Source organism: Cetorhinus maximus, chromosome 4, assembly GCF_964194155.1.
Source record: "Cetorhinus maximus chromosome 4, sCetMax3.hap1.1, whole genome shotgun sequence".
NCBI lineage: Eukaryota > Metazoa > Chordata > Chondrichthyes > Lamniformes > Cetorhinidae > Cetorhinus > Cetorhinus maximus.
In genome coordinates this window covers 50274449-50511351 of record NC_135882.1, presented here as the reverse complement: position 1 = coordinate 50511351, position 236903 = coordinate 50274449, and the positions used below count along the sequence as shown (strand labels likewise).

Below are 236903 nucleotides of genomic sequence, written 5' to 3'. Positions count from 1 at the left end.
GGGGGGTCTCTTCCCCCGCCTCGCCAGCAGCTGAGATGGTGGTAGTTGCCGGCGGCACCTCCCCTTGTGGGGAGGTAGATGGAGCGGTGGCGGGGGAGGAGCGCCGGTGCCAGCCGCGGCCGCCTGGATGGTGCTGGCAGCCTTGGAGGCGGGGCAGTTCTTATGGACATGCCCCACCTCCTTGCAGGCATGGCACCGCATGCCATCTGCAGTCCAGAAGACTCTGTAGGTGGCCCCGTCATATTCCACATTAAAGCCCCCCTCCACGCACTCCTGGGCCAGGCGGACGAAAACCTGGAGCCAGAAGGAGTAGACGTGGCAGAGGGCCGCATCCTTGAGGCCGAGCAGGATCGGTGCAACCCCTGACCTAACCTCCCTCAGTTGATGATGGTGGGGGAGGAGGAGCTCACTGGGGACAAAGGGTGGGACATTGGAAATGGTGATCCTCTGGGCAGTAGCCTCCAAGTGGTCCACCGCCAGAAACGTCCCACCCACGGTGAGCCCCTTTTCTAGGGCCAGGTGCACTGCCCGCTCTGACCTTAAGAAAATTACAGCTTTGTTGTACATTTGAGGTCGCAAAGACGGCCAAGGGGTCGAGAATCCCAGCCATCGCCTTAACGCAGGCCTCGATCGTCATTTTGGGGTGGGTGTAACTTTTCACCCCCAGGGTCTTGGTGAGGAGGCAGAAAGGTGACGGGGCCACGGGATCAGTAGGGGCCACAGAAGCAGCTGCTTCCGCATAAGCTTTCGTAAGGGGGCCCTGCCACCAGTGACAGCACCACCTCCACAGTCACCCAGCCCGGCTACAGGCGACCCTGTCACAGCCATACAGCTGTGCCACACCCACCCCTAGCTCTATATTCCACAATATCCTACCCCAGGGAGAGGGGGAAAGGATGGTATAACCTCCCCCTCCGGGATGACAGAAACAGAAAGGATAGAAGGGAGAGGGGTGGAGGATGGGGAGACACAGGAGGGAAAGGGTAAATTGTAGGTCGGTGTCACTCGGCGGAGTGGAATGTGAATGGGGGCCTCGATGTTCTTCCCGTAGGGGGAGGGCAATGTCTTCACCAGGTACCTGATACTGCCTGGCACACAGGAGTCACCAGGCAGCACCAGCTACCTGGACTCAGACACAGTCGGAGCGAGGAGGGGTTGGGACAAGATCTTAAACAACATAAACACAACCTTTCTCCCCCAAGTCTCTGCAGCGGTCTTCTCTCCTCCCCCTACAAAACACACAACTGACTTCAGCCCCCACTGAACAAAAGTCCAAACAGCCACCTCGGATGTTAAACCAGACAGTCCTTTGCCTCCTGGCCTCCCTGTCCTGCAACAGTAGCAGCACCCCCTCTCTTTCCCCCTCTCTCTCTCTCTCTCTGTCTCCTCCAGGCCTCAGGCCCTGCAGGCTCCAAGTCCCCAGCAATGCAGAGGACATAAGAAGGCTTGAGGGAAGGCAGCAACACAATAATAGGAACAGCCACAGGAAAACAGCAGCAAGAAGAGCTATTGGAAATCCCACAGCAGCAGCAATAGCCACAGGAAATCCCACAGCAGCAGCAATAGCCACAGGAAATCCCACAGCAGCAGGAACAGCCACAGGAAATCCCACAGCAGCAGCAATAGCCACAGGAAATCCCACAGCAGCAGCAATAGCCACAGGAAATCCCACAGCAGCAGGAACAGCCACAGGAAATCCCACAGCAGCAGGAACAGCCACAGGAAATCCCACAGCAGCAGGAACAGCCACAGGAAATCCCACAGCAGCAGGAACAGCCACAGGAAATCCCACAGCAGCAGGAACAGCCACAGGAAATCCCACAGCAGCAGCAATAGCCACAGGAAATCCCACAGCAGCAGCAATAGCCACAGGAAATCCCACAGCAGCAGCAATAGCCACAGGAAATCCCACAGCAGCAGCAATAACCACAGGAAATCCCACAGCCAGCACCAAGCACAACCACAGCAACAGCCCCACAGCTCAGCAGTAAAGAGCTGCAGCTGAGACCAATCAGGAAGTACAGCCTGGGCACAGGTGTTAATCACTTGTCCATAATGTTCATTATTCTCTCCTAAGAATGTTTCCCTGCCTATGGCTCCTTGTTCTGATGAGCAGTATTCATGTCACTCAGATATGAAACCTTGGTTCCTGCACAAGATAAAGGCAGGTGTCTCAGTCCAGTGCCTCTTCCCTGTGCTCTGTGCAACCTTCAGACCAAAGTGATGATCCGGCCTCACACTCACAGGACACATTAATGATGCCTGCACCTCGGTGTTGGTCATTGCTGCCAGAATGTCGTGGACAGGCGTTACAGAGTTCCGTCATTCTCTCTGTGTGCTCTCAGCACCTTTTAAGGTGGGGCTGACATCCATCTCATCAACTTCTGTGACCAGTGACGCTGTGCTCCTGAAGGGGACAGGTGCTGAAGGCGGACAAAAGATCTGGTGCATTTAAAGTTCCACGGCTGTGTCTCCATGATATGAGCCTGATCACAGAGCACAAGCGAGCTGCCCTCAGCCAGACAGGAGTCAGACATTCACGGAGGCAATGTGAAGATCGATGGAGTGTCCTCACTGCATGTCATCATCAACCTCCTGTGACTCTAAGGGCCTTCGCTGCATCTCCATGACAGGAGCCTTATCACAGAGGGTATGTGCACTGCCATCGGCCATGTTCACAGATGCAATGTGAGGATCTGTAGTGTTTCCTCACTTCATGTTGTCATCATCTCCCACAAATCTAGCAGCTATGAGGGCCTCCCAAGGCGCCTGCCTTGTCTGGCCAGTCCGTTGGCCTCATCCCCACCTTCAGGGATCTCCTCACCCTCATCCCTATCAACATTCTCCTCATTGGAGGAGACGTCCAGCTCTTCTATCTCTTCCGTAGCCAGCTCCTTTTCCCAATGCAGCGCCAGGTTGTAAAAGGTGCAGCAGGCAATGATAATGCGTGTCACCCTCTGTGGATTATATTGCAGGACTCCGCCAGTCCATTTCAGGCACCGAAACCTCATTTTCAGCATCCCGATGGTTTGCTCCACCAAGCTACAAGCTGCAGCATGAGCCTCATTATACTTTTGCTCTGCTGCAGTCTGAGGCCGCCACATGAGTGTCACCAGCCAAGTCCTCTGCGGGTAGCCCTTGTCCCCAAGGAGCCATCCCTGCAGCAAGGAAGACATCAGGGATCTGAGACCGACTGAGAAGGTAGTTGTGGACACTCCCTGGGAACGGTGCACAGACCTGCGGGATACATTTGCGGTGGTCGCACACAAACTGAACATTCAGCAAATGGAAGCCCTTGCGGTCGAAATAGTTGACCGCTTGTTGCCACAGAGATCTGAGTGCAGTCGATGACATCCTGCACCTGTGGGAAACCTAAGATCTGGGCACATCCCAGTGCTCTTGCATCCAGGCTTTCCTGGCCCTGGCCAAAATGCACATAGTTGTGTGCCCTTGTAAAGGTGGCATCCGTGACCTCATGGATGCATTTGTGGGTGGAGGCTTGCGATGTCTCAGAGGTTACCTGTGGAGCTCTGAAAGGAGCCACTGATGTAAAAATTAAGCGCTGCAGTCACTTCCACAGCCACGGGCATTGGATGCCCTCCAAATCCTGCAGCTGCCGGCAGACGTGACCGACCAGTACTCTAGATGTGCAATCTTCGGTGACACTGGTTTTCGGTCATCTGCAGGAATGAAAAGCGGCACCTGTAGATCCAGGGTCTAGCTAGCAACCATACAGCAACGACTCGCTGTGGCTCTTCAGCATGTGCAGGAGCTCCAGCCGCCCCTTCTTTCTGAGGGTGCTGCTCCTCCCTCTGCCAAGCCAGGCGCCTCCGTTGCTCTCTTCTCCTTCGCCTCCGCTCCCTGTACGCCACGAGGCATATAACTAGGTCACCAGGCTCCTTGCTCCTGATGTACTCCTGCAGGATGAAAGAGAGAGATGCATGGGTTAGCTTGGGTGCAGCAGGCGAAAACAATGCATGGCACCCTCTATTGAATATATTGCAGGGCTCCACCAGTCCGGTCCTGGCACTAGAATCTAATTTTCAACATCCCGATGGTTTGCTCCACCAAGTTGCAAGTTGGATCATAAGCCTCATTATACCTTTGCTCTGCTGCAGCCTGAGGCTGCTGCACCGGTGTCATCAGCCACGTCCTCCGTGGGTAGCCCTTGTCCTTGATCCCTGCAGCAAGGAAGACATCAGGGATCTGAGACCTCCCTTGGTTAAATCTGAAGGCCCCTTAACGCATCCCAGAGAGTGCTGGCCACCACTTGGACGGCCATAGTTTAGTGCACTGCATGGCTGCCCGAAACCCCACCCACTGCTGCCCCACTCCACCTGACCGATTGGCGGCAGCTTCACCCACTGGACTACATGCTGTGCTGTCAGCTCAGGCGCAGGCATTCTCCTAATCCGCACTGCAAGGCTGCACTGTTTGCTTGAACCATGGGGAGGACTGATCCAAACTTGAATGATGACGTTGCAAGGGGCTATGAGCACCTCCACCAGTGACTGCTCCATGGCCAGCTTTAGCAAAAAGACTGTATAACATGCCCAGTCGTCCAACTGTTCTGCAGTCCACTAAAATGCTCATTAGTTTGCAGTCTGTGCCAAAGGGGTGAAAAGCTCTGGAGCATTTGGTGGCACTTTCATGCCTCTGCGTTGCTTGAGTGGGTAGATAAGCTTGAGGCCCGACTCCAAGCATGCCAGTGTGGCTGCGTCTGAACTGTCTAGGTTGCGGAGGAATAGTCCACTTTTTATACAAGGTTTCCCCAATATGTGACCGCTTGCCTCCGCCCCCCCCACCCGCCACCACCTTGCATGTGCTTATGCACTACCATCAACCTCAGTGCAGCCCTTGTCCCCCCCGCCAAATCGCCTCAACTGCCATGCAGATTTTATCCTCCCCCAACACTCCCCCTCCCCCCCACAACCCCACCCAACACACCTCAACCGCAGGGCAGCCCTTGCCCCGGTACCACACTGTCAGCCAGCTGGAAAAAAACGACTTGCCCGTGCCCTCGCCTGAATGCGCAGCACTTCAATCTTGAAGTCCAACAGGCAACCCTGGCGAGTGTTGTGCAACGTTACAGTGCACTCACCTCCGAGTTCCCCTTGAAGTGCAGCCTGCCAAGTGCACACTTTAAATATAGAGATAAAAACAAAAAACTACTGCGGATGCTGGAAATCCAAAACAAAAACAGAATTACCTGGAAAAACTCAGCAGGTCTGGCAGCATCGGTGGAGAAGAGAAGAGTTGACGTTTCGAGTCCAATGACCCTTCAACAGTTCTGTTGAAGGGTCATTGGACTTGAAACGTCAACTCTTCTCTTCTCCACCGATGCTGCCAGACTTGCTGAGTTTTTCCAGGTAATTCTGTTTTTGTTTTTGCACACTTTAAATATGTTGTCGTGAAACACATCAGAGTGATTGGCAGATGATCAAGCAGGGTGGGGGGCGGGGGGTGAAATGATTTGGATGGGCTGGGCTTATAACAATATGCAGATATATTACAATGAGGTTCCTGACACGGCGGCAAATGCGGCCAGCCATTGCCCGCCAGAGCGGACAATTACAAACTGGTTTCACATCATGAAACCGATTTTTGGCCTTCTCGCCATAATGTCTGCTCACGCTGTCAAACACCCCCGACACCATCGGGCATGGAAAATTCCGCACGTTAACTCTGTTCCTCTCCACAGGTGCTGCACAACCTGTTGAGCATTTCAAGAATTTTCTTTTCTTTTTATTATGTATAAAAGTTATGTCAGGACAGGCTTGACCAGATGGAGCAGGAGTGGCACCAGAGCAGAATGAGGCAGCAGAACAGGCTTCACCAGAAGGTGCAAGAGCAGAGCGAGAGAAACTCAAAACAGGCAGAAATTGGAAGATTGAGGTCAGAATGGAGCCAGAATCAGTGCAGCAAGGAAGGAGCAACAAAAACTGGAGAACTAATACCCTTGGGCGTAAGTATTGAGGTAAGGATCTAAGATAAGGAACTAGAATAACGTGATAAGGCTTAAAGTCTTAAGTTTTATATCTGATAAGTTTAGTTAGCCCCCAAATAAATTGAGGCCTGGCAGGGCAACTTGGTCCAATAGAATGCATGTCTTGTTACATTTGTGAACTCCTGTACACTTCTCATGTCGTGGACAATTACATGTGAAGGGAGTGTCATCAGCTGAAGCAACTTGAGCTCCAGGTTTCAGAGCTTGAGCAGCAGCTGGCATCACTGCCGTGCATCGTCAAGACTAAGGGATATGCAAATCGCACATTTCTAGATATGGTCACCCTACAACTAAAGGGAATGGTTGACCACCAGACAGAATAGCAGAACTAAGTAGGTTGTGCAAGAGTCCCCTGTGTGCATTTCGCTCTCCAACTGGTATTCCGTTCTGAATAATGGTGAGAGTGATGGTTCCTCTGGGAACTGCAGCCAGAGACATGTCCACTGCACCACTGGTGCTCAGCTGTACAGGAGGGCAGGCGGAAGATTGGGAAAGTAATAGTAACAGGATACTATGGTTACAGGAACACACAGGCATTTCTATGGCCACAGATTTGACTCCAGGATGGTATGTTGCCTCCCATTCGGTGCCAAGGAGTGGCTGCAGAGCACTCTTGAGGGGGCAGGGTGAACAGCAAGAGGTCATATCAGTACCAATGCCATAGGTAGAAAGAAGCATGAGATCCTGCAGGCAGATTATAGGGAGCTAGGAAGTAGACTGGCAAGGGTAATCATCTCCAGATTACTCCCAGTGTCACGTGCTAGTGAGTATAGAAAAACTGTAGGAGCATAGAGCAGGTGAATGCACGGATGGAGAGTTGGTGCAGAAAGGAGGGCTTTAGATTTCTGGACATTGTGACTGGTTGGGCTGAGGTGGGCCCTTTGCAGGCCAGACGGTTGCACCTAAACAGGACTGAGACCAATATTCTGGTGAGGTAGTTTAAACTCTTACCAACAGCATTACTAAACCAGCTTGATGGTGTAGCATTAGGAAGGAGAAACAAAAGGATTGGGAGAGATAGATGGCACTGGAGTAAGAAATGGCAAAATATTAGATGGGGTCAGAGTAAGAGGGAATGCAATCAGGTCTAAATTAGGTCTATAGTGCATGTATGCATGTGCTACGCATACACAAAGCATGGTAAATATGTTTGGTGAGCTGTAGGTGCAGATAGCCTCATGGAAGGATGATATTGTGGTAATAATAGGTACCTAGCTCAAAAAAGGACAGGACTGGGCCCTAAATATTCCTGATGCAAGATGTTCAGGAAAGAAAGAAAGGTGGAGGGGCAGTATTGGTTAAGGATAACATTACAGTGCTGGAAAGAGAGAGAGAGAGAGAATATCCTAGAGTAATCAATGGCAGAAAAGGGCCAAGGTTAAATCTTCAGGGAACTGCAGAGGTAATGGGGTTGGAGCGCAAGATGCTCTGGCTACAAGTGGAACAAAACCATGCAGTTCAACTGAGCTGAACAGCGAAATAGAAGTGTTGGAGTTGGATGGTGTGGTCAACGGTGCCAAAGCTGCAGAGAAGTCAAGAAAGTCAAGGCAAGATAGTGTACAGTGGTTATTATAGGGAATGTCATTTGTGACTTTGATTAAGTCCATTTTTGTGCTGTGGTGAGGTAGGAACCTGGTTGGAGAGATTCAAATATGGAGCTGTGGGAAAGATGAGCATGGAGTTGGGAGGTGACAACAACAATTTGTAGTCATATAGCACCTTTAATGTAGTAAAACATCCCAAAGCACAGGAGTGTTATCAAATCAGATTTGACACCAAGCCACATAAAGAGATGTTAAGGCAGTTTAAGGCAGCTAAAAGTTATGTTTTAAGAAGCATCTTATAAATCTTATAAGAGGAAAGAGAGGCAGGGAGGTTTAGGGAGGGAATTACAGACCTCCCTGCTTCCATTAAGTTTTTAATAAACCCACTTATTTATCTGGGTGTTGTGGCAGTAATAAATAACAGCATTCACATGTCAGTTTTGAATGCTGACAAAACTGTCAGAATTCACTATCATTACTTCACTGAAACTGACAGCTATTTCTGGAGCCTGCACATACACAGTTCAACATGGAAATTCAAACGTGGGTTCTAGGTGTTCTGGGGAGACTTCTAGGGAGTTTGCTGTTGAAGTTCTCCCAGAATGCAATAAATTAGAAATCACTGAACAGATGAAAAGTTTTCCTTTTATGCTAACAGCCTCACTGTGAAACCCTTGAAAAAAATTACAACTTGTTGAAAGATAGTTTTTAAAAGGTGCAAGAGTTTCATGATTACTGCTGGACTATCTCACTGTTTCTGAAAAACTAATTTTATATTTGTGGGATGTCGAATTTTTCTATTATGATAAAGAAATTAACATTTTTTAAATATTTTTAAAGTTTGTTTATGATATTGCAGCTTCCATCTTAATCTCATGTGAATATCCCAATCATTTATTTCACTTTTATAAAATTTTAATTAGAAGTGAACAATTCAGTGGTTTTCACTTCCTGGCTTGTTGTCTGTGAGAATACACCAATGTGATTGGCTGCTTATCGTGCTTGATGATAGTGCTGTTGCTGGATGTCCGGAGATCCCCTTGACTTGGCCTGAGATTTAAGCTGACATCAGGAAAGGGTAAATGCATACCACAGAGACCACAAGATCCTTGTGGCAGGTTTTCTCAAGGTCAGCGGCGAACACTATCATTTTGCGGCTGACTGTGAAATCAGAGCCAATGTTTTCTTCTTTGACTTGGCATTGATTTTTGTCTGATTCCACTTCTGTGAAACACCTTTTGGTCATTTTTCTATGTTAAAGATGCTAAAAGTGGAATGAAGAAATTGAGAATGGTTACAGCACAGATGGAAGCCATCCAGCCCATCATGCCACTGCTGGATCCCTGCAAGAGCAAATCAGTTAGTCCTAATCCCCAATTTTTTTCCTGTAGCCCTGCAATGGTTTTTCTTCTGATAGTTTAATTATCCAGTCCCCCTTTTGAAAGCTATGGTTCAAACTGTCTCCACCATACTTCAGGCAGTGTATTCTAGAACCGTATCATGTGTTGGGGTAGATGGCGGTGTAATGATAATGATAATGACACTGGACTAGTAATCCAGATGCCTAGGCCAATCATCTGGGAACATGGGTTAAAATCCCACTATGGCAGCTGGTGGAATTTAAATTCAATTAATAAATCTGAAAGCTAAGCTCAGTAATGGTGACCATGACAATTATCATTGATTGTTGTAAAAACCCATAAGTTTCACTGATCTTCTTTCGGGAAGGAGATCTGCCACCCTTACCTGGTCTGGCCTACACGTGACTCCAGACCCACAGCAAAGTGATTGAGCCTTAACTGGCTCCTGAAATGGCCTAGCAAGCCACTCATTTTAAAAGCAATTTGGGATGAGCAACAAATGTTCGTAATGTCCACATCTCAAAAAAATAAAATGTGGTACAGACTGCTGCCACTGTCCTTGGGTGATGGAGGGAGTGAATGGTGTATGGGGTGCTAATCAAGCAGTGCTTTGTCCTGGATGGTGTCAAGCTTCTTGAGTGTTGTTGAAGCTGCATTCATCCGTGAGGGTGGATTCCCAGTTCAAAGAAACAAGGTTTGTGAAGAGTTAAAGACTACATAATCACGAGAGGGTACCTGGCTACTGGAAGTCCATTCGATTATGCTCAAAAGTTGAGTGAGGGGGACTTTGTTTACAAGAACATTGGAAGATTCACCCGAATGGGGCAGGAAGAAGAGACCCTGTTAAAGCCAGGAGAAGCTTGGGACTTTAAAAACAAGACTACATTTCGGCTGAGAGTGTGACGCAATGTATAAACGTGACATTAGGCTTTCAGTTGTTTAAGGAGCTAAGAACAAATACCTTTTCTGTAGTTTAATTTATTAATTGCCTGATAAGTAATGTTTAGTCAATGTTGATTTTAGTTTGTTTGTTACAGTCAAAGTCTTAAAATGTGGATTCTCGTCATGCAATTATTTGCATAGGTCACTGGGTGATTTGTATCTCTTTAAAAGTTATTGATCTCTATGGGGATTGCAACACTTGGGCACCAAAGGTGGAGAGGAGGGTGTGACTGAGGAGATTCGTAGAAATGTTGTGGTGAATGCAGACCCAAAAGCTGGACAGTTGAAAGTACAGTTGTAACTGAATTGTGAGAGTTTTTTCCAAGGATGAACACAGATAAAAGTAGTATTCGGAGGGGGAAGGGGCATTTGGGTGAAGAGCAATACAAGGAGCTCATGAGAGATGGCCTTATCTATGGTTGGCATGGTAGTAGTAGCAAGGCCATGTAAGATCGCAAGGTCAAGGGAGTGAACATGAATATGGTGAATACATGACAACATGCAAAAGACAGGGAGATTGGAGATGGAATAGTAGTTTGAAATGTCAGAGGGTCCAGGATGTTTTTTTTTGAGGAGGGGAGAGGGTGACAGTGGTTTTGAAATGGAGTTGGATGTTACTTGAGTCATGTCAGCAAGCATAGTGGCCAGAAGGGAAATTGGATGGTCAGCAGCTTAGGGAGAATGGGGTCAAGAGAGAAGGAGGTGGGTCTCACAAATAATATCAACTTATCTTTATGTAGTTCCTCACAGAGCTATGGAAAATGAAATTTAAAGAAAAAAGATTTGGAGGAATGAACAAAAGGTGAATTTTAAGAAAGATCTTGAAGGACAATGAGAGGAAAAGGCTGAGGGGTTTAGGAAGGTAATTCCAGATAATTTTTTGGTAGTATTCTGCAAGCTTGCTGGTGATGAGGCCAATTGTAGTAACCCTACCCCAGCTGAGGCTAGTGAATTTCACAGACCTGCAATCTGTTGGCCTGCACCACTCAATAGTGCACAGGCCAGTGTATTTAACCATAACCCAACTAAGCTATCAAGACAGCCTTGCATTTTATTATTGCCCGATAGGGCTACACTACCAATGTAATGGTCCTAGACTGGTTACAGTGCTTGAAATACAACTCAACATTTTAAACAATGCCCTGTTGCATAAACACAGATACCACTCAATATCCTCCACCAGAGGGAGCAATTCTCCCATAGTGTTCCGATAACTTGAATCCTGAATTACAAGATTTTCCTACAGCCAGGATTTCGGAACCTGACCTGATTGTTAAATTCTCAATTAATCCATGAAAAGTCATTTTGAAAAATGCATTTTAGTTCTGCTTCAACAAATACACCTGGGATTTGAAATAAAGAACTGCTATTGTTAAGTGATCATAAAGCTGCTGAATTCCATTAAAAAAATGCTGGTTTAGTAATATCTTTTTTGGAAGAAACCTGCCGTCCAGACTCAGTCTAGCCTTTATGTGACATACCAATGTAGTTGACTCTTAGCTGCCCTCAGAAGAAGCCTAGCAAGCCACTTAGTTGTATCAAACGATTACAAAGAGTAATAAACCCAGAAAGACCACTTAGCTGCAACCAAGGCATCAAATTCTGTTGTTATGGCAAAGGCACTTCCTGCCCTGTCCACCCAACCAAATCCTCCTCACATACAGCTGGGCATTGCACATCAACAGCAGCAGAATTGTTCCACCATAATCTGTAACTTCCTGGCCTGGCATATCCCTCACTCCTTCATCACCATCTTGCCAGATGACAAACCCTTGTTCAGTGAACATGCCAGGAGCAGCACCAAGCAGACCTTGTGAAGCTGCAGCACACGAGTACATGCATGATGAATAACTGAAGCAGCATGCTATATGTGATGACTCTGGAGCAGACTGGTTTCGTCAAGAAATAGTTAAAACTTTATTACAGAGACATTTTCAGTGCTTGCACGCTCAACCAGATCTCTCATCGGAAAAGCCCCGCCCTGCAGATTGCCCGTGCTAGGAGCTCAATGGTCAGAACCCCCGCAGTACATCACATGGCCTGTGATTGACAGGAGGTAGTGACTATACATCCTGTTACATTTCCTCCTCCATTAGTTTTTTTTTACAATTATTCTCTGCAGAAAAACATTTATACAATCCAACAAACACATACAATTTCAAGTGATTATAAATTGAGCCTCTGAGGTGCTGTTTTTATACAGCTAGAGCGGCGTAGCTCTACCACTAGAGGTTCCTCAACAGGATCTAGAGCTGCACTATGAGACACATAATTGGAACTGGGCATTTCAGGATTTGGCAACTCTTCTGAAACACCTGGAATGTCTTTTTTACGTAGATCACGCACCTCAGAAGTCGACGGTTCAACGTTAATCACAGGTTGATCAGTTAACTGTTGGAATGTCTATCCTCTATCTCCCACTTATACTTAGAAAAATAATGGACCAGTCTCTGAAACGATGGCTCCTGGAGCCCAGCAGGGTCCACTGCTGAAATTTCGCACCGATACCATGTCACCTACACTGTGTGAGTTTTACTGTGTATGTCATGGTTAAATTTCTGATTACTCTGGTTCTGCGCTACCTTCCCCTCTAAATTCGCAGACGGCGTTTCATTAACAACTCCAGCAGTGTTGAACCCGTAGTTGAATGCGGCATTGTACGATGACTGAAGAGAAACAGGGAACGTCGAGATTCCAGAGTGCATTCCGATATTTTTCTCATACCAGACTTAAAAGTTTGTACTGTCCTTTCAGCTAGACCATTCGATGAGGGATGCCAAGGGGCCATTTTAATATGTCGGAATCCATTCAGATCCATAAATTTCTGAAACTCGGTGCTGGTAAAGGCTGTACCATTATCAGAAATGACAATTTCAGGTAGGCCATGTATGCTGAAACAGTGACATAGCTTCTCGATAGTTGCGTTCAACATTGGCAATTTGACTTTGTACGCATCCATCCATTTTGAACGTTCATCTACAATTAACAAGAACATGGTACCTAAGAATGGTCCTACATAATCGATATGCAGTCGAATCCAGCGTGGACCAGGCCACTTTCACAGATACAGGGGAGCTGAAACAGGCAACTTATGTTGTTGCTGACAGTGGAGACAGTGATTTCAATGTCACTGTCATTGCCTAGCCACCGTACATAGCTTCAGGTAAGCATTTCCATCTTTGATGTGCCTGGATGCGCACTGTGAAGCTCCATCAAGAGTGGCTCTCTATCTTGTGATGGTACGACAACTCTTGAACCCCACAGCATAATTCTGTTTTGACAGCTTAATTCCGTGTTTCTGACATGGAATGGTCTCGATTCTTCAGATGCAAGCGAGTTTGGCCACCCCTGCAAAACAAAGTCTCTGACTTTAGACAAGATTGGATCTCCATTCATCCAATGTCTAATTTGTTTCGTACACACAGGTGAAGTATCTAAGAAATTCAGTAATTGCACTAATTCTTGTGGAATGGGAATATTTACAATACTGTCTGGTAACGGGAGGCAGCTTAGTGCATTTGCAGTGTGTGGGCCAGGGCGGTACTTAAAATTATGCTCATACGCAGATAACGTCAGAGCCCAGTGTTGTATTCTTGCTGATGCTATTGGTGAAATGGCTTTATCCTCTTTGAACAATCCCTTTAATGGTCTGTGGTCCAACACAATGGTAAAATGTCGTCCATGTCAGTACTGGTGAAATTTTTCTATACCGAATACTACTGATGATCCTTACTTTTCTAACTAAGAATAGCCCTTCTCGGCTTGGGAAAGGGTTCTTGCGACATAGCCAATGGGCCTTTCTGATCCATTTTCCATTTTATGTGATAACACGACTCCTACACCATAAGGAGGGGCATCATATGTTAATACCAACTCATAGTGTAACCAATAACCATGACGAATGCAGCAACTTGTTTGCTTTCACAAAGGCTGTTGTGAACCCCATGACCAATGGTGGTTCTTTTTTTAGCAGCGAGTGTAATAGTGCCAAAACAATTGCTAGGTTGGATGAAAAGCGGCTATAGTAGTTGATCATACCCAGGAAAGACTTGAGTTCTGTTACATTGAATGGTGATGGTGCATCTTTTATTGCCTGAACTGTATCTTCTATCGGATGTGAACCCATGGCGTCCACCCTGTGACCTAAATAAGTGACCTCTGGTGCTTGGACTGTGCATTTTTCCTCCTTTAACCATACGCTGGCTTCCATGAACCTTCTTAGCACCTCCACCTGGACTAATGAATATTGTTGAGTCTTCTCTGCCAATTATTTCTTCAATTTGTTCAGAGTGGCATTAAATTCATCTAGCTTCTCGTCATAATTTTTCAGAGGAACAAACTTAGACCTGAGAGATCTTTGTAAGATGTGAAGGCCCTTCTGTTTTCCTAACTCACCCCGAGAACCCAAGTTGTATTTTCTTAGAAGTTCTGGGATTCCATTCAATTTTAGGTGAAACATCTCAGACCAGTTGAGTTTGATCTTCTGTAGCCAATCCCTACCTAAAAGACTGGGTCCCTCTCCTTTCATTATTATTACAAGCAGTTAGGCTGTCAGTTGCTTGTAAGAGACTGGGACAGTGGCGACGCCCTTTACTTGAATAGATTCTCCCATGTAAGTTCTTAATTTAGCGGTTGTCCGCTCCAAGTTTATTGGCTGTCTTCTTTCATTAAGGAACTGAAAGTATGTTCTCCTACCACTGTACCTGAGGCACCAGTATCCACTTCTGTTGTCAGTGGCTTCTCGTTCACTTGTACTGTCACTGTAATAGGCTCAGTCTCTACAGCAGTAACGTTATATAAAGAGTAAACGTCAGGAGCAGCAGCTTCAGCCTTTGCTGTACCCGTTACTTCTATCGTGTTTGTTTGCTGTTTTGTAGACTCCTTCAACTTTGTCCGGCATCACCTAACCATGTGACCCTTCTTATGACGGTAATAGCATTCTGCCTCTTTGAATTTACGGGTATCTGCTCCGTAGTCACCTCCACATCTATAGCAATTTTGTCTTGAAACCAATGCTAAAGCTTTTCTGTTAGGCTTCTTAATGTTTCTCACATTAGTCATTGAAACGCACTTTAATTCTGCAGGTCTGGCTTTTGCGCCACACTCAGCAGCTGGTCCCCATCCAACATGAAGCATGGCACCATTATCCATGTGTTGCAAAGCCTGCAAGACTCTGGCAGCACTTTCCATGGTGAGAGAGATTTCTAGAGCGCGTTTAAAATCGGTTTGTACCTCAGCAAGCAATTGTCGCTGAATGGCGTCATCCTTGACTCCACTTACCAATCGGTCCCAGCATATCATTTAAAACGTCTCCAAAGTCACAGTATTCTGTTAACTGCTTGAGGTTCACTACATAGGTTGCAATGGACTCTCCCAGAGCCCGAACTCTTGAATTGAATTTAAAGTGCTGCATTATCATGGACGGCTTTGGCTGGAAGTGAGTTTTCACTAGGTCCTCTAATTCACTATATGACTTGGAGTTGGGCGCGCTCAGGGCAATCAGGTTACAAATCAAGTTAAAAGCAAAAAACTGCGGATGCTGGAAATCCAAAACAAAAACAAAAATACCTGGAGAAACTCAGCAGGTCTGGCAGCATCTGTGGATAGGAGCACAGTTAACGTTTCGAGTCCGAATGACCCTTCAACAGAACTGAAGTTTTTCCAGGTATTTTTGTTTTTGTTTTACAAATCAAGTTATATGTTTTACTGCCGCACACACTTAAGAGGATTGCTTTCAGCTTTTCTTGGGTGGTTATTTCATTTGCTACAAAGTAAAATGTGAGGCGCTCAACATCCTGGCTCCAATCTTCAATATTAGCATCATATGGGTTGGTAAGTAGGTTTCTTTTTTTTTTAATTCGATTTACTCACAATAACAGTGTGAGGTGTAGTCAAAGCTGATCCCATCCTCGTTGTCAAATGTGATGACTCTATGGAGTAGATTGGTTTTGTCAAGAAACAGTTAAACTTCATTACAGAGACGCTTGCATGCTCAACCAGATCTCTCAATGGAAAAGCCCCATCCCGCGGATTGCCCACACTAAGAGCTCACTGGTCAGAACCTACGCATTACATCACATGACCTGTGATTGACAGGAGGGAGTGACTATACATCCAGTTACCGCACTATAGACAGAGCTAAGTGGTCACGTTAAGTGACCTCATAACCAATGGATCAGATCAAAGCTCTTCATTCCTGTCTCATCCTCATGAATGATGATAGACAATTAAACTACTATCGGAGGAGGAGGCCCCCATCCTCCAAATGGCAGAGCCCAGCATGTGAATGCAAAAGACAAGGCTGAACCATTTGCAAACCATCCTCAGCCAAATGTGTCCTGTGGATGATTCTCCATGTTTCCTCCTGAGGTTCATCATCCCAGATGCCAAGTTTCAGCCAGTGTAATCCAGTCCACATGATATTAAGAAACAGTTGAATGAACTGGAGGTAGCAAAGGTTGTAGTGCTGAAGATTTCTGCCCCAGAACTAGCCGCACCTTGAGCCAAGCTGCTCCTGTACATCTACAACACTAGCATCTATCTGACATTGTCCAGGCATGTCATGTCCATCAAAAACAGAACAAATCCAAGCTAGCTAATTGCTGCCAACCAACCTACACTCAATCATCAGCAAAGCGTCATGGCCAGTAAAGGCATGTCATATACATAACTTTTAAAATATGAACTTTACTCAGTGTGGAATCTTTTAGAACAGACTTTTCTTTCAAAATGGACAATATGTGCTGCAAAAAATGGCTGCCAAAGGCCATTTGACCTGATCTGTGAATTCAAAATCTGCCACACTGTCTCGCAAAGACAAAAGGATACATTCCAGACAAAGAGATGTTAACTACCCATACCCCAACACCATCAAAAAGACATTCCTGAAATGAATTGGTCCCACTGAAACAAAGAAGGTGACGTATTAAAAGCAAAATACTGCGGATGCTGGAAATCTGAAACAAAAACAAAAATAGCTGGAAAAACTCAGCAGGTCTGACAGCGTCTGTGGAGAGGAAGACAGAGTTAATGTTTCGAATCTGTATGACTGATGAAGAGTCATACGGACTTGAAGGTGACGTATTAACGATCCTCAAAATGTCTTAAAACAATAAACCAGGATGTGGTAAATCCATCTAAGGCAACCACCATATTTGGAAAAGGGAGCTGTGAGAAGTCACATGGTAGTACAGCCATGTTTGTCTCCTTTTTGATCTTAAAGTGCTGTCTGCAGAAAGACACAGCAGCAGCAGAAAAGGCAGTAACATACATGTCTTAAGAACCAAAGACTGTAACAGCGCAAGGTCTCCGAGCCTGTTCCTTTCCGGGTCCACCAATACAACAAACTTACCATCTGGTACCAAAATTACAAGTAACTAACTTCGTGACCTGCAGAAAGTTCATCCCTTCAAGAGAATTCTGAAAACCATTTTGGCACATGACTCCAGCTGTTGAATTTATCTAAACTACCCTTCAGGAATGAAGGCATTTTCTTCATCAGGCCTTCATCATGTGTTTTCTGGAAGAAGCCAATCATGTGAATTATGAACTATTCGTTTGTTTATAAGCTATAAAAGTGAACTATTCTTTACAACTGTTCTTTTCCTCGAGTTGTTTGTTTGCGTGACTGGGTGAGTGAGTGTCGTAACATTAGACTTTGGGGTGAGTGCATAAATAAACAATCCTTTTTATTTAAACCCACAAAAACTTGCTGCTGGTTTTTCAAATTGTCCACACACTCAGCAAGATGTGTATATGTTTTTTAACCCCTATCAAAAGTTTACTGATTAAGGACAATAGGGAAGGGAACAGGGATTTCAATAGTTCCCTCTTGCCCTGTCCATAACAAAAGTGATGGAAGGAGTCATCAACATGCTATCCAATGGCATTTCCTCAATAATAACCTACTCACCAATGCTCAGTTTTGGATGGGCCAGGACCACTCGGCTCCAAACATGGACAGGAGCTGTATTCCAGAGCTGAGGTTTGAGTGTACCATCAAGCAGCCCTCATCAAACGTGAAGTCTCTGGTTATCAGGTAAAAACTCTTCGCTGGTTGGAGTCATACCTAGTACGAAGATGGCTGTGGTTGTTGAATGCCAATCACCTCAGCCACAGGAGTTCCTCAGGGCAATATCCCAGGCCCAACCATGTTCAGGTGCTTCATTAATGACCTTCCCTGCATCATAAGGTTGGAAGTGAGGATATTCGCTGATGATTACACAATCTTCAGTCCCATTCGCATCTCCTCAGATACTGAAGCAGTCCATAGCCATATGCAGCAAGATCTGGACAACAGACAGCTTGTGCTGATAAGTGGGAAGTAACATTCATACCACACAAGGGCCAGGCAATGACCATCTGGAATAACTATCAGTAATGCTGACCATCAAACTAACAGATTGTCATAAAAACTCATCTGGTTCACTAATGTCTGTTAGGGAGGGAAATCTGCTGTCCTTCCCAGTATGGGCTGTATGTGACTCCAGGTCCACATCAATGTGATTGACTATTAACTGCCTCGTCAAACAACTACAAAAACAATAGCAATGAAACCAGACGGACCACTTAGCATCGATCTAGGCACCGACCATGACAAAGGCACAGCTGTCAAAACTATAAAATCCTCATCACTAACAGACATCAAGCTTTTACTTGACAAGTCTGTAAGACAAGTCCCCAGACGTTGGTGAGGAGGCCTTTGAAGATTTGACTGCTAGGTGTGCTTTTGTCATGTGCGGTGCTTAGGTCAACCCATCCTGTTTATTTTTATATTTTTCTGTCACGGTTTGATACAACCACGTGTCTTGCTGGGCCATTTCAGAGGACACGTTGCTGTAGGTCTGGAATTGCATATAAACCAGACTGGATTAAGGACATTACTGAATCAGATGGGTTCTTTTTTATCACAGCGTGGTAATTTCATGGTACTATCACAGAATTCTAATTTATTTATTTAACGGAATTGAAATTCCTCAGTTGCTGTGATGCTAATTGTGTCCAAAGCATTAGTCCAGGTTTCTGCATTACTAATCCAGTAACATAACCACTATGCTACTGTATTGCATAATAGTAAAATCAGAAGTCATAAGCATAGGCTAGCAGAGGTCATAGCATAAGTTTTAGAACTTTCTGCTCAGTTTCCAATCTGTCTGCCACTGTTACAACTGGTTCTGAAAATGGACTGCCAGCATACCCAACAGAAACAGGAGGGCACCTCATTAAAACATGCAAAGCAGGAACTATGACCTATATAGGATCCAATACAATTTTCAGGTTTCAATATACCACACAAACTCGTCCATTGGGAGAAGACATGAGTAATCGCATCAGTGGTACTTACAGGAGCCACTGCAGGCTGCTTTAGAAATGTTCACAATAATTTTCTCCTTGCTGCCTCTTTTTGTAATCCACTCTCCTCCTTCAAGTGGCAAAAGCCAGTTCAGCTGCATGATGGAGCCATCAAAATTCTAACTTGCCAATCAGTTGTAAGTGAAGCACAACCATTAAAATGACTTGGGCCTCTTGCAAAGGACCTAGGGTGGGTGGCATGAATGATCAATTGCCTGCTGCCTACCTAATGTCCGCTGATAATCAAAACAAGACCGACAGACTTTAAGGGTATTCAAAGCACAGTTGAATGTTCCGCACGAGCCGTTAGAATATTAATACAACTAGCTTCTATAGGAGAAATTAGTTTATTTTGACTTGTTCTTGTTTCTCCATCTGTATTGACCCTTAGTCCTGTCTGCCTGTATAGACTCTTGTTCTTCTATCTGCTTATCCTAGATCTCATGCTTCTCTCTACCCTGTCCTAACTCGTGTGCTTCCCGCCTGTATTGACTCTTGTTCTTCTCTTTGCCTGTCCTGATTCTTGTGCTTCCCTCTCCTCCTGTACCGACTTTAGTGCTTTTCTCTCCAAATACTGTTTTTATTGATTAATTGAGAGCATTATTTTTAAACTTCTGGCATCACAAAATTTTTGGCTAAAACAACATTGGTGAAAATCAGTTAAGTTTGATTACTGATCATTAATAAACAGAAAATACTGTCACAAGTATTAATGCAATGCAACCAATCTATCAAAAGGCAAGAGTGGATATTAGGCATCATACCATTTAACTTGCTCAGGGTTCAGTGCTTCCTTATAACAAATTAATGCTAGAGTCAAGCACATGATACATGGGAAGGTTTAGTATAAATCACAGGGTTAGGCTTGGTAAATGTCGGCACCTAATATGAATTAGCAGTTTACATCGTATTTTATTCTGCAGGAAATATGCCTCGTTTTAGCTGGAAGTCAGTTTCTGATTCTGTTGTAGGGAAAACCAGTAGATGGCACCTCGGTTATTTGATGCTTCACCAATCTAAAAGTTAATGCCCTATTTTCAGCCATATGAATTCTGCTTACAGTTCACTAGCTTTTTTTAGGAAAGGTGTCTGGCAACCATAAGCAGTGTTTCTGTCTATGTATGAAAAGTAATTTACAGACTATAGAAAGCAGGAGAGATATGAAAAGGTTCACCTGCAGCTTTATTGATCAACAGCAACTTGAGAAATGGTTATTGGTAATATTAGGGCTTAAGTTTGTTACGTAATAACTAGAATAATATATAAAATGCAACCTATTAAACAAAGGCTTTAGTCCTTCCTAAATTAGCGATATATTTATTTTTTTTGTAGAAAAACAGAGTTTGAAAGCATTAAGCAGTGAATGGTTGAGTAGGAAGGTGTCTGGCACAATTCCTGGGCTACACTAAGTTAGATGATCTCAGCTAGAGCAGCGGTATTGGCACTTCAATGGGCCTCAGCATTTCTGGTTTAGGAAGAAGAAACTGCAGAGATTCCTGCCAAAAAATCTGCCGTTCTTACCTGGTCTGGCCTTCATGGGCCCACAACAATGTGGTTGACTTTTAATTAGGGACTAGCCAGCAACTCCCATGTCCCATAAACAAATTAAAAAAACCTCAGGAATATGCAAAGACTTGAGATTTTCATCACAAATAACAACTACAAATGCACTGAATCTTTAAAAGGAAAAGTAGTTTTTGTAGATGTAACATGTAGTACAATAACCCATTACAAGAGCTCAAAGTAACAGCCTACTCCTTGACAGAATTAACAACAATGTAATTTTAGGTTCTACTGATTTCCTCATAAAATATACCTTTCAATTTTATTAACAAACTGGAAACATAGTATCTGCATTCTGAAACAAACTTTTATGAAACAATTTTGAAGTCCATAAATAGGAGATAGACTGAGGGGAACATAAGCACTTCGAGTGAACATCTGTGCGACAAACATTCTTCCAATGAATTTCAAGTATTCAAATACATCATCAGACTGGCCTTCTGGAGCTAAACACTTTCACACCATTCTGCATGGATGAACGAGCATATTTTGTCAGTAGAGTTCCAATAGTCTGCTTCTCTGCACATAAACCCCTGTTAAAACGAGAGATTAATCAGAGTTTTAAGTTGATTGGAGTACAAGTCCTGTTATGTCAAATCATATTAACAGAGCCAAAATTAAAAGAACCTCAGTTATCCTTCCAGGGAGGGGAACGAATATAGCTAAAGAATTAAAATGTAGGGGAGTAAATTATGGTGAAAAGTTCACCTCGACATTTATACTTCTTTTTATTCATGGGATGGGGCCATCACTGGCTAGGCCAGCATTTATTACCCATCCCTAATTGCCCTTGAGAACTGAGTGGCTTGCTAGGCCTTTTTAGAGGGCATTGAACAGTCAACCACATTGCTGTGGGTCTGGAGTCACAATTAGGCCAGGTCAGGTAAGGACAGCAGATTTCCTTCCCTAAAGGGCATTAGTGATCCAGATGAGGTTTTATGACAATTGTTTGCTGGTTATCATTAGGCATTTAATTCCAGATTTTTTTAATTGAATTCAAATTTCACCATCTGCCGTGGTGGGATTCGAACCCTGGTCCCCAGTGTGTTACCCTGGGTTTCTGGATTACTAATCCTGTGACATTACCACTCTGAACAAGGAATAGTTTACAAATCTACCTCCTAAGAAATATTGCTAAGTTTTCCATATGTTTTCTGTGCTCTGCGGAATTTGCAATTTAGGCCTGATGGAAGATGTGCCACATTAGTGGGAATTCTGTGCAGCAGTAGCCAGAGTGGCCTTCATTGCTAAATAAATCCATCAGAGTTCAGGATTGGGTCATCATCCTTAGCACTACTTAGTTTCAGACATTACCAAATTTTGTTACAATGGAGCACATATTTATTATATTTGACTAGTGTATAATGATTGGTGATTTATGTATCTTTCATTCCCTTCCTTCTCACCAAACTGAAACTAAGAGGGTCATTCATTCTTAATCAGTTTCATTTAGTGCAAATCTTAATGTAGAAAGGGATGTCTTGAGGGAATAAGTATTTGTGGGTAAGGGAATATGTGAACTGGCCTACATCAAACATCAACTTCCTTCCAAAGCTGCCACTAATGATTGAATGTATGCAGAAACAGCATGGGAAATAGTTAACTATTACGAAAGCCTTCCTCCAGGAAGGTTTTGTGAAAAGAGGATTTCTGTCTGTCTGAACAGACTCAGGAGTTGATTATTAGTTCACAATTAGACTCAGATAAAGGTGTGAAACTTCTGTAATTTTCTTAGTATCCAGAGCTTTGTCAATTGGAGTAAAAAGGCCACTTGAAATTTTGCAACTCAAGTCAAAGGGGTAAGCTACAACTGGTTTGCAGAACATAAAATGACTTCTCTCTCAAATAATTAAGTAACAAATTTAGATTTATATAAGTTACTAATCTTCAGGACGTCCCAATGTGCTTCACAGCCAATGAGTTACTTTTGAAGTTTAGTTACCACTGTCACATGAGTACACAAGGCAGCCAATTTGTATACTCATAAAACAGCAAGTTGGATAAATAGTAGATGAGAGCCATCAATAAGTGCTAGCAATCTAACCTAATTAGAAGATTGTGGGTTTGTCCCATTCCAGATACTTGAGGTCATAACCTAGACTGACACCCCAGTGTAGTGCTAAAGGAGCTCTGTACTGACAGAGGTGCTGACCTTCAGATGAAACATTAAACTGACGTCCTGTCTGCCCTGAGGTGGATGTAAAATATCTTGTACACCTGATTCTGAGATTCTCATTGTTTACCTCCTCAAGACCCAGCTTTTCTTTCTTTATTTGTTCCATTACCACATATTTTTACCTTGCACTATCATCATTTTTGTCATTTAATCTCCTTTCCTTTCCCCTGCCTCGCCATCTGCTTAATATCAGTTACGTCTCTTAACTTTTCCAGTTTTGATGGGTCATCGGCCTAAAACGTTGGGTGGGATCTTCTGCTCTTAGAATAGTTGCTGGCATTGGGACCAAAGTGCACCAACAGGAGGAATCTTCCACAAAGCAACCAATTAAGAAGCCGCCTCCATGTTCTCCATCTAATTATGGATGGCAGATGGGTTTTCAAGGTGGGAGTGCAGGAATTCATGGTTCAGAGGCTGGCAGACTCCACTGTGAAACCAGTGGGAGTGCTGCTGAGGGCCAGACTGATGGAGTGGCAGAGAGGCACTGCAGTTGCCATTAGTACCCATGGAGCGGATACAAGGTTCACCAGTCATCGGAGACATCCGTCCCCATGATTTCTTCATTCGATGGCAAGGCTGTGATAGGTACAGACAGCAGTTTTGCCATTTGCTGCCTGAACATTAACAATGCTCCAACCTCCCACTGTGATAGGGGCTGGTTAGCTCAGTTGGCTGTCTAGCTAGTGTGTGGTACATAATAATACCACTAGCCCGGGTTCACTTCCTGCTCTAACTGAAATAGACTTGGGGCCAGCATCCTCATTCTGCCTCTTGGAAGGGAAAGTACTGGCAAATCACCACTGACAAAAGCTGCCAAGTAAGTGACTCAGATGAAGCTTCAGCAGATAATGAGCCAAGGGCCTGCTTTCAGGCAGAGCTCAAATGACAAATGATGTTACCCACTGTGAGGCCGCCTCCTCTCACTTGCCAAGAGGCCAACACAGCAGGGAGCCCATACGCAAGCTCTCATCGCACTCTCTGTATGCTGCTTAATTTATATTTACTTGAGCTTAAATTGCCTATCTACTACTGCTGGCTAAATAGACACTGCCACGTTGACCTCACCTCCAAACCATAACCTTCCAGAAAAAGTTCCAGGCCTGAATTTCACGCCCGTTGGGCACGCAAGGTCAGCAGTGCTGGAAGCAGCCGTGATTTCTGCTCCTGTTCGGGAACATTGAAACAACGATTTCACGTTGGCTGGCCAAATCAAGACCGGCCTGCGTGAAACGTGCCCCTACATTGGAGAAGGGCTGCTGGCAGGGGTGGGAGCGTGGCAGGCGCCGGGCCCAATGGGGACCCAAGCAGGGGGATTTTAAATCAGCTGATGCAGCACCCTGAAGACTGCCAGGATTTCCAGAAGAGGCACAGGAAGCTGGCCAAATATAAGCTACAGTTATGGTATCAGCACCGCTCGACACGCCAGGCGGGAGAGCAATGCAGGTGGACACTCTGCCCCGCTTCTCAGATGAGTGCCTGCGCACTCTCGTGGAGGCAGTAAGTGCCAAGCGGGACATCCTGAAGCCGCATGATGGCAAGAGGAAGCCACCTCACCAAACTAAGGAGGCCTGGATAGAGGTGGCAGTCCAGGTCAGCGAGCACGACATGGTGTGCCGTACCTGGATTCAATTCCAAAAACGGTTTAATGATCTTCTGCATTCAGCAAGGGACAGTACCGATTTGGCATGCTACTGTGTGGAGAAGTTTTGAAGGGTGGCCATCCTTCATGGCGCTCAGGGGTGTAAGATTCATAATAACAGAAGGCACATATACCTGTACCTGCTAAGGCTGAGAGATCAGACCTGTAGCCCTGGGTGCATATAAAGGTCAGGTGTGCAAATATGATGGGTACTTCAACCTGCTTCCCGGGGGGGTATTGCAGGTAGAAGACGGAAAGGACCTTTGTCCATACAGAAGAGAAGCCATAATGCTGCTGAGCGCGCAAGAACAGGTGGTGGGATGGCCAACCTGCTCATCCTGAGAAAATGTGAGATGGATGCCCTCGAGCTCAAGTGTGAGCACGCACCAGGGTCATCAGGTTGTGGAAAGGCAGGCGTCTTGGAGGAAGGTAAGAGTCCAGTGGACAGATGCGGGACAGGCGGTGACTGCAAACAATGTAGGGTCCTCTCATCTCAAAAGATAACATCTAATCAAGAGTCCCTGTGATCCAGCAATGACGATGGCGCCATGATTCTGCTGTCCATATCTCACCAGGACACCTAGCATGCAGTCAATATGTGATGATTGATACCGTTGACATATTGTCTTCTTTCCTCAAATGCGCCATGCTCCAGAGGCACCCGGGACCCCGAGGACCCTCAGTTGACACTGGAGAAGGAATCACACACAGATCCACCTGCGTCACACCCTGTCTTGCGACCAGGCATCAGCTCAGACACAAGGGCGTCAGTGGACTGTAATTTGCCAGCTCAGATGGTTGTGCGCTGTGGGGAGGGCATGGCACACTTGCATGAGGAGCTGGTGGAGGCAGAGAGTGCCCAGGGTGCCAGCTATTGGAGGGCTGCTGGAGACCAGGATGATGCAGAGTCCAAGGCCGATGATGATGAGAATCTGGAGTCATCCATCAGGCAGCAGATGCCGAATGTCCAGCGGGATGCGTGGAAAGATATGGCAGAGATCCCTGAGGATCTGCATGCCATTATCTCTGTCATGGAGGAGCTTGAGCGCTGCGTTGACCCTGAACACCGAGCGCACAGCCTTCTCTGTTAAGGGAGTGGTGACTCTCATGGAGAGGCAGCTCCAGGAACAGAATCAGGGGTTCCTGGGGTCGCACTCGGACCTGCAAGCCCACATTGCTTGTGGCCTCAGGAAGTCACTGCCAGTGTAAGAGATGGATAGGGCACCTAATCTCTCTGCTGAGCAGGGAGATCCAGATGTGCCTCACGCTGGTGGATGAGCTGCCTGTCACCTCTGCAGGAGCCTCCTACAGCGCTCTGGATAAGACCGGCAGCTCCTCCAGCCCTCTGCCAGTGACTGAGTGCCTAGCTATGTCGCACCTTCTTGGACAGAGCCTGCTCAGGCCCCACCAGCGAAAGGAGGACCACCAAGGTCATCAGGGCTGACACAGTCAGCAATCTGCCTCCGGCGTGGGCATCAAGATGTAGTACTCGCAAGCGTAACTTTAAGACACTGTGAGCACAGGATGGGATTGTCACGGGTGACATTCTTTCATTTCGTCGATGTTATGTTTTTTTTTTGTGTGACAGTAGCAACCATATTATGTTATGTTCCATGTCTGCAACTCTGGTAAAGATAAAAATCAAGATTTTGTTTCTGAGTATCCTTCATGTTTTCCATAGGTGCAAGCCTCATCAGTGCCTTTTGATAGCTGGCAGGGGCAGCAAACTTTATTAAAGAGGTTGTGAGGTGACATTGGATTGCCTCCTCAGAAATCTGTGGTAAGGAGGCAGCGTCCTTGCCTTGAGATTGAACCCATCCTTTGGCAGCCTAGCTGATGGTGCCTTGAATCAAGGCCTCCCTGTCTCCCTAAAGGTCCCTTAAGTCTGCCTCCACCTCCTTATCCTGTGCCTGCCCAGGATCCTCATCAGATCCATCAGTAGAGCCTTCCTCTGAGGCCTGTTGAGTTTGACTCACTATCCTCATCCTTCAACGAGCGCCCCCCCCCCCTGCCAGTGCCAGATTGTCTGCTGCACTCTGCATAACAACAATAAGCGATACTCTCTCTGGAAGATATTACAGTGCACCCACTGATCATTCCAGGCAGCGGAACCTCATCTCCAGCAGCCCAATGGTCCTGTCAACCATCGTCCTTGTGGAGACGTGACTCCTATTGTATCTCTCTTCCGCCTCTGGCCTTGGGTGCCACAGTGGCTTTTCAAGAGATATCCTTTGTCACCCAGTAGCCAACCGTCCTGCCGAGCTACAGCCACAAACAGGTTTGGCATCTGGGAGTGTCGCAGGATGTATGCGTCATGCGAGTTGCCAGGGTAACTTGCACAGACTTGCAGAATCTGGTCTTGTGGTTGCATATTATCTGCACGCTCATGGACCCTTCCTATTCAAAAAGGCACCTGGCTGACCCGCTGACACCCTTGATGGCCACAGGAGTGCAGTTTATGGCACCCTGAACGCAGGGGAACCCAGCAATAGCTGCAAAGCCTCTGGTTCACTCAGCCTAGCTGGCTTGGTTTGTCCCATAATGTGAGGACCAGTCTGAACAGAGCAGTGATGAGCTTGAAGCAACTGTGGACAGCTGATTGAGACACTCCACACAGATCCCCTACTGACCCCTGGAAAGATCCGGATGCGAAAAAATTGGTGGGCAACTGTGACCTTCAGAGCCACTGGCATTGGGTGCCCAACCACACAGTTGGAGGTGACCTCCGGCCCAATCATCTGGCGTTTGAGGTCATGGTGTCCCTAGAAAGGTGGAACTTCCTGCGGCACTGGACCTCAAATGTTGAGGTAGCTGGATCACTGCCTGTACACTCTGGCAGCAGAATAGTGGTGTCTTCTGCGGTCCCTTCTACCTTGCTCTCCCGGCTGGCCCTGCACCCAGTGTGCCTGCGCCTCTTCTCCCAGAGGTCTCTCCCTGCGACACCTGGCCTCTCCTCCCTTCTGCCCCTCTCTTCCCCCTCAGAGGAGGTTCCAACATTGGAGTAAACAATCCCCATCTGCTGAAATGCAGGTGGCACTATCCTGTGCACTGAAGGCTGCACTCAGCAGAAGTCCTCCAAGAGAGTTGACAAAACAAAAGAGTCCTCAAAACAAAGCATATACTTCAGCAGAAACCACAGGAAAAGGTCTGAAATCTCAGCAGTAAACAAGCAGCAAACTCTGACCTGAACTCCCAACAACTCACACAGCCAATGCTCTGCTCTCCTTTTATCCAGCCCTTGGATGAGAAAAGTGAAAAATTGTGTTGGCCGCCTGCCCGTGTTGCCTGTGTGATGACAGCAAAACCACACGGGCAATGTAAAATTGCCTTCAATTGCACTTTTAATTGCCTTAAGTGGCTGATTAATTGTCAGCGGACTCAATTCCTAGTTCCGCACGTGCCCATCTACCATAATATTGCATGAGGAGTGCGTGATGAAGTCGAGACCTCACCCATGTCTTCCCACACGATTTTATGGTTTATCGGGTCAGGTACGCATCCGCTACTACCGCGTCAAATTCTGGCCAGGGGATAGTGATCAACAGTGGGAAGATAAGTTGATTTTGGCTCTCTAGCCGCTGTGCACTGCAGCCAATTGAAATGCTTCCATCTTAAATATCCAGCTCAACAAAAGTCATCAAACTGCCACATAGAATTTGAAAAAAATGAGCATAAGACAGCAAGCAGTATGGTCCATTCTTCTACAATTGTTTACCAGGGACTGCCAAAACCCTCTTTGAAAGCTTTTATAGGATTGCATTGCATGAATTGCACAACATAGGAAAACAGAGCAAGAGTCATGGTGACTATCCAACTGTTTCTTGAAATAGCTGACAAGATGTGAAATATGTGAAACCGCTAGCAAACCCAGTGATTAAAAAAGCCCCTCAGATCAAAACCGCAATGTCAATCAATATACTTCTCATCCAAATGTTATTCACATTCCTCATTGACCTCATTTCACCATAACTCTGCAAACTCCCACAGCCTCACATACTCTCCCTATATTTTTAATTCTGGTTTTCTCCGCATCTGACCTTCCTCTACCATTGTTGGCAGTCTTCCAATCACCCTGATCCTACGTCCGGATTTCCCACTTAAACGTCCCTTTAACTGCCTTACAATACATCTCTCTGACCAAGCTTTTAGTCACCTCTCAACTCTCCCACAAAGGCTTGCTATTAATACTTTTCTTCTCAGAAAAACATCCTAAGGTGCTTCACTATATTAAAGACAATAATTAAATGCAAGTTGTGGATAAAGTTCAGTGATTGCTTGTATCCAATTAATTTGTCAGTGTGTATGAACTTATCAAGAAAAGGTTCTGGTAAATGCCCCTTTCTGTAGCTAAAAAGTTCAATTCTAGAAGGTCTTGTGGCTCAGCACATACCCTCTGAGACAGAAGCTCCAGGTTCCAGCCCCACTCCAGAACTTGTTGGCCATGGAAAGTGTCATGACAAGGTTCAACAGGTTGATAATCAGTCTGCGAATCCTTCCAACATTTTCCCACTTGTCCCCAGGAGGTAAAAAAGTATTTGAAGATACAAAACAAACAAGAGTTCAATTCTACCTAGGATTACTACTATATCCCATAAATAAAATTTCTGTGAAATTTTCTAACTCTTGGCCTGTGGAAGGCAGTGTCCATTGTACTTGTAATAAGAACAAAAACATCAACAATGTGTACATTTAAGTGATATCTCCGATCGCATACATTGTTGTTTGCTTCCTTAGGCTTATTCAATCTCCCCTCAAGCTTCATGCTTTCTACTGTTGGTTGTGCTCAACACCCATTCAAGCCTCAAGTTAGTTCAATTCCCAATTCACTTTGCTTCAGTGCTACTGGTTTCATTTCATATTCATTCTACACTTGAGCTTGATCAACTCTCAGTCCAGCTAAGGATGCAGTGAGATTGGGATGACTGAGATGCTCAGCACTGAGAATGGGGGAGCGAGAGCTTGGTTCATAAGTCAATGCCGAGAAGCTGGGGAACTTATTATTTATTCATTCATGGATGTTGGTATCACTGGCACAGCTAGCACTTCTTGCCCATCCTTAACTGCCCTTGAGAAGCTGCAGCCCTTGTGGCAAAGGTACTCCCACAGTGCTGTTAGGTCAGAAATTCCAGTATTTTGATGTAGCTATAATGACGAAATGGCGATATATTTCTAAGTAAGGATGGTGTGTTGCTTGAAAGAAACCTTGGAGATGGTAGTGTTCCTATAGGCCTGTTGTCCTTGTTCTTCTAGGTGGTACAGGTTGCAGGTTTGGAAGGTGCTCCCAAAGAATGTGATTGGCTGCAGTGCATTTTGTAAATGATGTACTGCAGCCACAGTACGCCAGTGGTGGAGGGAGTGAATGTTTAAGGTGGCAGAAGGCGTGCAAATCAAGCAGGTTGCTTTAACCTGGATGGCATAGGACTTCTTGTGCTTTGTTGGAGCTGTTCTCATCCCGTCAAGTCTCGAGTATTTCATCACACTCGTGACTTGTACCTTGTAGATGATGGTAAGCTTTTGGTGAATAAGGAGGTGAGTTGCTCATCACAGAATATCCAACCTCTAATTTTTTACTTGTAATCACAATATTTACATGGCTGGTCCAGTTCAGTTTCTGGTCTATGGTGACTCCCCAGAATGTGAATAGTGGGGGATTCAATAATGTTAATGCCACTGAATGTCATGGGGAAATGGTCAAACTCTCGCTTATTGGAGATGATCATTGCCTGGGACGAAATTTGCTTTTAACCTACCAACCCAAGCCTGAATGTTGTCCAGGTCTTGCTGCAGGAGAATGGAATTGAAGCCACAATTGGATCAGCCATGATCTTATTGAATGGTGGAACAGGCTCGAGGTGCCAAATGGCCTACGCCTGCTATTTCTTATGATCATACGGGCATAGACTGCTTTATTATCGGTGGAAATGTAAATGATGTTGAACACGGTCATCAATGAACAGCCCTGTTTCTGACCTTATGTGAGAGAGAAGGCAACTGATGAAGATGGTTGGGTCTAGGACACTGCCCTGAGTAACTCTTGGAGTGATGGCCTGGGATTGAGATGATTGGCTTCCAACAGACATAATTTGTGCTAGGAATGACTCAAAATACTGGAAAGATTTCCATCGATCCCCATTGGCTTCAATTTTACTAGGACTCCTCGGTGCCACACTCAGTCAAATGCAGCCTCGATGTCAAGGGCAGTCACTCTCACATTACCTCTGGAATTCAGCTATTTTGTCAACGTTTAGGCCAAGACTGAGATCTGGAGCCAAGTGATCCTGCAAAAACTCAAACTGAGCATTGGTCAGCAGGTCATTGATGAGTGAGTCCCACTTGATAGCAGTGTCGATGACACCTTTGCTGATTATTGAGTGCAGGCTAAAGGGCCGTAATTACCAGATTGGATTTGTCCTGCTTTTTGAGATCAATACATACCTGGACAACTTTCCACTTGGTCGGTTACGTGCCGCTGTTTTACTGGAGCAGCATACTAGAAGTGCGCTAGTTCTGGAGCACAAATCTTCAGCACTATGGCTAGGATGTTGTTAGGGTCCATAGACTGCTGTAGCCAGTGTGCTCAGCAGTTTCTTGATATCGTGTGGACTGAATAAAATTCACAGAGCTTGCTCCTCATTAGTCGTTTAATTGTTCATCAAAAGCAGGACAAATCCAACCTGGCCAATTACTGCCCCATCAGTCTATGCTCCATCATCAGTAAAGTGATATCACCCATGGCTCAGTGGGTAGCACACTTGCCTCTGAATCAGACGATTGTAGGTTCAATTCTCACTCCTGAGCACAAAATTCATGGTTAATGCTCCAGTGCTGCGCTGTTGGAGTTGCTTCCTTCGGAGGTGTCAGCTGTGGCTCAGTTCATAGCACCCTCGCCTTTGAATCAGAGGGTTGTGGGTTCATGTCCCACTCCCGAAAAAACCAAGAACTGTGATTGTACTCGACAGAGTTGCAATCTGTGACTGTTGATAACTCGAAAGAGGATCAGTAAAGTGATGAAAGGGGTCATCAACAGTGCTATCAAATGGCACTTGCTTAGCAATAGCCTGCTCACTGACACTTAGTTTGGGTTCCACTAGGATCACTCAGCTCCTGAACTCATTACAGCCTTGGTTCAAATATGGACAAAAGAGCTGAACACCAGAGGTGACGTGAGAGTGACTGCCCTTGACATCTAGGTAGCATTTGATGAAGTATGACATCAAGGAGCCCTAGCAAAACTGGAGTCAATGGGAATGAGGGGGAAAACGCTCTCTCTTGCCTAGCACAAAGGAAGATGGTTGTGGTTGTTGGGAGGCCAATCATCTCAGTTCCAGGGCATCACTGCAGGAATTCCTCAGGGTACTGTTCTAGGCCTAACCGTCTTCAGCTGCTTCATCAACGACCTTCCTTCCATCATAAGGTCAGAAGTGGGGATGTTTGCTGATGATTGTACAATGTTTAGCACCATTCTCGACTCTTCAGATACTGAAGCAATCTATGTCCAAATGCAGCAAGACCTGGACAATATCAAGGCTTGGACTGACAAGTGGCAAGAAATGTTTGCACCAGACAATGATCATCTCCAACAAGGGAGAATATAACCATCGCCCCATGACATTCGATGGCATTACCATCACCAAATTTCCTACAACCAACATCCTGGGGGGTTACCTTGACCAGAAACTGAACTGGACAAGCCATATAAATACTGTGGCTACAAGAGCAGGTCAGAGGCTAGGAATCCTGCAGTGAGTAACTCACCTCCTGACTCTTCAAAGCCTGTTCACCATCTATAAGGCACAAGGCAGGTGCATGATGGAATACTCCCTGCTTACCTGGATGAGTGCAGCTCCAACAATATTCAAGAAGCTCGATGCCATCCAGGACAAAGCAGCCCACTTGATTAGCACCCCACGCACAAACATTCACTCCTTCCACCACTGACGCACAGTGACAGCAGTGTGTACCATCTACAAGATGCACTGCAGAAACTCGCCAAAGCTCCTTAGACAGCACCATACAAACTTACAACCACTGCTATCTAGAAGGACAAGGACAGATGTATGGGAACGCCACTACCTGGAAGTTCCCCTCCAAGCCACTCACCATCCTGACCTGGAAATATATCGCCATTTCTTCACTGTCGCTGTGTCAAAATGCTGGAATTCCCTCCCTAACAGCACTGTGGGTGTACCTGCACCACATAGACTGCAGCGGTTCAAGAAAGCAGCTCATCACCACCTTCTCAAGGGCCTAGCCAGCGACACCCACATGAAGGAAATAACCATTTATGGCTGGGTGTAGCAGGACTGCAGAGCTTTGATCTGATCTATCAGTTGTGGAATTGCTTAGCTCTATCAATAGCCACCAATTCCACTGTTTAGCATGCATGCTTTACCAGGTTGACACCTCATATGCAGGTACGGCCGGTGCTGCTCCTGGGTCTGAAATCAGAGCCAGCAGGCTGAGGGAGTGGAACTTTGGGTCTGAGGTCACTGCTGGGGTGTAGAGATAAACTGAGAAGTCAGGCTTGGAGGGAAGTGTTGGGAAATAAGCAGCAGTTGGGACAAGTTCCTGTTCCATTGCACCTGACCTCAGGTGGTTGGAGCAAAGGATTATATTCACTTTTTTTTTTTAATTTAAAAAATGTTCAAGAGCAGTGAAAGCAAAAGAGATTTGAAATTGGCAGGCCAAGATTCCCTAAGAAATAACTGCAACCCCAGAGACAAGCGGTGACAATGAGGCAAGATGTGGATCAATTCTAATTATTGAAAGAAAACAAATGTGAAATTCCTGTTCCTACTAGCCCATGGAAGTCTCACCACCCATCAGATTATTACAATTGCTGTAACAGATAGGCTTGTTGGGTTTTATGTACTTCTCCCTTTTTTTATATTTTTAATATGCAGAACTCAGCAAGTCACAGTGAACAGCACCAGACAACAAAAGCTCAGATATAAAAATACCCACTGGATATATGGAGAAATATCTTCCTCAGTCCACTTCGCTCTGATGTTAAAGAGACTGTTGAAACGGTCCTGTGTGCTCTCCGGCAGATCCTCTACATTTAGTTGAAAAATCACTTGTGGTCTTGAATTTCTATCCACAAGAGCTACACCCTGTATAGTAGAAAAATATGGAAAAACATGCAATAAAGCACAAAATTAAAAAAGGAAATTTGAAAATAAACAGTTTCATTTTAAAATGAATAGTAAATATGCAGTGACAGAACACTTATAATTCAGCTTAGGTTCTCTGGCTGGAAACTAAATTTAGACTGAAAACCAAATTTAGACCATATTAGGTTGTGGTGGGGGGATGAAATCAGCCAAGGTTCCCACTCCTGATCACCACCTTTCTGGAAGTGGATGAGCTCAGTTATATGATATCATATCAACTGAGTTATATATCATATCCTGCTAATGTTCACAGTCTAGGATCATATGGAGAATGACCACGTGAGTGAGTTTCTGCAGAGTATGATGTCCCTCAGCATTGTATTCCAGTATGGAGTTAATGACTTCAGTAGAAGAGGAGGGGAAAAAAAATTAGCATGAAAAAGTCTGTTTTTATTGGTTTGTTTCTCTATTTTATGACTCAAAAGTTGTTTCATGAGCACTCCAAATTCCTGACTTTTACCAAAATCCTGCTATGCTTTGAACTTTTTATGCATTGTTGTAAAAGAAACACAGCTTCAAAGATAGTGATATAATGCATGGTCAGTTTTCTATTTACCCTTCACAAACAAATGAAGTGGAAAAAAAATGCCAGTATTATGGAGTACATGTAGCTATTGCTAGCTAATAGATGTTCACATTTATACAGAGGACTCAATCTAGAACAGGAGCAGGTGCCATCTCTCTGCAGAGCAGTATGCAGGTTTTGCTTTGCTCATGGTAATTTCTATGATGCCTGGGAGGCTAGCTGGTGAACCGCTTGCTAATAGTTCAAACAATAAACACATTCTCACTTTGTCTGATTCCTTCTCGCTGGGAGCTACACATATTCGCAAGTCCGTTCTTCAAACTAATGCTTCAGGACATAGAAGGGATAATTTAACTGTTCATTGACTGGTGACTGTGCCATAAACAACCTGCCCTATATCAAGTAACAGTGTTATAAAAGATTGAAGGAAAAGAAGAACTGGGTTAAAGGAGTGGGGAGAGGTTATTATAACTGAAGCAAAACATTTTCTGGGTCCAGAAATTCAAGCACACTTAAAAACATTACTGCTAAAATATCAAGAAATATCAAGAGGCAGTGATATCTGTTCTTTTCAGAATCACCACAGACAGTGGTTTGAATAAAAAATCAATTTCATTCAGGGTGGACGTAATGTTTTTAGTCACTGTTATGCAGTTCAGTACTAGCTCCAAAGATTTACAGCATGGTGATAGATGAATGATGCAAATACCAGGCTCTGTGTAACTGACCTTTGACAAAAAGGATGAGTGAATTGTCATCAGTTTCTAAAAATATTCCCTGTGCTTTAATTGGTGTAGAAACTTAGAGGCACAGGAGCAAGATTGGACACAGAGGTCTAGGAAAAGGATGTGTTATGAGACAGCCTTTCGATAAAGCTGAGCTATTTAAAAATCCCAGAGGGAACCTTTAAACAACTGTCATAACCTATAATTTTAAGTGTTTGAGATTTGTCTCAAATCAGGAATCAGACCCCCAGTTCTTGAGGTTTTACCTTAAACTAAATGAAACATTTTATTAAGTTACACGTTAAACACATACATGGCTACAAATTACTACTATCATAACTTTTAACAAATTCCCAAACTAATCTCCATTGGGCAAAAGCAACCCATAGACTTAAGCAGACACCAGGCAAAGCGTTTTCACCTTACGAATTCAAATGAGGTTCCTTTCACTTTGGTTCCTGTGGAGACAGTTGTAGGCTTACAGGCTTTGATCTTACATTGCCTCTACACTGCACACACAAAACTGCCATCCTTATACCTAGTACATCTCATTGAATGTAAATTCTCATTGTATCACCAGCCTCTTCTAACAATAAAACCCCTTTCATAGTACCAATTTTATTAGTAATATAAACATATGGCTTGGTCTCTGCTAGCTAAGTGCCCGATTTCACCCCACTTCTTGAATGCTCTATTCAAAAAATGCAAATGCACTCTACCTCTCTTACATCTCAAAACTAGTACATCTCAAAACTAGTACATATCACAGCAACCAGACTAGCTGGCTTTAATCCAATTAAGACACACCTACAGACCTAAACCTCTATTTTAAAAAAAATATATTTTCTAATACCATTATATACATTAATAGCTTCATGACAGATGGAAGAGGGGATGGGACAGGCAGAAGAAAGGGTGATTTCTGACAGGAGGAACAGGGCACTGATGATTGACACTGCACAAATCCAGTGTTGTGGTGGCTTGTATTAGCTGTGGCGGAAGACGGGAATCAAACTGAAAGCAGCTATGCAGCATTGTAAAATACATGGGAACAAAGGCTAAGAATTCCAATATAGGAGACCACAGAAGGCAATAAGAGCAGTTAGGCTAGAGCTAAAATATAGGCCAGAGGAATGGTGCATGGCTATGTTGCCAAAAAGTTGGTGAATTTTTGTCTTTCAGGGATTTTATTTTGATTTTTGTTAATTGAATCCCTAACCATTCCCTTCTGGCCTACAAAACACAGAATAATCAGGGAGATAAGCAGCTGCCAATGAGTTTTCTAAGAAATGACAAATCCACAGATCAAAATGAGGTTATTTAAAAAAGGCACAGAAATTTATTTGAAATATTAGCTGTCATCTGATACTGATGTGGGCCTGGTCATCAGAGGAGACAGAGAGCAGGGGCTAGTCATAGCCTCAAAGAAAGCAACCATGGATAAGGAATTCACTACCTGATTCTTCTAGAATAATCACTGAATCACACTAGCAATACCATGGGAGGAGATTGTTTTCTCATTCTCTACCAACGTGTGGGTGAATAACATTGTGAGGAAGAGTGGCGAGTGAGCAAAATATATTTTAAAAGGATAATAAGTAAGAGAAGAGAATGACTTGCCCAATATTGGTCCGGGCAGCACAAAGAAATAGTACCAGAGCATTAAGCATTAAACAGAATGTCAAATATTGAAGGAAATTATACCTTGAGTTGATCCAGCCTTGTTGACATGCCCTCAGGCACACTCTGCTGCCACACCTCCTCAAACTCAGACAGATTGAATTTTACAGCATTCCTTAACAGCATTAGAGCATTGGATTTACAGACTTCATCCTCATTTAGTGCATAAAAAACTTCTCCTGCTGAAAACAGAGTGTAGCACTTTGGTAAGTTATGAACATGTATTCCAACAGAGTCCACAACCACATACAGAACAGACAGGTTCATGATCATGGCTACCACAGGATGTTATGGTTTAGTTGGCAGACAATATATGAACCAAAATAAATCCAAAATTCATCTGTAATATGAAAAATTTTCAACTTCATACCTTGGAATTAATGTAGACCAGGTGCACAGGTAGGCACCCAGACTCTCAAAGAATTTGGAGAGGAGGGGAGTGCCAATTTGGCCCTAGCTTATCCTTCCAGAGAAATATAAAATTCTTGCCACAGCATTTAGTTGCTTTCAGAATGATTCTAGAGTTCCTAAGTTATGATTTTCTTGCCTAAAGATAATAACAATTCCTTCAGTTGCTTCGGCCCACCTCCTCCATCAAAGCCAGTTTAGTCTCCATGAAATGATCCCCCCTCTCATTTTAGCCACAAAAGGAAACAGGCTGGAATAATATCAATACAAATTTGAGTAACAAAATGCCCAGCACACTCCTTCAATAGGTAAATGCACACTGTGATGTAGGCAATGACATATACCGACCAGGGAAAGTTCATCTGCTGGCTGATGTCAACCTGGATAGCTGTAAGCAGCTCCAGTTTCTTGAAATGCATATGTGAGCACAGAATTAGACTGGGCTTTGCTTCTAAAGTTTGCTGATACTCAGTGTCAAACATGGGGTCAAAAAATAATATTCACTATCTCAAGAGCAAACTTTATCCCAGAAGACTGCAAAGAAATAAAAAAAAATCTGTGACATGTTCAGTAGATTTGGATGACTTGATAAATCATGTTTTAAATCAAAGAGTTTACATACATTAATTCAAAACCCTCTAGTATGATTACACCATATGGGAAAGGTAACCATAACCAGGATAATTCAAAGGGATTTCGCTTTTATTTGGCATGGTCCAGTTTTGTCACTATATAAAGGGTAGGAAAATAACTGAAGTCACCAGCTAAAGAGGTATGCTCGGGTTTTTTCTCACAATTAAAATTTTCTCATTAGTCTTTGATATATGTTTGTTTCAGGTGATTGATGAAAAGGTATACTCCTTGCAACAAAATGAGTCATCTTGTATGGTTAGACATCAAAATTGGTGGGAAAAAAAGTCTTAGTTTATGAAATTAAATATGAAAAACAATTGTGCTTTTTTGTATTCAAATAGAAGGTTAAGAAGTAGATGTTTGGAGACATCCGGGAAGACTTCAGAACAACTTTTCTAAGCCCAGAAACTATTCAAAATGTGAGTTCAAGGATTTAAGCACTGTCATCAGACACAAGGATGCAAGTAAGTAATTCAAGCACATCAGTCCAAATCTCCAAAAATAGAAAAAAGAAGTTACAATGATTATAGGTGTACCCACACATGGTAAAGTGCGGGGTTAGCTCTACAAGACCAGAAAGACAGCAGAAGAAGAGCGATCTTGCAGGCATCTCCCGAGAAGAACATATGTGACCACAGTAAGACAGATCCACCGAGCTCTATTAATTGTAGCTAATACAAGGATAACAACAACTTATATTTGTATACTTCCTTTAATGTAATAACATGTCGCAAGGTGCTTCAGAGGAGCATTATAAAGCAAAATATGACAAAAGCGCAGAAGGGCATATTAGGTTGGATGGCCAAAAGCTTGGTCAGAGATAGCTTTCAAGGGGTGGTCTTAAAAGGGGGAAAGCGAGGTAGAGATTTGGAGAGGTTTAGGGAGGGAATCTCAGAACTTTTGCGCTGCACAACTGAAGGCGTGTCCACCAATGGTGGAGCGATAAAAATCAGGCATGCTCAAGAGGCCAGAATTAGAGTGCAAATATCTGAGGGTTTCGAGGCTGGAGATTAGAGATAAAGAGGGGCTAGGCCATGGAGGGATTTGAAAACAAGGATGAGAAATTTAAAATCAATACGTTGCCTGTCTGGGCACCAGTGTAGATTAGTGAGCATAGAGGTGATAGGTGAACAGGACTGGGAATGAATTAAGACAGAAGCAGCAGATCTATAAATGACTTCAAGCTTACAGAGAGTAGAATGTGGAAGACCAGCCAGGAATGTGTTGGGATAGTCAAGTCTAGAGGTAAGAAAGGCAATACATTTTTTTTTAATTCATTCACAGGATGTGGGCTTCGCTGGCTGGGCCAGCATTTAGTGCCCATCCCTAGTTGCCCTTGAGAAGGTGGTAGTAAGCTGCCTTCTTGAACTGCTGCAATCCATGTGGTGTAGGTACACCCAGTGGTGTTAGAAAGGGAGTTCCAGGATCTTGACCCAGTGACAGTGAAGGAACAGTGATATATTTCCAAGTCAGGACAGTGAGTAGCTTGGAGGGGAACTTCCAGGTGATGGTGTTCCCATGTATCTGCTGCCCTTGTCCTTCTGGATGGCAGTGGTCTTAGCTTTAGAAGGTGCCGTCGAAGGGGCCTTGGTGAATTCCTGCAGTGCATCTTGTAGATAGTACACACTGCTCCTACTGTGTGTCGGTAGTGGAGGGAATGAATGTGAATGTGGTGCCAAGCATGCTGGCTCCTTTGTCCTGGATGGCGTCAAGCCTTCTTGGGTGTTGTGGGAACTGCACTCATCCAGGCAAGTGGGGAATATTCCATTACACTCCTGACTCGTGCCTTGTAGATGGTGGACAGGCTTTGGGGAGTCAGGAAATGAGTAATTCGTCGCACGATTCCTAGCCTCTGACCTGCTCTTGTAGACACAGTATTTAAATGGCTAGTCCAGTTCAGTTTCTGGTCAATGGTAACTCTCAGGATGCTGATAGTGGGGAACTCAGTGATGGTAATGCCATTGAAAATCAAGTTGGGGGCGATGGTTGGCTTCTCTCATGCTGGAGACGGTCATTGCCTGACACTTGTGTGGCGTGAATGTTACTTCCATTTTCAGCCCAAGCCTGGATATTGTCCAGGTCTTGCTGCATTTGGACATGGACTGCTTCAGTGTCTGAGGAGTCGCAAATGGTGCTGAACATTATGCAATCGTCAACGAACATCCTTATTTCTGACCTTATGATGGAAGGAAGGTCATTGATGAAGCAGCTGAAGATGATTGTGCCGAGAACACTACCCTGAGGAACTCCTGCAATGATATCCTGGAGCTGAGATGACTGACCTCTAACAACCACAAGCATCTTCCTTTTTGCTACTTATGACTCCAACCAGCGCAGAGTTTTTCCCCAGATTCCTATTGGCTCCAGTTTTGCTCGGGCTCCCTTATGGCACACTCAGTCAATTGCGGCTTTGATGTCAAGGGCAGTCACTCTCACCTCACCTCAGGAGTTCAGCTCTTTTGTCCACGTTTGAACCAAGGCTATAAATGAGGTCAGGAGTTGAGTGACCCTGGCGGAACCCAAAATGGGCGTCAGTGAGCAGGTTATTGCTAAGCAAGTGCTGCTTGATAGCACTACTGATGATCCCTTCCATTACTTCACTGATGATGGAGAGTAGACTGATGGGGCGGTAATTGGCTGGGTTGGATTTGTCCTGCTTTTTGTGCACAGGACATACCTGGGCAATTTTCCACATAGCCCAGTAGATGCCAGTGTTGTAGCTGTACTGGAACAGCTTGGCTAGGGACGGAGCACAAGCCTTCAGTCCTATTGCCGGAATATTGTCAGGGGGCCCACAGTCTTCACAGTATCCAGTGCCTTCAGCCGTTTCTTGATATCACATGGAATGAATTGAATTGGCTGAAGACTGGCATCTGTGATGCTGGGGACCTCCAGAGGAGGCCGAGATGGATCATTCACTCAGCACTTCAGCCTGAAGATTGTTGCAAAATCTTTTGCGCTGATGTGCTGGGCTCCCCCATCATTGAGGATGGGGATATTTGTGGGGCCTCCTCCTCCAGTGAATTGTTCAATTATCCACCACCATTCACAACTGGGTGTGGCAGGACTGCAGAGTTTAGATCTGATCTGTTGATAGTGTGATCGCTTAGCTCTATCACTTGCTGCTTATGCTGTTTGGCACGCAAGTAGTCCTATGTTATAGCTTCACCAGGTTTACACCTCATTTTTAGGTATGCCTGGTGCTGCTCCTGGCATGCCCTCCTGCACTCTTCATTGAACTAGGGTTGATCCCCTGGCTTGGTGGTAAAGGAAGAGTGGGGGATATGCCAGGCCTGAGGTTACAAAGTGTGTTTGAGTACAATTTTGCTGCTTCTGATGGCCCACAGCGCCTCATGGATGCCCAATCTTGAGTTGCTAGATCTGTTCGAAATCTATTCCACTTAGCACGGTGGTAGTGCCACGCAACAAGATGGAGGGTATCCTCAACGTGAAGGCAGGACTTCGTCTCCACAATGACTGTGCGGTGGTCACTCCTACCGATACTGCCATGGACAGATGCATCTGCGGCAGGCAGGTTGGTGAGGATGAGGTCAAGTATGATTTTCCCTCTTGTTGGTTCCCTCACCACCTGCCGCAGGCCCTGTCTGGCAGCTATGTCATTTAGGATTCAACCAGCTCAGTCAGTAGTGGTGCTACCAAGCCAGTCTTGGTGATGGACATTGAAGTCCCCCACCCAAAGTACATTCTGTGCCCTTGCCACCCTCAGTGCTTCCTTCAAGTGGTGTTCAACATGGAGGAGCACTGACTCATCAGTTGAGGGAGGGCAGTACATGGTAATCAGCAGGAGGTTTCCTTGCCCATGTTTGACCTGATGCCATGAGACTTCATGGGGTCCGGAGTCGATGCTAAGGACTCCCAGGGTAACTCCCTCCCGACTGTATACCACTGTGCCGCCACCACTGCTGGATCTGTCCTGCTAGTGGGACAGGACATACCCAGGGATGGTGATGGTGAAGTCTGGTACATTATCTGTAAGGTATTATTCTGTGAGGATGCCTATGTCAGGCTGTTGCTTGACTAGTCTGAGAGATAGCTCTCCCAATTTTGGCACTGGCCCCAGATGTAAGTAAGGAGGAGTTTGCAGGGTCAACAGGGCTGAGTTTGCCATTGTCGTTTCCGGTGCCTAGGTCGATGCCAGGTGGTCCATCCGGTTTCATTTCTTTTTTGTGACTTTGTAGCAGTTTGATACATTGAGTGGCTTGCTCTGCCATTTCAGAGGACATTTAAAAGTGGGTCTGGAGTCACATGTCGGCCGGCCCAGGCAAGGACGACAGATTTCCCTCACTAAAGGACATTAGTGAACCAGATGGGTTTTTACAACAATTGACAATGGTTTTAATTCCAGGGCAGAGTTTTGCCCTTGGAAGGCAGGTTCAGCGGGGGTGGGTAGTTGGGAAGCTGACCGTGATCGGGACCAAAATGTGATTTAATGCGAGCGGCAGTGCTGAGCGTTGCCTGTGCAAGGGAGGAGGGCGAGCGGGCCGAGCATGAACTTCGCGCATGCACACGAGTGAGCGCTTCATAATCTCTGTGCCTCACGGAGATGAAGCGTTGTTAAGAAAATAAAAATCTAATAAAACATGTCCCCTCATGTGACTCTGGTGTCTTTGGGGTGGGGAGGTACCATGGTACCCTGTAAAACTGTCACATGAGCAGGGACATGTTATTAATTCAATTTTAAAACCTTTATTTTACTTTTATTTGATTTTGGAAACCTCAACCCGCCTGATGAAAAATTTAAGCTAGCTGATTATTTAGTGGCCTTAACAGGCCTTTTAATTGACTCCAGCGAACTATTGGCACGCTTGGCTGACGTTAACACACGTCATTTCACGCTTGAGCGGGTTGAACCCTGATTTTTATTGCCTCAGATTTTTATTGAATTCACATTCCACCATCTGCTGAGGCAGGATTCAAACCTGGGTCCCCAGAACAATTACCCTGGGTCTCTGGATTACTAGTCCAGCGACAACACCACTCAGGCTTTTTGTCACCCTTCCTATTCTTACTTTCCTTGGCTCAGCTTCAGTTTTTTCTTATGCCTCCATAAACTGTTGGTTTGTTGTAAAAACCTAACTGGTTCACTAACGTCTATTGGGGGAAGGAAACTTGCCATCCTTACCCAGTTTGGTCTTTAAGTGACTCTAGTCCCACACTAATGTGGTTGACTCTTAAACTCCCTCCGAACTGGCTTGACAAACCACTCAGTTTTATCAGAGTGCTAAAAGGAAAAGTACTAATGAAAATTGGACACCCTACTCAGCTGCAACTTAGGCATCAAATAAAAACACAACAAAGGCACACCCTTTCCAGTTGACCTTGCAAAGTCATTCTCACTGACATCTAGGGACTAGTGTCTAAGTTGGGATAGTTGTCTCACAGACTAATCAAACAACATCTGGCCATAGTCATACTTACAGAAGCAAATATCAGCCCATGTCTCAGATTCCTCCATTACCATGCTTGAGAATTCCTGTCCCACCAGCAGGTCTGATCCACCAGAGGTGGCGGCACAGTGATATACAGTCAGGAAGGAGTGGCCCTGGAAGTCCTCAGCTTGTAATTCGAATCCCATGAATTCTCATGGTTCCAGGTTAAACTTGGGCAAGGAAACCTCCTGCTGATTACCACCTATCACCATCCCTCAGCTGATGAATCAGTGCTCCTCCATGCCAAACAACACTTAGAGGAAGCACTAAAGGAAACAAGGGCACAGAGTGTACTCTGTTTTGACACGGCAGATGATATGTGCCAGGCAGATCAAATCCAGGAGGGAAACTTGTCACATGGTCACAACAGTTTTGCGATCTGTATTTTATTTTGAGATGCATGCCCTGAATTCATGAGTAATAAGCCAACCAAGACTTGAGATTTTTTAGAAAACTAAATTAAACATTTACTAACAAAAGAAAAGATTTCAAGCACATGCATAGGTCTACAAATTACTACTATAGTAACTACTAAAACCCCTAATTAAACTGGCTTACAGTAACACCCCCATTAAGGCAACAGTAAAAAAAAAGGATTTTAAAACATTTGCCAGCAAGTTACCACAATACCCTGGACAGTAGAATCTAAAATGGCTTTTCCAAGCTTCAATTTCTGTAGACAGTGGACTTAATGCACAAATACTGGAGGCTTTTCACACTTCTGGTAGATCTCACAATGCCTTCCCTAACACAGCCTCATTCTCCTTTATACATGTTTCTCCCTTTTAATTGTAAATTCCATTGTTCCCATATGTCTTTGCAACTTTACCTTTCTCATAACATAAATCTATTCGTGGTGCTGACATTGTCAGTAACCTTTGGGAAAAATAAACACACCGCTTAGCCTAGCTTCTCTGGCTAGGTATAAACATCCTACCATCTCTGAAATTCAAACTACCCTGATTTATCTAAAAATGCAAATTTTCCTCACCTCACATTCTAAGACTTCTGTCATGTTTATGTATTTAGCATTTCAAACCTAACTTCTTTTGGTGAGTCAAAGCCACCAGACCAGCTGTCTCCAATTCAATTAAATCCCACACACACAAACTATCCAAACCCCGCTATTAACTTACTTTCACAATAAATCACAATAATATTGAGAGAATTATTATACTTTCGTGACAACTCTAAACAACTTAATTCAAGGACCATCACCACAAATTGCTTGTTGGCACCACTATTAACCAAGCTCTGAAGTACATAGTTGCCAGACTGGGCTTGGGGAAGGCAGTAAGAACGCAAATATGGAGAAAACTATCTGATCTCGTACTCATAAATCTTCCTGTCACAGATTTAGTACGAGTCAACACTGCAGAGTCATTATGGAGGCCAAATTCGGTCTTCACACTCACAGTACCTTCCACCATGTTGTGTGACACTACCATCATGCTAAATGGGCTAGATTAAGAACAGATCTACCCGCTCAAAACTGAGCATCCATGAGACCCCATGGACCTTTGGCTGTAGCAGAATTTTAAAAGCAACAATCTGTAACCTCACTGCCCCTTGCTGGTTTCAGGAAGCCTTCCTGTAGCCTAGGAATGGGAGTTGTGCTCTCCACTGAGGAGTAAGGGAGGGCCAGAAGGGGGAGGAGGCCAGGAGTCCACATTCAGCCACTAGGGGAGCCAACTTTGAGGGGAGGGGAACAGGCACAAGGCCAACAGGAAGTCCAAGGCAGAAGGGGACACAGAAGACGCCATGATCCTGCTGCCAGGGTTTACAGGCGGTAAAGCAGCTACCTCAATATGTCTGAGGTACAGTGCCGAAGGAGGCTCTGAAGGATTTGTCGATGATAGGCCCAGAGGTGTGCGCCAACTGTATGGGTGGGCACCCCATGCTGGTGACACTGAAGGTCACGGCTCCCCTCAACCTCTATGCCTCTGTCTCTTTCCAGGGCTCGGTTGTTGATCTTTGCGGTGTCTCCCAATCAGCTGTCCACACTTGTGTCAAGCAGGTGACAGACGTGTTCAGGTGTGCATTAGCTTTCATCCACTGCCTCTGGGACAAGGCCAACCAGACAGAGCCAGCCAGAGGCTTCGCAGCAATTGCTGGCTTCCCCCGCGTCCAGGGTGCTATAGACTGTACACATGTGGCCATCATGACACCAGCGGGTGAGCCCGGTGCCTTCATCAACAGGAAGGGTTTCCACTCCATGAACAAGCAGATAGAGTGCGATCACAGGATGCTGATTCTACAAGTCTGTGCAAGGTACCCAGGCAGCTTCCATGACGCTTACATCCTCAGACACTCCCAGGTGCCGAGGCTCTTCAGTGCTCCAGCCCGGCCCAATGAATGGCTGCTGGATGACAAGGGCTATCTCCTCAAAAGGTGGCTCATGACGCCTCTCTGCCATCCAAGCTGAGCAGCGGTACAATAGGAGCCATGCCTCCACAAGGGCTGTGGTAGAGAGAACCATTGGTCTTCTCAAGTTGCACTTCCGATGCCTAGACCGTTCAAGGGGCGCTGTCCAATATCCTCCTGATAGTGGTTTCATGCTGCGCTCTCCACAATCTGGTGCTGGAAAGGGGCGAGGAAGATGATGTAGATGCAGTTGCTCTGGCTGCACACAATGAGTCCAGTAGTGAGCCCGAGGATGAGCACACACAGGAGAACGCTGAGGGGGTAGACGCTGACCCGGGCATCCTCCAGGGAGGCAGGGACACCCGGGAGGCTTTAATCCCAACGAACCTTCAGCTAGCCCACCACAGATGGACCTTTAACACAAGCCAGGGCTGCAGGCTCCATACTCGATACCTGAGAGCAAAATCTGCCTGGGTAGGAACATTAACTATGTGCCTCATCAATAAAGCTCAATGTCAAACAAGTAACCCATAACATCATAGATTCCCGTCCACCTGCAGAAGTAAGGAATCACCTTGAGCCATGCTCACATATTAAAATTTAATCATTTAACAAAATGAAACAGAAAATAAAATTAATGCAAAAGTGTTATGCATCACACTAAGTGGTCATCAACCAATAGCAGGGCAACATAAAACCACCAGTGAGGAATCCGTGGTGTGTCTAAGGTGCCTTAAGTTTACGTTTCCGGGTGCTACATCTAGATGCTCCCCGCTCACTGGCACTGGCATCTGAGATAGCCTGCTCACTGTCCTGTAGGTCTCTATGACCTTGGTGTCCTCTGGCCCATGGAGCATTTGATGGCCCCGCCTGGGAGGAAGTGGCCAGTTCCACAGCTGGCATCTCCCCAGTTGCCGCAGCCTCATCGGATCCCACCGTCACTGGCAAAGGGGTGGAGGAGCTGCTGCCCTTATCCAGAGCGCCTCGAGAGGAGGCCGCAGAGACGACAGGCAGCTCCCGAGCGACCGTGAGGTCACTTCGGACCTCCCTGCTCACCACTGATGGATGGGCACCGAACGGGGATACTTGGTGCGCAAACCATCTCCCACACTGGCACTGACCAGCAGAGGTCAATGCCACTGTGAGGGCTTGCAGGTCCAAACGCAACGCCAGAAGGCCCCGATTGTTCTCCTGGAGGAGCCCCTCCACGAAAGTCACCACTCTCTCCATGGAGGAAGCATGACGCTCGGATATGAGACTCATTGCATCGGTGCTACTCCGCATGGACTTCTCCAGCACGGGCACCATGCCACGCATAGCCTCATGTATCTCCGCCAGATCCTCCCGAATAACCTGCTGGACTTCCGGTGTCTGCTGCCTCACGGATGACTCCAGAGGCACATCATCAGCCATCGACCAAGCATGTGCCTGGCCCCTGCAGTCCTCCAACTACCGGCGACATAGGCACTCTCTGTCTCCACCTGCACCTCAAGCAAGTGTGAAATGCCCTCAACGCTGTGCCCCAGGACACTAGCTGACGATCTAATTCCCACCGAGGTGCTTGTATCTACGCTAGTGCCTGCCTGGCAGAGAAGGTGTGATGCTGATGAGTCCAATTGTTCAGGGCCCTCAGGTGTCAGAGGTGGCCCCTCTGCATCCTCCTCCCGGCTCTGCTCCGCTGATGCCGAAAGGAAGAACAAGGATATTTGATTAGTTAAAGCGGAGACAATGTCAATGTGCATGCCTGGCCCCCGGATCAGTGTGTGCTCATCCTTCCATAATCAATGGTCAGCCCATGTTGCAAGCTTCAATCACTGAACATTCAGCAGTGGCATGGCTGCTGGGACACACATGGTGACCTCAGTGCTCAGCAATCTTACTTCCCCGTGGCACCCCAGCCTCACCGCCACTGGTGGACCTGGGCACATGGCGCTTTTCCAGGTCCATCGCTTCCTGCTCGTATCTGGTGATGATGGCCAGCTGGGCCTGGCCTCCGCCAGTCCGCATCCGCTCGGCGGCATTGTGTGCGGTCTCCTCCTGAAAAGGAGAGAGGAGCATTGATTAGTCCACCCTGTGCATTCCCATCGCATCCCTGCCACCCCAACCAGAGTGAGACATTGCAGGGCTCCAGTGAATCGTCACCCCGCAGCTGCCGCACACTCACACCAAGAAGCCAGGGCTGACCTCCCCACTTACCCACATGCTGCCTCCATCACATTGGGCACCAAATGGTCTAATCTTGCAAAGCAAGAAGGCACAAGCACATGGAACGCCAAGGGCAGCAGATGGATTGGTGCCCCACCACCTGGAAGCTCCCCTCCCAGCATGTTAGCACCCTGACTTTGACATGTTTCATAGTTCCAGCACTGCGCCTATGCCTACGTGCAGATCCTTGAGGCTGCCTCCAAAACAGTACTCTGGGTGTCAGCCTAACGCGTGCTGCGGGTGCAGAACCTATCTCAGCACTGCCCGCTCAGGGTGAACTAGGCACGGGCAATATCTGCTGGCCCACCCAGCGAGGGAAACATGCCGTGAAGGATTCAATGCCCTAACTGCACTCAGAGTTTGGGAGATGGGTGCTGGGGGGAAAGCCTACCTGCTGTGTTAAGTGACCTCTGCCAACATGGTATTCACTCTTCCCAAGCATAAGAGGTTGTTGAATCACTTGTGGCACTGGGCCGACATGCGTCGCACCACGTCACGGGAGCTGACTTTGTCTGCCGCCTCCTCCCAGGCATGTTTGGCCAGGTGGGGGGGGCCTCCTCCTGCCGTCCCTCAGAATGAGGACCTCCCGCCGCGCTGCCACCTCCTCCAGAAGGATAGCTAGGCACTCATCAGAAAACCGAGGGGCACACTGCCCCGCTCCCCTACCCTCCTGCCTAGCCTGCTCTCCAGCAGCGCTCTGGGGAGTTCTTCTACTGGCCATGATGAACAGCCTTTGCAAGGCTGCGTGTTCTCTATTTGAACCGGCTGCCGTGTCGTGGAAAAATTGACTTTCTGCTGAATCAAAAAAAGATGGCTGCTACATGTCACATGACCACAGAACTGGCCCTTTGTTCTGGGAGCTACCGCCAGGCATTACAAGAACAAAAGAGTTCCTCTCTCAGCCTGTAGAATCGCACAGCTCATTGTACAGACCCCTTGTAATAGACGAAGCAGAGTTGCAGGTGAACTGGCTCCCCAACCTGAACTACCACAAAAGAGAGATCGAAACTCATTAATTCTACAGTGCTAATAACAGACTCATCTCACACCTGGCACTGCACAGGTCCATTTCAAAAGGGGGACCATTGAGGGACAGAATGCCCATTGTGCTGCAATGTTATTCACTTCAAAGACTTTAGTTGTCATCTGCAACCAGAAACTCATCAGGATTGAACTCCACCACGTAGGAAACACCCTCTGGGCTTTGAATTCTCGGACTCTGGAAATCACGTGAACTAATATTAATTTCTGTGGTTCTGGTACTGTTACTATCCATAGTTGCAAAACTCTTTTTTTAAAACCGCTACGCACCCCTTTACTGTGTACGTGTACTAGAGTTAGAAGTTACGAACACTCCTCCTGGGTTTTGAATGCATGATAAACTAACCTTCCAAGTTAATTATAACAAAAGTTTGCTGTGAGTTATTAGTAAATTTGATCACATAAAGCAAGGAGTTTGGGAAAACACACCACAGCATACTTTAAAAATAATTCAAAACACCTTCGGCTTACAGACAGTTGTTGAGAGGAAATAAGTACAGTTTGCCTGTCTCTCTCCTGACCGTAACACCCAGCATATTCCTCACTGCTCCATCAACATCAAACCAAATGACCAATTATCACTCAATGAAGAACGTAGAACAGCATGCTAGTAAGAGCAGCAGGTGTACCTGTACATGAGGTGCCAACCTGGTAAAGCTACAAAACTGAACTACATATGTGTTAAACAGTGAAAGCAACATGCTATGAACAGAGATAAGTGATCCCACAGCCAATGGATCAGGTCAATGCTCCCCAATTCTGCCACAACCAGTTGTGAATATTGGTGGTCATCTTTTGTTACAAAGAAGGAGACTCATGAAAGGAAACATGAGGAGACCAAGACTTCCTCGTGGCCAGTTGCACAGCAGTATTGATGGAGCCCTGCACCTACTCTCTAAGTACGATATAAATATAAATTTCAGTCCAAACAGATCAGCAGGCAAATGAGGCACGCAAATCAGGGAAGTACTATGTTTGATTTTTCGGTCTTCATGAGTTATCAAATTTCAACCAGGAAAGCACTGAGAGCACTAAAATTTCCCCTCAGCAGTTCTAGGAAACTGGAAGGGACCCACCATTTCTCATTGACTGGCCATTCAAAACTGATAATAGACATATGTGGATGGTGGGTCAAGGCAGAGTCAAGCATCACATCCTCTACTGTCTAATAGGCTGTTTACATACACCATCTTGGCTCAGAGTGCCTGTCTATTTTTTTAGAAAAAGTAAATGGGTGGGATTTTCTGGCCTCGTCCGCCGCTGGGATCGTCCGATGCCACTAAAAAGTCAATGGACTTTTGGCTGGGCTGTCCAATCTCCCGCGATGGATCCCAATACAAAAGGGCCGGAAAATCCTGACCAATGTCTTATTTAAGAGAAAAGGTTGAAATAATAAAATCAGACTAACCTATACATAACCGTAAAGTTCAATTTTAATAGTTGAAATATTGTCAAGCAAGTCCTGTATCTGACTTACCTTCATCTGTATATCTTTTGCCATAACAATTAAGACAATGTTCTATCATCTGCCTGAAGGGGAAAAAGCATAAGCACATAGTTTAATATACTAAACAAATTGGCTATAGAACTGTACATCAGCAACTGGAAAATATTTACATGGAAATAGAAATAGTATAAATCAAGTTAAGGAAGAAAGGGAGTAGATTGAAACCTGGATTTCCAATGTCAAATAGGAGACCAGATCAAATCTGAAACAAAGCAGCATTTAGCAGTTGCGAGCTGAATCGTTAAAAAAGAAAACCAGCATAAATACAGGAAAGCTCCAAAATGGAAAATTGGATTGGTCAGGTGGGATTATGCAACAAAAACTATTTTTATGGTGTGAATGGAGGTTATTATTTACAGAAAATGGTAGTAAAATAGCTACTCAAACTTAAAGGTAGATAAATTATTATAATATGATTTGTATCTGAGGGTCCTAAGGGTCCCAAGCATATATATACACACATGGAACTAATGGAAATGTGGCTACATAGATAGTTGGAGGGCTAAAAGCTAAGGATCAGGAAAGAGGATGATTCTGAGGCTAGAGAAAGAAAAGGTGAGTCCACTCTTCTTTACAATTTACATACATGATCAAGACTTAGAAATTGAATTCAGTGTTAAGAAATGGGATTCAGTGTTACTGGCCACTCCCACAAGTTAACTTCAAAACCGCTACACACTACAGTTCCTTTACCCGCCAAATACGAGGTCAGAGAACGCTGCAACTGACTGGCATACCTGATTATCTGCCCATCAGGTCCACTACCAGGTCTAACCTAACAGACAAATCTAAAACAAAAACAGAATTACCTGGAAAAACTCAGCAGGTCTGGCAGCATCGGCGGAGAAGAAATCAGTTAACGTTTCGAGCCTTCATGGCCCTTCGGCAGAACTGGAGCATTGTTAGAAGAAGGGAGAAATATAAATTGGTTTAAGGTGGGTGGGGGGGGGGTGGGGGAGACATATTGAGGGTGTGGTGATTGTGGAGATGAGCAGATAATCAAAAGATGTCACAGACAAAAGGGTCAAAGAGGTGTTGAAGGTGGTGGTATTTGTCGACAAATCTATCTGCAATCAGGTAAATTACAGTGTTTAATACACACCATTTACTTACAGTATTCTGTACATTCAGCATTTCGTCACATAACATGGAATATTTTCCCCTAATGTGGCAAATTTGCATTCATCAGCATACTGCCGCATGGAAGCAAATCTGACATCTTGCTGTTGAGATAATAGCATATCATGGGCACACACATTAGATCCTGAAATGCAGTCTAGTGGCTTGTAAGTCATCAGAAAACTCAGTGGATGATAACGTTTTAAAAGTGTCTTTTTAAAAATTGGCATTGACAAGCAAGGAATAGCCCGTACATAATTTGCAGATTACTAACATACAGATTGTGTCGTTGAACTCCACTTCGGGTATTAGGACAGATTATTCAAATTCAGTGGATTAAAAAAATGCTATATACTCCTGTTCCTATCCATTTACTCCTACACTTATTTATATATAGATCTGTTTTTTTTTTAAAACTGGAGGTGATGGAATCTTCATTGTTACTGAAATTAAGAAATATTATTAGAGCGTTGCTTTGTGCCTGCAGCTCCAACAGAGACCTCTAGTTATCAGTCATGCTGTCAAAGGAGGGTCTGTGCAGGAACCTGTCATTCTCTCACCGGTGGTGAAAAGGGAGAGGGTGAAAGATTCACATAAACAGAGTCAACCCAGAGAGGCCTGCCTCAAGATGAAATATAGGGCAAGCTTCTGGGAGGAGAGAAAGCAGATAAACAGACATTTTAATCATTTTTATTTTTTAAAATTTCTTTCTTGTGATGCGAGCATCACTGGCAAGGCCAGCATACATTGCCCATCCATAATGCAACTGAGTGGCTTGCTCGGCCATTTCAGATAATTAAGTGTCAATCACCTTGTTGTGGGTTTAGAGTCATATGTAGGCCAGACCAGGTAAGAGCAGCAGACTTCCTTCCCTCAAGCATGAATGAACTAGATGGGTTTTTACGACAATCCACTAGTTTCACGATCATTATTAATGAGACTAGTATTTTATTTCAGATTTATTGATTAACTGAATGTAAATTCTCTCAGCTGCCGTGGTGAGATTGAACTCTTGCCTCTGAAGAATGAGTCCAGGCCTCTGGATTATTAATCCAGTAACATTACCGCTATGCTACTGTCCCCATTGAAACAGTTGAGGTAGTTTTATTGAGCGCTGTCTATAACTTGCATTAAGCACAATAGGTCACATTTTTCAGCAACTCCCAGAAACAGCTCCTCATGGTGGTTCAGCAATATTTTTCTAACAAGATGTTAAAATTATTAAACTATACAAATAGTATGAGGGCTGTACAAAATCAAGAGCTCTTCCACCATGCCGCACCCCCCCCCCCCCCCCACCCCCCACCCACCCCCCAACCCAACACCATTTTTAAAAAAACTTAACATTCACATCAGCTTTGGTTGGCACTGTGAAATCGACCAGGTGAAGGGAGGAAGGGCGAGTTGGAAACACTGTACTTAAGTTGATAATATATAAATATGTAACATTAATGCTGCAAATGCCTTACCAAACTAAGAGCCTCTTTTTTATTTTACTCTTTTATTAAGTTTTTTTAGCTTTACTAACTTATCCTTCCCATCAGTACAGAGTCCCTCCCTGAAGGGCCATTTACACTGTCATGGTCACAGCATATCTGACGCACCATGAACAAAGTAATGTAAGATCTGATAGTTTGTAAAATACCATTTAATCAACTTGACTGCTTTGCACCTAGATATAAGCTAAACCTTCAGAATATTCACTTAGTCCAGCATGATAGATATATTTTTATCACAAAAGAAATAGAATTTATAAAGCCACCTGAAAAACATCTCTTACTGCTGTAAAAGTATCCACTGCAACAGCACTGTTTCTTTTTAAAAGGCTTTAGTTTGACAAAATAAAAGCAGTTATATCTGACTCATTATCTTTCTTCCATTTCTACTCTATAGGGTGATATTTGGCTATAAACAATACTGTATGGTTCATGACAATTTTTCATCTTCTATAATTTTGGGCTTCCATTACATCAAAATCCTTTTCCTCCCCTTCTTTTGAAACCAATGACTAATACTGGATTGCAGTTCCAGACACCAGTAACCCTGAGGTGCCCAATCCTGTCCTCACTGATGTCTACACACATGCACTTTCCATCTGAAAACATACAAGGAACATTACATAAATCAGGAACAGGAAGCCCATTTCATTTTCCTCCTCCTGAGACAAGGCCACTGGAGACATCTGTAATGCTCCTACTAATGTCCCATCCTAGATGTTCCTGGTTTGTGCCATTGGTCCAATGAATCATCAGCACAACAACGACAACTTGTATTTATATAGTACCTTTAACACAATAAAACATCCCAAGGTGCCTCACAGAAGCATTATAGAACAAAATACGACACATAAGGAGATATCAGGGCAGATAACCAAAATCTGGTCAAAAGTGATAATTATTGAAGCAGGGAAACGAGGTAGGGAGGTAAAGGGAGAAAATTCCAGAGCTTGTGGCCTAGGCACCTGAAGGCATGGCCACCAACAGTGGAGCAATTAAAATCACAGATGCTCAAAATACCAGAATTATATGACCACAGATATCTTGGAGAGTTGTGGGCTTGAAGAGCTGACAGAGATAGGTAGAAACAAGGCCATGGAGGGGTTTAAAAATGAGGATGAGAATTTTAATATCGAGATGTTGTTAAACCAGGTCAGTGAGCACAGGGTTACAGCCGATCAGGACTTGGTGATACTTAGGACAGAGACAGCAGAGTTCTAGTTGACATCAAGCTTACAAAGGGTAGAACGTAGGAGACTAGCCAGAGTGGGTAGGAGTGGTGAAGTCTCGAAGTAACAAAGGCATGGGAGAGGGTTTCAGCAGCAGATAAGCTGAGGCAGGGGGAGAGTCAAACAATGTTACAGGGGTGGATATACGCAGACTTAGTGATGGCGTGGATGTATGGTCGGAAGATCATCTCAGGGTCAAATATGACATCAACATTACAAATAATCTGGTAATAAGCCTCAGACAGTTGCCTGGGGGATGGATTTGGTGGCAAGGGAACAGAGTTTGTGGCAGGGACTGAAGACAATGGCTTGCTCATACTTAGTTGGGAGAAATTTCTGCTCACTGGATGTTGACAATTTAGAGACAGTGAAGGGGTCAGGAAAGATGCTGATGTACAGCTGGATGTTATCAGCGCACATATGGAAACAGATGTTGTATTTTAGGGTGATGTTGCTATGGGACGGCATCTAGATGAGAAAAAGGAGGGAGCCAAGTATAAACCCTTGGGAGACACCAGAGGTAATGGAATGGAAGCGGGAAGCAGATGATTCTCTGGGTATGATTAGTCAGGTAAGGATGGAAGCAGGTGAGTGCAGATGGACCCCAATGGATGACAGTGGAGAGGCATTGGAGGAATGCAAATTAGAACATTTAACCTCATAAATGAATATATACAAGTTTAATTCAACATTGTGTTGGCAGTCTAGGCAAAATCTTTGTTGGCAAAAATGGTTAGTAATTATACATGTCAATGTAAAGATGCACAGATTTTTTGCAAATTATATCCTTTGCCCAATATAAAAGAAGATTCACGCACGGTTGAGCACATTTTTTTTCCAAAAAAATTGCTGCCAGCAACTTGCCCATCGCTACATTTCCCCGAGATTCTTAAAACTGGAGCTTTAATTATTGGGCTTAAAAGTCTGAATTGGCAATCTATTTGTTCAGTTACTCCCACATTACTAGCATCTTCCCAAACTGCCATCAATAGTCAAATAGAATTTTAAGTACTGCCAGAATAATGGATGCAAACAAAACAAATATAAAATGATCAATTTATCATCAAGGTCTCTATGTTTATGACACCAATGTCCAGCTTAGTACTCTACAGTGTGAAATGATGCATCATAATTTCCACCTTAAAAACAAACCTCTTGCTTATATAAAAGTAGACAAACTTTACAATTGACTTCCTTTAATATAAATAAATAACACATCTCAATGTTAACACTAGCCAAGAAGATATTTTGAAAAAAACAGAAAACAGAAAAAGTAGTTGAGGCGAATCACCAGATAATTCATACAAAAAGCATTTGTAAAGAAGTGTTTTTAATAAAAGACTCCTTTTTTAAACTAATGAAATTGTTTTTCCCATTCTCACTGCTTTTGGACCGAACATAATCATGAGCTGTACAGGCAGGTGGGAAAGCTTCTCGCTGGCTTCTGTCAATCTAAGTGTGGAACCAGCCGATAGGAAGTGCAGAAGTGCCCTTTACTGCTTGTAGATGTACAGAGAGGATTAACAACACACTTCCCCATTTGGCACATAGCTAAGAGACGGAATTCTGCATGCAAAGCATTGTGGTTGCCAAATGATGTCCAAACCACTCCTGATAGATAATATGTCACTGCCACATCCAACAAAGTTTCAATTCTAACAGCTATGCAACTCACGAGTCTGTAAATCTCAATGTATTTGCTCTGTATATAACTAAATTCAGTGTGGGCCACAGATTTGTATCAGGAAGGAGGTCATCCACTTTAGATCTAAGAAAAACAAATCTGAGTATTTTCTAAGCGATAAGAAGTTAGGAACTGTGGAGGAGGACAGAGATTTAGGGATCATATGCAGAAATCACTAAAAGTTAGTGGACAAATGCAAACAATAATTAGAAAGGATACTGGAACGTTGGCCTTTATCTCATGGGGACTGGAATACAAAGGGATAGACATGAGGTGACAGTTATATAAAGCTCTGGTTAGATTCCATTGGGAGAACTGCATTCAGTTCCGACACCAACCTCAGGAAAGATATTTTGGCCTTGGAAGGGGTGCAGCACAAATTCGCCAGAATGATGCTAGGCCGAAAAGGTTGAATTATGAGTACAGCTTGCATCGACTAAGGGCTAGATTTTCGTGAAGGAGATGGGATGCAGGAGTCAGGAAAGTTCCAGGAAGGTGGGGGTGAGATGAGTCGAGCCCACTGCCTCCAAAGGCAGGACTGAGGCAGCAATGGAAATGGGCGATGGCAAGGCTGGGCAGGCTAGAAGGCCCGCCTTCCATTACTGGGACATTTGTTCAGTTGTCATTATGACTGTTAGGTACTTTAAGCCCTCACCCATCCCCGTGCCTGCTTATATCTTCCATTCCCTCCATGCCCTCCTAAATCTCCCATGACCTTCATATCTTCCATGCCCTTTCCATGCTTCCTCATATGCCCCATGACCCCAAAGCATCCTCCATACACACTCTCTCTGAGTATTCACTATAGTACAGAAGCAATAGTAAAGAGCCATTGGTAAGTCCAGCAAGTCTTTGAAATACTCCTGAAACTGACACAATAAGTAGAGACTTTGAAAATCTCCTCTGTTTAAAAAAAAAACTGGCCATCTTACAACCTCTTAAAATCAGGGCCAATCATAGAGCCGGATTTTCGCAGAGTGGGGCTGACTCTGGAGGCCTTTAAAAATGGCAGGCAGGACGAGGATGCTAAAGTCCCACCCCTATTTCTGGCACTTCCCATTTTTCTGCTGGCAGGGAGAAGCGGGCAGGGTGCGAATTACACAGGCAAGAAACCCGAATTCAGCAGGGCCATTTGAAATTAGTGCTGCATTCAAACAGACCCCTTTTTCACTGTTCCAAGGGCCTTAACCCAAAGTGTGGGAGTCACAAATTTATTGAGGAGACATATACACTTGTGAAAGGTGGATAAGGTCTATTTAAGTTTCATGATCTGAAGTTATTTAAATCCCCAGCCCTATAAACAGGGAAAAATAGACTTCAGTTTTCAGTTAGAGTAAAAAGGCGCACACCCGCGGCTGCATTGCATTGATTGATAGGCCATCTTTTGTAGATTAGAAAAAAACATTAGGCAACTGTTGCTGCAGTTTCAAGACTTCATTTCTGACATTTCCCAAGGGTTGTTATTACAGCTGGAGGTCATTATCAATACTTGGCTGAGTTTTCAAAAGTTATCTCAGCAGGGGGTCTGACTGACAATTTTAAAGGGCTAGCTGTTTTTGATGTGGCTAGTGAATAGATGTTTGTTTTTAACCACAGCTTGACTACTTGAGGGATTTAAAATATTTGAATGGGTTTCGTGAATGAATTCTTTTCAGTATTAATTGCATATGAGAGAGAACTCTCTTTGATTGTCAGAAGTTTTTTTTTCATCTCCACATGGTTCTGGTGGTCTGCCCATAGTAGATACTGGGTGAGGAGTTATTAAGGTGGCATGGGATGAGGGCTAGAGGGCCTAACAGCTTTTTACACAACTGGACCAAAGGCTCAGAGAACTGAGGAGGGCTTCTAACCATCCCACCTTGGCACTCACTCGTCTCTGTGGCCACCACCAGAGGCGGTAGGCCAGACTCAATCATGCCCCGCTCTCCCCGGAGCGAAAATTGTTCATGGGGAGGTCATTTCCAGTCAGACAGGTCCACCAAGTAGGTAGATTTCCCGACTTGAGCTTCTTGCCTTGCTGGCGAAAATCTGGCCCACAGTATCAATGACAAAATCTTTTAGCCACTCCACACCTCTTAAACCTCTTCAAAGGAAGATTCAGGACAGAACTTTTCGCTGTGGGAGCAGGTGCCCACTCAACCTGCTCGTGCGTAAAATAGCATGTGATGAAGTTGGGTGAGCATCCTGATATCATCGCGCACTCCCACGTCTTAGGTCAGCGGGCGCGCGCAGGAGCTGAAGTCGCGCCCGCCATCGACTACGAGGCCAATGAAGGCCATTAAAAAGGCAATTAAGCTGGATCTTACGTTGCTCCTGTGATTTTGCACTCATCACACAGGCAAAATGGACAGGCAGCCAGCCCACAACTTGCGAAACCTCATCCAAGGGCAGGATAAAAAGGGTCAACAGCATTGCCACTGTGAGTAGTGATGAGTTTTGGAGATAGTTTGCTGCTGGTTGCTTATTGGTACTTGGCAGCTTCATCTCTGTTCAGGGCTTCATTCTTAGCATTTCCAGGTTTCATTTCAGGACTTTTTGGTGTCTCCAAGGCTCCCGGATGATTCAGTCCATGTGGACCCTTCCAGGTATCAGACAGCCTTCCATTACCCTGGTAATGGGGATTGTGGTCTCCACTGGTGGCACCTCCTCTGAAGAGGAAGAGAGGGACAGAAGGGAGAGGAGGCCAGGTGCCCCAATGCAGCATCCAGGGGAGGGACCTGTGGGAGGAAAGGCACAGGCACAAGGGGCGCAGGGCCAGCAGGAAGTGTAAGGCGGAAGGGGCCACAGAAGATGCCACTATCCTGTTGCCAGGGTTTACAGGCAGCGATGCAACTGCCTCAATATGTCTGAGATGCAATGCCAAAGTGTTGCAATAGCAGTCATGCCTTCACAAACGTGGTGGTAGAGAGGACCATAGGTCTTCTCAAGATGCGCTTCCAATGCCTGGGCCGTTCAGGGGGAGCACTACAATACCATCCCAGAGCGGATGTCACTGATAGTGGTTGCATGCAGCACTCTCCACAATCTGGCATTGGCAAGGGAGGACCCACTGGAGGAGGAGGATCTTGACGCAGCTGTACAGGCCACAGATGATGAATCCAATAGTGAATCAGAAGAGGAGCGCGGCGAGGCGAATGCTGAGGGCGTGGAGGCAGAACTCAGTAACCTCCAGGGAGGCAGAGACACCAAGGGAGCCTTGATCCAACGCTCCTTCAGCTAGGCAACCAAATATCTGCTGCCACCTCATACCAGGGCTGCCACCTCATACCAGGGCTGCCACCTCATACCAGGGCTGCCACCTCATACCAGGGCTGCCACTGAGCTCCACGGGGTGGATGGCCATACCTTAACACTTCTGCATACTGACCCACGCCAACACGGTACTCACCCTCCCTGAGCGCAGCAGGTCATTGAACCTCTTCTGGCACTTTTCCTATGTATGCCACACCACGTCATGGTTGCTAACCTGCGCCGCAATCTCCTCCCATGTCCCCTTAGTGAGGTGCAGTGGCTTCCTCCTCCCATTTCTAGGGACAAGGGTGTCCCTCCTGCAACCACGAGGACCACGAGGCACTCATCCGAAAAGCAGGGAGCCGAGTGCCCACCCGGCCTGCCCTTCTGCCTGCCGTGTCCAGCCGCACTGGACTCCGTTACTTGAATTTTACCAAGAAGAGACATTCTTCCATGGCAGCCTTCAAGAGACTGCTTGTGCTGTTTTTAAACCCGCTGCTGGGTCACCATTGGACCCGGCGGCTGACAGGCCCCTGCCCCCACTCGGCCCTTCCCGACCAGTGGGGTGCCGCGGATCATGCTGGGCGGGCCTTAATTGGCCTGCCAGCGTGAAATCACGGTCGAGGGCCAATCGTGGGCAGCAGTCCGTTTCCCGGCCAATCCCGGGCAGCAGTCCGTTTCCCGGCCAATCCCGGGCAGCAGTCCGTTTCCCGGCCAATCCCGGGCCTGCCCACCAAACTCAAAATTCTGCCCCAGATTATTACAAGGTCAGTCAAACAAGGCTAACACTCCTCTTCAAGCTGGTGTTAACATTGCTTACTGAGCTGTCAATTGTCCATTCTTCGAGCTCAGCCAAGCATTCATAATGAGGCCGTCTAGAAAAACAGATGTCTGGCCACCTGTTCCACCTGCTTTGTTGATAGAGCAGATGGAGAAAAACTTTTGCCTTTGGTGAGAGAGTCCAGAACAAGGGGGTATTAACCTTAAAATTAGAGCCAAGCAGTTCAAGGGTGATGTCAGCAAGCGCTGCATACAGAGGGTACAGGAAATCTGGAAGCTCCCAACTCCACACTCCCAACTCCACACTCCACAACTCAAGACTGGTCACCTGAAAGTTTCAAAAGTGAGATCAATAGATTTTTGTTCAGCAAGGATATTAAGGGATAGAGAACAAAGGCGAGTAGATGGAATTAACATTAACCATGATCTAACTGATTTCCAGAATAGGCTTGAGGGGCTGAATGGCCTACTACTCCTCCTATATTTCTTTGTTCTTAGCAGATACTTGAGGCGATTTAAAATTTTGGAACAGGTTTCAAGATTGAGAGTTCTTTTCCAGTATCAATTATGTATGAGTATTGCTGAAAAAGAGACAGGCTGTTGGAGCTTTTTGTCTTGCACTCATCAGGATAGAATCTCAAGAGTACCAAATTCTACCAAGAGAGATCTGCTAATGGGTCCTCTACTACTGTCTACCGCAAGTCTACCTTCGCCAGTCAATTTAAGTGTTCAGATTTTTACAGCTCCACGCTATATGACTGGCCTTATCAGCAACCTCGTAAATAGGGCCGGAGCCTCATGCTCACCGTGCAAGCTTGATGGCAAAATAGAGCGCATCAAAGCTATCCTGCAGGATAACAGCTACCATGATCAGATCATTGCTCACTGTATGTTGCTCAAACTCATGAATGGGCATAAGGTCACTACTTTCGGTACTGAAAAGTGCCCAGTCTACCTCAGATTACCCTGGAAAGGTATAGTATCTCAAAAATTCGTGCAACAGGTGAGGCTAGCCATTTCATGCTGCTATTATGCCATAGCAATGAGTGGTATTCTCCACTAACACGACGCTGCCATCAAGCCAAAAAGACATCCTGCTTACCACACAAATGAACAATGTGGTGTATGAATTTCAGTGTTGGTGTGATGCCAAGTATGTAGGCCTTATATCCCAACACCTGGCGGATTGTGTCAAACAATACATCCTTTCAGTCGCTCACAACAGGCAGAGTACTGACTGTACTCAACCAGCCCACACTTGTAAAACTCAGAACATAGTATCCAATATTATATGTGATTCCGTGATTAAACAACACTCAATAAAAAATCCTGATTGTGCTAAGAATTCCACTAACAACCAATTTAAGATTATCAGTCAGGCTCACAATGTGGCTCACTTACGTGCGCTGGAAGCTACTTATATTCATACGCAGGGCCCTCTGACAACTAAACAAAAGTTTGAGGGATAACTGTTTCCCTGATGTATTCTCCATGGCAACATCTCGACCAATCAGCACCTTTTCTCATGCAGTATAAATTGTTGTTCCATTTGAAATTTGGTATTCTTAAGATTCGGTCCTGATGAGTTCTTGATGAAAAGCATGTCTCTTTTTTCTGCAATACTGAAGTTAAGACATAGGAACAGAAGGCAGCCATTCAGCCCATTGAGCCAGCTATGCCATTCAAGGCTGATCGAACACTTTAATGCCTTTTACTCACGCTACCCCCATAACCATTTACGTTATTGTTAATCAGAAATCTATCAATCTCTACCTTAAACATACTCAATGACTGAGCCTCCATGGCCCTCTGGGGTAGAGAATTCCAAAGGTTCACAGCCCTCTGAGTAAAGAAATTTCTCCTCATCTTGGTCCTTCTCTTATTTTGAAATTGTGTCCCCTGGTTCTAGACTCCCCAACCAGGGGAAACATCTTACCTGTATCTACACTGTCTATTCCTTTAAGTATTTTGTAGGTTTCAATGAGATCACCACTCTTTGAAACTCTAGAGAATACAGGCCCAATTTGCCCAATCATAAGACAGAACCCCCATCCCTGGAACAAGTCTCGTGAACCTTTGTTGCACTCCCTCTATGGCAATAATATCCTTTCTGAGGTAAGTGGACCAAACTGTACACAATACTCCAGGTGCAGTCTAACCAAGCTTCTGTACAATTGAAGCAAGACTTCACTACTCCTGTACTCAAATCCTCTTGTGATAAAGGTTAACATTCCATTAGACTTCCTAATGGCTTGCTGCACCTGCATGTTAGCTTTCAGTGACTTATGGACAATGACACCCAGGTCGCTTTGTACATCTACACTTTCTAATCTCTTACCATTTAGGAAATACTCTGCACACCTGTTCCTTCTACCAAAGTGGATAACCTCACATTTTTCCACATTATATTCCATCTTCCATGTTCTTGCCCACTCACTAAGCCTGTCCGAATCCTCCTGTAGCCGCTTTACATCTTCCTCAAAACACACATTCCAACCTAGCTTTGTATCATCCACGAACTTGGAAATATTACATTTGGTCCCCACACCCAAATCATTGATATATATTGTGAACAGCTGGGGCCCAAGTACTGCTCCTTGCAGTACCCCACTAGTCACAGACTGCTAACGCGAGAATGACCTGTTTATTCCTACTCTGTTTCCTGCCTGTTAGCCAATCCTTAATCCATGCCAGTATATTACCTCCTATCCCATGTGCTTTTATTTAGCTAATCAACCTCCTGTGGGGGACTTTATCAAAAGCCTTCTGAAAATCCAAGTATACTAAATCCATCGACTCTCCTTTATCAATTTTGTTAGTAACATCCTAAAAAAAACTCCAACAAGTTCATCAAACATGATTTCCCATTCGCAAATCCACACTGGACTATGCCAATCAGATCATGATTATCCAAGTATCCATGGTATCACATCCTTTATAATAGATTCTAGCATTTTCCCTACTACTGATGTAAGGCTAACAGGTCTGTAGTTCCCTGTTTTCGCTCCCCCTCCCTTCTTAAATCATGGGGTGACATTTGCTACCTTCCAATCTTCAGGAACTATTCCAGAACCTAGTTCTGTACTACAAAGCAACTAATTATATATGAGTGAGAACTCTCTAAGTTTGTTAGAAGTTTTTTTTCATCTCCACATGGTTCCTGAGGTTTGCCCACAACGGATACTGGAAGAGGTGTGTCACAGTGAAGATGGAAATCTGGTGGGATGGAGATGACATGAAAGGGATGACAAGGAAGAATGGAAAAGCTTTATGCAGCTTTTCGCAGAGTATGGGGTTTTGATTCTATTAAAGTCTTTGGTGAAAGAATAATGAGAAAGGTCCTAGTGCACTTTAATTAGATGATTTCCAAAATGTCAGAGGTACGGCTGCTTGATGGGCTTGGCTAAGGTATTTTATGAGTACTTTGTATCTGACTTTACCAAAGAAGATGATGCTGCCAGAATCATTGTGAAACAGGAAGTAGTGGCAATACTGGATGAACTAAAATTTGTTAATGAGGAGAAATTAGGAAGGCTGGCTGTACTTAAAATTGGTGGGCAGGGTCAATATAGACATGTGGTGGGACGGGGAAGGCATCGGAGACAGCGATGTCATGGGGAGGTTGGAATGGCAAGGATGAGGGGGGGGCAAGGGAGGGAAGGGGTGGCTTTGTGTAGCTTTTACCAGATGAGGTGTTTTGATTCTACCAGTCTTTGATGAAAGAATAACCAGAAATCCAATATTGAAAGTAGCGCTGTTCCAATAAAAATATGAATTTCACTACAAAAGTCTTGCAGGTCTGTGCTACTAAAAATCTGGATTCTTGATGTAATGTGACTATTATATTAAAGGAGCATTACTTGTTACCCTTCATTTAGTTGTAATTTCATGATTACTCTCTTAAAATAAAATTCTGAGGACTTTGATTAATCAGTGTTGTAATCTTAACCAAACAATCTGAGCAAAACAATCATTATTATTTAACTTGAGCCACCAGAAAGCCACAAATACTTGAAGGAAGATTGATGACATATCACCAATGATCAGTGATCAACAACAACAACTTATATTTATATAGCCTCTTTAACGTAATGAAGTGCACCAAGGTGCTTCACGGGATTGTTAAAACAAAATTTGACACCAAGCCACAATTAAGGATATATCAGGACAGGTAACCAAATGTCTTGTCAAAGAGATAAGTTTTAAGGAACACCCCAAAGAAGGAAAAAAAAAGAGGCAGAGTGGGCGAGATTGAGGGATGGAGCTTCGGGCTTTGGCAGATCAGTGAAGCAATCACCATTTCTACAATTGAGTGCACCAGAAATATGTTTTGCTGCTCTTTGCATATTTAATCATAAGGTTTAGATTAGCCATGGAAAAGGTCAAAGAGCAATCTAAAGTAAAAATATTTAATTGGAGGAGTGCCAATTTCAGTGGGGTGAGAACAGATCTGTCCCAGTTAGGCAGATCCGTAACGGAACACCGGGTTGCCCTTTAAAGAGAAGACAGTTCGGGTACAGTCGAGGTACATTCTCACAAGGCGGAGAGATAGGGCAACTAAAGTCAGAGCTCCCTAGATGATAAAAGAGACAAGAGTAAGATGCGTCCATCCTAAGAGGGCTGATAAAATCCAACCCATAGAGAGTAATCCGACGCAAGAAAAGGGTGCATATGACAGATGTCAGGTTGATTATACAAGTGAGAGCCAGGCTGAATATAGAATGTTCAGAGGGAAATTGAAAAAGGAAACAAAAAAGGCAAAGAGAGAGTATGTGAAGAGGCTGGTAGCTAACATAAAAAGGAATCTAAAAGCCTTCATAAGCCATACAAATAGTAATACAGAGTAGTAAGAGGAGGGGTGGGGCCAATTAGGAACCAAAAAGGGATCTATGCATAAAGGCATAGGGCATTACTAGGGAATTTTGTGAGTACTTTGTATCTGTCTTTACCAAAGAAGAAGATGCTGCCAGAATCATTGTGAAACAGGAAGTAGTGGCAATACTGGGTGAACTAAAATTTGTTAACGAGGACAAATTAGGAAGACTGACTGTACTTAAATTTGATAAATCACCAGGACCAGATGCGATTCATCAGGATGCTGAGAGAAGTATGGATAGAAATTGCAGAAGCACTGTTCATGACTTGCCAATCCTCCTTAGATACAGGGATGGTGCCAGAGGACTGGAGAATTGTGAATGTTGCCCTTGTTCAAAAAAAGGGTGTAAGGATAAATCCAGGAACTACAGGCCAGTCAGTTTAACTTCAGTCATAGGAAAGCTTTTAGATACAATAATCTGGAAGAAAATGAACGGTCATTTCAACAAGTGTGGATTAATTAAGGAAAGCTAGCACAGATTTGTTAAAGACAAATTGTGTTTAACTAACTTGACTAAGTTTTTTGATGAGGTTACAGAAAGGGTTGATGGGGGTGCTGCAATTAATGTGGTGTATATGGACTTCTAAAAGACATTTGTGCCACATAATAGGCTTGTCAGCAAAAGTGAAGTTCATGGAATAAAAGAGACAGAGGCAGCATAGATACAAAGTTGGCTGAGCAACAATAAGCAGAGAGTAACGGTGAACTGTTGTTTTTCAGGCGAGAGGAAGGTACACAGTCATGTTGATAATGGGGCCACTGCTTTTCTTGACAATATTAACGACATAGGCTTAAGTGTATAGGGCACTATTTCAAAATTTCCAGGTGACACAGAACGTGAAATTATTGTGAACTGTGGAATATAGTGATGGACTTCATGAGGACACAGACTCGTGGAATGGGCAGACATGTAGCAGATGAAATTTAAAGCAGAGAAGTGAAAAGTGATTCATTTTGGTAGGAAAAATGAGGAGAGGCAATGTGAACTAAAAGGCAAAATTCTAAAAGGGGTAAAGGAACAGAGGGACCTGGGGATATATGTGCACAAACTGTTGAAGGTGGTGGACAGGTTGAGAAAGTGGTTAAAAGGGCATATGAGGCACTAGGCTTTATAAATAGAGGCATAGAGTACAAAAACATGGAAGTTACGATGAACCTTTATAAAACACCGATTTGGCCTCAACTGGAGTATTGTTCCAATTCTGACCACCGCTCTTAAGGAAGAATGTGAAGGCTTTAGAGAGGGTGCAGGGAAGATTTATGAGAATGGTTCCAGGGATGAGAGACTTCAGTTATGAGGGCGATTGGAGAAACTGGGGTTGTGCTCCTTGGGGAAGGTTGAGAAGAGATTTGAGATGTTCTAGATCATGAGGGATCTAGACAGAGAAGGTAGAAAGAAATCATTGCAGTAGCAGAAGAGTCAAGAACCAGAAAATGTAGGTTTAAGGTGTCTGGCAAAAGAGCCTTTGGTAACATGAAGTAAACCTTTTTATAGAATGAGTGGGTAGGATCTGAGAGTGTTGGGGAGGCAAATTCAATTGTGGCTTTCAAAAGGGAATTGGATAAGCACCCGGAAATAAAAAAATTTGAAGGGCTCCAAGTGCGGAGGTGTGGGACTTGCTTAGTTGCTTTTGAGACAGTTGACTTGGCATGACGCGTTGTATGGCCTCCTTCTATGCTGTAACTATTCTATTATTCTGTGAACTCTTCTAAGACCAAAGGAGACTTTACTGACCAATTAAAAAAGAAATTTGAGTCACTGGCATTGGAAGAGTTTAAACAAGATCTTGCAAACTATGAATTGCTGGAAAAATCAGGTTTATCTGTTCTTAATGATCAAGACATCCCCTCTATTTTTTTTTAAATAGTGCATCATCAAATATATGTACAAAATATGCACACTTACCAACAATCAATCAATTAGACATCATCAGGTTCCCCACTGCCCAATTAAAATAAAGGACCAACAGATCCAGGACAAGGCATTTTTCAGAATGTTATATGAAACACAAACTAATTTGCAAACGGAACTGCGGCACAGCTTTGTTCCGTGCCAAACTTCATGGACATGCCAGGACCGAAGCAAGTCACCTTTCATCAACAGTAAAACTAGTTTCAGCCATCATCGCCAATAGTTTATTTGCACAGTGTCACTCACCTTGGTTCAAGAAGCTCCAGTTCTTGTAGACAAATAGTTAGAGGAATCTTACTGAAAGACCAAGACTCTGAATCGACCAACTGGGTCACATGGCTTAGGAGCTTCATCTCATAATCAAATTCCAGAATTCTCCAGTACCCTAATTTACGGAAGGAAGGAAAGGGGCAGTGTAAAAACAGATGATTCCTCAATTAAGGCAAAAATGTACAGCTTGCTATTTTAATTAAAACGTGTGATTAATATTCTGGCTTGCTAGCAGTAATAGACACCACTCCAGTCAGTGCAAGCTGCCTGTTTCAGAGAAAATGAGGGCACAGTAGGAACAAAAAATAATTCACCAATGAAACACATGTCAGAGCTGCTACAACAGTGATGAACATTTGTATACTGAATCACATAAACCTGTCAGCTCAGGTATCATAAACAGCAAAGTTCAAGCAGTTTTGAAAGCTTACCTCACTTTGCTAATTTTGTGGTCTCTTGAAATAATCTAAAGACTGATATATATATATATATATATATATATATATATATATATATATATATATATATATATTATATATAGTTTGAAGGAGAATTCAGTCATCACCTTACATAAGGTATTATGGTCAACAGCAAATTGTGGGTCCTTATGTACCGAGATGTTATAACAATCTTTGACGATGTGATCAGTGAAGAATTATATCATCACTTGACTGACAAGGCACTTAACCAGGATTTGTTTACGCATTGGACATAATTATTCTCGGTGTTAAATTGTCAATTGAATGTCACACACTGTGACCAAATAACTTAAGGTTGATATTTCTGTTAGGCAGGATAAAAGGCTTCATAACTGAATACGCACTACCATAGGGAGAGTCAGATGACCTCATACCACGATTACAAAGCTCAGTTTAACAACATAATTTGACCTCTGGGATGCATTCTGCTGAGCTCTTGGTTTCCAAGTTTGATGCCTTAATCGGTCCTATCTAAAAGTTAGCAACTCACACTTCGGTACAGGTCCAAAAAAAGGAACAACTTCCCAGCCACTCACCCGCGTGGGCATTTTCAAGGGAACATTGATTTTCTGGTTATTCTACTGTGGCGAGTAAGGACAACGCAGTCAATTACATTCTGGTTTTCATCCAAACCATGCATTTTCCAGCAGGAATCACTGGACAGTGAGCAGAAGAGGTGTCCTTGACTAATGTCTCACCTTGCACCCCAACTAACCTTGACAACAGATTGAACCTGGGCTGGCTCAGTAATGTGCCATACAGAACAATTATCAATGGAGTCATTAGTGCTGCTCTTGATACAAAGGCCATACAGCTTGGGTGTTGTCAAGGCCCACAGCCTTTGATGTGTAAAGCCCACTCAGCTGCTGCTTAATGTTGCTTGGACTGAAATAAATTGAAACTATAACTGTGGGAATCTGAGACCTTCAGGTATTTACATCTTAGCAACATATTATGTTAACCTACTAGCCTAGCAGACAGTGTGTTCTTTAAAGTGGTGAGTTAGAGATTCAAATATTGAATTTCTGCAGAGGTTTCTTCCACTCATCCACCATAATACTGATGCAATAGTATGTTAACGCAGGGGAAAAAAAGCATCATAAGTAACATTTAGACATTTTTTGTGGCTCGGTGAAGTTATGTGAGATGAACAGGACAGCCTCTGTGGAAATTCACCCCCATTCACCTCCACTCTTCCAATTTACCTTCAATCCTGCATGCATGTATCAACTGTAACTGCTGCATTATTTCCTGTTCGCTGGCTTGAATAGTTTCCATTAAATCCTCCTTTGTATACTGAAATGCAAAGAGAAAAGCAATATCAATCAAAAGACAAACATATCAGATATAAAATTTACTAAACTATGGCGAAGCAAAACTGTGAGGGGGGGACATGATCAAATTACGATGCGTGGTTCCACAGGGTGGTGGGGTGCAGTTCAATTATCTCAGGAGTTGGAGCGGTGCTGTGAAGTGGCACTGAGTGTAGCTCAACAACGAAAGAAAATATCATCTTACAGTTCGCTTTCATTCTCCACTCAGTTGCCACCTTAAGTTTCACTAACAAATCCTGACAGCGAATTACCTCCCACCCAACAAACCAAATCTACAGATTTTGAGGGAGGAAGGTCTTGGAACAAAGATTGACACCTTCAATAAGATTCTCTCACAAGGGCCCGCTCTCATATTACCTTTATTGTAAACTTGAAAATGCAATTATTATTTTCCATGTTGCAGATATTCTTCGCCTTGTGGGAGTTCTTCAAATTATGGAGCTTTGCACATGAGATTGAAAGAAGACAGACAGACAGACTTGCATTTACACAGGACATCTCAGAGTGCAACCAACTTAGTCCTTTTGATGCCCAATCATTGTTGTAACGGAGGGATTATGGCAGCCAATTTGCGTACAGCAGTCAGGTCTCACAAGTAGCAATGTGATAATGGCCAGATCATCTGTCTTAGTTGTGTTGAGCGAGGGATAAATATTAGCCAGGATACCAGGAAGATTACCCCAAATCTTTTTGAAATAAAGCCATGGGATCATTTACATCCACTAGAGGAAGCAGCTGGTGTCTTTGTTTAACATCTCACGCAAAAGACAGCACCTCTGGCAGTACAGCATTCCCTCAGTGCTGCACTGGGAGCGTCAGCCTAAATTTTTGTGCTCCAGGAGTGGGATTTGAACACATGGCCTTCTGATTCAGAGGTGGGAGTCTACTAACTGGGCCACAAGTTAGCCTTTATGGCTCAGCAGATTTGTCCCTGTGAGTAGCTGGACCATAAGACCAGGAGAATCCCACATTTAACCCATGGTCTGTATTGAGTTAGCTGATCTCAAGCTAGGCAGCAGCAGGGTTGTTACAATTACCCTCAGCATTGCTGGTTTGAGGGATGCAAAACATCAACAAGAAATTCTAGTCTGAAATCCAGAGCTAACATACATTCTAACTTGTTAAATATAATGGTCCAAAAAGAAATAACTACCCATAAAAAATACCTTTGGATAAGTTGAACTTCTTTCTTTCTCACTAGAAGGCCCCTCGTATTGGTTTTCCATTAGAAGTTTCTTTAACTTCTTCAATTTCGGCCGAGATCTTTTCAACTCCCAGTAGCTTTTAGCAAAACCATAAATCTGTACAAAATCAAAGGATGTTTAATTAAAAGAAACACCACTATAGCATTGGAAGTGGCTGGTTGAGGATGAATTATGAAGATAGGCAATCTCAGTTTCGGTTTGAAGGCAATTGTATTATTTCTGCAAGTTGTTTGTATTCAAACCCAATAACAAGAAACCCACTGACACGTAATTTAATCCCAAATACTTTCTATTTTACTTTTTGTACAAAACCTGTATGCTTTTACAATTTAACTTACTCAAAATTGCCTCCACAGCTAAGTATTTTGGTCCAAACATCTGCGGGAGCAGGGGGGGGGGGGGAGGGGAAAGAGGTCTACCTTTCTTCCAGCATATTCCTGGGCCCCACAAACCTTCTCCTCTGTCAGATTCTCCACACTTCTTTCCCCCTCCAGTATTCTGTTGCAACCATTTACACTTCCTCTGGACCAATCTTTTGTTTCTCTGCTTCTCTCATTTAAATCTTGCACTGTCATCACTTTTGTTACTCAATCATCTTTTGCCTTCTGACATATCACAAACCTCTCCCTTTTGTTCTTTTCCTGCCCCTTTACCTGCTTAAATCCTGTTCATATTTAACATTTTTCAGTTCAGATGAAAGGCCAGCGACCTAAATGTTGACTGCTTCTCTCTCCAGAGACAATACCTGACTTGAGTGTTTTGACATTCTTTGTTTTTACTTCAGATTTCCAGCATCTGCAGTATTTTGTTTTTCCCATTTAATCTGTCCTGTCCCATCACAATTTTAAACATCTCTATTAAATCACCCCATAATCTCCTCTGTTCTAATGAAAAAAGCCCCAATTTATCAAGTCTGTCTCTGTATTGTTATCTCCACATTCCAAGCAGCAATCTAGTGAATCTACACAGTATCTTCTTAACTTCACCCACATAATTCCTATAATGTAGAGCCCTGAACTGCACACAGTACTCCAAACATAGTCTTAGTAAGCATTTATAGACTTATCATACATCGGGATTTAATTATTCCATACCTTTTTCAATGTACCCCATTAATTTTCTTTATGGCTTAACCATTTGAGGTGCTGCTTTCAATATCTTGTGAACACCAAAATACCTCTTAAGGTTTTCCACCATCAATGAAGTTCAAGTTTGCACTATGATGGAGTGTTTCTTTTTATTCATTTTACGGAATGTGGGTGTCACTGGCTAGGCCTGCATTTACTGCCCATCCCTAATTGCCCTTGAGAAGGTGGTGGTGAGCTGCCTTCTTGAGCCGCTGCAGTCCATATGGTGTAGGTACATCCACAGTGCTGTTAGGGAGGGAGTTCCAGGATTTTGACCCAGCGACAGTGAAAAAACAGCAATATATTTCCAAGTCAGGATGGTGAGTGGCTTGGAGGGGTACTTCCAGGTGGTGGTGTTCCCACGTAGCAATGGTCTTGTCCTTCTAGATGGTAGTGGTCATGTGTTTGGAAGGTGCTGCCTAAGGAGCCTTGGTGAGTTTCTGCAGTGCATCTTGTAGATGGTACACACTGCTGCCTTTCATGACTCCTCAGATACCAAAGCAGTCCATGTCCAAACGCAGCAGGACCTGGACAATATCCTGGCTTGGACTTAGAAGTGGCAAGTAACATTCGTGCCCCGCAAGTGCCGGGCAATGCCATATGGGTTAGTGGGTTGCAAAGTCATATGAGTTAACTCCCTGATTATGCTGAGATAGCAAGGCCTTGGGTCAGGAATTTCAGGATTGTCCTAGCAACTGTCCATCTTGAAGATCTTCTTCTTTACAACTCACTAAGCCAGTGGTGAGGGAAGAAGGCAACATGACAGATTGTCATTAAACCTCAAATGGCACACTGATACACTTTAGAGAAAGAAATGTGCTGCCTTACCCTGGCCTGGCCTATGTGTGACTCCAGCCCCATACCAACATGGTTGGCTCTTAACTGCCCTCTGAAAGGCCCAGCAAGCTGTTCAATTGTGCCAAATTACTTGCACTGATTCAAGAAGATGATCCACCACCACCTTCTCATTACAACTGGGAACGGGGAGTAAATGACGGCTGTGTCAGCAATACTCACATTTGGAGAATAGTTTTTTTAAAACCCATTTGTATCTCAATACACACATGGGTGTGCAGAGTTAATTATTCCCTCAAGAAGTCCTTGTTTACATAAAGACTTCACCTGACAGTGTATCAAATGATCTGTGCTCGAGTCAGATGTAAGCTGGTCAGGGGTTCTGCAATCAGGTATGATGAGCAACATGTTTGATGTATCAGCTATCTTCAGATCATAAGTTTTATCTTCACTACACAACACAGCATGTTCATCCGCATCACCTCGGATAGTCAGGCTGAAAGCAAAAAAACAAAACACTGAACTGAGTTTAAGCATTTTTAAAGAAGAATAACATTAGATATGTCCTTATTTTGAACATGTCAAACCATAAAAATCGTGCATACCATTCAACCCTCCAAGGCAACAGAGGTCTAGGAACTAACCTACTGCTTTAGCAAGAGTAGAGCAAGACTGGGGGAAAGAGGAAAGAGGGGTGGCAGTAGCACTGAGAGTGAGAGGACAGCAAGACTTGGTGGGGTGGGGGGGGGTGGGGGGGTGAAGATAAAAAAGCAATGACAGCAGCACCAAGAGCAAGAGCACAGTGAGACCAATGGGATGATAAAAGAGTGGTGGCAACACCACCAACAGTGAGCACAGTGAGACCAGCAGGAGGATGAAAGAGCTAATGGATTCACAGCCAACTGCCGCATTTGAAAAAAAAAATCAGGTGTGCTGTCCCAGGGTTGGCTGGTGAGTATTTCCCTTTCTCTCCCAAGGGCATTCGTTCAAATTAGGAGCTAAGTCATTAAAAACTTTAATCAAGGCAAGCATAGCAGTAAGTAAATTAATAGGAATATTAGCACAGGTCTAGAGGCATTAATTCAAATTAATACTTTAAACAAGGAACTAAGTAGATTGTAAAAGAAGGAATAGAGATTTTTTTTAGATCATGGGCAGCTGAAACTTGTTGCTTGCAATTCTGTGCAATGTGGGAGTTTCAGAACACCACATGTTTTGTGGGAGCACGTCATTACGGGTCCTGCATGGTATTGCCCCTCCAGGCGCCAGGGTAAAGGACATCACTTGAGAGGGTGCAGAAAATTCTGCAGGGGGAAGGGAGTAAGGCAGAAGTTGTGGTACATGTCAGGACTAATGACATAAGTAGGGCAGCTATTGAGCTCCTACAGTCAGATTTTCAGGAGTTAGGGAGGAAGTTAAAAAATAGTACCTTAAAAGGTAGTAATCTCTGGATTATTCCCAGTGTCACACACTAGCGAGAGCAGAAATAGGAAAATAGAGAGGCCTGAGGCATGGTGCAGGAGGGAGGGCTTCATATTCTTTGAGCATTGTGACCAGTTCTAGGGCAGGAGGCAGCAATTCAAAAGGGACGATTTGCATGTCAACGGGACTGGGACCAGTGTACTCGAGGGAAGGTTCACTAGTTTGATTGGGGAAGGTTTAAACTAAATTAGCAGAGGGGTGGGCATCAGCATACAGGAGCAGAAAAGAGGAACAGGGTGCATAATTTCAGAATGTCAGACAGTAATAGAGAAGGGAGTAGCACCATATTAGATAAGAGTGAACTAAGAAGGACAATGATGAACATAGAGGTTTAGAATGCATGTATGTCAACACACAAAGTGTGGAGAATAAGGTTGGTGAGCTACAAACACAAATAACTATATGGGAAAATGATATTGTGGTAATAATGGAAGCATGACTCAAAACTGCGTGGTTAATATTCAAAGATGTAAAGTGTTCAGAAAAGATAGAAAAGGGAAAAAGGGGAAGTTGGGCAGCAGTACTGATTAGGGAAAACATTGTAAAGTTGGAAAGAGAAAATGTCCTTGATGGGCAAAGACAGAACCTATTTGATTAGAGTTGAGAAGCAAAATCGGTATGATCATGCTACTGGCGGTAATCTATAGGTCTTCAAATCTTGAGAGAGGTGTACAGGAGCAAATCTGCAGAGAAATCACAGGGATGTGCCAGAACTACAGAGTGCTGATACTGGGAGACTTCAATTACCCAAATATCGACTGGTTAGAGGGTTAGAGTAAAGGGTAAGTGGGGTTGGGGGTGGTGGGGGGGGAATTTAAGAAATGTGTTCAGGGGAACTTCCTTGACAAATATTGTCTCTTTCCAACTACAAAGGGCACATTGCTGGATCAGATACTGGGGAATGAGGTGGGCCAAGTGGAACAAGTTTCTGTGGGGTGGGGGGGGGACACTTGGGTAAGAGTGATCATTGTATCATAAGGTTTAGATTAGTGATGCAGAAAAACAAGGAACAAACGAAAGTAGAATGTCTAAATTGGAAGAGGACTAATTTTAATGGTATGAGAAGGGATCTGGTCCAGGATAAAATGGAACCAAAGACTCACAATATAAACTGCAATGGAACAATGGGTGATCTTTAAGGAAGGGATGCTTCAGCTACAGGCTAGGTACATTCCAATAAGGGAAAAAGATAGGGAAACCAAAAGCCAAAGCTCCTTGGATGCTTAGGGAAATGAAGAATATGATGAAACAAAAAAAAAAAGGATGTATGATACATATCAAGTGAATTCTTCAAGCAAGAACCAGGTCAACTACAATCGGTTGAGAGGGGAAGCGAAGAGGAAAATAAGATTGGCAAAGAGAGAATATGAAAATCAAATGGCAGTCAGCATAAAAGGTAACCCAAAAATCTTCTACTGGAATGTAAAGACTAAGCAGATAGAAAGAGTTGGCGTGGGTCCTATTAGGGACAATATATGTATGTATATATGCTTTATAAAACTCTAGTTAGGCCACAACTAAAGTAGGGCAACCAGCTCTGGTCGCTGCACCTTAGGAAAGGTATGAGGGCCTTTGACAGGGTGCAGAGGAGGTTTACCAGAATGGTTCCAGGGATGGGGATTTTAGCTACAAAGTTAAGCTGGAGAACACGCAGGGTTGTACTTGGAGAACAGGAGATTGAGGGAAGATTTGATAGAAGTTTACAAGGTTACGACAGATTTAGATAAGGTAGACAAGGAAAAACTGTTACAATAGCTTATGGTACAAAGACTAGGGGACACAGATTTCAGGTTTTGGGCAAGAGATACAGGGGGAATACGAGGACGAACGTTTTACGCAGCAAATGGTAATAACCTGGAACTCGCTGTCCATGAGGGTGGTGGCAGCAGATGCAATCAATGATTTCGAAAGGAAATTGGATGGGCACTTGAGGGAAATAAACTTGCAGAGCTATGGGGATAAAGCAGGGGAATGGGATTGATTGGTTTACTCTCGAGAAATCTGGCATACACGATGGGCCAAATGGCCTCCTTTTGTGCCGTAAATAACTCCATTATACAGTTTCTCAGCAGCAAGGCTGCTATATAGAATATATGGCACAGAAACAGGCCAGTCAACCCAACTAGCCCATGCCAACTGTTACACTCCACTCAAGCCTCTTCGTCATCTAACTATCAGCATAACCCTCTATTCCCTTCTTGCTGGCTACTAAGTTTGCTCTTCCACACAAGTGGAAACACTCCATCTACCTATTCTTCAAAATATTTCATAATTTTGAAGACCTATAGATTACCCCTCAGCCTTCTTTTCAAGAAATAAAGAGCCCTAAGCTGTTCATCCATTCCTGGTAATAAGTATAACCTCATAGCTCTGGTATCATCCCTGTAAATCTCTTTTGCACCTTCTCTGCTGCTTCTATACCCTTTTTATAATATGGCACAGTACTTTGTGGTTGAACCAAGGTTCAATACAAGTTTACCAATCACTTCTCTAATTTTCAATTCTTCTTCTGCAGTTCTCTGCCCAAAGGCAATTCACCAAACCACAGCAAAGTGCCATGATTTTTTACTACAGGTAGGATGCAGAGGCAGACCTGATGTCTAAATCATTGGGACCAAGTTTCTACCATCTGCCACTCTACATAACCATCCTTTACTCCTACACTCTGCTTTCTGTCTGACAGCCAGCTATCTGTTACGTGTCCCCTGATTGTGCGTGCTCTGATTTTAGTCATTAGTTGATTATAGTACCTTTATCAAAGGTCTCTTGGAAAAGATATATTGCACCTATTGTATTGCACTTGTTTATTCTCTGTTACCTCTTCAAAAAACTCAAAGAGGTTGGTCAAGCAAGACCTGCCTTTTTGAAACCCATGTTGACTATTCATGATTATATTTTGGTTTCTAGATTTTGTTTCTATTTTCTCCTATAGTAAGGATTCCATTATTTTTCCTACTACTGATGTTGTTTGGACACATTCTATCTCCCCGTTTAAATATAGGTATAATGTTAGCTATCCACCTGTCCTCTCACATTAAATCTTTTCTCTAACTAATTATTAAATATGTGTGCTAGTGCCTCTGACAACTCTTTCTTGCTTCTTTTAAAATTCAGGGGTGCAATCCATCTGGGCCAGGATTTTATCCTGAGTTTAATCATTTCTTTTATCTCTTCACTTTTAAATGTGGTTATATCATTTCTAATCTCATCTTCCAATGCCATGTCCATCTGATCTGCCTTCCTGGTGAACACTGAAGCAAAATCATTATTTAACATTTCTACCATTTTGCTATTGCTGCCTGTGATTATCCTGTCTGTCACTTAGTGACCCTATTTCCATCCTGACTTTATTTTTATTTGTGTCCCTGGCACTTCAGTGCAGTACCAAGTGAGTGCTGCACTGCCATAGGTGCCACCTTTTGGATGAGATGTTACACCAATGCTCCATCTGCTTGCATGAGTGGATGTAAAAGATCCCATGGTACTGCTGTGTAGAAGCACAGAGTAGTTTATCCCTGGTGTCCTGCCACCATCATCCACCCAGCCTCCACCCCCACCCCCTCAATCAACATCACCAAAACAAAATGTCTGCTCATTATCACATTGCCATTTGTGATAGTGTCCAAATTGGCTGCGGTGTTTCTTACTTCACAACAGTGACTTCACTAAAGACACTTACTGGCTGTAAAGCACTTTGAACCACCCAGTGGTCATGAAAAATGCCATATAAATTCAAGTTAAAAGCAAAATATTGCGGATGCTGGAAATCTGAAACAAAAACAAAAATACCTAGAAAAACTCAGCAGGTCTGACAGCATCTGCGGAGAAGAACATAGTCAACGTTTCGAGTCCGTATGATTCTTCATCAGAACTAACAAATATAGAAATAAGGTGGAATATAAGCTGGTTGAAGGGGGGTGGGACAGGTAGAGCTGGATAGAGGGCCAGTGATAGGTGGAGGCAAAGAAAAGATTGCCAAAGATGTCATAGACAAAAGGACAAAGGGGTGTTGACGGTGGTGATATTAGCTAAGGAATGTGCTAATGATAACATTAAGGGCAGAAAGCAGGATGAGCAAGTAACAGATAGCCCTAGTGGGGGTGGGGTAGGGGGAAGGGATCGAAATAGGCTGAAAGGTAGAGATGAAACAATGGATGGAAATACATTTAAAAATAATGGAAATAGGTGGGAAAAGAATATCTATATATATATATATATATATATATATATACATATATATATATAGGAAAAGGGGGGATCGGAAAGGGGGTGGGGATAGAGGAGAGAGTTTGTGGTCTAAAGTTGTTGAACTCAATATTAAATCCGGAAGGCTGTAAAGTGCCTAGTCGGAAGATGAGGTGCTGTTCCTCCAGTTTGCATTGAGCTTCACTGGAACATTGCAGCAGGCCAAGGACGGACATGTGGGCATGAGAGCAGGGTGGTGTGTTGAAATGGCAAGCGACAGGGAGGTCTGGGTCATGCTTGTGGACAGACCGAAAGTGTTCCACAAAGCGGTCACCCAGTCTGCGTTTGGTCTCTCCAATGTAGAGGAGACCACATTGGGAGCACCAAATGCAGTAGACTAAATTGAGGGAAGTGCAAGTGAAATGCTGCTTCATTTGAAAGGAGTGTTTGGGCCCTTGGATGGTGAAGAGGGGGGAAGTAAAGGGGCAGGTGTTGCACCTTCTGCGGTTGCATGGGAAGGTGTTGTGTGAGGGGGTTGAGGTGTAGGGGGTGATGGAGGAGTGAACCAGGGTGTCTCGGAGGGAACGATCCCTGCGGAATGCCGCCAAGGGAGGGTGAAGGGAAGATGTGTTTGGTGGTGGCATCATGCTGGAGTTGGCGGAAAAGGCGGAGGATGATCCTTTGAATGCGGAGGCTGCTGGAGTGATAAGTGAGGACAAGGGGGACCCTATTATGGTTCTGGGAGGGAGAGGAAGATGTGATGGCGGATGTGCGGGAGATGGGCCGGACACGGTTGAGGGCCCTGTCAAACACCGTGGGTGGAAAACCTCGGTTAAGGAAGAAGGAAGACATGTCAGAAGAACTGTTTTTGAATGTGGCATCATCAGAACAGATGCGATGGAGGCAAAGGTACTGAGAGAATGGGATGGAGTCCTTACAGGAAGCGGGGCGTGAGGAGCTGTAGTTGAGGTAGCTGTGGGAGTTGGTAGGCTTGTAGTGAATATTGGTGGACAGTCTATCACCAGAAATTTAGACAGGGAGGTCAAGGAAGGGAAGGGAAGTGTCAGTGATGGACCATGTGAAAATGATGCGGGGGGTGGAAATTGGAAGCAAAATTAATAAATTTTTCCAGGTCCAGACGAGAGCATGAAGCAGCACCAAAGCAGTCGATGTACCGGAGAAAGAGTTGTGGGTGGGGGCCGGAGTAGGACTGGAACAAGGAATGTTCCACATACCCCATAAAGAGACAGGCATAATTCGGGAACATGTGGGTACCCATAGCCATACCTTTTATTTGGAGGAAGTGAAACGAGTTTAAGGAGAAATTGTTCAGTGAGAGAACAAGTTCAGCCAGACGGAGGAGAGTAGTGGTGAATGGGGATTGTTCGGGCCTCTGTTCAAGGAAGAAGAGGAGAGCCCTCAGACTATCCCGTTGGGGGATGGAGGTGTAGAGGGATTGGACATTCATGGTGAAGAGGAGGCAGTTGGGGCCAGGGAACTGGAAATTGTTGATATGATGTAGGGTGTCAGAGGAATCGCAGATGTGGGTGGGAAGAGACTGGACAAGGGGAGAGAGAATGGAGTCAAGATAGCAAGAAATGAGTTCCATGGGGCATGAGCAGGCTGACACGATCGGTCTGCCGGGACAGTCCTGTTTATGGATTTTGGGTAGGGGTTTTTTTTTATATATATATTTTTTTTTCTTTCCCCACCTATTTCCATTATTTTCAAATGTGTTTCCATCCATTGTTTTATCTCTACCTTTTAGCCTATTTTGATCCCTTCCCCCCACCCCACCCCCACTAGGGCTATCTGTCACTTGCTCATCCTGCTTTCTACCCTTAATGTCATCATTAGCACATTCCTCAGGTAATATCACCACCATCAACACCCCTTTGTCCTTATGTCTATGACATCTTTGGCAATCTCTTCTTTGCCTCCACCTATCACTGGCCCTCTATCCAGCTCTACCTGTCCTACCCCTCTTCAACCAGCTTATATTCCACCTCATTTCTATATTTATTAGTTCTGATGAAGAGACCTGTGGACTCGAAACATTGACTGTGTTCCTCTCCGCAGATGCTGTCAGACCTGCTGAGTTTTTCCAGGTATTTTTGTTGTTGTATATAAATGCAAGCCTTTTTTTTCTTTTTGTGGAATATTTTATTATTTTGTTTTATGTTCCTTGATAATTTAATTTTACACTTTCTCCGCCTTCCTAATTTTGGGGGCTTTTCTTCCAATCCCTTCCCTCCTTCTCTCCTCTGCTCTCCATGTCCTGTACAACTCTTTCCATTTCTCAATTTTCCCTTATGCCTTTATCCATCCGTGGCGCCTCTTTGCGTTTAAGCGTTCTTGTCCTTTAGCAAAATATTTTTTTTCAGGACTTTAAGTCGAAATGTTATTTCATGTATTGAATGGAAAAAAAAACTCAACTGCTAATATCATTTCTGTTCATCTTCTGAAAACCTCTCAGTCCTTTCCTGGTTGGGGATATGTATTTTAATTTTACATACATGGCCCTGGGGAGGTGGCATTGCATGCATCTATGTGCCCTCTACGGGGACAAAAGCAGCTTGGACTTCCCTGTTTTGAGCTGCTCGTGGTGAAGAGGGCAAGAGACAAACATTGCTCTTGCTGTGTCACAGAAGTAACCTTACCTCTGTCCAGATTCGACGTATTTGCAAAGCGTGTCGTCCAATTCCAACAGGCAGTAATCCTCCGAGCTGAAACTATCACTGAACGACAGGCACTGAACTACCGGCTGTAACTCGGCTGGGTCCACTTTGGCGACCTGTAAAGTGGCCTGAATCTCCTGCAGAGTCCTCATGCTGCAGAGAGGATTGCACCGAGCCAAGCTGACGGAAGCTGCATCCATCACTGATTGACAAAGCAGAGAAGCCCCTGGTCCGGAAACACACATGAAATAGACACTGTATCCAATCAGAGCAGAGGGCGGGAGGAATGTCTATTACCTCGAAACAATCGCGCCACTTTAAGCTGGCTGTAATTGAAAGGGGCAGTAAGAATATTTACCAATGGACTGCCGGACATGTTACAGATCACTACAATTTTTAATCAGAGTATATGTTTATAATGAATGGAATGGGATTGATAAGAGTCTGAAGAAACGATTTACTCGAATAGTTTCAGTGATGAGGTCAAACTTCCTGATAAACACTGGAGCAAAGTAATCCTTTTCCTATTTTTGCCATTTCGCTATCGCTGCCTGTGATCCTGCCCCCACATTTCCACTACCACCCCCCCCACCACCCCCCCCACCAGATTCCTCAGCCTCAAGTCCACCACCACGGGATTGGGAAAATTTTCGGAAGGAAAATACGACAAAGGCCGGAAATCTGAAATAAAATCAGAAAATACGGGGAATACACAGCGTGTCAGGCGGCATCTGTGGAAAGAAGAAGAGAGTTAACGTTTCAGTTCAACTACTTACGGAAGAATTGAAAGTTTTGTTTTTTTCTTTTGTTGCTTACTGCCTTTCTAGCTTTCGTGCGAAACGGCATATTGAGACTTTACGGTATTTGTCAGCAAGCTATCCAACCAGGGCCATCGGCAAGACTAGTCATGATCCTGAAGAGTCATAGAAACTAGGAGCAGGAGTAGACCATTCGGCCCTTCGAGCCTGCTCCGCCATTCGTTACGATCATGGCAAACCATCTAACTCAATAGCCTGCTCCCGCTTTCTCCCCATATCCTTTGATCCCTTTCGCCCTAAGAGCTATATCTAACTTTTTCTTGAAAACATATAATGTTTTGGCCTCAACTACTTTCTGTGGTAGCAAATTCCACAGGCTCAATACTCTCTGGGTGAAGAAATTTCTCCTCATCTGAGTCCTAAATAGTTTACCCCATAGCCTCAGACTGTGACCACTGTTTCTGGACTCCCCCACCATCGGGAACATCCTTCCTGCATCTACCTCTCTAATCCTGTTACAGTTTTATAAGTTTCTATGAGATCCCCCCTCATTTTTCTAAACTCCAGCGAATATAATCCTAACCGACTCAATCTCTCCTCATATGTCAGTCCCGCCATCCCAGGAATCGGTCTGGTAATCCTTCGCTGCACTCCCTCAATAGCAAGAACATCCTTCCTCAGATAAGGAGACCAAAACTGCACACACTATTCCAGGTATGGTCTCACCAAGGCCCTGTATAATTGCACGAAGTCATCTCTGTTCCTGTACTCGAATCCTCTGGCTATGAAGACCAACATACCATTTGCCTTTTTTACCGCCTGCTGCACCTGCATGCTTACCTTCAGCGACTGATGTACAAGGACACCCAGGCCTCGTTGCACATTCCCCTCACTCAATTTATAGCCATTCAGATAATAATCTGCCTTCCTGTTTTTGCTACCAAAGTGGATAACCTCACATTTATCCACATTACACTGCATCTGCCATGCACTCGCCCACTCACTCAGCTTGCCCAAATCACACTGAAGCATCTCTGCATCTTCCTCACAGCTCACCCTCCCACCCAGCTTTGTGTCATCCGCAAATTTGGAGATATTGCATTTAGCTCCCTCATCTAAATCATTTATAAATATTGTGAATAGCTGGGGTCCCAGCACCGATCCCTGCAGTATCCCACTAGTCACTGCCTGACATTTGGAAAAAGACTCGTTTATTCCTACTCTTTGTTTCCTGTCTGCCAAACAGTCTTTTATCCATCTCAAAACACTACCCCCAATCCCATGCGCTTTAATTTTACACGCTAATCTCTTATGTGGGACTTTGTCAAAAGCCTTCTGAAAGTCCAAATAAACCACATCCACTGGCTCCCCCTCATCAACTCTACTAGTTACATCCTCGAAAAATTCCAGAAGATTTGTCAAGCATGATTTCCCTTTTGTAAATCCATGCTGACTCTGTCCATTACTGCCACTGTTTTTTCCAAGAGCTCAGCTATTGAATCTTTTATAATGGACTCGAGAATTTTCCCCACTACTGACTTCAGGCTGACTGGTCTATAATTCCCTGTTTTCTCTCTGCCTCCCTTTTTAAACAGTGGGGTTACATTAGCTACCCTCCAATCTGTAGGAACTGTTCCAGAGTCTATAGAATCTCAGAAGATGACCACCAATGCATCCATTATTTCTAGGGCCACTTCCTTAAGTACTCTGGGATGTAGATTATCTGGCCCTGGGGATTTATCGGCCTTCAATCCCATCAATTTCCCCAACACCATTTCCCTACTAACACTGATTTCTTTCTGTTCCTCCCTCTCACTAAACCCTGTGTTCCCCAAAGTTTCTGGTATGTTATTTGTGTCCTCCTTTGTGAAGACAGAACCAAAGTATGTATTTAGTTGGTAAGCCATTTCTTTGTTCCCCATTATAAATTCCCTTGTTTCTGACTGTAAGGGACCTACATTTGTCTTCACCAATCTTTTTCTCTTCACATACCGATATAAACTTTTACAGCCAGTTTTTATGTTCCCCGCAAGCTTACTCTTGTACTCTATTTTCCCCCTCTTAATCAATCCCTTGGTCCTCCTTTGCTTAATTCGAAAGTGCTCCCAACCCTCAGGTCTGTTGTTTTTTTCTGGCCAATTTGTATGCCTCTTCCTTGGATCTAATACTATCTCTAATTTCCCTTGTAAGCCATGGTTTGGCCACCTTTCCTGTTTTACTTTTGCGCCAGACAGGAATAAACAATTGTTGCAGTTCACCCATGTGCTCTTTGAATGTTTGCCATTGCCTATCCACTGTCATCCCTTTAAGTAACATTTCCCAATCCATCATAGCCAACTCGCGCCTCATACCATCGTACTTTCCTTTATTAAGATTCAGGACCCTAGTCTCAGAATCAACTACGTCACTCTCCATCTTGATGAAGAATTCTATCATATTATGGTCGCTCAACCCCAAGGGGCCTCACACAACTAGATTGCCAATTATTCCTTTCTCATTACACAATGCCCAGTCTAGGATGGCCTGTCCTCTAGTTGGTTCCTCAACGTATTGGTCCAGAAAACCATCCCGTACACACTCCAGGAATTCCTCCTCTACGGTCTTATTACTAATTTGATTTGCCCAACTTATATGCAGATTAAAGTCACCCATAATTACAGATGTTCCTTTATTGCTTGCATCTCTAAATTCCTGTTTAATGCTATTCCAAACATCACCACTACAGTTTGGGGGCCTATATACAACCCCCACTAACATTTTTTGCCCCTTAGTGTTTCTCAACTCTACCCATACGGATTCCACATTGTCAGAGCTAATATCTTTCCTCACTATCGCGTTAATTTCCTCTTTAACCAGCAATGCAACTCCATTGCCTTTTCCTTTTTGTCCGTCCTTCCTAACTACTGAATACCCCTGGATGTTCAGTTCCCATCCCTGGTCACCCTGCAGCCATGTCTCCATAATCCCGACTATATCATACCTGTTTACATCTATTTGCGTGGTTAATTCATCCACTTTATTACGAATGCTCCTCGCGTTAAGGCACAAAGCCTTAAGGCTTGTCTTTTTAACATTACTTGTCCCATTCCCACTATTTTTCACTGAGGCCCTGTTTGATTCTTGCCCTTGATTTCCTGTCTATCACTTTTCTTATTCCCCTTTCTGTCTTTTGTTCTTGTCCTGGATTCCTCCTCCTCTGACTCCTTGGATAGGTTCCCCTCCCCCTGCCATTTTAGTTTAAACCCTCCCCAACCACTCTAGCAAATATTCCCCCTAGGACATCAGTCCCAGTCCTGCCCAGGTGTAACCCGTCCAGTTTGTACTGGTCTCACCTCCCCTAGAACTGGTCCCAATGTCCCAGGAATCTGAAACCCTCCCCCTCACACCATCTCTTCAGCCACGTATTCATCCAATATATCCTGCTATTTCTACTCTGACTAGCATGTGGCACTGGTAGTAATCCTGAGATCACTACCTTTGAGGTCCTACTTTTCAACTTAGTTCCTAACTCTCTATATTCTGCTTGTTGGACCTCATCCATTTTTTTACCTATGTCGTTTGTACCAATGTGTACCATGACCACTGGCTGTTCACCCTCCCCCTTCAGAATGTCCTGTAACCGCTCTGAGACATCCTTGACCCTAGCACTAGGGAGGCAACATACCATCCTGGAGTCTCGTTTGCGGCCACAGAAACGCCTATCTATTCCCCTTACAATTGAATCCTCTATAACTATTGCATTCGCACAATTTTTACTCCTCCCCTGGGAAGCAGAGCCAACCATGGTGCAACGAATTTGGCTTTGCTGCCTTCCCCTGAGAGGCCATTCCCCTCAACAGTATCCAAAGCGATATATCTGTTTTGCAGGGGAATAGCCACAGGAGATTCCTGCACTGCCTGCCTGGTCCTCTTGCTCTGCCTGGTGGTCACCCATTCCCTTCCTGTCTGTGGACTCTCAGCCTGCGGTGTGACCACCTCTCTATATGTGCTTTCCACGATACTCTCCACCTCACCGATGCTCCACAGTGTCCCCAGCCACCGCTCCAGCTCCAAAATCCAGGCTTCCAGGAGCTGCAGCTGGAGACACTTCCTGCACACATGCTGGCCCCGGGCACTGGAAATGTTCCCGGCTTCCCACATAGAGCAGCAGGAGCACACCACGGCTTTGAGCTCTCCTGTCATGACTTACCCCTTTAAATTAAATTAAACCTTTTGGAAGATACTTAACATCAAATAATATCAATTACTCTTGGGCCCTCCTTCCCTGCTCCTCATTGTTACAGAATATAGCCTTTACAAACAATGAACCACAAATTAAGACCTTAAAAACTATAAGCAATAAAAGTAGTAAATACTTACCCGACCATACTCACGGTACTCAAAGGGTCGCCTCATTCCCTCATCACCGAACTCCCTCAGTCCCAAACTCCAACTTAAGCACTCTACTGCAGCTCAAAGCAGCACTCCAGTGCAGACCTCCAGTTGAAACGTTAACTCTGTTTCTCTCTCCGCAGATACTGTCAGACTTGCCGAGTTTTTCCAGCATTTTCCGTTTATATTTCATATTTCCAGAATCCACAGTATTTTGCTTTTACATCATGATCCTTTCCTCATCTGACAATGCAGATCAGAAGTGCATGTTTTCCAGCAAGATGTACTGTTTCGCATTCAGGCAAGATAACCCCAGATTTTTCCCTCTGCAACCCAGAAACATTGAAGCCAATAGTAACACATCTGCTGCTCTAAGTGAAATTAGGCAATGCATCAGGCAAGTTTCTTGGTGCATTTTGGGTGATACACTTGCCCATGAAACCATTAGTGGAGCTCCCTTGGAGCTTCTTGAGGCTCAATTCTTCACTGTGCAGTGACTTATTATATAGGCAAGCCAACGGTGGAAAATTGCCTTCAGAGTTGAAAACCAGCACGCTAACAACGATGGTACTTAGTAGTATGTGGGCCTGTAATCAAAGCACCCTTCCTTCATAGCAATGATACTTTTCAATTATTTTAATTCAATGCTGTTACATGCTGAATTGGAATTTTGTTTTTCACACATTACACTAATCCCTATTCTTCTTTGAACTTTTTTTTATCTGGACTGGATTTGGACTAAGATGCCAGGTTTGAAAAGATATTTCAATATAGCACATCATCCATTCCCCTAAAGGGAGTTTCAGTCCCTTTGTATTGATGTTCAGCTCTGAGATGATTTGGTCTATTCCATTAAAAACTGAAAATAAGATAAGCAGACAAAGATGTAGAATAGTATCAAACAGCAGAAACAGGGCTACATGCTGTTCCTATGTATGTTTTAGTCATAAAGTCACCACTATATTTGAATTTGTTATATATGTTTGTTGCCGTTGCATTTTGTAATAAAAATGTATAATGATGAAACAAATAACTCAATCTTCAAAAGCAAAAAACTACGGATACTGGAAATCTGAAATAAAAACTGAAAATACTCAGTAGGTCAGGCAGCATCTATGGAACATGAAACAAAGTTAGTTGGCAGGATTTTCATGTTTAAGTCAGGAATAGGAAAATTTCCTGATGTTACAATCCCACTTCCTACCTGGGAGTGCCAGCTGGCAGGATTTTCACGTTGTGGAGGTGGAGACAGAGATGGAGACCGGCTGATGCTGAGGCGACCATATTAAAATGCCCACCTCCATTCGCTGATACATCAGCCCAGTTCTGCTGATCAGGCCCCACAAGTCTCACCCTCCATGACACCCAGCCCCATCAACCCTTACCTCTCTCCTCACGCCCAACACTTCCCTCACTCCCCATACCCAATGTTCTCTCAACCCCAATATCTCCCTTACCCCCCTTATACCCTACCTCTCCCCTCACCCCATACCCCCTCAGCCCCCATTCACCCAGTACCCAGTATAAACAGAACTCATGAGCCCCATAATAAATTTGGGAGTCTCTGGAAAGCTCATAAATCTATTAAAATGAAGAAACACTACCCAAAAGCCACTTCAAAAAAGTATCCAATTCAGAACCTCATAAATCTGTCAAAATAAACAAGCTCACATTACCCTGAACAACTGTGTAAAAAACACACGGCTGAGCAGAATCCATCAGTAGTTTGGAAGGCAGCCAGGCATTTCAATTGACATGCCTATGAACAACTGTGTAAACAAACCATGATGAGCAGGATCCACTTGAGCCTTTGAAGACAACCAAAAGCTCACACATCTGTCAAAGCTTTGAAGGAACCAAATAGATGGCTGAGCTGAACTTAAAGGAAAAAATGAAAGCAATGGGGACATTTCATATAATCAGCTCTGAAATTCAAACCGGGCTGGCCTTTCCATATTGTACAATACAGAATAGCACATTATCCAGTGGATATTCCATTTGATTGCATCGTTTCTAGACTTTTCCACTTTCACCATGCTGTTCATCTCCTTGACAGCTTGTCAATTGTCAGAAATAAGAACCTGGCAACCACAGTATCTAATGGTCACTTACCTCTTCAAATCAAAACACTATTGTCACTCACTTTATTAAAAACTAATACAACTTAGGCTATAACATTTCATAATGACGTGAAGTAGGCAACACATTTCATATTGGCTTTCAAACAGCTCCTGCCTCCAAACCAAGGTTCATGACACCACTTTGCTGGAGTAATTTACATCACCTACCAAAACCCACCCGCCTCCATCAAAATTGCATAGGTTCTGAAATGCCCACTTCCACAATGGTGCTAGCAACATCAGGACAGCTGTATATGGGGTTCCCGACCTACCCCCTTTCCCACACAGATGAAAATTGCTGATGTCAGAAATGGGGGTGGCAATCCCGAATCCAGGTTCCACATGCCATTTTTAAAGCCCGTTCGATGGACCTCGGCCTCACATTGGGACTGGAAAACCTGGCCCAACATCTCAGGTTGATGTCCTTTTATCAGAACTGCAAAAAGTTAGAGATGTAACAGATTTTAAGCAAGTACAGAGTGGTGATGGAGAGAGCAAAAAGAAAGATCTGTGATAGGGTGGAAGACAGAGGATATGAATTGACAAAAGGGATGATGGTGCAAGGCAAAAAGGGATAGTGATGATACAAGTAAGAAACAAAGAGCAGTCTAGCAGAGTTGTAAATGGGAAAAGCAGATTCATTGACAACAGCTGCCTCCCAAAAACAAAAACAATAAAAAAAATTGGGGGCAGGGATTATGGTACAAAATTGCTTACTTTAAGTTTCTTTGGAACAGTGTAGGAGGCCAGGACAGAGAGGTCAGAGTGTAACTGGGGAGTGGAAAACTAAAATGACAGGCAGATGGAAGCATGGAGTTATGCTTGTGAACTGAACGGAAATGTTCCAAAAAGCTGTCACCCCATCTGCGTTTGGTCTTCCCAATATAGAGGAGACTGTCGAGGAGCAGTGAATTTTTGTTCTTGGAGCATAAGAATGTTTGGAATGAGAAAAAAAATATTCAGTCTTTTACACATTTTCCAGTTCTTCAGACACCCCGTACCTTTTATCATTCATTTCACTCAGTGTAATCTAACTGGTCCTATAAAAAATCATTATCCACATAGTGCACACTCTCTTTCAACAGAAACCTATCAATCTTAAAAGGTTAAATCTTAAAAGTTGCTTCAGCTTGGTTTAGACTCCCTTGAACTTAGATGGTTGAATGGTGATCAATTGAGGTGGTTAAAATAATAAAAGGATTTAATAGAGCAGATACAAAGAAGGTATTTCCTCAGGTGGAGGAATTGAATGCAAGGGCTGCAATCATAAATTTAGAAAATTGGGCCATTCAGGAGTGAAATCTAGGTGCACATTTTCACATCAAGGATTGTGGAAATCTAGAATTCTGTTCCCCCAAGGGGCTGTGGATGCTGGAACAAATGAAATTTGAAGGCTGAGATGGACAGATTTTTGTTCAGTAAGGGTATCAAAGGATGTGTATGAGAGATGTGTAAATAGAGTTGAGGTACAGATCAGCCGAACCCTATTTGAATGGAAGAATGGTTTGTGGGTTTGAATGGCCTACTTCTGATCTTATCATTTTTAATCATCCTTTTGAATATGCAGACTATGCTCAATGCAACAGGTGGAAGCAAGTACTATGCCTCACAGGCGTCATCAGCCACGTCCTCTGTGGGTAGCTCATGTCTCCGAGGAGCCATCCCTAAAGCCTCCGTGGATCCTGGAAGACTTCAGGGATCTGTGACCGACTGAGAGAGTCATGGATACTCCCAGGGAACCGTGCACAGACCTGTAGGATGCATCTGCAGTGGTCACACACAAGCTGCACATTCAGTCAATGGAAGCCCTTGCAGTTGACATAGCTGACCACTTGTTGCCACGGAGACCTGAGTGCCACATGAGGTCAGTCGATGGCACCCTGCACCTGTGGAAAACCCGAGATCTGGGCAAACCCAATTGCTCTTGCATCCTGGCTGTCCTGGTTCCGGGCGAAATGCACCAAGTTGTGTGCCCTCACGAAGGTGGCATCCGTGACCTCATGGATGCATTTGTGGGTCGAAGCTTGCAATATCCCACAGAGGTCATCTATGGAGCCCTGAAAGGAATCACTGGCATAGAAATTGAACACCATGGTCACTTCCATGGGCACTTGCAGTGGATGCCCTCCAGGTCCTTGTGGCGCCAAATCCTGTAGCAGCTGGCAAATGTGACGAACCAGTTCCCTAGACATGCGCAGTCTTCAGCGACATTAGTTCTTGGTCATCTTCAGGAATGAAAGATGGCATCTGTAGACCCTAGGTCGAGCTAGGCGCTGACCAGCGATGGTTCTTTATGGGTCTTCAGCGGCGTGTGTGGGAGCCCTAGCTGCGCCTTCTTCCTGAGGGTGTTGCTTCTCCCTTTGCGCAGCCAGGTGCCTTCATTGCTCTCTTCTGCTTCATCTCCATTCTCTGTACCTCATGAGGCATACAGCTAGTTCACCAGGCTCCATGCTCCAGATGCACTCCTCCTGCAGGATGAAAGAGAGAGATGCGTGGGTTAGCATGGGTGTACTAAGAAACTGTCTTGCTAAGTCTGAAGGGCCTTAATGCATCCCAGACAGTGCTGGCCACCACTTGGATGTCCAGAGTTTAGTGCGCTGCATGGCTGCCTGAAACCCTATCCTCCTCTGCCCCACTCCACCTGATCGACTGGCAGCAGCTCTGCCCATTGGACTGCATGCTGTGCTCTCAGCTCAGGCACAGGCATTCTCCTAACCCACACTGCAAGGCTGCACTGTTAGCCTGAACCATGGGGGAGACTGGTCCAAACCGGGATGATGACATTGCAAGGGGCTGCGAGCGCTTCCACCAGTGACTGCTCCATGGCCAGCTTTAGCAAGGAGATTGTACAATGTGCCCAGTCATCCAACTGTTCTGCAGTCCACTAAAATGCTCATTAGTTTGCAGTCTGTGCCCAAGGGGTGAAAAGCTCTAGAGCACTTGGTGGCAATTTCATGCCTCTATTGCTTGAGTGGGCAGATACTCAGAGGCCCAACACCAAGCATGTCCATGTGGCTGCGTCTGAACTGTCTCAGCTGCAGAGGAATGGTCACTTTATACAAGGTTTCCCGAATGCGTGGTCACTTCCCTCCCACCCACCCTGCTTGTTCTTGTGCACCGCCATCAACTGCAGGTCAGTGCCTTGCACCCCCCAACTCGCCTTAACCGCAGGGCAACTCTCGACCACCCCCCGCCCCACCCCCACCCCACCCCACCAACTCGCCTCAACCACAGGGCAGTCCTTGCCACCCCACCCCCCCACTCCCGCCAAACGCAAGTCAACCTTGAAGTCCAACAGGCGGCCTTGGTGAGCGCTGCGCAATGTTACAGTGCACTCACCTCTGAGTTCCCCTCAAAGTGCAGCCCACCGAGTGCACACCTTATATATGTTGTTGTGAAATAAAGTGGCATGGAATCACGCCGACAAGCTCGGATAATCCAGCGGGGAGAGATGTTTCCAGCAGGCTGGGCTTATAATGATATGCAGATGTATTACAATGATGTTCCTGATGTCTGATGGCAGAAAGCGTGGCCCTCCATTATGGGCCAAGCGATTGCAAACTGGTTTCACGATGTTGTGAAACTGATTTTTGGCCTTCTCGCCATATTGTCCGTTCATGCCGCCAAAAAAGCCTGACACCAGCGGGCACGGAAAATTCCACCACGTGTGTGGGAGAATAAATTGGCTCTACAGTGTCCATTTATTTTTTAGATGCCATGAGACCTTTTCACTCTCAAAAATGGCATCTGTGATGAAGGTGCACAATTCTGATGGGAAGTATGTCGCATGCCACTTTGGTAAGGGGATCTCTGCCTGGGTGAAAAATAGGGACATACGATGCATGTACCTGTTACCAGAGATGTCTGTTTAATGTAAACCTATATGTTGACGAGATCGGAATCTGGAAACTGTTCTTGTATGTGACCAATAATGTATAAATATGTTGAACACTTGTAATTTAGCAGAGTGCTATCTCAAGCTGCATTGAGGTGGTTCTCTCAATGCAATTGCTCGAATAAACAATTGTGAACTGTACCTGAGACTCCTGTGGTCCGTTTGTCAAAGTGACCACAACAAGCAGGCAGTGAATTTACAGCCCATACAAGATCCCCACACCCATTTTCAGGTCTTATCAATTTAATACCTAATGCCTAAGGCCCAATTTAGAGCACTGCACAACTTCGCCTTCTGCTTCTCACCCTTCTCTGGCTGAAGCTTCCGGGTCCTAATCTTACACACCCAAATGTTCTTTGCCTCTTTGCAGATGTAGATGGAACACGAATAAATCCTCCCGCAACCCAACCCAGCAGAAACTTATGTTGGAAGGTTTGTTTTCCCCAGTTAGCAAAACTGAAGGCCTAGTGAAGGGCTCTAGCTTCTGGGGATGGTGGGGGTGATGATTTAAAATAATTTTGATGATATCTGACAATAGTTGATTTTTAGTAATATCATAAATGGCTTCTTGAATTACTCCGATGATCATATTGGCTGCTAATTTATAATAATTTCATGTTCCTCTTGTTACATTTTACATTTATTATTCTTTTTCTTACACATACTTGGCTCCCCTTGAGCAGGTGCATTATGAGATGCAGTACTGAGCTGAATGGATTATAAGGTTTGACTGCCAAGTCAGTTGGCCTTGATTTGGGTATTGGTGAGGTGCTCCTATAAACCTCAGTGTCCCTAGGTGGAGGAGAAAAAGGAAAGGAACGTGGGTACAGTGAGTGAACCAAAACTCAGCTTTGTCTTGCAATGTGTTCCACAGTTGAGCAGATAACAACAACTTACATCTATATGGAGTCATTAATGCGGTAAAATGTCCCAAACCACTTCCCTGGAGCAATATTAAACAAAAGCTGTTGCTGTGTCAAATACCAAGGCATTAGGACAAATGACAAGAAGCTTAATCAAAGAGGTAGGTTTTATGGAGCATTTCAAATGAGGAGGCAACAGTGGAAAGGTGGAGAACTTTACAGATGGAATTCCAGAGCTTAGGGTCCAGACAGCTGAAGACATGGCCACCAATGTTGAGGCAAAGGTAGTGGGAGATGAAAGCAGCCAGAATTGCAAGTTTGGAGAGTTCTTGTAGGGTTACAGATAAAGGGGAGGGGATGGTGTAGTGGTATTGTTGCTGGACTAGTAATCCAGAGACCCAGGGTAATACTCTGGGGACCTTGGTTCAAATCCCATCACGGCAGATGGTGGAATTTGAATTCAATAAAAATCTGGAATTAAAAGTCTAATAATGACCATGAATTGATTGTTGTAAAAACCCATTTGGTTCACTAATGCCCCTTTAGGGAAAGTAAATCTGTTGTCCTTCACATGACTCCAGACCCATAGCCATGCCCTCTGAAATAGCCTAACAAGCCACTACAAAGTCACAAAAAAGGAATGAAACTGGACAGATCCTCCTTACTAACATCTGGGGGCTAGCGCCAAACTTGGGAGAACTGTCACACAGACTAGTCTAGCAACAGCCTGTTTGGGTTCTGCCAGGGCCACTCAGCTCCTGACCTCATTATAGCCTTGGTTCAAACATGGACAAAAGATCTGAACTCCCAAGGTGAGGTGAAAGTGGTTGCCCTTGATATTGAGCTTGCATTTGACAGTGTGGCATCAAAGAGCCCTAGCAAAACTGGAGTTAATGGGAATTAGGGGGAAAACTCTCCGCTGGTTGGAGTCATACCTAGCACAAAGGAAGATGGTTGCAGTTGTTGGAGGTCAATCATCTCAGCTCCAGCAGTCCCTCAGGGTAGTGTCCTCAGCCCAACCATCTTCAGCTGCTTCATCAATGACCTTCCTTCCATCATAAGGTCAGAAGTGGGGATGTTCGCTGATGCTTGCACAATGTTCAGCACCATTTGCGACTCCTCAGATACTGAAGCAGTCCATGTCCAAATGCAGTAAGACCTGCACAATATCCAGGCTTGGGCTGGCAATTGGCAAGTAACATTTGCGCCACACAAGTACCAAGCAATGACCATCTCCAACAAAAGAGAATCCAACCATTGCCCCTTAATGTTCAATGGCATTACTATCATTGAATCCCCCATTATCAACACCCTAAGGGTTACCATTGACCAGAAACTGAACTGGACTAGCCATATAAATACTGTGGCTACAAGAGCAGGTCAGAGGCTAGGAATCCTGCAACAAGTAACCCACCTCCTGACTCCCGAAAGCCTGTCTACCATCTACAAGGCACAAGTCAGAAGTGTGATGGAATACTCCGCACTTGCCTGGATGAGTGCAGCTCCAAAAACACTCATGAAGCTTGACACCGTCCAGGACAAAGCAACCGCTTGATTAGCACCACGTCCACAAACATTCACTCCCTCCACCGCCGGAGCACAGTAGCAGCAGTGTGTACCATCTACAAGATGCACTGCAGGAATTCACCAAGGCTCCTTCGACAGCACCTTCCAAACCCACAACCACTGCCATCTAGAAGGTCAAGGGCAGCAGATAGATGGGAACACCACCACCTGGAAATTCCCCTCCAAGACACTCACTATCCTGACTTGGAAATATAAAACCGTTCCTTCACTGTCGCTGGGTCAAAATCCTGGAACTCACTTCCTAACATCACTGTGGATGTACCTACACCACATGGACTGCAGCTGCTCAAGAAGGCAGCTCACCACCATCTTCTCAAGGGCAACTAGGGATGGGCACTAAATGCTGGCCCAGCCAGCGAAGCCCACATCCCATGAATGAATAAAAAAAACAGATAAAGGGACAGCAAGGCTATGAAAATTGGGATTTTAAACTTGGGATGGTTTTGGACTGGGAACTAAGGGAGGTCAGTGAGCACAGTGAGGACTTGGTGATGTTATGCAAAGTTTAGGATGAGCTCAAGTTTAAATTGATAACTTGGTGAGGTACCAAATTTCAGAGGGCTGTCGGCACCTCCAAGGTCACCAGTATCACGTTAGAGAAGGGTGAAAACTGGAGGAAATGAACCCACACCTATACAGCCCTGAAGTCTATTATATCCACATTCCCCAATAATTGTGCAAACTAAGCAGCAGTGGAACGTTCTAAACATAATTTCTCAACATATTTAATAGCAAAGATGCTGGCAACGCTGGAAGTCTAAAATAAAAAAAAATGCTGGAAATACTCAGCAAGCCTGGCAGCATCTGTGGATAGAAAAACAAGAGTTAATGTTTCAGGTCGATCTGTAAACACTACTACAGGCTGGTGCCCGTGGTGACATACTGACAGACTACATTTTTTCTGGTGGCATTGGACTCATACCCACTAGCCTATTAGGTTAGATTTTTAAAAAATTCTGTTTAACACCCAGCTTTCTTCAACATTTAGGGTGGACTTCCAGCACACGCCTTGGAAAGCTCCTTCAATGGGCGGGTGACGTATTTCCCGGGACGTCGCCAGTTTGTGGCTCGGATTGAGCTGGTGGAGTGGACAGTGAGAGAGAGAGAGAAAGAGAAGGGGGATGGTGGAAGGAGGAGAATAGGCGGGAGGTCGCTTGTCAATACAGTTTTAGAAACTTCAGTTTGAGGGTAAAAAAAACACTTGACCAAGATTGCAAGCACATTTCCTTCTTTACAGCAGGAGGTAAGGAAGCAGAGCCATGGTTCGAAATGAAGTGGCATATTATGGTGTGTGTTTTTTTAAAGCTGCTTTGGTTGAGGGAAGGGGGGGGATGGGGAGCATACGGACAGCAAAGGGGTGAATGTATATTTGGGTGAGAAATGGCATTTAGCGTGCCAAAGTGCAACCGTGTGAACCTTTGTCCCAAAAGGCAGTACCGCATAAATATTGTTCCAAGGACTTCGGCGAAATATAACGATTAAGACATTTGCATACGGATTATGTGGTGTTTTGGAATTTAAAGCGCGATGGCTGAGTTAAAGGTAAACTTAAAATGTATCATGGATGGAAAGATTCACCAAGGTGCACATGAGTTGCACTAGGGCGGCTGTGTTTATTTATTTGTGTCTGTCATTGTCCCCAGGCTCGCGCTCTCTCTCTCTCCCTGTGTCTGCCATTAGGCAAGGAATTTGATGAACCTTTCTTCAGAGCAGGCGTTACTGTGCAGTAAAGATTTAAAAGCAGATCTGCAGTGACTAATAGGCCGCGATGCAGGAAAGTTGTTTCTGATCAGATTCTGGTTCCAAGAGCTTGGGTTAATTATGAGTGGCGATGGGTTAATTGAGGTTTCATTGAGTGTTGAAAATTGCGGCTTCGTGCAGCTAAGAAACGTATGGCGTGGCTTTCTTTGTTAGTGTCTATGTAAACATTTGTTCGAGTTTTTAAAAAAAAAATCGACATTCTGCAACACAAACGTCTTGGAATTTAATTTCGCAATTCCTTGAAAACTGTGATCTGCCACATTGTTAACTTTACAGTGTGATATTGAGGGGCGTTTTGGTCATTGAAGTCATTAGCGGTGGGAGCGTTGGCAACAAAGCTTTTGCTCTATTCACGGTCGAAAGCTCTTTGTACACTGGGACATACAAAACAGTTTTTCTTCTCTTCTCCACAAGGCGCTGCATTCCTGGAAAATTCCTCGAAATGGAAGGAGCCGGGAACGCGGTGCAGAAGAAAACTGCTGATCTTGAGCACATGGCAGAGGTTTTAATCACTGGAGAGCAGCTAAGGTAGGATTGCTCGTTTGTGGGTGCTTCCCTTCAGTGTCACTTCCATCCTTCCACATTGAGGGAAAAGGATTTAGCTTCTGTCTATTCACTGGCTGGTGTTTACCGTCGATGTTATGTCGCTTTCCCCTAAGTGTGGTACAGAGCACAGCCGGAATGTTGTCCTTATGTAGAGTGTACTTGTGGTAAAAAGACTGTCACTGCCTTTGGCACGAGGATAATTTCTTGACTATAAAAATTAAACTAAGTTAAAACCTACTTTTCTGTGTTTTTAAAAATTCAGAAATTCTAAGGTAAATTCATTTTAATCTGTGATCTCTGCATCACAGGGCTATTATCTTAAAGTAAAATTGTCATATTTTTATTTACATAGTGTCAAATACAACATTTTGTAATTTGGAGGTGATCTGAAAAGTGTTTTTCCACCTCCCCAAATACGCCATGAAGAATCTGTCCATTTTATAAATCGAAAGACATCCTTTGTTACCTCTCAATTTTTTAAATCTATTTTTATTCTGAAAGAAAATAGCCAGTTTGCAAACGTTTTAATACAGTGACACCTTTTAAATAGTCCTGCAATTCAACGTAAACAAGACAAACACAAAAGATTTTATAGAAGCAGCATGTGATACACCTAACAGGAATTCTAAAATTTGATCCTGCCTTAAAAACTATTTGCAGCAGCACATGGATAATTGAATCTCTATATAGTATGATCTGACTCACTGATTTTCTTTTTTAAATTTGTGCCTTCCTTTCCTAAATTCTCTATAGCACCAGCCACCCCTCCTTCATTGCTTAGTACCATACCAGATGATACTGGCATTGGAGCAGAGGGAAGCACTCAATAAAGTTGCCAACTTATTTCATGTGTATTTTCCTGGGTTATTCGGTTAAATTTAAATATGGCACTGTTAATGGCAAGAGTTAGATAGTAGATTTAACTGTGCATCTAATAAGATACCCAGTGTTTTTTAAATATTTTTTGCTTGTGGGAAATGTTGACTGCTTAATGTATTTTTTGAAATAACATATTTTCATGGAGTCAAACTTGTACTACTTTTGTAATTATAAAGAATTCACATAACTAAGGTACAACATATTATGGAATGGTTATTGTTCAGCAGGAGGGCATTTGGCCAGTCATGACCAGGCCAGTTCACTTCAAGAGCAATTATGCTAGTCCTACTCTTTGCCTGTTCCTCATAGCCCTTCAGGTCTTTTTCCTTCATGTGCTTATCCAATTTCTGGCTTTCAAACAAGATTTTGAATATTTCTATCATACTTCATCTCAAACCTTCTCTTCTCTAAGGGGAACAACCCCAGCTTTTCCAACCTATCCACATAACTGAAGCCCCTCATCCTTGGAAACATATTCGTAAGTCTTTTCTGCATCCTTTCTAATGCCTTTACATCTTGTCCTAAAGTGTGGTGCCCAGAACTGGATGCAGTACTCCAGTTGAAGTCGAACCAGTGGTTTATAAAGGTTCAACATAACTTCCTTGTTTTTGTACTCTAACACCTCAATTTATAAAATCCAGGATTCTGTGTGCCTTATTAACCACTACCACTTTCAACAATTTGTGCACATATACCTCCAGGCCTCCCTTTTCCTGCACTCTCTTTAAAATTGTGCCCTTTATTTTGCCTCGTCGTCCTTCCTATCAAATATATCACTTTGGACTTATCTGCATTAAATTATATCTGCCATGTGTCCAACCATTCCACCAGTCTGTCTATGTCCTCTTGGAGCCAATCATCGCCCTCCTTACAGTTGTCTATCATCTGCAAAATTTGAAATTCTACCCTTTACACCCACGTCTAATATCTGTTAAGAGAAGCAGTGGTCCTCATACACTTCCTGGGGAACACCACTTTATCCCTTCTTCCATTGTGTAAAACAACTGTTCACCACTATTCTGTTTCCTGTCACACATCCATGCTGCTGCTTTCCTTTTTATTCTACAGGCTTCAACTTTGCTGGCAAACTTATAATGTGGCACTTCATCAAATGCCTTTGATACCACATCAAACGCATTACCCTCATTGGCCATCTCATACCTGATTAAAACTCAAGGACAAATTGTGGTTAACTAATTTAACTAATCTGTGCTGGCTTTCATTAATTAATCCACACTTGTCCCAGAGACTGTTCATTCTATCCCGCATTTTTGTTTTCCACTACCAAGGTTAAATTGACAGGCCTGGATTTATCCTAACACCCTTTTTTTGAACAAGCGTGTAACATTTGCATTTCTCCAGTACTCTAGAACTACCCCTGTGTTCAAGGAGGATTGGAAGGTTATGTGCCTTCACAGTTTCCTCTCTTTCTTCCTTTAGTATCTCCGGGTGTACTTTAAGTACAGCCAGCCTTTTGAATACCTCCTTTTCAATAACTTTTAGTCCATCCAGTATCTCGATGACGTCCTCTTTCACTACAACTTGGGCAACGCCTTTTTCCTCGGTGAGCCTGATGCAGAGTACTCATTTAGTACCTTAGCCATGCCCCCTGCCTCCATGTGTAGATCTCCTTTTTATTCCCAAATTGACCACTTTTCCTTATTACATTTTTACTATATATGTGTCTATAGAAGACTTTCAGATTTCCTTTTATGTTAGCTGCCAGGCTCTTCTTGTACTCTCTCTTTGTTTCTCCTATTCCCTTTTTTCAGCTCCTCCCTGAACTTTCTATATTTAGCCTGGTTGTCACTTTTTAATCAACCTATCAACTCTCTTCAGGGAGTGGCAGAATAGGCTAGAGAACTTTAAATGGCCAAAAATCTTTCTACGTTGTGTTGTGTCCCTGGTGGAATATTGCTGGCATGCTGTGTGGATATTGGTATTAAAGTCCCAATCATTACCAGTTTTAACTCTAGAAAAGCAAAATATAGCAGATGCTGGAAATAAGAAATAACAAAAATGCTATATTAATACTCATCAAATCAGACAGCATCTATGGAGAGAGAAACAATTAACATTTTAGATCAATAACCTTTCATCTGAGCTGGAAGAAGTTAGAGATGTGGTGATGTTAAAGCTACAGTCATTACAAGTAAATGTGCTGTAGATTATCTAAATAGGTGGATATTCAAAATGATTGTAATTTCTGTTGATTTGCCTTCTTGTGAGTCATCGAGGTATGGCACGACAGGTGCTAGCGGTCCTCTAGTATCTCACTGAAGTGGTCCTCCTTCATGTGTGAGCTTGTTCAATAGGGCATATCTGACTTTAATATGTATTTTTCTCCATTACTCCAGCCCCTTAGGGAGAAAATAGAGTCTTCCTGATGGTGGAATCCCCCCCCCCCACCAAGCACTGCCCCTGCTAATACCTTGACAAAGTGGCCTTTATATGAGTCTTGATGTAGCTACTGATTAATAGAAGAGACACATTTAATGCACACTCAGGCCAAACTGATTTTAAGGAATAAGTCATAGACTGAACTCTGGTGCAAAGTTTCTACTGACAGTACAGTCTGACTGTCTTTTAATTCTCTCAAGACTGTAACAGTAATGATTCAAATTTTTAAAGGTATTTTGAGATGCGTTCATAATTCTGGTATCTCACTTGTAATTTGCAAATGTCAATACTGCACTTGTAAAAATAAGGCTCTTCCTGTTGTTCCCTGGCCTCTGACTGACTGTGGGTTATGTGTAGGAGCAATTAGCCTCTTTATGCCCTTGGAAATGTGTAGCAATAAGACATTGTGGTAAAGTTGAACATAAAACTGCATGCTACCATATATTGTGCAATACATGCTATAATGCTCCTGTCCTTGTAAAAGAGTACCCTCTGACTTGCAATGTGTAATGCCATGGTGTTCTTCACTTTTTGCAATGTTACTTCTAAAGTATAAATGCCATGGGCAATAAATAACTTTCCTGCCAAGTCAGTGGTCAGTGTTGGCAAGTTGCATGTCATCGGCATTGCAGCTAAACTTAATCCTATTCTTGGCTCACATTTGCACCCATTCATGCACTTTCAAATAGGATCACTGAATAATAAGAATAGAAGCACTGCCTCTCATCTGTAACTATAGATTCACGAGACATTTTAGTGGTATAGTTGCCACCACTTAAAATGTTCATATTTCAACTGGGCATTACCTGTTAACCATTTGCATTGACATCAGCTACAAAGTTGCCTTTTATAACATCTTAAGCATTATGTATTTGGGGCAGAAACAGCTGTGTTTGCTCACTAATTCCTTTCATTCTACTTGGTGTTTCTGAAATTGAATAACTGCACTTCCTCAAGGCATTGTAGTTTTACCATTTGCCTGCATTCAAATGTTTAGATTCTGCTTTATAAATTAAACCTCCCTTGCAATACGATCATTAATTGTTAATAAATTGCCATGTTTTTGGGCTGGGTCCAGGTGATTAAATTACAAACAAGCATATACATAATTTTTTCTAAAGGCATTATTAAATTGTGAATAAAGTGATCTTGAAAATAAAAGCGCTTGTCAGGATTCTTTTTTCCTGTTTATATTGCAAATCAGTGCAAGTTACACAGGTAGATGTAAACTGATGGAAAGTAACCCAGATATTTATCAGGAGGTTCTCAGTCCAGGACAGTAGCACGGTCCCGAATCACATTGCCTTCTAGCTCCAGGATCGAGTCTGTCAGGTTATGCTGGCCCTTGTGTATAGCAGGGGAGTTGAATTCGCACAAATGTGCCTGCTATATATGGTGGGGACTGTACCGACGTTGTTCTGTTGAGGTGTGAAACTGCTGCTCATTCCACTGAAAATAGATCCCATGCCAGTATTTTAGTAAAGAGGGGAGCTCTCCCATTATTCTGGTTAACATTCTCCCCTCAACAACACTACTGAAACTGGACATCCATCTCACCTGATAAATTGCAAATTAGCTGCTGCAATTGTCTGTTTCTGCTCATCAGTATCCATGATAAATACTGAAAAGATGGGCATGAAATAAAAAAAAGTTATAAAGGAGGTGTAATTGATAAACTAATCATACTTGGAGAAGATAAATCTCCTGGTTTCAATGGATTGCATCCACTCATATTAAAATAATTTAGGGAAGAGGTAACAGGCATTCTCCATGTATATAACAATGAAGGGAAAAGTGCCAGAGGACTGATAGTCAGCTAATCTGATTCAATCTGACTCCTATTACTAAAAAGGGAGATAAACAAATCTAGAGAGCTATAGACCAATTAGCTGAACATCAGTGGTAGGAAAGATTGCATTAACAAAAATTCAGAAACTAAAAATGTAAGTAGTCCGCATGGGTTTCAAAATGGAAAATCATGAGTGAAGGTCCTTACTGAATTCTTGAAATAACCAAGCATAGGCAAGGGTAATGTAGTAAATATTATCTATTTGGATTTTCCAAAGATGTCTGATGAGATACTGCTCTGTAGTCAGGGGACAAATGGCAGAATGGGTAGCAAGCGGGTGACCAAAGAGAAAATCTGGGGTTAAGGGTAGCTAATCAAACAGGCAAAAAGTGGGAAGGAGTGTTACACAAAGATTGACATTCGGCCCACTGTTTACTATTTAGATAAGCAATTTGGACTCTGGAATTGGAAGTACGGTTTCTAAATTTGCAGACAACAACAAATCAGAAGATAAAGTTATGCAATGGAAGAATTTGACAAAATATAGGAAGGTATCAGTAAGTTTGTAAAATGAATGCGTAATTGGCAAATTAATTTCAATATAGATAAGTGTAAAGTGTTGCATTTGGGGGGGAAAACAAGGAGGCCAGATACAGCATGGATAATCTGAATGGGGTAGAGTAGTTAAGGGAAATAAGGGTAATATACAAAAATCGCTGAAAGTAGCAGCACAGTTTAATAAGGCCATAATAAAAGAAAACCAAGCATTGAGATTCATTTCTAGAGGGATAAAATTGACCATAAGAACATAAGACATAGGAGCAGAAGTAGGCCATTCAGCCCTTCGAGTCTGCTCCGCCATTCAGTGAGATCATAGCTGATCTGATCATCCTGAACTCCTTTCCTGCCTTTTCCCCAGAACCTTTGATTCCCTTACTGATTAAAACTCTGTCTATCTCAGCCTTGAATATACTTAACCACCCAGCCTCTACAGCCCTCTGCGGTAAAGAATTCCACAGATTCACTACCCTCTGAGAGAAGAAATGCCTCTTCATCTCTGTCTTAAATGGGTGACCCCTTACTCTGAGATTATGCCCTCTGATCCTAGACACTCCCACGAGGGGAAACAACCTCTCAGCATCTACCTTGTCAAGCCCCTAAGTTTCTTATATGTTTCAATAAGGCCGCGTCTCATTCTTCTAAACTCCAATACGTACAGACCCAACCTACTCAATCTCTCCTCATAAGAAAATCCCTCCATACCCAGAATCAACCTAGTGAACCATCTCTGGACTGCCTCCAATGCCAGTATATCTTTCCTTAGATAAGGGGACCAAAACTGATCACAGTATTCTAGGTGTGGTCTAACTAGTAATTATGTTACACTTGTATTGAACCTTGGTTAGCACACACTTGGAGTACTGTGCACAGTTCTAGTCTCCGTATTATAGAAAGGTTTTAGAGGCATTGGAGAAGATCCACAAAGACATTTACAAGGATAATATCAGAACTGAGAGAACGTAGCTACCCAGAAAGACTGAACAGGCTCTTTTCTCTAGAAATGTGAAGGCTGAGGGGTGACCGAATAGAGGTCTTTAAGGTAATGAAAGGGTTTAATAAGGTGGACTTGAAGAAAACCATCGCACTTGTGGGAAGTCCAAAACTAAAGATCATAATTATAAAGATGCGTAGCCATTAATAAACTGAATGGGGAATTCAGGAGAAACCGCTTTCCATATTATTATCACACTTTGGGTAAAATTGCTACTAAAAGGAATAGTTGAGGCAAATAAAATTGATGCATTTCAAAAGAAGCCAGATAAACACGCGAGGAAGAAAGGATTAGAAGCTTGATCAATAAGTGGGAACTTGAATAGTCAGCTTTTTTTTATTCATTCATGGGATGTGGGCTTCGCTGGCTAGGCCAGCATTTATTGCCCATCCCTAGTTGCCCTTGAGAAGGTGATGGTGAGCTGCCTTCCTGAACCGCTGTAGTCCATGTGGTGTAGGTACACCTGCAGCGCTGATCGGAAGGGAGTTCCAGGATTTTGACCCAGTGACAGTGAAGGAACGGTGAAATATTTCCAAGTCAGGATGGTGAGTGGCTTGGCGGGGAACTTCCAGGTGGCAGTGTTCCTATCTATCTGCTGCCCTTGTCCTTCTAGATGGTGGTTGCCGAGGGTTTGGAAGGTGCTGTCTAAAGAGCCTTGGTGAATTCCTGCAGTGCATCTTGTAGATGGTACACACTGCTGCTACTGTGCGTTGATGAAGTGAATGTGGATGTGGTGCCAGTCAAGTAGGCTGCTTTGTCCTGGATGGTGTCAAGCTTCTTGAGGGTTGTGGGAGCTGCACTCATCCAGGCAAGTGGGCAGTATTCCATCACACTCCTGACTTGTGCCTTGTAGATGGTGGACAGGCTTTGGGGAATCAGGAGGTGAGTTACTCGTTGCAGGATTCCTAGCCTCTGACCTGCTCTTGTAGCCACAGTGTTTATATGGCTGGCCCAGTTCAGTTTCTGGTCAATGGTAACCCCCAGAAAGTTGACAGCGGGGGATTCCGTGATGGTAATGTCATTGAACGTCAAGGGGCGATGGTTGGATTCTCTCTTGTTGAAGATGGTCATTACCTGACACTTGTGTGGCGTGAATGTTCCTTCCCACTTGTCAGCCCAAGCTTGGATATTGTCCAGGTCTTGCTGCATTTGGACATGGATTGCTTCAGTATCTGAGGCTTTGCTGAGCCATCTGAATTTAAATAAGTCCTCCCTGTTATAACCTGCCCTTAATTACAATGTGGGTGTGGCTGATTCTGTGTATTTTCGTTTGCCTTAAAACTCTGCTGATATTACCTGTAATACCTGAAGGGACGGTGTACACTATACAAATTAAATGAGCAGATATTTTAATGATTTGGAATGACAGACCCTAAAAATTGAGCACATAGTATAGCATTTTATTAATCCACCTGTTTATTGAGATTACTTCCATGTATGTCAGATACAAAAAGGAGAAAGAAAAGCATAATTTTTGCTTTTTCTTCCCCAATAGTTGAGTGAATAATTGTACTACATGCTGCAGCATTGAGCCAAACCAGAAAGATTCCATTTTCGATTTTTGGCCTGTGCAATATGTTGCCAGATTTCTATTCAAAGGTCACCTGTGCAGCACTTTACATCTTTTATGCAATAAAGCATCCATATAATTACTATGATGCTCTCAATTCCCAGGTGATCGAGACCACTTCTGTTGTAAGTAGTCTGATCAACTGATTTCATCCAGTGTTAGTTTTTGTTAAAATTACCTCTCAAGAATCCAAGAGTTTCTCAAGATATCAGAAGCAGACATTAAATTAAGATGGGAGAGCAACAATTTAGCCATTTACAATGCTGTATGCTTCTATTTCCACTCTTGCGGTATCCACGCTAAGAGATGAAACTTTCACCTCTCTTCATAGTTTTCAGACACAGTGCCCTATTTATTGGTTTCTCAAACTCCATCCTGTACAAATCCTAGGTTATGCAGAATAATTTGCAGCAGTACAGCTCAAGTTATAAATGAGATTGAGTCACTAATGTTGTTAATTGTGATGCTTAAGATATTTATTAAATTCTGTTATGATCCTAGACCAGACCCCCAAGTTTTTAGTAAGACTTGGTTAGGGTTTAAAGTAGACAAAGTTTGAGATTCAAGACACTTGCTCGGTGAATAAAGCCACAAGATTCCACAGGTTTTGAACAAACAAAAACTTCACTGTACAAGGTCAGAAAGATAAAACAATTTACAATATCTATCTTCTATTCTAACATTCAGGCTAAATCCATGTACATGTGAACGAACAGGCAAACTGTGGTCACACACATCACACTGCACACTGTGCGTAAGGAGCTATTATTAGAGTAGTGTTAGAGTTAACCCTTCACTAAATATCTCCTCCACCAAGTCTATATCTCAACATACTATATAAGGCTTGTCCAATCTTTTTGCATTGGTTGGGGTGGGGGTGGGGGGGGGGGGGGTGGGGGGTGGGGGGCTGGGGGCTGGGGGGGCGGGAGGGGGCCACATTTCCATTTTTTTCTCACTCGGGGCCGATGAGGAAATTTTGGAAAGGTACTTAAAGTTAAAACAAAAAGTTGGTATGAAGAAAAGAAATAACTTTAGAAATTAAGCAGTGCCAAAGCAATAAATTGATAATATTTAAATAAAAGTAATTAATGAAGATAACGGTTAGAGTGTGAGAGGGTCCGAGTGTGTGTTTCTGGCTCTGCCAGTCTCAGGGTGCTCACTCACTCATCCTCACCCACGGTGTGAGTGGGTGTGAATATCTATTTGTGTGAGGGGATGAGGGTGAGTGAGAATCCTGAGAGTGAGCCATACACATACACACACATTCTCTCTCTCTCTCTCTCTCTCTCTCTCTCTCACACACACACACACACTTTCATACACACTCAACTTACTCTCTCATACACATTCACATCTACACTCTCACACACACTTGCACTCTCTTTCACCTCTCACACACACTTGCACTCTCTTTCACCTCTCACACACACTTGCACTCTCTTTCACCTCTCACACACACTCGCACTCTCTTTCACCTCATACACACTCGCACTTTCTTTCACCTCATACACACTCGCACTCTCTTTTGCCTCTCCCACACATTCGCACTCATTCTCTGTCTCATACTCTCTCGCTCACACTCTTTCACTCTCGCTTACACTCTCTCTCACTCGCTCACTCCCACACACAGCAGTCAGCCTATTACCCCACCCCTCGACCCCGGGCTCCGCAGCGTCTCACTGTCAGGTCCTCGCAGTCTGTCGTTCCCCTGTAGCCCCGGCAGACTCTGTCACCCCATTCTTCCACCACCACGCCACTCCCCCGCCTGAAAACTTGTTTTACCCCAGCATGCTCACCGCCGCTTGTGCTTGTTGCTCCTCCAATCACAGCCTGTTTCTCTCCCACCTTTGCCGCTGATAGGCTGAGCCTATCAACAGTAAATACAGGAGAAGAACGGCCTGTGATTGGAGGAGCAGCCCCTTGCAGAATCTTCAACTTCACTTAGCTGTCTTACTGATATTTTGAACAGCGGCTCCGGGGACCACACAGAATGGCTTCGAGGGCCACAATGCAGACCACTGGTTGGACAAGCTTGTGCTATGCGCACATCCTCCTACCCCTCCCCACAAAGTCTCTGTTTTTAAAGGGATAATCTCCTTCGTGGTTTTACTGATCTCCCTGAATGTTTATGGAATTCATTTTGAGGTTGTTGAGGATCTGCTCGCTCTGAACTCATTCCCTGAGAGTTGTCATTTCTTGCTTCTTTTGTTATTGGTTTTGTAGTCGTAGGTTTCTCCTGACGATCAGGGTCTGCAGTCCATCATGCTAATGGCTTCTTGTTCATTGAAATCAAGGGACTCCTCTTTCTTTGGATGATGCCTATTTCCGTCTGGACAAATTATGATTTGGTTGTTGCAGCTTCTCCATCACCTTTCCGCTGCTGGTCCCGAATTCTCAGTCTCTTCCCTTTCAATGGTGGGAAGGTTGTGAACCCTTTGTCATCGGTTGAAGGTTTGGGCTTGACCTGCTCTATAACCTCCTTCCTTCTGATGGGCACGAACATGGTCTTGCACCGTGACATTTGGTATCAACATCTGAGGAAGGAAAGGAAATTGGGCACTTAGCCTGCGGCCCAAGACAAGCTCAGATGAGGCGAAATCGTTCAGCAACGGTGTAGAGCGAAAGCTGAACAGGGCTAACTCAAAAGCTTCATTTTTTTCTGAGGAGGTCTTTAATGCTTTAATGCCCCTCTCTGTCTCTCCGTTAACCTGAGGGCACTTTGGCAAACTTGTGACATGGACAAACCCATATGATGCTGCAAAGGATTGGAAACACTTGTTGGTGAACTGTGGCCCATTGTCAGAGACGGCGATATCTGGAATGCCATGTTTGGAAAATACCCTCTTCAGAGTGGTCATAACAGCTTCAGAGGTGAGGCCATGAGACTACTGCATCTCAATCCAGCAGGAATAATAATCCACAATGATGAAGAATACTTTCCCTTTGAATTCAAATAGGTCCATACCAAGGCATTCCCAGGGCATGGATGGGAAAGAGAAGGGTAGAAGTGGCTCTTTCTGCTCCTGTCTTGAATGGTGACGGTGATGCAGTTGGAGACCATGTCTTCATTAGAGCGTGAGATACCTGGCCACCATAGAGACTGTTGTACCCTGGCCCGATTACTTGGTAATACCAAGATGTCCTTGATGAATCTTCTGGAGGACTTCCAGACAGAGAGCTGGTGGGACCACCAATCACTCATCATAGACAGCCTATGATGCTGATGTGTCGTTGTTCAAAGTACTACCTCACGCAGGGTTACTGGGAATATACTGTGGTCATCCATCAAGGCAGCATGTGCAAATCTGCACACGTTCCTCATCTTGCATTTGAGCCTCTCAATTCTTGCAACTTCCATTCTGTTGCTGGCAAATATTGAGTGGCTAAAGTTATGAAGGTCTTGACTTCCTCAATAAAAGTTTTATCCTCTTGTTCATTGATGTCATCAACTTTTAAGGATTAGGTTCAGACCTATACAGGCTTTCCTGCTCAACAAAGAGCATTCCTGATTCTGAATGACATATAGTGTCTCGGAGATTTTTCTGTCTTTGTACTCTAATGTTGCATCAAACTGACCTTTGACATTTAGCTTGATTCCTCCTGCAGCTTGGAGTTGAATTGATGAAGGTTGCAGAGTAATTTTTTGCAGTCACTGAACTCTATCAGATAAAACTGAGACTCCAGCTCCTGTAGCCAATTTAAATTCTGTATGATGCCCATTGACTTCAATGTTAGTGCTCCACTATTGGCTTTTGTTCTCTTTGATTTCCCCCGAGAAAGGTGATATTCCTAGTTGTCTGGCTCCTATATTTCTCGTATAGATCTTCCTTTAAAAGATTTTTCTTTTTGCTTTGCAAATACAGGCTTTTTGAATGATATACTGTTTTAAAATGACAAACCTTGTGACACCCATCGCACTGTGCGATTTGGGCGGGACATTCTTCATGCCTGTGGACCTTCTTCCCAACATAGTGGGGACATCGGAAAATGGCATTTGCCACCCTTTCAGTGTGTTTCCCTGGTTGCTGCTGCGATGTACTTTCAGTTTTGCACCCAACAAACTGAATGGCTTTATCAGGCTGCTTCTGTGTTATTTCTCTCTCACTCCTTACAAAGAGTTGATTTTGCCTTCACTCTTCGGCCTGCCTAGCCAGTTGTACAGCCTTACTAGTGTCAGATCTTCCCAAAATTATAGAAAGTCTGACAGGGTTTCTTCCAAAACACTGACCACTATCCTGTCTCTAATTACGTCATCTTTTAATGTTCTGTACTCATAATTGTCAGCCAAACAGTGGAGATCATTTATAACTGAATCAATTCCTTCACCTGGTCTTTGACTTGGATTGAGTTTTGCCCTTTCTCCAATGTTTCAATGGAGACTAAAGTATGATGCAAAGGCTCCAATGACATCCTCATAGGAGACTGTCTCCTCGTTCACCCCCTACCTGGCCAGCACTTCGTCTACAATGTTGCTGATAGCATACAACAAGGTACTAACCTGGTCCTTGTTATTCTTATTCGCAAGACCTGAAGCATTTCCATAACAAGTGAAATGCCTTCTCCAGTTTTGCCATTGCGCAGCCTGTCTAGGCACCTCTACATCCTAGAATGATTCTGGAAGAGGTAGGCAGAAGTCATTGCTCACCCTGGGTCAAAGTTCCAGTTTCCTGCACTGCTTTCTGTGTTAGACACTGTGATGTCCTCATGGTTTTCCTCCCTGGTGCATTTCTTTTTTATTCATTCATTGGATGTGGGCATATCTGGCTAGGGCAGCATTTTATTGCCCATCCCTAATTGCCCTCAGGCTCGAAGTTCTTCACCTGCTGCTGGGCCGTTTTCCATCGTTTTTTTTAATAACTCTTTCTCTGTGGCTATAGTCACTGCTGCCACCATCTGTTATTGTTGGGTGGTCTTGAAAGGTGATTGGTGTCTTACTTTTCATAAGAAACCTGGCTGGAGGCAAAGATCCTTTCTTCAAATACTTTTATTTACATAATAAACTATATACAAGATTACAAAACATCAGGACAGAGCTACTGCTCCTTTCTTAGATTCTTCTCACTCTTCTCTCTCTGAGTGACATCATTATGACATATCTACTGAGCATTTGTGTAAGGAGCTATTATTAGTTAACCCTTTACATCTTACAGCACAAAAGGAGACCATCTGGCCTATTATGCTTGAGCCACTGTTGAAAAAGCTGCCCAATTTAGTCCTTCTAGCTTTTTCCCCATAACTCCTCAAATTAGTTTTCTTCACGTACGTGTCCAATTGCCTTTGAAGTTCATATGGAATCTGCTCCCTTCACTCTTTCAGGCAGTGCATTCCAGATCATAACAAACCTGTGTGGATGAAAATAAGGTCTAACCATTTCTCATCTAGTTCTTTTCACAATTACTTTACTTCTATGTCCTTTGCCAGTCCATTCCTATTTGCTTTATCAAAACCTCTCAGAATTTGCAGTAGCTCTGTTGGGTCTTCCCTTAATCTTCTCTTGTTTAATGGGGAACAATCCCTGTTTCTCCAATCTCTCCACAAAACTGAAATCCTTCATCCCTGGTATTGTTATGGTAAACTTGATTTGTACCCTGTCCAAGACCTTGACATCCTTCCAAGATTTAGCATGACTTCCTTGTTTTTGCATTCAAAGCTCCTATTTAAAAAGCCAAGTATCCCCATGTGCTTTCTTCATTGGCTTACTAACTTGCCCTGCCACCTTCAAGGATTTGTGAATATGTACTCCCAGCTCCCTCTGCTTTTGCACCTTTCTCAAAATAGCATCTTTTAGATAATAGAGCTTCTCCATGTTGTTCCTCCCAAAGTGCTTCACTTCACACTTACCTGCAGTAAATTACATCTGCCATGTCTACCCATTTCACCATTTCAGGATGTGTCCTACTGAAGTCTGCTATCCTCACTAATTTCTATGTTGCCAAGCTTTATATAATCCACAAACTTTGAAACTGTACTTCCCATACCCAAGTCCAGGCCATATGTATAAATGTTCAGAATATGTTTTAAGCATCCAGGTCCTTTGTTTCCACATGTTTACGCTTAGCTTTTCATTTCAAACAAACTAATTCCTCTTAATAGCAAATCAAAGCATTTCAACAGAAAGGATTGTTGCAGCCATTCAGTATATCTTGCCTGTAATATTTGAAGCTCTTCAGCTAGAGCTATATAAGTGCAGGTCCCTCTTTTTCCCTTCCCCATTCCATTTCTGCTCTCCCTCCTTTTTGCTAAAAAAAAACCTTGCAATAGCTGTGAATCAAGACTGCTTTTGCCTCACTCTTCCCCTTCCCTGCCACACACCTCTTCTCAGATGGGAGCATTTCCAATCTGTGGGACTTTGAGCTGAATTTTATGTCCTGTGGGCAGGCGTGCGCCTGACCCAATCGGGTGTAAAACCATATGAGAAGACATCAGGCGAGCGTCCCAACGTCATCGCGCACTTGCGTGATATATTGCTCGGCGGGCGTGCACAGAAGTCGGAAACACGCCCGCCAACAATTAAGAGGGCAGTTAAGCCCATTAACGGCGCAATTGTCTCCAATTTTACAGGGCCTGTCCAATCTTACAGTTGGCGGACGGGTGAGTTGGCCAGGCGGACTTTGCATTTTTCATGAAATCTCACCCAAGGGTGGAATGAAATTTCCGTTACGAAATAAAATAAAAATAAGTATCTGTGGGCAGCATTTTTATCAGCTATATTTTCAGGCGATTGATTGTGATGTATGGATCTTTTTTGCACCCTTTTAAACCTTTATTTGATGGTTTTCAGGTCTGCAGCTCCCTGAGGCAGCTATCTACCTTCAGGGAGCTTTCTTGCAGCGCTCACCTGCGCCCGCAGAAACGTCATCGCCCATCCTTCTCCCACCCCCACCCCAGCAGCGCTAAGCCTTTCGCGGTCGGGGGCCCGTTTCCTGACCGCTCCCAAACCCGCTGACCGCACGCGCCCGCCAACGGTAAAATTCAGGCCTATAGAAAAAATGCACTTTATTAAATACAGAAGCTCAGCATCTATGAAGTCACCAGCAAGGCAGCAAACTACTTTGAGATTGTTGGGAGCAAAAAATAGTCCCTTTGGTTCTGCCTCGACTTAATCGTTTTTGGGGAGTGGTTAAAAATAGAATACACTTTATGTAATTGGAAAATGTCTTATTCCTTCCATTAGGCAAAAAGAATTTTACTCTTGCAGGGTAAAAGTGTTTCACTGTTGCAGTATCCCTTAAATACTTCTGTTGAAAAATCTATGAAGCACACCAGAAACTAGACAAACTGCTGTTGATCTGTTTTGGTAACAATCCAAATACAGTACATTAGTGTTGTGAAGTATCTCTGGGGACAGTAATCCATGATTTTTTAATTTAAATAGTAACCTTGCCCTGGTTGACACAAAAGTGTAATGGAAGCTGTGGAAAGATGGAACAATCTTATTAATAAACATTCCTGTAGAGCTCTGTTTTCAGATAATAACAGCTGTAGGATCAGTAATCAACACAGACTGCATCAGCCAGATAATATGTGAAGTAGGTATTGTATTATGACTGGAGTGGAGGGAGGGGAATGTGATTTCTGTGTTGCGCTCAACGGCTCCTCGTATGTAGGATATAAAAGAAATGCTAATCATAGGTGGTATTATGATCTTAGCTGGTGAATTTTTAACAAACATTAAAGTACATTGTAACATCACACGCTAATCAGGATCTAATTTCCCAAATTAGCTGCTCCGCCCTTTTTATAGAAAACACTTGGAGCAGAATTTTACATCCCGCAGGCGGACGCGTGCCCGACCTGATTAAGCGTAAAATCGCCGCAATGACGTCGGGTATGTGCCCCGATGTCATCGTGCATTTGCGCGATATTTCACTCAACGAGCGTGCGAGGCCCTTAACAGTCCAATTGACTGTGATTTTTTTCTTACCCGTGCGATTTTCTGCTCGTCACATGGGCAAAAGGGGCAGGCGGCCAGCCGACATTTTCAGAAACCTCATCCAAGGCCTGGATAGAATGGTCAGCAGCGTTGCCATTGTAAGTAGTGAGGAGTTTTGGAGATAGTTTGCAGCTGGTAGCTTATTGGTACTTGGCAGCTTCATCTCTGTTTGGTGCTTCATTCCTGGCATTTCCAGGCTTCATGTCAGGACTCATTGCTGTCTGCCAGGCACCCAGAGGATTCAGATCATGTGGACCCTTCCAGGTATCAGACAGCCTTCTGTCTGCGTTTGTTTGTGGTCTCCACTGGAGGCACCTCCTCCTGAGGAGGAAGAGGGGGGCCAGAAGGGGGAGGAGGCCAGGTGTCCCAATGCAGCTTCCAGGGGAGGGACCTGTGGGAGGAGAGGTGCAGGCACAAGGGGCCAGCAGAAAGTCCAAGGCGGAAGGGGCCGCAGGAGACGCCACTATCCTGCTGCCAGAATTTACAGGTGGCAATGCAGCTACCTCAATATGTCTGAGATACAATACCAAAGGAGGCTCCGCCTCTCAAGGGAGAACGTGACCTCCATTTGCCAGATGATTCAGCCTGAGATCAGCTCCGACTGTGTGGGTGGACACCCCATGCCAGTGGCTCTGAAGGTCACAGTGGCCCTCAACTTCTATGCCTCTGGCTCTTTCCAGGGGTCAGTGAGGGACTGTGTGGAGTCTCCTAATCAGCTGTCTACAGTTGTGTCAAACTGGTGACAGAAGCTCTATTCAGGTGGGTAATGAGCCAGAGGCTTCGCAGCAATTGCTGGGTTCCCCCGCTTCCGGGTTGCAATGTGATGGACACTGCACATGTGTCCATCAAAGCGGGTCAGCCGGGTGCCTTCGTCAACAAGAAAGGATTCCACTCCATGAACGTGCAGATAGTTTGTGACCACAAGATGCAGATTCTGCAAGTCTGTGCAAGGTACCCTGTCAGCTCCCATGACGCTTACATCCTGAGACACTTCCAGGTGCCGAGGCTCATCAGTGCTCCAGCCTGACTGGATGGATGGCTGCTGGGTGACAAGGGCTAACTGTTGAAAAGGTGGCTTATGATGCCTCTCCGCCACCCAAGAACAGAGGCCGAGCAGCAGTACGACAGGAGCCATGCCTCTACAAGGCAGGGGTAGAGAGGACCATAGGTCTTCTCAAGATGCGCCTCCGATGCCTGGACCATTCAGAGGGTGCACTTCAGTACCCCACAGAGCGGGTGTCACTGATAGTGGTTGCATGCAGCGCTCTCCACAATCTGACAACGGCAAGGGGGGACCCGCTGGAGGAAGAGGATCTTGACGCAGCTCCACAGGCCACAGATGATAAGTCCAGTAGTGAGTCAGAAGAGGAGCACAGTGAGGAGAATGCAGTGGGCGTGGAGGCAGGGCCATGAAGGACGTCTTGATTCAACACTCCTTCAGCTAGGCTACCAAAGATCAGCTTCAACTGCATGCCAGGGCTGCCGCCTCTATCCCGGATGTCTGAAAGGACCCTTTCATTTCAACTCAAAGAACACTCAGTGCCTGTGCAATAAAGTTCAGAGCCACCTACGTCCAGCATTACATACTGGTGTTCCCCGCACCAATGGAATAAAAAGGTGAAGCATGCTCAGGCCATGACGCCAAAAACACAATTTATGTCATTTTGGCAGTTCATTAATCTTAAAAGAAATGTTTCTGGTTTTCAACATCAGACCAGTATACACAAAGTAAACAAATATGAACATAAAATTGTCCATGACCTATCCCTCTTGTGCTCATGGTGCCTTTAACTTGCGTTTGTGAGTGCTACGTCTAGGTGCTCCCCCCTCGCTGGCACCGGTATTGGAGACAGCCTGCTGACTCCGCTGTCTTGTTGGCCTTGATGACCTTGGCGGTCGTCCTCTGGCCGGTGGAGCCTGTGCTGGCCCTGCCTGGGAGGGAGCGGCTGCTGCCACGGCTGGCATCTCCCCAGTTGCTGCAGCATCATCAGATGCCACGGTCACTGGCAGAGGGGCGGAGGAGCTGCTGCTATCATCCAGGGTGCCCTGAGAGGAGCCCGCAGAGACGATAGGCAGCTCGTGAGCCAATGTGAGGTTGTGTGGATCTCCTTGCTCACCATTGATGGGCAGGCACCCAGCTGGGATATTGGGGGTGACCCATCCATCTCCCACACTGACACTGACCACCTGAAGTCAGTGCCTGTGAGAGAGCTTGCAGGTCTGAGCGTAACCCCAGGAACCCCTCATTCTGACCCTGGAGCTACCTCTCCATGAGAGTCACCACTCTCTCAATGGAGGAGGCAGTACGCTTGGCCACGAGGGTCAACCCAGTGCTCATGCTCCACATGGACTCCTCCATCACGGAGCCCATGGCATGCAGATCCTTATGGATCTCCAACAGATCCTTCTGCACATCTTGCTGGATGTCCAGCATCTGCCGCCTAATGGATGATTCCAGAGGCTCATCATCAGCCTTCGACTGACCATCGTCCTGGTGCCCAGCAATCCTCCGACTGCCAGTGCCCTGGGCACTCTCTGCCTCTGCCTGCACCTCAAACAAGTGTGAAGTTCCCTCACTAATATGCACTAAGATACTAGCTGCCGCTCTACCGCTCTAGTGCCCACTGAGGCGCTGGTATCTGTGCTGGTGCCTGCTTCAGAGAGTGGGTGTGAAGCAAATGCAAATGACACCCGTTGGTCCTCTGGTGTCATGTGGCCCTTCAGGATCCGAAGAGCGAGTGTGTGCTGGCAAATCTAAAAGGGAGAAGAAGGACGTGTCATTAGTTAAAGTCATCAGACTGTCACTGTGCATGCCAGGCACCCTGGTGAGACAGTGGAAATCTGCATCATGGTGCCCTCGTCTTTCAATGATCAATGCGGACTCCAGGATTGAGGCTCACAGCAATGAAGTGACTACACTAGAATGGCTGCATAATCCGAAACTCTCACCTGTGTGCACTGCACTCTTGCCTTTGTCTGGCACCCCCACCTCTCCATGCCCGGTTGCATAGGGGGCGTGCCGGCTCTCAAGTTCTAGGGCATCTTGCTCATACCTCATATGAGGCTAGCCGGACCTCTGCCGGCCCACGACCTTTCTATATTTTTGTGGGCCATCTTCTCCTGAAAGAACAGAGGAGCGTTGATCAGTCCATTCTACCTGCAGCACCATTGCAGCCTGGCCAACCCCAGCTGAGGAGCACCTTGCAGGGCACAACCAAGTTGTGGCCCTCGAGCCACAAGGCACTCAGTCCAAGCACCCAGGGCTCACCCCCTTGGCCAGCTCTGGCGTGATTGACAGTTGGCACTCAGACTCTAGCACTCCTGAGCTCCACGGGAGGATGGCCACACCTTAATACATCTGCCCACTGACCCGTGCCAACATGTTACTCACCCTTCCTGAGCACAGCAGGTTATTGAAGCACTTCGGGCATTGCTCTCAGGAGCGCCGCACCATATCATGGCTGCTGACCAGCGCCAACACCTCTTCCCATGCCCGCCTGGTGAGGTGTGGTGGCATCCTCTTCCCACTCCTTGGGACAAGGGTGTCCCTCCTTTCAGCCACGAGGACAGCGAGGCACTCATCAGAGAAGCAGGGGGCTGAGTGTCCATCTGACCTGCCCTCCTGGCTGCCATGTCCAGCCACACTCGGGTCTATAGTGTCGGTTCAGGGGATGTCCTCCATGGCAGCCTTCCAGGGGCTGCCTGGGTTGTTTTTAAACCACCATTTAGACCCGACGGCAGACAGGCGCCCGCCCGCTCGGCTCCTCCTGTCCAGTGTGGAGCTGCGTTTCACACTGGGTGGGCCTTAATTGTGAAATCGTGGTCGGAGCCTGGTCGCGGGCAGCTGTCCGTTTCACTCGCTCAATGACCGGAAAATTCTGCCCTTGGTGCCTTATGTCAGAACTGTAGGGCAGGAAAACAGAAAAAAATCACATCAGGCTGGATTTTCCGGCCTTGAATCAGGATGAAATGGCGGCGTGACGGCAAATATAACCGCTGCCGAGTGGCACGTCCGGAAGTCCTGCCTTCATTCCTCTGCCTTTTTGTGTAGCATAGGAAAGGCTGTGGGCAGCAAGCCAGACCTGCGCCTTTTAAAGCAGCAATCAAGCTCACTGAGGCCACTTTAAAAGGCCCAACTCTAGACGCCATGCAATATTCCGGAAGGCATCCGGGAATCAGGAGCCTTTGGCAACCGTGCCGAGTGAGTGGAGGTGTGAACAGTAAAGGAGGCAGGTCAGCAGGCAAGGGAAGCTTGTGAAACGTATCCAAGTTGTTTGAACTGGCTGAAAGCTCTTGTTGCACACTCTAGAGGATGGAGAGACAAAGATGATGTCCTGGGAGCTGGGAACACAACTGGCATTGTCTTGGCACTGAACAAGGCTATTCAGACATCACCTGGGCAAAAGGAAGGGTGCACCTTGAAATGGGACTTAGACCATCAGATCTAGAGGCCATTGAGGCATCATAGCAGCAGCATGCAGAGTGAGGAAGGATCACCAGGCATTAGGGATCCACAGCTGCAAACCCAGAGCCACGGAGGTGAAGGAGAGACTACCCAGAGCGCAGGATCTACCAGAACAGGCAAAGCTACGTGGACATGCCAGAGGACTGTGACTCTCTCGGGCAATAGCCACAGACACCTCTTCCCTTGTCAAATGAGGAGCTCACACCTCACTCCACTCATAGCCAGGCCCTGCCAGTAGCAGTCAAGGTAATTGTGGCCTTGAGTTTCTTCGCCTGTGAATTATTTCAGGGGGTCAGCTGTGGACCACTGTGGCATCTCACAGTTGGTTGCACAGCTGCAGATGTTAGAGATGCCCTCTTTGCCAAGGTTGGAGATTGCATCAAATTCCCCACGGATGGGGCTCTTCAGACTCAGATGGCACTTGCACTGTTACAATCGCTGGGTTCCCTTAAGTGCAGGGCATCACTGACTTCACCCATATGACCATCAGGGCACTCAGTGACAGGCCGGAGAGTGAGGCAGGAACACTCTGTGGGATTGCTGCTGTATTCTGATTCCCACCTTTGTTAGGAAAATCTGGCTGTTCATTTGAGAAAAACAGACTTTCCCAGCAGTGAAATGAGTTGGAAGTTGTCACGAGCCAAAGTTGTGACCTCCAATGAACAGTTGGAGAGCCTTGGTGAAAATAAAGCATGTAGAAGCAGCTCAGCCTCCACATTCTCATTCCTACATTTGTCATTTAACTGCAATGGAAGCTAATAGAGAGTATGCATACAGTTTTTACATTTGTACTTTGTTTTGTGGACATGATCTGTATATCCAGGAAGATTCAGTAGCAGTAGAGGGGATGTTGAAGAGAGAGAGAGAGAGAGAGAATCCTTTCCTCCTCATCCCATAGATTGGGCAGAGTTTTTCCCTCGTCCGGCTGGCGCGCGCCTGACCTGAACGGGAGGAAAATAGTGCGCGATGACGTCAGGCGAGCGTTCCGACGCCATCGCACACTCGTGTGATATTTGTTGGTGGGCACGCACGTGAGGTGGCAGCGCACCCGCCGACAATTAAGAGGCCTATTAAGGCCCTTAATCGATTAATTGAATTGAATTTTTCGCTGCCCGTCCAACCTTATGGTTGGCGAGTCGGCCAAGCAGCCTTTGTATTTTTTGTGAAACCTCATCCACAGGCGGTCGGGGCCCGGTTGCGGGCAGCAGTCGGTTTCACGGCCGTTCCCGGGCTCACCCCATGCGCCTGTCCGACGAGGGGAAAATCTTCCCCAAGGGCGGAATTTTACGGCCCCATCACGGTGGGGGCGAGGCCATAAAATACAGCGAGCCGTTCAAAAGCCCATTAGCTTCGGCGAGACCCTAAGATCCCACTAAGGTAAAATTCCACCTGTAAACTTTTTTTTCCTAACCATACCCCTCACCCAACCCTTCTCCTGGAGCCTGTAACTTGATGCTTCCAGCATGTTCCCTGCTACATGCTGGCGGGAGCTCCCTGGCTGACTCAGCATAGACCTGGGATTGAATGTGGGGCTGGTTTGTATGAATCTGTACAATGTTACATGACATAATGTTTTGAAGAACTTTGCATACTAGTACACTGCAAAAGCTCGAGAAGTTGTCCAAATAGGATTGGTTTTACATACTCATTTCAACTGGACACACATTTAATCCATATTAATAGAATAAAAGCCAATCACTTTCTTCTCCTGTGAAAAATGTTCTGGTGATAATTAATTAAAATGCCAGTAATGCAGAGAAATATGTAATAGTAACTGCTCAAAAGATTTTAAACTAATTCTATTAAAGACAGCACATGTGAGTCAGAGGTCTACAACACAGAAAAAGGCCCTTTGGCCCATCGAGTCTGCGCTGGTCAAACAAGTACCTAACTATTCTAGTCCCATTTTCCAGCACTAGGTCCATAGCCTTGTATACCATGGCATCACAAGTGCGCATCCAAATACTTCTTAAATGTTATGAGGGTTTCTGCCTCTACCACCCTTTCAGGCAGTGAGTTCCAGATCCCACCATCCTCTGGGTGAAAAAATTTTTCCTCACATTCCCTCTAAACCTCCTGCCCCTCACCTTAAATCTATGCCCCCTGGTTATTGATCACTCCACCAAGGGGAAAAGTTCCTTCCTGTCCACCCTATCTATGCCCCTCATAAGTTTATACACCGCAATCATGTCCCCCCTCAATCTCCTCTGCTCCAAGGAAAATAACCCCAGTCTATCCAATCTCTCCTCATAACTAAAACTCTCCAGCCCAGGCAACATCCTGGTAAATCTCCTCTGCACTCTCTCTAGTGCAATCACATCCTTCCTATAATGCGGATTCCAGAACTGCACGCAATACTCTATCTGTGGCCTAACCAGCGTTTTATACAGTTCCAGCATAACCTCCCTGCTCTTATATTCTGTGCCTCAGCTAATAAAGGCAAGTGTCCCTTATGCCTTCTTAATCACCTTATCTACCTGTCCTGCTACCTTAAGAGACCGGTGAACATGCACACCAAGGTCCCTCTGATTCTCAGTACTTCCCAAGGTCCTACCATTCATTGTGTATTCCTGTGCCTTGTTTGTCCTGCCCAAGTGCATCACCTCCGAGTTAAATTCCATTTGCCACTGATCAGCCCATCTGACCAGCCCGTCTATATCCTCCTGTAATCTAAGACTGTCCTCCTCACTATTTACCACCCCACCAGTTTTTGTGTCATCCGCCAACTTACTGATCAACCCTCCTACATTCGAGTCTAAATCATTTACATGTACCACAAACAGCAAGATGCTTTTTATTTGCTAATCAAATTTACTATGAAACATGTACAAGGAAGGGAACTTTATTGATCAGCCCAATGAGGAAGGAAGCAGAACTGGTTTTATAATTCTAGGGATTGGATTGGAGCATGTTTCAGTGAGAGAACATTTGTAGAATAGTGATCATAATATTAGGTTTAGAAAAGTTACGGAAAAGTTAAGGAACAATCGAGCATAAAGATAAGGTACTTTACTGGAGGAGGGACAACTCAGTGAGTTAAAAAGGGACTTGGCTCAGGTGAATTGGAATCAAAAACTGGTATACAAAACAATAATTGATGAACAACAGGAAACCCTCAAAGTGGAGATAGTTTGGATTATTTTTATTCATTTAGGGGATGTGGGCGTTGCTGGCTGGGCCAGCATTTATTGCCCCTCCCTAATTGCCCTTGAGAAGGTGGTGGCGAGCTGCCTTCTTCAACTGCTGCAGCCCATGTGATGTGGGTGCACCTGCAGTGAAGTTAGGGAGGGAGTTCCAGGATCTTGACCGAGCGACGATGAAGGAACGGCGATGTATCTCCAAGTGAGGATGGTGAGTGACTTGGAGGGGAACTTCCAGGTGGTGGTGTTCCCGTCTATCTGCTGCCTTTGTCCTTCTAGATGGTAGCAATCTTGGATTTTGAAGGTGCTGTCTAAGGAGCCTTGGTTTCTGCAGTGCAGAGCAGACCTGTTTCAATGAGGGCAAAGGGCTGAATAAGTGCAAATTTGGATAATGCAGTGCTTCCTAAACTATTTTCCAACATGACCTCATTTTAACACTTGAAAATTAATGTGACTCCAGACACCAGCAGAAACAAAACAACAAAAAAGCAGCATAGTAATGTTCAGTATATAATTATTAAAGCTACTGTATCATAGATCAAAATATAATGCATCATATGAATATGCAAATATGTTTCTATCTGTTTATATGTACCCATGTAGGTTTCAGCCAACCTCTCCATATTGTAAAAGCAAAACTCTGTGGATGCTAGAAATCTGAAATAAAAACAGAAAATGCTGGAAAAACTCAGCAGGTCAGGCAGAATCTGTGGAGAGAGAAACAGAATTAACATTTCGAGTCCGTGGTCAGAATCTTCGGGTCAGCGAGTGAGGGCGGGCCCCGCTCGCTGACACAAAATGTGCGGTGATGTCAGGCGTGCGTCCCGACGTCGCTGCTCGTCATTCAGATCTTCAGTTCGGTAGGCACGCACCATAGTTGGCTGCGTGCCTGCCAAACTATCAAAGGCCTGTTAAGGTCATTTTAATACCAATTAAAATAATTAACTGAGCTGCCCGTCCAACCTTAAGGCCCAGGCGGCCTTCGCATTTATCATGAACCTCATCCAAGGGTTTTTAAACTTTAATAAAAAATTTTAATAAAATTTATAGACATGTCCCAGCCCTCATGTAACACTGTCACATGAGCGGACATGTCTTAATTTTTTTTTTCCTTTATTTAAATTTTTAAAGATCAAACTAATCTCCCTGGGTCAACTCTGTGCCTCAGGGGGATTTCTGCGCTCTTCCGCGTGCATGCACGAAAGATCATAGGCCCTGACTCTCCCGACTCGCAGAGGGAGCGCTCAGCGCTTCCGGCTGCGCATCACGCTGGGCGGGCCTTAATTGGCCCGCGGCACATAAAATGGCGGCGAGCAGTCGATCGCAGGTGGCAATCGGCTGCGCGCCTGCCTGCGCCCGCTCCCACCCAACCCTCCTGATAGGAGAAAATTCTCCCCCATATGACTCTTCTTCAGAGCTCTAAGGACTCGAAGCGTTAACTCTGTTTCTCTCTCCGCAGATGTTGCCAGACCTGCTGAGTTTTTCCAACATTTTTTCTGTTGTTATTTAAGCTCCCCATAGTCCCTGGTGACTAGAAGACTTAGTAAAACCTCTCCTTTCCCCCACCCACCACACTGCAAACAGCCACCACTCCACCTTACACACGCTATAATCAGCCCCTCTTACATTACCATCACTCCATGCACACTGTAATCAGCCTCCCTACACCCAACATACAATGCAACCAGCCTCCCTCCACTCCACACACACCATAATCAGCCCCCCTCCACTCCACGCACACCGTAATCAGCCCCCTCCACTCCACACACACCGTAATCAGCCCCCCTCCACTCCACACACACTGTAATCAGCCCCCCTCCACTCCACACACACCATAATCAGCCCCCCTCCACTCCACGCACACCGTAATCAGCCCCCTCCACTCCACACACACCATAATCAGCCACCCTCCACTCCACACACACCGTAATCAGCCCCCCTCCACTCCACGCACACCATAATCAGCCACCCTCCACTCCACACACACCATAATCAGCCACCCTCCACTCCACACACACCGTAATCAGCCCCCCTCCACTCCACGCACACCGTAATCAGCCCCCTCCACTCCACACACACCATAATCAGCCACTCTCCACTCCACACACACCGTAATCAGCCCCCCTCCACTCCACGCACACCATAATCAGCCCCCCTCCACTCCACGCACACCATAATCAGCCCCCCTCCACTCCACGCACACCGTAATCAGCCCCCTCCACTCCACACACACCATAATCAGCCACCCTCCACTCCACGCACACTGTAATCAGCCCCCCTCCACTCCACGCACACCATAATCAGCCCCCCTCCACTCCACACACACCGTAATCAGCCCCCCTCCACTCCACGCACACTGTAATCAGCCCCCCTCCACTCCACACACACGGTAACCAGCCCCCCTCCACTCCATGCACACCGTAATCAGGCCCCTTCCACTCCACACCCACCGTAATCAGCCCCCCTCCACTTCATGCACACTGTAATCAGCCTCCCTCCACTCCATGCACACCGTAATCAGCCCCCCTCCACTCCACGCACACCGTAATCAGCCCCCCTCCACTCCACGCACACTGTAATCAGCCCCTCTCCACTCCACGCACACTGTAATCAGCCTCCCTCCACTCCACACACACCATAATCAGCCCCCCTCCACTTCACACACACTGTAATTAACTCCACTTCTGTCACCACGACTCCACTCCACTGTAATCAGCCTCCCTCCATCCCCCCAAACAAACAATTCAACAATTTTAGATCATGAACTCTCTCCTCCATCCCCACCCCCTTTCCGATTTTCCCCCTCCTTTTTGTTTTTTCCAATAATTTATATAGATTTTTCTTTTCCCACCTACTTCCATTATTTTTAAATGTATTTCCATCCATTGTTTTATCTCTACCTATTAGCCTATTTCGATCCCTTCCGCCCCACCCCACCCCCACTAGGCTTATCTGTACCTTGCTTGTCCTACTTTCTACCCTTAATTAGCACATTCCTTTAGATAATATCACCACCTTCAACACCTCTTTGACCTTTTGTCTGTGACATCTTTTGGTTATCTCCACCTATCGCTGGCCCTCTATCCAGCTCTTCTTGTCCCCCCCCACCCCCTTTAAACCAGCTTATATTTCACCTCTCTTCTATTTTTACTTAGTTCTGTTGAAAGGTCATTCGGACTCGAAACGTTAACTGTGCTCCTATCCGCAGATGCTGCCAGACCTGCTGAGTTTTTCCAGGTATTTTTGTTTTTGTTTTGGATTTCCAGCATCTGCAGTTTTTTGCTTTTATATTACTGTAATCAGCCCCCCTTCCATTACCACCACTCCACACATGTTCTAATCAGCCCCTCTTCCACCACTACGCTGCTGCTGCCACCCCCCTTTTGGTCTGTTTGCTGGTGCCTGCGAAGCAGAGTCACTAGCCTGGGATAATGAGTATCTCTGTAGAATAGGCAGACAGGAGCAGAAACACAGTCAAGTTTAAAGCCAATACTAACCTTTCTGGCTCAGCTGGAAAACCTCACAATTTTTTTTCCCCGCACTCAGTCTGAGAATGAGTTACACTTGCCTGCCTCTGCTTGCAGCTGGTTGGCGCACAGACATTCCAGGCCCGCATGGCATTCATCACTACATGTGCTCCCTAAGGTTAAAGGGTGCATTGAGTTCACTGTCCACCCCTTGGCTGTTTGGCAGCATTGATCCAGTGGGTGCAGGGCCGGTCTACCAGAATCTCCTCTGCACTGTCGCATTGCTGCATTGGAGGAGGGGGAGTTCGCCACCCCAAATGCCATTTCTGAACCCCCATCAGGGGTCACGGCCTACAGTTTGGGAACAGCTGAGGTGGTTGGGTTGGAGAAGCTGGGACTGTTCTTCTTGGAGAAGAGAAGGTTATGAGGAGATTTGATAAAGGTTTTCAAAATCATGAGGGTACTGGATAGAGTAGATTGAGAGAAACTGTTCCCATTGGTGGAAGGACTGAGAGCCAGAGGGCAAAAATTTCAGGTGCTTGACATAAGAAGCAATGACGACATGAGGAAAAGCTTCCTGACGCAATGAGTGGTTAGGATCTGGAATGCACTGCCTGAGAGTGCGGTGGAGGCATATTCATTCATGGCTTTCAAAAGTGATTCGGATCATTATCCGAAAAGGAAAAATTTGCAGGGCTAGGGGGAAAAGGCAGAGAAATTCACTATGTGAATTCCTCTTGCAGAGAGCCAGCATTGTCATGATGGGTCGAGTGACCACCTTCTGTGATGTAACCATTCTATGATTCTAAGTAATGTTTGATTAACTTGATTGACTTCTTTGGCAAAGGGTAGTGTGGTTGATGGACTTTCAAAAGGCAGTTGATAAAATGCCACATAACAGACTTAGAAGCAGAATTGAAGCCCATGGGATTAAAGTGGCTGTGTAGATATGAAATTGGCTAAGCAACAGAAAATTTGTAAATGGCTGTTTTTCAGACTGAAGGGAAAGATATAGAAGGCAGTATTTTTACTCTTTTTGTTGTATATTAATTACCTGGACTTCAAATTTTGTAGATGACACAACTTGCAATGTAATCAACAATGAGGAGAATAATGACAAATTTCAGGAAGACATGGACATAAACTGATGAAATAGGCAGATATATGGATGCCAGGTGAAATTTATCACAGGCTAGTGTGAAGTGATGCATGTTGATAGGAAGAATGAAGACAGACAATATGAACTGAATGTTGCAATTTTAAAACAGGTGCATGAACAGGCACAACTCTGGTCTATGTGAAGAAATATTTTGAAGGTGGCAGCACAAGTTGACAAAGCTGTTTAAAAGGCACACAACGTCCTAGGCTTTATAAAAGGAGGCAAAGAGAGGAAGTTATGCTAAACCTTTGTTTAGGGCTCAGCTGGAGAATTGTGTTTGATTCTCGGCACCACATTTTAGGAAGGATGTCAGCCCTCAGAAAGGGTGCAGAAAAGATTTATTAGAATGACACCGGACATGAGGGACTTCAGTTTTGTGGTGTGACTGGAGAAACTTGGATTGTTCCTTTTAAAGTCGAGAAGGTTGCATAGAATTCCATAGACTATACAGCACAGAAGCAGGCCAATCAGCCCAACCAGCCTATGCTAGCATTTATGTGCCACTTGAGCCTCCTGCCATTCTTCCTCATCTACCTCTATCAGCGCAATCCTCTATTCCCTTCTGCCTCATCTGTTTATTTAACTTTTGCTTAAATACTATTCACCTCAAGCATTCCCTGTGGTAGCAAGTTCCACATTTGTGACACTGAGTTAAGATTTCTCTCAGTTCCCTATTTAATTTCTCAGTGGCTAGCATATATTGATGGCTGTAGGTTTGCTCCTCCCATAACTGGAAACATGCTCTCTTTGCATTTACTCTATCAAAATCATTCCTAATTTTAAAGATCTCTATTCGGTTTCCCCTCTGCCTTTCCTTTTCCAAGAGAAAAGAGACCTAGACTGTCTATCCTCTCCTGATGGGTGTAACCTTGCAGTTCAGGTATCATCCTTGTGAACCTTTTTTGCATCCTTTCCAGTGCCTCCTATATTATTTTTATATTATGGTGACTGGAACTGTACATAGTACTCCGAGTGTATCTAATCATGGCTCAATACAAGTACAGTGTAATTTCTCTACTCTAAAATTCTATCCCTCTAGAAATAAACCCTATGGGGAACAATATGGCGAGAAGCCCAAAATTGGTTTCACATCATCGTGAAACCAGTTTGTGATCGTCAGCTCCACCCATCAATGGCGGGTCATGTTTCGCCACCACACATCAGAAACTTAATTTCAACACGTTAGCATCTCATTATAAGCCCTGTCCGCTGGAATCATCCCCCCCCCACGCTGGATCATCCAGGCACATTGGCGTGATTGACAACTGTACATAAGCGACATGCACCTGGTGAGGTCCACTTCCCTAGGGACTTCAAGGTTGTTTGTTGCCTACCTTGCATTCGAGGTCACCAGCGCCTGGTTTCTCAGGCATGGGCAGGTCTCTACCTACCAGACCAGCCGTAAGGCGGGGGTGGCTTTTCAGCGGCTGCAGGACTAGGGCTTGCTTAGGGAAGGGGGAGAAGTGGCCTCAGGCAAGGGAAGAGGCTGCAGAGTGAGGGCTGTACTTGGGAAGGGGTTTATCCCAGGGTGTGGGGGCATATGTTGGTCTGTGCAAGTGGCCTCAAGATGGTGAGGGCTGAGGAGGCAGTCTCCAGAGGAGATGAGGCCAGATGGAGATGTGAGGGTGTGTGTGAGGGAATGAGTGATGATGTCCTTTGAACAGGCAGTAAGTGAGATTCCAGTGGATGTGTGATGGCCTTGTGAGTATGAGAGTTTAGAGTGATGAGATGGCCGACTTACCCTGGTGGCACGGATGAGATCATTCATCCTTTTTCTGCACTGGATGGCCGACCTCTTGTGTGCAGCATTGGCGCTGACCACCTCTGCCACCACCTCCCAAACTGAAGTGATGAGACTGACTGGGCTCCTGCAACCAGAATGGGAGTAGAGGACATCGCGGCGGGCCTCCACAGCATCCAGAAGGCATCCCAGGGATGCATCACTGAATCGGGGGGCTGCAGTCTTCTTGGCTTTTGGGGCCATATCTTCACCAGAGCAGTCCTGGGCTGCGAGCACTGAGAAGTGTGTGCGGGGCTGCAGTTTAAGTATGGCGCCCTGCGTGAGGAAGCGGTGAAGTAACAGTGTGGTGGACAAATTGGAGGTGGTGTGTTTCCCGTGGTAGCATAAGTGATGAGGCAGGAACTGGATGATACAGCGCGAAAACCTGCCATTGCCACTGGCGGGCAAAACAACTTTTTTCCTGCTCACTACCACGCTTTGTGCAAATCTGGGATGATTCTGTCCCTAGTGTTTGGCCTGCTTTTTTCTAAATGGGCTTAACGACTTGTGTTGTTACTTTTAGTGATTTGTGAATTTATACCCTCAGATTATAGAAACTAGGAGTAGGAGTAGGCCATTCGGCCCTTCGAGCCTGCTCTGCCATTCATTATGATCATGGCTGATCGTCCAACTCAATAGCCTGCTCCCGCTTTCTCCCCATACCCTTTGATCCCTTTCGCCCCCAAGAGCTATATCTAACTCCTTCTTGAAAACATACAATGTTTTGGCCTATTCCACAGGCTCACCACTCTCTGGGTGAAGAAATTTATCCTCATCTCAGTCCTAAATGGTCTACCCCGTATCCTCAGACTGTGACCCCTGGTTCTGGACTCCCCCTCCATCGGGAACATCCATCCTGCATCTACCCTGTCTAGTTCTATTAGAATTTTATAGGTTTCTATGAGATCCCCCCTCATTCTTCTAAGCTCCAGCGAATATAATCCTAATCGACTCAATCTCTCCTCATATGTCAGTCCCACCATCCCATGAATCAGTCGGGTAAACCTTCGCTGCACTCCCTCTATAGCAAGAACATCCTTCCTCAGATAAGGAGACCAAAACTGCACAAAATATTCTGGGTGTGGCCTCACCAAGGCCCTGTATAATTGCAGCAAGACATCCCTGTTCCTGTACTCGAATCCTCTGGCTATGAAGGCCAACATACCTTTTGCCTTCTTTACCACCTGCTGCACCTGCATGCTTACCTTCAGTGACTGGTGTACAAGGACACCCAGGTCTCGTTGCACATTTCCCTCTCTCAATTTATAGCCATTCAGATAATAATCTGCCTTCCTGTTTTTGCTACCAAAATTGATAACCTCACTTTTATCTACATCTGCCATGCATTTGCCCACTCACTCAGCTTGTCCAAATCACACTGAAGCATCTCTGCATCCTCCTCACAGCTCACCCTCCCACCCAGCTTTGTGTCATCTGCAAATTTGGAGATATTACATTTAATTCCCTCATCTAAATCATTAATATATGTTGTGAATAACTGGGGTCCCAGCACTGATCTCTGCGGTACCCCACTGCCATTCGGAAAAAGACCCGTTAATTCCTACTCTTTGTTTCCTGTCTGCCAACCAGTTTTCTATCCATCTCAATACACTATCCCCAATCCCATGCGCTTTAATTTTACACGCGAATCTCTTATGTGGGACTTTGTCGAAAGCCTTCTGAAAGTCCAAATAAACCACGTCCACTGGCTCCCCCTCATCAACTCTACCAGTTACATCCTCAAAAAATTCCAGTAGATTTGTCAAGCATGATTTCCCTTTCATAGATCCATGCTGACTCTGTCCGATTCTGCCACTGTTTTCCAAGTGCTCAGCTATTAAATCTTTTATAATGGACTCTAGAATTTTTCCCACTACCGACGTCAGGCTGACTGGCCTATAGTTCCCTGTTTTCTCTCTGCCTCCCTTTTTAAATAGTGGGGTTACATTATCCAATCTGTAGGAACTGTCCCAGAGTCTATAGAATCTCGGAAGATGACCACCAACGCATCCACTTTTGTTTTTGCTCCTTTACCCCACTTAGGTTCTTATTTTCCAAGTAATACGTGAACATCTTATTTTTCTTACCAAAATGTAATACCTCACACTTGCCTATGTTGTAATTTATTCACCAATTATATGCCCATTCTGTCAGTTTATTAAATGTTTTGTAATTTGTGGTAGTCTTCCTCAGTATTGGCTACCCCCCCCACCAAATCAGTGTCAACTGCAAATTTAGAAATTCTGTTTTGATTCCAAGGTCAAATCATTTATAAATTGTGAACAGAAGTGGTTCCAGCACTGATTATTGTTGGACCCTAATTTCCATCTTCTGCCACTCTGAATAGCTGCATTTTACTGCCACTCTGCTTTCAGCTAACTATCTATACTGCTCTTTGTCCCCTGACCTCGCATGCTCCAAATTTACTTGTTAGTCTATAACATGGTACCTTTATCAAAGATCCTCTGGAAATAGATACATTACATCTACTGAATTACATTTGTCTACTCTCTCTGTTACCCCTTCAAAAAATTCAATGACGTTGGTCACGAAAAGGCTTTCCTGTTTGAAATCCATTTTGACTATTTATTATTATATTTTTGGTTCTAGATATTTTCCTGTTTTCTCTTTTAATTGGCATTCCATAATTTTTCCTACCCCTGATGTTAAGCTAAGGGTTCTATGGTTTCCGAACTGTGGCCTATCTCTCGGTGTTCAGAATCGTGATGGGGAAATTTATGTTGAATCCAATTTGTAAAAGCTCAAATTGGAGGGCATTGCAATCCCTCCTTCAGTTTTTCTTGGTGGTTGTTCAAAAAATATGGGATAAAGAAGTCCTTGAGTAAATTGGAGCAAATATAACATGTTCATTGTAGAAATGTCATTATGTAGTGAAAAATGAATGGCTGATTGTCTGTAAAATTCAAAAGGCGATTGAATGATTCAAAAATGCCATTTTGTATCAGACTATATAGGGTTTGGGCTTTTCAAGTTTTTGCTGTTGCAAAGAAGGGTGAACTGAAATTCTTCAATTCATTATTTTTAAGAATTGATTTACCATATAATAGCCTAATCTACAAGCCAAAGATTTATTGTACTTTTATGTGCTGACAGAGGAGCAAATAAGGTTTTTTTTAAATAAATTGATGAAGGAAATAAACTTGGAAATAATTGTATTGTTTTCTTACCTGGTTAAAGGTGATATCCTTCAGAAGTCTAGCTCCAAGATATATGTTGCATTATTGTTCATTGCCTTTGTTGGATTGTTACAAATTGAGTTATTAGTTTTGGTTATTCTGCAATCATCCACCCCCTCAAATATCTTTCTAGTTTTCCCTTAAATTATTCCTAGTTCCTTGTTGGCTCCCAGGATATCCAGTTGCTATCTGTTCTGGCCGTTTGGTTTCTGACCCTCTGTATAAACAAATTGAAGCTAAGCTGTCCATGGACCTTCATTGTCCTAAACTTGAGCTCATATTACCCATTTCTAGTTTCTGGCACTCTCCAATATATCATGGTTCAATGAAGGTTCTTGTACAGTATTTTTCCCTGAGAATTCTATTCACCAGAGCAAACAATCCTAGGATCTTCACCCTCTCTTCATAGTTTGGATGACTTAACCTTGGTGTCGATTTGGTTGCTTTATCTGTACTGTCATTTGTACTTGGATAATCTTGCTGTACCACCTAGTATGATGGTCAAGCAAGACTTGACATGCACCCTTACCACAGTTCTCATTGTCATCTCCTGGGATTTTCTTTCTTGATCTGGTTATACGTCCCTGGACCTAATTAGTTTTCATTACAGCCTTGGTCCAAACATGGACAAAAGAGCTAAACTCCAGAGGTGAGGTGAGAGTGATTGCCTTTGACATCAAGGCAGCATTTGACTGAGTGTGACATCAATGAACCCTAGCAAAACTGGAGTCAGTGAGAATCAGGGGGAAAAGTCTCTGCTGGTTGGAGTCATATCTAGCACAAAGGGAGATGGTTGTGGTTGCTGGAGGTCAATCATTTCAGTTCTGGGACATCACAGCAGGAGTTCCTCAGGGTAATGTCCCAAACCCAATCATCTTCAGCTGCTTCATCAATGACCTTTCTTCCATAAGGTCAGAAGTGGGGATGTTCACTGATGATTGTACAATGTTCAGCACCATTCATGACTCCTCAGATACTGAAGCAGTCTACATCCAAATGCAGCAAGACCTGGACAATATCCAGGCTTGGGCTGACAATTGGCAAGTAACATTTGTGCCACACAAGTATCAGGCAATGACCATCTCCAACATGAGAGAATCTAACCATCACCCCATGACATTCAGTGGTATTACCATTGCTGAATGCCCCCCCTCTATCAACATCCTGGGGGGTTAGCATTGACCAGAAATTGAACTGGACTAGCCATATAAATACCGTGGCTACAAGAGCAGGTCAGAGGCTAGGAATCATGCGACAAGTAACTCATCTCCTGACTCACCAAAGCCTGTCCACCAACTACGAGGCACAAGTCAGGAGCATGATGGAATACTCTCCACTTGTCTGGATAAGTGCAGCTCCAACAACACTCAAGAAGCTTGACACCAACCAGGACAAGTCAGCTCACTTGATTGGCACCCCATCCACAAACATTCACTCCCTCCACCACCTACGCACAGTGGCAGCAGTGAATACCATTTACTAGATGCACTGCAGAAACTCACCAAGCTTCCTTAGACAGCACCTTCTAAACCCACGACCATTACCATCTAGAAGGACAAGGGCAACAGACACAGTAGAACACCACCACCTGGAAGTTCCCCTCCAAGTCACTCACCATCCTGATTTCGAAAAATATTGCCTTTCCTTCACTGTCACTGGGTTAAAATCCTGGAACTCCCTCCCTAACAGCATTTTGGGCATACCTAGACCACATGGGCTGCAGCGGTTCAAGAAGACAGCTCACCACCACCTTCTTAAGGGCAATTAGGGATGGGCAATAAATGCTGGCGTTGCCAGTGACGCCCACATCCTGGTAAATGAATTTTAAAAATGAATGTATTGCTGATTTCAGTGACTTACTTCCAGGTCTCCATTCTGTGCTGTCTCTGTAGCCTGGAGCCATTTACATTGGCCCAGATCTCCCAGTCTCTGCATCGTCAGAGGTCGGATGTACCCTGAAGGTGCGCTATGAGGCCCTGTGGAAGTCCCAACACAGTGAATCTGTGGGAATTGCCCAGGAAGTTTGAAATTTCTAATGGGCAATCCCCCTGCTCCCTATAACTCTCCGAAAAAGTGTCTTAACTCTGAGTTAAAATCCAAGACTTCAGACAGTTCCAACTTACTTGGATAGTTATACAGGAAATGTTAGACAGAAAATTCCTAGTCTAATTTCTGGGTAACTATACAGCTGACACCACCGACTCCCCAATCCGACCTGACTAGCCCCGACCTGACAACCACTCCCGACCACGCACCCCCCCAACTCAGCTACACACTTACCCACTTATCTGACCCATCTACCCACTTGCATACTTACTCACTCGCCCATTCACTCACACACTAAGAACCTTGGGGACCTTTAAACACTTACCAGACTACAGCCGCTAATGCCGTAAAAAGGGGTTGTGGCTTCTGTGCCGGTTTCCTTTGCTGCTGTCTATGAGGATACCCACACTGAAGGAGTTCTGCAGGAAGTCGGAGCCTTTTCAGTGTATGGAGGCAAGTGGGTAGTTTTCTGTCTGATCAGGTCGGACACGGGTTATGACTCTGATCAGAAGTTTTAGGCCATTTTTCCAATCTTATCACCTTGTACTTCTCCCGTTAAATACAATTTGCTGCTTATCTGCCCACCATTCCAAATTATCCAGATTTCTTGTATTTGGTTTGTTTCTTCTCTGTTTGAAACATTCCATCCCCCTGCCACCTTAGCTTTGTTTCCTCCCTTAGCACCTAATCATTTGCACACACTATAAATGACATCCTGCTAGCAACCTCTTCTTTATCGTCACAGCCCCATTCACAACTGACCATTGTTTTCTCAAGGTTATCCAATATTTTGTAAACCTCAGAAGCCTGTCTATTTAATCAAAAGCAAAATACTGTGGATGCTGGAAACCTGAAATAAAAGCAGAACATGCTGGAAATACTCAGATACTCGAGGTAATAAGTACACAAGTCTGGCAGCTGGGGGAAATACTCAGATTTCCAGCAGCTGCCAGACTTGTGCATTTAATGCCTTGCTACTTTGTAAACTAATCACTTGTGTGTGGCACAGTATCAAAAGCCTTGCTGAAATCTAAACATTGTATCCACAGAATTCCACTTGTCAACCTGCCCTTACTGGAACAGAGAAATTTGTTAAACATGATTTCCCATCCGTACTGAATCCCTCCGACCTACTTAGATGTTTCACTATCCCCTCTTTAAGTGTGCCTTTTAAAAGTATACCTACACTGATTTACAGGCTCAGTTACCTGTAAGGCCCTGATGCTGCTTTTCAAAACTGATGTTATGTTGGCTACTTTCCAATCCTTAAGCACTGATTTTATTCTAGTGATTCCTTAAGGACAGTAACAAGGGCATGATGTTTCTTTTATGTACCCTTACATGAAGTCCACGTGGTACCTTGACTTCCTTTAATTGCTATTGCCCTAATGTGCCCTATCTGGTATTTGTGGGGTTTTTTGATGCTAGTTCCATTTTTTTCCCCCCACCTCTCAGGAAGTTTTAACTTGCATCCTGGGGAGGTTGCTCATAACCTCCTCCACAGTATAGGAAAGAGGAATTAATTTGGTATATTTACATTTCTTTGATCGTTGCTTATCATTCCATCTCTGGGATCTCTCGGGTGACCCACCCCTGAATGCTCTTCCACCTACTTGCTGCAAATACATTTATTTAGTATTCCCTGCTCCTGTTGTAATTTCTTAACCTGGTCAACTGAAATCATTCATAATCTGCCAGAAAGGATAAATCAGTTTGTGTTTCTAATCAGCAACATCTTTACTCTAATTTGTTTAGAAACCTCTATTGACTGCTAGAAGAACATTTGCTTCAGCCTTCTTTAGATTGTTGGAATTGTGCTTTCAGGCTCAGGCTTCATGAGGAAAAAATTATCAAAGATCGGCGATATCATCTTAGAACCTATCCAAATTGTTTTGTCGCTAAAGAATTAATCGATTGGCTTCTGGATCACAAAGATGCTGCTGACAGGGACATGGCAATCAAATTGATGCAAAAACTATTGGACCACAGTGTCATCCACCATGGTAAGTTCACATGAATAACAAATAACTCAATGTTTCAATGGTTACACTTCCTGTAAACAAATGGTTAAGTGTATATTTGGTTAATGTGATTGTGAGTAAGCCCATATTTCACACCATTAGAATAGATAGGTGCTTGATAGCCAGCACGGACACAATAGGCCAGCGGGCCTCTTTCTGTGCTGTATAACTCTATGGCTCTATGTTTGCCATTCCAAGCAAGTAACTTGATCCCAACCTTCTGATGAAAATAATCTTGCTCCAGCACTAAGTGGTTGGTACAGAAGCGTTTACAAAATGACTTGAGGTTGCGTACCTGCAATGTGTATTATGAACAACCCATGCCCTATCTGATATGTGCTGCCAAGACGCTGATGTGTTGTCACCACACTGCTCACTTTCCAACATGGAATTGTTCTAACTTGGGTTACAATTTTTTTTAAGTCCTGCATGTCAAATAGCAAAGTAAGTGTGTGTGTGTGTGTTCAGAATAAATACTGGTGACTGTATGTTGCATTTTCCTGTTGACGCTTGAAACAAACTTTTTATTACATTTGTTCCATGTTCTCCCAGCTCCACCTGGAATACCTCCACCTGGCGTGTGATAATCTGATCACTTCCCACTCCTGCTTTCGGGAAAAATAATTCCATATTCCGTTTTCACCCTGCTGCACCAAAACTAGTTCCATGTTGAGGTCCCAACCAGCATGTTGATTGATAGTCAAGAAATTTCCAGGGGAGCCCAGTTCTCATATTTCTCAGACTGTGATTTAATAAAGGGCTGGTCAATTTCAGATGGCTATTGAGTTTGGTCATTCGCTATCAACATCCTAAACTTAATAAACAATAAGCAAGTTAGCTTGAAGTGGCGGTTAGTTAAATATTGCAAGTAGAAATAAATAAGTGATGCAAAAAAAGACTGTTCATATTATCCAATGAACTAGATGCCTCTCTCAATACACACTTCTCATCTGCAAACAAACTTGCTTCCATTAGTTGAATTCTGTGAAGATGTATTATGCATGTACAGCAAGATTATCTGATTTTCCGTAATCTGTTAAATGTGGGTTATTCGAGCAGAAGCCCACCCGCCATTCTTTTGCAAGTTTAAACTGTTCAGAGTTCAACATTGCAATGTGGACAAAAATCAACTAAGCTGAAGAACATCTATATATTGGTTTGCTTATTAATTATTACATAAATCAGTCTCGCAAGTTTGTCATTAATTCATTGTTCCTGTTGGTAAAGTCCCTGATCTGGCTGTAGTTAGTTTGAAAGCAGAGTCGATAGAATAAAGGACAGAGTTGATAAAGTAATCTCCTGTAAATTGCTGGTGTGGTATTATGTTACATGTGATAAAACATTCCTGAAGCATCCCAAGCATAATGTTCTCTAATTAGCTGATTCTGACCTGTGTTCCAAAATGTATTAATCCTGGATTTTTCTGTGCTTTCTTTTTAGTTTGTGATGAACATAAGGAATTTAAGGATGCCAAACTTTTCTATCGCTTCAGAAAAGATGATGGCACTTTCCCATTGGATAGCGAAGTGAAGATTTTCACAAGAGGCCAAAGGATATATGAAAAGTAGGTGGATTGTATTTCGGATGGATCTTTCTGCTCACTTATTGCCTTGCAGGAAACGAATGTCTGGGTGTTGAAGCAATTTTTTTAATGCCAGTTCTCAAATCCTTTTATAGTTACAGAGGGAGAAATATTGTAAACTGATCGACTTGAAGACAGCAACTGAATTATTATTTGACAAGTTTAAAAACAAAAAATGCTGGAAGTACTCAGGAGGTCAGGCAGTATCTGTGGAGAGAGAAACAGAGTTACTGTTTCAGGTTGGTGACCTTTTCATGAAAGTGCCTCCATTTTTGTGAGTTTCATTAACTCTAACAAGTGCAATATGTAGGTAAAACATATTAGGGGCTTGGTTTTCAACCAGGGGCCGGGAATCCCGACCCCTGGCTGTCTTTAAATGTAGATGCCCCAATTGAGCCAGTGGCAAGTTTAGCATCCAATTAATGGCGCCGAGCCTTGCCAAGAAACAGGAGCTGCCTGCTGAGCACAATCATCAGAGGCAGGCAACCATGACGGAGCCTGTACTGAGGAGGCAGGACATCGGAGGACCAGCAGCCTCACCGTGTAGAAAAGTGACCAAATGGCCAACTGAAAGGTACTGCGCCTGATTAGAAACAAAAGCCCAGTGGCAAAAATGTTTCATCATAACAAAAATTACTTCATTTTTGCCCGCATTGATCCCAACAGTTATGCAATAACATGCACTAGACTGTTTGGGTTTGGTGATTTAGCAATTGAAAATCACCTTCTGGTCCTCCCCGGCCTGTTAACAAGCTCCTCAAGGAACTGAGGCAGTTGATCTAAGGCAAGTGGGTTCCCAAATCCCGATACACCTCTTTCTGGGCCTCACTTTGAAAATTCCAGTGTATCCTGGAGATGTCGGGACACTGACACGCCATCTGGGCGCACTATTTTCAAAGTGCACCTGCTCCTGTTCCGGCCCTCACGGGCAATTGAAAATTCTGTACTAGAGTGTGTCATATCTTGACTTGGGATCAAGTACCTCGTTTGCTGATTAATTAGGTCTTTAACTGATTGTTGTTACCCTAGTGATGATTGGTTGCCTAATTCTGCTGCTGTCCATTTAGGATGTTTAACAGAATATTTACAGCACCCTTAGCTGGACATTAAGATATGTCAGGTTGTTTGGTTAAGTGCATTCACTTAAATGCATTAAAACACAGATGTGAATTATTGGCGATGAGGGAGCAAGTTAGCACAGTAGTAGGGTAAACCTAGAAGGGCAAGGATGTGAAGGACTTGCTGATTTTAATAGCAGGACCTCATTTCAGTAACCTTGTGCAGTCTCTTGCCCAACCACTGACAATGTTGACAGCCTAGCTGATGGATGAAGGCACAAGCAATTTGCAGGAAGTTGTAGGTGGGGACCCAAGGTGACTGTCCTCAGCAGTCAGGAGAGGCAAAAGGTCATGACCAGTGTTGGTGCATCAGGGAAATGAATATATTGGGGCCACCGTCAGTGGGACAGGGTTGAGGTGGGTGTAAGCCTTTGGGACTGCAACTGTAGTTGTAGATGGGGGGGTGAGCAGGGGCAAAGACATTGAGGCTTTGATATGGGGTGAGAGGGAACATTGGGACCGGAGAGGCTGAAGGCTTGCTTGAGGTCTGGGGAGACCACTCTTGTTCTTCCTGGCCCTCAAGATTTGCTACAAAATATCATCTTCAGCGCTTACCTTAACCATTTGGTGTCTGCTGTCAGGAATCCTATAGTGCACCATATTCCTCACTTAGTGATATCATCGGAAAGCTACTTTTAAATGTTAATTTGAGTCCAACCTGCTCTTTGGGGCAGCATCATCAATGGCCATGATGATTTTTGTTTATTAAATATTAAATTGGGTGGGAATAGGATCGGTTTGCTTAATCCTCATATATTAAACTCCCTCCTACCCACTTTCATGGCTCATAAAATGCACAGCTGACCCATGTGTGACCTTACGAGGGATTGGATTTGCAGTGCATTTTGTTAGCCGTAATGGAGTGCGTTAAGAATGTAGGTATGGGGATGGGATGGTTGGAAGGCCCATCTCCAACACAGTTGCCCAGCTCCCAACATTGTTTAAAGGCTCCCTAAACTCCATCCCTCAGGTCCCCTCCAGCCCATGTCACCTCACGTTCCCCCATGCCACCTCTATGTGCTCCATGCGTCCCCCATAGCCACTCACCCAGTATGCACTATATACAGTTTTCAGGAACCATGCAGTAGCAATGAGAATTATTTTATAACGTTGGAAAAATATTAAACCTCTATCAATCTAAGGAAACTCTGAATTCAAACTCAATACCATTGTTACTGGACCAAAAACCCAAGGGAAAAAAGAGTTGTAATCCTTTAAGTAACTATTAAGTTTGTAAACGAACAAGAAACCACATCAAGGGTATATTCTGTTACTCCTTCTTTCAGTACCATAAACAGGCATTGCCAACCATGGACTTCCATTAGATTGGTTCATGATTATGGTTGGCAAAGTACTGCAGTTGTTTGCCATTGCCTCCTGCAGTATGGCTGAAAAGGAAACTCTTCCACTCTTGCCACCTACCATCAGGCATATTGGAAGGATTTACAGGCTGATAATTAACCTGTTTGGCCATGTTATGAATGCACCTTCCATGACCGTCAAGTCCTGAAGTGAGACTTGAACCAGGAGCTTCTGGCCCAGAGGTAGAGATGCTACCAAGACCTCTATTCTGTTATTTTAGGTTTAGTATAAATTTCAATACTTCTTGGATCAATAAGAACATCCGCTGCGCTGAAGCTTTTGAAACCCAGCCAGACATTCATAAGGGAACAGCTATCATAATAAAAGCTTCCAGCTCCACTTACAGAACCAATATCCATTTCCATTTCAAAGCAGAGTGCCTGTCAATCTATAGAGGAGGAGCAGATGCAGACCATTTTTCCTATTTAAAAAAAAAACAACCAGTTCTCAGTCCACTTAAATCAGAGCACAAAAACATGACAATACCATTAATAAAAATATTTTTTGATACATATGATACTTTCTCCATTGGAAAGGTACTGCAATGCATGTGAACAATTACACAATGCTGGTCAAATGTAAAGGTCAACTTACCTTTGCAGGACAGACCCTGATGACGAATCACCGCATTAAAAATGTATCTACATTACAATACAGCATCTAATTTCCACTTTCAGAATGTCCCAACTCCTCGGCACTTTTTCCGTTTTCTTCATGAATTCTCAAACCTGGCATGCTTTTAATGAGGCCCCAAAACCTCGCACTTTTGGATGAAAATGGTGGGTGGGAGGAAATACGATTTCAGTCCCCCATTTAAAATGGGGAACCCACCTCAGTGCGGGCAGGTTGCAAACTAGGTATTCCCTACCCGCAAAAAAACCAGAGGAAAATGGCATGGGGTCAGGAATGCAGAGGAAAATTGGATTTTCTGGGGAAAAAAAGTCAAAGTGTGGCCACTTGTGGACCAAAACTTCACATCACATCCAGAAAACTTTCGGCCCCTATTATTTGGTGAAAAATGTTAATATTTTGTGGCAATAGGTAATGAAAATTGATTGGAAACCCTATTTTAAAAATTATAATTACGTTAATTCCAGAGAGCCAGTGAATAAGGAAGATTTCAATAATTTGTGCATGTACCATGTCAACAAGTTAAATTCTTAATCACAGGTGGAAGTAGAACAAAACAGGAGAACAAAGAAAGAAGGCTACTCCCTCTATCTCTATTCATCAGAGTTGGACATGTTTTAGCACATTTAACTCTCCAACTTGTAAAAATTTGTTTATACAAACACAAATGAGCCATTTTGGCTGCTTTGGTATTTGGGGGTTGTAATCTGACTTCTGTCAATTAATTGGCTGCATCTCACTACATTTACATTTTTCTTGTGGACAAACGTGGCAGATAGTAATTGCTGAGGTAATTATTCGTACAATAATTGTTGTGACTTTAATCAGTCCAATAATTCTCAAGTGCTTCTAATGTTTATTGTATTTGTGACTCCCAGAGAAATTTGCAATAACAAAAATCTCCCTTGTCTCTTTCTCTTTCTATGGCATTGACTCATTGATGCAACATAAACATCCATTGGGCACCTTCCAATATCCCTCAGGTGGCCAATTTGAGAACCTAAGCGCTCTCTGTCAACAGGCTGTTCAACTGTTAGTTGTGGCTGAGACGGATCCTCCCCTTATTGGACATATGTGTTTCTGATGCAAGGCCACTTTCTTCTCCTTTCTAATAGTGGTGCCGTCAGCAATTGAAGCAATCTCAATTGCCGCTCTAATTGCTTCTGGTTAACAGTATAGAGCCAGAATTGAACCTGCAATTTTTTCAGCCGTTATGACTGCTACTTACTGCCTTAACTGCCCTAATGATTAGAATAGTTTTATTCAATGATTTTTTAAAAATACTTTTTTGTTCATCTCAAAATGAACATTTTCTTTGGACACTTAGGTAGTTTGATTGTAGATGGTAAAGAAAAATGAGCTTGTCAAATTGTTGCCTTTTTTCACTCTCCCTGTTACATCATTGCTTAACTGGTGCTACTTGATGTCGAGTGATTATTACAAAGGTGATAGTTCCCACCATTTCCCTTTCACCATCCTGTCTAGTGCTTCAATTCTGGGTGATGTGACTTCCTGAACTTTGTTTGTATTATGTAAGAATGGATGTCCAATAAATTTGAAAGCTGAACTCAGTGTGCTCTTGTTGCAAACATGAGGTGAAGCTTTCCCAATCAGTTTAGTTGCAGGTACGCATAGCAGTCCAATACATGTTTATATTCTGATGGTACCAGCAATATTAAATATGAACAAGGAGCAGGCGTAGGCCATTCAGCCCCTTGAGCCTGCTCCGCCATTTAATAAGATCACGGTTGACCTGACGGTAACCTGAAATCTGCATCCCACCTACACTGATAACCTATCACCCCCTTGCTTACCAAGAATCTATCCACCTCTGCCTTAAAAATATTCCAAGATTCTGCTTCCACCACCTTTTCAGGAAGAGAGTTCCAAAGACTCGCGACCCTCTTGAATGAAAGAAATTTGCCTCATCTCTGTTTTAAATGGGCGATACCTTATTTTTAAACAATGACCCCTAGTTCTAGATTCTCCCACAAGAGGAAACATCCTCTCCACATCACCCCTCAGGATCTTATATGTTTCAGTCAAGTCGCCTCTTACTCTTCTAAACTCCAACAGAAACAAGCCTTGTGTGTCAGACCTTTCCTCATAAGACAACCCACCCATTCCAGGTATTTGGTAAACCTTCTCTGAACTGCTTCTAACACATAAACATCCTTATCAAGGATGCACATCAGGCAAAGATGTTTATTTTGTGATGCCTATGAAGTGGCAGGAATCCAAGGAGCAATTTATACTATGAAGACACATTTTAACTATTGGGGTGAAGTTGACTGTAAAATCCTCCTCTGTCATTGCAGTCCATGGTGCAAACCAACTGACCACTAACAAGCTATTGGAGAGCCTTGAAAAGATTTCTGTATGAAATGCCATCAGAGTACAAGTTTGAGTCAAAATGTTTGGAACCAGCCTGGTCTCTCCCACTACAGGACTCCACTATCAACCCTGAAACTGACTCCCCATTGTGGAATATACAAATAAGGAGAGTAAGGCATATGAGTTGCTCATCTAAAACAAGATCAAAGAACCTATATAAGAATAAAAGTGGTTAGTCTGTGCTCAAGGACAGGATGGATTAGCTATGTCTACTAAAATTATAACACTGCTGTTAACAAAATAATTTGAATGTAGATGACAACAGGAGAAGTATGTCAGTGCTGTGTTATCAGTGAGTTAATTGTACTGTGATATACTTGTAGGTTTAATTTGCCGAAGATGGATTTCTTTCAGCGCCTTATTCTGGAAATGAATTGTTTTAGTCTTGTCTTCATTTTGAATTTTGGTCTTATTTTAGCTATGTTATTCAGTCTACTCTCTTAACTGCTAATTTCTTCAATTTTACTTGTGGTGGGGGCATTTAATCAAAATGAAATGTTTCTTTTCCATTTTTTGATTCAAAAACAGTCATTGTTTGATTTCTCCCAGAATTTAACAGGCCATGTTAAATATTAAAATAATAATCTTGTGTCTGAATGGTAAATAAAGTTTTACCCATCAGTTCCAACATTTGTTCCGAAAGCTGTGAGTTACTAATCTGTGACATTAGCCTAGGGAGTGAGTTTAGTTTTACTCTTTTCCTGTTTTAAACTTTATAATGATTCTAAATTCCTATTTTTTGTCTTTGTTAGGGATAATACAATAAGTTTCATTTCACAACTATTTTCATTTTTTGTAAACAAAAGGAGGTACTGGCTGCTTTTGGTAAGAAAGTGGAACATTTGCCAAAGTGATGCGCAACTTGATGGTAAATGTGCTTTTAGATTGTTTAGCTTTACATAGTAATTAAGAAGCATGGCATTGAATTCTGGGCTGATGTCCTGTACTTCATAAATTTTCCATTTTCTTTCTTCTCCTTTTCCTCCTTACTTTGTCCCCTCTCAAAATTCCTTTTAAATGCTGTTAACAGTACAAGCAAAGGTGAGGAAAATTAGCAGGGATTTGTCTTTGGAAATTCCTGCATGCAAAGTCTACAATTGCCTGTCCTCTCCAAAGAAAAACACTTGGATGCAATGTGTGAGGTCCAGTGCCTGTGCATGGAATAAATTCATTGAAGCTTTAGTGCAGTGTTTACGCTTCTATCTTACTTTTCAAATGAATATTTTCTTTGCTTTTGAAAATCATTTCATCATACATTTCCTTCTCCTATCTAGAGCTTCAATGCAGGTTTTCTAAGCCAAAAAGAAACTTAAGCCAGGATTTTATGGCCCCTGCCGCGGCGTCTCTCCCCCCGGCGGATGTGGTGAGCCGTTTAAATCTCCGTTCAGTTCCGCGGGACTGTGATTTCCCACTAGGTGAGTGGGGCCGTAAAACCCTGGCCTTGGCTTATGAACTTGGCTCCCTTCCCTTTTTGTACCAGTTGCCACACCAACTCGTGGACTAAGCGCATCACTGTATTCAAGAGCAATTATTGTGGAATCCTGAAAGTACTATGTGATTTGAGCTTCGGCTCAGATTCAAGAGCATTGGTGCTGCATCCATGTTGTGTTCCTGTTTTTCCCTCTCTTCTGGATCAGTCACTGTAGAGGCATAGTTATTTTAAATCAAGGGTTGTCTTTGTATCTTTGTCATGATAGGTTGATGAGCACTGAGAACTATCTGATGCAGACGCGGGAGGATGAAGGAGTGAAATACCAGCGGGCTTTTGTAGCTGGTGAATTTATCGACTGGCTGATTCAAGAAGGAGAAGTTGCCATAAGGAGTGATGGGGAGCAACTCTGTTGTAGGCTGCTGGAACATGGCATTATTCAGAATGGTGAGAAATTGGTTAATTACTTTATGAAGTGCAGTGTAAAACATTTCTTCACTAATTAAATTTATAAATTATAATTAAGTTTCCAATAGGCCAAATGGTCACTTGCCTCTCCAACGTCCCCCAACCCCCCACTAAACCCTCATATTTAAACCTGGCCTGACCTTTAACTGTTCACAAAGCTCTCTGGTTAAATGATCAGAAAACCTCAAGCTCAATTTTGATCTCAGCCTGGATAGTAATGAGTGTGTGTATTACAATTTGCCAAGGGATCCCAAGGCTTGCAAGTGGGAACTCATCCACTGTTCTTACCTCTAATTTCTATTCCACACTGCTGGAAAGAGTGGATGTTGAGTGAAGATGGGGTTGCCTCAGCTGTGGCTACTCTACTGGGCCAGTGGAATAGCAAGAGGACACTCTGGTTGCCGGTATGTTCAGAACCATATCCTAGCACAAATTACCATTTTCAGAGCAGTAAGTAGGGAGAGAGGTGAGAAAACTGCATAAGTATGTTGATTTGATGATAGGAAGTTCCCTTCCAAACCACTTGCCATCCTGACTTGGAAATATATTGCCGTTCCTTCACTGTCGCTGGGTCAAAATCCTTCCCAACAGCACTGTGGGTGTACCTACACCACACGGACTGCAGTGGTTCAAGAAGGCAGCTCACCACCACCTTCTCAAGGGCAGTTAGGGATAGGCAATAAATGCTGGCCCAGCCAGTGACACCCACATCTCATAAATGAATTTTTAAAAAAGGTGCGTGTTAGTAGCGGCACTTTTTAGTTGATTATATTTTTGTTTAGAAATCAAACTTGCCCGGGGAAGACATTTGTTTTGAATAAATTATTGCCATTGTTTGTATTCCATAGCATTTTAATTCCAGTCAAAACAATTTCAGTATCAGGTGTATACAATTGTTCCCAAAACTTTCAATGTATTGCCATTATCCTATGCTCAGCTTTGCAAGTCTGAAATGTTTCCAACTAGTCACCTGTGGAGTCATGTGTCAGCACGTCTTACAGACAATGATTCAGTAGCAATACCTCAGCATGTCTCGTATTACACTGCCAAGGACTTAGTGGCTGTAAAAAGGCACCTTAGGTAATAAAACACACCCTGCTACTTTGCATCATTGTGCGATGAATCAGATGATTTTATGGAAACAGTCACCAGAGCATTCAAGAGCGTCATTGCAGGGCTATCATACTGGCTGGAATTAAGGGCAGCATTTTCCCTGCGGGCTTCTCAACCCTGCCGGTAGGTTGAAATGTGGGCCAGAAGCCCATCCTATGTGGGGAAATCATCACTCATTGATTTTCCTCTGGGGTGGTCAATTAATGGCTAGAGGGAGGGCTCACCAAGCAGTTACGGACGGTGAGCAGGCTCTCAAAGTTAGCGGGCCAATCGGAGGCTTTCCAACTTGAAAGGAGCAGCAGCCTGTAATGAAAGGTAAGTAAGGGAGAGTGGGCTTTAAAATGGAGGCACCCTGAAGCCAGGCCAACACTGTGGGGTGGGGGTTGGGAGGTAGCCCTCTACAGGCCAGACCGACTGCTACCAGGTAGAGAGAGCCACTAGGCTTGATTGGAGCACTGGATCTCTGTCTGCCATCTGGAGCCTGCCATCAAGTAATTGAAAATTTCCTAAGCAATGGTTAAGTTTTAAAATCTTAGGGGAGAATTTCCTCCCCGTCGGGGGGTGGGTAGCTGGGCAGGAGCGGGCACAGGTGCAGCCGATCGCCGCTCATGATCGTCTGTGTGCCGCCATTTTGTGTGGGCGAGGGTAGTAGGTTGAGTTGGGGCCTGCGCTCTTTCACGCATGCGCGTGAAAGAGCGCGGAAATCTCCTTGAGGCACAGAGCTGCCTCAGGGAGATGAGTTTGATTTTTAAAAATTTAAATAAAGAAAGAAAAATTTTTTTAAGACACATCCCCACACGTGACAGTGCCACATGAGCTGGGACATGTCTACGGCTTTTATTAAAAATTTTTTTATTGAAGTTTAAAACCCTTCGTGAAACCTCATCCCGCCCGTGGATGAGGTTTCATGATAAATGTGAAGGCCCCTGGGCTCTTCACCTGCCCGCTAACCTTAAGGTTGGACGGGCAGCTATGTTAATTATTTAAACTGATATTTAAATGGCCTTAATTGGCCTTTGACAGTTCGGTGGGCACACAGCCGACTCTGGTGCATGCCTGCCGAACTGAATATCTGAATAACGTCAGGACGCACACCCGACATCACTACGTGTCATTTTACGCTCCGGTAAGCGGGCCCCATCCCCGCACGCCGACCCGAAGATTCTGGCCTTCAAGTTATTTGCGCAGATTTTGCTTCACCAAGAGTCACAGAGCTAATTTTCAATATTCATGTGCAAAATTGTATGCAGTTTTTAAGTTGGCATTTCTATATCCAATGTAGACAATTTTTTGTATTTGCTCTTAGGGTGTTGATAACATTGGCAAAGCAGCATTTACTACCCATGATTGACCCCTTCCCCCTCCCCCCTTTTAATTGCTCAAAACCTATTATATTTCTATCTTTCTTCATTTCTGTTGAAGGATCATCGGCCTGAAACACTGGGCAGAATCGTCTCAGATTTGCACTAAGTGCGGTAGTGGGCGATTAAAATGACGTTTTACCCACCGGCCCAATGCAGGTTTTCACGCCGAATCGTCCAAAACCCACCACGTTATTTATGCGTTCCCAGGAAACATGCCGTTTCCATGGCAGGCAGGCTCCCATTCGCCCGCCCACCATCACCTCGCTGCTTCTTCACACCGGGCGCCATATTTAAAGTCCAGCCGTGTCACACATCTCGTTGCTTCCAGCCCATGACTGCTGCAGGGAAGAGCATCCACGCAAGGCGAGAAGACTGCAGACCCCAGGTTTAACGATGTGCCACTGGAACGCCTTTTGGCTGCCATGGAGGCCCACCACGATGTCTTCTACCCCACTCTGGCCGCAGGATGGGCAGCGGCGCCATCAAACAGGCTTGGGAAGTGGTGGCAGCGGTGGTCAGCGCCAACACCCTTCAAAAGAGCACAGACACCCAGTGCCGCAAGAGGATGGATGATGATCTCCATTCTGCCAGGGTAAGTCACTCTTCTCATCACTCTCAACTCTCTCACTCACAAACCCATCACCCATCCACAGGGCCCTCACTCACTGCCAGTTCAAGGGACATCACCATTCACTCTCTCTCATACACCTTCATCGTCCTCATCCTGTCCATGGGAACACTCACCATCCACACATGCCAGGCATACTTATCATCTGGCCTGGCAGGTGTCCCGCTTTACACTCTCTCCATCTCTATTCATGCAGGAGAAGCTGGCACACAACAACAGGGAGAGAATGCTGACCGGTGGAGGAATGCCTGAAATGAAGGTACACGTGGACTTTGAACATAGAGTCATCCAGCTGGCTGGCGAGGATCTGGACTGATCCTGTGCTGATGGTGAGGTCAGTGGTGCTCTACCAAGTGAGGATTCAGCAGTGCAACATCTGTCAGACAACCATGTCGTGAGTGATGTGTCCTGTTTCACAGGCCCCTGCCATGCACTAATTATCTTGCTTTCACAGGCACATCTGGGAAACAGCTGACGGAGTCCATGACCCAGGGCTTCCAATCAAGCCCTGAAGAAACCTCTGAAGAGGAATCTGGATCCACCTCCTTGAAGTCCCATCACAACACTCACCCACACCCTCCACCAGCGCAGAGACACACACCTCGGTGGGACCGAGCTTTAGAATAACCTCAGGATCACAACTTGGTGAGCACATCACACTATCTGATCCACAGCAGGTGGTGGCAGGAATCCAGCACTCTGACTGCTGGAGGCCAGAAATTTGCTGAGTCCGAGTCAGATGATGAGCCTCTAGACTCGGTCATGTCACAGTTGCTGGAGCTGCAAAGGCAAGCTCGGGAACATCAGGAAGGGATGTCCACTGCACTCCTCAGATTGCAAGGCACGATGGAGGAGTCCGTCCACCTTCAGGCTGAGAGGATAGCTGCCATGGAGACCTTGGTCCAGGACATCGCTCCTGCACTGCTCTTTCATTGACGCCATAGTTGACCTCCAACAGTGTGTACGCAAGAGGGATGCCTGGCAGCTCGATCTCGCTCCAGCTACCCCTTCTCCTTGAGGAGTCAGCCAGGGGCCCTCAGGCACCCATAGGGAAGAGGTGCACACCCCAGGGCCATCCATCCAGGTGACTCTGGAAGTGTTCGGCCCATCCAAATCCCCTCTTCCTGTGGCCTCAGCAGCTCCAGCTCCACAGGCCGAGAAGGGTGCCACTGCCACACAGCAGGACCCCGAAAGCAGATCGGGGCCCTCCAAGACTCGGCCCTCCAGGGGAAGCCTGCTAAGGTCATCACAGACAGGGCTTGGCAGTCAGCAGGCCACCTCCACCTCCACTGTGGATGTCCAGGGAGCACCAAGATGTAGTGACAGGGTTAGGCAAGTTAAGAAGAATTAGTTACACAGCCTGGGCATGGGTGTTAATCAATACTGTTCACTATTGTTAATAAACTCCCAAGAATGTCTCTCTGCCTGTGGCTCCTTGTTCTGATGAGCAGTGTTCTTGTCACTCGGATGTGAAAACTTTCTGCACAAGATAAAAGGCAGGTGTCTCAGTCCAGGGCCTCTTCCCTGTGCTCTGTGCAGCCTTCAGACCACAGTGATGGTCCAGCCTCACACTCCCTGGAGACATTACTGATGCCTGCACTTCGGCGGCGCTGGTCATTGCTGCCAGAATGTAGTGAGCAGGTGCACAGAGTTCTTTCATACTCTCTGTGTGCTCTCAGCACCTTTAAGGTGGAGCTGGCCCCTATCACACCAGCATCTGTGACCAGTGACGCTGTGCTCCTGAAGGACTCAGGTGCTGAAGACGGACAAAGGATCAGATGCTTCTAAAATTTCACGGTTGAGTCTGTATGATATGACCTTGATCACAGAGCGCAAGCGAGCGACCCTCGGCCAGACAGGAGTCAGACATTCTCAGATGTTGCGTGAAGATCTATGGAGTGTCCTCACTGCATGTCGTCATCATCCTCCTGGAATCAAGCGACTATTAGAGCCTCCACTGCATCTCCATGACAGGAGTATTCTCACACAGGGTATTCACGCTGCCATAAGCCAGACTGGAGTCAAACGTTCACATGCAATGTGAGGATCTATGGGGTTACTTCACTGCATGTGGTCATCATCCTCCACAAATCTAGCAGCTATGAGGGCCTCCCAAACACCCCTGCCTCATCCAGCCAGTGTGAGGGCCTCATCCCTGTCGTCATCACCTTCGAGGATCTCCTCACCCTCATCCTCCCTCCTCATTGGGGGAGACCTCCAGCTCTTTCATCTCCTCCTCAGCCAGCTCCTCTCCCTGTTGCAGCACCAGGTTGTAAAGGGCGCAGCAGACGACGACGATGTGTGACACCCTTTGTGGACTGTATTGCAGGGCTCCACCAGACCGATCCAAGCACTGGAACCACATCTTCAGCATCCCGATGGTCCGCTCCACCAAGATGTGAGCTGCTGCATGAGCCTCACTATAGCGTCGCTCTGCTGCAGTCTGAGGCCGCCGCACGGGTGTCATCAGCCACGGCCTCTGCGGGTAGCCCTTGTCCCTGAAGCTTCTGTGGACCCTGAAAGACTTCAAGGATCTGTGACAGACTGAGGATGTAGGCGTCGTGTATGCTCCCTGGAAACCGTGCGCATACCTGCAGGATGTGTTTGTGATGCTCGCAAACCAGCTGCATGTTCAGCGAATGGAAATCCTTGTGGTTGATGTAGTTCACCGTGTGTTACGATGGAGATCTGAGCACCCTGCACCTGTGGGAAACCCGAGATCTGGGCGAATCCAATCGCTCTTGCATCATGGTTTTCCTAGTCCCGGGCGAAATGCATAACGCTGTATGCCCTCACAAAGATGGCATCCGTGACCTCATGGATGCATTTGTGGGTGGAGGCTTGTGAGATCCCACAGAGGTCTTCTGTGGAGCTCTGAAAGGAGTGACTGCCATAGAAATTGAGCGCCACAGTCCCTTTTACAGCCACTGACAGTGGATGCCCTCCATGTCCCCGTGGCACCAAATCCATTCCCTAGACATGAGCAGCCTTCGAACCAGCCGATGACTGGTTCTCGGTCACCTGCAGGAGCGAAAGGTGGTATCTGTAGACCCTGGATGTCGCCAGGCGTTGACCAGCGACGACTCACTGTGGCTCTTTGGCAGCGTCTGCAGGAGCCCCAGCCGCCCTTTCTTCCTGAGGTTGCTGACCCTGTCTCTGCAGTCAGAAGCCTCAGTCGTTCTCTATCTCAGTCTTCTTCACTCTCTGTAGGCTATCAGGGATACAGCTAGTTCACCAGGCTCCACGTTCCTGACGTTGTACTCCTGCAGGATAAAAGAGAGAGACATGTGAGTTAACATGGGTGTACTAAGCACCTGCCCTGGTTAAGTGTGAAGGCCCCTTAATGCTTCCTGGAGAGTGTAGGCCGCTACTTGGATGGCCAGAGATTAGTGCGCTGCATGGCTGCCTGAAACCCCACCCTCCTCTGCTCCACTCCACCCCACTGATTGGCGGCAGCTTTGCCCACTGGGCTGCATGCTGTGCTCTCAGCTCAGGTGCAGGCATTCTCCTAACCCACACTGCAAGGCTGCACTGTTAGCTTGAACCATGGGAGGGGGGGGACTGGTCCAAACTGAGATGCTGACATTGCAAGGGGCTGTGAGCACCTCGAGGAGTGACTATTCCATGGAGAGCTTCAGCAAGGAGATTGTACAGCACGCTTATGACTTTGCAGTCTGTGCCCAGGGGGTGAAAAGCTCTGGAGCACTTGGTGGCCCTTTGACGCCTCTGCGTTTCTTGAGTGGGCAGATAAGTTAGAGGCCCGACTCCAATTATATCAATGTGGCTGCGCCTGAACTGTCTCAGCTGCAGAGGAATGGTTACTTTATACAGGTTTCCCTAATGCGTGGCTGCTTCCCTCGCCCAACCTACCCCCCATCCTGAATGCTTGTGCACTATACTCAATGGCAGGGCTGCCTTTGCCTTCCTCCCACCATAAGTCATTTCAACAGCAGCCTTGCTGTTGACCACCACCCCCCTAATGCTCCTCAAGCTTGAAGTCCAACAGGCGACCCTGGCAAGTGCCGCACAACGTTGCCATTGTGAAACCGATCATGCCATATTGTCTGCTCACGCCACTGAACACACCCGACGCCAATGGGCATGGAATATCGTAGCCACTGTTTCTCTCCACAGATGCTGCCTGACCTGCTTGCTCAGTACTTCCAGCATTTCTGTTTTCATTTCAGATTTCCAGCATCTACAGTATTTTGCTTTTGTGTTGTTGTAACATTTATGGCCCCCTGTGCTTCTGTATTTACAGCCAATTCTAGGAGTTTACTGTGCTATTATTTGTCTGGAATTTGAAGAGCTGTTTTGTGTACTGCTTCAATTGCTGGACAGGCTGTCTCACAGGGAAATGCTGCCAGTATGCCCGCTGATGTGCCAGTTGTGGAAAAATTATCTTCTCTGCAAGTGCCAGATTTCCTAAGTGTGCGGCATTGTTAGTAATATGAAACTTTCCTGTTGGATCTACTGAAAAACTTATGGAGTGTTGTTATAAGGTTTTCTTCTTCACAAGTATTATACATTGGCCAAATCCATGTATTTTTTGCAGTGTTTTCAGGATTGTATGCATTTATTGATCCTATTTGTCTGGTGTTGCTATGGGAGCGTGGGGATGTTGGTAATGGTGTTTTTTTTTTGGGTTTTTTTTTTATTTTGGCCAATTTTCTCTCTCCTCATTGTCCCCTCAGGGTTTTGACTCTTGTTTCCATGGGTACCATCCCAGTACATTCCAAGGGAATGTTCTTCATGTGTGGGCCTTGACAATGTGTCAGCTGGAAGTTCAGTCATGGAGCGTTTCACAGCCAAACCTGACATTTTGTCCTTGCATGAGAGGGATGCCTACTGGTTAGTGAGAAGGCGCAGGAATCCCTTCCAACGCTAAGGTCAATTTTGGCACCCGACTATTGTCCATTCTTGACCAACTCACTCAACTCAGATGGCAAGGGTCCTTTTCTCTAACCAGGCTGCCCTTTTCTTAGAAAGGACTTTTCCTCTTTCGTTGTTCTTCCTTTTCTTCTCTCCCATCCTCCAAATATTCAGAGACAGTGACTCAAATTTTAATCCACTTGTCCTCCAAGTCGAAGACTTTAACAGAAATTAAACTGTGATACAGGGGGGAAGAATTTGGCATGAGTTGTCAGCTTAGTTATCCCTGAAATTATCATTAAATGCCCTTTTTAGAGCCCTGATTATGGTGGGCAAAAGTCCAGCTTCTGTTCTTTAAAGCAGCTTAATTCAAATTTACAGCTGCTGTTGTATAATTTTTTTTTAAAAGCTTCCAATATTTAAATATTTTTTCATGCAGTACATTTGATTATTTTGAGCCAGGATTGGATGGGGGGGGCTTTGTGTGCATGTACATGTACGTATGTGTACCCAGTGGAAAATCTGCTAGAATTGGCTGTCCACGCTGAAATTTGTAAATGTGAAATAAATTGGCTGTTTGATTTTAATGAACCCAATGAAGGCCCAATAAGAATGATGCATTCACTTAGTGCCTTTCTCATAGATAGACGTTCCAAGGCACTTCACAGCATTATCAAACAAAATTTGTCATTGGTCACATAGGGACAGAAAACCAAAACCTTGGATGAAGAGGGCGGTTTTAAGGAGCATCTTAAGGGAAGGGAGAGATGCCGGAGTGATGAGGGGAGTTGGGGGGTTGCACAACAGATGGAAGAGAATGGAGGAGTGCAGAGATCTTGAAGGCTTATACGGCTGGAGGAGGGATGGGATCATGGAGGGATTTGAAAACACAGATGAGAATTTTACAGTTGTGTTGTTCTACTTGGAGCCAATGTAGGTCAGCGAACAAAGGGGTGATAGTGAATGGATCTTGGTGCAAGTTAGGATACGGGCACCAGAGTTTTTAATATAAGTTGAAAGACAGGAGGACAGTCGGGAGAGTGTTGATATAGTCAATTTTTTTTCTTTCTCCTTTCATGGATGTGGGCATCACTGGCAAGGCCAGTATTTGTTGCCCATTCCTAATTGCCCTTGAACTGAGTTGCTTCCTAGGCCATTTTAGAGGCAGTTAAGAGTCAGCCACATTGCTGTCACATGTAGGCCAGACAAGGTAAGGATGGCAGATTTCCTTCCCTAAAGGGCATTAGTGAACCAGATGGGTTCACAATGGACGTTAGTTTCATGGTCACCATTACTGAGACTAGCTTTTCATATTGAATTCAAATTCCACCTAGTGCCATGTTGGGATTTGATCCCATGTCCCCAGAGCGTTATCCTAGTTATTACTAGTCCAGCGATATTAACACTACACCATCCTCTCCCCCTGATCTCGTGGTAACAGGTGCATGGATGAGGGTTTCAGTGCAGGTGAGCTGAGTCAGGGGTGGAGTCAGGTGATGTATGAAGGTGGAAGCAGGTTGATTTGGTTTTGGAACAGATGTGTGCCAGAGGCATTGGAGTCAAATATAACACCAAGGTTGCAAATAGTTTGCCAGGGAGACTCAGTGGCTAGGGAACAGAGTTTATGGCAGAGACTGAAGACAATGGAGGAAATTTCTGCTCATCCAGTACTGGATGTTAGATAAGCAGTGTCCATTGAGAAATGTACTTTTATATGTATGTACATCTATAAATGCTGGTATTTTCAAACTAACAGAATGTAATGGTTAGGTTGTGAATTTATTTTTAATGCACCACCAGCCTTTGTGATCTAGGGATGGGATGTTCTAGCATTTAAGCTCAGTTGCTCAATGTGTATCTGTAAATAGAGTACTTAAAACACTTGCACGGTCACATGCAATAGCAGAAATGAGGTGTATAATTAACTGGAATTATCCAAATTTTACCAAGAAATTTCCATAATGATGAAGTTCAGTCTAGAACTAATGAATAACTAAAGCAGCTCTTACCAAAGCAGTCATTTTAGTATTTTTCTCCCATTGTGCTTTTGTGGCTTTTGCTGTGTATTGGCTGTCCATTCAGAGTTCAGATTCTGTTGTGTTGTTTTGACAAACAGCCTGTGTGGGATCAGTGAAATTAATTCTATCTGTTTCACCAGTCTTATTACCCTCTCCCATTATTCTGTACACAGTGGACAACAAACAGCACTTTGCGGATGGTAACCTCTTGTACCAGTTCCGTATGAACTTTCGCAGAAGGCGACGGCTGGTTGAGCTGCTGAATGAGAACGCGCCCTTGGTGCCTGACAGTCATGAGAGTCCTTTTTGTTTACGCAAGCAGAATTCTGACAATCCTAACACCAGCTTTCTCTCAGGTAAAAATAATTTGCTCCAATTTCGTCTGTGATTTATTGTCCCAGTCAGTGTTCCACAGCAAAGGCTTTCATTAATAGTTTGAAGGCCACTGCCTGCCTCCTTTTACATTTGGAAGGTTGGTTTAGGCAAGTCGTGTTCTGTGTTTCACACGCGTAACTGTCCGATCAGTTTGCACTTTTATATTGGGTGTTCAGAATACTTACGGATATAAAGTTGTGGTATTCAGTTCCACTGTTTCTTTTCCTTCCCTCTTCTTTGCTCTCTTTTGCCCCATGCGACCACCCTCTCACCTTCAACCCCACCGCCCCTTCCCCGCTGTCAGATAGTAAAACGCTGTATTGTCTGCTTTCCCAAAGAAAGAAGAAATTGTGCTGCTTCCTCTAAAACAGGTGCAAGATTTTGGTTCCAAAAGTAGGATTTGACTTTTACAAATGTGAATTTTCACGCCAAATACAAAAGAGAAATGGAATACTACAGTTGCACTGTGGAAAGCAGCTGTTTTCAGGGTATCATGCAGATTGGATGTTTGTGCAAAGGCATCCAAGACCCAGCATCTGTCATTTGTAAATTGGTTGCGGAAATAGATCTTGTATTAGTTATGATGACTGAAAAGTTAATTTAATTTAGCATTCTGTTCGACCATTGCCCAAGTGTCTGTCCAATAATTTCTGGCCTACAACTGCTGCTTTTGTGCTCGTGCATTTTAAAGTTGGATAGAAGAACTGCACCTGGAGTACTGCGAACAGTTCTGGGCAACACGCTTCTACCTCCTACCCAAAATCCACAAACAGGACTGTCCCGGCAGACCGATCGTGTCAGCCTGTTCCTGCCCCACAGAGCTCATTTCTTGCTATCTTGACTCTATTCTCTCTCCCCTTGTCCAGTCCCTTCCCAACCATATCCGTGATTCCTCTGACACCCTACATCATATCAACAATTTCCAGTTCCCTGGCCCCAACCGCCTCCTCTTCACCATGGACATCCAATCCCTCTACACCTCCATCCCCCCAGGATGGTCTGATGGCTCTCCGCTTCTTCCTCGAATAGAGGCCTGAACAATCCCCATCCACCACTACTCTCCTCCGTCTGGCTGAACTTGTTCTCACTCTGAACAATTTCTCCTTAAACTTTTCTTACTTCCTCCAAATAAAAGGTGTGGCTATGGGTACCCGCATGGGCCCCAGCTATGCCTGTCTCTTTATGGGGTATGTGGAACATTCCTTGTTCCAGTCCTACTCCGGCCCCCTCCCACAACTCTTTCTCCGGTACATCGATGATTACTTCGGTGCTGCTTCATGCTCTTGTCTGGACCTGGAAAAATGTATTAATTTTGCTCCCAATTTCCACCCCTCCATCATTTTCACATGGTCCATCACTGACACTTCCCTTCCCTTCCTTGACCTCTCTGTTTCAATTTCTGGTGATGGACTGTCCACCAATATCCATTACAAGCCTACCGATTCCCACAGCTACCTCAACTACAGTTCCTCACACCCCGCCTCCTGTAAGGACTTCACTCAGTTCCTTCGCCTCCGTCGCATCTGTTCTGATGATGCCACTTTCAAAAACAGTTCCTCTGATGTGTCTTCCTTCTTCCTTAACCGCGGTTTTCCACCCACGATGGTTGACAGGGCCCTCAACCGTGTCCGGCCCATCTCCCGCGCATCTGCCCTCACAACTTCCTCTCCCTCCCAGAACCATGATAGCGTCCCCCTTGTCCTCACTTATCACCCCACCAGCCTCTGCATTCAAAGGATCATCCTCCGCCATTTCTGCCAACTCCAGCATGATGCCACCACCAAACACATCTTCCCTTCACCCCCCCTGGTGACATTCCACAGGGATCGTTCCCTCCGGGACATCCTGGTCCACTCCTCCATCATCCCCTACACCTCAACCCCCTCCCACGGCACCTTCCCATGCAACTGCAGAAGGTGCAACACTTGCCCCTTTACTTCCCCTCTCCTCACCGCCCACGGGCCCAAACACTCCTTTCAAGTGAAGCAGCATTTCACTTGCACTTCCCTCAATTTAGTATACTGCATTTGTTGCTCCCAATGCGGTTTCCTCTACATTGGAGAGACCAAACGCAGACTGGGTGACCGCTTTGCAGAACACCTTTGGTCTGTCCGCAAGCATGACCCAGACCTCCCTGTCGCTTACCATTTCAACACACCACCCTGCTCTCATGCCCACATGTCCGTCCTTGGCCTGCTGCATTGCTCCAGTGAAGCTCAACGCAAACTGCGGGAACAGCACCTCATCTTCCGACTAGGCACTTTACAGCCTTCCGGACTGAATATTGAGTTCAACAATTTTAGATCATGAACTCTCTCTTCCATCCCCACCCCCTTTCCGATTTCCCCCCCCCGCCCTTTTTATGTCCAATAATTTATATAGATTTTTCTTATCCCACCTGTTTCCATTATTTTAACTGTATTTCCATCCATTGTTTGATCTCTACCTTTTAGCCTATTTCGATTCCTTCACCCCACCCCCACTATCTGTACCTTGCTTGTCCTGCTTTCTACCCTTAATTAGCACATTCCTTAGATAATATCACCACCTTCAACACCTCTTTTTCCTTTAGTCTATGACATCTTTTGGCTATCTCCACCTATCACTGGCCCTCTATCCAGCTCTACCTGTCTCCCCCCCCCCCCTTAAACCAGCTTATATTTCACCTCTCTTCTATTTTTACTTAGTTCTGTTGAAGAGTCATACGGACTCAAAACGTTAACTGTGTTCCTCTCCGCAGATGCTGCCAGACCTGCTGAGTTTTTCCAGGTATTTTTATTTTTATTTTTGTTCTGGGCAACACACCTTGGGGAAGGATATATTGGCTTTGGAGAAGTGCAGCATAGTTTTACCAGAAATATCTGAGGCAGAATTGTTTCAGATTTGCACCAACTGTAGTAACAGGCGGGAAAGAAGTCGTTTTATCCGTCAGCCGCAATGGAGGGTTTTCACATTGTATTGTCCCATGCCCGTTCCGCCTCATTAGTAATGCATTCACGGGAAACATTCCAGATCACTGGCGAGCGGGCTCAGATTTGCCCACCCTGCCGTGACCTCAGTGCTTCCTCGCTCCTGGCGCCAGATTTAAAGTGCACCAGAGCACAGCCTACTTCACGCCTGTAGACCAGGACTGCTCCAGGCGACAGCCCTGAAAGCAAAGACAGCAGCCCCCAAATTTAGTGACCCCTCACTGAGGCACCTGCTGGGTGCAATGGAAGGCCGCCGCGATGTCCTCTACCTCTGCCCTGACCGCAGGGGGTCCACCAGAGTCACCAAAGTGGCCTGGGAGACAGTGGCAGCGGCAGTCAGCGCCACCAAGCACAGGGGGCGGTGCAGGTAAAGGGTAAGTGCTCTCATCCGTTCTGCCAGGCTAATTTAGCCACTTCGTTGCTCTCAACTCACACACTCACAAACCCATCACACATCCACAGGGATCTCACACCTCAAGGGACAACACCACTAACTCTTACACGCACCCTCACATCTCCATCAGGTTCATACCTTCTGAAGCTTGCGACTTCATCCTGTCCATGGCTCCATTCACCACACAAACATTCCATGCAGTGCCATGTGGCCTGTTTACCTTCTCTCCTCCTGCTGTCATGCAGAACAAGCCTGCTCACATCAGCAGAGAGAGATGCCAGACTGGGATGTTGTGGCCCACATTACTCGCTCACTTTGAAGAGTGTGCCATCGTGCTGGCTGGTGAGGACGTGGATCGTGCTTGCAGTGACGGTGAGGTCGGCGGCGAACATCCAAGTGAGGACCCTCCACCAGATCATCCCTTTCTCAACGCAACTGTGAGTGCTCTCTCACCTCTACTTTGGCTCACAGGAAGCTCTGCCAAAGGACCGACACCCTCATTCAACTAGCTCCTTGGCTCCATCCAGGTCCTCACCTACAGCCAAGTCGACACATCCTCCATTGAAGAGCTGGAAATAAGTAGCCTGGAAGACCCATCACAGCGTTTACCCACACCCTCCACCAGCACAGAGACACACACCCCGGTGGGACCTAGATCTAGAGCAGGCTCGGGTTCACAATCTGTGGTCACTGCATGGACACATGTCCGCAGCAGGAGGAGGCAGGTTCAGCCGAGCTCCCTGACATTCAGAGGACTGCTGGGGAAGATGCATCTATGAGGCCAGAGTCAGATGATAAGCCTCTGGATATGGCCTTCCAACTCATCGTGGAGAGTCAGCACAAGGCAAGGTAACATCACGCAGAGCTGTTGGAAGCCCTCAACAGAGTGACACGTGAGTGGGAGGAGTGCGTCTGCCTGCTCTCTGATGAAGTGGTGCCCACATGTCCGTGTAAGGAGGTCTCCATGGGAAGAATGGCTGACACCATGCAGACCCGGGTCCATGCGGAAATGCACACATACCTGCACTCCATCATGGGAGCCATGGGTGAGTTCCTTCAGTGCAATGTGAGAGGGAGACAGGGCACCTTGACGTCCCTCCAGGTGCTCCTTCCTCTCAAGGAGTCAGGCAAGGGCCATCAGGCACCCAAAGGGTCATCTGCTCAGGAATCTCAGGGGCTGTCCGCTCCCTTCAATTCCCCTTTGCTTGTGACCCCCCCAACCCCCCCCCTTCAACCTCATCCGCTGTCACCGCAGAGGGAGCGGCCGGCCCACAGGAGGACAGCCAAAGTAAGGCCTCAGCTCTCCAGAGAATCTACGCCAAAGTCATCAGAGGCAACAGGGCCAACCATTGCATAGGCTGTCTCCACCCCTGCTGCAGATGTCAGGGCAGCCCAGAAAAGTTGGGAAATTCTGATCACAATTGGTTGTATGGGTGAACACATTTTGTCACCTTTATATTCTGAAAATATATTCACTTTCGCCAAATAATATGTAATATTGCCTTTCAGCTTCATTGACAGGCTTCACGAGTCCTCCCACCACTAGCAGTTCAGCTGCACACAGCCAGACCACGGGTGATTCTGGAGGGAGCAGTGCGTGTGTGTGGCAAGGCCTCTTGGAGCCACATGCAAGCACTCTCCCACGCACGCGCGCTCTCCCACGCACACGCGCTCTCCCACGCACGCGCGCTCTCCCACGCACGCGCACTCCCCCACGCACGCGCACTCCCCCACGCACGCGCACTCTCCCACGCACGCACTCTCCCACGCATGAGGAGCCTTCCTCCATCACACTCACCTCACTGTCCTGAGCATTTTCAATGCTGCCTGCTGGGGTTCACTTTCAGTTGACCATCTGAGCTGACCTACATCTCCGCCCACCCACTGATCACACTCCCATGCAGCACCTGTGCCCGTCCAACATTGAGGCGCCGTCCACTTTCAATTTCGACAATGATGGTTGTAGTCAGGTTTTTGATCAGCTTCCCTGCCCTCTTCCCTGCCCCAGCCACCCATGTCCTTTCCCCCATCACTGTCGATGCCCCTGGCATCACATTCCATCTCCCCACCATCACCTACCAACCCGAACCCTTTTCTTTTCAGGATGTCCAGGTGAACGTGCACATCCCCTACCTTCCAGAGAATCCTACCCCCATCCACATTGATCTCCCCGACTTCCTCCTTCCCACCCCCAGGGTCCGTGTCTGCCTCCAAGTCCCCACCAAACACCCTCGCCGCCCCTTCTACTGCTACCAATGCATACTCACCCTCCTAGCTCCCTCTGTCCCCTCTCATACTCACCATTCCCTCCTACCATGCCCATCCTCAGTTCGTTTCCAGGGAGGCAGTTGCTAACCCCACAGACCCCTCCGTTGCACATTCACCTGGACATACCCCACTTACCTCCTCCTCCCCTGGACACCTTGCTCCCCTGTGACTCCCTCCTCCCCTCCAAAACCCCCCCCCCCAACCACTGGACACCTTCCTCTACCCGGACTCCTTCCCCCCTCCATACTCCCTCCTCCCCATGACATGTTCCCTTTGGACAGCTTCCCCCCCCACCCTTGCACACCTTCTATTCCCTCCACAAACCCTCCCGAGACTCCTTCCCCCCTCCGGACCCTTCTCCCTCCAAACTCCTTACTCCTTCCCCCTCTGAATTCCTTCCCTTACACCTTTCTCCCTCCTTACACCTTCACTTGCCGCATTCTCCTCTGTTAAACCCTCCTCCCCTGTACTCTGTCCTCCACCTGCCAACCTCACCCCCCCTCCCCCCCCCCCGTCACCTTCGTCTCCCACTTCCAACCTCACACCCCCAGATGCCTTCATTTCCCTCCACCCAACTTCACCTCCCCCCAACACCTTTATCACCACCCCCCCTCCCAACCTCCCCACCCCTGGTATATCTTCCTCTCCCAATCACACCTAGATCTTCCTCTCCCTGCCCTTTGCCAACCATCTGTAGCAGCCCATGGCCAAGACTGTGATGTTCTGAAGCAGACTAAAGACATCATTGGAAACCTCCTATCTTCTGTGAACTTCTTTGTGGCGGAGCCATGTCCATGAGAATCCACCTAGCATGCGATGCACGTGTTCCTCCGGGGTCCAGTAGCTGTAGGGCTCCAGCATCATCTGCCCCTCAGATGTCCATGATCTGAGCAAGGCCCTAACGGTAAGTCCTGACTTCTGCACAATACGCTTGTGCAGAAGTGTGCTGGGCCGGCATGTTTTCCTGCTGGCATAATGGTAAATCTGGCGTGGAGTGATGATTCCAGTCGGGCCTTACTTTGCATCCCATTAGCGGGATGCAAATCATGTCCTCACCGGCCTCCATGGTGGAAAACATTGGATGATCCGTCTGTGATTTCACGCCAGTGTGAAACCAATTTTTGGCTGCCTTGCCATGTTGTCCATCGCCCCCCCACAATGACGCCCGATGCCAACGGGGTCAGAAAACCCTGGCTCCGGATTCCAGGGATTAAATTACAAGGCGATATTATACAAACTAGGGTTGTATTCCATGGAATTTAGAAGATTAGTGGGAATTATTATAATTTCAGTAGGGACCATAAGATTTTTTTTGAAAAAGAAGAAATTCAAAGTCCCAGTTCTTTGCTAAATGGATGAAGCTACAAGATTCCACAGTTTAAGACAAAGAATTTTTTACTATAGAGGAGTCAAACAAAGCAAACACCTAATATCTTAGGAAACCTATACTCTAACATTCAGAATCAACATAAGTTAAACATGAATTAACAGGCAAATTGAGGTCAATTTTAAACTGGAAATTGCACGTTAAATGGCAGATATAACTAAGACGGTTCTTACCAATTGGCTCGGCTGTCCACTCGGATTTTGGTGATCACACTCAGTCGCAAAGTCCTTCAAATCTCTGTCTTCCTCCTGAAGAATTTCAGCTCCTCCTCCTCAGAGCAAGCAACATTTGTACCACATATGTGCCAGGCAAATGTCCTCCCCAACAAGAGAGAATCAAACCACCTTCTCATGACATTCAATGGCATTACCATCACTGGATCCCCCACCATCAACATCCTGGGGGTTACTGTTGAACAGAAACTGAACTGGACTAGCCATATAAATAGTGTGGCTATAAGAGCAGGCACCTCCTGACTCCCCAAAGCCTGTCCACCATCTACAAGGCACAAGTCAGGAGTGTGATGGAATACTCTCCACTTGCCTGGATGAGTGTAACTCCCAACAGCACTCAAGAAACTTGACACCATCTAGGACAAAGCAGCTCGTTTGATTGGCACCCCATGCACAAACATTCACTCCCGCCACCACTGACGCACAGTAGCAGCATGTGTACCATCTACAAGATGCACTGCAGTAACTCACCAAGGCTCCTTTGACAGCATCTTCCAAACCCACGACCTCTACCACCTAGGACTAGGGCAGCAGATGTATGGGAACACCACCAGCTGCAGGTTCCCCTCCAAGCCACTCACCATCTTTGACTTGGAACTACATCACCGTTCCTTCACTGTCACTGGGTTAAAATCCTGCAACTCCCTCCCTAACTGCACTGTGGGTGTACCTACACCATGTGGACTGCAACGGTTCAAGAAGGTGGCTCACCACATCCTTATCAGGGGCAATTGGGGATGGACAGTAAATGCTGGCCTATCTAGCGGTGCCTACATCCCATGAAATAATTTTAAAAAGGAGCTCAACTGACAGTAGCGCACTACCAGTCCAAATTCCACAGGCATGGTCTTTACTACAAATGGTACACGTCTGCAGCACCTGCTAAGCTCGGTCTGGGTGGGGTAGACCACCGATGTTATCTTAAAGCAACAGAAACAGCTGCAGCAACGTTTTCTCAGCTTCTGCATCTGGACTCTGCCGCCTTCAACTTGCCTGTTCTGCACCACTGAAACCATAAACTGCTACTAATCAGCTTGAGTTGATCTGTGTCCTTTTGTATCTTTCAACCAGGTTCAGTCCATCCAGAGGTTTTGGTTTCCAAATCTCAAGTTTGTTTCGTTTCCTTAGAAACTGGGAGGGTCAGTTTATTTTTTCTGTTTCCCTTTCCAGTTTCTGTTTTCAGTTAGGGTCTGCTCCTAAAAATACAAACTTCAATAGCACAGATTCCCCCATAGGATAGGAAAGCTGGAGAAAATCATTTCTGCTGGTTGGGGAGTCTAGGACTCGTGGGGGTGTGGGGGGTGATGTTGGTATGGTCTTAAAAATTAGAACCAGACTTTTAAATTGTGAAATTAAGAAGCATTCCTTCATGCAAAATGTCATAGAAGTTTGGAGCTCTCTTCCACAAATGGCAATTGATGCTTGATCAATTGTTAATTTTAAAATTAGAGATCGATAGATCTTTGCTAAGCAAAGGTAGTAAGAGAGATGGGGAAAAGGAGTTAGATCACAGATCAGCCATGATCTTATTGAATGGCAGAACAGGCTCAAGGGGCTAAATGACCTGCTCCTTCTCCCATGTTCTCATGAGCAACTGGAGAGGGGCAATAAATGCCACGCTTCAAGTAACATCTACATCCAAAGAATTAATTTTTAAAATTCGGTTGTGGGAATAGTGACTAATTTACATCCGCCAGCCCTATGTTGTGACACTAATTGATGTGGTCCCTACAGTTGTCTAGGCTGGGACCCACGAACCTGGCATAGACTGAAACTTGAACTGCTGTTGTCTTGTAGTCTGTGACTCAGCTACTCAGCTTCACATTCAGAGAACATGCTGAATACTTTTCTGAAAGTTTCATGAGTTTTAAAATTTGCACAAATTAGTCTTTAGTTGTTGGAGGCCAATCATCTCAGTACCAGGACATCACTGCAGGAGTTCCTCAGGGTGGTGTTCTAGGCCCAACCGTCTTCAGCTGCTTCATCAATGACCTTCCGTCCATCATAAAGTCAGAAGTGGGGATCTTCGCTGAAGACTCCAAGGTGTTCACCATTCACGACTCCTCAGTTACTGAAGCAGTCCATGTCCAAATGCAGCAAGACCTGAACGACATTCAGAGTTGGGCTGATAAGTGACAAGTAACATTTGCACCATACAAGTGCCAGGCAATGACCATCTCCAACAAGAGAGAATCTAACCAAATCCTCTTGGCATACTATCACTGAATCCCCCACTATCAACATCCCGGGGGGTTACCATTGATCAGAAACTGAACTGGACCAACCATATAAATACTGTGGCAAAAGGAGCAGTTCAGAGGAGTCCGATGGAATGCTCTCCACTTGCCTGGACTAGTGCAGTTCCAACAACGCTCAAGAAGCTGGAGATCATTGAGGCCAAAGCAGCTAGCATGATTGGCACTGCATGCGCCACCTTCAACATTCACTTCCTCCACCACCCACGCAAAGTAGCAGCAGTGTATACCATCTACAAGATGCACTGCAGCAACTCACCAAGGCTCCTTCAACAGCACTTTCCTAACCTGCAATCTCTACCACCTAGAAGGACAAGGGCAGTGGATGCATGGGAACACCAGCACCTGCACATTCCCCTCCCAGCCACACAGCATCCTGACTTGGAACTATTTTGCTGTTCCTTCGCTGTCGCAGGGTCAAAATCCAGGAACTCCCTCCCTAACAGCACTGTGGGTGTACAGACACCACATTTTAAAAATTCATTTACAGGATGTGGGCTTCGCTGGCTAGGCCAGCATTTATTGCCCAGCCCTAATTGCCCTTGAGAAGGTGGTGTGAGCTGCTGCCTTGAACCGCTGCAGTCACTGTGGTATAGGGTGCACCCACAGTGCTGGTAGGAAGGAAGTCCTAGGATTTTGACCCAGCAACAGTGAAGGAACAGCGATATATTTCCAGGAATGACTTGGAGGGGAACTTCTAGGTGGTGATGTTCCCCACTACATGGACTGCAGTGGTTCAAGAAAGCAGCTCTACCTTCTACAGTTGTGTAGGCTGGGACTACCTCTTCAAGGGCAATTAGGGATGGGCAATAAATGTTGGCCCGGCCAGTGAAGCCCACATCCTATGAACCAATTTTAAAAAGTAATTCAGATTACGGTAACGTAACCATTAAAACCTACTGAAATAGTACACATAGCCAGCAGTTACTTTTTACCTTTCCAACTTATTGAGGTTCTACTAATTTGACTTTTGGTCTGTCTTGTATAGTGAGCCCGACAAAGGAAATCAAGATTATTTCTGCTGTTCGACGGTGTAGCATGAGCAGCAGCTGCGGCAGCAGTGGTTATTACAGCAGTAGCCCCACCCCCAGCAGCAGTCCTCCTGTGTTGTCCAATCCAAAGTCTGGTAAGAGCACACGCCTGTGAGTACATCAAGTTTCTGATTGGTGCTGTGTGGAAGGCACCAAAGGGGCTACAAATGACAATTTTCTTTCGATTTGCAGCCACAGTTCTTAAGGAGGGTGCATGGCACAGTTTATGATTTACTAACCTTGTTGGAAGCACTCACTTCAAATTTCTATGTATATTGTTGTAATGAACGCTGACTTAAAACATCTCTTCCAAATTATTAACTTAAATGTTTTTGCTTGTTCTTCAATTCTTTGAATTTGATGGTACAAGTGCCAACTCAGTACCATTTTGCAGAATTTAGCTTTTTGTGAGGACTTTGGATATCAGTGATTAAAGCAGTGAGCCCTGACCTAAAAGAATCTACAAGACTTTTAAAAGGGAGGGCAAAAAGTGTTCGTGGAGTAAGGCCCAGAACCTTCCATCAGAGATGACCTTAAAAGGCTAGTATGCAGGTACAGCAAGTAATTGGGAAAGCTAATAGAGTGTTATCATATATTGCGAGGGGAATTGAATACAAAAGTAGGGAGGTTATGCTTCAGTTGTACAGGGCACTGGTGAGACCACATTTGGAGTACTGTGTACAGTATTGGTCACCTTATTTAAGGAAGGATGTAAATGTGTTGGAAGCAGATCAGAGAAGGTTTACCAGACTAATACCTAGAATGGGTGGATTGTCTTATGAAAATAGGTTGGACAGGCTAGGCTTGTATCCACCAGAGTTTAAGAAGAATAAGAGGCGACTCAATCGAAACATAAGATCCTGAGGGGTTTTGACAGGGTGGATGTGGAGAGGATGTTTCCTCTTGTAGGAGAATCTAGAACTAGGGGCCACTGTTTAAAAATAAGTGGTCGCCCATTTAAAACAGAGATGAGGTGAAATACTTTTCTCTCAGAGGGTCCTGAATCTTTGGAACTCCCTTCCTGAAAAGGTGGTGGAAGCAGTCTTTGGATATTTTTAAGGCAGAGGTGGATAGATTCTTGGTAAGCAAGGGGGTGATAGGCTATTGGGGGTAGGTGGGATGCAGATTTCAGGTTACTATCAGATCAGCCATGGTCTTATTAAATGGCAGGGCAGGCCCGAGCACCGAATTGTTCGTATGTAAGGATAAGTGTCCAAGACACACTCACACCATGGTGACGGTGTAGAGGTATTGTTGCTAGATCCGGGGAGACAGGGTAATACTCTGGGGACCTGGGTTCAAATCCTGCCACAGCAGATGGTGTTAAAAGTCTGAAATTAAAAGTCTAATGATGATCATGAATTGATTGTTGTAAAAACCCATCTGGTTCACTCATGTCCTTTAGGGAAGGAAATTTGTTGTCCTTACCTGGTCTGGTCTACATGTGACTCCAGGCCCACAGCAATGTGGTCGACCCTTAACTGCCCTCTGAAATGGCCTAGTAAGCCACTCCGTTGTATCAAACCACTCACCACTACCTTCTCAAGGGCAATTAGGGATGGGCAATAAATGCTGGCTCAGCTAGTGAAGCCCATATCCAATGGATAAAAAAAACTGGCTAAAAGAGCCCTGACATCAAGTCTCACACACCTTTGCTAAAGTTTTTTAATTTTTTAAAAATTGGATTTAAAAAACATCAGTTTGGAAACCTGGATATTTGGCACTCCATCAATTCATTCAATCAAACATTTAAGACTAAAACAGAGGGAAAAGTCAAAAAAGCACAACAATGAGTTCCACTGTACTTGTTGCTGTAGAGGGTCAAGTTGGATCAATCTGTTTAAAACTATCATAATTCTTCTAAATATAGACCTAAATTGTTTCACTAAAATTTGCAGAGGAAGGCCGGGATTTTCCAGCCCCCTCATGGAGGGACCCGCTACGGGAGATTCGGCGGCCCATCCAAAAGGCCATTGACTTACAGTGGGACCGGATGATCCCGGCAGTGGGCAGGACCAGAAAATTCCACCCGAAAGTACATCGGAGTATTCCCTTCAGCATCTCGTAGAATTAAATAATTATTCAAGCTGTCCTGTTGGCTCAATGTTAAGCTAATATGCAACAACTGCCTGTTGCTGAACCACATAATCTCGACAGCTCACATTTGGAAAACCTATTATTAATTTGCTATTTCCTCTAATATGATTTGTTTTGATCCTGAAACAGGGCATTAGTTTTTCTAGATTTCTTTGTCTGTCAGATTGAGATGATACGATCAGCTGTCTTTGCCGTGTCATTCCTGTCCGCTAGCCCATCTGGCCTTTGGTAACGCACCTCCCAATCCTGAACTGATGAATTTCTTGAGTTTCTCTCCTATCTCCCCTCATGCCCTCTCTGAGTTCATCTTGTCCATGAGACCTACCTCCTGTTCCCTCAATCCAATTCCCACTAAACTGCTGATCACCCATCAACCCCTCCTGGCCCCCATGTTAGCCAATAAATAGCACTCTGTCTTCAAGCGTTGTCCCTCTCTGCTTTTACATCTGCGATCATCACCCCTCTCTTCAAAAAAACATTTGACACCTCCATCATTGCAAACTACAGTCCCACCTCCAACGTCCCTTTCCTCTCAATCCTTGAACATATTGTCGCCTCTCAAATCTGTTCCCTTCTTTCCCAGAACTCCATGTTTGAATCCCTCCAATTAGGTTTCCACACCGGTCTCTGTACAGAAACATACCTTTATTAAAGTTACAAATGACATCTTATGTGACCGTGACAAAGGTAAACTTTCCCTCCTTGTCCTTCCCAAGCTGTGGTGCAGCCTTTAACATGGTTGATCACACCACCCTCCTCCCAACACTTCTCCAGCTGGGTGAGACTGCTCTCATGTGGTTTCATTCTTATCTAATTGTAGCCAGAGAATCACTTACAATGGCTTCTTTTCCTGCTCTGCACCGTTACCTCCGGTGTCCCCCAAGGGTCTATCCTTGACCCCTTCCTATTTCTCATTGACATGCTGCCCCTTGGCAACATCATCTGAAGGCACAGCTTTAGTTTTTCACATGTATGCTGATGACATCCAGCTTTACCTCACCACCAGCTCTCTCCACTCCTCCACTGTTACTAAATTATCAGACTGCTTATCCCAACATCTGGTATTGGATGCGCAGAGATTTCCTCCAGTTAAGTATTCGGAATACTGCAGCCATTGTTTTCAGTCCGCGCTCCAAATTCCTCCCCTAGCTACTGACTCCATCCCTCTCCCTGGTAACAGTCTAAAATTAGGTCAGTGTGTTTGCAATCTTTGTGTCACATTTGATCTTGAGATGAATTTGTGACCCCATATTCATCCCATCACTAAGACTATTTCCAGCTATGTAACATTGCTTGTCTTCACCCCTGTCTCATTCATCTGCTGCTGAAGCCCTCATTCATGCCGTCGTTTCCTCTAGACCTGACTATTGCAATGCACTCCTGGTTTGTCTCCCATATTCTACCCTCTGTAAACTTGAGGTCTGCGAAAACTGTACAGGCGTCTTGCAGCAAGCCCTGTTCCCCTATCACCCATGTGCTCACTGACCTGCATTGGCTCCTGGCAAAGCAGCATCTTCATTTTAAAATTCCCATCCTTATTTTCAAATCCCTCCATGGCCTTGCCCCTCACTATCTGTGTAATCTCCTCCAACTTCACAACACTCCAAGATATCTTCTGGCCTCTTGTACATTCCAAATTTATAGTTGCTGCACCATTGGTGGCTATGCCTTCAGTTGCCTGGGCCCCAAGCTCTGGAATTCCCTCCTTGCACTTCTCTGCCTCTCTATCTCGCTTTCCTTCTTTAAGGCACTTCTTAAAACACACATCTTTGACGAAGCTTTTGTTTATCTAACCTTTTATCTCTTTCTGTGGCTTAGTGTCATGCTTTGTTTGATAATGCTCCCGTGAAGCACCCTGGGACATTTCATTAAGTTAAAGTGCTATATAAATATTAGTTGTTGTTGCCGCATTACAGTAATACCTAAATACTGCTTAGACAAATAGTGACCAAAAAGAGACTAATTTCCTCTCGTAATTGTGGCTTAAAAAAAAAGTTCTAATTTTAAAACAATTGAACTGTAACAGCAGCTGAAGTGCGCAGTTGCAATGAATTGAGTACCATGGACCATGAATCACGCGTACATCTTCAGAATTCTGCATTTTGTTTCAGTTTTAAAGAGGCCTGTAACTATAGAGGAACTCATAGCCCCCGGGGCACCATATATGAAGAAGACGCTTACAGTAAGTCTGTCATTTGAACCATATACAATGCTCCATTCTACTGTAGCCTACAATAATTAATCTAACACTGTTTCAGAGCATTAAATAGTTTTACTTTATTACAATTGAACAGTGTTGCATACTTGAGATTCTTATACTTGTAGAATAAAAGGCCCAATTTACACTTGGGTAGCTTGTCCATGTTGAAAATATTAAGGAGCCTCATAGAAACAGATTTTGAACATTTAGGTTTTGATTATTGGCCAAGATAGTCACTGAATGCTTTTAAAAATTAAGAGGTTTTTTTTAAAGTACAGAAGCCAGTTTAAGCATCAGGAATTTGTTTTTTAAAAGCAGACTTTGGATGAAGATTCAATATGCCTGTTTATTTTAAACATTTGCTAAATTGGCTTCTCTTCAGGTTGTGGGCGATGCAGTCGGCTGGGGATTTGTTGTACGTGGAAACAAACCATGCCATATTCAAGCAGTGGATCCCAGTGGTCCTGCTGCTGCAGCTGGAATGAAGGTAATTTTTTTTCTCTGAAGCACATTAAATACAGATGGCCAAATGTTGACTCTTTCAGTCAAGTATTGGGCTTTTAGTTCCAAGCTTGTGCTTTTTATTTAGGGTTTAAACTTCAGCAGTCCAAACCTTACATAAGGTTCAACACATACAATTTTATGACACAATTTTAAAGGACTTCAGAATTGGAGACATTTGAGGGGTTCACATGCACAAATCTAGGAAGGGGGCAGGACAAGTAATAAGGCCATTTTAAAGAAGCGTACAGGACCCTTTAATGCTTTATAAATAGAGCTGGAGAGTAACAAACAAGGAAGTTATGGTAACCCTTATAAATCAGTAGTTAGGCCTGTGCTGCACAGTCAAACAATATTTCTTGTGGACACATGCAATTGGCCATTATCTTTGCTATTTAAAGTAAGTTTTGATTCTATTAAAAGTTGCTGACTAGAACAGATTTGCTGCAGGTTGATGACTTTGCAGTTAGAATTCAGTTTTCCAGAATTGCTTGATCATTTTCTATAATCCTTATTATAGTCAAGAGCAATTCCATTGCGTTTTTGGGGTTTGTCTAGAGATGTACAGATAAATCATTTCTGGTCAGAATTCAAAATGCCTTAGCTTTTTGTCTGCCAGCTGAATGTATGAAATTAATAATTTGGGTTCTAAATAGCACCTGTTAGTTTATTATGGTATAACAGTTCAGTTCATGCTAGCTGACTACTTAAAACTTCTGTCTGAATTGATTGCCATGAGAAAAAATGGTAGACACCTGCAAACCACATTCTTTATTCTTATCTGACAAATTGTTTCCTCGTCCCTATGGAGCTATTAATTGAATGCTGAACTACATTTCCCAAGGGAACTGGTTACGTACTGATACCTCGTCCAAGTGGCCTTTGTTATAGCATCGTCAGTGAATGTCGGTGAGCTATTCAACCATGGAGCTATATAGATATAGAGATGTCCTTACACCACACAAATGCCAACAAGTGCCCCTTGTAACAGTTGCTGGATAATGGCCTAGCTTTTCATCCTACCTCTTTTTCTGTTTTTTTTTTCTCTCCAGTCCCCACCTGAAAAATAACATTGGGTGCTAGGACCAATTATAGTGCTTTGAACACCACCTAAGTCATCTAACTCGGCACAACAAGGATGCAATGTGGTACCTTACTCATCATCAAAGCACTTGAATTTAGCGGTTGTTTTTTTTAAACTATTCTAACCTATGATTATAGTTCCTCCCAAAATCAAATCTAAATAGTCAGTTTACAGCTTGACCTAATTCAACTGGAGTTGTGTGGTTTTGTAACACCCAGTCTTGAGAAGTCTACTAAACAGATTAACTTATCCACAGTTCATACGTAAGTTTAACCTAATATTTTTCTGCATTCATTTTAGCGTATTTTGACAGTTGTAGAAACTTTTCTTTTTTACATTTTCTTGTCCAAAGATCCTTTAATTTTTTTGTGGAATCTCATGGATCTTTGCAATTAAGCTTGATCTACAGTGAATACTTCTATAAAATAAAAGGTGCCCATCCCTCCAGGTACACAGAGCTACAGTGGCTCTCAAAGGTAATTAGGCATGGGCATCAAATGCTGGCCTTGCCAACGATGGTCTCATTCCATGAAGAATTAAAAATACTAAAGCCTTTTTGCAAAATGTACAGCCTTACTAGATGATCAAGGTTCACCTTTACAGTTCAGAGAGTATTGTTTTTATGTATCCCTCAATGCACTGCTTTCTCAGTAAATCAGAAGATACTGTTTTATAATGTTATACCATGGCCTTAATCTTTCAGTCAGGGCTCGGCGGGAGCGGGCGGGGCAGTCGTGGAGCCCACCGCCGCCTGCAATCGGCTCCGCGTCACCATTTTACGTGGGTGGGCCAATTAAGGCCCACCCAGCGTAAGGCGCGAGCCGTAGCGCTCAGCGCTACTTGTGTGGGCAGGGGGAGGAGGGAGAGTCAGGGCCAGCAGCGCGAAAGAGCGCTTCAATCTCCCCGAGGCACGGAGCTGCCTCAGGAAGATTGAAGCGCTTATGAAATAAATAAATAAATGGTTTGAAAACTTAATTAAACATGTCCCCTCATGAGACTGTGTCACATGAGATGGGACATGGTTTTATATTGCAGAAAAATGTTTTCTTTAAGTGGTTAAAAACTTTAGGAAACCTCATCCTGCTCGTGGATGAGGTTTCCTAAAAAACGTGAAGGCCATTTCGCCTGCCCGCCAACCTTAAGGTTGGACAGGCAGCATAAACAATTACATTAATTAGTTCGTTAATGGCCTTAATAGGCCTATCAGTTATCGGTGGGCGCGCAGCCAACTCCGGCGCATGCCTGCTGAATGAAACATCGCAAGACAGCATGATGATGTCGGGACGCACACCCGACGTCATCGCGCGTCATTTAACACGCCAGCGTGTTGGGCCTGCCCCTGCAGGCTGACTGAAAATTTCAGGCCCATGTAAAATATATGTCCCTTTTTAAGCCGACAAAATGTGATTGCTATTAAGCAAACAGCGGTTGAGTTCATTCAAATGCCAGTTAAGAGACATTGTAGCTTCAATGTTTTATGTTTCTGAAGAATTCCTTTGTTTCTTTATATTTTTGACACTACACATCACGCACAGGCAATAAATGCTAGGCATCCTGTTGTTCTGAATATAACTGGTGGATTTCTACATGGCATTGGCTGCATTAAGATAGTTAATGCACTGCTTTATAAATAGATGTTCTGCCATGTAATGCAGAATAAATTATTCTGAATATAAGTTGAATCTGTGTTGCCTGAAGGTCACAAAGTCTCATTTTGTTCCTTATTGGTTAGAGAACTTTTCAAATTGAAATGTGCTCATCAGTTGCAAGCCTCAGCCAAAAATTGCATAATTTTAAGATTGTATCTCTAACATCTGTAACAAAGCGAACATATTTGTACATGCTGATATGGCATTTAATATTACTGGCATATATCCTGTGGTGTTGCTCACCGAGTTGGAGGATATCCTTTTCCTGTCATGATGGGAATGTTCTGAATGTCCAGTGCCTTTGCTGAAATTTGGATTGGAATGTGAAATGTGTTTGGGAGGAAATTGTTAATCAAGGAGGTGTCTAGAAATAAATAAGTAATATACTGGGAACTATTCCAATGCTGTCATGGCAAACTTTCCATTTCCCACCATCTTTAACTTGAACTCATCCAATACTCTGCCCGCATCCTGTCCCAATCACCGTTCACCTCCCTCTTTGCTGATCCATATTTGACTTCATATCATTACTGCCTAAAATTTAAAATTCTCATCTTGTATCTGCTGCTTTGGGTCCGTGTTCGTTTCTTCCATATGCATCTATGAATCACCGTGAGATGTTTTTCATTATTCAAGGCATTAACTAAATACAAATTGTCACAGTAAGAGGGGAGTAAGGGGCTGGCATGAAAGAAAGATTGGAACAAAAGAGAATTACCAGCTAGGCCTGAAATTGCAGTGGATGATTGGCATCCTGCAAGGATCTGTCATACTGCCCTACTGTCAGTTCTGAAGAAGCGTCATATGGGCTCAAAACGTTAACCCTGTCTTTCTCTCCATAGATGCTGTCAGGCCTGCTGAGTTTTTCCAGCAATTTTTGTTTTTGTTTCAGATTTCCAGCATCCACAGTATTTTGCTTTTATCTGCAAGGATCTGTGTTAGGTGCCTCAACTATTGGCTGTATTTATTTATTTATTTATTTATTTATTTACGAATGATGGGATGGAAATCCACATCCAAATTTGCTGATGACCCAAAGATAATATTGCATTGAAATCAGCATAGATGGAAGTATAACACTATAAAGAGGTTAAGTGAGCGGAGAAAGCTGTGGCAAATGGATTTCAGCACAGGCAAGTGTGAGGTAATCTGCTTTGGACTAAAAATGGATGAAACAGGGTATTTTCTAAATGGAGAAAAGCCAGAATCAGTGGAGGTCCAAAGAGACTTGGGGGTCCAGGTACATAGATCATTAAAATATCACACTAGGATAAAAGCAAAATACTGCAGATGCTGGAAAGCTGCTCCTTCTGCTCTGAAGAAAGGTCATACAGACTCGAAACGTTAACTCTGTTTCTCTCTCCACAGATGCTGTCTGACCTGCTGAGTTTTTCCAGCATCTTCTGTTCTGGTTTTGATTAAAATACCACAAACAGGTGAAGAAAAATGATCAAAAAGGTGAATGGAATGCTGGCTTTTATATCTAGATGACAAAAATACAAGGCAGTAGAAGTTGTGCATCAGCTATACAGAGTCCGAGTTAGTCCGTCCACACCCGGAGAGCTGTGTGGAATTCTGGGCACTACACCTTAGGAAGGATATAGTGGCCTTTGATAGAGTGCAGTGTAGCTTTCCTAGATTGATACCTGGACTCCCAAGGGTTAAATTGTGAGGAGAGACTACACAAACTGGGGTTGTGTTCCATGGAATTTAGGCAGTTAAGGGGTGATTTGATTGAAGTTTTTAAGATGTTATTGGGAACAGATAGGGTAGATAGAGAGAAACTATTTCCACTGGCTGGGAAGTCTCACATTCAGGGCAATGTCTAAAATTTAGAGCCAGACCTATCAGAAGTTAAAGTAGGAAACATTACACACAAAGGGTGATAGATGTTTGGCAATCTCTTGCACAAATGCCAATTGATGCTAGATCAATTGTTACTTTTAAATCTGAGACTAATGGATTTTTAAAATCAAAGATATTAAGGGATATGGGCAATGTCAGATGTGTAGCATTAGGTCACAAATCAACTGCGATGTCATTGAATGACGGAACAGGCTCGAGGGGCCAAATGGCCTACTTCTGTTTCTATGTTCCTCTACATTGCATGGCACTATGGAGACTATTTTGAAGACTACTATGAATAACTCTGATAAGCACACAGCAGTGCCAACTACCTTTGTAGAAAAATTTGGGAGGATTAAAACAGAGGCAAGTAAAATGAAAAGGTAAGTTTAATTGCGACATTAAATAACTGTGAAGGAAGAAGGCATGAGGAGAAAGTCTGACACTTGTAGGAAGTGCTACAGTTGTGGTCTTATGATGGGGCTCGGTGCCTCTAATTGGAAAAGAGAAAATCAGTCATACTGTCAGTGACCCAAGATAGTAAGTGGACAAATGTTGACATCAAATGAGGACATGATCTGGCTTAGCTACAGTTACATTGTCTGCCTACAGTTGCTGTTGGGGCTCATACATAAATAATTGCCACTTCGCATAAATAGGACCAGACTCCAGGAGTCAGTGTCTTCTGGGTAGGAGGTGAAGAGGAATTATTGCTTTACTCTCTACAGGAAATTTGGTATTCTAGTTTAATGAAAATTCAGTATCTAAACAAGTTGATGATTTGATGCTGTATAAATTAAGGATTCTCATAATCATTCTTGTCCGTGAACTTGAATTATTACTGTAATATTTACTTTCTGACTGGCTAATTTTATGTCCAAAATTGAAACATCTTAGAATATTTGCTTCTCCCATAAGTTCATTTCAATTGTTTGTGTTGACCGTTTCCAGCTTTTCACAGTCGGCACCATGTAGCCTATCTGGGATATCTGGAGTAGTAATTAGCACAGAGTTGGTCAGCATTTGTAGATGGGTCATACAAAGTAGCAGCAGCTCAAGATGAAGTTGGATGCTCTCTGAAGATCCTAATTGATATCAGTACAATGGCCGGTTTCCCATATTTTAAATACAGTTCCCACCACAAGTATACGTTTTTAAATTCTATTACAGGATGTGGGTGTCGCTGGCTGGGCCAGCATTTATTGTCCATCCAAAATTGACCATGAGAAGGTGGTGGTGAGCTGCTGCCTTGAACCACTGCAGTCCATGTAGTGTAGGTACACCCATGGTGCTGTTAGGGAGGGGGTTCCAGGATTTTGACCCAGCAACAGTGAGTTCCAAGTCATAATGGTGTGTGGCTTGGAGGGGAACTTCCCAGTGGTGGTGTTCCCTTGTGTATGCTGCCCCTATCCTTCTAGGTGTTAGAGGTTGCAGGTCAGGAAGGTGCTGTTGAAGGAGCATTGGTAAGTTGTTGATCTTGTAGATGGTACACAATGCTGCCACTGTGCATTGGTGATGGAAGGAGAGAATGTTGGAGGTGGTGGATGGGGCGTCGATCAAACAAACTGCTTTGTCCTGGATGGTATTGAGCTTTTTGTGTTGTTGGAGCTGCACTCATCCAGATAACTGGAGAGTATTCCATCAAACCTGACTTGTGCCGTGTAGATGGTGGACAGAGTTTGGGGAGTCAGGAGGTGAGTTACTCACTGCAGGATTCCCAGCCTCTGACCTGCTCTTGTAACCACAGTATTTATATGGCTGGTCCAGTTCAGTTTCTGGTCAACAGTAACCCCAGGATGTTGATAGTGAGGGATTCAGCAATGATAATGCCAAGGGCAGATAGTCGGATTCTCTCTTGTTGGAGATGGTCATTTCCTGGCACTTGTATGTCAAAAAATGTAACTCGCCACTTGTCAGCCCAAGCTTCAATGTTGTCCAGATCTTGTTGCATATGGAGATGGATTGAGGAGTCGCGGAATGGTGCTGAAGATTGTGCAATCATCAGCAAACATTTCCACTTCTAATGTTATGATGGAAGGAAGGTCATTGATGAAGCAGCTGATCCCTTTCAGACTTCATAGCAGCTTAATTCAACTGAGTGGCTTGCCAGGCCATTTCAGAGGGCAAGACCAAGTGAGGACAGCATTATGTCCTGCTCAGAGCTGTTCACTCTTATACTTAATTGAATTTAAATTCCACAAACTGGGACTTGAACCTATGTCCCCAGGGCATTCACCTGGACCTCTGGGTTACCAGTCCGGTGACATTACCACTACACCACCACCTCCCTCAAGGGCAGCTTCCAATATTGAGCAATTGACACTAACTGCTATTTCCATTGTGTTAATTACAAAGCAATTATCACGCAAGCTATTTTTTGGCACTTTAAGAGTCTTGCACCTTGTTTAAGTGCTGTTAATTATTTACCTGAGTACATCTGAGCATTGTCCATCCCTGTTATCTGTTTTTAGTGCCTCAGGCATGCTCAGAGCTGTTTGTGTTCCCGAAGAGTTGGTTTTTAAAGAAAAGTCTACCAAAGTACAGATTAAAATACTGGCATCAGATTGGTCTGCTTTACGTTGGTTGAAATTGCAAAGTGTTAGGAATAATTTTGGCATCAAGTACCCCGTAGGAACAGTTTGGATCTATTAAATCATTAGTGCCAGTATAAGGTGTCAAGTGTAACATCTCACCAAGTAATGCACAAGAAACATTTCTGTTTTTGTTGCCTCTCTGGTTGCTTAGTATACCTTCAGCCTTCACAATTTAATCATTGCTAAAATTGATGCCATTTTGAGTCAAACGAACAGCCAGAATCTGCCCTTTCTCATGGCAAGTTTGGAAGAGGGGTGGGCATTTACTCAAGTGGGAGGATGGTGGGTGGGGAGCGCCACCTTCCCACCTCCACCCTGATTAATTCCATGGTCTGTGAATGGACTTCCTGTCCTGCTGCCAATTGAGGCCCTTAATTAGTTCCACTTAAGGGCCTCATTTCGCTGCTGCATTCCACTGCCACTAGTATTAACCCAGCTGCAGGTGGGCCAGTTGCCATGGGGAGAGCACTACAAACAAACCTGTGTGGGCTGCTTGTGGTCTCCTGGGAGGGGTTTGGGTCGGGGAGGTCGGGGAGTCCCTCATTCAAAGGCACTTTTGCCTGATTGAGGGACCCAGTATCAGGAAGTTGAGGGTACCTCTGAGAGCCACCCCCTGCCCCTGCTGCCGACCCCACCCCCAACCCCGTGACCCTCATCTCATGAAACCTCTCCTGCTATTACTTTCCTTTGGTCTGGACCACTCCTGAATCCTGGGCCTTCTGGTAGATGTCATCCCAGCAGAAGCCACCACCTCCCTGATGATACTGCTGAGCAAAAGAACTGCCAGTCCCTGCTTGGACTTCCGCCCTCTGGGTCCTGTTCCTGTGGAAGGCCTGCTGGTGGCCTCTCAACTGCCTGATTGGCCTATGATGTGGTGTGCCTTCTCCAAAGGAGGCAAAGTAGGTCTGTCACTGGATCTCCAGCCAGCAGGCAGGGCCCCTTGTCGCCTCCACAAGACTCCACCCGATGTTCCATATTGCTAGTGGATATAATGAGTCAAACACTTGAATTAAAATTAATTGGGTATATTGAGTTCAACCAACACTTTTAAAAAAAAAGAAATCTATATTTTCTTCCCACCGCTTCCATTCTCCTCTACCTGTGCAATAGTGTCACAATCATTCTGTTCTGCTCCCTCTTTATTTTTGGCTTGGCTGTTTTAAGCCCATCTTTCACCGGGACTCACCTATTTAAAAAAAACTGATCACATGTACTAGTGCAAGATCTATGCCACAAGATCTATTTCTTTGTTTTGTTGAAATCTGTAAACTAATAATGAGTTAAGCTGACATCCTTTATGCCTGGACAATCTCTCTCTCCAAAATGTTCTGAATACCTTGAAGATAAAAACACTGCCTCTCTGTTATACGGATTAGAAAAGGTCCAAAGTTTGACCTCTGTTGAATTAGATTATCTCTGCCAATTTTCTGCAGTGCTCCATTGTGGTAGAAATGAGTGGGTGGGAGATGGAGGGTAGCGGGGAGAGCAGTCAGGGTTCCCTCCCTTTACCATTAACAGTGTGCCATGGTGGAACTGCACACATGGGGCTGGATTTACCAGGCTGGGAGGAGAGAGTGGGCTGTAAAATGGCAAGGGAAGGCAGGGTGTGGCATGCTCATCGTTTTCACGCCGCCATGTCGTCTTGCGAGTGGTGGTGAAGGTGGTGGACGGCCCTCCTGCCCAGAGCCCAACTGAGCTAAGTAAATGGCCAATTAAGGGCCTCTTTCCATCTCGGCTGGCATTCTACCAATGGTGGGGGAAGCCTTGGTGGTCTCCCTGAGTGGGGTGGGGTTGCCTTCAATTTGGGCGCTCTTTTGCCCATGTAAGGGCCCTCTTCTGACAATGACTGCCTCACAACAATGGTGCCACCTGCCTTCAACCCCATTGCACCCCCTCTCCAGGGTCTCCCACCAGCCCTGGTACCCTCAGACTCCACTTCCCTGGTTGTGAGGGCATACATCCATCAATGTGTCCTCTTCCTCCAGCTGCAGTCCCAGTTGTGGACACTAATCCCAATGAGCTCCTCTGATTGGCTGACAGCTCTTGGAGGTTGTGTAGTCAATCTTTGAGTCATGTGACCTGTAGCATCCCTTAATAGGGATGGCCAACATGGTATTAGCCAAATGGCTGACACTGACCAAATGCGACCCTGGGTCCCACAGACCACTTAAGCCATAACTTTTGGACCTATGGGTAGGATCATCACCAGCATTAAATTCAGCTTGTGATATCAGGTGAGGACTAGATCGAACTGTGCTGTGATGCTCTACACTGTTAAATAAGCTACCAACCTTCATAAATCATGGTTAATATGGGAATAATGGCCCTGGACCTGAGGTACTAAAGAGTGGATGCCACCTCTCAATGGTATGGGCGGAATTTTCCTCATTCTGTGGAGGCAGCCTTAAAAGCGAAATGGGAGGAATTTGTGAAATGAGGCTGTTGGATCAGTGGCCCAATTGTGCTCCCGCCTCCAGATGATCTTGATGGCAACGGCTAACTGCCCGACAGTAGCTATCTAAGAAGGTTAAGGGCAACATGGGCATCTCTGCAATAATATTATCGGCTATTGGGCCTACTGAATAAAGTAGCGTATTCACTTGTTCATCTTCTGTATTTTATCTAATCCTGAAATTATCATGTATCTTAATCTTTTCTGCTAAAGTCCCTAATTTTGTTTTTGGTCTGGCTCTTGGGTCGGTCCAAATTGGTCTGGTAATGTAGATTTGTTGCCCATGGTTGCTTTAAAGTTCTGATGAGTACAGCTTTAACTGCTGTGCAGCTTTTAAAGATGGTGCCGCAGTAATTGTATTTTCAGAGTCTTCCTCTGCTTGTTGCATTTTGGGTGGCTCTCACACTGATGGCGGTCCGAACCTCTTTGTCTTTAGTTTTGTTTAGTGATTTACTTGCATAACTGTTCTGGGTCTTAGCTGCAATTTCGGAAGATTTTTTTGGGTGTTTTACAGTGGATTCCGGCTGAGGTTTTTAAACTTCCAATTTGTTTTTTTTTACAACGAGCTGAGCTGCCATGTGTTATGGCACTGATTCTGAACCTGAGCTGGACTTGGTACTATTGGGAACGGGCTGATCTGACTTGTTGAAGCATTTTAAACTACCCCTGGCTTAGAACTGAATTTTTTTCTATTCATCCCTGCTCGGTCCTTTGACTCTGCACGCTGTGGACATTCACAGTGGACCCCCACGTGACCTTGCAGAGTCCTCCACTGCCCAGTGGAGATTTTCTTCTGCTTTTGTGCTTCAAATTCTGCAGTGGAGCTTCTTTCAGGTAATCTCACTCTTTGCCTTCACCTTTGGTGCTTTCATTCCCAATCCAGGCTCCAACTGCTGCTCCTTTAATTTTCCAGCTTTTGAATTTCTGCTCCAGCTTCTCTGCAGTTCTGGATTTTTCCATTAGCTGCCACCATGTTGTATTTTATATGTTCAGAAGGACTCAGAAAGAGGTCATGAGCCTTGCATTGTTGAACATTAAGGGTGGAATCATCTTGGATTTGCACTAGGTGCGGTAGCAGGTGGGAAAAAGAACATTTTATCCGTCGGCCGCAATGGCGGCTTTTCGCGCCGTATCATCCCAATCCCGCCTCATTAATTATGCATTCCCATGAAAATGCTGCTTCATCCACCACACCATCACCTCACCACTTCCTCATGCCGGGCACCATATTTAAAGTGCCGCCGCGTGAAAACCTCTGTGCTTCCAGCCCAGGACTGCTGCACTGAAGACATGACCCTGAAAGGGAAGAAGACTGCAGCCCCATCATTCAGTGATGCGTCCCTGAAACGTCTTGTTTTGACCGATGCAGTTGGTAAAGCGGAGTTATTTAAAAATCCCCAGAGGGAAACTTCAAACAACTGTCATAACCTATAATTTTAAATGTTATGTTTGAGATGCGACTCTAAATTCAGGAATCAGACCCCCAGTTCGAGGCTTTACACTAAACTAATTGAAACATTTTATTAATTTACACAGGTTAAGATTAGACACATGGCTACAAATTACTACTGTCATAACTTTTAACAAATTCCCAAACTCATCTCCATTAAGGCAATAGCAATCTATAGTCTTAACCGGACACCAGACAAAGCATTTTCACCTTACAAATTTAAAATGAGGTTCTTTTCATTGTGGAGCCAGTTGGAGGCTTGCAGCTGCCTTTTGATCTTACATTGCCTCTGCTCTGCACACCCGAAAACTACTGAAGTTATACCTACCACCACTGAATGAATTCAAATTCTCATTGTCTCACCAGCCTCTTTGAACTTCATCTTTTAACAATGAAACTCCTTTCATAGTATCAATTTTATTGGTAACATTAACATATTGATTGGTTTCTGCTAGAAAGGCATCAAGTTTTCACCCCACTTCTTGAATGCTTTATTCAAAAAATGCAAATACACTCTACCTCTCTGTTTACATCTCAAACTAGTACATATCAAAGCATGCAGACTAGACTTTAATCCAATTAAGACACACCTGCAGACTTAACCTCTATTTTAAAGGAAAAATATTTTCCAAAATATTATATACATTAATAGCTTCATGACGTGCCTTTTGGATGTCGTGGTGGCTTGCTGTGATGTCCTCTACCCCCACTCTGGCTGCAGGAGGGGCAGCAACCTCACTAACCCAGCTTGGGAGACGGTGGCAGCAGTGGTCAGTGCCAACGCCCTGCAAAAGAGGACAGCCTCCCAGTACCAAAAAAGGATGAATGATATCCTTGGTTCTGCCAGGTTAAGTCTCTCTTCTCATCACTCTCAACTCTCACACTCTGAAACCCATCAGACATCCACAGGGATCTCACTTGCTGCCAGTTCAAGGGACATCACCATTCACTCTTTCACACAACTTCATTGTCCTCATCCCGCCCATGACACCACTCACCACCCACACATGCCAGGCATACTTTTTATCTGGCCTGGTAGGTGTCCTGCTTACACTCTCTTCACCACCATTCATGCAGGAGAAGTTGCAGTGGGGAAACTTTAACTTCTCCTGACCCTATGGCATCTTTCGTGAGCTGAACCGTTCAGGGCCACACTGTCACTGGACACAATTGCTGATGAGATGGGGGGCCAGCCACACCGCAAAAGGTGCTGGGAACACACAAAGAATGACGGAACTCTGTGCCGCTGGCCCAGGACACTCTGGCAGCAATGATCAGCCCCATTGAGGTGCAGGCATGACTAATGTGTCTCCATAATCCCAACTATATCATACCTGTTTACATCTATTTGCGCGGTTAATTCATCCACTTTATTGCGAATGCTCCTCTCGTTAAGGCACAAAGCCTTAAGGCTTGTCTTTTTAACATTACTTGTCCCGTTCCCACTATTTTTCACTGAGGCCCTGTTTGATTCTTCCCCTTGATTTCTCTGTCTATCACTTTCCTTATTCCCTTTTCTGTCTTTTGTTCTTGTCCTGGATTCCCCCTCCTTTGACTCCTTGCATAGGTTCCCCCTCCCCCTGCCATTTTAGCTTAAACCCTCCCCAACTACTCTAGCAAATATTCCCCCTAGAACATCAGTCCCGGTCCTGCCCAGGTGTAACCCATCCAGTTTGTACTGGTCCCACCTCCCCCAGAACCGGTCCCAATGTCCCAGGAATCTGAAACCCTCTCCCTCACACCATCTCTTCAGCCACGTATTCATCCAATATATCCTGCTGTTTCTATTTTGACTAGCACGTGGCACTGGAAGTAATCCTGAGATCACTACCGTTTGAGGTCCTACTTTTAAATTTACTTCCTAACTCCCTATATTCTACTTTTAGGACCTCATCCTTTTTTTACCTATGTCATTTGTACTAATGTGTACCACGACAACTGGCTGTTCACCCTCCCCGTTCAGAATGTCCTGTAGCCGTTCTGAGACATCCTTGACCCTAGCACCAGGGAGGGAACATACCACCCTGGAGTCTCGTCTGTGGCCACAGAAACACCTATCTATTCCCCTTACAGTTGAATCCCCTATAATTATTGCATTCCCACACTTTTTACTCCTCCCCTGTGTAGCAGATCCAACCACGGTGCAACGCATTTGGCTGTTGCTGCCTTCCCCTGAGAGGCCATTCCCCCCCAACAGTATCCAAAGCGGTATATCTGTTTTGCAGGGGAATAGCCACAGGAGATTCCTGCACTGTCTGCCTAGTCCTCTTGCTCTGCCTGGTGGTCACCCATTCCCTTCCTGCCTGTGGACTCTCTTTACGTGTTATCCACGATACTCTCCACCTCCACTGCTCCACAGTGTCCCCAGCCGCCGCTCCAGCTCCGAAACCCGGCTTTCCAGGAGCTGCAGCTGGAGACACTTCCTGCACATATGCTGGCCCCGGGCACTGGAAATGTTCCTGGCTTCCCATATAGAGCAGGAGGAGCACACCACGGCTTTGAGCTCTCCTGCCATGACTTACCCCATTAAATTAAATTAAACCTTTTGGAAGATACTTAATATCAATTACTCCAGGGCCCTTCTTCCCTGCTCCTTGTTGTTACAAAATATAGCCCTTACAAACGATGAACCACAAAATAAGACCTTAAGAACTATAAGCAATAAAAGTAGTAAATACTTATCCAACCATACTCATGGTACTCAAAGGATCACCTCGTTCCCTCTTCACCGAATTCCCTAAGTCACCAAACTCGAACTTCAGCACTCTACTGCAACCCAGAGCAGCACTCCAGTGCAGGCAAAGTCAGCACTGTATGATGGCCTATTTTTAAATTATCTGAATCTAGCCTCTGAAAACCTGTTTAAGCCAGTTATCTAATTAACTAGTTGTAGCTGTAAGCAGAGCCTGTATAAGCCCTGTTTTAAAGCTGGCCTAAAACTCACCTGCTTCCAATCCAAACAGCAACTTTCAGTTAATTACTAAATTAGAGAAAGACTAGACTTTAGATAGAAATTAACGCTTAAATTCCCTCAGTCACCAAACCCCAGCTTAAGCACTCTGCTACAGCCCAGAGCAGCACTCCAGTGCAGACACATAGCCATTTCTCCTTTATACATGTTTCTCCATTTTAATGTAAATCCCATTGTTCTCATATGTCTTTGGAACTTTACCTTTCTCATAATATTAGCAGCATGAAAAAATTTATATTATCAATAACCTTTGAGAAAAATAAACACACTGCTTGGCCTAGCTTCTCTGGCTTGGTGTAACATCCTACCGTCTCTTTGAAACTCAAACTACCCTGATTTATCTAAAAATGCAAATTCTGCTAGCCTCACATTCTAAGACTTCAATCATGTTTACGTATTAACATTTCAAACCTAGCTTCTTTTGATGAGTCAAAGCCTCCAGGCCAGCTGCCTCCAATTCAATTAAATCACACACACACACATACAAACAGAAACTATCGAAACCCCACTATTAACCTACTTTTATAACAAATCACATTATTTTTCGAACATATCTTTCCTGCTTATGTTAACTTTGTGAGTTCCAGTTCTTGATTCATTATTAATTTCCCTTAAATGTCGGATGTACTATGCTTTTGCTCGGCTGTGAAGACAGTAGTTATTCAAATCTTCCATTTCCTCCATTTCATTTGCAATATTAATACCAATCTGCTTTAAAGGACCCACAGGACTCTATACTCTCTTTTTCTTGTATTATAATTGTAGAACTACTGAAAAAATTCACTACCTTCCTGACTCGATCAACATTCACTGATATTTTCCCTGTGGTAATCTTAACAAGCGCACAAATATTTAGAAGTAAAGTATTTTTGGATTCATTAGAAGTAGAACTGGAAAATATCTGGACCGATATCTGTTCTCGTTGGCTCATTCTGGGAACTGGATTTGAATCTGTCATAGATTAGCTGAAAGAGTGATCTTTCTTTCTGAGTGGATAAGTTCCTGGCTGCCTGATCCCCGTTTGTAGAGTTTGAAAACCTGAAGTACATAACTGCCCATATTCCTGTATCAACTTGTAGTCTGCCAGGCGGTGGTGTGGGCATCTGATGGGGATGAGGGAAAGCTTGTACTGCCAAAGTGAAACTGGTGTGAAATTTGGTTTAAGTTGTGACAGAATAAGGAGATGGTAGGGTTAGTTTGCATATTGCTGTGTCACAGCTAATTGAGAAATATTTGTTAACATAGGGTAGGATTTCCCCCCCGTCGGGGGCGAAGTTGAACTGCGGGTGCGCAGAGGCGCACCCCCAATCAGGGGCATGCCGCCATTTTACATGGGCGGGCCAATTAAGGCCCGCCCAGCATGACATCCGCACGGAATCACTATGCGCCCCCTGTGCGGGCGGGGGGGAATCCCTAAACCTGAGAGTGTGCTCTTTCGCGCATGCACATGAAAGAGTGCACTCATCTCCCTGAGGCTAAGTGCTGCCTCAGGAAGATCGCCTCTACTGTCAAAAATATTAAAAATAGAGAAAAAAAAATTCCCTGACATGTCCCCTCATGTGACACTGTCACGTGAGTTGGGACATGTCCGTAATTTTTTTTAAAAGCTTTAATTAAATTTTTAAAAACCTACATGAAACCTCATCCCTCCCATGGATGAGGTTTCATGCTTTTCCTAATTCCCGCCAGGGCTCCTGGCCTGCCCACCAACCTTAAGGTTGGATGGACAGGTCCATTAATTAGTTTAATGACTCTGTCAATGGCCTCAATCGGCCATTGACAGGTCAGCGGGTGCGGAGCTGATTTTGCCGAGCCCCTACCTACCTTAAAATTTAAATGGGGCGCGGTGACTTCGGGAGTTCCGCCCAACATCACTGTGCATCATTTTACGCGTCGGCGAGCGGGCCCCGCCCCCCGCTCGCCAACGAGGAAATCCTGCCCATAATGTGTGGTAAAAGTCTTCCATTTTCTCACTTTCCTTATCCTTGTGAAAATTCTTTTCTTTTGAACTGCATATTTTAAAACTATGTTTTTGCCAGTGAGTTAAGTTCACCGTTTAAATACAAGCAAGTAATTAGGCATATTCTAGCTCTAATCCATGAATAAATAAAAATGAATGATGAAAACCATGTGAGTTGCTGTTTGACCTCACAGTTGGGTTTGATAGTTCATTGTTGTTGGAAGCTTGCTTCAATGAGGCATCTCAAATGTAAAATTAGAACTTGTTATTCTGTCCTTGCAGGAAACTTTACAAAGTATTAAACTTTACAAGGTAGGGTATTGACATTAATTGTTTTGTTCTCAATTTTAGGTTCGACAATTTGTCGTTTCCGTGAATGGCCTGAATGTTCTTCATGCGGATTATAGAACTGTCAGCAATCTCATTCTCACTGGCCAACGTACCATAGTCATGGAAATCATGGAGGAAATGAACTTCTGAATAGGAAATGGTCATTCGGAAGCATCCTGCCAATCATGCAGGGGCACTGGAAGATAAAAGTGAAATTGGAAATTCACACCTCCTTTGAATGCCAGAATAAGGGAATGTATAATATAGCTCTTTGCTTCAGGAGTTAAGACATTGCCTTGTTTGTATACATTTTAATTTGCTTACAACTGCCTCATTATCTGAATGTTTAAAGTTTTCTTGACACTGGAACTAGGATGTGCTTTTTTAAGCTGCCTGGTATGTGAATTGTGTTGCAGTAATGCATCAGACACTTGAATGCAGAAAATGACTTCTGCTGGTGCATGTTTTATTCATCTACAAGTTTTGTGTCTCTAAGTGGACATCTCCCATTGCTCATAATGGGATGTAGGGTGTGATTAGATGAGTTACATTACACATGTGGAATAAATACCTCAACACTTGAAAAAGTAGATTCCTGTTAATACTTTGGAAACCAAAAAATATTTGCAAATATTTGTTATTACCTATCCCTCTGCCCCCCCAGCAGTTTTATATTCCTTCAATGAAAGTAAATAAATATGAACAAAATGCTTGTGTGTAAAATGTCCCAAGAGATAGAGAATTTACAAATGTCACTCTTGTATGGAGAATGGGGTCTTAGAAAATGATGGAATGAGTGTCCCTAAAATTAGAATTATTATTGTACAATATGGTATCTGATGCAAAAGAAAGGTTCTGTGTTTCTGAAGGCAAAATGTGCTGCTCAAAGTTGTAAAACCCCAGATGCAAAATCTTCAGTTTCTTACACCGGCCACTTTGCAGTATGGAATACCGTTATTAAGATGTCATTTCAATGTACTGGGAAATAAAAGTTCAACAAAGTTTTCTTTCTTTAGAAGCATTTGGGTCACTTCAGTGTAAATGTATTCTGAGTACATTAATCTCCTTATGAACAGGATATGAATATCAGAACATGTTAATGCACAATGTTGAATGTAGAAATGAAACACTTCCAAATTTTTTGTATTAAGAACCAAATTATGCTGATCATTCTATTGGAAAGATTGAGCAGATCCTAGGACAGTGCATTGTTTAGCTTCAATAAAGGGAACAAGGCGAAGACGAAAAATGCTTTGATTTTTACTTCTAAAGTTTTCATTGAAAGAATACTAAGTGAAACTGCAGATGAAATAAATTGTGTTGTCTGCTATGGAGCTGCCTATAATCTTGAATCTCTAATCCAGATCTATTACAGAGTCTGCCATTACCTCTTATCAGACTAACTATTGCCCTTGCTATGTCGGTCAAGGTATCACTCATCTGATCTGGTGGCTCTGATCAAGAATGAAGGAAACAATGTCTAGGATTTAATTTGTATTAAACTTAAAATTTCATTTAACCATAGGATTAATCATTAATTACCATTTAAATAGGTTTTGGTACAATGTATTCAGTGGTACCAGAATCTGTGTTCAATATTTTTGGTTGGGTTTTATTTTGAAGTCGTTCTTGTTTTCTTTCATGCCGTGATTTGTTAAATTTTATACAAGCTAACACCTTTTTTGAAAATGAATAAAATGACACACGTTGCACCTTGAATTTACCTTCGGCTAGCATTTTGTGCAGGCAGATTTCAAGTAATTGGATAAAATGATCCTGTACGTAGCATTAGCTGTAGTGTCAAGCTCATGCTACATAAGACGGGATTTGTGATGAGCAAGAACAGACGTGAACTTTCTGAAGTTTCCTGTACAATCTGTGCATAATACATCTATCTACCTCGTTAACTCTGTCCGATTGGAAAGGAAAGGGAGAATAATTTTGTCATGTTAAAGGTTCGGTTTGCATTCAAATAACACAACCAAACACAAAAGGAAAAATCAAATCATCATAGTCTGAATAAGTACTGTCAGCCACCACATTTTCCCAGTAGGGTATAATATGAAATAAAATGACAAAATAGACGTTCAAGCTCAGCAGGCCTAACATGTTCAGAGACTAATTTAAGAAACAACAGGAGCATAACATTATTAGGAAACACAAAATGGTGCTACTTACGATTTGTAGTTTTGAGGCAAATAATAGACATGATTAAATATAATCTGGTACACTATTAGACGTTCCCTTTTGTTGGCAATTTATGAGTACCAGAGGTATTCCCATTTACAGAGTGAATCGAGTTCACTATTCAACCGTTGTCGATCTCACAAGAATTTGTGTAATGTTATTTCAGAACTTTTATTTCTGTTTCATTTTTTTAAACTAAATGTGAGGCTGGTTTCATAAACCCGACCTTGTGTGTTTGCTTTTTGTTGTTGGATTCCGACAGTCCAATCAGGTATAAGCCTGAGGACTGCATAACCAAACCTTGCTTCAAGTATTACGTTAGCCTTTTTGATGCTATTTACAGTGACTTCGATTAATCATGTACTAAGCACGGTCTAGAGTGGGACATTTACAAGGATTAATACTTCCAGCCTTTTATTTCAGGAGATTCTATTTGGACGCAAATATTTAAAAAATAAGTAGCCTTATGTAAAAGAACAATTTTGGTAACTTGTGTGAAGGTGAACAATTCAAAGCATATGGAGAAAATGTTTACACTTCCGTTTAAATATTTAAAACCCTTAATCACAATATTTTACACTGGTGCTACTTGTAAACTTTTGAAGGGTTTATTAATCAGCTTTAATCAGTCTGAATTGGGTCTTTCCATGCATGTTCACGTCAAATCTTTTCATGTGGGTTTAAAGCTAGAATGTGGATATTAGGAGAAGGAATTCGTATAAACCGAAATTTCCATTTTAGCTCAATGGGTGATTGTAGGTTAGATCTCATTTCCATTGCTAAAACAATTTTTAACTTTGTTATTTCACTCACCCCATCTATATTTGCTTATAAGTAGCAAGGCTATTTTGTGCTGTTTTAAAACATTTTTGTGGTTGTGCCTAAATTGACCAGAAAAATGCCCATAAAAGTTTAACCTTAGTTTAGACTGGTAGTCATGACTGCGTTTTAAAAGATTAATTAGAATTTAGATTCAAATTTATTTTTGTAGATGGATATGTGGCTTTTTATTGGCTGACATTAATTGTACTAAAATGTATGTCATCACAAACCATTGTAAGTGAAAATGTGAAATAAACCCATGTGTGCTAATCAGTTCTTGGAAAGATCTATTCTTCTAACATGCAATGTGATTTCACTGCAGAAAGTAACTGACTATGTTAGTAATCTAAATGTAGCTCTCCAAGCCTGCACTGTTTGATTTGAAGTGATCTTTCATTGCAAACAGCCATTGGTTATGTGCTGCTGTTTGTTCTGGCTAAGACACAAAGGGCAGAATTTTGCCGTCGGTGAGCTGGGGGCGGGGCCCGTTCACCGACACGGGATGACGTCAGGCAGAACCCCCAGCGTCATCCTGCCCCATTTAAATTTTCAGGAAGGCGGGCCCGCAGCAAAATCAGCTGTGCACCCGCCAACCTGTCAATGGCCAATTGAGGCCATTGACAGGATAATTTAAACAATTAAAGGACCTGCCCGCCCAACCTTAAGGTTGGCAGGTAGGCCAGAAGCCCCAGTGGCAAATAGAAAAAACATGAAACCTCATCCACTGGCGGGATGAGGTTTCATACAGGGTTCTAAAAAGTTTATAATAAAGTTTTACTGTAATTTATGAACATGTCCCATCTCATATGACATTGTCACATGAGGGGGACATGTTAGGGAATTTTTTTTCCCCATTTTCTCATATTTTTAAAAGTGTCAGCGATCTCCCTGAGGCAGCACTTAGCCTCAGGGAGATGTGCGCTCTGCGCACGAAAGAGCGTACCCTTGCTTTTGGGGAATCCCTCCCCCCGCACAGGAAGTGCATAGCGCTTCCCACCGGGCATCACGCTGGGCGGGCCTTAATTGGCCCACCCACGTAAAATGGCGGCGGGGCCTGCTTCTCCGGCGGGGATCGGCTCCCCACCCGCCAGAGATAGGGTCGGGCCTGCCCACCTGACAGGCAGAAAATTCTGCCCAAAGAGAAAAGGTAATAATGGATCACAGGAGAGATGTATAAAGAGCGGCTAATCTGATATCGCCTGAAGTCAAAGCTACCTCCAACACTGTGCTTCCAATGCGTTGTTAAGAGACAATATACCCAAGAGAATATTTACTGCAGATCTGCGAAATAGGAGGCACAAAATAGCAAAAGGTTCAAGGCTGCTGTTAGGAAGCACCTTTTCACACAATGAGTCATTTAATACTTGGAGTGATCTAATGGGTAACAAGTGGAACCAAAACCACTGGTGTCATTCAAGAGGCAGCCAAAGACTGTGATTGGAATCTACAGATTTAGAACATAAGAAATTAGAGCAGGAGTAGGCCATACAGCCCCTGAAGCCTGTTTCACTAATCAATACGATCATAGAAAAGTTACAGCACAGAAGGAGGCCATTCGGCCCATCTTGTCCATGCTAGCCCAAGGACACCCAGGTGCCCTTTCTAATCCCACTTTCCTGCACCCGGCCCATAGCCCTGCAGCTTACAGCACTTAAGGTGCAGATCCAAGTACTTTTTAAAAAGAGTTTAGAGCTTCTGCTTCTACCACCAACTTGGGCAGCGAATTCCAGACACCCACTACCCTCTGCGTAAAAAAGTTCTTCCTCATGTCCCCCCTACACCTTCTGCCACTTACCTTGAATCTATGTCCCCTGGTCCTAGAATTCTCCACCAAGGGAAACAATCTTATCCTGTCCACTGTAGCTGATCTTTGACTTCAACTCCACTTTCCTGCCCTATCCCCTTATTCCTTGATTCCCCTAGTGCTCAAAAATCTATTAACCTCAGCCTTGAATATAACCATCGAATGCGCATCTACAGCCCTCTGGAGAAGAGAATTCCAAAGATTTTCAACCCCTGTGAGTGAAGAAGTTTCTCTCATCTTTGTCTTAAATGGCTGAGTGATTCAGTCACTGAGGGCATCATGTTGTTGGGCTGGGTAAGAGTGGGAAGACTTTAGCAGGTGCGTCATGGGCATGATGTTTGACTGCCTCAATAGGTGAGTGCATGTGTGTCACCATAAAGGGACAGGAAATATGGAGTGGCTGTATAGAATATATGCAGGCTCTTCGAATTCTGCTTCTAACACAGCTGTAAAATGTAGGATTTTGATTCCTCCCTGGACACTGCAAAACTGACAATATTGGGCCAGAATTTGCTGCAGAGCAGGCATGTTGTGGCTTGCCCCATGAGTTGGATATCTTTCCCTCATCCTTCAGCTTGAAAAAGTTTTGTGCTGCAAATTGCTGAAAATGTAAAAGCTGCTAACAGGGTCAAGGGGACATCTGATAACTTGGTGATCAATGGCTCTTTAACCGATGAAAGTTCAGGATAGAGAAAGCAACAGTGAGAATGACAGGGAAGGGAGTAGGGTGAATTAAAGTCAAATTAGAATCAGAAAGAGTTAAAGGGATGGAAAGAAAGATTGGATTATGGGTGAGCTCATAAAGAAACAACAGAATAAGATTAAATTTTAATAGCCTTATACAATGTACTACCTGTAGGAATGAGACTTTCACAGTTTCAGTTTTTTTACTGGATCTCTAAGGTTTTAACGGCATTGCAGGAACATAAATTTCACCAACTTTCTGCAGGGTTTAAGTCAAACTACTGCACAAATGCAGCAATTTCTTAAAACTTGCAGAGAGATTAACATCAAGGCCCTGTTTTCACAAGGCTAATAGCGGTGTAAATTGTGCAGCAATTTGTGGTGATTCACAACTTATGTTGTTTCTCTTGCTCACCACAATTTGCTGGGCATTTAAAGCACAATAGCAATGAGTGCAGTGAATTTGCCATTGTTTTTCTAACAAATCTGGGGCAAATATTATATCCTATTCCTCAAACTTAGTAATTAACCATAAATGTAGAAGTGTTGGGAGGTGCATCATTTTTTTTTCTGTGGATCATGTGGAGGTTGATTACTGGCTGGGAAGTGTGACATGACTTATAGAATGGATACATGAGTTGAATTGGTTATTTATGTGTAAATAGGTTTTGTAAATGAGCCCAGCTGGGTTTTGACATCATTCAGTGTCACAGTCAGATAAAGATGGTGCAGTAACTTACTCTGTAAATTCAGCACAAGCAAATTGTACAACATGAACTGCATGTTGCACATTTGCCAGTTTCCACAATTCTACCATTGTTTTTTTATGGAATAATAATAGCTAGGTAATGAACTAAGAAATCGAGAAGACAATGTAAATCGAGAGCAAATCTTGTTATTATACTGTTGCCTTGAATTCATTCCAGAGTCCCGTTAATGTTCACTATTTAGTGTTAGTGAGTTTCTTGATAGGCTGGGGGTGTAGTTCCTGAAATGACAGCAGATGTTCAGAGGCTGCTCCACTCTGGATTGCTGTTGTGTGAAATCATGTTGAATGATTAATGATTGTGGCAGATTTCCTGCATTTTTGAGAATTCCTGAGTTAATCAACAAGAAACTTTCTCACCAGTATTTATTTTAAACTAGTAGTCAATCTTGCCCCAGCTAAACTCATGATTAGACAAGGACCTGGACCATGATTAAAATGATTAACCCCTAACTATGTCTGTCCGAGGCCACTGCCTATTGCTTCCACTGAGAATCCTGGGCAGGACTTTCATGCCCCTGTCATGGCCTCTGTCGTAAAATCCCACCCCTGGCAATTGTAGCTGAAGTCAGTTAGAGGTCAGGAAATAATGTATGAATTCCAGAGTCCAGGGGTTGAATTCTCACCCCAATATGGGGGCGAGTATGGAGACAAGCTGGCTTTTGCACTGCCGGTCAGCCTGCTGGTTTGTCGTCACCGTTCCGTCTCCTGGAATTTTCCAGTGGGCCTGCAAGGCACTGGGAACAGGCCAGCTGCCCTGGAGACCACTTCCCAGCAGCAGACCAGGGGGCCACCGCTCCAGGCAGGCTTTGAGGCCCTTGCTGCCCACCTGGCCACAATGGTGGCCCAGCAGCTCTGACCATTTTTAAATTCAAAAGCGTTAAAAGTTGCTGACAGGGCACCTCAAGATGGAGGCACCCTCTCTCTCTTACCTGCCTCCTCTTGGCTCCCCAGCATCGAGAGCCCACTGTCCAATAGGATGGTGAGCATGCTTTCTGGCCACTAATTGACCAATTCAAGGAAAATCGCTGCTGGGTGACTGCTGTTGCCACAGTGCAGGATTGGAGGCCCTATTTGATCCTATGGGTCCTGTTCCAAAACCTGAAATCCTGCCCCAGATCAATGGACTGGCCTTTTCCTCTTTTATTTTAAAGATCATTTTATGACTATAATAAATATGACATATGATATGTGGCATCTGGAGCATGACACACAAGATTGTTTTATGGAGATATATATATATATATGTATAGGGTCAGGGCTATTTTGAACAAAGGGAAGAACCTGTAACCCAATAATTTAAATAAGATTAATTTCATAAAATAAGAGCTCATGGTATAATGGGTAACAGATTAGCACAGATAAAGGATTGGTTAGCCAACAGGAAGCAGAGAAGGGAAAAATAGGTATTTTCAGGTTAGCATGATGTTACTGGTGGAGAGCCACAGGGATGAGTGCTGGCGTCTCAACTATTTGCAATCTATATCAATGACCTGTATGGTTGCTAAATTTGCTGATGAGATAGGCAGGAGAGTAAGTTGTGAAGAGGAGATATGGCGGAATTCTCCATGCCCGCTGGCATCGGGCATGCTCAATGGCATTAGCGGACAAAATGGCGAGGAGACCAAAGATCAGTTTCACGATGTCGGACTAGGGCGCCGGACTCATCCACCTACCGCACCCCCCAAACCCCAGCTGGATCGTCCGCCCACATCACGCCAACCCGTTTCACAATAGCATATAAAAGGCGTGAACTTGACGGGTTGAGGGTAACTTGGAGGCGAGAGCACAGTAACGCTGCGGAGTCCTTTGGACTTCAAGGTTGAGGCGCGTAAGGGGGTCCAAAGACTGCCCTGTCGGTGAGGCAACTTTGGTGGGTTTGGGGTGGGGTGCAAAGGCTGCCCTGCGGTTGAAGGTAGCGCACAAGCATGTGCTGGGGAGTGGTGGGCAAGGGAAGTGGACACGTATCAGGACACCTTGTATAAAGTGACCATTCCTCTGCAGCTGAAACAGTTTAGGTACAGCCATGTCGATATGATTGAAGTCGGGCCTCTAGTTTATCTGCCCACTCAAGCAACGCAGAGGCATCAAAGTGCCACCAAGTGCTCCAGAGCTTTTCACCCCTTGGGCACAGACTGCAAACTAATGAGCATTTTTGTGGACTGCAAAACAGTTGGACGACTGGGCACATTGTACAATCTCCTTGCTAAAGCTGGCCATGGAGCAGTCACTGGTGGAGGTGCTCACAGCCCCTTGCAATGTCATCATTCCAATTTGGACCAGTCTCCCTGATGGTTTAAGTTAACAGTGCAGCCTTGCAGTGTGGGTTAGGAGAATGCCTGTGCCTGAGCTGAGAGCTCAGTGGGCAAAGCTGCCACCAATCAGTCAGGTGGGGTGGGGCGGAGGTGGGTGGGGTTTCAGGAAGCCATGCAGCGCACTATCCAAGTGGTGGCCAGCACTCTGCAGGATGTGTTAAGGGGCCTTCAGACTTACCCAAGAGAGGTTCTTAGTACACCCAAGCTAACTCATGCGTCTCTCTTTCACCCTGCAGGAGGAATACATCAGCATCATGGAGCCTGGTGAACTTGCTGTTGGCCTTGTGGCGTACAGAGAGCGAAGACGATGGAGAAGAGAGTGACTGAGGCACCTGGCTGCGCAGAGAGAGGAGCAGCGCCCTCTGGAAGAAAGGACGGCTGGGGCTCCCACATACATCATTGAAGAGCCACAGCAAGCTGTTGCTGGTCAATGCCTAGCTAGATCCAGGGTCTATAGATGCTGCCTTTCATTCCTGCAGATTACCATCAACCAGTGTCGCCGAAGACTGTGCACGTCTAGGGAATTGGTCAGTCACATCTGCCATCTGCTGCAGGATTCGGCGCCATGGGGACATGGAGGGCATCCACAGCCAGTGGCCATGAAAGTGACTGCGGCACTCAATTTCTTTTCCAGTGGCTACTTTCATGGCCCCATAAGTTGGCTGTGTGGGATAGCACAAGCCTCCACACACAAATTTATCCATGAGGTCACGGGTGCCATCTTCGAGAGGGCACACAACTTTGTGCATTTCACCCAGGGCCAGGGGAGCCAGGATGCAAGAGCGATTGGATTTGCCCAGATCTCAGGCTTCCCACAGGCTCCCTACAGGTGCCAGCAACTGCACTCACATGGTGCTCAGAACTCCATCACAACACACGGTCAACTGTGTCAACCGCAAGGGCTTCTATTCACTGAATGTGCAGCTGGTGTGCGACCACTAGAAACGCATCCTGCAGGTCTGTGCACAATTTCCAGCGATTGTGCACGACTCCTTAATCCTCAGTAGCTCACAGATCCCTGACGTCTTCAAGGACCCACAGAGGCTACAGGGATGGCTCCTCAGGGACAAGGGCATCCCGCAGAGGACATGGCTGATGGCACCCATGGGGCGGCCTCAGACTGCAGCAGAGCGCAGGTATAACAAGGCTCATCTTGTAACTTGGTGGAGCAAACCATCGGGATGCTGAAAGCAAGGTTCCAGTGCCTGGACCGGTCTAGCGGTGCCCTGCAATGCAGTCCACAAAGGGTATCCACACATCGTTGTCATCTGCTGTGCTCTTTACAACCTGGCACTGCAACGGGCAGAGGAGCCGGCTAAGGAGGAGATGCAGCAGCTGGAGGTCTCCTCTGATGAGGAGGATGTCGATGGTGATGAAGGTGTGGAGGTCCTCGAAGGCGAGGATGACGGCGATGAAGCCTTCGCACTGGCCAGACAAGGTAGGTGTGCTTGGGAGGCCCTCAATGCTGCTAGATTGCTGGAGGATAATGATGACATGCAGTGAGGAGATAACATAAGATCCTCACATTGCATCTATGAATGTTTGACTCCAGTCTGGCTTCTAGCAGCACACATACCCTCTGTGGTAATGCTCCTGTCATGGAGATGCAGTGGAGGCCCTAAATGTCGCTCAATTGCAGGAGGATATTGATGACATGCAGTGAGGACACTCCATAGATCGTCACATTGTTATGACGTGACAGGCAATGTGTGCCAGGCAGACCAAATCCACAAGGGAAGCCTGGCCATGCTATCACAACTGTTTTATAATTTTTATTTATTACAAGGAGATTTGGGCACTAAATTCAGAAGTAATGAGTGCACTAACATCTTTAGCGATTTTAAAAACTAAATTAAAACATTTATTAACAGAAGAAAAAATTTCAAGCACATACGTAAGATTACAGTTACCTAATACTACAACAAATCCCAAAATTCCTAATTAACCTGACTCCCGACTACACCCCCCCACCCCGTTAAGGCAACAGTCCAAAATAGACTTTTAATTTGAATAGCAAGCCAGCACATTACCACAGCACCCACTCGAAAGTGGAATTCCAAAGGCTTTTCTCCAACTTTAGCTACTGGACTCAGCAGACTTTTGCAAACATGGCTGGAGGCTTCCCTGAGGCTGTTTTACACACTCCTTTTAGTTCTTATGTGGCCCCACAACATCAACTTCCTTCCTTCTTTATACATGTTTCTCTCTCTTTAATCTGTAAATTCCATTGTTGTATATGTCTTTGGAAATGTACTTTAGCCATAATATAAAAAATCTTTCATGTTGCCAATATTGTCAGTACCTGTGGGAAAAATAAACATAATAACCTTGCCCTAATTATCTTGTTAGTTGTAAACATCCCGCCATCCCTTTCAAACACAAAAAACTCCTTCACATATCTAAAAATGCAAATTTCCTTCACATCCTACATGCTGAACCCTCATCCATGTTTACTCATTAGCATTTCAAATGCCTTTTACCCTTAACTTCTTTTGATAATTTCAAGCTTGCAGTCTATCTGGCTCTAACTTAATTAAATCACAGGACCACCTACACTCACACTTATAAACTTTCTTTACAATAAACCACAATAATATTATGAAACTTATTATAGTTTTGTGACAATATAGCCTCTGGGAATGTCTGACTCCTGTCTGGCCAAGGGCAGCTCGCTTGCGCTCTGTAATTAGGGTCATATCATGGAGATGCAGCAATGAAACTTTAAAAGCACCTGATCCTTTGTCTGCCTTCAGCACCTGACGCCTTCAGGAGCACAACATTGCTGGTCACAGAAGGTGCTGGAGAGTTGGGGGGCCAGCCCCACCTTAAAGGTGCTGAGAACACACAGAGAGAATGATGGAACTCTGTAACGCCTGCCCACGACATTCTGGAAAAAATGACAAGCACCATCGAGGTGCAGGCATCACTAATGTGTCCAGGGAGTGTGAGGCCGGATCATCATATTGGCCTGAAGACTGCTCAAAGCACAGGGAAGAGGCCCTGGACTCAGACACCTGCCTTTATCTTGTGCAGGGACAAAGGTTTCACATCTGAGTGACACGAACACCGCTCATCTTAACAAGGAGCCAGAGGTGGGAGACATTCTTGCGAGTTTATTGACAATAGTGAACATTATGTACAAGTGATTAACACCTGTGCCCAGGCTGTGCAACTACATCTTCTTAACCTTCCTAACACTGCCGCTACGTCTTGGGTGCTCCCCGGACATTCACAATGGAGGTGGAGGCAGCCTGCTGACTACTACACCCTGTCTGTGATGACCTTGGCGGGCATCCCCTGGAAGGCCGAGACCTGGAAGGCCCTGGCCTGCTTTCGGGGTCCTGCTGTGTGGCAGTGGCATCCTCCTTGGCCTGTGGAGCTGGAGCTGCTGAAGTCACAGGAAGACGGGATTCGGATGGGCCGGACACTCCCAGAGTCAACTGGATGGCTGGCCCCGGAGCGTGCACCTGCTGATCCTCCTCCCTAATGGTGCCCAAGGGCTCCTGGCTGACTCCTTGAGGAGAAGGGGTAGCTGGAGTGAGATCGGGTTGCTCTACACCCCTCTCATGTACACAATGTTGGAGGCCAACCATGGAGAAAGCAATGGAGCTGAGCCTACGCCACAGTGCAGGAGCGACGTCCTGGACCAAGGTCTCCATGGCGGCTGCCATCCTACCAGTGTTGACCTCGGTGCATTGGCATGTTGGCGCTATCACCTCAGCCTGAAGGCGGACAGACTCCTCTATCGTGCCTTGCAATCTGAGGAGTGCAGCGGACATCCCTTCCTGACGTTCCCGAGTTTGCCTTTGCTTCAGATGTGAAACCTTTGTCCCTGCACAAGATAAAGGCAGGTGTCTGTGACATGACCAAGTCCAGAGGCTCGTCAACTGACACGGACTCAGCAAATTTCTGGCCTCCAGCAATCCTCTGAGTGCTGGAAACCTGGGAAGTCCCTGCCTCAGCCTGCTGTGGTTCAGAAAGTGCGATGTGCTCACCATATTGTGATCCTACGGCTACTCTAAAGCTCGGTCCCACTGAGGTGTGTGTCTCTGCGCTGGTGGAGGGTGTGGGTGAGCGCAGTGACAGGACTTCAAGGAGGGTGCCTTCAGATTCCTCTTCAGAGGTTCCTTCAGGGCTTGATTGGAGGCCCTGGGCTGTGGATTCCATCGGCTGTTTGGCAGATCTGCCTGCGAAAGCAAGGGGAGATAATTAGTGCGTAGCAGTGGCCTGTGAAACAGGACACATCACTCACGACATGGATGTTGCACTGCTGGATCCTCACTTAGTAGAGCACTGCCGACCTCACCATAAGCACAGGACTGGTCCAGGTCCTCACTAGCCAGCTGGATGGTTCTGTTTTCAAAGTCTATGAGGACCTTGATTTCAGGCATTCCTCCTCCAGTCTGCAACCTCTCCCCCTTGTGTGCCGGCTTGTCCTGAGATGGAGAGGGTGTAAGCAGGATGCCTGCCAGGCCAGATGATAAGCATGCCTGGCATGTGGGTGGCAAGTGGTCCCATGGATGGGATGAGGACAATGATGGTGTGTGTGAGAGAGTGAATGGTGATGTCCCTTGAACCGGCAGTGAGTGAGAGCCCTGTGGATGTGTGATGGGTATGTGAGTGTGTGAGTTGAGAGTGATGAGATGAGTAACTTACCCTGGCAGAACAGAGGAGATCATTCATCCTCTTGTGGCACTGGGTGGCTGTCCTCTTTTGCAGGGTGTTGGCACTGACCACCGCTGCCACCACCTCCCAAACCGGATTGGTGATGTTGCTGCCCAGCCTGCGGCTAGAGCAGGGGTAGAGGACATCACGGCGAACATCCACTGCATCCAAAAGGCGCTTGAGGGATGTGTCATTGAACTTGGGGGCTGCAGTGTTTTTGCCTTTCAGAGCCATATCTTCTTTGCAGCAGTCCTGGGCTGGAAACGCTGGGAAGTGTTCGCATGGCTGCACTTTAAATATGGCGCCCGGTGTGATGAAGCGGTGAGGTGATGGCAAGGCAGGCGAACAAGAACCCGCCCACCATGAAAACGGTGTGTTTCCGTGGATGCATAATTAATGCGGTGGGTTTGGGACGATACAGTGTGAAAAGCTGCCATCGTGCCCAGCGGGTAAAACACCGTCTTACCTACCCGCTACCGCACTTAGTGCAAATCTGGACAATTCCACCCATAAAGATGCTAAAAAGGGATGTAGTCAGGTTAAGTGAACGGGCAAAAATTTGGCAGATGGAGTATAATCTGGGAAAATGTGAATTTGCCCACTTTGGCAGAAAGAATAGGGAAGCAGTATATTACTTAAATGGAGAGAGATTGCAAAACTCTGCAGCACCAAGGGATCTGGATATCCTGGTACATGAATCACAAAAATGTTAATGTGCAGGTACAGCAAGTGATTAAGAAGGCAAATGGCATGTTATTCTTTATTGCAAAGGGAATAGAATATAAAAGTAAGGAAGTTTTGCTATAGTTGTACGTGGCATGGTGAGACTGCATCTGGAGTACAGTGTACAGTTTTGGTCTCCATATTTAACAAAGGAAATAATTGCATTAGAACCAGTTCAAAGAAGGTCCACTCGACTAATTCCTGGGATGAAGGGGAAAGATTGGACAGGTTGGGCCTATGTCCATTGAAGTGTAGAAAAATGAGAGGTGATCTTATGGAAATATATAACATCCTGAGGGGACTTGACAGGATAGATGCTGAGAGGATGTTTCCTCTAATGGGAGAGATTAGAACTAGTGGACATAGTTTAAAAATAAGGGGCTGAATTTTCTGGCTGACGTGTGGGTGGCGGAGCCCACACGTCAGCGCTTAAAATATTGCACGCTGACGTCGCACGAGCGTTCCGACGTCAACGCGCGACATCGCGATGTTTAGGTCAGCGGGTGTGCTATGCAGCGCGACGCGCGCCCGCCATTAATTAAAGGCCTTGTTAAGGCCCTTAAGTCAGCAATTGACGCCAATTTTGAGGAGCCCGTGTGAACTTCGCCTCGGTGCATGGGCCCAACGGGCAGGCGGTTGAGTGATTTTTTAACAAACCCCATCCACTGGCAGGATGAGGTTTAATTTCGGCTTTAAAAAAAGTTTAATAAAGTTTTTGTGTACTTTGTTAACATGCCCCATCTCGTGTGACATTTTCACATGAGGGGGACATGTTAATGATTTTTTTATTTTTCTATTTTTCGACTTTCACAACCTTTCAGCGCTCTGCCTGAGGCACCGCTTAGCCTCAGGGAGATGTGTGCTCAGGTATGAGCGTGAAAGAGCGCACTTTTGCAGTTGGGGAATCCCCCCCCACCCCACCCGCACAGGAAGCGCATACGCTTCCCGTCGGGCATCACGCTGGGCGGGCCTTAATTGGCCCGCCCGCATAAAATGGCAGCGGGGCCCATTTCAGCGGCGGCGATCGGCTGCCCGCTCGCCGCCAAGTTGGTTGGGCTCGCCTGCCCACCAAGGGCAAAATTCAGCCCAAGGAGCCTCCCATTTAAGAGGAAGATGAGGAGAAATTTTTTCTCTCTCAGAATTTTTAGTCTGCAGAATTCTCTTCCCCAAAGACCAGTGGAGGCAAAGTCATTGAATACTTTTAAGGTTGAGTTCGATAGATTCTTGATTGACATGGGAGTCAAAGGTTATAGGATGTAGACAGGGAAGCAGAGTTGAGGCCACAGTAAGATCAATCATGATCTTATCAAATGGGGGAGCAGGCTCGAGGGGCCGAATGGCCTACTCCTGCTCCTAATTTGTATGTATGTTTATATTTGAAGTAAACTTTGGGCTAAAAGATTGGAATTATTTACCTGCTAATTTTAATTCAGCAGATGATGATAACACAGAAAGGTGGTAATTTAAGGCTAAAAATCTAATTAACTGACAATTCATGTTACATTTTAATCTTGAATTAACATAAGCATTCCTTAAAATAGATGCAGGTTAAAAATAGATGAATTTGCATTATTCTTGGGTGAAAGATATTGTGCTTTTTGAGGTGAGATTGTTGGCCTTGCATTGTTGCCAACTGATTGCAACATGGGCTGGAGCAAACAGCCCATGAGGAAGAGGGGAATTTTAACTTATGCCCAAAGTGGACATGACATTGGTGGAGTGACCACAGTACCAGCCCAAAGCCAGAGTCAGGGGCCCTGCACCATTTGAATTCGGTTTATGAGCTACATGTACTAAATTGATGCCCTGTTGCATCCGGCCTGCTGAAAGGAGGGCAGACAATCATCTGAATTTGACTCTGAGTCAGCTAACAGGTCAGGCCTTGCAGGGGGTTGGGGGCGTCCTGGCCTAATTTTCTGGATTTATGGTGAACGCTCCTGCTCCCTCCTGGCCACAAAAACGGAAAAAATTTGGGACCCCTTTGTGAAGCCGTCACCAGCATTGTCTATAAGGATCTTCGTTAGGCTGACCACAGCCAGTTACAATTGAGCGTGACATGCCCGGTGCACAATCCACTCATTTGTCATTCAAATTGCAACTTTGGGGGTGGGAGGTTGGATGGGGGGAGGGGTTTAAGGGACAGGGTTGGTGGAGGTGAGAGAGGGGATCCCATGTCAGAGTAGGACTCCAATTTTCATGTTTAAACAGACCCTGCCTGAAAGAGGTGGGTCTGCTGCATACCTATATCGAGGCCCACCTGACAATTGCATCAAGTCAGTCAGATTAGGGCAGGAGCTTCTAAAATTGAGAATTTGATCTAAAAAAAAAATCCATTAAAAATTGAGCACTCTTTTATATTGCTTCATGGTGGGTGTAGTGAGGTCAAGGTTCCTGCCTGACACCAACCCCAGCACCAGCCCTGAACCCTCCAGACTATCCTCTGCTGACTGCCCAGTTTTCAGGTGAGAAACAGAGAGGTGAGAGTTGACAATCACATCTTGACAATCATATCCTGCTGTTGAGTTGCATCTCCGAGTTACCTTTGGCTGACTCTCACTCCACTAAAAAAATAATAATTTGCATCTTCTGCACATTCCACAGATGTTGTGCAAAGCTATTTTAGGAGTTGCCAGGAAACAGTGTGAACAAGGGTTGGCAGCCTGCAAACATGAGGCCGGCAGTGCAATGAACGAAATACACAGTGGAAAACAGAGAAGTAAAGACCAAAGCAAATTTGAGTGTCTGTTCTTGGCGATAATAATAGAGGGAAAGAAACAGAGCAACGTGACATATGTTGAAAAAGAGACCAATGAATATGAGGAAAATTAAATAAAACAAAGAAATAGACAGGACAATTCCTGACTAACATTCATGTATATCTAGTAGGCCAGAATCAACCCCCCTTCTGAATATGCTGATCTCGTCTCAGGCCAGTTGAATTGTTGGCACTCTGGCTCCAAACTGACTAGATGGATGCATAGATGTGAACCATCTGCAATTTTTTGCAGACATATAAGTGCATTTACAAACTTGTCAGCGCATCTGCTTCTAATGAACAATATTTGCCAGAATAGTATAATAAGTTAATTTGGAGAATGAGTCAACGAAAGGGGCATTGTACAAGGCTTACATTGGACTTTGTTGTTCATTTTTAGGTTTGGATAAGTGTACTCCTTGTCTAACATAAACTTCAGAATATTCATGATTTTTGTTCCGTATGTTACATTATTCATTAAGAAACTCCTCTGATGCAGTCACAGAAGGGCAAGAGCTTTTAAATTTGAGAATTTGGTTTAAAAAGAATCTATTAAAAATTGAGTGCTCTTTTATATTGCTTCATAGTTGGTGCAATGGGGCTTTCAGAAAAACAAAAACTGACCACTATTCTTTTATACAATAGGATTAGGGTTTGCTTTAATCTGATAAAAGATTATGAGGTAATCTCAGGTGCTTGCTTTCTTTTTACTTATAAATAGCTTGTGGATTTGTACAGTGGCTAGAAATAATGAAATAGTTAGTTATTTATTCCCGGGATGTTTTAGGATTTAATGTGTCAGGGTAAAGTTTAGCTGGTTAGCATCTGCTGAAAGTGCAGGATAATGATTCATGCTTGTTGACTTCCTCTTTGTTGCCACCAAATGAAATGAGATAGCCAATACAGTCTTGAGATAGGAAGTGGGTTAATAGGACAGGGTGTTAAACAAGTTTGCATCTGGTGTTTTGTGGGAATGGTCTCATTTCTGAGGGTCCTGTTTTTTAATTCTTTCATGGGATGTGGGCGTTGCTGGCAAGGTTAAGGATCCCTAATTGCCCTTGAAGTGAATGGCTTCCTGGGCTATTTCAGAATCCACTACATTGCTGTGGATCTGAAGTCGCATGTAGGCCAGGCCGGATAAGGAAGGCAGATTTCCTTCCCACAGCTCTGCTCTGCCCACTCCCACAGCTCCCTCAACTCCACCCACTCCCCTAACTCTGCCGCTCCCCCAGCTCCACCTACTCCCCAGCTCCTTCAGCTCTGCCCACTCCCACAGCTCCCTCAGCTCTGCCCAGTCCCACAGCTCCCTCAGCTCTGCCCACTCCCACAGCTCCTTCAGCTCTGCCCACTCCCCCAGCTCCCTGTGCTCTGCCCACTCCCACAGCTCCCTCAACTCCACCCACTCCCCATGTTCCTTCAGCTCTGCCACTCCCCACAGCTCCGCCCACCCCCACAGCTCCGCCCACTCCCCATGCTCCTTCAGCTCTGCCACTCCCCACAGCTCTGTCCACCCCCACAGCTCCGCCCACTCCCCATGCTCCTTCAGCTCTGCCACTCCCCACCCCCACCCCTACCCCTACCCCTACCCCTCCCCCTCCACCTCCACCCACTCCCCTAGCTCCTTCAGCTCCGCCACTCCCCTAGCTCCACCCACTCCCCTAGCTCCGCCCACTCCCCTAGCTCCTTCAGCTCTGCCCACTCCCCCAGCTCCCTCAGCTCTGCCCACTCCCACAGCTCCTTCAGCTCTGCCCACTCCCTTAGCTCTGCCCACTCTCACAGTTCCCTCAGCTCTGCCCACTCCCCCAGCTCCTTTAGCTCTGCCACTCCCCCAGCTCCGCCCACTCCCCCAGCTCCGCCCACTCCCCCAGCTCCGCCCACTCCCCCAGCTCCACCCACTCCCCCAGCTCCACCCACTCCCCCAGCTTTGCCACCCCCACAGCTCCCCCATCATCTGATGGGCTTTTATAACAATCAATGATAGGTTCATGGTCACCATTACTGAGACTGCCTTTCAATTTCATTAAATGAATTTAAATTCCTGCAGCTGCCATGGTGGGATTTGAATCCATGTCTTCAGAGCATTAGCCTGGGCCCCTGGATTACTAACCCAGTAACATTACTACTACGCCACCATTTCCCTAAAATGCAATGAAACTTGTTTTGCCATAACAAATTAGTATGCATGACTAGAATCCTAAAAGGACTTTGAGCTTTTTTTAGCAATCCATAGGATTGATTAAGGTTACCCCTCCGGCTGGGAAATTAGAGTATAATTATTTTTATTTCTCTGTATGTTCACAACTTAAAGATTTGGTCAAATATAGTAAATGGATTATATTGTAACCATATTTGGTTTGTAAGATTCAAATTTTCTTACACCATTTTGCTTAATAAATAGCATGAAGAATTAAGCATTCCTTTTGTGTACAACTCTCAGCACAGACACAATTCCTCATCTAATGGCAATTTTCATCAGATGATTCACATGTTCTGATTTTACAATCCAACTTCCCATATGCCAGCCAATGGTTTAGCAGTGTTGCCGGCACGTTATTGTCTGTGGGTGAAAATCCTTGCTGATATTGCCTACAGCACCCCATATTAAGAACTTGCTCCAGAATGCCACAGAAGTTGTTTGTGCGCACATGTGGAATTTTGAGGACTGGATGCTGTAAAAGCATGGAACAGAAATCAAATTTAGCTGCATTTATGCGAATGCCAATGCTTTATTTGCTGATGGTCAATGATTTGGTCAGGTTTGCTGACAAAATCCAAAGCAGACAGATTCCCTCTTCCAATCCCTTCTCCCTAATCCAACAGCTAATGCATCTGAACAGGTCCTACTCGAAAGATGAAGCTACTCCTTTTCCTATGGCTGTGGTTTCAGTCTCTTTAATGTAGGCAGGAACACTTGAAAGTGCTGACTGAAACTGAGGTACAGTTCCATGGGGGCTGAAAACTTTAGGGGAGAATTTTCTCCCCGTCGGGGGGTGCAGAGTGGGAGCGGGCACGCAGCCAATTGGCTCTGTGCCACCATTTTACATGGGCGGGCCAATTAAGGCTGAGCGCTCCCTGTGTGGGCGGGGGGAAGAGGCTCAGTCAGGGTCTGCTCTCTTTCGCACATGCGCGCAAAAGAGCGCAGAAATCTCCCTGAGGCACAGAGCTGCTTAGGGAGATTAGTTTCATTATGAAAAATTTAAATAAAGAAAAGAAAAATTAATTGAAACATTCCCCTCATGTGACAGTGTAACATGAGCTGGGACATGTCAATGAATTTTAATTAAAACATGTATTTGATTTATAAATCGTTCATGAAACCTCATTCCGTCCGTGGATGAGGTTTCATGAAAAATGCGAAGGCCCCTGGGCTCTTCGCCTGCCCGCCAACCTTAAGGTTGGACAGGCAGCTATGTTAATTATTTAAATAGCCTTAATAGGTCTTTGACAGTTCCGGTGCGCGCCTGCTGAACTGAAGATCTGAATGACGCGCGGTGCAGTCGGGACGCACGCCTGACATCACCACACGTCATTTTACGCTTTGGTGAGCGGGGCTCACCCCCGCATACAGACCTGAAGATTCTGGCCTAGAATATTTCATCCAAAACATTCTACTTGCGTGTGTCTGGATGGTGATAACGTGGCAAACTATTCGAAGGGATGGGGTGGATAGTGGGGGGTGTGGGGGGACACAGACCTGAGCTCTGTGCTGCCGAATGTAATAAGCTCAGATGCAACAATAACAATATGTGTTGATATAACATTGTTAACATAGGGCGAATCATTCCAGATTTGCACTAATTGCGGAAGCAGGCGTGAAAAAAGACGTTTTACCCGCCGGCCGCAATTGGGGGTTTTCGCGCCATATCGTCCCCTTCCCGCCTCATAAATTATGCAGTCACGAGAAACATGTTAGATCGCTGGCGGGTGGCCTTCTCAGTGTTCGCAGCCCAGGACTGCTCCAGTGAAGATATGGCCCCAAAAGTCAAGAAGAGTGCAGCTCCCAATTTAGTGACGCATCCCTGGGTCGCCTTCTGGACACCTTGGAGCCCGCCATGATGCCCTCTACCCCCTCTTTGGTCGCAGGAGGCCCATCAGTCTCACCACTCCGGCTTGGGAGGTGGTGGCAGAGGTGGTCAGTGCCAACACTGCACACAAGAGCTCGGCCATCCAGTTCTGAAAATGGTTGAATGATCTCATTCATGCTGCCAGGGTAAGTCAATCATCTCTCAACTCACCCACTCACAAGCCAATCACACATTCACTGGCATCCTACTCACTGGCAGCTCAAGGGACATCACCACTCACTCTCTCACTGTCATTAAGCTATTAATGTATATAATATTTTGGAAAATATTTTTCTTTTAAAATAGAGGTTTAGATGCAGGTATGTCTTAACTGGATTAAAGCCAGCTAGTCTGGATGCGTTGATATGTACTAGCTTTAATATATAAGAGAGATAGCATTCATTTGCATTTTTTGAATACAGCATTCAAAAAGTAGGGTGAAAATTGACATCTTTCTAGCAGCTACCAAATAATACGTTTATATTACTAATAAAATTGGTATTATGAAAAGGGTTTCATTGTTAAAAGGTGAAGTTCAAAGAGCTGTTGACATAATGAGAATTAACATTCAATGGGGCTGGTAGGTATAACTTCAGGGTGTGCAGGCAGAGGCAATGTAAAGTTGAAAAGCAGCTGCAAGGTTCCAACTGACTCCACAGTGAAAGGAGCCTCATTTTAAATTTGTAAGGTGAAAATGCTTTGCCTGGTTAATGCTTTGTTTGGTTAAGTCTATGGGTTGCTGTTGCCTTAATGGAGATTAATTTCGGAATTTGTTAAAAACTATGATAGTAGTCATTTGTAGCCATGTGTATATATTTTAACCTGTGTAAATTAATAAAATGTTTCAATTAGTTTAATGTAAAGCCTTGAGAACTGATGGCCTGATTCCTGAATTTAAGGTCGCATCTCAAACATAATATTTAAAATTATAGGTTATGACAGTTGTTTTAAGTTTCCCCCTGGGACTTTTAACTAACTCCACTTTACCAACTGCATCGGTCATAACACTCACATACACCCTCACATCTCCATCTGGCCTCATCTCCTCTGGATATCGCCTCTTCATCCTGTCCATGGCTCCACTCTGCACACAGGCACGCCTGGCATCTTTCTCATTTGGCCTGGCATGCGCCTTGCTCACACTCTCTCCATCTGTCTTTATGAAGGACAAGATTGCGCACAATCAACGGGAGAGGTCCCAGACCAGCGATGGAGTGCCAGACATCAAGGTCCTCACTCAGTTTGAGAGTTGTGCATTGGAGCTGGCCGGAGAGGATGTGGACTGTTCCAGCGGCGATGGTGAGGTTGGTGGCAAACACCCACGTGAGGATCCAGCATCTCATGATCCTTTTGTCAACACTACTCTGAGTCGACTGTTCTGTGCTCAATGTGGCTGCCAAGCACTAGTAATCTCAATTTTTTCCTCCTAGGCACATCTGACATGTCGTCTTCAGGCAACCTTGAGCTCAAACCCAGCACCAAGAACACCTTGGATGAGGAACCTGAGGGCATCACTGTTGAAGACCCATCACGGCGCACACTCACACTCTCCACCAGCGCAGTGACACACACCTCGGTCAGTCTTAGATGTAGAGTAGTCTTGGGATTACAATCTGGTGAGCACAGCACACAATCTGTTACACAGCAGTTGGAGGTAGGGATAGCACTCGGAGGACTGCTGGAGGCAAGGAATCTGCTGAGTCTGAGTCAGATGAGGAGCCTCTAAACCCAATCCTCATCAGTTGGTGGAGTTGCAAAGGCAATCACGGGAACATCATGAAGGCATGGCAGCTGCAATCCTCAGATTGCAAGGGCCCATGGAAGAGTCTGTCTGCCTTAAGTCCGAAACGATAGTGCCGGCATGCTGATGCACTAAGGTCAACACTGGCAAATGGTGGCCACCATGGAGACCTTGGTCCAGGACATCAGCCCTGCACTGCTGCGTGGGCTGAACTCCATCTCTGATGCTGTAGTTGGTCTCCAACCGTGTCAACGCGAGAGGGGTGTTGGGCAGCTTGATCTCACTCCAGCTACCCCTTCTCCTCAAGGAGTCAGCCAGGAGCCATAAGACCATAAGACATAGGAGCAGAAATTAAGTCATTCGGCCCATTGAGTCTGCTCCACCATTCAATCATGGCTGATAAGTTTCTCAACTTCATTCTCCTGCCTTCTCCCCATAACCTTTGATCCCCTTACCAATCAAGAACCTATCTATCTCGGTCTTAAATACACTCAATGACCTGGCCTCCACAGCCTTCTGTGGCAATGAATTCCATAGATTCACCACTCTCTGGCTAAAGAAGTTTCTCCTCATCTCTGTTCTAAAATGTCTTCCCTTTACTCTGAGGCTGTGCCCTCGGGTCCTAGTCTCTCCTACTAATGGAAACATCTTCCCCACGTCCACTCTATCCAGGCCTTTTAGTATTCTGTAAGTTTCAATCAGATCCCCTCTCATCCTTCTAAACTCCATCGAGTATAGACCCAGAGTCCTCAAACATTCCTCATATGTTAAGCCTTTCATTCCTGGGATCGTTCTCATGAACCTCCTCTGGACCCTCTCCAGGACCAGAACATCCTTCCTGAGATACGGGGCCCAAAATTGCTCACAATATTCTAAATGTGGTCTGAACAGAGCCTTATAAAGCCTCAACAGCACATCCCTGCTTTTATATTCTAGTCCTCTAGAAATAAATGCCAACATTGCATTTGCCTTCCTAACTACCGACTCAACCTGCAAGTTAACCTTAAGAGAATCCTGGACTAGGACTCCCGAGTCCCTTTGCACTCCAGATTTCGGAATTCTCTCCCCGTTTAGAAAATAGTATATGTCTCTATTCCTCCTACCAAAGTGTATGACCTCGCACTTCCCCATGTTGTATTTCATCTGCCACTTCTTTGCCCATTCTCCTAACCTGTCCAAATCCTTCTGCAGCCTCCCCACCTCCTCAATACTACCTGTCCCTCCACCTATCTTTGTATCATCTGCAAACTTAGCCAGGATGCCCTCAGTTCCTTCATCTAGATTATTAATGTATAAAGTGAAAAGTTGTGGTCCCAACACTGACCCCTGCGGAACTCCACTAGTCACCGGCCGCCATCCTGAGAAGGACCCCCTTATCCCCACTCTCTGCCTCCTGCCAGACAGCCAATCTTCTACAACAAAAACAAAAATACCTGGAAAAACTCAGCAGGTCTGGCAGCATCTGCGGAGAGGAGCACAGTTAACGTTTCAAGTCCAAATGACCCTTCAACAGAACTAAGTAAAAATAGAAGAGAGGTGAAATATAAGCTGGTTTAAGGGGGGGGGGTGGGGGGGTGGGACAAGTAGAGCTGGATAGAGGGCCAGTGATAGGTGGAGATAACCAAAAGTTGTCACAGACAAAAGAACAAAGAGGTGTTGAAGGTGGTGATATTATCTAAGGAATGTGCTAATTAATGGTAGAAAGCAGGACAAGCAAGATACAGATAGCCCTGGTGGGGTGGGGTGAAGAAATCAAAAAAGGCTAAAAGGTAGAGATAAAACAATGGATGGAAATATATTTAAAAATAATGGAAATAGGTGGGAAAAGAAAAGTCTATATAAATTATTGGGAAAAAAAGGGGGTGGGGGGGGGATCGGAAAGAGGGTGGGGATGGAGGAGAGAGTTCATGATCTGAAATTGTTGCACTCAGTATTCAGTCCGGAAGGCTGTAAAGTGCTTAGTCGGAAGATGAGGTGCTGATCCTCCAGTTTGTGTTGAGCTTCACTGGAACAATGCAGCAGGCCAAGGACAGACATGTGGGCATGAGAGCAGGGTGGAGTGTTGAAATGGCAAGCGACAGGAGGTCTGGGTAATGCTTGCGGACAGACTGAAGGTGTTCTGCAAAGTGGTCACCTAGTCTACTAGTACCTTGCCACTAACACCATGGGCTCTTATCTTACTGAGCAGCCTCCTGTGCGGCACCTTGTCAAAGGCCTTCTGGAAGTTCAAGTAGATAACATCCATTGGCTCTCCTTTGTCTAACCTACTCATTACCTCCTCAAAGAATTCTAACAGATTTGTCAGGCATGACCTCCCCTTGATGAAACCATGCTGACTTTGCCTTATTTTATCATGCACTTCCAAGTATTCTGAAATCTCATCCTTAATAATGGACTCTAAAATCTTACCAACGACCGAGGTCAGGCTAATTGGCCTGTAATTTCCCGTCTTTTGCCTCACTCCCTTCTTAAACAGGGGGGTTACATTAGCGATTTTCCAGTCCTCTGGGACACTCCCTGACTCGAGTGATTCCTGAAAGATCACCACTAACACCTCCACTATCTCTTCAGCTATCTCCTTCAGGACTCTGGGGTGTAATCCATCTGGTCCAGGTGATTTATCCACCTTCAGACCTTTCAGTTTTCCTAGCACCTTCTCCTTGGTAATGGCCACCATACTCACCTCTACCCACCAACTATCTTGAACTTTGGGGATGTTACTCGTGACTTCCACCATGAAGACTGACGCAAAATACCTATTCAGTTCCTCCGCTATTTCTTTATTCCCCACTACTACTTCTCCAGCGTCATTTTCCAGCGGCCCAATGTCCACTTTTGCCTCTCTCTTACCCTTTATATATCTAAAAAAACTCTTGCAATCTTCTTTTATATTACTGGCTAGTTTACTCTCATATTTAATCTTCTCCCTCCTTATTTCTTTTTTAGCTGTCCTCTGTTGGTCTTTGTAGGCTTCCCAATCCCTTGGTTTCCCACTGCTCTTCACCGCATTGTATGCTTTCTCTTTAGCTTTTATGCTGTCCCTGACTTCCCTTGTCAGCCATAGTTGCCCCGTCCTCCCTTTAGTATGCTTCTTCTTCCTAGGGATTAATTTTTGCTGTGTCTCCCAAATTACTCCCAGAAACTCCTGCCATTGCCGTTCCACTGTCTTTCCTGCTAGGCTCATCTCCCAGTCAATTCTGGCCAGCTCCTCCCTCATGCCTCTGTAGTTGCCTTTATTCAACTGTAATACCATTACATCTGATTCCAGCTTTTTCCTCTCAAATTTCAGGGCCGATGGACACCCAATGGGAGGAGGACCAGCAACTTGACATCCAAGGGCCATCCACCCAGATGAGTCCGGGAATGTCTGGCTGATACAGATCCCCTCTTCCTGTGACCCCCACAGCTCTAGCTCCACAGGCCCAGGGGGGTGCAGCTGGTCCACAGCATGTCACCAAAGCAGGCTGGGGCCCTCCAGATCTTGGCCTTCCAGAGAATACCCGCCAAAGTAATCAAAGACAGGGTGTAGCAGTCAGCAGGCTACCTCCACCACTGCTGTGGATGTCGGGGGAGCACCAAGACGTAGTGGCAGTGTTAGGAAGGTTAAGAAGATGTAACTCTTTCGAGTTATCAACAGTCACAGAATGTAACTCTTTCGAGTACATTCACAGTTCTTGGTTTCCGGGAGTGGGACATGAACCCACAACCTTCTGATTCAAAGGCGAGGGTGCTATGAACTGAGCCACAGCTGACACCCCGAAAGAAGATGTAACTCTTTCGAGTTATCAACAGATCGCATGTAACTCTTTCGAGTACATTCACAGTTCTTGGTTTCCGGGAGTGGGACATGAACCCACAACCCTCTGATTCAAAGGCGAGGGTGCTATGAACTGAGCCACAGCTGACACCTCCAAAGAAGATGTAGTTGCACAGCCTGGCCACGGGTGTTAATCACTTGCACATAATGTTGACTCTTGTAAATAAACTCCCAAGAATGTCTGCTTGCCTATATCTCCTTGTTATGATGAACAGTGTTTGTGTCATTCAGGTGTGGAACCTTGGTTCCTGCACAAGATGTGCAGGTGTCTCAGTCCAGGGCCTCTTCCCTGTGCAGTGTGTAACCATCAGAGCAAAGCGGTGGTTCGACTTCACTCTCTCTGGACACATTAGTGATGCCTGCACCTCAATGATGCTTGTCATTGGCAGGCGTCACGGAGTTCCATCATTCTCTCTGTGTGCTCTCAGCACCTTTAAGGTGGGGCTGGCCCCCATCTCTTCAACATCTATGACCCAGTGATGCTGTGCTCCTGAAGGTGGTCAGATGCTGAAGGCGGACAAAGGATCAGATACATTTAAAGTTTCATGGCTGCGTCTCCATGATATGAGCTTGATCACAGAGTGGAAGCGAGTTGCCCTCAGCCAGACAGGAGGCAGACATTCACAGAGGCTATGTGAAGATCTGTGAAGCATCCTCACTGCCTGTCATCGTCATCCTCCTGGAATCTAGCGGCTTTTAGGGCCTCTATTACATCTCCATGACATGAGCCTGAGCACTGAGGGTATGTGCGCTGCTATCAGCCGCACATAAGTCAAACGTTCACACATGCAAGGTGAGGATGTCAGGACTGTCCTCACTGCATCTGATCATCATCCTCCATGAATCTTGCAGCTATGAGTGCCTCCTCATCTGGCCAGTGCAATGGCCCGTCATCCCCTTCGATGCCCTCCTCTTCAGAGGAGAGGTGCAGCTCTTCCATCTCCTCCTCAGCCAGAACCTCCCCCTGTTGCAGCGCCAGGTTGTGTAAGGCTATGATGATGCATGCCACCCTCTGGGGACTGTATGGCAGTGCTCCACTGAACTTGTCAAGGCACCGAAACCTAATTTTCGAGGTGCCTATCGTTCGCTCCACCAAAGTTCTGGTCACAGCATGAGCCTCGTTACAGCGCCACTCTGCGGGCGTCATCAGGCACGTCCTCTGCGGGTAGCCCTTGTCTCCAAGGAGCCAACCCTGCAGCCGCTGTGGACCCTGGAAGCCTGCAGGGGTCTGAGAGCTGCCAAGGATGTAGGAGTTGTGGACGGTCCCTGGGAACCATGCGCAGACCTGTAGGGTGCATTTGTGGTGGTCACACACCAGCTCAACATTCAGCGAATGGAAGCCCTTGCAGTTGACGTAATTGACTGCTTGTGGCCCCGGAGATCTAAGTGCAATATGAATGCAATTGTTGGTACCCTGCACCTGTGCAAAACTTGAGATCTGGGCAAATCCCAGCGCTTTTACTTCCTGGCTTTCCTGATCCCGGTCAAATTGCACAAAGTTCTGCGCCTTCACGAAGATGGCATCTGTGAACTCCTGGATGGACTTGTGGTTGGAGGCTTGTGAGATCCCGCAGAGGTTACCTGTGGAGCCCTGGAAGGAGCCACTGGTGTAAAAATTGAGTGCCACGGTCACTGCCAGTGGATGCCCTCCAAATCCCCGTGGCACCAAATCCTTCAGCAGGTGGCATATGTGACTGACGAATTCTCTTGGTATGCAGAGTCTTCAGCGACATTGGTTCTCAGTCATCTGCAGGAATGAGAAGCACCGACTATGGACCCTGTGTCTAGTGAAGTGCCTACGAATGACGGCTCTCTGTGGATCTTCAGCTGCGTGCACAGCAGGCCCTGCAGCCCCTTCATCTTGAGAGAGATGCTCCTCCCTTTGCTGAGCCAGGTGTCTCTGCCACTCTCTTCTTCTTCTTCTCTGCTCCCTGTAAGCCATGAGGCATGTCGCTAAATCACCAGGCTCCATGATCCTGATATTCTCCTCCTGCAGGATCAAAGAGACAGACGCGTGGGTTAGTATTTGTGTTCTAAGAATCTCTCTTGGTCAAATCTGAAGGCCCCTTCACGCATGCAGGAGAGTGCTGGCCACCACTTGGATGGCCAGTGTGTAGTGCACTTCATGGCTGTCTGAAACCCCACACACCTCTGCCGCAGTCCACTTGACCTGTTGGCAGCGGCTTCGCTCACTGGGCTGCACGCTGTGCTCTCAGCTCAGGCTCAGGCATTCTCCTAACCCGCACTGCAAAGCTGCATTGTTAGCATGAACCATGAGGCTTATTGGTCCAAACCATCATAAAGACATTGCAAGGAGCTGTGAGCACCTCCATCAGTGACTGCGCCATGGCCACCTTTCACAAGGGGATTGTACAACTTGCCCAGTTGCTAATTGTTCTGCTGACCACAGAAACGCACATTAGTTTGCAGTCTGCGCCTGAGGGATGAAAAATTCTGGAGCATCTGGTGGCACATTCATGCTTTTGCATTGCTTGAGGGGGCAGAAAAGCTTCAGAGGCCCGACTCTAAGCATCTCAATGGAGCTGCTGCTGAAAGGTCTCAGCTGCGGAAGAATGATCACTTTTGATAAGCTTCTCCATGTGTGTAGCCGTTTCGCTCAACCACCCCACCACCCCCCCTGCATGTGCTTGTGTACTCCCTTCAGTCTGTGCTGCTTGCAACGCCCCATCCCCAGCCTGACCCGCACTGGAGCCCTTGCCCCGACACTGCACTGAAAGCCAGCCAGGAAAAAGTGACTTGCCTGGGCTCCTCCCCCCGAATGCGCAGTGCCTCTTCCTTGATGTCCAATGGGCAATGCTTGCAAGTGGTGTGCAAGGTGGTGTGCACTCACCTCCAAGTTCCCCTTGAAGTTCAGCTCGCCAGGTGAACACCTTTTAAAGGCAGTCGGGAAGCACGGCGTTCCGAAGTCACTCCGATGTGGGCAGTAAATTTGACGTGGGGGATGATTCCAGTGAGCAGGGCTTATAATGAGATGCTGAAGTATTGAAATTAGATGTTGTGTGACGGTGGGAAATGCGGCCTGCCATTGACGAGTGGAGCGGAGGACCGCAATCTGGTTTCACGATGGCATAAAACCGATTTTTGGGCTTCTCGCCATATTGTCCCCTCATTCCCACCACCAATGGGAAGATTCCGCCCATAGTAAAATGTCTCAAGGTGCTTCACAGCAGCAGTATCAAACATCGTTTTATGGAAAATCGCATAAGGGATATTAGGACTGATTCCCAATTGGCCAAAGAGATAGGAGCGTGTTAAATGTGGAGTTAGAGATACAAGGGGAGAGAGGTTTGTGGAGGGATTTTTGGGGCCTAGGTAGTTGAAGGCATGGCAGTCAGTAGAGGAAGGATTAAAATCAAGGATGCGTAGGAGGCCAGAACGAGAGGAGTGTAGAAATCTCAGAGGACTATAGGGCTGCAGAAGGTTACAGAGATAGGGAGGGTTGAGTCTTGTAGGGATTTGAAAAACAAGGATGAGCATTTTAAAATTGAGGCATAGCCAAACCGGCAGCCAATGTAGATCAGCAAACACAAAGATGAGGGATGAATAGGACTAATACAAATTAGGACACAGGCAGCAAAGCTTTGGATCTGTTACACACAGAGAAACTAGTGTCATCTCTGCATTGATCTGAGATATAAAATATACAACCAAGTGGCAACGAGGATGATGGAGAAAAGTTTAAATTTACAGGCTCCAGCACCCTTCCACCCATGTTGTAGGATGGTTGGATTTCGGGGTTCAAGACCCTACTTGCTCGGGATGGACAGTCTAGATATAGCAGGGCTCTGCCAGAAGGCAATACTCATACATTATCTCAGAGCAGAAGGCCGGCGAATATTCAAGCAGCTTACAGAAGACACATCTATGTTTGATATAGCAATAAGTACACTCAAAAAACACTTCGGACCAAAGAGATGCCGGGGAAATGGTGAAACCATTAAACATAGTGGAATTGGCCTCTACATGTAAATTTGGCAGACTGACCAACAAATAATTTGTGACCAATTAATTGAAAAGACTTCAATTCTATGACTTAGGTGATGTCTCCTCATGGAGGATGATGATTTAACCTTGGAGATAGCCATGACCTTGGCAGTGCAAATCGAATCTGCCATGTTTGATTCAAAGGGATTACAAAGGAGTGGACCCTTCGACTCAGGGTTGCAGACACAGCTTGCTCAATGAGCTCAAGTGCAAGGGTTAAGGACAAAGAGACCTCAGGACTCTCATCAACATGTGCCCCATCATGGTCAGATGTCAGTGGAATTCCTAAGCCTGGTTGTAAAAAAGACACTGAGACTTTGGTGGAGGCTGTTTATTGCTTGTCACAGAGCTCACTTCTCCACTCTAGATATGAACAGGTTCCCCTCTTTTCTTTAACATAAATTGCTAAATTAAACTGTTCATAAGAAAAAATACAAAATGATGGTATGTTATCTTATTATACAATTAATCTTTAACATATTCCATATTGCCCCAAAGCCTGAAATAAAAAATGTAATAAGGTTACAACATGAAAATTTCCATGTTCTTATAATCCATTATAACATAAGACATCCTTCTTCAAGGATACCCAAAAGTTTCTTTGGACAAACAGCAAATAATGTGGAAAAAATCTGACAATTGGTGACTTGCGTCAACACATTTTATTTTAAAAATCTCCTACCTTTCCAACATCTCTTTTATACTCGCAAGATCAATCCTCAACCTCTTTTCTATAACACTCTCTGTCGAATGGACATTGTCCCAGGGCAAATGGTTATCTATATGGGCACATTTTTCCCCTGCTGCCCTGTATATAGGAGTTCCTTTAAAATACACGATAAATACATAGCCATATCTGTCGCTTCAGCCAGTGCAAGTGTCTCCACAGCCAAGGTACTTTTAACTAAACTCTTTAGTGTCTCTGATTCTCATGCTAATGGCCAACATTTATTGTTTCTTCCCACTAAAAATATAATGAATCCTGCTGTACTCAAATAACCATCAGGAAGGTTGGCATGTGAGGCGTCGATAAAAATGACTAATTTCATCCCCTTTGGGTCATCCAGGTCTGATCATACATTCTTCTAAACTTAATTTTTTCAATGTCTTATTTGCTTTTAGAATTTCCCCAACAGTAGCACATTGCAGCATGGTGCTCAATTCTAATACATCATAGCACACACCCAATCTAGTTTGTGTGCATAAGCAGTTTAATTGCCCAATTAGGCTTCTTAATTGATCTAGTTCTTCCTGGTTGTAGAGTCTTCCTTTTGTGAGGATCTGGCCTGATTTATCAGGATCCTATTAACATTCTCGAGGTAAGACTGTTGAGTGAGGGTTATTCCCAACTTAGTCTGCTGAATGTCCAACCCTATATACTTAAAAGCTCCAGAAGCCCAAATTCCAATTTTGGATTCCCTTATAATTTTATCTATCACGAATGTCTCAAATGTCACAGATCTCCCCCCGCCACGGGAAATCATCCACGTGTATTAAGAAAATGCCTGCTAGTTTTCCTTCATCGTACCGATAAAACATTGCAGGATCTGCTTTTAGCTGAAGACAACCAATTTTTAGTAGTACGGGCCCAACTGAAAATACCATACCCTGGATGCATCATTTAGCCTGTAAGCACACTTATTTATCCTCCATAATTTCCCCTTTATATCCCTAGCTTCTTTTGGAGGTGTTATGGACCTGATTTTCCAGACAGGTTTCTCATGAGAAACAGTGAACTTTATTTACAGGGCTTCAGCAGCAGTTACATGCTCCCATCAAGAACCACAATGAGACACAAACTCCACCCCTAAGGTTCCCCGTGCTTCGAGCTGATTTGTTCACACTGTCACATGATACTACTCAGTACAATAAGTCTTAAAGCTACAGTCATTATATTCCTTAAAGCTACAGTTACTACATTCCTCCCCCTTTAAATTTTTTTTTACAATTTGTATTTACAAGAACATTAATGACATTATAAATATATACAAGGTTTATGAAATTATGAGTTCAGTCTTTCAGGTGGTTTCCTGATGTGGGTGGTATGTCATAGCTCTACGGCTTTAGAATCTCTTATTGAATCTTCATTTCTGGAACCGCAGCAACATCAGGTACCTCCTTAGGCACAGGCAGTGCAGTGTTATCTACTCCGACAGAGACATCTGGTATGTCTATCCTTGGTTGATCAATCACAACAGGGACCACAGGTTCTACAATGGTTACAGATGGAACATCGGTTTGTTGGGATATCTCCCTTCTCAAATGATCCATGTGTTTTCAGGTGATCCGGTCCTCCACTTCTACATGGTACAACAATGGTCTGGTCACATAACCAAGTAACCAACTTGATTCACCACCGAAGTTTCGTACAAATACTGCTTCACCGACAGTATTTTCTCACTCTCGACTATGCAAATCATGAATCACTTTTTGACTTCCTTGACTGTTCTCTACCTTCCTCTCCAAATTGGGAAGTACCAGGCTTAATCTCCTACAAAGACGGTGCTTCATAAGTAATTCTGAACGTGTTGAACCTGTAGTAGTGTGGGGGATGATTCTATAAGGAAACAGGAAACGTAAAAGTTTAGTCTCCAATGATCCCCTTGACAATCTTTTCATCCCAACTTTAAAAGTTTGTACTGTTCTCTCAGCCAATCCGTTAGATGACGGATGATACGGTGCTGCCTTTACGTGTTTAATACCATTTAGGCTCACGAATCTTTGAAATTCAGCACTAACAAATGCAGTACCATTGTCTGAGACAATGACTTCTGGCAATCCATGTATAGAAAAACTTTGGTGTAACCTTTCTATAGTTGCACCTGACGTTGGCAACCTAACTTCATACGCATCTAACCATTTGGAATGTCCATCAATTATTAATGGAAACATGGTGCCTAGAAATGGACCTACATAATCTATATGCAGTCTCACCAAGGGCCGACCAGGCCATTCTCATGGGTGCAGTGGGGCTGCAACAGGCAACTTCTGTGGTTGCTGGCACTGGAGACAGTGTTTAACCATTTTTTCTATATCACTGTCTATACCTGGCCACCAGATATAGCTCCTTGCAAGCATTTTCATTTTGGAAATTCCCGGATGTGCACTATGCAACTCAGTTAAGAGCAGTTCCCTTCCTTGTGAAGGAACGATGACTCGTGCACCCCATAATATGATACCATCCGGACTACTTAATTCATTCCTTCGAGTGAAGAACGGCTTCAATGCTTCGGGGTCTGGTTCCTGGGGCCATCCTTTCAACACTGGGTCTCGTACTCTGGACAGGGCTAGATCACGGTTCATCCAGTTTCTTATTTGTCTTGCACAGACTGGTGAAGAATCCCGGAAATTCCTGGCTAACACGATCTCTTGGGGAGTTGGAGCATGTTCAATGCTCTCCTGCAAAGGAAGGCGACTTAGGGCATCTGCATTGGCTACATGCATCCCTAGTCTGTGCATAAAGTTATAAATAATGTAATAATAAAAATTCATAAATAAGTATATTCATATGTTGATAAAATCAAAGCCCATTTTAAATTCTTGCGGAAGCTATGGGAGGGATAGCTTTTCCTTTGCTAAACAGATCCAAGAGCAGTTTGTGGTCAGATACTATAGTAAAGTGTTGGCCACGTACATGCTGATAGAATTTTTTAACTCCGAAAATAATCGATAATCCTTCTTTCTCGATTTGTGAATAACCTTCTCGGCCGTAGAGGGGGTTCTGGATACATACCCTATTGGCCTTTCTGAACTATTGTGCATCTTGTGAGATAGTACCACTCCCACACCATAGGGGGATGTGTCGCAATTTAGCACTAATTCTTTTGTCGGGTTGTTCGAAGAGTGCAAGAGCTGTTTAACTTTCATGGAGGCTTCTTCTTGAGGTGACTTCCAAGACCAACATTGGTTTTTCTTTAATAAAGAGTGTACAAATCCTCTGGATGTATCATCCAGTTCCAGCTGCTGATATGCGTGACTCATATCTAATTTAGTGTAAGTTCTCCCTCGTGCTAATCTGTCATACAGATCGTCAATCCTGGGGATAGGGTACTTGTCCAGTTTGGCAGCCTTGTTTGCTGTTAATTTATAATCCCCACAGAAACGGATGGTCTGATTTGGTTTCAAGACAGGGACGATGGGTGCTGCCCATTCTGAACACTGAACCGGCTGAATAATACCCAGCTTTTCTAAACAGTTTAATTTGGTGTCAACCTTCTCTCTCAGGGCATAAGGCACAGGCCTGGCTTTAAAAAAATGAGGAGTTGCTTCAAAGTCAGCATAGATCTCAGCCTACAGCCCCTTGATTTTCCCCAGTTCCTCTTGAAAGACCTTGTCATATTTCTCTAGCAGCCCTGGCAGTCCTCCAGCACTCAGCTGGAAAATTTCAGACTATTTTTAGTTATATTTCTTTTAGCCATTCACAACTTAAAAGGCTTGGTCCTTCACTTTCCACTACAATCACAGGGAACTGTGCTGTCTGGTGCTTATAATAAACAGGTACATTGGTAATACCTTTCACTTGTATTGCTTCACCAGTATAAGTTTCCAATTTGGCTGAAGTCCCTTTCATAATCAATTGTTGAGTACCCTTGTTTAAATATTTGAATGTGTGCTCCTCCACTACAGTGGTCGATGCACTGGTATCCACTTCCATAATCAAAGGATTTCCATTAACCTGCAGAGTAACAGTGATTGGCTCTGTTTTCCCTACTTTCACATTAGAGAATAAACATTTGAATCATTGGTTTCTGGTTCTTCCACATTATGTACTTTGATCAGTTCAGTTTGCTGCCTGGGAGTCTGTCTCAAACTTGCCTTACGTTGCTTCAGTATGTGCCCTCTTTCATGACAATAATGGCACTCCGCCTCTTTAAAATGGCAAGCTTCCGGGATGTGATTATTTCCACATCAGTAACAATTCATTTTCAGATTTGCTACTGAGCTGTCTCCTGTATATTTTTTCAATTTTCGGGTAGCAGGGACTGTCTCCCGTTTCGCGGCTGATTCCCTTGGTTTTCGCGCCACACCCAGCGGTCTGTCCCCGCCCAAACTGGAAAACGGCGCCATCTTGTACACCCTGTAAGGCCTGCGAATCCCACTCGGTGCTTTCTATCACAGGCGCTATTTCCAATGGTCTTTTATAATTGATGTTTACTTTAGCAAATAATCGTTGTTGAATGACATTATCATGCACACCACAGACCAAACGATCCCTTAACATATTGTTTAGGGTTTTCCAAAGTCACAATGCTCTGTTAGCTGTTTCAGCTTCACTAAGTATGTTGCTATGGTCTCCCCTGGGGGTCTTACTCTCGGATTAAATTTGAACCTCTGCATGATTACTGGGGATTTGGGTTGAAAATGATTCTTTACAAGGTTGACCAAGTCGCCCCAGGTCTTCAAATCGAGAGCGTTTGGGGCCGTCAAACTATGGATTAAATTATAAATTTTACTCCCTCAGATGCAGGGGGGAATTACTTTCCACAGAGAAAAGAAATATTGGGTGGAATCGTCCCAGGTTTGCACTAAGTGCAGTATCAGGCGGGAATAAAGAGTGTTTTACCCACCAGCTGCAATGGCGGCTTTTCATACTGTATCGTCCCAATCTCACCTCATTAATTATACATTCCCGTGAAACACGCCATTTCGATGGCAGGTGGGCTCTCATTTTCCTGCCACGCCATCATCTTGCCACTTCCACACATTTGGCGCCATATTTAAAGTGCAGCCACATGCATGCATCCCAGTGCTTCCAGCCCAGGACTGCTGCACAGAAGACATGGCCCTGAAAGGCAAGAAGACTGCAGCCCACCATTCAGTGATGTGCCCCCGGAGTACCTTTTGGATGCCGTGGAAGCCCATTGTGATGTCCTCTACCTCTGCTCTGGCCACAGGAAATCCAGTAATCTCACCACTCTGGCTTGGTAGGCAGTGACAGTGGTGGTCAGTGCCAATGCTGCACAGAAGAAGTTGGCCATCCAATGCAGATAGAGGATGAATGATCTCATCTGTGTTCCCAGCATAAGGCAACCATCTCATCAATCTAAACTCACGCACCCAAGCACATCACACATTCATTGGCATCTCACTCACTGCCAGCACAAGGGACATCACCACCCACTCTCTCACACACATATCCTCACATCTCCATCTGGCCTCATCTCCTCTGGAGACTGCCTCCTCAGCCCTCACCATCTTGAGGCCACTTGCACTGATCAACATGTGCCCCCATGTACAGCCTGGGATACCCTCCTTCCCCAGTACACCCCTCGACCTGCAGCATCTCCCCTTCCCTGAGGCCACTCCTCCCTCTTCCCTGAGCTAGCCCTAGCCCTGCAGCCTTTGAAAAGCTACCTCCACCTTACAGCTGGTCTGGTAGGTAGAGACCTGCCCGTGAGCCCTCCTAAAAGTGATGTGGTGCTGCCTGTGAAGCCTGGCGCTGATGACCATGAGAGCTGACTGAAGCAAGGTAGACAAACAAACCTCAAAGTCCCGAGCAAAGTGCAGCCCACCAGGCGCACATCGCTTATGTACAGTTGTGAAACATGTCGGTGTGCAATCACGTTGATGTACTTGGATGATCCAGCATGTGGGGATGAATCTGGCTGGCTGGGCTTATAATGATATGCAGATGTATTACAGCGAAGTTCCCAATGTCCAATGGCAGGAAACGCGGCTCGTCATTGACGGGCAGAGCGGATGATTGCAAATAGGTTTCACGACATAGTGAAACCGATTTTTGGCCTTCTCGCCACATTGTCCGCTCATGCCACCAAACATGCCCGCAGCCAACAGGCGCAGAAAATTCCGCCCATTGTTTCACGTGGGTCTAGAGCCCAGAATCAAAGTCTAACGGGATATTCCTTCACAGAGGTCGGTGGGTTGAAAATCGATGTGGTATAATTCACTTTTCCAATGATGTTGACTGCACACGATGAGATAAGCATACAGGGATGAATCATTCTTGTAGGCGATGGTACAGAAGTTCCAAGAGAGTGTATATGGAACCAGGTATTCAATCTGGGCAGAGCCCCTTTTCTATGATGCTGTTAGTTAGATGGTAAAATGGCAAATTTGCCCCTCTTTAAATTTGGAAAGAAGGTTTCTGCCATCCATACTTCAGGCAATTCCTTAAACTTTTTCTTTCCTGGTTTAATAACTTGCCTTTCTTCAGGCTGTTCAACTATATGGGGCATTTCCTTCACTATCTCTTTTCCTGCTCTGGGACTTCTCTGGTCCTTGTTTGTTTCAGGGATATTCTATAAAGATGTTCCCTCTTCTAACTCAGCTGGCTGGACTTTGGCCTTGCTACAGTCGAGGTGCCCTTGCTTAAGGTTTATGAGTGCTATTTCACCCTTTTGGGCCTCTGGACCTTCCCAGCTTTCTGCTGTCCTGCAGATTTCTGCTGACTGACATGGGCCTCTTTTCTTTCACTGGCTAATATCTTGTTGTCACCCAAATTGTTCCCAAGGAAGAAACTGATTCCTGCTACTGGTAGTTCAGGGACAATTCCTACCATTACAGGGCCTGAAACAATGTCACACTCAAGGTGGACCTCATGAAGGGGTGCAAGATCCACCTCCCGCTCCACTGATCAGGGATTTTGCCTTCAAGGAGGATTCAGCAGGGGTGGGGGAGGGGTAGGTTTAAGTTTCCCTCCAACATTAAGGACCGAGTGGCCTCTGTGTCTCAGAGGAGTACCACCGACTTACTCACATCCTGGGACGGTTATGGGTACACTGTTCCTGAAAGGCCAAAATGCCGGAAGCTCTCTGGGAGTTTATCCGGCTCAGACACACGTCGTGCCATGCCCTCCAAGGGGTAAATTTCTCTAGCGAGAATCTCTGCCTGCTCTGCTGCACTACCCACTGCAGTGTCCTTCAGCAGACTACTCATATGAAACCCTATTGGACAAATGGACTTCCCTCACAACCTCCAGCATTCAGGTCTAGAGTGGCCTATTTTATTGCAATGATATACCTGTCTGCGGGGATTCTCCCTTCAGGCTGCAGGAGGGCTTTTCGCACCCTTTGCATTTTCTTCCTTGGGCGGGGGCGGCCTTTCCTATCTAGATCGCCCTGCTTTTCTTTCTAAGGCTCATGGGAATGTCTTGGAAAGGGTCTGCCTTACTTTCCAGGTCTATGGGTGAGGTCAGAGCTGTCTGCTGTGACGGCCATGTCACTAGCTGGGAGGATTCTCTGCTCCTCCAATGCATTCGCAGATTGGAGGGTAAGCAATTTTTAAATTCCTCTAACGATACCAACTCACACAACCCCTCATGGCTGTGTAGGATTCTTAGGGAGTTCAAACGGCTGAAGCAAAAAGTTCGATGTAGGTTTTGTGGGCTTCTTATGTGTGTTGCAGAATTACTGGCGATACGCGTCCAGGACTAACTCATAGACACTTAGGATGGCAGCCATGGTTTGCCCATGATTCATGGATGCATCAGCATGAAGTAGACCTCTTGGGCTCTCCCTGTCAGCTGCCCTTGAATTAGAAATGCCCAGATCTCTAAAGGCCATTTTAGCTGTCCTGCTACTTTCTCAAAATTGGCAAGAAATGACTCCGCATCAATCTCTTTGAATTTGGGAATAAATCTAGCATACGTGAGGAACTCAGAGAGTGGTTCTGGATTAGGAAGCTAGGGGGTGCTACCGGGTAGAGAGAGGTTCTCCCCCGCAGTTTCCAGCTGTCTGCTCTCTCTCTCCCTTCCCTCCCTTTGAGCTGCTGTGTTCAGCTGTGCGAGGTTAAGGCAGGCTATAGGCTGAAGCCTGGTATTCAGAAGTGACAGCTCTGGTGTCAAATCACTGTTGCACACTGATTGACATCATAATCTGTCTACTCTGCATGCTGCTGGTGATGCTTAGGAGCACACACAGAAACACCTTTACCAAGATGACATCCACCACAATTCCTGTCGGGAGTGCGCACGTCTTGGACTCCATTTTGGAGCTTTAGGAGGTTGCACAGTATCCAGAAAACAGGCACAACAGAGCCCGATTTCTCTCCCATGTATCCCAAGAAGACTGCAACTACATACATTAATAAACTAATTAACTTTGAAGACACCCAAATGAGGTGGGGTTGGTAAGGTAAAAGTACATATGTTTCAATGAGCTTAACTTATCTCAAGAGTTGAGATAAAGAAATACATATGATTGAACAAACTTAATGTAACTCTAAGGCATTGTACCAAGTTCTGAGTTTTTTTTAATTCATTCATGGGATGTGGGCTTCGCTGGCTGGGCCAGCATTTATTCCCCATCCCTAGTTGTCCTTGAGAAGGTGATGGTGAGCTGCCTTCTTGAACCGCTGCAGTCCATCGGGTATAGTACACCCATAGTGCTGTTAGGAAGGGAGTTCCAGGATTTTGACCCAGTGAAGGAACGGTGATATAGTTCCAAGTCAGGATGGTGAGTTATTTGGGGGGGATCCTCCAGGTGGTGGTGTTCCCATCTATCTGCTGCCCTTGTCCTTCTAGATGGTAGTGGTCGTGGGTTTGGAAGGTGCTGTCTAAGGAGCCTTGGTGAATTCCTGCAGTGCATCTTGTAGATGGTACACACTGCTGCTACTGTGCGTCGGTGGTGGAGGGAGTGAATGTTTGTGGATGTGGTGCCAATCAAGCAGGCTGCTTTGTCCTGGACGGTGTCCAGCTTCTTCAGTGTTGTGGGAGCTGCACTCATCCAGGCAAGTGGGGAGTATTCCATCACGCTCCTCACTTGTGCCTTGTAGATGGTAAACAGGCTTTGGGGTGTTAGGAGGTGAGTTACTCATCACACGATTCCTAGCCTCTGACCTGCTCTTGTAGCCACAATATGTATATGGCTAGTCCAGTTCAGTTTCTGGTCAATGGTAACCACCAGGATGTTGATAGTGGGGGATTCAGTGATGGTATTGCCATTGAACATCAAGGAGCGATAGTTGGATTCTCTCTTGTTGGGGATGGTCATTGCCTGACAATTGTGTGGTGCGAATGTTACTTGCCACTTGTCAGCCCAAGCCTGGATATTGTCCAGGTCTTGCTGCATTTGGACATTGGCTGCTTCAGTAGCTGAGGAGTCATGTAATCATCAGCGAACATCCCCACTTCTGACCTTATGATGGAAGGAAGGTCATTGATGAAGCAGCTGAAAATGGTTGGGCCGAGGACACTACCCTGAGGGACTGCTGCAGTGATGTCCTTGAGCTTAGCTGACTGGCCTCCACAACCATCTTCCTTTGTGCTAGGTGTGACTCCAACCAGCAGAGAGTTTTTCCCCGATTCCCATTGACTCCAGTTTTGCTTTTGATGCCACACTCGGTCAAGTGCGGCCTTGATGTCAAGGGCAGTCACTCTCACCTCATCTCAGGAGTTCAGCTCTTTTGCCCAAGTTTGAACCAAGGCCGTAATGAGGTCAAGAGCTGAGTGGCCCTGGCGGAACCCAAACTAGGCATCAGTTAGCAGGTTATTGCTAAGCAAGTTGATAGCACTGTTGGTGACCCCTTCCATTACTTTACAGATGATGGAGAGTAGGCTGATGGGGTGGTAATTGGTCGGGTTGGATTTGTACTGCTTTTTTTATACAGGTTATACCTGGACAATTTTCCACATAGCCAGGTAGATGCCAGTGTTGTTTCTGTACTGGAACAGCTTGGCTCGGGGCGCGGCAAGTTCTGGAGCACAAGTCTTCAGTATATTGCCAGAATATTGTCAGGGCCCACAGCCTTTACAGTTTCCGGTGCCTTCAGCCATTTCTTGGTATCACGTGGAGTGAATCGAATTGGCTGAAGACTGGCATCTATGATACTGCGGAGCTCCAGAGGAGACCGAGATGGATCATCCACTCAGCACTTCTGGTTGAAGGTTGTTGCGAATGCTTCAGCCTTATCTTTTGCACTGATGTGCTGGGCTCCTCCATCATTGAGGATGGGGACATTTGTGGAGCCTCCTCCTCCAGTGAGTTGTTTAATTGTTCACCACCATTCATGACTAGATGTGGCAGGACTGCAGAGCTTAGATCTGAGCCATTGGTGGTGGGATCGCTTAGCTCTGTCTGTCAATTGCTGTTTATGCTGTGTGGCACACAAGTTGTCTTGTGTTATAGCTTCAGCAGTTTGACACCTCATTTTTAGGTGTGCCTGGTGCTGCTCCTGGCATGCCTTCCTGTACTCTTCATTGAACCGGGGTTGATCCCCTGGCTTGATGGTAATGGGGGACATGCCGGGCCATGAGGCTACAGATTGTGTTCCGAGTACAATTCTGCTGCTGCTGATGGCCCACAGCGACTCATGGATGCCCAGTCTTGAGTTGCCAGATCTGTTCAAAATCTATCTCGTTTAGTACGGTGGTAGTGCCACACAACACGATGGAGGATATCCTCAATGTGAAGGCAGGACTTTGTCTCCACAATGGCTGTGCGGTGGTCACTCCTACCAATACTATCATGGACAGATGCATCTGTGGCAGGCAAGTTGGTGAGGATGAGGTCAAGTATGTTTTTCCCTCTCGTTGGTTCCCTCACCACCTGTCACAGCCCCAGTCTAGCAGCTATGTCATTTAGGACTCAGCCAGCTGTGATGCTACTGAGCCACTCTTGGTGATGGACATTGAAGTCCCCCCACCCAGAGTACACTCTGCACCTTTGCCACCCTCAGTGCTTCCTCAACATGGCATTGATTCATCAGCTGAGGGAGGGCAGTACAGGTCATCAGCAGGAGGTTTCCTTGCCCATGTTTGACCTGATGAGACTTCATGGGGTCCAGAGGCAATGTTGAGGACTCCCAGGGCAACTCCCTCCCTGTGTACTACTGCATCGCCACCTCTGCTGGGTCTGTACTGCCAGTGGGACAGGAGGTGCCCAGGGATGGTGATGGTGGAGTCTGGGACATTATCTGTCAGGTATGATTCCGTGAGGATGACTATGTCAGGCTGTTGCTTGACTAGTCTGTGAGACAGCTCTCCCAATTTTGGCACTAGCCCCCAGATGTTAGTGAGGAGGACTTTGCAGGGTCAACAGGGCTGCAATTGCTGTTATCGTTTCCAGTGCCTAGGTCAATCTGTCTGGTTTCATTCCTTTTTTGTGGCTTGCTAGGCCATTTAAGAGTCAACCACATTACTGTGGGTCTGGAGTAAGGACGACAGATTTCTTTCTCTAAAGGAAGGGCATTAGTGAACCAGATGGATTTTTACAATAATGGTTTCATGGTCACCAATAGACTTTTAATTCCAGATTCCCATGGCAGGATACAAACCTGGGTCTCCAAAGCATTACCCTGGGTCTCTAGATTACTAGTCCAGTGACAATACCACTACACCATCACCTCCCCTTAAGTTGCACAGACTCATTCGTGAATGACTACATGTCATACTGTGCCTCTTATTGCATAATGCCAAATAAACAGGCCAAATTCACAAAGTTTGGATCTTGCAACTTCAGCCAAGTTCTAGAGTTTAAAGTACACCAAACAAGGCACTAAAAGGAGTACCAGCAATCTCAAGCAAACAGAACAAGGAAGATATCTTGGGCAACAAGTCCCTTCATTTCACAAGCAATGTTCAATTTACCCAATCATGAATGGCATGAATACTCGCTCACAGTCTAGAACAAGTCCAGAATACTTACTCATTTGCTATTCACCTTGGCTGACTGTCCTTCAGAGACATTAAAATGAATTTTCAGCACAATGCGGAATTCCCATGAATACCAAGAGGGTGGGCAAAGCCACAGCCGTTATCTGCAAAACCCATGCTATACAAATGAATTTCTCCCCCACATTCCCTCCCTAGATCAGAATCATCATGCGCTATAGAATAATTCATCATTTGAGTTAATTCCTGTTCCATCATACACATTAAGTATTAGCTTTTTAACTATTTTCCAATGTTTTACAAGAAAGATTATCTTTTTGCACTGACATTGAGGTTGTCAGTATCAACCAGTCATATCATATGAAAGGTGGGACTATGGCCTATTAGAATTAGACAATTTGGAGATTAGTGTTGGAACTAATCAGAAATTATACTCTTCCATTGTTAGTTGAGCACAAACTTCAGGTAGAAAATATTGAAATGCTCGTTTCTGAGAGTTCCAGTTGTAGGTGTGTTAAGTTCACTTTGGTGGGTCAGTTGGTAGCACACTTGCCTATAAATCACAAAGTTATAGATTCAAATCCCACTCCAGGGCTTGTGCACAAAAATCAAGGCTGATACCCCAGTGCAGGTAACATTGTACTGGAATTAACATTTTTCCAATGAGACATGAAACCAAAGTCTGCTTTAAAATCTGCCTGCTTGGACGGATGTGAAAGGTCCCATGATAGTACTCCAAAGAAGAGCAATGGAGTTATGCCTGGTGTACTGGCTAATATTTATCTCTCAATCAACATCACAAAATAAACCCATTATCTGGTGATTATCACATTTCTGTTTGTGGGGGTTTGCTGAGCACAAATTAGCTGCTGCATTTCCGACATTACAACAGTTATAAACTTCATTGACTGTAAAGTGTTTTGAGATGGCCAGTGGTCATGAAAAGTGCTATATAAACACAAGTCTTTCTATCTTTTCTTTTTCTCAAAAGCAAGTTTCTGAACTGTAGTAATTTTAGTTTTGGGAAATGTTGGACTGTAGCTTTAAGAATAATCCTGTGCTGTAAGATCACATGATCTGTGTAAACCAATGTGTTAGTGGCGCAGGGAACCTCTACAGAGTGGAGTAGTTCTTTAGTTATGGAGTTTGATGCACATGTGTAGTTGCTGCTGCTGGCTTGTAAGTAAAGTTAAATGTTTCCACTAAGAAAATTTGTCTGAAGATCAACTTTATAACAAACTGGCGATGAGGATAAATCAGATTTGGTGCTGTACCTCGCCCAGCGATTGTGAGTATGAATGTTCATTAGAAAGAAAAGAGGATATACTCATCCAAAATACCACAGTTTTGGCAGAATTGATCTCTTTGAGCCAACCACAGATGATTGGTCTCAATATATAGAACATCTTACATTCTTCTTTCAAGCCAACAAAATTACAGGTGAGGAAAGAGGAGAGCGATTCCCCTGAGTATTTGTGGGAGAAAGCCCTACAGTTTAATTCAAAGCTCGATGGCACCCAGTGCCCCAGATTCAAAAACTTTCCGTGAATTAGTTGACCTTATTAAGGGACATTTTCAACCCAAGCCCTCAGTCACAATGCGGAGGTTCAGGTTCAATTCATGGAATAGAGCCCCAGGGGAAACAATTGCTACCTACGTGGCGAAATTAAAACAACTAACAGAATATTGTGATTTCGGTGAAACCCTGAATGACATACTCAGGGATCATTTAGTATGTGACATGCAGGAAGACACTATTCAGCGAAGATTGCTGGCTGAAGTGAATCTTGATTTTAAGAAAGTGTTAGAAAAAGAGCTGGCGATGGAAAGCGCTGTAACGTATTCACAAGCAATTCAAAGGGCACAAAATGGTGCCATTCACCTAGTCGGGTGGGAACAGTCAGCCGTAGGTGGCATGAAAACCGGGGTACACCGTGAAGTAGGAAACAGCCCCCGCTAACCGAAAAATGAGAGGAAACAGCTTAGCAGCTAAATCGATAAATAACTTTCATCAACGTGGAAACAATCAGTCTTCTAGCAATTGGCAATTTAAAAAGTAGAATGTTATTTTTGTCACAGAAGTGGACACATAATGAGACAGTGCAAATCGAGATTTAAATAGGCCTCCAAACAACAAACTAAGTCCAATGAAGTCTATCGTGTAGACGAGCCAGAAACAACCAATTCTGACATTTATTCTTTATTCAACATGAAAGTTGGGAAGAAAGGGCCAATATTTGTTACAGTGCAAGTGAATGGTAAACCATTAAAAATGGAAGTAGACACAGGTGCTTCTACCACTGTAATAGGAGAACACCAGTTTCAAATATTTAAATAAAGGTGATCAGCAATTAAACTTGGAACAAACACCTGCCAAGTTGAAAACGTTCACAGGCAAAGAAATCCAAGTAAAAGATATCACCAGAGCAACTGTTCATTAGAGACACCAATTGGCACATCTACCAGTGAAGGTATTAGAAGCACCAAGCCCCCTAGGTCAAATTTGGTTGAGGGAATTAAACCTTGATTGGCCAGTGAGATTTCAAAAGGAAGCTGGAAGAGTTCCTGCCTGGAAAAAGGAACAAGGCAAAGTGCTTCAGAACAAGACAGGAGAGTCTAAGGACCGCAACAGGATGAAAAAGCAACCTGACGAAATGAAGACTGTCTTAAACAATGACATAGAAGAACAGCAGAAGAAACCTAAAGAGAATCTGCTGAATGACAGAGTTCATGATGAAGTGAGCAAACTTAGCCAAGAAAAGGAAAACCTGTTGAAAGACCTTCACATACTACAAGAATCCCTCAGGTCAAAGTTTGTGCCTCTAAAAAATTATAAAGAGAAACAGGAAGAATTTAACACCTCTCTGAACAAACTGAAGAACCAGTTGGCAGAGAAGACGAAGCAATGTTCAAGCTTCCAGGAGGAAGCCAATAGATATAAGGAGACAGAAGAGCTGAAGAATCAGCTAAATGAAGCTAAAGAGGCTTTGAAAGCAAAAGTTGTAGAACTTTCCAAGGTGCGAGTAGATAATGAAGTCATGCGGAGCTCAACTACTGAACTAAGACAGGTTGAGATTTCACCTGAGAGAAGTCTGGCCAACAGTGAAGACAAAACGAAGGCCGAGATTAAATTCCGAGGTAAAAAGAAGACAACACATAGAAAGAGGATGCAGAATTACTGTCATCTTCGGACAAGATTAAGCCTGATACTTCCCAATTTGGAAGGGAAGATGGAGAAAAGTCAAGGGAACCAAAAAGCAACTCATGATTTGCAGTCGTGAGTGGCAATTTACTGTTGAAGAAGCAGTTTATGTAAAGAATTTCAGTGGATGACCAAAGTGGTTACCTGGTAAAGTAAGTCAGCAGCATTGCCAGTGTGCATAGTGAGGAGTTTCGGAGATAATTTGCTGCTGGTTGCTTATTGGTTCTTGACAGCTTCGTCTCTGCTTGGGGTTTCATTATTAGCATTTCCAGGCTTCATTTCAGGACTTATTGGTGTCTCCAAGACCCCTGGAGGATTCAGAGCATGTGGACCGATCCAGGTATCAGACAACCTTCCCTTACCCTGGTAATGGGGATTGTGCTCTCTGCTGGAGGCACCGCCTCTGAGGAAGAAGAGGGGGGCAGAAGGGAGAGGAGGCCAGGTGTCCCAATGCAGCTTCCAGGGGAGAGACCTGTGGGAGGAGAGGTGCAGGCACAAGGGGCACAGGGCAGCAGGAATCCCAAGGCACAAGAGGCTGCAGAAGACACCACTATTCTGCTGCCAGGGTGTACAGGCGGTGGTGCAGCTACCTCGATATGTCTGAGGTGCAGTGCCGAAGGAGGCTCCGCCTCTCCAGGGAGACCGTGAGCTCCATTTGTCAGATGATTGGGCCTGAGATCAGCTTCAACTGCGTGGGTGGACACCCCATGCCAGTGGCTCTGAAGGTCACGGTGGCCCTCAACCTCTATACCTCCAGCTCTTTCCAGGAGTCAGTGGGGGATCTGTGTGGAGTCTCCCAATCAGCTGTCCTGGTGGCAGAAGCTCTGTTCAGGCAGGTACTGACATTTATTCTTTACCATACGGATGAGGCCAGGCAGGCTGAGTGAGCCAGAGACTTTGCAGTGATTGTGTGGATCTCTCGCATCAGGGAGCCATCGACTGTACACATGTGGCCATCAACACGTCAGCAGGTGAGCCCGGTGCCTTCGTCAACAGGAAGGGCTTCCACTCCATGAACGTGCAGATAGTGTGTGACCACAGGATGCTGATTCTACAAGTCTGTGCAATGTACCCAGGCAGCTCCCATGACACTTACATCCTCAGAGACTCCCAGATGCTGAGGCTCTTCAGCGCTCCAGCCCGACTGGATGGATGGCTGCTGGGTGACAAGGGCTATCCGTTGAAGAGATGGCTCATAACGCCTCCCCGCCACCCAAGAACAGAGGCTGAGCAGCATTACAATAGAAGCCATGCTATCACAAGGACGATAGGAGAGAGGACCATAGATATTCTCAAGATGTGCTTCTGATGCCTGGATCATTCGGGGGATGCACTACAATACCCCTCAGAGCGCATGTCACTGATCGTGGTTGCATGCTGCACTCTCCACAATCTGGCACTGGCAAGGAGGGCCCCACTGGAGGAAGGGGATCTTGATGCAGCTGCACAGGCCCCAGAGGATAAATCCAGTAGTGAGTCAGAAGAGGAGCACGGTGAGGAGAACGCTGAGGCTTAGAGGCAGACCTGGGTAACCTCTAGGGAGACAGGGACACCAGGGACGCCTTGATCCAATGCTTCTTCAGCTAGGTTGCCAAAGATCTGCTCCCGCCTCATGCCAGGGCTGCTGCCTCCATCCTGGATGGCTAAAATGACCCTTTCATTTGAACCCAAAGACCACTCAATGCCTGTGCAATAAAGTATTGAGCTGCTCACGTCCAGCATTACATACTGGGGTACCCTGCACCAGAAAGCAAAAAGGAGAAACATACTCAGGCCATCAGAACCAAAGCAAATTTAAGTTATTATCACATTGAATGCATAATGACATTACCATTACTGGTGTTGATGTCCACACCAGCAGACATATAAACCAAACATAAATGAACAGAATATCACGCATGACCAGTCCCTCTTGTGCTCATGGTGCCTTTAACTTACGTTTTCGAGTGCTACGTCTAGGTGTCCCCACCGCCCCACTCCCCCCACCCCTCCCTTGGTGGCACAGGCATTGGAGGCAGCCTGCTGACTCTGTTGTCTTGTTGGCCTTGATGACCTTGGTGGTCATCCTCTGGCCTGTGGAACCCGTGCTGGCCCCGCCTGGGAGGGAGCGGCCAGTGCCACTGCTGGCATTTCCCCAGTCATCGCAGCCTCGTCAGATGCCATGGTCACTGGTGGACTGGCAGAGGAGCTGCTGCCATCACCCAGAGTGCCCTGAGAGGAGCCCACAGAGATGACAAGCAGCTCGTGCGCCAACCTGACGTCACTCAGGGCCTCCCTGCACGCCATTGATGGACGAGCACCTAGCTTGGATACTGGGTGCATCATCCATCTCCTGCACTTGCATGGACGAACTAAGATTGTTGCCTGTGTGAAGGTTTGCAGGTCCGAGCGCAACCCCAGGAATCGCTGATTCTATCCCTGGAGCTGCCTCTCCATGAGAGTCGCCACTCTCTCAATGGAGGAGACAGTGCTCTCGGTCATGAGGGTCAACGCAGTTCTCATGCTCCCCATGGGCTCCTCCGCAATGGAGACCATGGCACACAGACCCTCATGGATTGCTGCACATCCAGCATCTGCCGATTAATGGACGACTCCAGTGGCTCATCATCTGCCATTGACTGAGCATTGTCCTGGTCCTAAGCAGTCCTCTGGCGCTCTGGGCACTCTCTGCCTCCACCTGCACCTCAAGTGAGTGTGAAGTGCCGGCGCTCTGGGCACTCTCTGCCTCCACCTGCACCTCAAGTGAGTGTGAAGTGCCCTCACCAATGTGCACCGACATTCTAGCCCCCAATCTAATGCCCACCGAGGTGCTGGTATCTGCGCTGGTGCCTGATTCAGAGAGCGGGTGTGACGCAGGTGCAAATGAAGCCTGGCAGTCCTCCGGAGTCAGGGGTGGCCCTTTGGGGTCCAGAGAGTGAGTGCCTGCTGGTAAATCAAAGGGAAACAAGGACATGTCATTAGTTTAGTTAAAGCCATGACACTGTCACTGTGTATGCCAGGCACCCTGGTGAGACAATGGAGATCTGCATCATGGTGCCCTCATCTTTCAATGATCAATGGGGACTCCAGGTTTGAGGCTCCCATCAATGAAGAGACTACACTAGAATGGCTGCACAATCTGAAAGTCTCACCTCTGTGCATTGCACTCTTACCTTTGTCTGGCACTCCCACCTCTCCACGCCCAGTTGTACGCAGACCGTGCCAGCTCTCAGGCTCTAGGGAATCACAAATCTGGTGAGCAGCAGCAGGTTGGGTTGTCCTCCGCCTGTACGTGCCCTCTCTGATTGGTTATGGCTCGTCTTCTCCTGAAAGGACAGAGGAGCATTGATTAGTCCACTCTTTACCTGCAGCGCCATTGCAGCCTGGCCAACCCCAACTGAGGAACACTCGCAGGGCACATCTGAATCGCAGCCCTCAAGCTGCATAGCACTCAGTCCAAGCAGCCAGGGCTCACCCCCTTGGCCAGCTCTGGCATCATTGACAGTTGGCACTCAGACTCTAGCACTCCTGAGGTCCAGGGCAGACGCCCACACCTTAGCACTTCTGCACACTGACCCATGCCAACACTGGATCTTACCCTTCCTGAATGCAGCAGGTCACTGAACCTCTTCTGGCACTGCACCCTTGTGCTCTGCACCACGTCCTGGCTGCTAACCTGTGCTGCAAACTCCTCCCATGCTCTCTTTGTGAAGTGTAGTGGCCCCCTCCTCCCATCTCTGGGGACAAGGATATCCCTCCTGGCAGCCACCTCCTCCAGGAGGACTGCGAGGCACTCATCTGAAAAGCGGGGTGCTGAGTGCTCACCCGACCTGCCCTCACGCCTGGCGTCTCCAGCCGCACTTGACTCCATCACGTAGGTAACGAGAGACAGAAGAGATGTTCTTCCATGGCAGCCTTTGAGGGGCTGCCTGGGCCATTTTAAAACTGGCTGCTGGGTGGCCATTGGACCCGGTGGCCAACAGGCCCCTGCCCCCGTCTGGACCTTCAGCGTTTCACGCTGGGTGGGCCATAATTGGCCAGCCAGCGTGAAATTGTGGTTGGCGGCTGATCGATTGTGGCGGCTCGTTTCCTGGCCGATCCTAGGCCCACTGAACTGGAAGCTCAGTGGAGTTTGATGCACACATGTAGTTGCTGCTGCTGTCTTGTAAATAGAGTTATGTTTCCACTAAAAAAAGATCAACTCTATAACATGAACCATGCCAAGCTATTGTTTCTTGTGAAGGTATAGTTCCTTTAATATTTGTTGCAGCTGAGATATTTTTAGCTAAGGTGTGAATTGATTGGTTTGATTTGACACTTCCTATCATTGTATAAGGTATGAAAATAAAGTAGGAGTGGGGCTGGGGTGTTAGTCTTTTTACTTTATTTAAAAAATGATACTTAGCAAATGCTCAGGATTACAATAGACTCCAAAATGCCAATAAATGCAGCCAATCAGACATCAGAAAGGACATTTTTGGATGTAGCTTCCCACACAACATAGTTCTCATGTCATCTGCCCTCACATTGCTCTTCAGCAATTCCTAAATCATCACTGCTGCTAAATACTCTTCTGTGTGCTTCAATAAAAGTGATGGCTTGTTGAGTATAGCTGCAGCGTAGGTAATAGTAAACTTGTGTACTATAGTGTTCTTATTCTGATGCCTAACTCACATGTCATATGTGTACATTGAGCTGCCAGCTTTGGGGCTGTGTTTGCTTTTTAAAGCCAGAGGGTCAGATTTTGCAAGTTTTCTAGCTTTGTATGTATACACCATTGCTTTCAGTTCCTGCAAATTTCTATTGTCAGATAACATACTGCTGACAACACAGTGTGTTCTTAGAATTTTAAAAACCCCTAAAATACAAAATGGCTATCCTTAAACAATTCACAGTGAAGCCAGTTCCCAATTCCCATGCTCAGTATTCTAAACAGCAGTAACAAACAATGACCATTTTATCGCCAGTGACAAAACCCTAACATTTTGTTTCAAGCTTTGGTTTATGACTCCTCTGAGGCCCACCCACATTATTCCAAGTGAGAACTGGACTAATCACTATTGTATCTCATTTGCAAGGTCTCATTTATAGACCTCATGTGAATAAACTAAATACTATATAACAGGGGCCTATATCAAAATGCCCACAAGAGAAAATCTAGATACTCCATGCATCAGATATTCACAATTGACTGAATGCAGTGGTGCAGAATTTGATTCATTCATCGTTACTTAATAATGGCCTTCACCGTTTCAATCAGGTCATTAATATGAGCACAGCTGGATGATGCTTTTAAAATTTTCTATTTAGAAAATAAAGCTCTGAAACTGTGAGGCTCCACTTGCAGTATGATTTGGGGTTCTGGCCATAAACAGGCCAGCCTGAAACTTCTTGTGAAGGCGGAGTTATGCGAATACGACTCCACATTAAATTAACATTGAGTGGGATTTTCTGGTCCCACCAGTGGCAGGCATCGTCATGGGCACGATGGGGAAATTTGGCCACTCTCCAAATTTTCCCGTCCCACCCATGACAATGCCCACCACTGGCAGGACTGGGAAATCTCGGCCATTGTGTGGGAGGGCTCTGCCCTGGTACTCCCTGTGCCATACAAATGGGTGAATTAGTAAGGCAGCAACTTAATCTGTGGTAGCTGTATTCACAAAGATGACTTTCTTTTCGTGAATGTACCTTAAAAAGTTGTTTGCTTTGATTTAACTGGATTGTTCTCCCTTTTAACAGGCAATTTTAATATGGAGGCCACTAATTTTGCACACTTTCACAGCTTTTTTATAAGCTTTCTTGCAGTATTCTTGTTAGCTACTAGGAACCAGTGCCAAGCAAAGTGAATTGGCTTTCATTTGGCTCCACAACTTAAATGAGGAAAATCTGTTCCTAAGGGGACGGCAGATGTCATAACATCTGAGGATTTAAGTCCATCCCTGTCACAGCCATAGACACCACATTTGCAGGACCCTGATGCTCCTGTGCCTGTGAATGTTAAGAAACCTGGCTTTGCTATCAAGCTTTCATAAGAGAGGCCATCACTGAGCTATGCCATCTGCTCCACACTGACCTGCAGGCAATCCCTGGAGCAGCGGTGGCACTTCCTATATCTCTGAAGGAAGCCATATGCTGCCGGACTCTTCCAAGTCACTAGAGGGGACATTGCCAGATCAGCTACTCAAACAAGTGAAAGGCACTGTTTGCTAGGTTCAACACATTTACCACTGTCTCTGTGCAAAAGATGAACAAGAGACAATTTTTGCCAATTGCATGATTCTGAAGCAATGGTGAAATGCAGCTC

The 236903-nt window shown here is 45.0% G+C and overlaps 2 protein-coding genes across 7 annotated transcripts; one reads left to right on the top strand and one right to left on the bottom strand.

Annotated features, from left to right (window-relative positions):
* Positions 1-20369: 20369 nt before the first annotated feature.
* Positions 20370-80398, bottom strand: dscc1 (DNA replication and sister chromatid cohesion 1). 2 transcript variants are annotated; one of them, XM_078540149.1, is made up of 9 exons: positions 80160-80398; positions 72160-72328; positions 69872-70006; positions 68577-68667; positions 66869-67007; positions 50266-50318; positions 36712-36869; positions 33548-33696; positions 20370-21301 (listed from the first exon to the last, which is right to left on the bottom strand). In XM_078540149.1, exons 1-9 carry the CDS (start codon positions 80375-80377, stop codon positions 21196-21198), a joined length of 1218 nt encoding a protein of 405 aa, XP_078396275.1. In that variant the 5' UTR covers positions 80378-80398; the 3' UTR covers positions 20370-21195. The 2 variants fall into 2 exon arrangements, with proteins under 2 accessions (XP_078396275.1, XP_078396277.1); XM_078540151.1 differs by having other exon boundaries at positions 36712-36866.
* A 14474-nt stretch (positions 80399-94872) lies between these two features.
* On the top strand, positions 94873-187778 carry deptor (DEP domain containing MTOR-interacting protein). 5 transcript variants are annotated; one of them, XM_078540178.1, is made up of 10 exons: positions 94873-95014; positions 95947-96060; positions 133280-133458; positions 134917-135040; positions 142260-142438; positions 152628-152810; positions 163324-163461; positions 167575-167645; positions 168046-168150; positions 184521-187778. In XM_078540178.1, the coding sequence occupies exons 2-10, from the start codon at positions 95975-95977 to the stop codon at positions 184647-184649; spliced, it is 1194 nt and encodes a 397-aa protein (XP_078396304.1). In that variant the 5' UTR covers positions 94873-95014; positions 95947-95974; the 3' UTR covers positions 184650-187778. The 5 variants fall into 5 exon arrangements, with proteins under 5 accessions (XP_078396304.1, XP_078396305.1, XP_078396306.1 ...); XM_078540179.1 differs by having other exon boundaries at positions 94948-95058; XM_078540180.1 differs by lacking the exon at positions 94873-95014 and adding an exon at positions 95243-95313.
* Positions 187779-236903: the final 49125 nt, after the last annotated feature.

Coding starts and splice junctions, on each gene's coding strand:
- dscc1 (XM_078540149.1), bottom strand. CDS start 80,377: ATGGATGCAGCTTCCGTCAGCTTGGCTCGGTGCAATCCTCTCTGCAGC. Junction 70,007..72,159: donor ATCATTTGATACACTGTCAG/GTGAAGTCTTTA, acceptor GATTTTGTACAG/ATTTATGGTTTTGCTAAAAG. Junction 50,319..66,868: donor CTGGAGCTTCTTGAACCAAG/GTGAGTGACACT, acceptor TTTCCCCTTCAG/GCAGATGATAGAACATTGTC.
- deptor (XM_078540178.1), top strand. CDS start 95,975: ATGGAAGGAGCCGGGAACGCGGTGCAGAAGAAAACTGCTGATCTTGAG. Junction 96,061..133,279: donor ATCACTGGAGAGCAGCTAAG/GTAGGATTGCTC, acceptor TTGTGCTTTCAG/GCTCAGGCTTCATGAGGAAA. Junction 152,811..163,323: donor TAACACCAGCTTTCTCTCAG/GTAAAAATAATT, acceptor TGTCTTGTATAG/TGAGCCCGACAAAGGAAATC.